The sequence below is a fragment of the Stegodyphus dumicola genome, chromosome 10 (assembly GCF_044657685.1).
Source record: "Stegodyphus dumicola isolate Sdum_Otavi_A_Nest chromosome 10, ASM4465768v1".
NCBI lineage: Eukaryota > Metazoa > Arthropoda > Arachnida > Araneae > Eresidae > Stegodyphus > Stegodyphus dumicola.
In genome coordinates this window covers 127,464,883-127,753,240 of record NC_140777.1, presented here as the reverse complement: position 1 = coordinate 127,753,240, position 288,358 = coordinate 127,464,883, and the positions used below count along the sequence as shown (strand labels likewise).

At 32.3% G+C, this 288,358-nt stretch overlaps 1 protein-coding gene and 1 long non-coding RNA gene across 3 annotated transcripts; one reads left to right on the top strand and one right to left on the bottom strand.

Annotated features, from left to right (window-relative positions):
• Positions 1 to 75,232: 75,232 nt before the first annotated feature.
• LOC118187806 (uncharacterized) lies at positions 75,233 to 117,106 on the top strand. The gene is made up of 3 exons (XR_004758019.2): positions 75,233 to 75,327; positions 94,276 to 94,382; positions 116,409 to 117,106. It is a non-coding gene; the product is annotated as an uncharacterized LOC118187806 (long non-coding RNA).
• A 2,013-nt stretch (positions 117,107 to 119,119) lies between these two features.
• Positions 119,120 to 239,000, bottom strand: LOC118187805 (ATPase family AAA domain-containing protein 2-like). 2 transcript variants are annotated; one of them, XM_035358080.2, is made up of 26 exons: positions 238,836 to 238,992; positions 234,026 to 234,109; positions 203,556 to 203,643; positions 202,800 to 203,164; positions 199,482 to 199,653; positions 196,788 to 196,916; positions 187,548 to 187,668; positions 187,312 to 187,413; positions 185,683 to 185,794; positions 185,451 to 185,592; positions 179,578 to 179,726; positions 179,236 to 179,484; positions 175,560 to 175,772; positions 174,009 to 174,195; positions 170,754 to 170,913; positions 169,990 to 170,164; positions 163,648 to 163,833; positions 159,195 to 159,327; positions 154,504 to 154,694; positions 152,067 to 152,226; positions 151,616 to 151,738; positions 149,333 to 149,596; positions 145,282 to 145,829; positions 135,811 to 135,880; positions 133,587 to 133,777; positions 119,120 to 127,982 (listed from the first exon to the last, which is right to left on the bottom strand). In XM_035358080.2, the coding sequence occupies exons 3-26, from the start codon at positions 203,587 to 203,589 to the stop codon at positions 127,935 to 127,937; spliced, it is 4,224 nt and encodes a 1,407-aa protein (XP_035213971.1). In that variant the 5' UTR covers positions 203,590 to 203,643; positions 234,026 to 234,109; positions 238,836 to 238,992; the 3' UTR covers positions 119,120 to 127,934. The 2 variants fall into 2 exon arrangements, with proteins under 2 accessions (XP_035213971.1, XP_035213970.1); XM_035358079.2 differs by lacking the exon at positions 234,026 to 234,109 and having other exon boundaries at positions 238,836 to 239,000.
• Positions 239,001 to 288,358: the final 49,358 nt, after the last annotated feature.

Sequence of the window (288,358 nt, the reverse complement as noted above, 5' to 3'; positions counted from 1 at the left end):
TCTTGCTTTAAAGCGACCATGAAAGTGAATAATTTTTTGTTACCGGTTTGAAAAGTTATGCCTCTGACAAGTTACACAGGAACAATACCTTTATACGTTCCTTTTTCCTTAATTAAATATGAAACCTCTATGTATTTCTATTTCCGACCGTGAACTAAATAACTGTTTAATTAATATTTATGCATACAAAAGCAAAAATACTTATAATTCTAGCAGATCACAACCTTAGGAATAAAAGAGGGATTATTTGAATATTTCTGTATCCTAAATATAATGGACAGTGTATCACTAAAAGTAAATGATTGCAGGATCCTACCAAAGAAAAAAAAAAGCAAAAAAGAAAGAAAGGAATAAAAAGCAGGATCTTGCTAAAGAAAAAAGAAAAAAAATGAATGAAATAAAGAAAATCTGAAAGGGTTCAAATCTTAACTTCGCACTGGAGGATTTGGTAAGATTTTATATGCTCTCGCTGAGCATCACAGGTTACCAATCTGCTCTAGGACTCATTCTAACATACTTTTTTCTTTTTTAATCTAAAGGGGCTTTGTCCCTCAAGGCCTATTGTTTTCGTTTTACGATTTTGCGTTGGTTCACTATAAATGTCCGTTTCACTTTTAAAACTGTTGCCTCCAAATGTTAGAGTCCTGCATTATATTTGAAGAAATTAAATAATGAAAAATCTGCATAAATGTGTGTATATTTCTCGCATTGTGATAAAACAACTGTACATAGAGCCATCGAATTTTGAAGGACGTAATCCTCCTATGAATATGGACATGTGGAAACCCAAATTTGAAATTTGGAATTTGTTTTATTATGGATTTCATATTTTGTAAAACATTAAGGAATTTTTGTGTAACAAACTCAACGATTTAAAAGCGAGCAAAGGCAACACTCTACGAGGGGGGGGGGGAACCTTTTTATCTCCAGGGCACGGAATTGTGTATCGGAAATTATAAAGATAAGCACATTTTAAAATTATTTTGCGACATTGCTATTGAACTGAATTTTATGGTATAAGTGCAAACAACATATGATATTTAATAAATAAAGGTAACACAAAAAACGCCCCTTTGGACGTAATTTAAAATTATTAAATTTCCCTTTCTACCCCTTACGCCACATAAAATTCCAGAGCAAAATCACAAAGCATTTAAAGACAGTATATCTTTAAATATTCCGATAGAGTGTTAGGAGTGATTATACATTTTTTTTTTTTTTTTTTTTTTTTTTTTTTTTTTTAATTTCGTGTATTATTTTCTTAAAAACTAGCCACTCGCGCGGCGAGCCGACTGAAAGAATTATCATGAAAAAGAAATGTATAATATGATTTTAACGAGTCCAGCTGGTGTCATTTAATAATTTTAATATTTCTAGTTAGATATTTCATAGCCGTCCAAGTGGTTAGTGACTCTGAATACCGTATGAAAGGGCACGGGCTCGAAACCTGGAGAAGGCACGGATGTTGTAAATGTATAGTGTCTTTGCGATATGGTGGTACTCAACAAAAAGACCTTTCGTTTGGAGTAATGGTTAGAGACCCCCGTACCGCCACCAAGAAGGCTTATAGACCCTCGTATCGCCATCTGGGTGATCTCCCTCAAAATTAAGGTGGAACTGGGCAGTGTCACATACATGACACCCAAAGCATTCCCTCTTGCGTACTCTCGTTGTGTAAGTAATTAGATGCATGATTTGAGATTTAAATCATGGCGAGGGCACTAGGTTTTCGCCATTTCTTTTTCTTAAAATCCTAGCATACTGAAAAGACAATTAAATTTCCTCTGGTAATTAAAAAGACCCCGTCAAGTGTTAGGAAGCAGTTGAAGAAATCTAAGGTTTGGGGGGGGGCGTACCTTAATATAGTCTTCATTATCATACTTCCAGATACTTCACTTTGAAAAAAAAATATACATGGAGAGATCGGCGTAGACTTAGGGGAAATTCTGGAAATAATGTGGAGAAAAGTTCTTCGAAATCTTCCTGTATGTGCACAATCCCATTAGTATATATTACATAATTTTATTTTCGGATTACTCTCCTAAACATTATTCACTGTTTTCTATATTCTTAACTTTGCAGACATCATTTGTGTTATTCCTGATCTGTTCTGAGTCTTTGAACTTTAACGAAAAAAATAGTTTTGCAAGAGTATTAGTTTAGATTATGGCATGCAAACGAAAAATAAGTATGATTTCAATTAAAGGTATAGTTACAGTTACGAAATGTTTTCAAACAAAGAAACAGAAAATTCGGATGGAGGAGGCTTAATTAACGTATTTAGTATAATTACTATACTTTTCTTTTCTCGTTTATGCTCAATATGATTTAATATGGAGTAGTGAAAATAAATTTTGGTTTAATTAAAATAAATAATGTTCGAAGACAAACGCCTTACTTGAAGCAGATTTATTTTCCAATTTAAACATTATCTGAACTCATTTTGGTCTCTTTCAGTTCGGATAATCGCACCTGTGGTGAATTTAGTTCCGAATATTTTAAAGATACATGAAGACCGATCTAAATTAAAAATTTTCTTATATGTTAGTATAGACTTTTACCAAGAGTAACTGTGCAGCCAGCTTAATGGGGGAAAAAAATTAACGTAGTGCAGCATTTTGATAATTGGTTTCACTTTAGTAAGTCATTACCTCTGAAGCAAATAAAAATTGCAATTTCCTATCCGTGCATGTAAACAACCATTGCATATCTTACGTGTACATCTTCAGTACATCTGCTGACATCCGCTGCTTATTTGGAATATTAATTACTCTATCCCTATCACGTAGAAAGTACAAGGACCCGGTCTCGGTCCATTTACTCTCATTACTAAATAAAAAAAGACGAAAATTATGTATCCTTTCGCATACCGTCCAGAACTCGATCCAGTTCTGACTGCTGTTGACTTCATTAGGGGACCTCTCTATTCGACCTGTCCAACTGGACAGCCCTCGTGGCACAATTCGTGACTGCCCTAGATGGCCAGTGGCGTGACTGCTGCTCCGCGGGAAAACTTCGGCTGCGTCGCTGCGTGGGAGAGAGCATGGGGAGGAAAACGGCACTCGCGGCGCAGGAAAAGGGTCCCGCACGAAATGACAAATCGAGTCCTCTTTAAACGGTTCTGATTGGTGGAAACGGAAGATTGGGATCTTTCATTGGATAACCGAGAGTTGAGAAATATGATGTTTCGTGATGGGTCATCGAAACAAAGATGTGAGATCTTCTCTAAGAAAATTATGAGGTACTTTAAAGTAATTGGATACAAGAAAGAAAAGCATTTTCAGCAGTTGCTTCAGAAATAAATATTCACTGATAGCGTTTCACATATGCAATGGGTATAATTTATCGATCTAGTTATAACTAACTATAAATAAAATAAAATCTGTACTGTAAACCAGGAGAACGTAGTCTTAAAATCAAAAGATGCTGCAGAAATTACTTCTAGTATTTTCCAATTCTTATAGATCACCAACGAATTACTATTTACACTACGCATGTTCAGACATCAGGTGCAGAAAGTTTACATTAGGAAGCTTATAAGTAATTTCATTTATAGCTAATGTAATCACATAGAAATCTGATAATCCTTATATCATGAATCTTATCAGAAGTCTTTCTGTCCACCGATAAGAAAAATTTTATGTAAGTAGGTATGTATGTTTATAGCATTGCGGAAAGACGATGGCATATAGAGCCGTCAAATTTGGAACATCCATAATTCTCCACTCGAACATGCGCACCTCAAAGCCCGAAATTTGGTTTCGAATTGATTGTTCGAATTTATGAAATGTTTGATTAATAAACTCAGTAATTTAAAGGCGAACAGCTACGACACTGTTCGAAATAAAACATTTTTAAATCCAGAGCGCTACGCTGTTACCATTTGGTAAAATGTAAGATATTATTTATCTTTCAATTTTAATCAACTAATTCGGTTATTTGTTGCGAAATTCTGAATAACTTAATCCTCCACCACAAATGGGCATCTGGAAGCCCTAATTTGGAATTTGTTTGATTATCTATTTCATATTTTGTCAGACATTAATGAATTTAATAACAAAGTAAGCCATTAAATAATTTAATTTGCATTAAAACTCAATTTTCTTAAAATATTGTTTTTCGCTGTGGCATATATATATAGCATTTAAAGTGTGCTAAATTTATCCTGTGGAAGAACTATTAAATATTTTATATATTTTATATATATTTATATTATTATCTGTATAGAATATATTATAGATAACTTTAGCTGAAACATTTGCCTATAAGTAAGTTCTAATTTGTAAGAAAAATTTAGTTGTATCATTGATTGTGTAAAAGTTTCAAATCATTTTTAGTCGATATGTTATACTTTGATGAATGTAGCTTATTTTACATTAATTATGCTTATACCAACTATTGGAAATTGTATAATGTTACAATATCACTCAGAAAATAAGCATTTTGTACATTTCATAACAAGAAAAGTATTTTTAAAAAAACATTTACATTAAAACTTGATTATCTAAAAATTGCGAATATTTTCACTATTGCGCGCATGATATTTTAAAAACGGTTAATGGTACACACTTGAAATTTGATAGACTTCTTTATATGAGTATTTTCATCTAATTAAACCAAAAATATAATTTATATTTTAATAGCGAATAATTTTATGCATGGAAGTATTAAATTGTCTTTACTAAAATACATTTTATAAACGAAGTTCTAAATAAAATGAGAATTGAACATGAAATTCTTAGGATTTTTGGTTCACAGTAGTTTTTATATGCTATACAAGCTATATATTAACTATGAAGTTAAAATATCTAACAGAATGTTTAAAATCGTGTGCGCAAAGTGGAAGTCTTACGTGAACACATAAAAAATTACATAAAAAGAAGATTAAATTATAAAAATATTTATGGCAACACAAACTATCTGCTTACTAATTCACAAAAAAGCTGTGCTATGTAGTCAGCTGTAAAAACTGGAGGTAATTGCTTTTAAAATAAATATATTATCCCAATTGTTACAACAGTACCATATTCAGAGATTTTGAGGGTTTTAAGGTGTACTAAATCCCTTAACAAACTCAACGATTTCAAAGCAAGGAGTGACAACAATGTACCCCCCCCCCCAAAAAAAAAACATTTTTAACTCCAGCGCGTGAGACTATGTATCGAAAATTTTAAAGATATGCTCATTTTAAAATTATCTTGCGATATTGCTGTTGGATTGAATTTTATGGTTTAAGTACGAAGAACATGACATTTAATAATAAAGGTAGCTCACAAAACGTTAAAAACGTCCCTTTGAAAGTAATGCAAAATCTGAAAGATTTCAAATTATTATTATTATTATTATTCTCAGCTCTTTTACTCCTGTTTCGATTATGATTTCAGCTATTAAATCCTTACAAGACTAAATTTATCGAACTTGTCGGTATCATAAAAACGTCGTTGCGACGTTTCGATGATAAAAACGTCGATGCGACTATTTAAAAAATACATTCGAATAATTCTTAGAAATTTCAAATAATGCATTTGCAAAATTCAGCACTGGTTTACAATAAAACTGTAACTTTGAAACTATGCGGAAAATATCTCTTAGCTTGACATGAGAAGCACACTCTTTTAAAACTGAAGAAGAGGTTAATAGTAAATGATGTTAGTTATGTGGTGTGTTTGTTTTTGTAGTATGCTGCATTAATTGCAGCAGATGTGGAGAGAAGCTTCTCGTGATATAAAAACTTATATGCTGAAAAGACATCTTTCACTTTCGAAAATATCAAAAAGTACTTTATAATAACTCAGTGCAATTGTAATATATTTGTGTAAAATTGAAAATTTGGAAGAAAAAACTAAATTCAAGTAACGGGTGTGTGTAATTATTTGGTTTTTAATCTATTTATCAATTGTATCTTTTTTATATTAATACTTTTTATTTTTGGGGAACACTAACAAAATTAAGGAAATTTTATCCATATAAGTGCATTTTCGGTGAATTTTAGGTCATCAAAATCCGAGTCCTCGTAATAACTTATTTTACCATACTACCATTTGTGAAAGCATGTACCATTTAGAATATTCGAACAGGCTTCCAAAAGCTTCTATGCATAAGAGAAGAGAGTCTAATATTAATTATTTGTAAAAAAAAAAAAAAAAAAAAAAAAAAAAAAAAAACTCTTAAAGATGTCTATGTTGTAAGCTCTATTGCACATAGCAGCAAGAACTGATAAAATGCTAAAAGCTATCAACAAGAGTAGTGAAAAAATCCCTATTAGCAACTCCATTAAGAGAAGAGTAGGGATGGTCTATTGTTGCATCACAACAATGTTCTCTAGTAAATGCCAAACTAGACTGTTCAATATTGAAAAACTAATCATGTATAAAGCGAATGAAGAGTGAACATATTCACTCAATTACACTAAATGTAACTTATATATTTTTTATATTATATATTATATATTTTTTTAAAATCTTCATAATAAGCAAAGTACTTTAAGGTCAATGAAGGGAGCTACGGGATTTTCCGAAATAGATTCAAAGGCTCTTTTCATAACAAATTAACTCAACTTCTTCTGGCTCTTATTAATAAGCGAATTAATGGTAGTGGAAATAACATTTAGTTTCGCTAATTTAAAACACTAGAAAACTGGGGCATATGTCAAAATTAAAATATGACCTTATAGAGTCTTGTATTCTTTGGCAACGTAAACTCACTAGCTCTAGAAAGACTGTAGAGAAATTACCCTCAGATGTTTAACAGTAGGCATACAAAGTCAGAAGAAGGTTGTAAATAGCCCTTTTATTCGATGAAAAAAGCTGACAGTCGACCCACTTGAGTTTACATAAGCCAACACTTCTGTCTTAACTTAAAAAAGTAACTTCAAATAAAATGTAATTAGACTAGCCCAACGGATCACAGAATAAGGTAAACGCGCAGGAAGGCTCTGTCTCGTAGAAGACGGCAGAACCAGAGCACTCAACGTCTCAGAATCAAATCGCCATCAATCACAGTAACAACATGGCCTCAAGCAGGCAGAACACGCTTTAAAATCAAATTCCTTCTCTTAAATATGAATTCAATCAAATTCCTTCTCTTAAATAGCCCGTCTTTCTCCCTTAATCTGAATAAACGCGTGCTATTTAATTTATATTCTGTCATGGAAAGCGTGGGTGAAAAAGAGAAAGTGAAAGGAAATTAACTATTACTCAAAATAAATAAATAAATCCTCCAATATATTTGTGAATATAGTATGTTAAGTGTATACAGACAGTTAAGAAGACGTAGCATTCTTTTGCTTTGTAATTATGCTCTTACTTTTCACTCGCCAGCCAACAATATTTGCTTGATTGAGCTACAACTGCTAGAATCCAGCCACATGCTGCAGATAGCTTAATTAATTAATATTCTTAATAAAATAATATTTTTAATAAAATAATATAAAAAATCTTACAAAAATAATAATTATAACAAATAACAGCTAGAATAATAAATTACATTTATTTTCCTCTCGCAATAAATAAAACGAACGAAAACCATATTTTTACGTTTTCCTAAGCATCTTGACCAGCTTTGGGAACGTTGGTTTCAAACTCTTAACACACGTAAAATGAATTATCACTGTACCTGAAATTACCTTTAAGGACTTGAAAACTTTTAAAACAGAACTTGAACATAAATGCATTTCTTGTGCTAATATAGTCACCTAGTTACTTGTGGCGATGTAACTTAAAATTAAGAGTCAAAGTTAAATGAAAGCGTAGGCTAGTAGTCAAAGACTCCACAATTAAATTTAAATCGAAGTTGGCTCAAAACTCTAACTGGAATAACAATGTACAAGTCAGCAGCAATAACGTAAAACCAATGAATTATAAACCTATCGGACCTGGCAAGAATCCCGCAACGTGTCTGCTAGAAGTAAAAACATGCTGTTTCTTACAATCCCAAAACCTCAGCTTATTTATAAATACTCTTATTTATAAATTGCAATTTGGCGAGGAAACGGAAAAGAAAAGTTATACTAAAGGCTGAATAAATAAATAACTGGTTAGTTTCCTATATCAGTAAACATTCTAATTTTAAAATGTCCGTATCAGCACTTTTGAGAAGGTGGCAACACTGCTACCTATGTAGAATTATATGTAACCTTTACATAGTTTTGTAATTTGACCAGGCAGCAACATTCACTTTATGGAACTTAATCTGATGAATAGCTTCCAACTACTCATTCCAACGCTGGTTACCAAATTTTGGAGAAATCTGAAAAAGAAAATCCTGCTTCAAAAGTAGTCTTTTTATGCATCTGTCGCAGACCTTGACTACTGTAACACTCATTAGAAATCATTAAAGTGAAATTAGTCTAGCACCATCTCCAATTGGCGTGAACGTCCTCTATAGAGTCAGTGTCATATGACAGATCTTAAGGAAAATTTCCTATGGCTAAAAAGGCCTAAGGAAGAGAGTAGTGCAGCGAATATTGTAGTGGTAGACTACTTCTTTTTTAAGGAATTTCGACTGAAATTTTTCTCTCTAGACAGCCAATGAGACGTTTTAGTGTTAAATTTTGAGAGGGGGGTCTAAGAGTTTTTTTTTTTTTTTTTTTAATCTTGTTATTTAAGAAGCCAACGAAATTTGCTGTTTTCTCGCTAGATTTTCCACCCATAGACTCCATTGTGAACGTAAAAATCCATTCGCTATTATAAATCCTCAGTGGACTATGAGGCTGGATCGCAGAGTGTGCTACACACGGTTCAATCGAAAGGCTTCAGGACATTTAATTAAAGTACATAGAGTAGAAAGGGACTAATGTGAAGGGGATGCAGACAAGATTTAATTTAGATAAGCTTACAAAATTTGACTGACGTGATTTCCTTTTTTAATAGCCTGTAAGACTAAACTTAGAATTTAATTAAAATTCTTAAACCCTACTAAGACAGTCAGGCGTCTGTGAAATCAACAGCTAAAACAGAAGAAATTTTAAACAACCTTTTTTGTTTAAAACTTTAAGCTAAATAAATATCCGGCTTGTGTTTACGATTTAATTCTCCGAAGATTGTGGATATCAATAACAGAAATGGTGAACTTAAATATTTAAATTAAAGTGATGTTGGAAGCTACGATCCTAATAAGCGCTGGTTCAAATTGCTACAGTGCTACTGACTTCGGCTAGAAAAATGTCTCATGCCGGATAACTAATACGCAGAGCTAGGTGAAAAAAAATACTACGGTGAGAGTCAATGCCAAAACCTCTGTGTATGAATTTTCAAGAGCTCCGTCTTAATACTCATATCTTATGTACATACTGGTGAGAACTAACGAAAACAGAAATGATGTTACAGCTCCAAATCATAGGAAAGTGGGTTAATTAACATAAAATATACCTTACAAACCTAGTTGCATTGTAACCATTTTGACCGACAAACGTTTTACTTCAGAGATACTGAGTAAAGTAAACTCCTTCTAAATTAATTAAGGCTTTTTTATTGAGTGTGAAGCGGAGTTTACTTGTTTAAATGGCTTCTCTAACATTGTTAAAGACTGAACTTAGCATGATTTTATAATAAAATAATAAATGCCCAATAAATCAGACATGGTGAACATCGTGTTCTTTCTCGCGTCCCAATCCTGTTACCTCTGCGTCCATGCGTAAAATGAAACTTCCCTGCGAGAACACTAGATCACCGCCATCTACCACTTCCGGAACGTATTTTTGACCCTACATTTATATGAAATTCTGAGTACTCTAAGTGCAACCTACTTCTCCTACTAATCTGTAACCTTATCATTGAGATAACGTGTATATGAACCCAAAATTACACCTTTTCAGTGCGGATCATATTAATGCGTACATTTCAGAAAAATGTAAATTTCTTCGCAACCATGTTTACCTAACTTGAATATTCAACCAAACTGGCTTAGATTTTTAAATTCTGAGCGGCACGAGGACAGACGGTTATCCGCCTGGCCTGATATTCTGTTAAATAATTTTCTAGACTGTTAAGAGCATCTGAGTAACTAACATATATAGAAATTATAAAAGAAATGCCACTTGAAGGTTGCGTAGCTTTTCTGAAATATGATTGAATGAAGATCACAAGTGCTTTTACAAATTCAAAGATTGAATTTCTTTGATAAATATCAGAGAAACTATTAAGCTATAGCTAATATCAGTAACTCTCAGAATAACTCAACTTACTTTCTGTAAAATACTCTTACATTCTCTCGCACTTAAAGGGTGATTGGAGAGATCGGGACCCAATTATGAACCCTGGTGGTGGCAAATTATCCACCTTCTTTTAGTTCAGGCAGCACTTGTAAAATCTGTTTAGAATCTGGGGTTGGGAAGCATGCGAAATTAGCGATGCCCTCACTAGGATTCGAATTCCGAACCTCCTGATGCTAGGTCCGGACCTCCTTTTGGACCTGCTTCTGGACCTGCTTTCCAATTACACCAAGAAGGCACACGGTAAGGAAGTAGAAAATACGTTACAACAGCACCAAGTAAATTATACGTAGCGATGTTGTAAAGAGTCAAATGTTTCTGGTAGCTTTCCTTTGCGAAATATGAATTACTCAACAATTCCAAACACTACAATTTGTTCTTTATTATAAACAAAAACAAAGACCTACTTTAGTCAATAATTGTGCTGTGTTTGAACGGTGAAATAAGTAACTGCGAATGCATGTGAAATCTATGCAAACAGTAAAGAAGCATCCGTCTTCCTAATTAAATTTTGAAATAACAAGTAAGATAAAAATCAGGAAGGGATATTTTCAGGCCAGAGCGGAGTCAGTCTTCAGAATACGTAACCCAAAATTTCAAAATCTTATTATTTGTTCGAAAGGTCGCGCTGAGAGAGAGAGAGAGAGAGAGGTGGAGCTCGATCCATCAATTCGCAAAATTAAATTGTAAGTTTCGCAAGAACCTGACACGCACCCCGTTTCAGCGCATTTAATTGATCTGGTTATTACACCTCATCAAACCAGAACTTTTTTTTTTTTTTTTTTTTTTTTTTTTTGGTCGGAAGCTATCATACTGTACATCCGCTTTCACGCCACAAAGTTCAAACACGTTGACAGGTTTAACCTCGCCAGAAGTATTTCGTTACAAACCTAGATGGTGTGAGAAGAGCATTATGCGAAATGGTAGTAAAACCAGTTTCTAAAATTTTGATGCATTGTGATAATGTTTTCCTACTCTAGAAATTGGGAAACTTTTGATTTATGTAGATTTGTGGGAATTTTTCTGATGTTCTTTTCGATTCTGATGCAACTACTCTTTTGCTCCTTCCCCCCAAGATAAACATTCTACACATCTCATGTATTTAATATTTTAAGAATAATATTGACTGCAAATTTTTTACCTATTGTTCTGACCAAAAATGCAAATATCTAGTTGTTATTAAATGATTTTCTTATAAATCAATGGATCATGGTGATGCTTTATAATTCCATAAGCATTCCTGCAATTCAACGCACCGTTTTCTTGTTATTCCTTCGACCGTTGATTTTGAGATGTTAAAGAATAAATATATTTTAGTCAATAATTATTGGATATATCAATTGTAAATATATAATTCAGAGTGCTGTTGTAGATTTTTAGATACTACTATAATTCATTATTTCATTATAGAAGTAAGTGAACGTGCAGTTTGTACTTCTCAAGAAATTATAGATTTTTCCCCCCTGAATCGCAGTTTATGGTGAGACTAGAAAAATATTTTACAAAAATAACTGATAGAAGATTTCTGAATACATCCGCTTCTGATATATATATATATATAAACTTGACATCTTCTTTCCAGGCTGACAATCCTTTAAAAGAGAAGTTCATACTGGTTTTAATTTTAGTTACAGTTTATACAAAGATTTGGAGAGTGTGACGGCATAACTATTTGTTTCATAGGTGGTCTGATTTACGTTCGATCAAACTGGAAGTCTGAGTTGACTTGAGTCCGTTTGCAAAAGAGGACCTTTAATATATAAATTAACTACAGCTACTCTCTTCGGTTTGGCAGTATTAACCTTTGAAAAAAATGAAGGACATGGTTCCGATACTTCATGTCATTCAGAGAGCATCAATAAGCGCATGGAATCAGAATAGAAGCCCAAAGATTTTGCTGACAGGCTAGGCTCTTCTTCAAATATTATTTTCGGAAATGTTGGACAAGTTGCATCCTGTTGCATTCCGATGACAGATGAGTGACAATGAATCGCAGCTCAGGAAAAAAATTGGATTCCTCTGCAAAGGTTGTTGAGCTTCATTCTTGTCTACTCCGTATCGTCTACTCCACATTCTGCTCTATTCCCTTTTGCATTCGCTCTGTAATCCATAAGCGATTCAACAGATGGAAGACAAGAGGTCTTCTGGTAAACAGTTGCCTGTCCAGAAAGCCTTCTTCTCGTAACTGAAGAAGCTATACATCTTCTTTGCCACTGAAAAATGATACACAGAAAACTGAGATGCTGAGGTGGTTTTTCTTGTTCTGTGCCGGCAAAACCAGAAAGAGAAAAGATTATAAACAGTAGTCGAAGTGGTACTGCTGTTCTATAAACTGCAAATTCGTATGGAACTGTTTACGCAGTTTATTGGTGGCCCAGCTGCCAACATTCAGTTGTGTTGCTGTAGCATTGCATGACAGCCAATTTCATCCAGCGAACTGTAGACCATCTTAATGAATAAGATGAACTATTTTTCTGAGACATCGAGCCCAATATTTCAGATAAAAGTTTCAAATATTTCCTAGAATTTTTCGAAATCAAACATTTATGCATATGAATATTAGCGAACCTTCCCTCTTCTAAAATTAGACCCATTAAAATTATTAATGATGGCTTCCAATGATTTAAATGCTTTCTTGTGCTTGTATGTATTGTTTTCTTTCTGTGTGTTACCTTACCATTGATAACTGTAATTTCTATACTTTCCCCTTTTTACCAATTTAGGTTAGGCTATTTGAATACGGAAAAGTGTAGGAGAACTATCTATCTAGACCTTCATGGTAGAACTTTCTAAGAGAAACTGTCTTGCATACACATGACACAGGAGGAACAGAAACCAACCATATACAGCCAACTCGTTCGCTTGCGATCTAACACGGGTCGAACTATAAGTACTCAGCGCTCTCAAAGTATCAACCACTCGACCACTGGTGCGGGCTCCACTTTTTGCAGTTCTCATTAACTTTAGGAAGGCAGTGTATGTCAATCATTTCTGGGTACAGATGCAAGATAAGAATTTCAATAATATGAGAAATTCTACATTTATCTTTTGTTAACTGGTATGAAAAGTTCAAATAAAAACGCAGTGTCATACGCGGGAGCCTGCTGATCTTCAAATTAAGTCTCATTTTCTTGCATCATCTACGGCAATTGCTATAGGTATGTAGTAATCTCGGTTAATCGAAGTAAGAAAAAGTGAACAGAAAAGCTGTATGATATAATTTATATAATTCTTGGTTTGCTATCCTTTACTTTTTTTGCTTTGCTATCCTTTAGACTAGTGTTCCTTACACATCCTTTCAGTTTAAGACCAGTGGTCTTAAACTGAAATTGCATGTGGGCCTAAGCACGATATGAAAACAGTTGACTGGCCAGATATTTTTTTAATAAAATTAAAATGGAAAATGAATGCCAATAAAACAAAATACTAATTACAAATAAAATGAAAAAAATTGAACTAAATTTTACCTACTAAATATTACTTTTACGTAAATAGTTTTATAACACTGCGAAATTATAGCAGCTCAAACAAGCCAAATATTGTCTTCCAACGCATCTGCAAGCTTATATGGGACAAATAAAACTAAATGCGGCAAATGGAAATAGTTTTTGCAGAATCTTAATCATATTCATAAATTACAAACTTCTCAAATTCTCGTTTTAGAAGCCCTCTTGATAATTATAAATTTTCTTGCAGGAAATCAAGACTATAAATACAGATTGTAGAGCATTTGACATATCATTATTTCCGTACCATTGCTCATTTTCATAGTCTTGCTAATGGGCGAATGTTTAAGCCTGCTGAATAGTCGGAATTCGACCTGGGTTTGATTCCAGGAGAAAGGGCTCTCTGCATGTTTGAGTTTCATGATTTTTCCGGTGTATAACGTGAATTCAAATCACTTTTTCTTTTATTAGAAAGGCCTTCCTCGAGGCTGTCCATCCGTTAGGCAGATAGCTCTCAGGTGATCTGCCATATTCAAATAACCTAGCCAAATTTCATCTTTATTTTCTTCTATCTTATTATCTTATACTTCCAACGCATTCTGTATAGTAACGAGCTATTCCTTTTCTCCTACTAAAGTACTCTTACTCAAAAGTATTTATGTACCACAGTACAGGCTTATAAATGTGACAGCAGTGGAGACAGTATATTATGCTCTATTGTACATGAACTGTATTTTTTAAGTATTTGCTCGTGTTTTGAGTTATAAAATGTCAGAATGTTACTGTAGCCGATATGTCAAAGAGTTTTGTTTAGAATATATTTTAAGTCACGTGATTTAATAGCAAAAGTAGGTAATGCATTTTAGTGTACTGAATTTTTTGTTATTACTTTATTTTCTGACTATTATTTATTACTTGTACAATTTACCAAATATGTATGATACCTATAAATGCTTATGCTTCACGAATATCGTATGTTTTACTGTAATGCAAATGGAATGTACTATCTACAGATATAGAGGTACTTATGAACGATTTGAATAGAATTACAGAAAGTGTGTCTACACATGCAGATACCTATATATATATAGAGAGAGATTGTGTTTCAATTTATATGTATTAAAATTTTTATTATTATAAAAATTTCTAATTTTTTTAATTAAATTTTCTTTGTTATTAATATTTTTACTATCAGATTATATATTTAATGAAGGTGATCACGTACACAGGAATCTAAGAAGCTTTATATTCGAGATATATATTATATGTCATTAAAAACGCTTTCATTTAACTAAAGCGTCTGCAATACTTTTTATACAATGGTACTAAGAAGTACAGATTACATTCAAATGATTCATTTTGCCACGCTGATGAGCAATGTACTTTATAATATGGAAAGTGAAGGGAAGATCCTAGGCCTCCTTTTTTGAAAGAAATTCCTATTTTACCAGGACATGAAATTTTACCTTTAGCGAAATAAAAACAATAACACCTGCCTCAAATGTTAAAAAAGAAGAAAGAAGTTTAAAGTTTTGAAAACACTTCTCAAAAGCAATAAATCTTACTCGCTCTTTCTAATTCGTCATCACGAATGATCAATTGCCTTTCAACTCATTTGAAAACTGACTACCATTCTTTCTCAGGGAACAACCACCTCTTTGTTTGTTTTCATGGATTGACGCCTTATAGAAATACCGCATGCGGCAAGCGTGAGAAATAAATATGTACCATTAATGAAAAAAATTCTCTCATACACACCTTTTTCTTTCCTTAATAAATTCTCTCGATACGCGGTAGCAATTTGTCCACTGCTTCAGTCCAGTGTTGACCTTACGAGCCTAATTATCATTCAAAACTTTTTCTGTTTATTATTTTTTTAACATATTATTATTACTAACTTACTCAACAACTTTCGGGGTAAGCAGTAGCGAGAGAGCTCCATTCCTGGACAACAATAGTTAACTGCAACTTTTAACTTTTTTCAGCCCATGCAATCCAGTTTAGTATAGGTGGCCTACATCGCATTTCTTATCCTATCGCTTTTGACGATTTGACGGTGGGTGAGGAGGAGAACGGGGCAAGGTGAGTTGAAACATCGACCGTGGGACAATTGGTGGGGAAGAAGATTGCGTGGGTGTGGGCAGTGCTCGTGGTCTCATGATTTGCACTTACGCGAAGGTTTTTAAGATAATCGCCTGGAGGATATAAGAAAAAAAAAAAAAGTGGCTCTCAGAAAGCTGATATATATATATATATACTGTAAGATAAATATATTTCAGCCGTTATTAAGTGGGCAAATAAAATTTAATAATACAGTTATTTTCATAATTAAATAAATAATTATATTTCTGATGATCAAATTTTTCCTCTTAAAATTCTTGCAAAATTGTTTCAAAATCTGCAGTAGCATAACAATTAATTCAGTTAATCGAAGAATAAGTACTTGATTGAGCCTGTTTAATGCAGCGTTTTTTAATCTGTAGGTGGCGACCTCAAAGAGGACCGCAAAGCGAAATGTTAAGGTACGAAAATTTAATTCAGGTATATGAATTCAAAGAAACTTTATTCGCAGTTCCTTCATTATCTTTAATTCAATTCATTGCATTTTCTGCACAGTGTAATTATAATTTCTGTACAGCGTAATTACATATTGTAAAGTACCGCTAAACGCATTACAATAGACAATATGCATATCTATTACTGCATTGCGCTAACGCAATGCAGTTTCAGTATACACTTTATTTCAGAATCAAAATATGCCCCAAATGTACAGTACATAAATGTACGTCTGAGTTACACAGCCGTACCTCAAATATACGTCGTGAGTTACACAGCTGTACCGAGAATAAGTTTAGTGTTACTGCGACTATGTAGTGATAATACTTTTTCAATGGTCTTCTGTTTACTTTATACTTTTCAATGGTCTGATAATACTTTTTCAATGGTCTGATAATACTTTTTCAATGGTCTGAGTTACTTCTGTTTCATAGCGGCAAGTGTATGCAGGAACAATGCAGTACTAAATTTTACTATTTTACTCGAAAAAGATTGCCATTTATTTGAACGATTATTTTGTTCTTGGGTGAATAGAGAAACAAAGCAATGGCGCGGATGGCAACGCTATGAAATCTTCATGCAAAACTGTGAAATCCGAAAGAGACATTTGAGATTCGAAAAATGCATGATGTGTCATTTTTCCAATTTAGCTTTACTTTCAACTACTGTGATAGTAATGAATAGCCTCTTTTTCTAATTTGCAGCAATGGTTTGGTTACGGACAGAATGAAACCACCAGAATTAAAAAAGACATCTTGAAACCAAGCATGCTTCGTACGCCATTAGCTAAGCGAATACGTCGGAAAAACTATTACAATTTTCAAATAAAGAAAAACAATATTTTAAAAACTTAATGACTGTTAGCAAAAAATATTTACTTGCGTCATACGAAGTTTCATATCCATTTGTTAAAAATAAAAAGGCCAAACATCATCGGCGATGTTGTGTTACCAGTGGCTATTTACATTGCAGAAATACTAACGGAAATAAATATGGCGATAAAATGTGGAAACTTCTTTTGTTAAACGACACGGTCGCCAACAGAAGCTTTGAAATTAATTTGGAAGAACATGTAAGAGAGAGAAGGTATATATAGTAAAGTTGACGAATTGTTTTAGAACTGAAGGTTTATAATGGAAGAATTGCATCAGAGTATGCGCAATTGGTGCAAAAGCGATGACGGCTGAGAATATTGGGTTTAAATCATTTGTTAAAGCTGCTGGTAATGATCATGTAATTTTTAAACACTGTTTAGTCCATTGAAAGGCCCTTGCAGAAAAAACATTGACAAGGATATTGAACTTATTACATTCAGAAGCAAGATGGATGTCAAGAGGAGAAGTTTAAGAAGATTATTTTTATTAAATGAAGAATTTACTATAATTTTAACCGAAAAAAAATCTGATTTTGCTGCTTCTTTTCAAAATGGCTAATAAGTGAAATTGCTTTACATCCAGCGGTATCAAATATTCCAGCACGATTTAATTTTCGAAGCAGCAAAAAAGAAGAACATTCGTCTCGTTAAAACGTGATTTTCTTTGACTATTTTTTGTATACTTGAAACAAACTCTAACACTACTACTTTTTATATGTTATATTGTTTACCGAAGAAATAAATTACATGAAAATATATTTATTTTTTATGATTTTATTTTATATTTAATATATGGAATCAAGGAAAAATATCTCTATGATAAAAAGGGGCCACGAATGAAAAAAAGTTTCACTGGAGATTACTGAATTGAATTATTTGGATTACGGCAAAGAAAGGGATTTACCTAAGGGAAGAGATACTTTCGGGGAGAATTTTTTAAAGGAACCTGTATTTACACTAAAACTCCCATGCAGCCTCTCTGTTGCGGTATTTGAATCCAGGTTTATCTACCAGAGTGTTTGAATACGAATCAGATTTCCTTAAAACATCCCTCTCGAACATACTCCTACACTTAGGTAGCTAGCATAATTATTCGATTCGGTTATTTGAATTATGCGAATTCAAATAACCGAATCGAATCGAATACCAGTATTTAACGGTCTTATCGCTTCACCTATAGTGCCAGCACTGGAAGTAAAAATATCATGGAAAGTAAGCGAATATGTAGGTTTTTATGTTAATTAAACCAGTGAGTATGATCTGAACCTTTACTTTAATTTCTTTCCGTAGTCCTCACCAGGATGCAAGTTCATTGTTGTGTATTTAAACAGAGGGTTTAAAAATTTTAGAACTTCCGGCAGTCTCGCATTGCACTTACGTATTATCGCCAACTAAAGCTTTAGTCCCGTTTTAGCCATCTTGCTTGCCGGTATTGAAAAATGCGTTATTAATTACTTGAAAAAGCTTAAGTAGCCTATTTTGTGTGCAGTCTCAGACAGCGTTACCTAAATTTGAATTTAGACTTCATCTTAAATCATCGCAAATAGCGAAGGTTTACTGTAGCAGAAGTAGTGCCTTCTAAAAATTGATTTAAAGAATTGTAGAGACATTAGGTTAACTGGAAAAGCCGGAGAGATGAAAAATGAGCAACCGTTTTCGTCGAGAATCGAACCACGGACCTCTGGATACCAGCCCAGCGTGCAGACCACTACACCACGAAGGCACGCTAGGAAAGCGAGAGAAATACCTTACAGAGTTAAATAAAAAAGGTTATTTTAACCCCCATACGATTTTGAAATTGTTTCAGATTAAAGCGATAACTCGCTTTACAGTAATAGCTTAACTCAAGTTTCTTTGTTTATTTTACATCCTCATGTGAAAACCTGTAAACAAGCAACTTTCTTGTAATTGTTAATTTTAGTGTTATGTAATTTTATCACATTATATAACTGAACTCTGATCATTTATTAGAGTTTGTTTTGACAATAATCTTTAAACAGTACAATTAAATCAGAGCTTTTATCTCATACTGATTTTGTTATTCTACAAATACGTATATATAAATTTAAGCTCTTCAGTATTTACTCAAAAGAAAAACTGCTCTCCTAATACAAGATTGAAATTATACATTGTTTCTAATGTGTAATTAACATATATTTATTACAATTAGATATAAAAACAAATTATTCTACGCATAATTCTTATATTCATTCACATTCCATGACACTTTATTAAAATCTGAAGATTTCCGTAGAATGTTTGCCAGAATCTATGAAGTTTCCCTTCTCTCTTCCCCACACAAAAACAAGTTTTACTTGAAAATTTTTCAGCACAAGACTCTAAACCATAAAGTTTAAATTTATGATAATTTTTTATTTAAGACACGTTAAAATGCATTCTGAAACACGACAAAATGTAATCTTGCATGTATCAATAGAATACAGAAAATTTTAAAACACTATTCAAATTGTTCTGTTTACTCAAAAGCATATTCCATTTTTCTGTAGACTAAATGTATCTCTTGATAACATGTTATATAGAAACGTAAACATTTAGTATAAAAAACTGGCCTGCATTCATTTTACACATGGGGAAAACCAAACATACAGCTAGCGCGTTTGCATAAGTTCAAGCCTGGATCGAATTACCAGTATTAAGCAGCCTCAACCACAACAGTACTGCTAGTATTATGTTCATTTTGCTTTCTTATGAATAGCCATAGAAATAGTAATAAACAGATAATAAAAAAAAATCTGATGTGGACATCCCATAACTTCCTTATACGGTCTATTAAATTAAACACATTTTTTTTTTTTTTCATTTGATTTAAACTTATTTCCACGAATTACTCTACCTTAATTAACGATCTCTCAATGCAAATTGAAAATAATATCAAAACCTGCGAATTTTTAATTAAATATCCCGATACACATGAAGCGGTATACACATAAAGCAAGTTTCATGCTGTTTGGATACTTGCTTCATCATTCTGTACATTGGATGGACAACAACCTTATTTACACTAGAATAATTATTAGGTAGCCCCCAACACTTCTATATCACATAACATAATAATATGAAGTAAACGTTTCTCCCTCCTTAAAAACACAAATGATAAAATAGTCTATCGGGTACCCAATGTGCAGCATGAGGAAGCAAGTAGCCAAATAGCATGAAACTTGTTTCATATGTAAGAAAATTTCAAAACTTTATATCGATATATATTTTTAGGTGTTGAAGATTTAAAATCATAAATGTCAAATAGTCTAAAAATCGGGCGTTCTTGAAAAATTCGCCTAAAATTCAGAAATTAAGTTACAATTTTCTTACAAGTTTGATTAAGAGGTGTCAGAAACCCCTATACCGACAGATTACAGGTTACGGACGAAGGGGACGCCTGGTGTCTTACATAGGTAAACAGGCGTAAGTCAAATGCCCTCCTCTATCTAGCGGCAACCCTGGAGCCCCAAGAGGCTGCGTCAGAAGTTTATTGAGACCTGAAAAAAGTTGTACATGGCCAAACAAGGGTACTCGTGTTTTGTTTTATGGATTTAAAGAGACTTTGACTCATTGTTTTGAAATTCATCATTTTCTATTCGTCTTGTTACATTTTTGCATCTAATTATCCATTGATTGTAAATGAAAAAAAAAAAATATCTGGGAAGTAAATCTTTCCTGTGAATCGAATTAAATACCGGGACAATAACACGTGCAAAAAATGCATAACTGAACTTTGTATATAATTATTTACGGCAAATCAAAGTGCATAATCACACGAGATAATTACAGAGTATAGTAATCACGGTAGTAGCAGAAAATGCAAAAGGAATCAATTGTTCTTCGCTAAATCGCTGGAAACGCAAATGCAAATTAGACGTATATAATGTAAATAAAATCATTTAATTAAATAGCTTAGTTTCTTCTTCTCTAAATTTCTAGGAACCCATACAAAGTATTTGTATATAATATAAATACAATCATTTATTTAAATAGACTAGTTTATTTGTAAACTCCGTAATATAATCAGCATAAACTCAGGATAGTATAACATTGTGAAAGGAACCAAATAAACCTATTATGTTGATATCATTTGGTATTATATTATTGTATATTATTATAAAATTATTAGCCCAGAAGGGCTATTAGTCTCTAAACGGCATTTGACGAGTCACTTTAATTGCCCGAATCACTTTTCAAGTTGTTGCCACCTAATATTATTGCCCTGTATTAAATTTAAAGAAACTAAATAATGAAGAATCTACATGAATGTGTGTATGTTTCTCTCACTGTGGAAAAACAACGGCACCTAGAGTCATAGAATATTGAATAACATAGTCCTTCATCCGAGCATGGGCACCTGAAGGATCGAATTTGGAATTTGGAATCTGTTTTATTGTCTATTTCATATTTTTGTAAAACTTTAACGAATTTTTTATTTAAAAACTCAACAATTTCAAAGAGAGCAGTGGCAACTTTGTAGGAATAAAACATTTTTATCTCCAGCACGATAGACTTTCTATAGGAAATTCTAAAGATATGTTGTTTTCAAATATTTTTAGCCCGATTTGGTGTTAGTCCAAATGATCTCGAAACGTGTATGTGTCGGTAAATTAAAAAAACGAATGTTTGCGGGTAATATAAAATCTGAAAGCTTTCCGAATTTCTTTTCTTTCCCCCCTTTTTTTTACTATACTAAAATTTCTCGGTCAATCACAGAAACTAATCAGCTTCCCCACAAAGCGGGGTTAGGGTTGCCAGAAAATGACAAGGAAAGGTACGGTTGCCAGATTGGGAACGAAATCTCCCATTTGGCGATATGCCATAGATGGAGCTAGAACATTCTAGAAAGAATTCTTACCGGTTTTCCTGAGAATGTTCTCGACGGCAGGTCAAAAGCTGTAAGTACGTTGCCTGTACGCGGTGTAGCAGACTATCGTAAAGAGTATCTTGAGGGTGTTGCGTTCAGTAGTTCAGCTTTGAGTTCAGAGATTAGCTTGAGAGCTATCGATCGAGTCGGGAGCGGTACTTTAGTGCTTTGCCCTGAAACTGTCTTGACCATTATAGCCTGATATCCTGAAGGCTGTGTTGCTGATATAAACGTGTCTTTGGAACTCTCTTGTGTAATACTGACAAATAAATTGTGTTTTTGGTTCTTCAAGTGTTGTCAACAATCACTCCAAATCCACGAACCCGTAAAACCCAATAATATTCTAAGGCTTAACAGTGGGACGGAGATTGATGTACAGGAGCTGTATGATAGTAATGTGAACTATATCCTATCACATTCTTACGTTAGATGAAAGAGGTATTTGCTTGGCATTAAAAATAAAACATAGTATGTGATATTATCGTAAAATCACAGGAAATAGACTGGGTAGAGAAATGGAAAGTGAACTGCATTTGAAATACGAAGAAATTTATCTATGGAAACGACCTCTGCGAAATTTGAGCTAAGTATGAAATTCAGTTTTCCCTGGTTTTATTGGTATAAGATTATTTTCATTTAGAAATTATGACTTGTTTCTCCTCCTAAGCACTTAAATTATTTTGACAGAACCCTATGTCTTTGACAAATATACACTGGATTACTTCTACTACCGAATTGCTTTTACATGAGTATGCAAGTTTTATGACACTTAAGTTATAACATGATTTATCACTAAATGTATGCTGACATTTATATCACAAAAGCCTTCTTTATTCATGCTTACAGGCATATTTGAATTATGTAGTGAGAATAAGGGAAAAGCAGACTGAGACAGCTTTAGACATGCACGTCATTACTTGTCACAGAAAGCTAACAACAGATATGAAAGTAAACTTAGTGTTATCGAAATTTTTATTTCAATGTATCTTTGTCTTGCCCTTAGAACTCACTTATTTCAACACTCTTAAACATTCATCTTCCGAGCACGAATTCGGATTTCTTCACATACATCTTTGCCATATAGCAAACAAATTCTTACATCAGAAGACACATATCGCAGGGCACTTGGCAGAAGAACGTGTGATATGCGCCATATCGAGGATATATCACAATGGTTTCATTGGGCACGATAACGTATATTTGTTGTCTATCAAAAGATGATGGGAACTAGTGGAGTGACTAGAGGGGTGCGGAGGAAGTGATCCACCCCGGGCAGCACTTTTCTAGGGGATGACATTTTTTGCACGAAACATTATTTTAAGGGGTTATTCAGGTAGATCATCGAGATAGTTGAAGGATTAAGTTTTCTAAATTGCCATATGTGATTAAATCGAGAAGAAAAGTTTTTACTCGACATTAAGTATTCAAAGAAATCACTAAAGTATTTCAAAGCTACATATTATTATCACACCATTTTTATTCCGTTGAAACTTTTGAATGCCAATTACTAAATTATGATCACGGTTGACATTCATAAGGAAGAATTCCTCAATAAGAAAGAAGTATTTCAGAGTTTTATTTCCGTTGTTGCTGGAAAAATCGGAACATCAACATCGAAAGTCAGTTCTAAATTGTTGCCATTTATTTTAAAATACAATCTCCAGAAAAAGTTCCAAATATTGTAATACTAATGCGAACTTTCGTGGCAATTGTTGTAAGTATTGTTAGTTCTGAGGAGCATTTTATAAATAAAAATCATTAAAGAAGTATTTAAGAACTACATATGCATATTTTGCATTTAAAAATCCTTTCTGTGCTGTCTACACAACAGCAAGAGCAATCAAATAGACTTTTGTAATGTCACTGATGGTTTTAAATAGAAAACAAGCAAAATAATGGTATAATTTTAAATCTTGGAATTAAAGTCTTTCTCCAAAATTAAACGAAAAGGTTTACTTTTTTACATGTCATTTTGCCCCCCCCTTTTTTTTTTTTTTTTGAAATTATTTGTTTCTATCAAGACGAAAGGCAAATTTAAGGGCCGCTCTGGGCGGCAGACTCAGGGACTGCACCGGGTGGCTGAAGTGCTAGTTATGGATGGGAGTCAGACTGCTTACACAATTTGTACTGTAGAATAAAAGTAGGATTCGCCGAGGTTAATGAAAAATTACCTGTTAAGAAAAATAATTTTCAAGATGCTACGAGCAAAAGTCTTCAAAAAAACTCTTACCTTATATTTTTAAACAAAGGGTATTTTTTTTTTAATTCACGAAACAATTTAACCTATAAAGACATAAAATTCTAAATAAAACTATACGCTGGAATTAAAACGTTTTTAAGTATTTACATTTGTATTCAAAGTGCTTTCATAATGATTTAAGAAATACTTGAGAAATGTTATATTTATATTCGATATACTTGCTTTTCAACTAGTTTTATAAAAAAAAAAATTTGTGCGCATAATTATAGATCTTTGCAACTAACCCTGAAAGCTGTAATCGACGAACAAGTTTTTGTGTTGAACAACAGGTACCACAGGCATCGATTGTCAGAAATTGAAGTTGCACGCAAAGCTATTAAATCATTGTTGCCACTGAACAAGAATTAATCTTTGCATTACGTATGTTACAAGATGTTCTTTGCTTCTTTCTCGCTTTTTATTCATCATTGATCACTGAATTCATTCATTATTTGGCAATTAGCCACTATAGAAAAACAGGTGAGAAAAAATAACACAGTTGAAAATTATTAAGCAGATACTTCCCCATTTGATTACAGTGAACTACTATATTTTATGCGCATTAGTTTCTAAGAGTAATTATCCCTCTTATAACTATGGCAGAACCAAAACATGCTGAAGATAACATTTCTTAAAAACACCATTTTTTGTCGAACAGAAATACAAAACGCATTAAAACACTGAAATTATTTATTAGTACCTTTGCAGAGATATTACTAACATCTAACATGCTATAATTACGTACATTCTCAGAAGCAACAAAATACACCAGTGCTTACAAACAGTGACAAAATGGCTGATATTGGAATTCCAATGCCAAAGAATTCTATGGTTACTAAACAGCACGTTCCTTTTCAGAAACACAAACACATGCAGAAATATTTCGCTTTGGAAAAATTTGCTTTACCCCGTTTCATTTCTAATAAAATAGCTGTATTTCTGCTATGTTAGTAAATACTTTTTTTAAATTGTATTTCCGTGAACTTGCAACTTGATATAGCAACAGACATGTATAGTGGAACCTCGCTTCGAGAATTTAACTCCTTTCTGTAGGCCGTTCGCCAACCGATATATTCGTAAGCTGAAAAAAAAATTTCCATGGGACTTAATAATGCAACATACAGCAGAACTCCAATTATCCGACTCAACTGGGACCGAACCCTGTTCGGATAATCAAAAATTTGGATAATTAGATTTTTTCTGAAGAAACGGTCTACGCACATTTTAATTAATTACTGTATGCTGAAAATGGGAGAAAAGAGGTTTTATTTAATTAAAATGAAAAAATAATACTTTTGCGTATATGTTATATAGTATTGTACGGTACTTACAAGTACTGAAAGTCATTGCCCGCTGAACATCTCGGTCAAAATAAGCTGTTTCACAGACACCATGGTTGCACTTAAATTTCTTAGCCAGCCGTTACTTGCTTTAAAGGAGGAACAGCCAAGCTTCCGAGGTAAGATTTGAGCTTTTTCACAAAGAATCGTACCCGAAATTGGATTTCCCATAGAACGAGGCTGCTCTAAAAAAAAACTTGAAAACGACAACTTCTAAATTTTTGTTTGGTGATGCACTGATTTTTTTAAAGAACTTCCATCTTCGTTTGCAAGCAGTGACACGAAGTTTAAAAGTGTAGGTTTGCTCCTTTTAATGTCTGAAATCGTTGACTAACACTACGTTTCCGTCATAATGTTTTCCTTAAATTCTGAAAGCGATTCGGATAATCAGGGATTCGGATAGTCGGAGTTCGGATAACTGGAGTTGTACTGTAGATTAATTTTTCCCCAGACCACAGAAGATTGCATACTTAACTATAGAGCAATACTTTGTACGTAAATTCATAACCCCGAATTAATGAAAACCAGTAAGTACAGAACAAAAAAAAAAAAAAAAAAAGGTAAACACAATATTAAACAGATAAATTAAATGAAAGTTTGATTTAATTTTTTGTACCTATACGAAGACGAGTGAAAGACTTAAGTGGAAAATAATGAGAAATCCGTTCTTATTTGGATGCGAAATTCTTAAAAGCATCTTTTTTTTTTTTTTTTTTTTTTCGTTGTCTCTAAGCGTTTCTCAAAATTTGTTTAATATGACTTGCTGTTGCCTACGTTTTAAAATTTTCCTTGTTAAGTGAGACATGACATTTTGCATTGAAAGTACTTTAACTATGAAGCTTACTACTAGCTTATATGGGTGATACTGCTGACCTGAACTCGTTCGTAACTCGAGACAACTTTCGTCCTCCGAGACATAGATAATTTCTGAATTCACGAATAGTTCTTAGACCGATTTGCTCGTAAGAGACACTCTCGTGATCTGAGGCTCAACCGTGTAATTTATTTATACAAATATTTTAGCTTTAGCTATGTCTAGAAACTGCGCTGTTCCACCAAAGATGAAGTGATTGGATGCAAAAAATTACAAGCACAAAAACCAGTATTCGACAAGTTGCATTACCTGATAAAAAAATCTTCGCGAAACCTTGTAACCATAAAAGGAAACAGTGAAACAGCTCAAGAATAAGCGACGTAGAGACAGACTGAAACAGAACTGAAAATCATAATATGATAATTGATACAGCTAGTTCTTTGAAAAATCTTCCATAAATAGAAACATCAGAAAGTTGCGGTTGCGTTTGGAGAAAAATTAGACACCCTTAATAACATTCAGGTCTTAAATTCAATCAAGCCTTCTGCGCATTTCAGCGAACTGAATTCGGACGCAGGTAGAATGAGCTGAGGTACTTAGTTATATAATTAAATCGCAATATTGGCTGAAAATTCTTTCATTGATACAGTATTTTTTAGCCCATAGTAAAGCTGATGCTAACTCTATATGCTGAATGAATCTCATGCTTTGCCCGGAAAAGTAAAATACACATGGAAACGCAAACTGAGGAGGAAGAAATGCGCACTGTCTAAATGTGCAATGCCATCAACAAGAAGAATGTTTATGGGCTCTACCCTTAGACGTAAAGCTTTGAATGGGTTAGGTATCTAAATAAAGAAGAAATTTCAATTTGATTGCATACTATTCACAATTTTTTGGCCTTCCAGTAATCTTTCAGTGCCAGATTTTTTTATCATTTGCTTCATGTTTTCCGTTAGTTTTTATGATAATTTATGTTAACTAAATTTATTATTTATATTTTTATTAACTACAGGCTTTCGCCGCCGGCCGCGTAAAACAGTTATAATAAAAAAACAATATATATATATATATAATTTAAAGTAAAGTAGAAAAAACGAACGATAAAAGACCTATGTGGCCAAAAACTTTGCGCATTGTGCTGCAAAATTTAAAAAGTAAAAAGAAAAATCCTAGTTCGAACACTAAAAAGCTGCTGAAATACTGTGGTTTCGTGAAAACTTTAACATAAGCAAAATAAGTTGCAATGAAATGTGTTATAAGAGAAAAATACAACATTTCATTATTTACAAGTAAAAATCAATACTAATAGTAAGCAAAGATAAGATACTCATAAAAAATGTGAAAGCAGACATTGCATATATAATATAACATATGTTACCGTGAAAGACCGAAATTAAAGAATGTCGACTTTCACAGGAGAATGTCAACATTCACCAAATACGTCGGTGAAAGACCGAATATTTCACTACATTCTTGTATATTCGGACCCTCACCGGTGTATGTCGACAATCACAGATATGCTCCGGTGAAAGTTGAAAAGAGAGGTCATAAAGTGCCATAATAGTTTAAGTTGTTGCAATAAATAAGATTTGAATCACATAATTTAGTAAGTTTTTTATTACTGTTATTTTATTTTCTCATTTAGAACGTACTGTATAATTAAGTAAGTTTTTAACTTCTATTATTTTCCTTTCTCATTTTGAATGTATTGTGTGTTTCAGGTTCTCATGTTCTTAAGTTCTTATTTCAAGTCTCAAGTGCGTTTATTTGCGACTGAATTACGGAGAAGAAAATATAATATTGTTATATGTTACACATTCACCATTAGTACATGGTAAATGCCGACATTGACCGGTGTAAGTCAGAAATAAGAGTATTTGGAAAATATTTCGGACATACACCAAGAGACTATGGGAATGTTGACATTCACCGGTGAAAGTCGACATTCTCCAGATTTCGGTGTTTCACCGTAACATATGTATATAAGAGCTTTAATGAGTCCAAATAGTGTAATTTCATAAAAATATTTAATATTTTTACTCATGTTTTAAATGCATTTTTATTTAAATCAATTAGATTAAAAAGTAGACAAAATATTTTCAGAAACTGCTTTCATTGTTTTTCAACCACTCAGTTTGCTACTCAGTAAAAGAGAGATTAAATTTGAAAAATAAATATCTTAAGATTTACTGAATGCCAACACGTGCGTGGAGATAATAAGCACAGTATTTCAGGCAATGACAACACTTTGCTTTAAAATAGCCTATTTTTACTTCCTTGTACAAAGTAAAAAGGAAGTATTGTAATCGCGAAAAGTTTCAGGCAGCATATTTCAGCGCAAATATTCATATTCACCGCTATCGAATGCAATTTAACAATCTTTTTGCGTGGCATCTAAGTAAGGACAGTATAAAGGACACTTCCCCCCCCAAAAAAAAAAAAAATTGTAAAACTAATTTAAAATTAATTCTGAAAAGAATTTTTCGTGGCGTCTGTGCGTACCTACGTATGTATCTCGTATAACTCAAAAACGAGTAGCCTCAGAACGTAAAAATTTTGTATATAGGACTGCTATTACATTAGATGCGCATCTCGTATTTTGGTTGCAATCGGCCGCACCAAAAGTATATAAATATATGTATATATCCACTCTGTTACTCGGCTCAGTGACCTCAGTTTCTTTATTGTTATACGTTCATAAATTGTGAATTTTTTGGTTTATAAATGATTGAATTATGTTGTTCTTATCTTTCGGTTAAGGTTTTTATGCCTTTACTAAATCTGTCTGTAATATTTCTAGAATTATCAACAATTTAAAAGTTGTTTAAATGCCGCTAAGCCTAATAATTTTTTCCATGGCGGCCATTGCTTGTTTACATTTGAAACAGCAGAATAATAGATTTATTGCCAATCTAGAGAAAATTAAGCTTCGCAATAACAAAGATAACGCCTTCTTTTATTATTGCGAATTAAATCATGTTTAATCCATTCTGGAATTTATTCGAGGAAATAAGTGTTTAAGATTTACTTCATAATTTTCAATACAGACATCTTGAGTTTTAATGTATTTTTGCTTTCTCGCGAAAATCGTCTGTGAAAAACTGTTTCTTTTTGTTTTGTTTGCTTAATTTCTTTTGTGCATCGTTTTAGATTTATTACAGTATTTGAATAGAATATGTGACAACGATTAGATAATTCTTCAAATGATATAAATTTTGTGCATTCTGAGTTATAATATGGACGAAGTATATCGCTGTTAAGTGAACCTAGCGCCACAGTGTAGGTTTTGTAAACAAATATAGCGAATTTTAAAGAGTGCATTTATTCTATTGTGGTTTATGCGCTATCGACGAAGTAGATTTAATTCAACCCAATAAGTTTAAATGAAATGTAAGAAAAAATGGGTATAATTTAATATTCAGTACAAGAAAGTCATGTGGTGCACACATCAGATCTTTTGTATCAATATTAAAGAATAAATATCTTACATTTTGTCGAATGGAATTAGTCTGGAGAACTGAGGATAAAAATGTTTTTTTTTCGAACAGTGTTGCCACATCTCGCTTTCAAATCGCTGAATTTGGTAAACAAGAATTCGTTAACTTTGTATAAAATATGAAATAAACTAAAAATAAATTTGAAATTCAAAATTCGGGCTTCGAGGTACTCATTTTCGGGTGGCGGACTACATGTATTCAAAATTCGGTGGATCAAGGTGCTGTTGTTTTCCCACCTATATACAAGAAGCATACGTACTTACATACATATTCTTCATTATTTATTTTTGTAAAAAATAGTACATTTTCGATAACATTTGATGGCAGCAATTGGAAAAGTGATTCGAATATAAAAGTGACAAAAAGTGAGTTCGAGACTAATAGCACCTGAAGAACTAAAAATTGATATCTTGCATTATTCTGGGTACGAATGACAACTAACATGCTTTCTTAGAACGAAAATATTTACATTCATTGGTACGAATCAATTTATTTATATTACTTTAGACAACACCCTTTAGAAGCGGACTGTTCAAGCATCTTTTCCAAGTAGATTCCACTACTTCCCGGCAAACGAGTTCATTTGAGATGCGATATACTTGAACCGGTTTACAATGCCAGAAATTAGCAAATCCACGAGAATTCGTTGTCAGTGATTAAGAGCAATTTTCGATGGAGGGAAAGGTTACGCCCGAAGATCTCGCTGGCAGATCTGTGTATATTTGGGATTATCTGGTTGTAATCAGGGGCATTAGTAGACAAAGAAAATGGTTACTCGCTCCCTTCAGATGTTAACAACGAGTTGCTGTGTTGCTACTTGTGCAACAAGTGTTTTCTACGAACATGAGTTATGGGATTGACTAATTGGTGGGTCTAAAAAGATTTGAGGGTAGGACGGTATTATGGCTAGATAAAGGGAACGAATGATATGTACTTTCCCTTTTTTTTTTTTTTTCGTAAGAATTGGAACAGCAAGATATGTTATGCTATCCTTCCAGCTATAGTCTGCGAGCACAATTGAATTGAAACTTAAAGGTTATATTTCAGTTTTCCATAATTATATTTAAATTATATGCTTCTGTTCTTAAACCTTTTATTAAATTTGGGTTAATTTTAACTGTTTTATGATGAATTTTGTTCCAAATTTTCGTGGAAATGGTCGGTTAATTTTTTAAAAATATTTTATTCCATTAAAATTAATTTTGATGTGATCTTGATTGTTGTACAAAATATGGCATTATGAAATAAAAACATTGTTTAAAAATTAAATCCGTCCACTATCAAATAAAAGAAAGCCAAGCAGACTTCCGGCATAATATAATATAAAAAATAACGTTGTTATGTTATTTACTTTTTATTACTTCAAAGATAGACCTTTTTATTTCAAGATAGACCTTTTTTATTTCAATAGAAATATTAAACTTAAGCCTATATTTTCTTCCCGGTGACTGCTCGTTTTGTATGTTGAATCGACAAGCAAAACAGGTAATCCATAGAATAAAGAAACTCCATATTGAACACTAAATATATTGAATATAAAATTAATAAAAAATTACAAAATTAGTCGTAACACTAAGCACATATTTGTCCGCCGACTAGTCAAGCGAACGCTCCTTTCTCTCTCCTTCGGAAGTCGAAAAATTGAACTAAAATTCCCGCTAGAAATGAAGGTTGGAATGTAGCGTACTTCTCGCACACGATATTTCTACGGTAAGGGTTTTTAAGGCTGTGTTTTTAGCACCTAGATCTTTACGCATTTTATCTCATTGTTAATTAGTATAATACTCAAACATTTTGACAAAAATATATTTTAAATCGCAGAAGAAAAAAAGAAAGCTATGAAGCTCAAACGCAAACTTCCCTTAGGTAATAGTTCCAATCTATCATTGTTTGTCTGCCACATTTAGCTATCATATGGTGTCCATTATTAATACTTGGTAGGATGCCATCATTTTAAAAATAATTTTAAATAATCAACTGTTTGCTATTCTGTAAAAGGCAGGCCAAAATTTTAATGCTTTTTTTCAAATGCAAGAAAAAAGTACAATAATAACAGTTAATTTATATCCTTGTTCATAAAAAACAAATGTGTTGTGTTCGGAATCAAACAGAGTTATATCACACGAAAGCGCAGTTGTTATGATTGCAATATTGTGTCACGCTTATCAATAATTAGATCTAAATCGTGCTTCTTGACGCCGGAAACTGAAAAACGCTATAATTTAAATTTTTTCTTGGACTTACTACCAATCATTCTGTTTGCATTGACTACCTAATGATTCCTTTTGTGAACTGATAATTATGCTGATTAATGGTAAGATTTAATAAAATATCGATTTTTTTATGATTTTATGAACATTTGATCAATATTTGTCGAATATGTAAAATGAGAACTTTATTAACCATTGCTTAATGTTATTACATTTAATTAATTATAATGCTCCTTATTGTTACGGTCCTCGTAATTAAAACAATGCTTAGGTTATCGAAAAGTTACTAATGCATTTCCAAGCCCTCGCCAAACGGTTGGCTAACCACAGTCATTTACAGTGATGTTTTTTACTACTACTATCCTCATTAGTTCGCGGCCATTTTAGTATATTCAATGTGAGTTAAAAGGCCTTTACCTTGGAAGTATATTTTCGTATCTTCTTCACTCCCTGGCAAATCAAAAACTGTCAATATTCTAGGAAAAAAGAGAAAGAAATGCAATAGAAGTACGACGATACACGTTACATACACAACAGTTCACGTGACGAGTAGTAAGCGTGATTAATATTGCCGGTCGTTTGGTTACGGTTTTAGACATACATAGATAATTTATCGAAGTTCTTTTTTCTGTGGTTTTTTTTTTTTTTATTTATTTATTTTATTTTTTATAATTGAGGCTGTAATGATGAAAGAAATATTAAATACTGAATAAGTACTGAGAATCGAAGTTTTTATGAACGATTTTATGACTGTTCCATCAAGCTTTAAGAATTCAGTGAACTGAGAACTTTATGAACTATGTATTCTTAATGTTGTTAAATTTCATTTTAGTCTATTATCACATAGTTATATAATACGTATTTTTTTACAGAATTTATGCATTTAAATAGTCTATTTCAAGTTGACTAATGTAAAAATATTATGCATTTTAATAATAAATTCTGGTTAATAATGGATGTGAACAATACCTGTTAACGATTCGCAAATGCCAGGTCCCTCTGTTCATCGTCATCTAAACTGGACTTTCTAATGAACAAAACTATTTATTCTCTTTTTATACTACTGTGTACTCGCAATTTGCTCTTCGATGTGTTTTCGCGCATTCAAATAAGTTCATTCATTTCGTATTGTCCGTCAATCGTAAATTCTTAATTTATAAATTTGTTTGTTTTCCACCCCTCAGTTCATGCTCAGTCAGTGAAAACAGAGTTAAAAAAATAAAAATGTAAAATATAAACTTCTTTCAAGTTAAGTTTGTTATAAAATTATTTCAGAAGCTTGCCTATAGAATTTCGTGGCTGAAGTAAAAACAGCTTTCTAGGTGAGTGGTCTCAAACTGTCCCACGAAGTCTCAAACTGTAGCAATGTGTCCCACGAAGCAATTTAATGCGTCTCGCGAATAGTTCTAAATACGGTGTTTCGAAGATTTCAAGGTTTTAGTCATTTGAAATACGAATTTACATTACCTTCATTACTTGTTAAACCAAACGTGAATTACGCATCAGACAATCTATAAATGGAGCTAATTAATTTACAGTGCCATATAAATTCTTTCTAAAATTTGAAAATACTCATTACATCGTATTCGTACTTCTGAAGAGATAAATACACTCAGTTACCAGTTTTCGCACTAGGAATAGACGCTTTGTTTGGAATGTATTTATATGCGAAAAACTCTTTGTCAGAGTTGAAAATTAATAAGAAAAAAAACCTGATCGATGGGCCCCCTACAATCCGTTATGAAGATCATTTTTAGTAATTTCTCCCCAAGTCTGTAAACATGATCAAGAATCGAAACGCCATCGAGTGTCAAGCTGTAATAAGAAAAAAAAAAAAAAAAACTTTCATAAATACGAGTACTTGCATACTGTTATAAAACTTTACATAGAAAGATGATTTTAGTGTAATTATATAGGAAATTATTGTATTTTTTCTGTGTAATGTAATGCGAAAAATCTTAAGCTATGCCGGAAGTAAAAATACAGGGTCAAGTCCATTTAACATTGTGTAAATGGGTATCTCGGTAATTTGACACCCCACTTGGCGACCATTCGGCAACCTTTTAGTCCGGCCCCTGGATCACCGTAATAAGTTATTGTAATTGAATAAATGTAATTGATCACTATATTAGCTGCATCTTTAATTCGATCTTCATATTGCTTTCCAGTAATTTAGAGCAGCAAAAATTACTAGAAATATCTCCGCGGCCGATTGAAAACTATATAAGGCAGAAAAGAGTTGTTTAGTTATTGTTGCTACGAGTTGTTAGCTCATCATGAGATCGGAGATATTTCCGGGTTAGCTTTCTCTTTAAATGTGCTCTGCATTCCATTGTGTTTAACGTCCTTAGTAGTTTGAAGTGTAAGTACTGATTGTACTGTGTGATACTCTGGACACCTGTACGAGTATTTCTGCGTAAAATTCTAGAACTTTATTTTGATAAAATAAAATTTACTAACATATCATCGGACCTGTGTGCATTCACTCTATTACGAACCCGTACGAACGCAACAGTACAAAAATGTGTATTTTTATTTGTGTCGAAGAAAAATGCCATAAAGAGGAAGAATCTAGATAGTATTCTCAAGTTTTGTACCACTTGGACAGTTTTCGTGATATGGATATGTTTAATTTTAGTTAAATTAAGTTATTTAATGACTAATGAAACATGTTATAATTATTAAAGTAAATGTCTGTCTGAAAATTTAATATTTAACTGTTATTATATTTGAATTACAAAGTGTAACCGACAAAAATACCTTGCAGGTACCGAACTTTAGATTTCAGATAGAAAATAAATATAAATTTGAAATTTTTACCTTTGTGATATTGTTATTGCTGTTTACATACGTTATGATAAATATTTTGTAAGTGAAGTTTTAAATTTATTTAAAATATTTCTTACCTTTTTTTTTTAAATTCTGCCAGTCAACTGTTTTTATACCGAGGATTTGGTGCACATCCAGTTTGAATTTAAGACCACTGCTCTAAACTATAAAATGCTGTTAAACGTTTTCCACCAGAAAATTATTGAATCAGCAAAAACAATTATTTTAAGTACGGTCAGTCGTTAAAACAACAGCAAAGCGGAAACTAAACCGCAAAGAAACCGCTTTTCGCGCAAGAAATCATAAAGGCACCTTAAATATTCTTCGAAGACAATAAAAACAATCTTTTGTGCAATCAATATGCTTAATATCCACTACCTCAAGAGAGCTTAATCGCTCAAGAAGCATAAAAGAAAGTTTAAATTTACTACGAAAATAATAAGCAAACTTTCTTTGCTATTGTTCTGCTCTTAATATATACAAAGTGTTCATCGTTTAAAGAAGATGTATTCATTTAAAAGTATTTCAGTGATGCAAAGCTAAAGAGAGAGGGAAAAAAAATAGTACGCCGGATTAACTGGGACCGTAGGCCAACCAAATATCCGAAAAATTAGGGTATTTGAATATGGTCTTTTTCTGCAGTAGACATTTCATTCTGTACTTTATCTATTTTTATTTGATTTAAAAAAAACACAAAATAATCATGAATTAAAGAAAAATATAGTAAAATAAAGATTTTAGGATCAAATTAAGTAATAAAATATATATACAATATAATATTTGTCATAAGTCATAAAATTGCTTAAATTAATTCTCAAATCCCCTCGCTTTTAGAAATAAATATGCAGTCTTTCTGGTTTTCTGTAGTAAGTTATTGACTTGACTATAGCCTGCTTCCATTGGATGAGAAAACGAGAAAGTCAAAAAATGAAAATCTGGTAACAGCTTTTATTTTGAGATATTTCTCTGGGATGGCTTTTAAGTTCCAAAACTTAGCTTGCCCATGTATGTTGAATAGACTTAATATATTTTTATGATAAAGCTTTATATCAATAAATTAACTATCAATTTTATTAATGAATTTTTTAATTAAAGAGATCTTGATTGTGCCGATCAATTACGGGTGCATATTTTGCTACCGATCCTCGTTAAAATTTCATCGACTCACAGGGGGTCTATAATGACCCCGTTAGGGAATACCTGCTATAGCGCTTAATTATTATTAAATTTGTTATTAAATTATTAGTTATTAAATTTGTCTTTTCTACGATTAATAACCACGAAATTACTTTTTATTAAATTTCTACAACTATAAAATTAATATTGATACTTACATTAAAAAAATAATTTAATAACTTCTAAATAAGTTTATTTAGATAATCTGTAGGATTTCATTACATGGAGTGAAGCTATCAAATGTTTGAGAATATAAATGAATAATGAAAGAAACTGTAGATATTGTGTTCAAGATGCATCTTATTTCTATAAAGATATTATATTGCGTCTGTTCCCCTATTAAACCTGATGTATTAATTCTATGCCATCCTAATCGGTATAATGGGTATCGGTACAACAGTTTTCCGAATCTCGCACAAGCCATGGATGACTGTATGTAATGTCTGTGCAGCACTGGCGCACTTAAAATGTTCTGAGACGAAAGTTCCCTCTAGTGGCTTGGTGGTCGAGGAAGAGAGGAGCGAAGCTGTCGGACCATTCCCCGGGGGTGTTCTCCATCGAAACTGAGCGGAGCTGCAGCTTTAGTGTGGTGGAATTGTATACCTATACGACCAAGTGGGAAATTCTTGTGCCTCGCCTACTGTGACTGTATTTATTTTATGCACAGTAATATACGAATGTATACACATATTTGTAAGTAGAATTTACATTAAGCTATCAAATCAATGCACAATAACTGGAAATGAGGGAAAACTTTACGCTTTTCTCGACAAGTTGAATCAAATAACCGACTGTAAAGTATTAAAAATTTAAATTTTGCATAAGGCTTCAAAATAATTCAAATTTTTGCTAATGCGCTATTACTTATAACGTTTTTTTTTTTTTTTTTTTTTTTTTTTTTTGATTTCAAATTAACTTAAACAGTGACATTTCAAATTTAACAGTGATTTTGATTCAAAATTAATTTAAACAGTGACATTTTAAAATTAGAGCACGATGTATTATGTGAATTATTTCAATATTAAAAAAAAGAAAAATTTCTTTCTTTCGAAAACATTCAATATAATAATAAAAGCTTCAAAATTTCATTAAAAATATAAGATGGTTCAGAAGTAAGAAATCTGCAGCTTCTGTGAAACAACACGTGATTTTTTTTTCGCTCCAAAGTAAATAGACAAATGCTTCTATTAAAAATAAATCAGCAGTTAAAAACATAATTAATAGAAAAGTTGGACTTATCGTGTAGTGAAAACAATTGAGTCTTCAGTTACCCATATCTCAGCTGAATTTTAAATAAGAAAAATAAGTTCCGCAAAATGCTCTCCGCAAAATTTAGTTTTCGATGGAAAAATTGTATTACATATAATTCAAATTACGAAATTGTTTATAAGAAACATAAATATTGCTTTAATTAAAAAGCAGAAAACGAAACAAATGTTAATGGAATTTTATTTCAGCTTAATAACTACGTTCTGCAGTGATATGAAAAAAAAAACATGGCGATTTTGGCTTGGGATAGTTACTGACGCAAATCTTTAAAAGTTGCGCGGTAAGAACTGAAAAGTTGTTCAGTGTCTTTCTTCCTTTGAGCCAATCTCCATTGCAAAATCAAACAATTCCTGTGCCCTTTTACAAGATAATTTTAACGATTCGTTTAACTTGTAAGTTAAAAGCATTTTCTTTATCTTTTCCGTTATCACGGCATTTTCAGTGTCAGCTGGTGTCGTAAGGTCATCCAATTCTGTATTCGTCATTTCTCGATTAATTCTTTGAGTTCTCCTTTTCCCATATACAAAAATCCTGTTCCACCAATTCCTTTCGCTATCTATGCGATTTTTTGACGTCATTTCCAATCGATGAGCCTTTAAAATTGCTAATAAGTTCTTACCAGAACAGATGACAACAACTGAATGAAAGCTGAACCGTGTATTAATAAAATACGAACACTAGAAAAATTAAATGGAAAAAATTAAGAAAACTCGTATACGCAATAACGCGTTCCACGAATCCATCCTTGGTAAAGACTTACTGTAAAACTGGAGAAAATAAAAGCTTTCACTGAAGTTTCAGTACCTTTCAATTCAGTTTCCAATCTAACTTATTTATTAATTTTCCAGCTTTCCGAAGTTTTCTGCTATATTTAATTAACATTCTTATTTAATATCTTATTGGACAGAGAAATATGTTTCTCTAAAGATATATTTAGTAATAGGTAATAGCGCATTAGCAAGGATAACATTGCGAATCTCAGAAACTATTACATAGAAAAATTCATTGAATTTTATTTTTTATTTTGAGTATATTTAAGCTATTATGAAAAAAGCCTTACGTCAACTTTTAACTTTTAGGCATTCGATAAAATTCAAATATTCTCGAGACGTTTGAAGAATATTTCCTTTAAATATTAAATTCCAAGGCCCTAATGTAATAGTCCAATTTCTAATCGAATAGCAGCGAAGGATCTGATGAAGTTACTTTCACAACAAGCTTGTCATCTTTAAGAAGAAAGTATTCGGTTACAAAGAAAGTAGTGATTACCAAGCTCAAAAAGCTGCAAAGCTAAAAATCCGAAAAAAATTAATTTAACGCTTTAGTCTAACACCTGAAAATATATCCTTTTCTATCACAAAAATTCTTATTTCTACCTGTTAAAGTCTTTTAATGTCACAAAAGAATTTGTGTATGACATGTTCAAATGAATTTTAGAACGAGATATTCTTTTCCATGAAATCGGAAATATTTATTCGTGATTGGCATTCAATTCACGCTTATTAAAATTTGTATTATCGAAGTGTAATATAATGACTATAATGACTTCCTCCAAATATTGTTTAATGTTTCATGATATCATATGGTTTTAAATTTTCGCGTATGGTTGGTTATTTTGAGTACGGCAAAGCACGCACGTGTCATTTGCTCTAGAAGTATGGGATCTCCTGGACAAGGTAAGGACGTTTATGTATGTGAAGTATTCTTCAGAATAGGGTACTTAAGATCTGTCATTTGTAAGTCCTCTGAACAGGATAGTAGAAAGGGTGATTCATGGTTACGGCAAAACACTTAGAAAAAGGAATGCCTCGTATATCTTACATATGGGAAGAAACCGTGAAAAACATCTATACAACCAGCCATTTTGCCGGGTTTTGAACCCAGGTCTTCACTGTCAGTGTACTATCAGGTTTACTGCCAGTGTTTTACCAAGTCTGGGACATGTAGAAAGCTATGGTAACGATACTAAAACCAAGCGTTTCATTGGCCACTTGGCCGCTGGTAGACAGTGGTGATAGAAACAGGGGTGGATAGGAAGTCCTTTGGAGTTCATACCATATCGGTCAAAAATGGAATGGAATCAGTCAAATATTCCTTGTGTAATTCTTTGTGTACATTGCAGTAATAAAATAATCCAGTTCATATAACGGTCATTCAATGGAAATTTAAGATAAAAATCTTGGTCTCTAAAGACAGGAATAAATCCCTCTTAGGCCAGCCCCTTCCATAATGATTCATCTTGGCAACAATCCAAGAATGCGAAGTAGCCAATGCAACCAACCTCATTAGTGGAGTATCCTGTTATGGAAAGATTAGAGGTCGCCTAACATCCGACGATTACGATCAGATTTTTCCACCTCGGTGTCTATGGGTGACTTATTTACGAAAGAAAATAAGTTTTTTTTAGGGTGCTCGCTGATATTTTTCTTTCATTTTTGTTTTCATCTGATGTTTCACGCTATGTGTCGCGTGGCCTTCACGTGAATCACGTTGATACACTCTCACGCGAAGCCCGTGAGGTCGAACGCGGAGCCTGTTCGTTTCCGCCGGATATGAATGACTCAAGACATTTTTCTTATTTCGTGTGTCTCTAGCCAAGAAATATATATATATATATTTTTTTCTTTATTGATATTATTATGATTTTGTTTCGTGTGTGAGTGGACGAGAGAGGTACGAAAAAAATAATAATGTAAAGATGGAAATTTTTTTCCGATTATTTATTTGCTTATTTATAGAATTCTGAGAAAGAGAGAAAGAAAAAGTTCCTCCACAGAGAAGCCTGAATGTCACGATGTTGGATGAACCGTGAAATCAAAGCACGAAGCGCACACGAACGCTCCCTCATACCTCCCCTCCCTCGTGGATCATTCTTGTTCTATTCTTGGGGAAGGAGAGAAATGCGGGAACAACATAACCACATATAGATGTAGATGCGTTTCGCAAAATAATTGATACTGCAGCCGTCAAACACTTTGGAATATTTACCTTAATTCACAGCAAAATTCCAGCGCAAAAATTGGAGTCCAGTTATCCGAACTGTGTGTCTAAAAATGCAGATATCCGTATTTTTTATTCTTCTTTTTAGGTCGAGTAAAATTAAACCCTCCGTTAATTTATTTATCGAAACATGCTTTAAACTGGACAGGAGATATAAGAATTCCGAATTTTATGTTGAAATACAAACCAGAAGGTTATCATATTAATAAATTTTTAAAGTACTGTCATTTAATAAAATCTTTATATTTTCCCTTAATTAATATTTTAAATTAATTAAAATAAGTTTAAATAAAATTTTGGAAATAAAGAAATATCTTGAAATGTTAATTTCAATTATTTTCTTGTAGAAATACTTAGCTTTAGAACTTTACACTCATTTCTACTATACATATTCGATAACATTTATCGAGTATGGCAATTAGCTTATTTCGTAACAATTAAGCAGGTTTCTAGGAATTATTTTACAGATTTAGCACAGTTTACCGTTTCCATATGAGGCGTTACTGATGAATTTGAAGTAGTTGAGGAATTACTTGAAACAATTCCCATGAAAAGAAAAACTGTGACACAGAATGCTTTTTTTTGAAAAAAAAAATTATAATAGATGAATTTATATTAAATTCAAACAAAATGGTTGGATTTGGAAGTGATGGCACAGCTGCTATAGCAGGTTAAAAAATGGAATAATGGTCAAATTAAGAAATACAGTAAAAAACGAAAATTTTCAGAATTCGTCAACGCTATTCATCAAGAAGCAGTGTCAAATATTTGCAGATAGTATATGCAAATATATGTCAAAAATATATTGCAGATAGTATATGCAAATACATATATATGTCAAATATTTGCAGATATGAAAACGGTAATTTAAACAGTAAACGTTATCCGTGGGCGAACTCTGAATCATCGAGAATTTGTTGTTTGAAGAAAGCAAGTACGGAGAATTAAATTTATTACAATGGCATGAGGTGGTTAAAGGGAGAAACTGTTTTAGAATGATATTTTGATTTAACTAATGAAATCGAAACTTTCATGACGCAAAAAAATAAAACCATGGACAAGCTACGTAATAATACATAGAAACAGATTTATCATTTTTTGTTCATTAGTCAACCATTTAAATGATCTTAATAAAGAGCTTCAAGGAGAGGACAAACTTATCACTGACATGCATGTTTCTAGTAAAGCTTTTAAACTCTGTGTCTCCTTTAATTTGAATAACTATTTATTTTATATTTTGAATCTGTAGTGTCACTTCTTCCTTTCCGCTTACAAGACAGAATGTAAATTAGCGTATATTTAAGCGAGGATTTGATATTGTTAAGACAGAGTACGTTCTGCCAATCGAGGCCACGTTATACGAAGTTTGCTGTTCTAGATAAATTTCTGTCTTCGCCCTTGCTTATAATTGTCGATAGCTGAAATTCACACAGGTGAAGTTCGAAGCCAACTTCGCGTTAAACTGCTGTAGGTAGGCTTTAGCTATTATATTATTTAAATTTAGGCACTACATTTGATCAACTGCTTTTTAAGCAGCTTAAAAGCTAGGTGGGGCATAAGCATCAGGAGAGCTTCCTAAAGGGTCTGTGAACCCTTATCAAGTCTCTGCGGGACTTTAGACTGAGTGATAGGTGGCTTAACGTCTACATAGAGTTAAACATTCGATGGTATCAAAGAAAATTAAACTGTCTGAAATCCTGCCCTATTATTCTAAATGGAATGTCTCAAGAATATGCAAGAAAAATAGCCTATTACAACAAGATTTTGACGACAGTTTTAATGAATTGGAGACTAATTTTTAAATTATTCTCATTGCCATTAAAAGCGGATGTGAATAACGTACCAGAATTTCTACAATTTACAGTATGATATAAATCTTATTCAAAGATTTGATGATGCAGATCTGATCCACTTTGGTTCGCACTTTCAAAAGATAAATATCCTCATTCGCAATTTTTTTCAATAAGAATAATTGCTTTGTATGGAAGTGCACTTGGGCATCTACAGTCCGTGAGGAAAATCATTTTCAGTAATTTTTCTCTAAGGCTACAAATATTATCAGACTCGATACGTCATCAGCTGTCAAGCTGTAGTAAAAAACAGAGAAATGTATAATTATTTACATATAATCCTATGTATTTTTTCTGCATGTATCGATAGAAATTTAATACATAAAGGAAAGAGTCGTTATTTATTCTCAAATCTTGTTTCCACTTGGGAAATATTCTGTGAAAATTCGGTAAATTTTCATAATTTGTTTTAAGTTTACGTGAAAAAAAACTATTTAGTGGTTAATTCCACATATTATAATTATTTGAAATAAATGTCAGTCTAAAAATTTAATATTTATCAGCGTGAGTTACGAAAATTCACCAACATAAATTTGTTACAAATAGAAAATACTTGGAATTTGACAAATTTGAGATTTTTCCCTTTACGTTATTAATATTTTTTATTTATATTTCGATAAGCATTTGGTACGTTAAATTTGAAATTAAGTTAAAATTTTGTTAAATATTTGAAATTTAGTTTGAAATATTTAAAAAAAACTTGGCCGTCCAGCTGCTCTCAGGTCCCACATGCAATTTGAGTTTGAAACCACTGTTCTATGTGATTAATAATATTCTGCTGCAAATATGGGAACTCTTAGCTTTCGATTATTTTAATATCTATGGCAACATTACCTTATTTAATCCAAAGGGCCAATTTGCCCTGAAGGACTGTTATTTTCGTTTTGGCATTTTTCGTTTGTTCATCATAAATGTCGGATACACTTTACAAATTGTTGCCACCAAATATTTTCCCCCTGTATTATATTTACAGAAATTAAATAATGAAGAATCTGCATAAATGTATATATGTTTCTCGCGCTGTGATAAAACAATGGTACCTGCTAGAGCCATCCAATTTCGAATAACGTACGTTTCCACTCGAATGTGGGCAAATGGAAGCCCAGATTTGGAATTTGGAATTTATTTTATTATCTATTTCATATTTTGTAAAACATTAACGAATTTTTGATTGGCAAAGTCAACGATTTAAAAGCAAGCAATGGCAGCACTGTACGAAAAAAAAAATATCTCCAGGGTGCGGGGACTGTGTATCGGAAATTCTAAAAATATGCTCATTTTTAAAATTATTTTGCGATATTGTTATTGAACTGAATTTTGTGATTTAAGTGCGAAGAACATGATATTTAATAAATAAAAGTAACACACAAAACGTTAAAGAAATGCTCCTTTGGACGCAATTTAAATTCTGAAACCTTTCAGATTTTTTTATTTAGTAGTTTACCAAGTGTATTTCCATTTTGAATTGTATGATATATGAAATTAAATTTTATTATATAAAAACATTCCAACTGCTTACTTCAGGAATTTTAATAAAAGATCTATCATTTTTATTTTCATATCATGAACTATTATACAATTTGTAAAAGAAGAGACTTACCTGATGTAGTTATAATAACTAAACATTAAAATAAAATTAATTCTAAGAAATTATTTTTTAAACTTCAAACAGGCGATCTTTTTTATTGCAAATTGTTTGCTTGCAGCAATCTTAGTATCCGAAGACTTCTGTGACACAATTTTGTATGTTAGAAAGATGATATTAATAAACAAGTTGAATATATTTTATTTATTAAAAATAATTAATGTCAAAAGATAATTAGGTAACTCATACGACATAGAGAGCCATGTTACAAAATTTCGGATTTGGATGCTTAAAATTTTAGATAGCGTTTTTGAAAACTTAAAATATTCCTTCACCTTTATGAAATGCTGTACAATAATGTGCGATTTTATATATTAGCATAGGAATTTGCAAGAGCTATTAGGTTTTCTTTTTGATGCAGACGACTGTGCATAAATTAAAGGGAAAATGAAAGAAAATTTCTTCAGCTTAAGTTGATAACATAATGTCGTTATACGGAATTTTATTTATTGTACCGCTAATATAAGTGTTTTTATTTTCACATCTAAGGCATAAAAATATTAATGAAAAGTACATAATATTTTCATATAAATCAAATGTTTGTCATAATTTAGAAAATAAAAATATTTAGAGAATGAATCTTCTTTCGCTTAAATTGGCTGTCTTGTTATTTGGCCCTGACTCACTATTCATCACTGAAACGGAAACTACAGCACCTTTATCACAGAATGCGTAGAATACCTAGTTCTCTAATAAAGAATGCTAAAGGGTCAAATTACCTTGTTACCCTTTCATAAATTAGGTAACAAATAGGTAATAAATATTCATTTAGAAGCACATCTCAAAACTTTTAATATTAATATTTTTATCACTTTTTAAAGGAAGAATTTTAAAAAATGCATTTTTGTTTTGTTTCGTTTTTCTGTAGACATTTCAATTAGCAACATTTTTACTGTCAAGATTTCATTCAGTGATAGTTCGTGTCTGTCAAATAATGAGTGTCGTGTATTTCATGCCTTGTCGATAATAAGTAGCTTACGGTATCGCAGTGTTGACATTTTGACTATTGATGTTTCGTGCCACACCCTTTAGGAAAGTATTCGTGTTAATCAATCACTTTATAAGCTAATGAGTGTGCTTCTGGGAGTTGTGTCATATTAGTCCATCTCTTTGCATCCGGCAATGTACGAAACGCCAACATTCTATTAGAATACCTTGGTATTTTATAGAATGGCTGGCAGTTTTAGACAAAGTATGAAATATGAGAATTTTTGTATACTTTCCTCAGTCGTTGTATATAATACCCAGGCATTCTCTGGAACGACAAATGCTATTTAGGCAAAGTATGAAAAAAGATCATAATAGGGCTATTATTTAAAAGACGTACATTCCTCAAAAATACAAATCTTATTTTGAAAAAATAATGAAAGAGTGCCATTAAAAACCTTTAATTCAACATACGTAAAGAAAAATGAAAGTCGTATAAAATAAAATTTATGTTTTTCCTTATTGAAGAAAATAGTGTATGAATTGTATGGACTTACGGAATGAATGTAATAAATGTAAATAATATATGTATCTGTGAATATATTAAATGTACGGATTTTTAAAACGAATCGGAGATTTATGTCATACTTTGCATTTGGATTGACATTTGCAAATGTTCGAAGTATTAATTGTTTCATACTGTCGGTTTTCATCATTCTATAAAATGCCTAGGTATTTTATAGAATGCCTGTTTTTATGCATTGCCGGTAACATCTCTAAACACATATCTATACTTGAGGCACAAACAAACTTTCCACAAATACATAAACATACTTTTTCTGGCGAGGGGAAGAAAATTCTCGTAAATTTACGAATAAATAAATGAACTTCACTTATAATGGCAAATAAATAAATAAATATTGACAAAATCTCATTTATTTTTCTAAACATAAGTTTACCAGTAATATAATTGTCAAGGCGTCTAAAGTTTTAATCTGTTCGATTTCTGTGAAATGAGGTGCTTGTGAAATGTTTTCCTGCCTTTTCCTTTTAGAAACCATGCATAACGTATATACGAGTCAGTTTCCTTTAGAAATACCTCCACGAAGGCATCCTTCCCTTTAGGCAGATAGCCTTCCAGGCTTTGCCATAATCATATATATAGAAACCATAAATCTTTTAGAAAGTTTTCTAAGAAAGGCATCCACATTAATAATACGCATTTCCCACTTGCTTCAAATGATTGACTAAACTTTGAAAGAAAACAAAAATCAGTGTTATGTTAACATTGATTCTATCATAAGAGTGTTTAGATATATTTCCATGGAATAGTAAGACCCCTCTTCATCAGCAGTGAAAGTTAACTCGATCAAGCACTAAAATAAACAGTCAAAGCCATATTTAACTCCATCTGTTGGTTAAAAAGAAAGTAGAAGAAATTTATAAATTAAACTGATTACCTTCTTTTTTCACATCAGAAGTGGGTATTTTTCTATCTCCTTTCTTTTGTATTCGCATCCTTATTTGTATTTTATATGATTTTTTTGGTATCATAAACAAAAAAATAAAGGAATAAATAAACCAAATGATTTAATGATTAGAGAAAGGTAATGGAATCTTAAAACGCACTAGAATCCGTTAGTAAAAACACGTTCTTGAGTCTTCTCAAATTCAGGCTTATCTCTCTAATATACCCTACAAAATAGATTTCATTGTTTTCGTAGCATGCTAACAACTACAATAAAATGTAGTTCACGAGATTAGAAATTTTGATTAGAAATTTAAACAGAAGAAAATTGTAAAATAATTCAAAAGACCCATGAAACAGAAAAGATATTAATTTAATCTCTTCATAAAAAGATTCGTGTTTTTCGATACTGTGGTCTTGAAGAAATATGGGACAGTCTTTAATATACCACGTTTCTCCCATTAGGAATTCAAATCTACTATAAATTACTTAAGAATCGAGCGATAGTTTGTATTAATATAGGGGAAGGAGAAAATGAAATGAAAACCGATGTTACGGACAGGAAAGACAGTGCAATTTTGTTTCTAATAGAAAGGAAAGTGGAAATAAAAATTTATGTTTTAACAATTTTGAATAAGAGTATATTGTCTTTTCTATCGGAAGGAAAAGTATTTTAAAGGCTTGATCAGTTAAAAAAATTAAATGCGTCATAAATATCACAAATTCTTATATAACTGAGTTTCTGAATACAAGCAAAACGTTAAGTTAAACCCCTTGAAATAATATATAACTAAAATGCCTAAATAAGAAGCACACGAGGATATATTTGTGTTAAATGCAAGCAGTAGACCTAGGTTATTACTGTAAGAAATTACGGCAAAAAAATAATACAAGAGGATATAAATGAACTCTATAAACGTTTCTCTATCAGTTGCACGTGATGGCTAAGAAATATGTAATATCCTTTATTACCATAATTTCTCGTATGTCACATATCATACGTTAAGTACAAAAGTAAAATTATCCTATTATTTAAATTACCATTAACAGGGTAATATTGGCGTCTTTTAGGTAGTCTATTTCGAAGCAAAGTATCGTACAACCACCGCAACCTTTCTAAAAAAATTAAAAAATAAATAAAAATAAATAAATAAAAAAATTGATTGATTTCATATCTCAGCTTCGTGAACCGAATAATTTAAAGCAAGCTTGTAAGCGTGTCGGGTACTGTGGCATGTCGGGAAATTTCAGGGCGTTGCCAGTTTTATCTACCGAAAGATCTTGATTAAAGTAAAGCAAAATGATTTTATTATATGAACGGCTTGCCATTAGCGGTGGAACAGTGAGAGCCTTTATGGGGTAAATGCGCTGTTTATACATGAGTTAATTTCCTTCGATAATGAGTAATGTCCTGTCTTTAAGCGGAAAAGAAAATGAAGTACTGCGAATGAATATAAAGGGCTCTAAATATTCTTAAGTAGTGGGAGAAGCTAAGCGTGTGGCTGTTTTCTTAGAAGAATGGAAGCATTTCGACAAGGATATCAAAAAGTAAAGTGGATCTTGTTTTAACCGTGCGTTGCAAAAAATGATTTTCTATGGTAGTTAATGCATAGATTTATTTTCGGCATGTATTTTGCATCGGATAGAAAATAGATGATGATGAAGATGCATAACTTTAACCTATTAAAACTAAATTCCTGATTGAAGTTTTCTTTCCCTTTTTATGAAAGGAAAAGGAAAAGAAAACTTCCATAAAAAAATAAACAAACAAAAAAGAAAAAGGAAACAAACAAACAAAATTTGAAAGGATTTAGATTTTAACGTCGCACCAGAGAATATGTTAAGGTTTCTCCATGCTGTCACTGATCATAGATTAATAATCTGCTCTTGGATTCACTCCTACTAATATATTTCTTAAATCTTTTTAGCTTTTTTATTAAGCAAAGCTTCCTTTGCACTTATACTATATACGATCAATAGAAAAATCACAAAATTTCAATAGAAAAATCACAAAATTTTAAAATTAATTTAATTATTTTATTTCTTTTTATTTATTAGTCAAAAGGGGCTTTGTCCTGAAGAACTATTTTTTTCGTTTTCCGATTTTGGTTTGAATCACTATAAATGTCCGTTTCACTTTTCAAACTGTTGCCATTAAATGTTAAAATCCTGAATTATATTTGAAGAAATGAAATAATGAAAAATCTGCATAAATGTAAGTATATTTCTCGCGTTGTGATAAAACATACAGCCATCGAATTTTGAATGACGTAATCCTACTGCGAATATGGGAATGTGGAAGCCCAAATTTGCAATTTGGAATTTGTTTTATTATCGATTTCATATTTTGTAAAACTTTAACAAATTTTTGGGTAACATACTCAAAGATTTGAAAGCGAGCAATAGCAACAATCTACGGGGGGGGGAAACCTTTTTATCTCCAGCGCGCAGAACTGTGTATCGGAAATTCTAAAGATTGGCACATTTAAAAATTATTTTGCGACATTGCTATTGAACTGAAATTTATGGTTTACGAGCGAAGAACCTGATATTTAAAAAATAAAGGTAACAAAAATTTTAAAAAAACGCCCCTTTGGACGTAATTTAAAATTTGAAACCTTTCAGATTTTTTTAAAATTTTAAATGAATATTTAGTTTCAAAATAAAAACGCAAAAGTTTAATTACTTTCTTCATTAAATGCAATATAACAGTTTTATTTACGTAACTGACATACATATATATATATATATATATATATGTGTAAGATAAAAATGTATGAATCAGAATTATAACTATAAACATTAATTCTTCCTCTCTATTCTAAAATCGTAATAACCTATCTGCATTGCGTAATTCAAATTAATCATGCGATCTTACGTAACCGTTAATACCAGATGCCTCTTGATGACCAATCACCAAATTGTAAACCAAAACTTTTCTCTTCGCGTGCTTCCATCTTGCATAACTACACACTTCAGCTTTTGCTCTCTACTGTGCTAAGATGTAATTTCGCTGGCTTGCTTTCTATTTCAACAATATCAAAAATGCAAATCTTCTGTGGAAAGTGATTCAACAATATCAAAAATGCAAATCTTCTGTGGAAAGGTACGACTAGAGTGCCAAGTGATTGTGGCCACAAATATCAATTGGAAATAAAAATGGAATTAAAACAGCCTCGACCACCAAGCTTTTTAAATACTACGCAATCAAAATTCTTCTTCAATATGGATCTAGGCACGCATCGACACTGCTCCGGCTTTTCCTTGTTTTGCTCTTATTATGACAATTTAAGCCGGCAGGACAGTTTCCTGCAGCCGCAAACCTCAATGGAAAATTTAGTTCTGCTCTTCCAATCATCGTTTTGTGATAAATCCAAGATAATGTGAAAGAATTGAATCATCAAATTTGTTTTTTCAGTGTTTAAAAAATAACAGATCATTCTTCTGCTGTCGTGTTTTGCAAGTGCTTCAAAAAAATAATCACGCGTAGTGGTTACAGATTGAAAATAATCTCTCGATAAATTGAGAAGTTCGAATGCCTAGTAAAAAGGAATATTGAATTTGCTTCGCCGATCTCTACAATATTTAGAAAAAAAAAGTGCTTTAACTCATCAGTGAATTACGGTTTAGGAATTCAGCATTACAGCGGGTTCAAGGTCGATCCGAGTTAGTGTTTGCAAGTATGTGCGACAGAAAATTATTTGCACTTCCGTTTTTTCAACAGCTCAAAAATTATTACATTCGTATGACTCTCAGGAACTAAATCATTTAATATGTTGCGAATTCTATAATTTTGATTTCAACTTTGGTTAAAATTTCTGCAATTTGTTTTGAGAAAATCTGAAATTCTTGTTCATTAATTTTTCTAATTTTTCATAAAATGTGTGTGAGCAAATTAAGTAACGAATTTTAAGCTATTTAAATTATTTATAGGGAAGGATATTAAGATAAGTTTTTATGTTTTTGAAATTTTGTTGAGAATTTTGAATACGGATTTTATAATTATTCTAAAAATAAAGGTGTAAAAAAATAAGTGAAATTATTACAGATATGTAATGTGAAATTATGGTAAATGCATGTTAAAATTTATGGGTTATTGTGTGTTAAGTATAGTATGCTGAGGGTGTACTGGTTCCTTCAACAGAAGCCTGTAATTACCTCTGTACAGTTGTTCCTTTTACCCTCTTCATGCAAGATAATGTTGGAGGCTCTCATTTTATGAATGCATGTAAATTTTTATATTATTATTATTATTATTATATTTTTTTATTATGGAATGTATTAGTGCAGTTCTCAAAGGCCAGTTACCTTAATGCAAGGAACGGAGGCCTTTTCAAGTAACTGCCTAGGCACCCTGGGCCACCAGTGCATAGAACACACTGGTTAGCTCAAGAGGACAGCCCTATTGATGGATATGTTTGTTTAGAAGTATTGCGAGGCTTCCAGTTTGGTAAAATACAGGAATTGTAAATGAAAGATGATAACGGTGAAACCATAATTTCTGAAGCTTACTCCTATTATTATATGGTATTAAAATATAATTTATCAATATGAAAATTAATATCATAAATATTTATGTGCATTACATTTAATTATAAGTAATGATTATGTAAAAGTTTATTTTGTGATATTCTGCGATAACAAGAACCTTCCCTGAAGAATTATGATTATGTGAACTCTCAAACAAAAAGACTTTTGGACCGAAATGCTGAAAAATTCAATAGAACTCTAAAAATTAAAAATTAATTTTTAAAAAATTGATATTTATAAATTATACTTTACAGGACAAAAATTTTATGATTTATTTTTTTTTAACATTTGCTAGTGCTTTAACTCTTTCTCTTTAAAAAGGCTTCTCTGTCGCTACGCCTTTTTCTTTTTGAAGGGGGGAATATATGTAAGATAAAAATGTATGAATCAGAATTATAACTATAAACATTAATTCTTCCTCTCTATTTTAAAATCGTAATAACCTATCTGCATTGCGTCATTCAAATTAATCATGCGATCTTACGTAACCGTTAATACCAGATGCCTCTTGACGACCAATCACCGAATTGTAAACCAAAACTTTTCTCTTCGCCTGCTTTCATCTTGCATAACTACGCACTTCAGCTTTTGCTCTCTACTGTGCTAAGATGTAATTTCGCTGGCTTGCTTTCTATTTCAACAATATCAAAAATGCAAATCTTCTGTGGAAAGGTACGACTAGAGTGCCAAGTGATTGTGGCCACAAATATCAATTGGAAATAAAAATGGAATTAAAACTGCCTCGACCACCAAGCTTTTTAAATACTACGAAATCAAAATTCTTCTTCAATATGGATCTAGGCACGCATCGACACTGCTCCGGCTTTTCCTTGTTTTGCTCTTATTATGACATATATATAACACTGTAGATGCTTGATTAGACCCATACTGAAGAAGAATTTTGGTTGCGTAGTATTTAAAGAACTTGGCAGTTGAGGCAGTTTTAATTCCATTTTTATTTCCAGTTGATATTTGCGGCCACAATCACTTGGCACTCTAGTCGTGCCTTTCCACAGAAGATTTACATTTTTGATATTGTTGGGATAGAAAGCAAGCCAGCAAAATTACATCTTAGCACAGTAGAGAGCAAAAGCTGAAGTGCGTAGTTATGAAAGATGGAAGCACGCGAAGAGAAAAGTTTTGGTTTACAATTCGGTGATTGGTCGTCAAGAGGCATCTGGTATTAACGGTTACGTAAGATCGCATGATTAATTTGAATGACGCAATGCAGATAGGTTATTACGATTTTAAAATAGAGAGGAAGAATTAATGTTTATAGTTATAATTCTGATTCATACATTTTTATCTTACATATATTCCCCCCTTCAAAAAGAAAAAGGCGTAGCGACAGAGAAGCCTTTTTAAAGAGAAAGAGTTAAAGCACTAGCAAATGTTAAAAAAAAAATAAATCATAAAATTTTTGTCCTGTAAAGTATAATTTATAAATATCAATTTTTTTTAAATTAATTTTTAATTTTTAGAGTCCTATTGAATTTTTCAGCATTTCGGTCCAAAAGTCTTTTTGTTTGAGAGTTCACATAATCATAATTCTTCAGGGAAGGTTCTTGTTATCGCAGAATATCACAAAATAAACTTTTACATAATCATTACTTATAATTAAATGTAATGCACATAAATATTTATGATACTAATTTTCATATTGATAAATTATATTTTAATACCATATAATAATAGGAGTAAGCTTCAGAAATTATGGTTTCACCGTTATCATCTTTCATTTACAATTCCTGTATTTTACCTAACTGGAAGACTCGCAATACTTCTAAACAAACATATCCATCAATAGGGCTGTCCTCTTGAGCTAACCAGTGTGTTCTATGCACTGGTGGCCCAGAGTGCCTAGACAGTTACTTGAAAAGGCCTCCGTTCCTTGCATTAAGGTAACTGGCCTTTGAGAACTGCACTAATACATTCCATAATAAAAAAATATAATAATAATAATAATATAAAAAATTTACACACACTCATAAAATGAGAGCCTCCAACATTTTCTTGTATGAAGAGGGTAAAAGGAACAACTGTACAGAGGTAATTACAGACCTCTGTTGAAGGAACCAGTACACCCTCAGCATACTATACTTAACACACAATAACCCATAAATTTTAACATGCATTTACCATAATTTCATATTACTTATCTGTACTAATTTCACTTATTTTTAACATCTTTATTTTTAGAATAATTATAAAATTCGCATTCAAAATTCTCAACAAAATTTCAAAAACATAAAAACTTATCTTAACATCCTTTCCTATGAATAATTTAAATACCTTAAAATTAATTACTTAATTTGCTCACACATAATTATGAAAAATTAGAAAAGTTAATGAACAAGAATTTCAGATTTTCTCAAAACAAATTGCAGAAATTTTAACCAAAGTTGAAATGAAAACTACAGAATCCGCAGCACATTAAATAATTTAGTTGAGCTAGATTCACACGAATGTAATAATTTTTGAGCTGTTGAAAAAGCAGAAGTGCAAATAATTTTCTGTTGCACATACTTGCAAACACTAACTCAGATCGACCTTCAACCCGCTGTAATGCTTAATTACTAAACGGTAATTCACTGATGATTTCCTTTTCACTAAACATTCAAACTTCTCAATTTATCGAGATATTACTTTCAATCTGTAAACACTACGCGTGATTAGTTTTTTGAAGCACTTGCAAAACACCACGGCAGAAGAATGATCTGTTATTTTTTAAACACTGAAAAAACAAATTTGATGATTCACTTCTTTCACATTATCTTGGATTTATCACAAAACGATGATTTGAAGAGCTAAATTAAATTTTCCATTGAGGTTTCAGGCCGCAGGAAACTATCCTACCGGCTTAATTGTCATAATAAGGAGCAAAAGAAAAGACGGAACACTGTAGATGCTTGATTAGACCCATACTGAAGAAGAATTTTGATTGCGTAGTATTTAAAGAACTTGGCAGTTGAGGCAGTTTTAATTCCATTTTTATTTCCAGTTGATATTTGTGGCCACAATCACTTGGCACTCTAGTCGTGCCTTTCCACAGAAGATTTACATTTTTGATATTGTTGGGATAGAAAGCAAGCCAGCGAAATTACATCTTAGGACAGTAGAGAGCAAAAGCTGAAGTGCGTAGTTATGAAAGATGGAAGCACGCGAAGAGAAAAGTTTTGGTTTACAATTCGGTGATTGGTTGTCAAGAGGCATCTGGTATTAACGGTTACGTAAGATCGCATGATTAATTTGAATGACGCAATGCAGATAAGTTATTACGATTTTAGAATAGAGAGGAAGAATTAATGTTTATAGTTATAATTCTGATTCATACATTTTTATCTTACATATATATATATATATATATATTTTAAGAAATAGATTTTAGTCACATTTTCAGAAAACATTCGGTTCTTATTGTGTAACGAAAGGACAACAACTATCATTGTAGTTATTCTTATAAAAATTCCTGATTGAAGTAAAGATATGTTGTGTCAGATTTGCTGCCAAATTCCATTTGAAGAGCGTTTTATTCACCATATATGTTCAACTGCGGTCGATGAAAATTTTCTGAATTGTAATTTTACGTAAAATTGCTAATAGGTAATTATCTGATAAAATATCCAAGATCTTTAGATCCTGGAAGTTTTGCCGCATCATATGAGCAATATTAGTTGAAACCTTATGTCTGTAAATAATGCTAGACGATAATATTTAACTAAAACCTACAGTACCATTTAAATGACATTACTTAAATTCAAGTGAAATTCAAGAAAGGAAAAGGAGATGGATCCAGAATAATCTTCTTCTCAAACTTGGTACATTACATTTTTCGAATTAACAGGAATGTTGACGAAAGGACAACAACTATCATTGTAGTTATTCTTATAAAAATTCCTGATTGAAGTAAAGATATGTTGTGTCAGATTTGCTGCCAAATTCCATTTGAAGAGCGTTTTATTCACCATATACTGACAACGGGAAAATTCTTCAATACTACTAAAAATACGTAAATCAATAATTTTATTCCGCTTAGTTATAAAGCTACTACTGTGAACATATCTGTAAATGCCTAGCTAGCACCTATAAAAAATAAACAAGAAGATTCACACTAAAGTAACTTTTTTATTATTGGTCTTCTTGTTGCTCTAGCCTCTTAACTGTTTCTAAGGAATTATTCACGCGGTGGCCTAGCCGTCATTATTATAATAATGTTAAGGCGGAAAATTTATTAAGTCCTTTTGCACTTGTGGAACGAGGTTTAAGCCATTGTCAATCAAAAACTTATGTATGCGTAAATGTGCAGCTGACTGAGCAAGATCATTAACGAAGCATCTGTTCGTATTTCTTTCGCGATGGTTGATTGGTTCTTATAGTAGGCTGGCATAAATTTGAACAACTGGAACATTTAGACAAAATTCTTACATCAGTTTATGTGACAAAAGAAGGCCTTGTTACCCAACAATGAAGTTCGGATTATGCCATTTGTGCCTCGCAGAGCCTTCGTATTAATGCTGTGTAGTGTTAAACCCTTACTTCTGAAGTAAGAGGAACACGAATCATAAGTGTTCTCGAGGAGAGGCCTTTTTATGCAGCCTAGTTTTGCACAAGAATGGTCGCTGTGTCATTCTGTGTAGCTTCAGCAAATGCCTAATTAGTGGTTTAGATGCTATACACCCATTTCTACAGCCATAAAATAATCTCATGATACTATGGTAAGCGTGGAAGGCCTTGTTTGAGCTCTAATGCACTTATTCCGTCTTTCTAAATTGTTTCGACAACCTGGAGAAAATGTTTCAGGATGTGTTTGTTGCTTTGGATATCTATGAATAATTCTTTCACCTTTTCCGCCACGTTTGATAATTTAAAAGCTTTCTTTTTGACATACAATCAGTAATCAAAATTTCATCTCACTAATTTATCACAATTTTACAAAATTTACGCATTTGTTCTACACAACGGTAATTATTTTAAATTATCAAATTGTTAACATCGATATTTAATTCTTCTCTTCTGCTATGCAGTTAAGTAGCGCATTATATATTTTTATTACGCACGCAGAATTTTTTTAAACCCTGACTTGAATAAAGTATTTAAAATCCGGTATTTTTATCAAATTTCATGAAAAATACCGTTCGGTAAAAATGTGAGTTATCTCTCACTTTTTCCTGATTATCCTTTAATTTTGTATCCAATATATATATATATATATACCTACTTGTCTTGTGTAAATCAAACAGGAATTGCAAAAATGTCAAATTTTACGAGCCCGAGCATTTACTGAAATACAAAACAGCAGGAAATCGTCTTCTACTTCGCTTTCTTAATAAAATAAAAAATTATTTAGAAAAAGTACCCCTATTACCATCTAATAAAACCAAATAGTTACCTTTTAAATAGGTTTTCCTTTGAAAAAAGAAGCATATTAATAAATTAAATTTATATCTTATTATAAATTTATATCTTATTACTGTATTACTATCTTTACGTTTTACTTCTAATGCACGTAAGAGTATGAGGGTGCACAAATAAGAGATTAGAGAAGAATTCTACAGAAACCTTCGTAATACTTGTATGTGGCGTTAGAGTAAAGGTATAAATGGTTAAAATAAAATAGTTTCCTTTAAAGTCAACAACAATGTAACTGAAAATAAATTTGATATTTCAAAAGAGTCACGGAGAATAAATATCCAATTAATAAACATAATATCATAAAAAATTTTAAAAAATGGTTTTAAGAATTTCACATTACATTTAAGTAGTTCATTTTCTACATTGACTGGAGCGTACTGTTGCAGTGAAACGGGGGTAAAAATTGAACATCTCTTAGGCGGCCTAAATTAGTAACTGCTTTCAATTCACTCAAGACTGAATATTCATTGGGCGTGTATGAACCGATTATTCTGTAGTCAAGATCGCTAGTATGGCACTAAAAATTACTTTTATTAAATGCATTAATAGTACGGATGTTTACGAAAATTTTCAGTTACATACACCTTAACCCTTTAACTGTCATGCCCGAGATAATCTTGGGCACAGCACTGGTGTTCGAAAATGTCACGCCCGAGTATTACTCGGGGTAATTTTTTTTTTTTTTTTTTTTTTTTTTGAGTGCATCGTATTGTTATACCCGAATATATATCGGGAGATGTTTATTTCGGCTTCATCTCTTTGTCAAACCCGACTGTATCTCGGTAAAAGTTAATGTGCGCTCAGTTCAATAGATGACAGCACTTTACTGAAGATTTCAAAGGTTAGAGGTTATAAGTTCTTTGGGTCAAAGTGCATGGGATGTTTTTGTTGTAAAATCGCGTCCAGTTCTTTGAAACGTTATATAGATGATTTAGATTCTTCAACCGAAGAGGAAGAATGTGTGTTTGATGAGCAGTATTCATGATGCATCCATGGTCAGCCTCAAAAATAAGAAAAATGGAGATATACTCAAGCCGAAGATTGTTTCTAATTACAGTCTAACTATGGGTGGTGTAGATCGCTGTGATTAGGAAATATCCTTTCATCCAACAATCCGAAAACGTCAGAAAAAATATTATAAAAAGATATTTTTACATTTACTAGACAAGGTACTCTGGAACTGACATTTGCTCTATAAAAATGTAGTTGGGAAACGTATTACATTTTTAGAATTTCGAATCCAAGTTGTAGAAGAGCTTTTACATAAATATGATGATGCAGCTTCTGGACAAAAGAATGTTGGCAGACGACCTACAATAGATAACCCTGCCCGTCTTACCGAACGACATTTTATATCCCATATTCCTTCTACTCCTGTGAAACGTGAGCCTACAAGACAGTGCAAGTTCGAAAAAGGATAAAAATGGGGAAAATATAAGAAAGGAATCACGATTCTGGTGTAGTGATTGTGGAGTTGGTTTGTGCTTGGAAAAGTGTTTCCAGTTGTACCACACAAGACTGAATTACTGAACTACTAATAGGTATTCACTTATATTTATTTATTTTTTAGAAAATAATTAAATTTTTTCTTTTTTAGAAAATAATGCTCCACTAGAAGCGAACTTTACAGCTGCCATGTTGAGTGGCAGCCGCTTCAAGCAAATATGCATTTTCTACAAAACTTTAAAAATTTTACTTATGTATTTCAAAATATAAATTTTTAACTACTTAAGTATATTTTATTTTGTACTAAACATTTGATTTTTGCAATAAAAAATTTGACATTTTGTGTACCCAAATCATCAAAATAACTTGACAGTTAAAGGGTTAAGTATTTGCTCCGATTCCAAGTTATGTTCGATTTAAGATGTAGCGGAAAACGAATCTTAGAATATTCCGGTGAAACTTAATTTCGGTCCCACCAAGCGAAAAACGTACTGATTCTAAGGAAATAAAATGCATGAAGAATTAAATACAGCAAATATTTTATGACAACAGACTTCGATTTGTTAACAACAATAGTAATCCCATTTGACTGATTTGAAAAAAATTAGTGCTACCGAATAATTTGTAATTAAAAAATTCCAGTCCAAGCTCTGGAAACGGCACGGATAACTTTGATTGTTTTTCGAAGATTATTTTTAAGTCTTAACTTTAATTTGTGTCTTTATTGGTTCAGAAACAGGCTGACTGATTCATTTCCTTGTTTTGTTGCACTAATTTTCTGATGACGGTGCTGCGAACGATGTAAATCTCTCGTTTCATTTTTGTTTATGCAGTGTTTTGCCCCCCCCTTTTTTTTTTTCAGTTTGCCACTGTGCTTCTGCGTTTTGCATGAATATGGGATGCATTATTTATTTTTATTTATTTTACAGTATATATGTATGACATAATTATATAATATATTTATTAATATATCATATTCTATTATTCAATAAACAAAAGGTAATCAATAAAAAATGCATTTTGGATATCGCTAGTGTATCATGTAGGATTAAAATTTAAGAACTTTCACGTATTTATATGCTTAGATAAAAAAACACTTACATTCACATATATTCCGTACTGTAACTATTGTTTAAAACAATGAGCCTTTATATTTTAACATAAGATGTATGTTAATTATTATCAGAATTCAAAAGGCTTTTAACTAATGCAGCAGGTAAGAAAGTAACGTATTCGCAACTCTGTTACATTTATTGCCCCTTAAATTGTATAGCGTAAAAAATGGTAAAATTTCTCTCCTTTCAAAACAGCCGATCTGGCGTTTTCTATTCCAGGTACAACTTCTGGTCATTAAAAAAAAATTCTGTGAAAGGGAAATGCAAATGTTACCGCCAAACTGAACCCAACAAAACCGTGGGAATCTTGAGCAATGCTTAACAGCATTGATTTGTAAGACAAGATCAAGATTAAACTGCGCAGATTAAACGTCGAGTCGGTAATTAACGGGAAGGTGAGACATCAGAGAAGTTGGAAGACAGTTGCGCTTAAGGCGCCATCTTCCGGTGATACGGCGAACGTGAGTAGAAGACTAATAAGTGTCACTTGGTGTGTAATTTTCTTCTGCTTTTGATGTGGTTATTTGTCAAGTTTCTTACGTTTTACGAGAGTACAACTTGTTTTAAGTACTCGATAGTTGATTATTATGATAGCAGGACTTACAAAATACCGCCAAGAAATCTAAAACGGAGTATAAAAATAAAGTATTTAAGAGAATTTATTAGAAACAGAAATGCACTTCTTGTTCTTATCACTTTTATGTTCGAATTATTTTTCAAATTGTTGCCACTATATGTTATCGCCATGTATTATATTAAAAAAATAAAACAACGAAGAATTTGCATGTATGTATGTATGTTCCTGGTATTGTGGAAAAACGACCATTACCTAGAGCTACCCAATTTTAACGCAGACCTCCACCCGAACATGGGCACCTCGAAGCCAGCGTTTTGAATTTCGAATTTTTTTTTTTTTTTTTGATATATTTAATATTTTGTGCAAATTTAACGATTTTTTTTTTAAACCAAACTTAGCGATATGAAAGGGAGAAGTAGAAAAAAATAATAATAGTTGAAATAAAAGGTTTTTAAAAGGTTAAAAGGTCACCAGACAGTTGCCATTCGACAAAATTAAGATCAATAAGATAAAAATAAGACCTTTCAATTTTAATCAAGAAAGACGGCTGTTGTCTCAAGTAGAGTGTTATTATTATCTTCACTCTGAAGCCATGGTTGTTGCCATTCAGTAAAACGTAAAATATTTAACTTTAAAGTTTATTTTTTCTGTTGCTAAGTTGCAAATCAAATGAAGCAATAAAGGAAGGTCTTCATAATTTTTTTTCTACTTTTTAATCTGATTGATTTAAATTAAAATGCATTTAAGTCATAAGAGGCATGATTAAAAATACTAAATATTTTCATGAAATTACACTAACTGGATTCATTAAAATCATTATACAATTTTGCCTTTTTTATGAAAACTCTTTCAGATGGCTGACCGTTCGAGCGGCTAGTTAAAAAAAAATAACGTAACAGATATAAAACAAATATATTGCAAGCTCTAAATACACTGTCGGGAAATCTAAACATGCGCTGTTTTTAAATATTTTGTGATTTTACTGTTGAGTTGTGCGGGACGTAAATGTGCTTAAAAATAAAGCTAAAATGATCAAAAAAAAAAAAAAAAAAAGATTGTGTTAGCAGGAGTGAATCCATGAGCAGATTTTATCTTACGACACAGAGAGCATAAAACTCCTTAACAGATTTTCCGGCAGGATGTTAAGATCTGAATCCGTTCAGGTTTTCTTTTTTCTTCTTCTTTTTTCTTCTTTTTTTAAATTTACTTTTATACCTGAAATTAATCACTGTTACATGAAATTACTAATTATGCATGATAATAAATCTTCAGTTTTATTTTAATTAATAAAAGATGATCCTAATGCCATCTGTTATGTAAATGTTGCAAAAGTTTCTACCGAAAACATCGCGAAGGAAATAACACAAGGCTAAAACGTCTACGTATGGAAACATCGTAGGAGAGAAAAGGAAGCAAGGAAAAACATTAGAGTTCTAAAACATCATGGTACAAAACATAGTCGTCGAAAAGAAAGCGGTTCAAAAACTTCGCCGTTTAAATACATCTTGGTAAAAAAATACATCTTGGTTTAAATACATCTTGGTCGAAAATATCGTGGTAAAAAATATTAAACTTAACAAATCATCGCATGGTAATAATATCGCAGAGATGTGTTTTTCAGCCTTTAGAAGTTGTAAACGTATGTTCGTATAATGGTTTTTGAGCGCAAGAACGAATGACCACTTTATTTCATATTTTTGAATTAATTAATAATTTTTTACTGAAAAAGCAAAAAGGAAACTTAAGCATTCAGAAATCGTAAAAAAATATAAAAACCACTGCTACTACCATTGGAAGTTAACAGAATTTTAATCTTATGTAGTTAATTATTAAAGATCATTATTTAATTAATCTCTTTTATAAAGTTGTATTGGTAGATTTTCATGAAAAATATAGTTATGAAATTTGTACATATGAAAATAATTTCAGTGGAATTGTAGAATTTTTTGTGTAATGTAACATGAAATGCCTGAAAGAAAAAATAAGAATTCTCTGCCGAAAAAATAAGAATACAGAGATATGTCTACTTCACATCGAGTAAATGGCTATCTCACTGAATTGGTGAAAATCACCAAAACGGCGATGGTTTTGGCGACTACATTTTGTCACCCAAATTTGAAAAAAAAAATCGCCAAAATTCGTAAAAACTAGGTGACTGTTTGACTATATTTGTATTCGCCAAAACTGGGTGACCAATTGGAGACATTTTGCTCCGGTCCTTGTATAACTGTGATGGGTATTGTAACCGAATAGCTGTAATCGATCCTACATGTAGTAGTTATTGTTTAGTTCAGAGTCAACTACGGAATACTGACATATCTCCGTGTCAGCTTTACTCTTTAGTTGTGCTTTGCATTGCGTTGTGTTTAACCTTCTTACTAGTTTGAAGTGAACTACTGATTGTGAATTGTGACAGAGAAGAACCTCACGAGAATTTTCAATGAAAGTTAAGGAACTGCAAAATGTTTCTTTTGGTAAAATAAAATTTATCCAGCTATCATCGGTTCCAAGTGCATTAAATCCATTACGAACCTCTGAGCAAGCAACAATATATTCTAAAGCTGATTAGAAAAGGGAAGATGAGACACTGGTGGATGTTAATCGCATTAAAATTGTTTAATTATCAAATTGCAAAATTGCTTTCTTTCGCCTTGTTAATCTGGTATTCTCTTCGTAAAAATTTAATCTTGATTACATTTTCACTTGCTGAAACATATTTCTCTGCTAAAATGGTTTCCATTGGTTGAGCGGTTAAAGTCTTTGAACACAAGTAGCTCGATCAGGCGAACGAGTTGGTTGTATGACTTAGTTGTGGTTTTCCTAATGTATAACGTGGATACGAGTCAGTTCCTGAGAATGTGCTTCCCAAATTCATCCTTCTCCTTAGCCAGATAACCCTTATGTGCTTTGACGAAACTCAAACTATCCAAATCCCCTACTGAAATATTACATAGCTACCTCCTCATTTGTTTCATCATAACCAACTAATTAATATCCAAACGACTAACTGCACGCCATAGATAAAAATATTAATGAAATTTTAAGAAGACGTATAAACTGACGCAAAACCAGATTTTAATTTTTACTAAAAGAACTTGAGATAAACAAAAGGAAAGAAAATAATTTGATAATTAATTAAACAATTATAATAAAATAACTGCATGCATTTACTAATATTCCTTTTTCTAATTAGCTTTATAAAAAGAGATAAATTAAATAATGGCATTTGCAGTTAACAACATGAGTTTAAAACTCTATTGACTGTTACGCGTAGCATTGATTTTCTTCTCATTATCAGTGAATCCTTTCCTTTATCGCATTTTTTGCAAAAAATTATTAATTAATTTATAAATATGAAATATGCGCTCACAAATCATTATGAGAATATAACTTTACAACTTTTAAAACATGAAAATACATGTCTGTTGTGTTATTGTCATGCGATGATTTGTAGGTGCGTTATTTTTCACTATAACGGTATTTTAAAAGTACGATATTTTTGAATAGGTTTATTTTCGACGATGATGTTTTACATCAAGATGTTTTAAGAACTGCGATATTTTCTACTTGGTTTCTTTTTTCTCCGGGAGAAAAAAGAAAACATCATACGAGAAAAAAGAAAGCAATGATATTTTCGCTTTGCATTATTTTCTCCCGACGTTTTCGTTCGCGATGTTTATGCCTGTAACAAGAGCGAAATCATGTTTTTTTTTTTTTTTTTTTTTTTAATTTTTGTAACGTTTCACATTTTTAAATTTTTTTAAATATTATTTTTTATATGTTTACTTATCTGATATTTTTAATGGTAAGCTTTCCTTTGAAGTGTTAAACTGTAATCTAAAGTCTTTAGATTGCAGTTTTACAGAATATTTTTTAAAAATTTTTATTATATTTTACATCATTTAATTTTTTTAATATTGTTTATTTAGTTATTTGTTTTGCATTTTGAAGGTGAACTTTGCTTTGTAACATTAACTTGCAATCCCAGTCTTAAGACTGCAATTTTCCAGGATAATTTATTTTCAAACTTTTTATTTTGTTTCACAATTTCTAATTTTTAAAAGATTGTTTTTATGTATTTATTTATTTATTTGACATTTTTAATTGTTTTGCATTGAAGCGTTAGATTGTAATCTAAAGGTAGACTTACGAAAATAATTCCACATTTTTACCAACATACAACAATGATTCATACCTCTATTCAGTTATTTTACACCATACTACTTGTCTTCACATATCTATAATTAGATATTTATATATCTATAACTAGACACATATCTTCATTTATCTATAATTAGATTTTATAGAATTTTTATTCGTACTCGAACAGAATTACTGTACAATTATCTATGGGAAATTATCTGTATTCGTCATCACGATCTCTAATAATAGTGACCATTCCTTTACACTGCCCAATGCACAAATTTCACCAGTTAATCATCATCATATTAAATTCACATTTGCCAAAGCAGCCTTCTGTTATAACGCCCTATTTTTTTATAATGATGGGTCATTATAATGACTACAGAAAACAAGATGAGAACTTTTCTAAAAGAAATCTAATATCGTTAATTTAACCCTCTGGCCAAGTAAAATTCCAACTCACACCATGATGCTGCTACTTCTGAATGCATAATGTTTCATGATGTTCTGAACCTGATTCCGTATACTTTACCGTATACTCCGATCAGTTCTTCCCAAACTCTTACATATTTATCACCTGATTCCAATGCAAATCTGGACTCTGCGAACAGAACATTGCGCCAATCTGAGATAGTCCAGAGATGTTGACGTCACAACTTTAGTCTTGCTCCTCTGGGTGGTTAATTGAACACAAACACTTGGTACTCGGGCATGCAATCCTTTCATGTGAAGTCTTCGGCGCACATTACTGGCAGATATATTCTCATTAAGTGATATTATAGCCATGGATGTAATAGTTGTGGAGGTTACTTGTCGATTCCACTTGGCTACTATAGCAATATACTGATCTTCAGAAGGGAAGGCAACTCATGATAAGCCGTGCACGTCTCCGGAAAGCTGTTTAACTTGTTTAAAATTGTTTCCACATTCCAGAAATTACCGAATGACCCACGTCAAAGAAAACATCGATATCTTTGATGCACAGTTCCTGCTTCAATGCGTCCGATGGCATACCAGCACTACTTATTATCTGCAATTCATCTTCTTCTAACCATGGAAACACAAATATTATTAAAGATTATCTTCCGAAAGTTATAAACACTTCGTATCAGTATTTAAATGAACTTTTTCAAACATTTTAGAATACTGGTGTTCAACGATTGCCTAATTAGCTTCCCAAAACTATTAATTTGCATTATGTGCTTAACTTTTGGCAGCGCGTAAATGCGATAAACTAAAGTCTTCGAAATATTCTGATCGCAAGGGATTATTTATTTCTACGATTTTTAAGACTATTAATCATTATTCCTACATCTGCCTTTCCTATCATGTTTCCTACCAGACTTTCTATGCTTTGTTCACCACTTTTCCTACATTCTTCTTGAATTACTTTCAGAATTTTTTTTTTTACTTTCCTTCGGGGTTTTGGATAAAGATGAAGAATATGAGACCTTTACACTTATTAACCGATAAAATAAACGAAAAAAACCTAATGCGTTAACTGCATACTTTTCCGAAAATCATAAGTTAATATCAAAATAAGATATTTAGTGTTCGAAATAAATATCTATATAATTGAAATAGATGATGAAATAATCATTTATATAAAACTTGCTTTAAATATAGCCAACCCCGGCATGAAAAAACCTTTGGATGTAACGAATTAACCTCTGTCTCGTTCTATTTGATATACACTTAATGTTACCATATACAGCTATCGCGAAACTCCAAGGCCCACCAGCGGTCGAGCGGTAAAGTCGCTAAACAGCGGTAGTTCGTTCCGAGGTTCAAATCCCGCGAACGGGCTGGCTGCATGGGCGTTTTCGTGGTTTTCCCCATGTGTAACGTGTATACGAGCCAGTTCCCCTTAGAAAGTCCTCCTCAAAGGCATCCCTCCCCTTATCCTTAGGCAGACAGCCCTAGTGTGCTTTGCCATAATTAAATAAACCAAACCAAAAGGAGAACCTCCAAACATATGGAATTCAGATACAACGAATTTTACAGATATTTTCGATTGAAACGTTTTTGGTGTTTTTCTTAATTTTTCTAGAACTGCAACAAGCATTAACTGAAAAATAAATAACCTTTAAAATCATCCATGCTGAGGTTAAGAGAATGGCGAAATACACCTTTACATCGCTATGATTTTATCTTCCCTCCCCCTCCCATCTTTTTCTCTATTCTAAACAAAGGCTGCTTAAACGTAACGCTCAAGGTCTTTGAATATCAGGACACACAATAACATCCATGATATGCAAGGAAATGTCATGAAAATAATGCCATGAAAATAATTATTCGTAGTTATAAATGAGTTATAAATGAGAAAGGGATGTACTTGTAACGAATATTCTCCTTCTTTGCCGCGTACTTTCTCGGTGTAATTAGTAGAAGCGTGTCCAGCTTACATCTGAAAGTCCAGAGTTCCAATTCCGGAGCGAGCATAGCAAATTCTGTTCTGTCTTGAGCAAAGCTGATTTATCAGATTTTCATCTGAACAAAAGATTTGAAAAAATGGTTTATTATAGTTAAGCTTTATTATTATGGTCTCATAATTATTAATTTTACAAATATAAAAAAAGAAGAAAATCTGAAAGACTTCAGATGTTTATAATAGAGAAAATCTGAAAGGTTTCAGATTTTAAATTACGTCCGAACAGGTGTTTTTTTTAACATTTTTTGTGTTACCTTTATTTATTAAATATCATGTTTTTCGATCTTAAACCATAAAACTCAGTTCAACAACAATATCGCAAAATAATTTTAAATTCAGCATATCTTTAGAATTTCCGATACGTACTGGAGATAAAAGTTTTTTTTTTTTTTTTTTTTTCTGTACAACGTTGCCATTTCTCGCTTTGAAATCCTTGAGTTTGTTAATCAAAAATTCGTTAAAGTTTTACAAAATATGAAATCGATAATGAAACAAATTCCAAATTTCAAATTTGGACTTTTAGATGTCCAGATTCGCACTAGGATTACGTCATTCAAAATTGGATGGCTCTGTGTACCGTTGTTTTACCACAATGCGAGAAACATACATACATTTACGCAGATTCTTCATTATTTAATTTCTTCAAATATAATACAGGGTGATAATATTTGGTGGCAACAGTCTGAAAAGCGATACAGCCATTTATAGTGTTTCGACGCAAAATCGCAAAACTTTCTCTATTACTATTGTTTTCGTTTTGCAAAATCGCAAAACGAAAACAATAGTCCCTTAGGGACAAAGTCCCTTTGGACTAACAAGTTTTCAAAAGCAAAATTATAGATTATAGTTGCTTAAAAGTTCGATATTAATTCATGCGTAGATTGTACTTGCTGGGTTGATACAATTTTCTTTTAATATTTGGCATAAAATCTATTAACTTCATTCTTAAATTCTGTTGTTCAAAAATATTCAGTAACGTTTCGCATTTTCGTTATACATAATTTATTGACTTGACAAAAGCTTTCTTCTACTAGGTAATAAAGGGAAAAAGTCAATAATGTTAGCCCTGTAACAATTTTTATTTGGGGATATTTCTCTCGAAAGAGATTTACTTAAATCCAACTTTCGAGTACCCATGAGCTTTGAATAAGCCTTGATTAATTTGTATAATATAGCTTTATATGCTTCTCATTTCTGACCTGTTCTTTACCGTCCTCAGTTTTTTTAGCATTATCTCTCCCGCCTTCGAGCGATCTCTTAAGTGGTGCGCCAAAAATGTGGCCAAAGGGATTCGAGACCTTGTGTATATATATGTACAAGTATATACATAGCTTTATATTAAAAAACACATAATTATTACCTTCTTTCGTAATCGATCGGATTTTGATTGTAGCAGTCAAATGCCAGTGCACATTCGGCTATCGACCTCAAATCGATACTTTGATCATCCTTGAACCCCTTTAAAATTCCATCGACATCCAGGCAGGTCTGGTGCTAAGCATTTTGGTGCGCGGTGCAATCTCTGCGGAACTTAAACTTTGCTGGCCCACAAGCGGCCGAGAGGTAAAATCGCTGAACACTGGCAGTTCGGTCCGAGATTCGAATCCAGAGAACGGGCTGGCGGCATGGGCGTTTTCTTCCCTATATGTAACGTGTATACGAGCCAGGTTTCCTTAGAAAGTCCTCCAAAGGCATCCCTTTCCATAGGCAGAGAGCCCTTGAGGCTTTGCCATAATCACATAAACGAAACGTAAATTTTGCTACCCAGCACGTCTCTAAATTCTAAGAATTTTGCCTTTCCTAAATTCTACTGCCCAGAGTCTTTCCTAAATTTTAAAAATTTTGCCATTCCGAAATGCTACCGTCCGGAGCGACCTCACTCGGTTACACCGTCTTGCCATCACAGTGCTGTTGGGAGTCCCTGATTTAAACCTTCGTTATGTTAAGTAATTTATTGTGTTTCAGTAAGGTAAATTGAAGAAAACAGATTTAATAAATTAATCAACCCTTAAATGAATAAGAAATGTTATTAAATACTTTGGCATATGTGACAATGCAATCATTAGGTACAGCGAACCAAAATTTTGTTACATTGAAACAAGTTCTTTAGAGCAGGGTTTGAATTACATTCCTTTTTAAATATGAAATGGTCTATGAAACATCGATAACCCGAACGTATTTGATCTTATTCAGCTTATGTCTGAGAGCATTGTTAATTTTAGCGCATGTTCCTTTTATATTGCGCTGATTCTCATGGAGTTTCAGATTTAGAGATAAACAAATTCACCTTTACTCCTGTTTTCTTGAAGGGCTATCTGAAACCTGTTCAGAGAATATATTAGTGGTCTTTTACCTTTCGTTCTCAGCTTCTTTAGTTGTGTTTATTGTTTCACGAGTCACTTAATCATTTGTTTATAGTCAGATTTCTTAGCACTTTGCGTATTTTATGGATAGCATTACAATAATTTTTACTATTAAAGTTACAGAGCTCATTGGACTGTAACTATTAAAGTATCATCAGACCTTATAAAATTTCGTGACCTTTTATCGGTAAGTGACTGACCGATTAAACTTGGATTCAGTACCCTACGTTTTTAACGTTATGATTGTTGTCTAACTTTGGCTTTAACTAATTCCTTGACACAAATATCTTAATAATTAAAGTAAAACCCTTGCTGAACTCCGAGGTTACATCATTCACATATAACGAGTAGAGCAAAACCACGTTCCGCAAAATTAACTTTCTATGGGGAAAATGTGTTAGATATAATTCAAATTAGGAAAATATGCATAATTTAAATAAACTTAAATATCGTTGTAATTAAAAGGAAAGAATGTAAAAAATACTAATTTAAAAAGATTTTTACAGCTGCTTAAAAAGTACGCGATAAAATTATTTTTTTAAAAACGCTGGTGATTTTTGTTTGGGACAATGACTGATGCAAATCTTTAAAAGTTTTGCGGTAAGGAGCGCAGAGTTTTTCAATAAATCTCATAGCGTCCTCTTCTTTCTTCATTTGGGTCAATCTTCGTTGTAAAATCTGACAGTTCTGAGCCTTTTTTAATTATTCGTCCAACTTTTTGTAAATTAAAAGCGCTTTATTCACTGTCCATTTATGTTATAAGATCATCCACTTCTTCATTTGTCATTTCTCGATTAACTATTTGACTTCTCCTTCTTTCGTATACGGCTCACCAGCGGCCGAGTGGTAAAGTCGCTGAACAAGGGTAGTTCAGTCTGAGGTTCGAATACCCGCGAACGGGCTGGCTGCAGGGCCGCTGTCGGGGCTTTCTCCACGTGTGACAAACCTAATGACTCTATAAAGGAAATCTAATACAGTTTTTTTCTTCAAAGAGCAAACACATTCTCTGTTACTTCAGTGATTTCCTATTGAAATCACTTTTGAATTATCACATGTTACGAATTCGACACTCGAATGTCTTAACAATTAGAAAAATCGAATTTTGATAATTCATTCTCTAATCTACGACAGCCTCTGAGAGGTTAATTTTTATGTATTTAAGTTATATATATACGAAATCACCGAAAGTCTACAATAGGCTTTGCATTGTTTCATCAAGACACATAACAGGACACGGTTTCTTCGCAACGTCTTACTATAAGCAGCGTTTTGCTATTAACAATGCTGATTATTGTTTCTGTGGGGACACTGGATCTCTATATCATTACATATGAGATGTCCCTTGACATCCTAAAATTTGTAAAATCATGAATCCACTTGCTACAATGGAAAAGATATTTGCCATCTAATTAAAGATATGAATATAACGGAAGCATTACTAATTCTTCTTTAAAATTTCATTATATTATTTATAAGCTTACACACAATAATTTTATTTTATGGGCATAAGGTGTCAAGGCACAAGGCTTACCTTGTGATAACTTGTGTGATCTTTTTTCTAATCGTTTGATCGAACTTTAGAGACTCCATGAACTGTCGATTATATGAGCTTTATTTTAAACGCAATATCATTTTATTTTTAGCCCTTCATTCCTCTTTCATGTAAATATGTTTCAGAATTTATACTTTCAAATTATGTAAAGTAATATGAAAAATGTAATTAATTTTTTATTATTATTTAAAATTAAAATAAATATAGTTCATGTTGAATATTAGACAATACCTGTTAACCATCGATAAAGAACATGTGCTCCCATTCATCATCAGCTTAACTGAACTTCATGTACAGAGAGATCCAAAGCCTACACGCACCAAACTTTCAAAAGTTGTGGAAATTTCAAAAGAGACATCAGTTTCAAATTGTTTCGATGCATGTCACCCATCTCTTGCAAGTACTATATCACTTCAAATTTCAATTTAAGTCCCTAATGTTAGCTTTTAGAACTTTTTGCTTGATGCAAGAGATAGAAGAAACTTTTCCATGCAGAACGAATTTTTATGTTTGAGCATAACTTCTCAACGCAAAAATTAATTGCGATGACATCTTTCTGACACACTTTGGTGGTGATAGCAAAATTTTATTTCTGACTTCGTCTATTTTGCACAAACTCATAAAAAGACGGACGGTTGCTTCATTTCTTGTGGTGAATGCTTCTAGTTTCTCTAAATTATGTAAGCAGGATATTGTTGTCTTGTTAGGTACACGAATATTTGCGAAGGTCTCCTTCAGCATATCAGTAATCTTTCCCTAATGATAAGTTGTGAAGTAATCCTCAATCACAAAATCTCGGTTTGCTTAAGAAAAACACATCTCCATCTTGCATCAGACAAACGGTTCAGTTATATTTATGCTAACAGCATAAACTACAACTGAAATTTCAAGTGACTTATACTTGTAACATTATAGAGGTGACATATAACGAAGCAATTAATCATAAATATTCATTTTGAAACTTCTACAATTTTCGAAAATATGATGCGTGCGACATTTTGAAAATTTGATGCCAGCAATTAACTGTATTGGTTTGCTGTGTTCTTCAGGTGATAAATTATCAATAATTCTAAAAAAAAATGTTCTGCTATTTTGTGGGTGGGAGAACCTCGGACAGTCCTCCTTGATGCTTTCCAGCAAAACTGCGACGAAGAAACACAGTTAGTGCGATGGGACGGTACGACCAATGATGAACTTATGGTGTCTTCCTTATACCTGCACCTTACTGCACATCTGAGATTAATCAACCTAAGCATCGATTAATGAACTGTACATTTATTATCTGTATTAATTGCTTTCTCCTATGGCCTGTATAACTTGATTGGCAATGGTGGTCCAGAAGTTGGCTGTGACAGACTGTAGATTCATTCTTTGCTGGACGGCCATATAAAGCAGAAAGTGGATTTTCTGCCCTTCCGACGGGACGTGTGTTTTTCATCAAACCAAGGATGGAGATTGGCAAAATTACATTGTCGCTGTTGAATGGCCATCATGGATCACGGACTAGCTTCAGCAGACTGTAGATTCATTCCTTGCTATATGGTTGAAAGTGATGAAACTGCAGGTGGATTTGTTGACCTTCCAGAAGAAAATGCGTGTTTTCGATCAATATTGCGTTAACATTTTCCCGGGGGCTGAGACATATATCTCCCGCACTTTCACTACTTTAAATGTGTCTTAAGAAATTTCAGTAAACTGAGATTTAAAATTTACTCGTTAATATGGATTAGGAAGAGCAAGATCCTGTTGATTTGTTTTTCTGTTCCTTTCATTTAAAATAAGTGACTAAATGGCCATAATACGTTCGAAATTGACCCCTATATCCCACGGAAAAAGGTTAAAACTGAGCAAAATTATATTATCTCTGTTGGTGCCGCACGCCTTGGACAAAGACATACAAAGTGCTTCGTTTGTCAGTTTTTTGCGTCTAAATAGTTTCTTTCTTTCAGTTGTTATCCCAAAAGGCCTTTTTAGTCTCGAAACACGATTTTGCATTGTTTCACTTTTCATTCCAATCTGTTGCCATTCGAAAAAACGGAAGTTATTATTCTTTCATATTTAATCTGTCCTAGTTTTTGCTGCAATTCATTTAAACATATTTCTTCGAATTTCACTAGCGATATATTTATCATTCAATCAGTTCGACTCTCATTTCGCGGTAAAGCAAAAATACGTAAAAACTCAAAGCATCTGCGTTAAAAATTGTCAAATACAGAAAAAACTGAAACACCAAATCCAGTTAAAAAAAATCTGATGTGTACACCACATGACTTCCTTGTACGGAATATTAAATTATACGCATTTTTCCTTGCATTTTATTTAAACTTATTAGATTGAATTAAACCTACTTCGCCGACAGCGCATAAACCACAATAGAATAAATGCATTCTTTAAAATTCACTTTGTTTACCATAGCGACACTCTGGCGCTAGGTTTACTTAACAGTATTATATTTCATTCATATTATAACTCAGAATGCACAAAATGTATATCATTTAAAGAATTATCTAATCGTTGCCACATGTTCTATTCAAATACTATAATAAAGCTAGAACTATGTATAAAAGAAATTAAGCAAACAAAACAAAAAAGAAACAGTTTTTCACAGACGATTGAGTATTTCTCATTTAATTAATTCAGTTCGCACTTCGCGAGAAGGCAGAAATACATAAAAACTCAAAATATTTATATTAAAAATTACGAAGTAAATCTCAAACGCTTATTTCCTCGAAAAAATTCCAGAAAGAATTAAGCATGATTTAATTGGCAATAATAAATGAATGCGTTATCTTTGTTGTTGCGAAGCTAAGTTTCTCTAGATTGGCAACAAATCCACTAGTCTCCTGTTTCAAATGTAAACATCAATGGCCGCCATTAAAAACAGGCTTAGCGGCAATTAAACAACTTTAAAATTGATGATAATTCTAAAAATATTGCACACAGATTTACTAAAGGCATAAAATCCTTGACCGGAAGATAAAAACAACATAATTCAATCATTTTTAAAGCAAAAAATGTACAATTTATAAACATATAACAGTAAAGAAACTGAGATCACTGAGCCGGGTAATAGAGTGGATATATATATAAATATATACGTTTGGTGCGGCCGATTGCAACCAAAATACGAGGTGCACATCTGCATGTTATAGCAGTCCTATATACAAAATTTCAACGTTCTGAGGCTACTCGTTTTTGAGTTATGCGACATACGTACGTACGCAAGTACGTACATACGTTCCTACAGAGGCCACGAAAAATTCTCTTCAGAATTAATTTTAAAGCAGTTTTATAATTTTTTTGAAGGAAAAGATTATTTTATTCTGTCCTTACGTACAGATATCACGCAAAAACATCGTTAAATTGCATTCGATAGCGGTCAAAATGGATATTTTCGTTGAAATATGCTGCCTGAAACTTTTCGCGATTACAATACTTCCTTTTTACTTCGTACAAGGAAGTAAAAACAATTTTTGCAATTTAAATTAGAGTTTATGCGAGAAAACAAGCAATGCAGCCAGGGGGCAGGAAGGCAAAATGGCACAAAACTGAAAATTCTGTTTTGATCCCCCCTCCCCCCCAAAAAACCACTGAATTTGGTGCACCAACTGATTCAACTCACTATTCTACTGAGAATTTCAAATATAAGCAAATGGCGGCCTAGTTAGGCTTAAGTCGCCACTTAAATTTTTAAATTCTTGATAATTAATTAAAATTAAATTATTTTTATTAATTTTTAAATTCTTGATATGATTAGCTAAAGGCATAAAAGCTTTAACCAGAACATAAGAAAAATATTATTCAATCACTTTTAAGTCAAAAAATGCATAATTTAACAAAATATAAGATTGAAAAAAACTAAGCTCATCGAGCCGGGTAACAGAGTGAGAATATATATTATATACAACCATTTAATCTTCGACTTTTCCTGTATTTTAAAATTTTTATTATATATATACGTCTGGTGCGGCCGATTGCTACGAAATCGGGAGGTGCACAACTATATGTTATAGCAGTCCCATATACTGAATTTCAATGTTCTTCGGCTACTCGTTTTTGAATTATGTGATATACAAACATACGTACGTACGTACAGTACGGACAGTCGTAAAAAAAAACTCTTCTGAATCCATTTTAAATCCCTTTTACAATCCGTTTTGGCAAACACAGTCCTTTTTTCTGTCCGTAAGTACAGATGTCACAGAAAAACACAGTTCAAATATTGGGAACGGTCGAAATGGGTATTTTCGTTGAAATATGATACCCGAAATATTTCGCGATTACAATACTTCCTTTATTTCGAACAAGGAAGTAATAAATGCATTTTTATGAGTATTATTTTTTTTTAAATCTTTAACCTGATTGATTTAAATAAAGAAATGCATTTAATTGATTGTATGCAATTAAAATCATTTGAGGAATTTTATAATTTGTTTCTCACTTTTTAAATACGCAGGAGATATATAACATTTCAATGTAGTTTAAATGCATAGTCATCTAATATTCTATAAAATGTTTCGCTATTCCACCCGGTCCGTCTCTAACGATACCTACTGATATAATCATTTTAATATTTGAAAGGGTCTTATTGGGCGATCATTAAAATACGAACCATTTCAGATTTTTAACAAGCATTATTTTACGTTGCAGCGCTAGCAATATATAAATATTTAAACATATCTATCAGATAACGTAGTTTATGCACTTTCTGAAAAGATTAATTCATTTTTGTAATTTAGATTTCTAAATGTATTATTATATCTAATTTTGTTTAACAATGTTATTAGTTACAATTCTCATTATTGAAAACAATATTTACTGTAATTTAACGGCTAATATTGTAATTTAATTTAATAGTCAACAGTAATTATTTTTGAAGAAATAATTAATCTAAATGGCTTTTGATACCTTAATTCGAATAAATATATACTAAAGTAGATGTGCATATTTGTACGCAAACGTATTAATAACACAAAATAAAAAGAATAATTAGAAAGAAATATGTAAATAATTAGATAAACATTTCAATTACTGAATATGCAGATAATTAAGGAGACAAGAAGATAAGGTCGTTGCAGGTTTATGCAGTTTATGGTCAGCTTACGCCAAGTAAACTGCATGTGGTACATAAAAACTAACTTCAAATGTATACGGCTGTAAAAAACTGCATTTATATATATCTAAAGAAGCTTAGAGAACGTTTTAAGCATGTAAATGATCATCACGTAAACCTGTAGCGTGTTTTGAAGAATTGCTTTAGTTTTCTGTTTGTGGTGTATAGTAACATCTATTTTTAAACTAAGGCTTATAATATTACGCATCAATTTTATTGCGCATTTTAAATGCTTGCTTCATCTGAAGTACAAAGCACGTGAAATTCTTTTTTAGTCTTATCGTTGGCATCGAGTTGTTTCATAGAATGTTACAATACTGATAACAGTCACAAGGTAATAATGACTGAGTGAAAATGGAAGTCAGTTTTATTTCATTAAGTAATGTGTTTAAGAATTTGGCTGAAATTTATTTTTTCTGATAGGCGTAAGTTCTAAGTTTTATATTCGTATGTAGTATCGTAGTAAGTTTTATATTCGTATGTTTTATCAGTGGAAATTAAATACATATTTGAGCGGTTTGGTGCTTTGATTTATATTTTAAGAGACTTGATCTTTTATTTCTTCCATTTAAAAAGCTTATTCTGGTTAATAATCTCATTAATTTAATTGTTTAATTGTGCTCATAATGTTAATTGGAGTAGTCGCTTATTTGGGAAAAATTTTAAAAAGTTTTAGTTAAAACGAAAATGGCTCAGAATTTATTCTCATGTTTGGAATAGCATTGAGTTTAACTGGATATTCAAATGACCATCAATCCAAATACAGGGAACGATAGAATCCCGCAGTTCTGGCACTAACTGGGAATCAAGTACTTCTGAATTTTCGAACAATCCAGACAATTATATCACTACTTAGATTTACCTAACTGCTAGATTTTTCGAATACCCGAGGGATAAGGGATGTCAGTTAGTATAACTTGTTACGATAACATATCTTGAAAACATCTTTGTAAGATAATGCATCGACAACATGATTAACGTTTATATTTCCCAGTTTTCTCAACATATTTCTTGACCAGCTGCCAATTTTCAGATTGAGAATAAAAATATGCTTTAAACAGATTTGGATTGTTCTTTAAATATGTAATTGTGAAAGTCACGTTTTGAATTCATCCACAATTTCAGTTCCGGTTCCGCCTTTTAAAATGTGTTAACGATATTAACTTTACATCTCTTTACCAAAAATAACTCACTTTCTTTTCGGTGATGTACTAGAGAAGAGGGAGCACATAGTAAATAAACAGGAAAAAAAAAAAAAAAAAATCTTTAAACTATAAGGAAACAGGCAATACATTGGACGTGGGCTATTGCACGTGAGCAGCAATCCCTCACTGAGCAATATATCGCCAAATCTGGAAGACTTTTTATAAAGTTAGCTTGTAAATCCCCAAGCTATATACGCACCACATCACCTCTTTCCCTAACCACCTTTAATCTCTTCTTTATTAACCGAATTTATCCTTTCCGCTTTGCACGGAGCCGTTCTGAATTAAAGACATCTTCAGGTGACCATCGTCACTCCCACTTTCCCACACTGTTCTTCGGAACAACAGCCACTCATCAACAAGTCAGATCACGTAGACGCGGAGCCGTATCCTTTCCAAAGACGACCGTCTTCTGACAATTGCGCAGTCACTGCCTGCAGAGATGTTTCACCACACAGCTTGAAACATGATCTTTGGCCGCAGCGTGACCAACTGCCGTTTGTTTAGCATTTGTTTTGATTGTAAAATATATTTCTTTCGCTAAACTGCAAGTAATTTGAATTATGTTGTTACCACCGATATGACCTTAAAATTTCGTTAGACATTTCAACAAATTTCGTGAGATTATATTTGACTTATTTAAAGAGCTTACTTTATGAGAACTTACTTTTATTTTGGAGAAGGTGAAATAGGAATTTTCAAAGAAAATGCTATGATAGAATTAGACTTTTGTAAAGGATCTGTTATTGTGACCCTTATATCTGTGAAAGTGGTATATTTTCAGCAATCGAACTTGTAAGAATGTATTCCTAATGATCTAGAAACTCTTCGAAGAATCTAGAGAAAAAAGTTGTATATAGAATCACATTAGCCTGCATTCGCTTATTTAGACAATTAATGAAATGATAATTATATGAGCTCCGTTTAACCAAGGTTTCACATTATCAAAGGTAAATATTTTTCTTGTATCAAAGCTTTATCATGAGCATTGTATCAGTTGCGCCAAAAATAAAAAATAAATAAAAATGTTTTTTATGCAACTGAACTAAAACCCGCAAAACAATAATTTTGCATACCTAATAATAGGAACTCGGAAATTTGCTAATATTTAAGGCTGAGACAATTACAGAACACAATGATGTCTCGTTTAATCAATTCCCATTTCAACCTGAAAAGCAAAATACTCTCACTTCATCTTCCCCTTCAGAAAACGAATTAGATCAGTGTTTCTCAACCTTTTAGTATTCACGGCCCAATTTTCAATCATAATTTTCATCGCGCACCCCCCCCCTCCCCACCGCATACAATAAAATGTATGCAATAATAATGTATTTTGAGTATTTTGGCGCTAAACCTACACTACAACCTTAATTTAAACTTTACAAATTACCAAGAATACGGAAATTTATTGACATTTTGCAACACCGATCCTCAGCATTGAAAAAACAAGAATCCTATGCCTTTTTATTGCTCTTGCGTCCCGCCATGTTGGGCATTCTCACGGTTTAGCGAGAAGTTTCGATTTGTCTGGAATTTGTCTTAAAAGTTAAGTTAGGAGCGTGAGCAGATGTGAACAAATGCTTTCTCATAGGGAGAAGGAGAAAGTTCTAAGACGCCAATTTCAATTCCAGACAATCTCATTCGAGTCGATCCTTCTATCGCTATTGAATCTATTCTGAATGTGTATGTTATATATATTTTCGTGTAATTGCAATTCACCGTATTAAATATTCACGGCAGCAGACTTATGCAGAATCATGGATAAATTTTTAAGCGGGCGTAAGCGAGCATTAGACGATAGACAAGCAAGTACACAGACGAACGTGGTTCCGAAAATAAAATCAAGAAAATATTCTCAAGAATACTTAAATTTTGGGTTCACTAGTACTGAAGTAAATGAAGACGAAAGGCCCCTGTGTATCATTTGCTCAAAAATGTTTGGGGCAGACAGCATGAAACCTAATAAACTTAAACGACATTTGGAAACGCTTCATAGTGAGTACGTAAACAAACTCAGAGTATTCTTCGAATTAAAATTAAAATCATATGAAAAGCAAAAATCATTATTTAAAAAAAACTTTGTCTGTGAATGAAAAGCTTTAATTGCCTCTTACAAAGTTTCATATAAAATAACTAGATGTAAAAAGCCTCACACCATTGGTGAAGAGCTTATTTTGCCAGCCGCAATTGAGATTGTAGAAATTATGTTTGGAGATAATTTTGCAAAACAATTGCAGTCTATACCTCTTTCAAATGATACTGTTGCCCGTCGAATGGCTGATATAGCTGAAGATGTAGAGTGTCAGCTTTTGTCGAAGTTACATGACAAATTGTTTTCAATACAACTCGATGAGGCAACAGATAGTAATAAAGATGCTCATTGCATTGCCTATGTTAGATGATTTTGTGATGATTTGTCAGTAGTAGAAGAATTACTTTTCTGCAAACCAATAGAACTCAAAGCAACAGCACTCGCATTATTTGCTATCTTAGATTATTTTATGAACGAAGCAAACATAGAATGGAAAAATTGCGTCGGAATATGCACCGATGGTGCTCGTTCTATGTCCGGAAGATTCCAAAGTATTCAAGAACTTGTGAAACAAAAATCGCCACAGTGCGTCTGGACACACTGCATGATCCACAGAGAAGCTTTGGCTTCCAAAGAAATGAGTCCTGGTTTGAATATTGTATTAACTACGGTTGTAACCGTAGTAAATTATATAAAAATGAGACCTCTGAAATCAAGAATCTTTTCCGCACTTTGTAAAGACATGGGTGCAGTACATTCAGCGTTACTATTTTATTGCGAGGCAAGATGGTTATCACGAGGGAAATTTTTACAACGTCTTTATGAGTTATGAGAAGAAATCGCTGTTTTCCTAGTAGAGGAAAACAGACCGGAAGCTGAGAATTTTCGCGATAGTTTATTTGTGATGAAATTGAGCTACATGGTTGACATATTCGAGAAATTAAATAACTTGAATCTTCAACTGCAAGGAGCAAATACACATATATTGGATACGAGTGATAAAGTTAATGCTTTTTGTAGGAAATTGGAATTGTGGAGCAGAAATTTAAAGCAAGAAAATTTAACAATGTTTGCAAATTTGAATGATTGTATTAAAACTTACAAGGCTGAAGAACAACATGTAAAAATTGTTTTTGTAACCATTGAAAATCATTTAGCAACGCTAGCAAAGAATTTTAAAAAGTACTTTCTTGCTGACGACAAACTGATATCAAGTTACAAGTGGGTGAGGGCTCCATTTCAAAATACTCCCGAAGGACTCTCAATTGAAGAGGAAAAAACCTTCATAGACTTCACGGCAAGCGGCGAAACCAAAAGACAATTTAGTAATAGATCACTCTTTGAATTTTGGGCAGGGGTAGATGATGAGTTTTCTGCACTAAAAACAAGGGCATTTCGCATTCTACTACCATTTTCAACATCTTACCTTTGTGAAACTGGATTTTCTGCGGTGGCTTCTTTGAAGACAAAATATAGATCTCAGCTAAATATAGAAAAAGAACTGAGAGTGTCTATTTCTAATATTAAACCCTCCTTCGAAAAACTTTGCTCTGCAAGACAGGCCCAAGGAAGTCACTAATAATTATTAAATTTGTTTTTAATTTAGTAAGTTGTTTTAATTTAATAAGTTAATTATTAAATATGTCGAAATGTATTTATTTTGTTTTGTATGTGTGTGTGTGTTCTTTCCTTTCAGTCACTTAATCAATTTTTTTAAATAACATTTTCTCTTGGATATGCTCGCGCCCCCCCCCCATTAGTGTTCTCGCGATTTTTTTTTTTTTTTTTCTTCTCTCTCGACTCGCGACTGTAATTTTAGCCATTATTTTACTCGATTTCTCGCGACTGTAATTTTAGCCATTATAAAGTGGAATACAGTTTATGAATAGGATTACGCTGTATGGCAATACTGAAGGATATCAGTGTAAGACTTCCTAAATCATAGTAAGTACAAATAATACTTATTATAATTTACACATTATTTATTGAAAAAAAGCATGAAATTTATTTTTAAATTACCTTCTTCGTGAAATGCTTCGACAGAAGTGAATTGAGAAATGCCTTATCGAAATTAAAGTTTTTAAAACTATGGAAGAATAAAATGAAAATATTTAGTGTTTTCTGCATATCGAAATAATAGGTTGGCAGATTGGTAAAATCACTGAATGCTGGTAGTTCGGCCCAGGTTCAAATCCCAGTGAACGGGCTGACTGCATTGACGTTTTCGTGGAACATAGGTGCGAGACGGTTTCCTTTAGGAAAAATTCCACGAAGGCATTCCTTCCCATAGGCAGATAGTCCTCACGGAGTTGCTTTACCATATCATAACTGAAGTTTGCTTGGATATCATTAAAAGTTATTAAAAAATTTGTCCTATAAATACATAAAATACAATACAAAGCCAAACTTATCTAAAAATGCTTATTTACATCTATGAAGTATAAATTTTAATGCAGTTTTTAAAAATCTCTTTTTATTCTAAATTATTCTTCTTTTTATAGTAAGTACATCTTTATTTCTGTATCATATGCAGAAATAAAGATGTATTTATAAAAAGAAGAAAAAGAAGACGCTTTATTTTTAGCATAAAATACTTCCTATAACATCTTTTTTCCTCTAGGAAACCGACTGAAGTTCGATCCTTGAAATCTATAGAAAACCGAAATGAAGATCGATTAAAATCCCTTGCAGATCTAATCGAGATGATTTTCTATTTAATTCATTAACAAAGAACATTGCTGACACAGAATAATCGATTTTTATTAGCTGAAAGTTTACTATAGTTTTCACTTTGTGACGAGGGGGAGGGGATAGGTCTAGTGAAAAAGAGAGCTATTGGTTTAAGATCTTACATTTATATCCACTTAAAGCTGAGGCGCAAGATTTTCTCCAGTGTTTACCTAATGAACGTTGACACACTTCGTTAGGAATAGCCTGAGAGGGTGCAACTGACAGCAAAACGTTTCAAACTTTATCGCTCCCAACATTGAATTTCATGCAAAGCAGACACTGTACGCTCGATAGCACCATGTACATCCCCTATTTCTAACCCAAATCCAAAACACTAAAAGCATGATCTGGTTCAAAAGGCCTGGGAAAGTCCAAATTTGGCATGGGAGTATAGATAGTCACATCTTCGGGATTCTCCAGCTGATATGCTAATATCCCTACGGAATATCTGCACCGCTAGCTGTAGAAAACACAAAATATTATATTTAGCTAATTGCTGCCTTTTATAATAGCCTCATTTCCTAGGGATCCTAGGGATTCAGCAATAATAGCCTCATTTCCTAGGGAATGTAATGTAAATCAGACAGCTAACAGGTGGTAAACTGAAGCCAGTATAGCAATAATCATTTCTCAAATTTGCATTAAATGAGATGATATATCATTTTTGCCTGCGATTTGCAGTACATAGGTCTTGATTTTAATATGCAACTAAGTGGACACATACCTTAGCCTTTGCCTTAGGATATATACTTTTAGATCATACTATTCCATTTGTCTGGATATGTGTTTTAAGAATTTTTTTAAAATTGTTTTTATGATATCCGCAGAGATTCCGTGACATAAATGTTGCTTTTAGGCTAAAATTGCTCGCTTCTCTCTCTTGTGGGTAAATGCATATACATATGCAGTAGGATCCGCTTAATGGGATCCGCTTAATGGGATCACGTTTATCTACGATGTTTTCCATAACATTAACGGAATGATAATATTAAGAGATGAGAAAAATATTTTTCAAAATTCCAGTAGAATGAAGCTAATTTAATATAAATATAATTAGAAACACGTAAATACTTATTTGAACATGATTTTAATTAAGAAAAAAGTCGTTAAAAGTTGATTGTCTGGAAATGTTACGCTGCAGTTGTATAGTGAAGTGTTTGTTTCACAGCGTTTCTGGAAATTATTTAATCGATGCAGTAACCTTAATCTTAATAACTGTACGGCAACCCTCATCTCTAGCATTTGCAGAAAATTTTCAGATATCATCATCATCATCTTCTACAGAAAATTTATCACATAATGTGCTTGGATTTGTTTCAGAAAGCAACTGGATTATAATCTTCTGTCATTATAATCTTCTGTCATTGATGTTACAGTTTGAGTTTTTCCCCATCGGTTATCCGCCCAAGCGTTAAATTCCACATAATTCATGTTATTCAGTTAAGGCGACTCTTAATCCATTACTTGGAGATATGCCTTTGTCAGTTCGTAATTTTTATAATCTATTTCAGCTTTATTTGACGATTTGAACTTCTATTTAAAGACTTTCTATTATATAGTTTCTATTTCAGTTTACAAAATTCACTCAATAATATTTTGATAAGATTAACCGACTTGTTGATCACAGTAAGCGATGTATTTTCCATGCTTTCCATACGGGCGAAACTTTGGCCATTCGATAGAACAATATCCGAATAATAACATTAGCATTTTAAGCGGTGCCTACTATATCATCATGCTGATCATTACAGATAAAAAATGATGTCGCGTCTTACTTGTTTGACTTGCCTAAACCGTCGGTATCACGGTTAACTCAAGTAGCTTCATTACTGATGGAGCTGAGCTTGAATTCCGTTTAGTTTCCGGCATGAAGTAATACTGCCATAAGTTTGTAATATCAACAGATATGTTTTCTCGACTGTTTTATTTCTTTGGAGTTATAATACCAACATTTCTATCTTGGCTACGATGTTAAGGCATTTTGCGCATCTCTCCTGTACAATAGACGTGGCTTCTGTACCACAGGTGTCCAAGATACTTCAAGAATATGTCTAGGAATAAACATTCTCACTTCATTGTCAAATGCATAGCCATTGAATAAAAATAGTCTGGTATGGAAAAAGTCCCGTAATAATTCTAGACAATTCAACCTTAAAAGATAAAATGTGAAAAAAAAATTTGTGCAGTGTATGAGAAATAAGTAAAATTCAATAAAAATTAAAGAAAAAATAAAATTAAATAAATATATATATATAAATAATCCTTTTCCAGTTGGATAGTTATTCCATTACTATATAATATACAACAATCGCTCGTAACCGGTAATATCAAAATAACGGCCCTTTTGAAGGTCTAAATTTAAATTTAGACTTTAGATCTGTGAGGTAAATAAATATGGCGTAAATTGTGAGCTATGCTCATGTTTCTAGGAAACGAGCCGAGTGACGAAGATTCTCTTGGTTTCAAAACACGTCCGATGCACGTGGCCGAAATCTTGGATTTACACTCATGTCCATAAATTAAGGATAATGCAAAATCAGGCAAAGGAAGAGTTAGAAGCAAAACAAATTTGACTTATTTGTAAAGCTTATTTATTAAACAAAAGGTAAAGAGCAAAAAAAAAAAAAAAGATTCTATATGTTTGATATTATTAAAAAATTAGCAATTTTTTCTCCCCGGAGCAAATTACAAAAAACACCTATTTACAAAAAACCAATATTACATGGTTGGTATGATTGTTAATACATTGTATATCTCCCAGACGATGCAATAAAGTCCGTACAACGCCTAGGAATGCTAAGTTCCAAATTATCGATCTGATCTTGAGGGATATTACACCACTCAAAACGCAATGCTCTCCGAAGTTAAGGTAGACATGTAGGAGGAGGTTGACGGGCTGCAACTCGTCGACTAAGCATGTCCCACACGTGCTCTACTGGATTCAAGTCCGGTGAGAATGCTGGCCAGTCCATACGGGTGATATCCTCCGATTGAAGGCATTCGCTTACGATGTTTGCACGGTGAGGACGGGCGTTGTCATCCATAAACACAAATTGTGCGCCCATGGCGCCCCGAAAGAAACGTACATGTTGTTCCAGAATGACGTCCCGATAGATTTGGCTTATCATGGTTCCAATTCGAACATGCAGGTAAGTTCTGGAACCCAGAATAATTCCACCCCAAACGAGCACTCCTGCACCACCGTAACGGTGTCGTTCAGTGATGTTTTCTTGGTGGTAACGGGTACCTGGAGCTCTCCATATGAAGGTCCGGCGAGAATCAGACTGCAAGCTAAACCTGGACTCGTCGGAAAACATCACACAAGCCCACTGTTGCGGTGTCCACAATGCATGCTCTCTACTGCAGGCTAACCGCAGGCAGGCGACAGTGAGTTGCAGTAAGTGGAACGCATCTGACAGGTCTACGAGCACGTAGACCAATCTGCCCTAAGCGTCTGTACACGGTCTGCCTTGAAATTGTCGGACCAGTGGCTGAAGAGAGCTGACGTGACAGGTCTGAGGCTGTGCTCCGCCTGTTTCTTTTGCCAGTAACTGTCAAATACCGGTCCTCATTCGGCGTTGTAACTCTGGGGCGACTTGTGCTGTAACGTCTACTCACATTACCATCATCTTGGAATCGTTGCCAAAGCCTGGAGATGACACTCTGGGCAATTCAAGTTCGTCTGATACTTCCAGTTGGGTAAGCCCACGTTCCAGACGGCCGATAATTCTACCACGTAAAAAATCATCCAAATTCGTCGTTTGTGTCATAACTATTCGGTTATTGCACTGAAATGCTTATAAAGCGCCTGCGAACAATTTTACTTCTTTGCCTGTATTTCTTATATATCACTCTCTACACTCTCGTCATTGTGACGTACCATCGGTGTCATCTGGTTACTTCCTGAAATTTGCATATGATTCTTGAAGATGTGTGTAGTGATTTTGCAGGTGATATATTTATTTTAGAGTTCGATTTCCGCGTAACTCCGAATTATCCTTAATTTATGGACATGAGTGTAGTTAAATATTCAGAGAAGGTTAGTATTAGTGAAGAGAATGCAGGCACATGAACCATTAATGTGAACCGTGAAGATGGACTATGACATGAATCATTCTAAAAGCCTATATTTACTTTATAAATATATGTTTTTTTTTACGGACATGCGATATATGCAATCAAACTAAGAAATCTGTATAGGGAAAACTGTCGTATACGGAATGGGCAAAGTACCGTTGTTACTGGTTAAAAGACATTCTACTGTATAACTAACTATACAGCTGCTTTTATCATAAAAAAGAATAAAACTATCCTGGTAGCAATAATTTATTTCTTATTTTCAAAGCATCTCAGAATGAATCACGACGAAAATTCTCAAAAGACTGTTTTTAAATTTAAATTATATATTTATAAAGTTCATTAATTTCTGTTACAAAATACTGAACAACGGGTTTAATTCTCCTAATGCATTTCGTTATGGTAATCGAGTTTTCGATTAAAAATAAATCACGGGATTTCAAATTTTAACTGTCGCTCAAAAGGGTTTGTTACGGTTTTTTATGCTCTCAATTTTGAGCTCGCAATCTATCAGTCTACTCTTACACTCGCTCCTGCGAAATCTTTTTGTTTTCTTTTGAGCTTCATTATTCAGCATGGTTTTGTTCCCATTGACGCCACATGCAGTCCAACAACAAAAACTAGCATGTTTTTAGAATGCATTATGAATAGCAGCATTATATTTATATAATTTCCGATGTATAGTGTTGTGTTGGTACACGTTTTTATATTTTTTCAGCCTTTCGCAGTTGATAATAGCAATGTTCAGTTTTCTTAGCAAGATGGTTTGCAATTTTTTTTTATTGTTAAACTTTTGTTTGTTTGTTAACAACGCCTTTAGTGATTCGACGAAAAATTCCGTTTTGAGATCAATAGCACTTCTGGGCTGACTCCTCTTTGGGCTAAAAAAAGTTCCTTCGTATATTGATTTCAAAATACATAAAATCATCTAACCAGTTTTAAGAGAACAAAGCAAGCAAAAGATTTTCAAACCTGTATTGCGTACTTTTTCAAATATAAAAAAATAATAGTAATAGTTTGTAGTATAAAGTATAACATATAAATATATATAATTCTGATAACAATATATATCTGATATGAATATATGTTATTCATATATTATAAGGTAATATTATAATTAAATACATTATGAGGTATTTTCTCTCTTCTTTCGGCATTCTTTCGTTGGAAGCACACTCGACGCGCATTCGGAAGGTCTGAAGTTCGAGTCCCAGCGAAAGTTTGCATATTTTACAGGTTCCAGGATCGACATAACTTTATGGCTCTACAAGTGGCGCCCAAACTAAAAGCCGGTGGACGATAATTCCTTGTCACCAGGTTTTGGCGACTAGGTATCTTCATCCCCAGTCATCCTTTAAAAGGGAAGCGCATATGGCATTTCTCCCTTCTTTCCGCATGCCTTCGAAGTATAATTGGAAACACACTCGACGCACATTCGGGAGGTCGGTATTTCGAATCCCAGTGACGGCACTGCATATTTTTCCCGCTCCAGTATCTATATAACCTAATGACTCTACAATATAAATATAAAGTTTTGAAAATGGCATAATGCAAATGATTTTTAATGCGCTAATTCTTATATTATAAAATTTAAAATACTAAAATCGCGCTTTAATTTTTGTAAAAACTTAAAAATATATTTTACTAATGATTTTTAAAATATTATGTATTTGGGAAAAAATAAGATATAAACCATTTAGACGAGTAAAACCGTTTTTACACCATATTTCCACAAATCTGGCATGCATCGAAGAAAATGACATTTATAAATTTAGCAACATGATTTAGACTACTTCCACAGGAAAAGAATAATTCTTATACGTATCAAATATCTTGCTGCATGCTTTAAAATGATACAATGTATAATGGCTACAAGAGAAAAATACAAAATTGCAAGACTAAGATTAACAGAAAAAATAATTTGTCTGCTCAAGATTTAATGCATTATTTTGCAGAGAGTTAATTTTCGTTTGAAGAAGGTCATGTTGAGTCGGATGTATTCTTAACAGTAGGAAACGTTATATGTACCTCATAATTTAAATATCAACACGTTCTAGAGAACGAACTGTTCTTCCTTGTCTGGGAGTGACCCTGAAAAGAGCTGGCCATACAAGTTCGATTATCAAATTTTATTTCCCTTACTTTCTCCATTTCTTTCGTTTTAATGATTTCTCACACGCTAATCGTTTTCGTTTTGAATAATGCAATTTCTGCCGCGGGCAGTTGCATCTAATACCACTTATTACTCAGTCACTTGGTTTAGATATTGGCATTTTTACTTCCTTCCACATTTGGCCGTGAGCATGCATGATTTGCGTCGAAGTAAATGATAGTTTAATTATGGATTGCGTAATAACATACATACATTGGTTAGTGTTGACTATTGAATGATCGGTACTGTAGAACAGTATACTAATATCTAGAACTGCTAGCATTTACGATAATGGAAATATTTTAAATGAGTTTTATATTTCGTCCTCCAGACAACTCGCGAATTGTTTCCGGATTTAATGCTGCTTTCCCTAAAAGACTTTTAAGAATTTAAAATACGTACTATGCAAAGAAACCTGGTAACAAAGATTTTAGGTTGTGATTCAAGCTCAAAAGCTCTTCGTGCGGAAAAGAGCGTTCCACTGCTGTGCCACAGAGGCCAGTTAAAACGTTTTCTTTATTTTTAACTGCAAGCATCGAATTCCACAACAATTGAACTGAAGACATTAAATTCAACAATAGTTTAACTGCAGGCATTCAAAAATTTCCTTAAGCATACAAAAGTTATGACTACATTCATCTGTTTGGAAAAAAAATATCCCAGTTGAATGCAAAGTCCTGATTATTGCAAGTTCCATTTACCCTTCAAGAACCGAGCTTAAAACTATAATTTGAATTCTCGTTCTCGAACAAACATACTTCCCACTCATGTACAGGTACATTAAGCCAGCTTCTTGGCATTTCTTAAAACTTTAAACTCCAGCGAACTCTCCATCAATTTAAATTCAGTCATAGTCTGATTAGATGCTGCTTTTACGAGGTGGCTGTCTATTCAGTTTTTACCTAATCTATCTATGCTTACATTACAGTATCGTGCTTATCTAGCATTTTAATTATGCATTTATTCCTTAATCCTAAGGCACAAGAAGGAATTTTTATTTTTAATTGAGGATCAGGGCTATCAACAGAGTGACTGGTAGGCGATAGCTGTCAAAAGTGCTTAAAAACTCAGGGCTTAAATACGTTAACTAATTTGCATTCTTCTGGTGGCGTAGGAAGCGGAAATTATACCTAGTAAAGGCAAAATAATAATTAACTGGGCTAATTAATGTAAAATACTATGAGGTAAAAAATCAAAAAAAAAATTGTTGTTTTCTTCGCAAAAGTATTTTGAATGAAGGAAGGATATAAATTAAATAACATTTCATTAGTAAAACTTAAGCATAAATGCTACAACCTTACCTTCTGCATGGAGCATAAGTTATACAACTTTTAAAATGAGATGGCATAAATTAACGTTTCTCAATCCGTGTTCCGTCAACGACAAACTGTTGTTGTTGTCTTGTCTATGAATTTCATGGAAAAATGGTTGCCATAGTCTCAACGACTTTGGACTTCTATTTTCACCCCAGTTTTGACGAACAGCACAGGGAAGGTCCAAGGGTATCCCACCCCTCTTTCTTTCCACCAAACCACACGAGAAAACCTTGGGCTCCCCATATATTTAAAGTGCCCCAGTGACGTAAAGACACTATGCATTTACAAACATCCATGCCTTCTCCGAGATTCGAACGCGGGCCTTTCGGTACCACTTTAAGCACCCCTAACCACTACAATCCAAACTAATAGCAATTACATGACGTATTTCCTCACTGGTCATGGGCTCTTCCCTTCATACCTCTGTTGCTTTCGCTTGAGAGAGAATGGTAACGTGAACGTGGGGAGGAGGGTAATCCAGACCATTTTGTGTTCTCTTGCCCACACACAGCACTTAACAGCCTCAAGCAACCAGGAGCCAGACTTTGGCCAAATTGGTTCCAGAATCTAAAAAGTTAACAGAGTTGCCCAGAAGAAACTGAAATCAATAATTGACTACTGTACTAGCAATTACTCTTCTGACGCTGGAAGATAGTAGCCATAAAGTACAAACTTGAGTCGTGTCTAATAAACATTAGGTTCTAAAAATGCCATTTCTAAGCACAGTTCTCTTAGAAATAGACATCATACCTTCAGTATCGCATTAAATCTTTTTGAACTGGCGCATTTATTAACCTGAAGACTGATTACTTGCACTGCAAAGCATAGCAGTATTCACGTTAGAACTATATAAGGTAGTTCAATATGTCAGCAACAGAGTATGTGATATGTATGTTCAATATGTAATTTGTATTTATACTGTGCCAGGTTTTCATATACAGAGTTTGTACTGTATCTGAATGCTGTACTATATCTGTATATGTTTATATCTTTTATTAATGGTACCTAATTTATACTAAGGATCACGCGTAACTCAGTAGTATGCTTCATGTAAACTTTAACTATCATGATAACGTATATGTATAGATATATATATGAATATGAGTGAGAGTATGTATACTTTTATTTTTTCAAAAGATATATGTATGTAAATGTGTATATATCTGTATCTGAGTTGGTATTTATATGTATATGCATATGTTTTGATTGTACTCTTCTTCAAGTGCCTTGTATGCACATGTATATTCCTTTTCTGCATTTTATAAATGTCGTCCGCTCAGCCGGAGCTGCCCAGGACTGCGGCCTGGCAGCTAGTGGTTAACTCCCGCTCAGTTGGTAACCAATTCCAAAAATAAATAAATAAATAAAATCTAAAATTCAGATTAACTTAATTGACAAGTATCATTGAAAATAACATAGTCGAATGAAAATTATCTGTTAAATTACAACCGAACTGAAACTGAAATTCCAAGCATAAGGTAAGGTTGTAGCATTTATGTTTAAGTTTTACTAATGAACTGTTATTTAATTTATATCTTTCCTTCATTCAAAATACTTTTTCGAAGAAAAAAAAATTTTTTTTGAATTGTTACCTCGTAGTATTTTACATTAATTAGCCCAGTTTATTATTATTTTGCCTTTATTGGGCATAATTTTTGTTTCCTGCACCAACAGAAGGATGCAAATTAGTTAATGTATTTAAGCCCTGAGGTTTTAAGCACATTTGACAGCTATCGCCTACCAGTCGCTCTGTTGATCGCCCTGATCCTCATTTGCTCAACTGGCTTTAGCTTCCTTAATAGCAACTGCTGAGTAAAATCTTGAGATCTTACTAAAAGCTTGGTAAGCTCGTGTTAATTTTTATTTAGCATCTTAGTTTGGCTCAAACCTTCGTTCTGAATTTCCCGCTTGCTGCGTGTTATATTTTGTAATCGTCAGACCGATATGTTAATAACACGGTTTATGTTAAATCTTCATTTCAATTTGTGTTTATTGTATTTTAGAAGGTACAACGGAGAGATGTGTCTTATATCTGTCAGTACGATTTCAGAATTTAGCAAGGAACATGGAATCGTATAATAATGTGCGATCATTCATCTGAAATCTATATATCTCCTCAGGACAATTTTAAAATTTCTTCCCAAAAATATGTTATTTGTGATAAAAATTACATTTTTCTAACAATATAATAATAAAAAGTTTCTATAAAATATTTTAACTATGCAATGCATTTTATTTGAAAACTAAACAGTTTATTTATAATGAAAAAATATCTATGTTTTTTGCTATCAAAACCATCTTTTTTTTAATGTTTGTTCCTTTCAACTCCTTTGACAATCACATAAATTTAAAATAAAATTCCTTTATTCCCAAAGTTCGCATCTATAAAACATTTCGAGTAAAACATTAGTATCATGTTTTTCGCCAAAGTAATTTTTGCTTCTTGAAACTTTTATCACTAAATGCAGACAGTTTGAAAAAAAAAAAAAAAAAAAAAAGAAGGAGTGGGAGGGAAGGCTTTTTTTTAGCATTATATCATACTCTTCCACATGGTTACAGCCGAAAACATCGCGGCAAAAACATCGCAGACGAAAATGTCGCGGAGAAAACAACGCAAGGTGAAAACGTCGTGCTACAAAACATCGTGGGAGAAAACATCGCAAAGAGAAAACATCGCAGTTCTAAAACATCGTGGTACAAAACACCGTCGTCGAAAATAAAGCGGTTCAAAAACATCGCAGTTTAAAAACATCGTCGTCGAAAATATCGTGGTAAAAAATAAAGTATCTACAAATCATCGCATGACGATAACATCGCAGACATGCTTTTTTCAGGCATGCTTTAATAAGTGTAAATGGATATTCCCATAATGATTTGTGAGCGCAAGATGGAAAGAAGGATAATTTTTACCTTCATATTTTTTATTGATTAATAAATTTTTGCTGAGAAAATAAAAAGGAAACTTAAGCATAAAAAATTAATGCAACTTATAGCATTTAATAGAATTTTAAACCGACATAGTTAACTAACAAAGGCCATTAATAAATCATTTTTATAAAGTTTTTACTGGTAATATTTCATGAAAAGTATAATCTATAAGTTACATTTAATTTTCTATGCTTAAGTTTCCTTCTTACGTTTTCAGCAAAAATTTATTAGTTAATAAAATATGTGAAAGTAAAATTTATCCTTCTTTACCCCTTGCGCTCACAAATCATTATGGGAATATCCATTTACAATTATTAAAACCTGAAAAAAGCATGTCTGCGATGTTATCGTCATGCGATGATTTGTAGATACTTTATTTTTTACCACGATATTTTCGACGACGATGTTTTTAAACTGCGATGTTTTTGAACCGCTTTATTTTCTACGACGGTGTTTTGTACCACGATGTTTTAGAACTGCGATGTTTTGTCTTTGCGATGTTTTCTCCCACGATGTTTTGTAGCACGACGTTTTCACCTTGCGTTGTTTTCTCCGCGACGTTTTCGTCCACGATGATTTTGCCGCGATGTTATCGGCGGACACCCTTCCACATGCACGCTGAGCGCTGTAACATTGCCAGTGGTAACTAACCTGTAATCCAGACACATTTTTTTAATTTAAATTTTAAAATATTTGATAGCTATTTCTTTTGACACTGAAATAAAGACCTTTAAGCCAATAAATGGCTATATCATGTTCTACCAAAATACACATATTATCTTTCCGAACGCACTTCAGATGTTTTATCAATTCTTATCAACTTAAAAAAAGAAATCTCATCGTCCTTCTTTAATAACCCTTTAAGTACTGCACAAATCCTTTCGCGACACAAATAAATAAATAAATAAAAAAAGAGTCGTTCCCACATCGCATTTTGTTTTATTTGATAATCAGGGGAGGGGGAGGGGAAGAATCTCGCAAGCAAGAAAAACAAAGTGACACTTGAAGCCACCCGAGTAATGGCAATGTTTTCACGTGACAAAGATTCGCGGTCCTCTGGCATTTTATCGAAGCCAATCGATTTGTGTACATATTACGGTGACGTCCGTCATATGCCAATCAGAGTTGAATCGCGGGGGGTCTGGGGCGCCAAGTTGTCGCCGACCTCCACCGATAAATCGCTATCGCTATTTTCAGTGAAACAACGACAGAGAACATAGGGACTTGATAACTAAAGATTACGATAGCGAAAAATTAAAAATGTAACAAGAGCTAGAGGAAGCAAAGTGGTGTGAGTCATTAATATACAGTGCTTGTATCGTTAGAACGTGCGGGGGCGGGGAATTAAGCCTGCGTTATGTTCAGAAGGAATCTAAAAAAAAAAAAAAAAAAAAAAAAAAAAAAACGGATATTTCAAGATTTTTAAGAAAAAATTACATACGTATGTAAACAATGTTAATTATTATTATTAATATTATTTAGTATTCTCGTAATACGTGACATTTCGCCTGCGAACCATGACCAAAACCAAAGAACACGTGAATAAACCAAACCAAAGAACCAAAACCAAAATTGAACCAAAGAATTAAAAACCTTGAAACCAATGAAACTGTTAATATTACTGTATTAAACAACATGAAAAGAAGAGCACAAGTAAATAAATAAATAAATACAAATAAATTTTATATGTACTTATTTTTATTGCTTTACCAGATTATGTATCATATAAGACAACATTGAAAGAAGCATATACTGATATATAGTCTTGGAGGATTCCTGGCATTTGCACTGGTTAAAACTCTTAATAGTTAAGGCCGGAATTAAAGTTACGATCCTAGATCCGATCATGGCATTTGCGCACAAATCTAAAAGCAGACACACTTGCGCATAAGTAACATTCTTTACTACATGGGTAATAGTAGTGTATATAGTTAAGTAGTAGTTTCCAAACAAACATTCTCGATTATCTTTTGATAGCTTGGAACAACGACTTGGATTATTAATCTGTTTTACAAAATTTTAAGCTACTAGACTGCACAAATATAAACTTTAATAAAGTGTTTGTATTGTGTATTTGTTAACGTGTAAAGATCTATCAAATCACTAAAATACAACGCATTTAAAGCTCAATATCTTTGTAACCGGTGAGCGTGAAATTTTTCATACTTATTTCGAAATCGTTAATAATATATTTGTTACTTTTATTTTATATTCCAAATATTAAAATATTTTACATAAAATACATTTTTGGTCATTCACATAGTACTGTGCGCAGCACTGTATAAATAAATCAGTATTTTTTTTTTTTTTTTTTTTTTTCCAAAATAGAAAAATAATATATAAAATCGAAAAATAATATATATAACCTACACTAAAAATAATAGAATTATATTTCCTTAAAGATAATGCTCTTAAATTGTTATATATTTTTTTTATTTTCGTGCCTCCAAAATTGATTACTTTTTAACATAATTAAAAGTAAATTCTAAAAATTTTAGGCGAGAGGCATACTCGCTCATTTTAAACTCATTCAAAGTTTATCGTGTACGCAAGCAAAAAAAATTATAGTTTTGAGAAATCTAGTGCCATAGGGGGAATGGACATTACTTGAGAAAAATCACATCAGTAAATTATAAGGCTAATTAATTGTTCCCGACAGCCTGTGCGGAAATGTCACTTGCTGTTTATAACTGGTTACACTTGCTAGAAAATTTCATGTCCCCGCAGGATGATGTGCACGAAAGCTTCTTGTGCGGAACTACTATGCCATGTGCGCAAGTGCGATCCTGTTTGTCATTTGTTAATTAAAGCAGCCCTGTTTCACGTTTGTCAACAATCATCATTTTACTTCTATAATCATATATAAAACAAGCCTGATAGACATTGTTATTTTTATTCTCACCATTGCTATTTTTATTCCTGATGTTTCTCAGCATGGCCAGAAATTTGCTGTTGGAATTGCATTGTTGTTGAAAATCCATCTCAAAAGCCATTTTTGAAAGATCGCCGCCACAATTCAGGAAGGTGACGTAGCAGTATCGTGAGTCTTACTCCTCTCATATTCTGTACAATTACTTGTTCTGATTTTCACTTTTTCTGATCTCTTTCACTGTATTTGTGTTCTGTAATTATATTTATACTTGAAGGCTGTGCTGTACTTGTGTGCTCCCATGAATACTTGAACTGTCTGACTTTTTGTCCTAAGCCTTGCAAAATTTGACTGGAGGAATTTCTGCTTTACAGATTATGTATTTTTCTACGTACGAATGCCCAAAGATCAAAATAAGCAACGTAAAATTAAGCAAATAACGAACACATACTGGCGGCGAACCTGACTTTGAGAGAAGATTTCTATCTTCACCGGTGGGCAGAAGAGAAATTTTAAGGATATAAATAAAGGAAGTCAATACATACATACAATATATATATATATAGTAGTTGGTAGGAACATTGCAGCAACCTTGCTAAAAAGTTACCAGGAGCTGTAGCTCCACGAAATGTTGTAACATAGTACTACATAAACAATAAGAAATTTGTCTGGTAAAACTGGAAAAACTGTATAAGCACGATAAAACTGCCAAATTTTAGTGCTGGAAGACTAGATAATGCACGAAAAAAATTAATTAATCTGACCGTTGTGTAATGTGAAAAGTTAACTCACATGAAAAATAGATGGACGGAAAAAAAATATATATAAGGAAGTTACAAAAACGTGGATTATAAATGTCAATATATAAAATGCCTATACATAAAAAATTTAAATTAAAAATTGCCAATAAATAATATGCCTATACATAAAAATTAAAATAATATATATATATATATATATATATATATATATATATATATATGAATGAGTTAAGATTTTAACTGTCGCGCTCAAAAGGGTTTGTTAAGGTTTTTTTTTTTTACGCTCTTGCTGAGCTCAGAGTCTACCATTCTGCCTTTGCAGTCACATCTGCTAACCTACGTATTTCTTTTTGTCTTTTTAGTTTTATTATTAGTATCGTTTCCTTCGCACTTACGCCATACACAATTAAACAGCAAAATTACAAAAATTTTAAAAGCAGCATATATTTAAAATTCCTGATGCAGTATTAAGTGCTGCCATACATTTTTCTATTTTTTCAGTAATTTCCTCCGTTCATCATATTGATGTTGAGTTTTTCTCAGTAAGAAGGCCTGCAAAACTTTTGTCTCCTTATTATTAACGTTTTGTGTGCTAAATTTTCAGTTATTAAATATCACGTTCTTCCCACTTACGCCAAATGAAATTCAATTTAACGGCAAAAATCACAAAATGTTTAAAAACAGCATATCTTTAAAATTTTCGATAGACAGTCTCGCGTGTTTGAGATGAAATATTTTATTCCGTACAGTGTTCCCACTGCTCGCTTTTTAATCGTTGAATTTCCTAATAAAAAATTAATTAAAATTTTACAAAATTTGAAACAGATAAAACAAATTCGAAATTCAAAATTCGGTCTTCTAGATGCACATTTTCGGATGAAGGACTACGTTATCCAAAATTTGATGGCTCTAGGTACCGTCGTGATCTCACAGTGCGAGTTACATACATACATGCACGCAGATTCTTCATCGTTTAATTTCTTTAAAAGTAATGCAGGTTGTTAATATTTCGTGGCAACAATTTGTAAAGTATTTCGCTGCTTATAGTGAAGGACACAAAATCCCATTTTGGGACTAATAACCGATTCGGGGTAACACCGTTTTGGGCTAAAAAGTTTTAAGATATTGCTCCCTGGAGATATAAAAACGTGCATTATTGGTTAAAGACAAATGACACGAATTTATATTGTGTGTTTATACCACATACATACTCCAAAACATATCGATTGATCTTTAATATTATGTATATCTACTTATATTAATTCTTTTGCTAGAAAATCAAACTGACCTTAGATCTCACTTTGATCATTTAATTTCTTTGATTTAGTATAATCCCTCAAAACTTTAGTGTCAGACTAGCCATCCCTATAAGTTTTGACACCAATTAGTTACAACAGAAACAAAAATCTGCTATCAACTAACTGGCTTTAATTACAGCAAATCTATGCGGAATGCGGATTTGCAGAACGCGGTTCTGCGCATTCGCGTTTAAATTACCTACATTAATTCAACCAACGCGAAAATTTCAATTACACTCTGTACACTGCAGAACATCGGCAGCATTGCGATAGTCCTCTTCAATGACTGACTGGAAAATTCATTCATTAAGGAAGTCAAACATTGCTTAGAAAAGCGGTTGCCAACCGGTGGTCCGTGAAAACGTTTTGATGGTCCGCAGAAAAATTGAGATATTATTTATATTTTTATGAAAATTCAGTTTAAAAAATGATGAGTAACAAAACCTATTATGGAAGATGGATTATACACTTTTTTTTTAAATTTCAGATACAACTTTTAGTGAAATTCCTTCAATGAATTTAGCGGTTTTTTAGTTACTTTTGCAGCCGTATCTAGCGACACTTGAAAGTGAGAGTTGGCATCCATGGATATGCAATGGATATTTAATAATAGCGCGAACTGGAATTATCTTTCCTTTTGAATTACAAACATATGCTATTGTAGTCGTTAATAATACAGTTTTTCTCAGTGTTAATAGGCAAGTTGATGGATGTTTATGAGAACCATCCGCATTCTTGTTTATAATTGCAACACTGGAAGTTTCCGTTTTTATTTTGTCTAATAGCTGATCGATGGCGCCATTGCTGAGTAAGCGACGATTATTATGTTTACAATAATTAAAAATTTGTGGCATAACACTTTCATTTTGTTGATACTGCTTAGCGTTTGCTGGTTTGTTCTTGCTTTTCGTGAAGTTCCTTTGTTCAGTGATACGGAAATGTGAAACTTTCTGTACAAGAAGGTAAGATTTTTGTACTTTTCAGTAGTATATGTAGTTTTTCAATGTGAACGAAATATCAGTGAGATGTTAATAGTTTTTAATTGTTACTCATAATCAGGGGCGTAGTCTGAATTTTCATAAAGACACCAAATGTTTTGATAATTATATTAACAAATGAAAATTAGAATTACATGTATTGGAAAGTTGAATATTGTTTTTGCGTATTAATATACTGTTTTTAAGGTCTGATTGAAAGGTTTTTTTAATTAATATTAGTGATCTGCCAAATATAAAATTATATATGAAGTGGTCCGTGAATTTCTAAGGGTTGACGACCGCTGCCTTAGAACACTAAAATCTAAGCTTTAATGTTCTCTTAATTCTCGACAATGATCGAAGACATTGTGCTGAAGTCGAAATGCATCCAATATAGAGGTCTACATCTGGATCAATGTATCTAGATGTAGACCTCTATATTGGATCAATCTGGATCAATGTATCCAGATGTTTTATTTATTTTATGAAACGTCGTTTCTTTAATCCAAGAAATTTATCAAGAAATCTTAGAAACGTACAGAGGCGATTATGTCAGGCATGTTTACATTGCTGCATGAAAAAAGCATTAAACGAAAGAACGTTTGGCACACTAGTGGCATTTTGGAAGCAATTCAATATAAGGCTTTGCATAGAAATGTTTCAACTCGCTTGGGAAGAATTCATCAGCAATGAATGCTTGCTAGCAGCAGCTCTGACCAGAAGTTGCCAATAATTTTACAGAATTTCGATCGGTTGGAAAGTAAGACACAGAAATCGTGCAAATTGCAAAAATAACAGACAGCGAAGAATTTTCAGATATGGAAGAAGGAAAAATCAAAGAATTAGTCGAGAACGACAAACGTGAAATGAAAAATAAAGAATTGGTGCATCTTATAACACAAGCAGACAGAGAAAGCATTAATAGAGAAGAAGGTAAAGAAAGAGCATTTAACGTACAGAAAGTGAAATGAATGGTTAAAAAAGACAGAGAAACTGTCTGATTTTGTAATAAAGATTGACCGAATGAAGAAAACAGGGGACATTTTATAAGAGATATTGAAAACTCTGTGCTATTCACAGTGGAACTTTTATAAAGTGTTTCGTCAGTCATTGTCGCAAGCAAAAATCCCAGTTTTCTAAAAAAATAATTGACGTACTTAATAAGCAGCAATAAAAATCGATTCAATTAACATTTGCTTCATTTCCCCTTTTAATTAAATAATATTTAGGTTTGTATATATTATACATACTTTTTTAATCTGAATCGTACCTAAACCGTTTTTTTTTTTTTTTTTTTCGTAAAAAGTTAACGTCGCGAGACGCAATTTTGCCGTACGTGGAAAGTGTTAATGTCGTAACCCATGCGTTTGGCAAGGGTTTATAAGTTATTTCTCCGCCTTCTTAGCATGCCTTCGTGGTGTAGTGGTTAGCATACTCGACGCGTATTTGAGAGGTCTGTGGTTCGAATCCTGGCCAGGGCAATGCTCATTTTTCATCTCTGATGCTTCAAAAATACCTAATATATCTACAGGTTTACTGTATAGACGTTTCATGGCGTTTAGAAATATGGGTTATATTCGCACAAGACATGAGAAAGGTTAAAAACAAATGACAAATAAATAATTTCGCCTTAATGATCGAACATTTTAAAAATGCGAACGAACTTGTTTAGTTATCCTGCTAGAAACAAAATGAGTTTTTATTTTTTCTTGGAAACGTGAATGGCCTACTAGAGCTCATGAGTTGTATTGAGATCTTATACATCATTAAACAAGAAAAACATCTAACTTAATTTGGAAAACTTAATTACTAGCTTACAGAATTGATGCGTATACAAAATGCGATGCATACAATCCGTAATCTGACCAATACCGAAAGAGCATCGTCTTAGAGGTCATCCATACGATACATACGGCGCATTCCTACAAATTTAAAATTATGACAAAGGAGTTATTTTAAGACGCCTTTCATAGGCATTCTGTTGTCTGAATGCTGGAACTATAGTAGGATCAATAAAATTCGTCTGATGATTTACTATCAGGTAGATGCATCACGTGATTCATACTTGAAGGCAAATACAAGATAGGTTTTTCTTTTGCTAGAAAACTTTTTATTTTCGTTATCGTTTAGCTTTGTCAATTGGAAGAGCATTAACGCTTGAAAAACACAACTTAAAATGCACAACTTGTTTATATTCTGCAGCTTTAGTTTTGGGGGAATTAATTTCAAAATAAACTCACCTAAAGCAATTTATTTCAATTGAACGAAATTTTCCGATGTAATAAACCGAAATCGATATGCAAAGATCAGATTATAATTTCTTTTCCCTTTAATAATTTATACATTATATATGCAGGGCGATTTTAATTTGTTTTTACAAATTAAGAGGGGTAAAGATGAGCAATAATTACCATAGAACATAGGGTGGCATTCCACTCTGAGAGGCAGAAAAGAGGAATATTAGAATTCTAACCTGAAATTACAACAGTGTTGGGAGAGCGAATAAACGAGATAAAAAGTTGTACTCACAGAAAAACTCACAGAAAGTGCAAAAAACGAATAAAACCGAAAATTTCGCGTTCGAATGTCAATTCGAGCTCCGGCTTTGATGGCGAACACTTAAAATGCACATCTTTGGCTGGCAAGGTCTCAACCTCGCAAACGATTGCAACAAGTTAATTAGGCTATATATTAACAAGGGCTGAATATTATCAACTAACTCCAACTTCCTTTGTATGCCGAGATTAGCATGAAAAGGTCCCGGCTGTCAGAACTTCGTGTCCCATAGAAGGGCGCTTCAAGTAGAATGAGCACAGTAGAGTAAGTCCAGGAGAACAGGATAGAAGATGGCGAAAAACTGCTGCCTTGATACTTGATATCAAGGTAGCAATTTTTTCTCCCTGATAATTTAGATAATTAACTTGTTGTAATCGTTTGCGAGGTTGAGACCTTGCCAACCAAAGATGTGCATCGGAATGTTTGCGATCAAAGTCTGAGCTCGAATTAACACTCGAACGCCAAGTTTTCAGTTTTATCTAATTTTACACTCTCTATCAGTTTTTCTCTAACCTCATTGTGAAACTTTTGGTCTCGTTCATTCGCTCTTCCGACATTGTTTTAAGTTCGGGTTGGAATTCGAATACCCCTCTTTTCTGCCTCTTAGAATGGAATGCGACCCTATGTTCTATGGTAATTATTGCTCATCTGGATGAGTACTATCAACCCTCTTAATTAGCAAAAACAATTTAGAATCACCCTGTATATTTGGCACAGCTTACAGACGCTCTTTCAAACGCGTTCTAAGTAATATCATGCGTAAGGTACTGTTCTAACTCAATATCATGCAATTTGAAGTTTTCTTATATAACAGCATCACGTAGGTAGGATGTTACAATATTACATAATACAAAATCCATAACAAAAAATTCAAAATTAATTCTTGGTAAAGTTAAGAGTCTTCTAGCACCAGTACGTCACAATTTTTATAGTGACAATCTTTCAAGCCTAAACAACATATGTTGGTTATGTCTGTTGTCACATTATATTGATAATACTGCTTTGTTGTGATCACGGACACTTAGTCGACGAGACACTTAACCAATAGCTGTTAGCCAATAAGGCATTTAGCCTACACCGACACATAGCCAATACCAACATTTAGTGAACAGAACATTTAACCTACAGGACACTTAGCCGATAGCATTTTTAACCGACAACATGTTTAGCCATCAGCACGTTTAGCTGACAGTGCGTACATTTAGACAAAAACATCTGCTAAACATACCTACTAGCTAAATGTCCTGTCAGATAAATGGACATGTGGGTTAAATGTGCTGTCAGCGAAGTGTCTTGCTGAAGTGATTGGCTAGGTACCACGGACCCGCTTTGTTGATCATGTCAATCAAGCCTAGTACAGCAGCTTGCCTTCCGTAAAATGCTATACAACCAGTCATTGTGTAATTTGATAAATGAAGAGAAGATTAATGTTACTAAAGTACCTTGTTAGTGTTCCACCATCACAAAACAAAGGATCCAATAACGGACATCTTTATCGAAGGAAATCTTGTTAATTCACCTCATCGGCGCAAAATACGTATTTAGGAGTTATATTAGATGAAATACTTCAGGGTTACTCGAGATATAAAATTCGCGAAGTTCTATTGGTGGACGCAGATCACACCTCAGTTTGAAAACAAAATCTATTTGTAATAAAACCCATTATAATACGCTGCTCCTCTTTCAGCAAGAAAAAGCTCTTCCTTTTTCAGAGAAAACTTATAGGTTTTAGTCGCAGAGTGAACAAAACAGAACCTTACGAATCATAATCAAAATACAAAAGGCTCTGATGGATGTGAAACGCATTACATGTTAGTATCGAGCATAAGACTCCTCAAGACTCTCTTACTATGCATGTCCAGGAGATTGAAGCGGCTGTCCCCGGGAAATGGGAACTTCTTCTTTCTGAAGTGTAACAAGAATGCAAAGTTTTCTTCTTTACGACAGGGAAAGATCTTTTAAATTGCTTGCCAAATCTCTTACAAATATATAGCATCCTGATTCTGTCTTAAATGATTTGCCAAGTGACTTAAAAAATTTGTTATCATACGATAGCATATTTGTCTAAATTTTTTTTAAAAAATCAAGCCTATTTATCCATAAGTTTTTCACAATGATACAGATATATATCGTAATTCAACTCAGCATGTACAGTCTTCTGTGAGAGAAAAATTGTACAAAGACGAACCGGAATCATATAGCAATGCAGGATCGGGAACGCGATCTTCCTACTACAGCAAATGACGTTATTTGGCATTTGGAATGCTCTTACATTCTTTTCGGATACCTTCATTTATAAACAACCATCAGAAACAGTGGTGGTTAGCATGCGTTGATTAATTTTTAAGATTAATTCAAAAGATTTTAAAGATTTTTTTAGCGTCATGTGGTATGTGGTTTTTCTAAGAAAACGTATTCGTTAACTTTTCTTGCAGATCGTGTTGCTCTGCTACCTCAAGAATTCTTAGATTTCTAATTACAAGTTAATCCTTATAAATGCTCAATGAATCCAACAATTCACTTACTTTCTCCTTTCCTTTTTACAAACACTGAGAGTAAAAATAATTACGCTACGTTAATAAAGTTCTTTTTAAGTATGGTGCTATCAAGTGTTTATTTGAAATAAATAATGTAATAAGCAGACTTTGTTTTATAATATTTCTAACTTATAGGTTTTAGTCGCAGAGTGAACAAAACAGAACCTTACGAATCATAATCAAAATACAAAAGGCTCTGATGGATGTGAAACGCATTACATGTCAGTATCGAGCATAAGACTCCTCAAGACTCTCTTACTATGCGTACCTTTAAAAAGAGATTAAACGTGTTTAGTGATTCGATGCAAAATACCGTGTCGAGACTAATACCCGTTCTTAAACTACAAGAACCCCTAACATAACCTCTCGAGAGGACGTTCGGCTCGCAGTGTATTTTGGGTGCCCTCTTGCCGCACAGACACTATACACTTACAAATACCCATGTCTTCTCTAGGATTCGATCCCGGGATCATGTATACGGCAGTAGCGCCAATGCTTATGCTACACCGCAAAGTTAGCGAGTCTCGTTAATGGAAGAGCATTTAAGTAACGTAATTTATTGCTTAAAATTTTATCGGCCTTTTTTTTTTTTTTTTTTTTTTTTTCGGAGAGCTTTGCACTCTCTTCACTCGTAAATTTATTTTAAAATTTTCTATAATTATGCAAAATATGGAAAAGCGATTACATTAAGGAGATAAGGACAGTGATCGCGCACTGCATCAATCGTCAATTTTCCGAACAATAGTTGTTGTTTCCACTTAATATCGATTTGTATACTAAATAAAGAACTATATATAAAATGCTTAATTGCATTTTGTCAACATAAAAAAGAAACGCATTAAGACTAATTGTTATCTTTTACCTCCAGCCAACTTATATAGTACACTGGTGAAATAAATTAAGAGAATTTGCATATTTTATCAAATTGCATGAAAAGAACTGAACTGAAGAAAAAAACTGCTTCTAGATAGAAATGCAAATCTTGTACGGCAAATACGTAAGCGTACATGTGTGCGTAGGACGAGCCAGCAGAAAAACAGGCTTTATAAGCGCGTGGAAGGTAAGACGAATTACGTTCGCTAGCACAACTCGACGAATTTCTTGGTGTTATCTTGCAGCATTCACATCGGAACAGTAAAAATGAGTAACCACCAACTTTTAGATGATGGAATGAGGTGGCGAATTGTGGGGAGGCTAGAGGCAGGCCAATCGCTAGTCCAGATATGCAGAGATTTTAATTTAACGCCCAGCGTCGTGTGTAACCTATGGAAACAGTTTTAGGATACTGGATCCATCGAGAGAAAGCCTGGGCAAGGTCGTCCAAGAGCCACGACGGGCCAGAGAAGATCGCTATTTGTTCATTTTAGGGAGGCATAATAGAGGGGCTATAGCTTCTCAGCTCTCTCAGGACCTGTATGCAGCCACAGGAACCCGTGTAACAAGGGTGACTGTTTCCAAAAGAATGAGAGAGGGTTTTTTGCCAAAAGACAGGCTGTTTGCGTCCCACTCACGTCTACGGACAGGAGAGTCCGATTAGCATGGTGCAGGCAGCATTGTGACTGGAGTACGAAGCAATGGGCGACCGTTCTGTTCACCGACGAGTCCCGTTTTAGCCTAAACACCGATTCTCGCCGTACTTTCATACGGAGAGAGCCAGGGACCGGCTACCTACTCTCCAATATCCGTAAAATCAACAATTATAGCACTGGTGGTGTAACGGTCTGGGCAGGCATCATGTTGGATGGCCGCACACCTCTCCATGTCTTTGACAGAGGCTCTGTGACTGGTGGGAGGTGTAGGGATGAGGTCTCGGAGCCCTATGTTCGCCTTTCCCAGGGTGCAGTGGGCACCGAGTTTATCTTACAAGACGATAACGCGAGGCCACATAGAGCTATTCTGGTCGACGAATTTTTTGACGGTGAGGATATTCGCCGGATGGATTAGCCAGTCAGGTCTCCAGACCTCAACCTTATCTCATATCTGGGACGCTCTCGGGAGGGCAATTGCAACTCGCAACCCCCCTCCAAGAACTGAAAACAGCGTTGCTGAATGAGTGCCCAATTGCCACAGGCACTGATAAACTGCCTTATTTCCCTTATCACATGAAGCTGCTAGGCCTGTATGGCTGCAAGAGGGGACCATACCCCCCATTAATCCATTTCTTTTGTCTTCTGCAACCGCTGATTCAGACCTTCAGACTCTCATGAGTGTTACACAGGAACATGTGTGTCTATTACAACTGTTGAATGTTTATTTTGTTTGTATTATATCAACCTATGTTCACACCAAAATTCATTAAAATCTGTCCAGTAGTTCTGGAGATCGTAGATCAAATAGGAAAATTCTTTTAATTTATTTCACCAGTGTATATAGGTAAAGAAGGTAATGTTTTCCGACCAAAAATTCAACATTAAGTTTTCAGGGCATAAGCACCAATTAGGGTCTCCGCAGCACCTTTTGACTGTTTTTACAATGATGTCTGTCTGCATGTGTATGACAATTTTTCGTTCACTATAATTCTTATATAAAACTTACAAATAAATATATTTACCGTATTTAAGCTTTCTACATTCATATAAAAATTTGATTAGATTTGGAGTAAAACTGGAGAAAGGGAAGTGGCACTTAACTTGTCGAAGCCAATAACAGTTTTTATGAAGAGCTGTCTTAAATATAATCCAAAGGTTTGCAATTTAAGCATTTAAGATCGATGGAAGCAATATATCAGATTTATGTTAAAGTGGATAAACCAGAATTGATACGTTACTAAGCTCTGAACAGGCTTTCGTAAAAAAAGTTATACTATTATGAGATAATTCGAAACTTTTCAGATTTATTACTTCAAATAGGCATGTAATTGAGAACTAAATATTACATTTATAAGCATTACATGTGTTCTTGGAATTATGCTAAACGGAGCGAGAAAGAGCTTATTACCAAGACAAGCATTCGTTATAAAGCAATTAAATGTATTTGCCTCAATCCTCAATTTTATATTCGTTTCACCTTTGTGTCTTTAGAGTCTTTTTTTTTTTTTTTTTTTTTTTTTTTTTTTTTAAATATGCTGGAAGAGGGAAAAATAAGCAATGCTATCGCCGGGACTCGAAGCTGAACCTCTCGAATACGCGCCGAGTGTGCTACAGTTACATCACGCTGGAATAAGGGAGAAAATATCTTATAGTGTATTGCCATCAAATGTTATTCCTATATATTGTATTAGAAAATATAAACAGTATAGCGAATACGTAAAAGGAACATATGGCAACACTTAACATTCAATCGGAAACTCTAAAGATATGCTGCTTTTAAAAATTGTGTAATTGTTATGCCATTGGTTTGTGAATCGAAAGCACTATGTGACCAACGGACCTACGGTCGATGCCATATTTTTAAATCAAAGCATGAGAAGGATGTGTACATGACCATCTCATTATCATTGTTCATAATGTAGAGTCATTAGGTTATATCGATATCAGGAAACTGAAGAAATCCGCAGTGGCGTCGCCTGGATTCGAACTCCAAACCTTCCGAATACCCATCGAGGATGTTTCCAGTTACACCCCTAAGGCATGCAGAAAGGAGGGAGAAAATACCTTATACTCCCCTTTTTAAAGGGCGCCTGGGGATGAGGAGAACCAGTCGCCAAATGCTGGTGGAGAAGAATTATTATCCACCACCTTTTTAGTTCGGGCGCCACTGTAAAGTCATTTAGAAATTTTCGATGTGTAGAAAGTGATGAAATCGCAGTGTTGTTTCCGTGTTTCGAACACCTGGAGGGAGAAAATATCTTATAATAGTATGGGAGAATGGAATGATAAAAAATGAGTATTGATATGCCTTATGTATGGGAGAACAGGATATATAAAAATGAGTAGAGTTAATATTGAGCTATAAAGTTTATAAACAAATTAGATTTTATTTACAAACGATTAACCGGAAATGATCGTTCACTTAAAGCTCTGTGCTATTCCTCTAATTCCATATGATGATTTGGAATTGCTGGGAGGTCAGGTGCTGGCCACATCAATATTTATGACTATGATTAGACGGTTATTATTTATTAATAATTTTTCCGATTGTTATTTTAAATTCGACTTAAACCACTCTGCTCCCGAAAGAGATTGTCATTTTGCCTTTCATGGTTATCTATTGGCATTATTTTGATTAGGATTCGACGCAGTGTTATGAAAATTCAAGATCAAGAGGTTCCGTGCAATCACGAATATTCGAGACAGAAAATGTGCTATTTTTCAGATCTTGCGGTTTTGAGATACAGTGGTAATAATGATAACTTCATTCGTGAATTCGACAAGTTACGTAATATTTCTTCAATACTTTTCTTTTAAAAATGCATATCTTTCTCTACGTAGCTGAAAAACCATACTTTGAAGTGATCACGCGTTAAATAATTGTTACCAAAAATCGTGCGTAAGAAATGAAAAGTAACCACAAGGACTTTGGTAAAAATGTTTCAATGGAATTGTACGAAACGTTGCTCAGAATCATGGGATTTTAACCCTTTTATAGATAGAATTTATCCAAAACTTTATTAATTTCTACAAAACCATACTGAAAAGAAAGGAAAAAAAAACGTATTTTATTAATTATTTCTTAACTTGCGTATTGAAACAAATCCTATTTACTAAGTGTCACCTTAAATTTTGTTCTTTTTAATACTTCCTCTCTTTAAAAATATCTTATATATGCCATGTAGTCTTATATACAGATTCTTTTTTTCCCCATACAAGACATTTTAAAAAATACAATACTATATTGTATGGGAAGTCATCTTGTATTCGGGTATAATGTTACCTGATTAGCAAAATGTGAAAGTAATTTCTAAAACTTTCTGAGCTTTGGGGGCGGGTGAGAAAGCTAATGGAATTGGACATAATGTTCAGTAATAAGATTTTATTATTATTATTAGCCCAAAAGGGGCTATTATTTTCGAAATGAGATTTTACGTCGGTTCATTATATAAACGGCGTACCTCTTTTCAAACTATTGTCACTAAATATTATCGTCATGTATTATTTTTAAAGAAATTAAATAATGAAGAATCTGTATGCATTGTTGCGTGCATACGGGTTCGTAATGGATTAAATGCATACAGAACCAATGATATATTGATAAAATTTATTTTACTAAAAGGAACTTTCCACAAAATTACTCGCACAGCTTTTCTCAGTGTCACAGAGCACAATCAGCAATTACACTTCAAACTACTAAGAACGTTAAACTCAACGCAACGCAAAATGCATCTAAAAGACTAAGTTCTCACAGATATACTCTGAATTAACAACTACTACTCTAAGCAGATGCTCTCCCCAGTCATGCATAGTTTTGACCTGGCCGCCGAGAAATTTCTGGAAGGGATATGGTAGCCGGATACGGTTGCAGTTACATACTATAGAAATTTATACATTTACTTAATCAGAATACCAATTACAGTTATGCATGGACCAGACCAAAATATCACCAAATGGTCGCCAAGGTGGTGATTTTGGGCAATTTCTGGCAACAAAAATTAGTCGCCAAAACCATCGCCAGCATGACAATACCTCGCCAATTTAGCGAAATAGCCATTTACTCACTGTTAAATAGATTTGTCCCTGTATTCACACTTTTCTGGCAAGTCTTCATTTCTTCAGATGATTATATTATTCATTATCTATTTACTATATATATAAGCGGTCTAAGTGTTTGTCGCCCATAGTTTATTGGTTGCTTGCTTAACTGTAAATTGTTGTATTCCCCGTGCAGTGCAGCGCATGACGAATATTATGAGAAAGCTAAGCCGGAAAAGTTAAAAATACAAGAGCACGTGTATTTAACATTTAATAAATAAATTTAACATCTATATATAAGAGAATTCGGAAATATACAACCGGCAAAAACCGGCAACGATGAAAAAACAAATAAAATGAAATAAATAAATATCTTTATTATATGCGGCTGAAGTGTCTGTTGTTTTATATGCGGTTGACACTGTTTGTCGCCGATAGTTTATTGGTTGCTTGCGTAACTGTACTAGCCAATAGGGTGAAGTTGCCACGGCACAGGGTTGCCGTTTCAATTGAGGCGTAGACAATTTCCCGTAAAACTTGCCTTTGCTATGACCATCATTAAGTCTCAGGGCCAAACGCTTAAGCGTGTTGGTATTTTTTTACCTCAGCCTGCATTTGGACACGGTCAATTTTATGTTGCCTGTTCGTGAAAGAACGGACGTAAAATTAAAAATAATTGATGGCTCTCTGCAAGGCGAGCTTAAAAATGATGGAAAGATCTACACAAGAAATGTTGTGTACAAAGAGAACTTTCACATGTGAATTAACATTTTATTATTTCAATCACTTTTATTTATTGAGCTAGCGGTGGCTCTTAAGAAATGTACTGCCAGTGGTTTCCTTCATTGCACTCTACTTTAAGCAATTAAGCAAGTAGAAGGGGGAAACCCCGTGGGACAGTAAGGAAAGGGGCGTCCTCGCCGCCTGCCCTGGGTAATTCAGTTTGAATTAGCAGACACTTTTGCACAAATTATTTTAATTACAATTTATAATATCTCAATAGCGGTCATTTCGTATGACTGCGCCGGGCTTTCTAGTTAAAAAATAAATAAATAAAATCTGAAAGCTTTCAGATTTTAAATTACGTCCAAAGGAGCGTTTTTTTTAACGTTTTGTGGGTTACCTTTATTTATTAAGAATCATATTCTTCGAATTTAAACCATAAAATTCCACTCAATAGCAGTATCACAAAACATAATTTCTTTTTCTTTTTCTTTTTTTTTTTTTTTTTTTTTTTTTTTCCGTTCAGTGTAGCCATTGCTTGCTTTGAAATCCTTCAGTTAATTAATAAAATATTCGTTAAAGTTTTATACAATATGAAATAGATAATTCCAAATTTGGGCTGCCAGATGCCCATATTCGAGTGGAGATACGTTATGCAAAAATTGATGTCTCTAGATACCATTATTTTTTCAGAATGCGAGAAATATAAATACATTCATGTAGATTTTTCATTATTTAATTTCGTTAAATATAATGCAAGGCGTTAATTTCGTTAAATATAATGCAATATTTGGTGTCAAATATTTGAAAAGTGAAATGCCGTTTTATAGTAGATGACGCAAAATACCAAAGCGTAATTAATAATCTTTCTGGACAAATAGCTCTTTTGGGCTAAAAAATTAACACATAATTTCACTAAAATTTTTTACATGGATATAAAAATCGTATGTATGTATGCATGTTCTTTGCGTTGTGGAAAAACGACGGTACTTGGAACTATCAAACCTTCAGTAGCATAGTCCTTTATCAAACATGTGCACTCGAAAGCTGGAATTCTTAATTTCGAATTCATTTTGTTATTTATTTCATATTTTGTAAAACATTAATGAAGTTTTAATTAACAAACCCAACGATTTGAAAGCAAGCAGTGGCAATACTGTTCAAAATAAAACACTTTTATCTCCAATGTGCGAGGCAGTTGCCATTCGAAAAAATGTAATATATATTATCTTTCAGTTTTAATTAACAAACTCGGCTGTATGAAAAGCAATGTGTTGCCGCGGTCGGAAGTAACATATTTTTATCGCCCATGCACACGCTTGTTGCCATTCAGGTAAAGTCTAAGATACTCTTAGATTTAATCTGGAAGGTTACTGAGTAATAAACTAAGCGATTTGAAAGCAATAATCACAGTTCTTAAGAATTTTTTTTTACTTATTAATGTGATTGAGTAAAATAAGCATGTATTAAAACCATGAGATGCTTAGCTAGGAATATTCAACATTTTTATGAAATAACATTAGCTGGACTCCTTAAAATCATACATTTTTTATTTTTTCATGATAACTATTTTAGTCGGCTGGACGCGCGAACAACTCATTTTTATAGAAATAATGCAGCGAAAAGAAAAATATGGCAACCTCTAACACTCTGCCAGTAATTCAAAAGATGTGTTGTTTTTACTGATTTTGCTGTTGAATTGAATTTTATGTGGCGTGAATGCGTGAAAGTTGATATTAAAAAAATAAATTTAACACATAAAAAGTTACTAATAAAAAGGCAAAAAAGTTCTTTTGTTAGCTGTGTTACTGAGAAAGCTGAATATTGATATGATTAACTGAGAAAAGACTGAAAAAAGTGTAAAAATTTATGCTAGCACTTAACACTGCATAGGGAATTATCTAAACATATGCTGCTGTGAGCTTTTAAAAATTTTCTGATTTTGTTGGAAAACTGTGTGTAGTGTAAGTGCGAAAAAAAACGCGCATGCATAATAAATCTAAAAAGTCCCCCCCCCCGAAAAGAGAAGCTTAGCTGGAGTCAAGCAAGTTTATTTATTTCTTTATTTGATTTTTTTTTAGGTCTTTAGCAAGTTGTTTTTCCCACATTACGTACTTTTTGGGAGAGGGGCGATCCGGAACAAATATAGTCTGCAGATTTAGTAAAAATGTCTTACATTAAATTTTCAATATTCAATCAAATATTCAATTTTTATACTTTCTATATAATAGTTTGAGTATCCTATCTGATTTTCTTTTGGCTATAAATGTAGGTATAGATTTCAAATATAAAAAAGAATTTTTACTGTTAATAACGGATTGTTACGAATTCCCCCCATCCGAATATATTTCCTCCTGGTGTTTCCTAAATGTTTTCAAATCTAGGAGCTCTCTGAAAATGAAAATTGCTTTCTAAAAATTTTCAAGTTGCTCTCAATAGAAAGAAGGAATTTCGAAGAAAATAATAAATAAATATTGTTACGAAATGTCCAGGCGTGGTAAGATGGCTTCCACGCAAAACATTTTTAGGGTTGCCATAAAACAACAAAGGATAGCAGGTCTGCCATATTTGGCGAAAAAAATTGGTAATATGCCATGGATGGATGGATGGAGAACCTTCTGGAATGAATTCTTACCGGTTTTGCCCAAAATGATCTCGAAGACAAGCCAAAATCTATATAAACCCTGCTCGTACGCGGAGAGTCAGTGCTAGATAATTAGTCTCGAGTTAGTCCGTACGGAGTCGATCGAGTTGACAGTCGGGCAGCGAGTGCCGAGTGGGTCGTCGAGTGCATCGAAAGAGTCTCTTAGCGTATCGCGGTTAGTGCATCGTCGAGAGAGTGTGCTGAGCTCCAGGAACGACTGAACCGAAGAGTCGGGAGCTGTACTCTGGTGCTTTGCAGTGAAGCTGTCTCCACCGTTATAGTCTGATAACCTGAAGGCTGTGTCGCTGATTGCTCCAGCGAGTGTATAGTATATCTTCTACGACTGTAAAATGTGACTTTGGAGCTGTCCTGATTAATATTGGCTAAATAAAGTGTGTTTCGATATTTCACCAAGTGTCGTCTTTATTCACTCCAAATCGCACGAACCCTTTAAAAGCAACAATATCAATAACTATCAGCAGTCATTTAAATCAATTAACAATTACTTATAGATTAATTTGTAACTTTTTTTTATATAAATTGTTTTCATGCGATTGCTTGTGGTTTTTAAACTATAGAATTTGTCTTATCCTGATAACACTGGTTATTGCTTTTTCATATACTAGAAAAGGGGTGGTCAGCCTTAGCACATTTTTATGTAAGTCTGAGTAGTGGGCATTTACAAAATATAATAAATAAAACAAATGTATAAACTAGGGTTTTATTATTAATAAGCATTTTTAAAGGTTCAGTCAGTTAGGTTATGTATAAAATAAAAATGAATAATTTGAAACATTTAATTCTAAATAACTATAAAACAGTCAGTACTTAATGTGATTATTGAATACGCAGTTTTTACCAGGTATATTAGAATTAATTGATGAAGATCTAATAAAATTAGGTGTTTTAGGTGCATATCGAGCTACTCTCGAACGATATTTTGATTTTATTATATTCATAATAGAAATCATTTGCTCACAACATATGTTGATCTAAATCTACAATAATATCTGACAGCCAAATCGTGTAAATTTGAAAAAATTGCTTGTTGGTACAAATTTTCAAAATTTAATATAATTTAGATCATTTGCAGTTGAAATAAGTTCCTTTTATTTGCTTTCCAGTGTACTATGCTGTTGCAGGTCAAAAATTTCGATTTGGATTTCAGTTGGGTAACAACTAACGTCTTGCAGAGAAACTCAAAAAGGACTTGCGAAAAGATCAGCATTTGTTTTTATCATCTTGAAAATCACGAAACCTAGCACTGAATAAACCCTGCAAATGGACATTAAATTTTTAAATTTATCGTAGTTCGGAGCATTATTGAGTTTGGTTGCTAGTTCCTGCATTAATGTGAATATTTTTCCTCCGAAACTGAGATAGAGAAACAAAAGTTTGTTCACAAAAGAAGATATATGATCAACTAGGATAGGGATCGCAAGCACTCACTAGGCAGTTAATTGCTTTTTTCCAGGTATTTTTAAACACTTTCCCTCAAATTCCAAAATCTCGCAAGTACGCTTTCTTTTTCCCGTGCGATATAGAGGCCAATTTCGAACGTATTGTGGCCATTTAGTCACTTATTTTAAATAAACAGAAAAACAAATCGATAGGGTTTTGCACTTCCTAATCCATATTAAGGAGTAAATTTTAAATTTCCATAGTTTATTGAAATTTCTTCAATAAACTATGGAGATCTTTTCATTTAATGCAAGATATATATGTCCCAGTCCCCTGGAAAAGATTAAAAATATTCTCACCTGTAGATAAAACTAGTTGGCGCAAATCAAGAAGTTCTTCTACAATATCAAAATTATCATCCGTGAAACGCACGCGTAAAGTCTGTGATATCACAGCTTTCATAAAAAGGTCAGTGAAAAGTATTTGCAATACTGCAGTCCAGACACAATTTGTGTAGCAACATCTTGTCCCATGTCAACTATACGACACATGACAGTATTTCTATACAAAGCTATTTTATCACCCATATTTTTGACGTTTAAATCATCGACATTTTGGGCAAATATTAAAAGATTACTTTTTATAACCCCCTCTCCATCAGAATAGGGTTTTTTCGAGCTGGCTAACAACAGATAAAGTTCATAAGAAAGCTTCATCGTAGTTTTCATTTCTCTTCCCGAACAAGGATTGTTGGCCGGCTAAATATTTTTTTTATTTCAATTCATAAATTTCGTTCGCAAGTATGATCCGACAGGATATTTGTGGTTGAAATCACTATGCAGTTATTTGAAATATCGGTCCAGGTAAATTTTTTTTGGCACCGCTACATAAATTCCATAGAGCAAACAAACAGACTTGGAAGTATTTAAACAAAAATTGTTCTTCCCAGGCAGTTTTAAAATCACGAATTGCAACATTTTCTTCATATTTTCTTTTCGATGCCGATGGTTTACTCCTGGACAGAGTGAAAATAAAATTTTCAAAACAACGACGCTCGGTGTCAAAATATAAAAACAGTTTATAATTTTTTTTATTTGTTTAATTTCTGTTTTATATCATTGGAGTTTATTTTGGTATTTGCATTGAACATGTAGTAACGATTCCATAACTGATCATTGATATACTTGTGCATTTTTCAAATATCTCTTAATTTTTCAATAAGTCTTCGCGTACCACTGTTAAAACTCAGCCGTGTCACGCGGGTTGGCCATTCATGTTCTAGAACTTGTCTTCTTAAGATTGGCTAATGCTTTCTCATAAAGAATTAGTCTCATTACTTTTATTAAAAAACAATTCTTTTATTAGCCTTGTCGTTTTTAAATATTTTTGTCATTTGTGTTTATTAGAAAATTTACTTTGATTTGAAAGTTAGAGCTGTGAATGTCTTGTTAATCTAGGCATATCATTTCTACTGACATGTGAACGCCTAATAACGGAGACAATTTTGAAAGGACTGTCATATGAAGCTTGACCCTGTATATCTCGACGACATTATTATAGTTGAATGAACTTTTAAGGATTACTCTGGAAACATTAGGAAAGAAATTCGGAGAAGTTAGTTTAAAGCTATCTTTTGAAATGAAAATTATTTTTCCGGGAAGTTAACTATCTTGATATCATTTCTGCCGTAGGCGTAGTTATGGATCCTGAGAAAATCCAAGCTGTTTGTGACTGGTGTTGTTCTCATAGCGTTCATTAGTTAAACTTTCCTGCACTTGCTATCGTAAATTTGTTAAAGCCTTTTTCTAAGATTGCAAGCCCTTTACATAGTGTAACAGAAGGAAAAAGAACAAAAGTAAAAGTTTTCACGGACTGATGACTGGAGGGGTGGGGAAATTAAAGCCCTGAAGGATGCTTGGACTTTTGAATTAGCTTATTCCTAATTTGAACACGACTTTATTATTCTCAATACAGATGCTCGCAATAAAGGAATGCTTCTTTCACAAGAAATTGACAGCCAGGGATATGCTATTGCTTGTTTTAGTAAAAGCCTCACAAAGAAAGAAATTACTGCGTCCCCAGAAAACACTAAACTACACGGTAAATGAAAATTTAAGAACTAGTAGCACCCCTGCATTGGATCACATTTATTAAAATTCCACATATGAAATACCATTCTTCTTTTTCGTTCTTTCTGATTCTATACAATAAATGTTGTGAAAACTAGACAAGTTAGTTACAAAAAGGTTAAATCATGTTTTGAAAAATGGTAACTTGATTTAAGAGAAAAAAAAAAAAAAAAAAATCAGTATGGTTTTGTGAAAGGTACAAGACTACACTCTCTATAAAACTGGAACCTTAACTAGAAACAAGAAACAATTAATTGCGTGGCACTGCTGTTGCTTGAGTAGGGTTCTTCTTCTGTAATATGTTCACCTTTGCTCTCTGCTTAAAAAACTGTGAAGATTTAAAAAAACTTACTTGAACTCTTGCACAGTTAATTTAATGATAGAATACTTAAAATACTTAGTAGAAACGAGTGAAGAAACTTTTTAAACTTAAGTCAAAGGATACCTGCAGGGTTCCTCTGTTCTCATTGCAAAAATATAAGCTGGGAAAACTAAAATACAGTCAAAAGTCGTTAATCCGGACTTCGGCGATTCCGGATTATAGATCATCAGTTTAAATCTCGTAAGACGGCATGTAGAAATTCTAAAATTAAAAATATGAAAGCGTAATTTATGAAATAAAGAACAATTATGATCTAAAGGGTATCAAAATTTACAAAAAAAAAAAAAAAAAAAAAAAGCTTAATATTTATTTGTTTACTTTATTAAACATTTCTTTCAATGTAAGTTCCTTCGTTTTATGTGATAATACTTTCTCTTTAATTCTATAAACAGACATAATTTCTTATTCAGTTACAAAGTTCAGCTGTTCAAGTCCCGTTAATTGCTGAGCCGAGAATACCGACTAACTTGTCAATCGAAATTTTTTCGTTTTTACTAACCTCTCTGTCACATTCTTCATGTCTTTATCCATTTTTTGTTTGATGAACATCGAAACATACTTTCGTTTTGTACGATCCTTTGGGGGCTCCAGAATCGGAAATTCTATTTAACATAATCGAAGGTTCAAGTTTACTTTTATAGTATTGCTCTTACAGTCTGCAAAAAATAATAAGCCGGATCCAATTCGAAAATTAAGGAACAACGCAATCATCAACATTAACTGAAATCGATAATTAGATAATTTTAGCTTATACCGTCCGTTATACATATAACGCGCAAGCGAAAACGTATTCTTCGCTTGCGCACACTCATATGCGCAGTCGTAAAAGGTCTTACACGCACGCGTAAACGCCCATGCGCATGTGTCAACGCGGCGCATGCGCAGAAAGTTTTTAGCTTTGAGGTCCGGATTATAGATCATTCCGAATTAACGACTTTTGACTGTAATATAACTAACAAAATAATAATAATATATGCCAAATATGGAAATTATTTTGATGCTGATGATATATTCCTATCAATTTATTATTCCTCATTAGAAAAGATTGAATTTACTTCTAACAAGGTGAAAATTATCATGAATTATTTGTAAGAATTAAGCTTTTGTCCTGTTTTTCCCTCAAATGGCCATTCTGGTTGAAATTTAATAATCATAAAATTAAAGTTCTTGAATATTTAGGAGTAATTCTGAACAAGAAATTGAACTTTATACAACATTTCAGAGTTATACACTGAAGAATGGAAAGAATTTTGCAAAACTATAACGGAACTTTTAGAAGAGATACACTGTCACTCTAAGGATTATTTTCAATACCATCATCCCGATAATCACAAATGGAATTGGAGTATGGGGCTGCAGGGCAGATGAACCAATATGACTTGAGACAGAAATTAGACACATTGCAGAGAAGTGAGATCTCGCCATCACCAAAGCCTTCCGAATTGTCTTAACTAAAATGGTGAAGGTGCCTAAATAATGATATGTAATAACTGAATTGCAGTGTCAAATGTATAAGCCATTGACTTCAAGAAATTCATCAAGAGCACATTGTTTTTATTATTCATGATATAAAATTGTTGATGAATTTTGTAAACAGCCTTATTTAATCCTGCAAACCGTTCCCTGCAAAATCCTGTTCCCATTAAACTATATAGCTATTTTTCAACTTTTAGTTAATTAATTATTTTATAAGTTTTAAATAAGATTATTTTATTAAAAACTTTTTAAAATTTAAATCATACCTGCATAAATGTTTAGTGTTTATCTGTGTACAAGTGATTTATTTCAAACAAATGATAAATGAAATAATCATTTTGTTTTTTCTTCAGCTTCTAAAAATAAATAGAAAAACAGCCAATAGACTAATTTCAATGCTATATGCAACTGTGAAGCAAAATGAACAAAACACATTACTTAAACACTAATAAGAAATCTGTTTATTTTCTTGAGCAAAGAAAAAAAAATAACACATGCACATAGGAAAAATGATAAACCTAACGATAAATGACAAAACAAACACAGAATCAATGGTCCATTGTAATGTAAATGACAAGACTCCAGAATTAGTAAAAATATGTCCTGCTCTTGAAGGAAAACTCAACAACAGCTTTTAGGTCCCACTGCAACAAAGGTTTTAAATTTGTTTGCTAAATTCAAGAGGAGGTAACATCAGCTGCTAGATGCTGCAGCTACATAAAAATTACATACTTCACTATAACTCAAATTCAGCAAGATAAAAATTCATTATACAGACAAACACAAGAGAATAAATATTTGAAATTAATAAATAATATTTAGAAGACTTCTGACTAATGGTAAAAAACTTCTTTTAAATACAATTATGAGATATATTACAAAACACGCATTATTTAGGTTATAAAAGTATGAGCTAAAAAAATATATATGTTCTTATAAGTAATTTAACATTGATGCATATATACATATAATATATGCAATAGAATGTTCATATGAAATATGAACTACACAATATGAATATTAATATGTACTTACATATCATCTTCACACTACACAAATATTCCTTTGAGTAAGGGCATATCCCTGATATTAATGCAGGTTAGCATATGGAAAATACTTCTCCCCCCATCATCATTTTGAAAGGGCTGTCAACTCAAAATGTATATTATCGAAAGTAATTAAGCTAAAGAATCTACAAAATGCAAAGCTAAGTATTGAAGGCTTTGGATAAATAAAGAACAATTTTAATATAAACAGATTACTGAAGTTTCTCATTTATTTTAAACTTATTTACATAATATTCAATACTCTCATATTCCATTATGATATAATCTTATTTGAAATATATATGAAATAATATATTGATTATTTCATATATATTTGAATTAATTGAATATTGATTTGAAAACATCATTGTAAATAACAGTAATCACAGATTAAAATATATTTGACAACATATCAGCATCTTTTAATGATTGACAGAAGTTACTAAATATTTTTATCTTCCTTCTTAGAAGCATGCATCACACCCATACTGTGGAAACAAGAGAATTTGGAAATAAAGAAGCTGAAAACTTCAGACATTTCTTTACTCACAGTCAAATATGAGACTTCTTAATTACCAGATTACTATGCAGAGTGTTATACCACAAGAAAAAGACAAATAAAAAAAAAAAATAACCGAGATTATGTCAGATAATCCTAGATAAAAATTTGAGTTGGATGATGAATTATGTTTCACCAAATTATATATACTAAAAATATTTTTGAAAAATTTGATGTGCACTTCCCCAGTAGAACTGAGACCTTCAAACTATTGATTTGATGTTCACTATTATACTGAATATACTGAAACATGGCAGGAACATCTTAATTCTTTCATAATATTCATGCTGACTTTAGGTATGATCAATGAATCAAATTGATCTTATTGTAATAGTCACAATCCAAATATATTAAAAGAATATAGAATTAAGAAATTTCAACTTAAGGAAAGCTATTGAATTCTTCCAAAATTAGGGAAAAGGAATCCTAATCAGCATATGCATGTACAGTGGCTAGAAATGGCATTACAAATTAGAGTAATAAAACAGCAAATGATTTTGCAACAAATATTGCACAGAAGGGTTTTTGCTATATGCATTCCCACATTATATATTTTGGCTACCAACACACAAAATATGCATCTAGTACACATGATCAGTATACTTGTCAAATACTGGTACAGGTAGAATTTCATTATTGGTCATACAGATATAGTCCTGATGCACTAACTGTGCAATTTAGCACTATTTTTGAGAGGAAATGCCTCGTGGGGTGGTCTGAGGGTCTCCCACTCATCTTGTATCACCACCACCTTTTCAGAGGACTTTTGATTCACCGTGTATTTTAAGTGCCTCCTTCCTGCACAGACACTATTTGTTTACAAAGCATTTTTTTTTTTTTTTTGTGTGTGTGTGTGTGTGTGTGTGTGTGAGTGTGTAGAATGGCCCTTGGTACAGCTATACATGCATATAGAGTAGAAATTCTCTTCATGATAATACCTATTGCAAAACTGTTCAGTTTCATTCCTGAGTAAGTTCATCCCATATGCATACAAGATAAACAAAGACCTCTGTACATATCAAACGACATTAAATGATGCATAAAAAGTAAGACAACATCACAGGGTGCATTTTGGAGTTCAGAAGAAAAAAATACTGTTAAAATGATTTTGATACATTCATTCAGGAGATTAAAGAACTAACGTAGTCCTGGATCTGCAGCAACCTACATCCTATACCTTATAGTAAGTGACAGTAACTATTGACAGTTAACATCAATGAGAGTTGCACTGCATTGTTGTCTGGTATATTAATAGATACCTGAAGTCTTTTGAATATAGTTAATACAATATGAATTTCTTTGTAGGATTCAAGGGTTGCTTATATATGATTTCATATGGCCATACAAAATGAGTTCTATAGGCTTTAAGTCTGACAATCAACAGACACAGAGCACATCAATGAGAATAAATCACGTGTCCCTTCATTTGACTGACCAAATGTGACATTATAAGATTTTGGATTGCATACCTCTTGAATGAAGTGGTATACCAAATCACTGCAATGACATTTTGTATCTCTTGATTATGCTATGAATTGCTGCTGCACTTTTTTCTCATATATCTGTATAAGGGGAATTTTTGTGATGAGGAAAATATGCAGTATTCTTCTTACTCAGCACTAACAGCAGCAGCTTAAAAATAATTTATTTTATGCTATTCAAGTTTAAATATTTAAAGCCCAAAAGTGGTAAAAATAGATAAAAAATTTTAACCTCTCTCCTCCCTTTATTTTTCAAAAATTTTCTGCAATGTGTTTCTAGATATAGTATTTTGTAGAAATTACTTATAACAATATTTAGCTTGTAAAAGATACAAACACCACAAAACAGTGGTGTTAATCTAAGAAAACTAGTTTTCAGGCTACTTATGATATGAATTCTGAAGTAGTACCATTTTATAAAATATATTTAAATTAAATCTACTTTTCTAATATATGTATTCTGATGGAAATCATTTGACCTCATTAATCATATTACCTTCTCCACATGATATATTTCTTAACCTATAGAAATATATTCAATACACTAAACAACTAATAATAACAGTGAAAAAGACACATCTAAAATATACATTATGAGTAGACAACCCTATTAGTAATTTACAGTTACATAGCATTATTTGAAAAAAATGTGATAACAGTAAACACACTTGTTTATAATGGGCAGTAAAACTAACTTTCTGGTTATAACTGGTTTCTGGTAAAAAGAATTAAAAATTCCTTTAAGAATAAAGATGATTAAGAAATATGGCAGTATAATGATTAATTAAAAATAGTTCTGATTGTAAAAGAACTTCACATCTTGAGACATAACCTTGAAAAGTAATGTGAAAAAATACATAAATGTGAAAAATCACGTTATGATAATAATGAGGTTATGGCTTCTGAACATGGTATCTTTGGTAATATGGCAGTTTTAAGCACAGGCAGTGATAAAACCACATCACTGAATCTGGCAGTTTACTTATAGACAGATATACACATATAAACAATGTATACAAATTTTATACATGACTTTCACAGCAATTTTAAAAGAAAAGCTACTTGGCATGCTAATGTATATATGAACTTCTCATGTATACTGATACACAAAATGCTCTGCTTTTTTAATTTTTTAAAAATATTTTCAGATATTCTGAATTACATTCAACTGCTCACATCAATATTTTAATACAACTATTTATTATTTATGTAATATCTGCAATACACAAAGAAAAATACAACTTATCAAAAAATATATTCGCACAAATTCTTGCACAGCTAAAATTCATTAAATATATTTGTGTATTTACAATACATTACATAAAATAATGCAAAATCAAACAGCAGTTCTTTTTTGAAGTGAACGCATTTTATACATAACGTGCAGATTTTACATAAATACCAGCTCATATCCCCATACATAATACAATTTTAAGAACATAAATCAGTAGATTTGGCATTTTTTTTATTTCTTTTTTGATGCATATGCACTAAAAGCTAAATGTAACGAAACTTTATTTTCTGCATCATTCTATGTTTAGATGGAAAATTTTAACATGCAAATTGAAATTAGGTCAGACTTCATCTAAAAAATTATGAAAATGATCTTGCAAAGTAAAGAACAGATAATCTCTTAATAACGACTACAGATACCTTTAGAGGGTTGAGCCTTTAGTACGTGATGCACTACAAATAAATTTTTTTATTATTTTCTTCCTTTCCCATTGAAAGTTAATAAAAATTAAGAAATAACCAGATGAAGCAAAATATTCCATAATTTAATATGAAATCAAATTATGTTTTCATTTCAAATTGAACTCCTTGCTGTACAAATAATTTTTAACACATACACTATAAATAAAAACACTATCAAATGTTTTAAATATTGCTTTAATGATTTTAAGAACTGATTGCATTCACATAATGCACATTAAAAATTCAGTGTAGCACCATTGTACTTTGAGAAAGCTAATTAGATCAGAACAGAACAGAAAACTCAATATGTCATTAATAATAAAAGCAAATGTTAATATTTTTAATATATAAACATGAATCTGCAACAAGAAATTTGAAATAGCTTAAAATCTAAATATTACATTTGCCACATTAAAAAAAATAATGTGCACATTTCATCATCTAATTTTTAAGCATGCTTCTTTTGATACTAAAAGCTTTTGAATGCAGATGACTGATTAACACAATTATAGCAAGATTATATCTTATTCCCCCCAGATAAGTTACTATATAAGTTCACTTGTCAATACAACTTGATTTATTTACTCTAAAACATAACAAAAATAGCAAAACAGATAAAATCTTAGGCACAGAAGTGTGACAAAATCAACTGTGATTGTATAATTATAATATACAAAGATGAATACTAATATAAACTTTAAATTGCAGTAAATATTAATCTGTGAATAATTACTGATGCAATGATATGAGTAAATCTGTTGAATAAACTAATATTATACAGATAATATATAAATAATGAAAGTAATTTCAATATAAAACTGAGAATTCCAAAATAAATTCTTTTTTAAATTAGTACATTGACCATCAGCTAGCCAGCAATCTTGCCTATTGTATGACTTTTGCTAATGGCAAAAATAATACACCAGGCAACACATGCTGATGCAGAACTAACATATTACTTACACAAGTTAACTTGAAAATTTATTTAAAAAATTATGTTTGTTACCTATACAAATAATTACCTAATTAGCCAGGGAATTATCCTAGTGCATATTTACTTGAGTACAATTAGCAAGTTAAGTACAATTAGCAAAGAGCAATAAACTGATAAATTATTTAACATAATATAATAAAATGTAAAAAAGTCAGCAGCTAAATGCAAAACTAATGAATGCACAGTATCATTTACAAGCATGATTAAAAATACATTTAAATACTAATTCTGCACTTTATGACATGCTTTTATTGCGCCCCCCCCAAAAAAAAACTGAAAGTGAAATGATTTCATGTGCATAGCAACTTTTTTAAATAAATGTTACTGGCATGATTGTTATACACCCTCTCAATAAGGACACTAAAAAAATAAATTCATTAAAAAAATTACAACACAGACTTGAATTTTAAATCTCAATATGTAAAAATTTTGCTTACTTTTAAGTGAAGAAAAAAGTTTAAGAAATTTTTACAAAGTTGTTAATTTGGCTAAAAGCAATCTTTCTTAAATATATTATCCATTAATAATGAAGAAATATTAAATAATATTGTTTAAATACATAATGCTCACAGATAATAAATAATACTTAAATATAATATTTTGTACACCATTCATTTGCTAGCCACAAAAAAGACCTCAGTTTGACTATACCCACAGTTAAAATGCCTTCGAATCCTGTATTTATGATTAAATGTTTCACCCAGTATAATTGAGAACAATTTTAACCAAAAGATTCCTACATCAAAAGCAGCATCACGATACACTGTAAATTTTATATTTAAAGAAACAGCATATAAATAGGAGGGAAACTTCAGAAAATTTATAAAACAGAAAACAAAATTACTACCGATGTCGCATCAAGGCTAACTTTTATGAAAACTGAAGAAGGATTCACATTTTGTCATCTGCATATCGTATTACAAAGTCTAAAATATAACAAAATCAAGCTTTATTTTAATTTATTAGATCCATAGCTGCCAACCTTCAAATCTTAAAAACTGATAATTTTGAGAGAAAACCAGGATGTTTTCATGCTTTTCAGCAATGTCATTTTAAACTGACTTAAAATTACTTTATAATGCATGGTTCAGGTTATTAAACTATTTTTAATTCAACATACTAGCATTTAATTTAGACATTCAAAATTTTTTGTTCTATGATTAATTTCATTTTTTAATTTTCTTACACTTTTATAAATAGAAAATTCTCAGTAGTGAAAGACAGCTTTTTACTGAAATACTTTTAAGTATGACAAAAATAAAATAAATAATCAATCTATATAGTATTTGTTGGATACTAAAATATCATACACTGAAGTAAGCATAATTAAATACAAATATTAACCAATTAAACATTGCTTGAATCTTCATATAAAAGCTCAGATCAATAAAATGTAACATAAACGAAAAACAATCCTGAAGAAATGAAATTTAATAAGAAAAATTATTCTAAAATTCATTAGAGGTGAAGGAATGAAATGTGCCTAATTAATTTGATCAATTCAATAAATTTCATTTATTGCTGGGAAACATTTTCTGTAATAAAGGCTAAAAATTAAAAACAGAGATTCAGTGATCTACTAGGAGATCAGAAGAAGTGATGAAATGAGTTGGCAGCTATGAGAACCTCTTCATCAACTCATATTTTCAAGTAAAATCTTATATATTAAAAGATTTTGCAGTTATTATTATCTTCATTATTAATATTACAATAATTTGGGCTTAAAAGCCAATTATTTAAGATTTCATGTGAATTGCATTTTGTATTTTCAAGATAAAACAAAACAAAAAACTTCATATTAAGTATAAACAATTTGGATTATGCAGACTGAATTAAATGAATATTTTCTACTGAAAATGTTTAATAGTGTACAAAAAGTTCACACAATTTTGAGAAGCCATTAAGCTTACATTTGAATAATAATAAGGAATTTGATATAAAAATGTTAACATTCCCATCCTTCCAGTGTAACCTCTATAATTTAGTTTAAGCAGTAAAACCAGTGTAAACCAGTGAAAAAAAATTTCTGTTTCTTAAAAAGAAGTACACAAATTTTTTATGGGTTAAAATGCTTATACTGTAGAAAAGAATATAATGTTTAGCCTTAAAAGAATATTATGCCACTAGAAATACAAAGTTTAAGACAAATTTTACTATTAAAACAAATTATGACACTTTAAAATTAAAACTTTTATAACGTAAATTACAAATAAATAAGTCAAAAATCAGCTGCTATAAAAAGAATATTAAAAGTATAATACACTTCTAAATGCATTTATTAAATATTTACATAAAATGAAAGATATATATTTGCCCAAATAAAAATTTGTTCACAATACAATTGAAATGTATGATAGTTATTTAAGCAATGTACTGTTTGCATTTCATGAAGTATGAAAATGATTAGCAAATCCGCAGTTCAGAACATCTGTAACACCTCTGCTCATTTCTCAGTATCTCCTCCTACCAAATAATAAAGCTCAAGTGTAAAAATATATATATTGCATTTCAAAAAACTGCACAATTATTATTACTGGTAGCTTGAATTGCCATGTTTAATAATCTCATAATTCTGCAACAACTTTTTCCCACGTATCATTTCAAAAATCCATAAACTAAAAGAAAGGATATCAAACGGTCAGTTAAAACATTTTGTGGAGGTCCAATAGCAAAACCTAGACCACTCATATTTTGTTCTTTGAATAGATGAATGAATCAATGGGATCTTCAGCAAAGATGTGCTTTTCATTCAGGAACTGATTCAAATTTACTTTATTGAGTCAATGCTGATTCGTTAAAAATGAACAGTAGCGCTTTTAGAGTTTACTCATTGAGAGCTTAATATTGGAAGTTCAATTTGGCTAAAAACTAGGAAAGTTCGTTTTCCATTTGAGGAAAGAAAAGAATGTTTATTCTTCCATGTTAAAATTAAGTTCGGTTTGCTACCATTTTCAGACTTTTTAAAAATCTTCTTATTCTAGAATTGTATTGTTAGTTATATGTAGAAAGGAGGCATTGGGGAATCTCAAAACTACAGCTGAATGAAATCAGGCCAAGAAGTTTGCAGTTCAATTGAACCAATTCTTCCGATACTCTGCTCCTTCAATTCTTTCCATCCTTTGCTACATTCCTCGCTAATTATATAGCTGCTTTGTTCCAGTCACATGAAAAGAAAAATTCCAGGCAGCTAATAGACAGCAATGGTTAGGATGCATCTAATTAGGGAAAAGCAAGCGAAAGTTTTATCTGCTTAAGAGAAGGGACGCTTTTGTAGAGGATTTTTTTTTACAGGAAACTGGCTCATATCTAAGCATCGGAAAAACTTAAAAATGTCCATACAGTCAGCACATCTGCTGGGATTTGAACCCAGGTCAAACTACCGGCATTCAGTGACTCAGTTGCTGGCAAACCTCTGACAGCAACATTTTGATTACATACGCATGACTCTTTTCAAAAGTATTATTTTACATTCATTATTTTTATATAAATATTTTTGGGCTGCAGAGTGAAACATATGAATTTTTGTTATCTCGTATAGGAAAAACTGCTTTGATGCACGAGTGCTTTGGAATCGAAGCAAGTTTCCCAAACGAATTATGCTTTTAAATCAAGGCACTAATGTATTTAATTTAACTACAACTATCAACTTTGAAAATTATCTAATAAATAACTAACAATATTAATTCCAAAAAGGTATATATAAGAAGGAAAGGGAGAAAAAAGAAAACATGCCACTTCAGGGGGGGGTTGGTACAGTTCAGAATAATTGAAATAATGTGAAAAAAATGGCAGATTAAGATAGAAGGATATTAAAAAAAAAAAAAAAAAGAGAGAGAACTGAATTCTCACTCATATGAATTCTACAATTTATGACTTCTTAAAGAGTTTTTGTCACCCAGTTGCACGAATTTAGAACTCATTTTTATTCTCTTTCACAGACACTTTCCTGCTTGCTTTGAACATTGCTCATAATAATCATGGATGGACTGAATATGGTAAATAATACTGATGCTATTTTCAGTTAATACCAAGGTTTATGTGTAACATAATGCATAAATGACATTCTATTGTAACAGGCTTTACTTATTTAGATTTAATATGACTTACCTAAAATGAGTACCATTTACAACAGACATATTAAAGTTGCAGTGTTTCAAAAGTATTGATTTACATAATTTTTTTACACTTACTTTAAAAGCAAATGCTTTCAAACATTTCAGTCCCACATAAAAGTTATACTTATTTTATAAGATATTTATGTACATATAAATATGAATTATTTAGTATCTATAAGCACTAAAATAAATATTAAATTTGTGAAGTTCCTCATCACATAGTTTCTCACACATTCGATTTTCTTTCTTATTTTACAATCATGTTTCAGCAAATCTGTTTCACTCTTTTTACATATTAATTATAATGAGATCTAGAGGAAAAAGGACAAAAGCAGACTTTTTAATTCCTTTTCTACACTTCTACAAAATTTGGTCCACATAATCTTGAAAACTCAGAAGCAAGAGACAAAAAGATTAAATAAATAAATAAATAAATAAACACAATACTGGCAAAATATACACTAGCAAATCACAGCATTTTGTACCTGGAAATTCAATATTCATCGAACTGTTTCAAATATTTATTTGATAAAAAACAGATATGTTGAAAAAAAAATGAAGTAATAACAGTAAAAAATATGATTTTACTACACATTATTCATGAAAATGCCCTATATTACAGATATTTCGAAAATTTAAAGAACAAATAAAATTTCATTTAGTTTGGTTGTACATTTAACTAAAATGTTATTCAAATGAAACAAGTGATCCGGATAAGATTTGATTCAATTCTGCTTGAGGCATTTATAACTCTTGGCAATACAAAAATGTGATTGTTAAAATTAAGTTTTTCATTATGTAATTCTTATTAACAAAGACTTTACTCTGTTTAAAATGTTTTAATTCAAGGTATATATTTCTTTACAAGTTAAAAATACATGAATAAAAAATAAATATAAATAGAATAAATAAAAATTACCTCAAGAAAATAAATACAAGTTTTTAAATACACTTTAACACAGATGACAAAATAAACTTACAAAGAGATGAAAAGCATAAAATACAAATAAGAAAATTTATACTAACAAAAAGAAAAACATTTTTCTACATAAAAATAGTAATAGGAAACAAAATAATGTTAATCAATGAACAAACACAACCTAATTTTCTCAATGTAAAACAAAAATCAAATTACACTACTTTTTTCCATTCATGAACACAATATTTGAATAAATACAAAAATTTCTGTTTATAATTTTATGCAATGATGTTTGGAAATATTCTTTCATACGAAAAAATGTTTAAAATATTAACCAAATTCAAATATTAGATTATGATAAAAAACACACAAAAACATGGAGTAAAATCCAGGCAGTGTATCTGGCAGTGTCCTGTATATACAAATGTTTGGTGAACCATAAAAGGCCAGGTGGTTTCAAAGACTAGGATGGTTTATAATGCAAAAAACAGTTCAAACTTTCCTCTAGCGCCTAAAAATGAAAGATATTAACATTTAAAAAACAGTTCAACTAACAAAGAAATGATGTAGTACAAATAGAATACTTTAAATAAAAGTGATCAGGCATTTCAAAAGCTGATGCCAACAAAACAATTTCAGTGAATGAAGGATGGGCAATATTTTGCCTAAACAATTTATTTCAAACAATTAACATATTTAGCAGGAAAATTTTTAACTGTTCATGTGTTACAGTGAAACTACTTAAACAAAACACAAGATTCTAAATAATTCTGATCTCCTGTAATACGGTCTGCCTTAAAGAGTATGATTATCAGTATGATCAATGCAAATATTTCGTATTCTCAAGTCCACTTTTAGAAGTATTTGTCATGAGAAGTTCATCATCAAAATACATGTTGTATTTTTTGCAATAGCTCCCAGTTAAGTAGAGTCTAGTTATCACTGTTACAGATTTGAAAGAAAAATTATTATTCTGACAATGGATAAAATCACATAACATTTTGCTCAATTTTAAGTTTTATACCAGAGAAGAGTTAATATTTCAGATATTTTTACTTCCTTGCACGAAGTAAAAAGGAAGTATTGTAATCGCGAAATGTTTCAGGCAGGATAGCATATTTCAACGAAAATATCCATTTTGATTGCTATCAAATGCAATTTAACGATGTTTTCGCATGGCATCTGTATGTAAGGGCAGGACAAAGGGATATCCCTCCTAAAAAAATTGTAAAAATAATTTAAAATAAATTTTAAAGAGAATTTTTTTGTGGCATCTGTGCATACATACATACGTATCTCGCATAACTCAAAAATGGATAGCTTCAGAATGTTGAAATTTTGTATATAGTACTCCTATAACATATAGATGTGAACCTCATATTTTGGTTGCAATCGGCTGCACCAAAAGTACATAAATACATGTATATATATATCCACTCTGTTACTCAGCTCAGTGATCTCAGTTTCTTTAATCTTATATGTTTGTAAGTTGTGCATTTTTTGCTTTAAAAATGATTGAATTATGTTGTTCTTATCTTCCGGTTAAGGTTTTTATGCCTTTAGTAAATCTGTATGCAATACTTTTAGAATTATCAACAATTTAAAAGTTGTTTAAGAGCAGCTAAGCCTAATAATTTTTTTCCATGACGGCCATTGCTTGTTTACATTTGAAACAGCAGAATAGTAGATTTGTTGCCATCTAGAGAAAGTAAGCTTCACAATAACAAAGATAATGCTTTCTTTTATTATTGCGAATTAAATCATGCTTAATCCATTCTGGAATTTATTCGAAAAAAGAAGATTTACTTTATAATTTTCAATACAGACATCTTGAGTTTTAATGTATTTTTGCCTTGTCGTGAAGTGAGAACTGAATTAATTGAATGGGAAATACTGAGTCGTCTGTGAAAACTGTTTCTTTTTTTTTTTTTTTGTTGTTGTTGTCCTTTGCTTAATTTCTTTTATAGGTTGTTTTAGATTTATTATAGTATTTGAATAGAACATGTGGCAACGATTAAATAATTCTTAAGATGATATAAATTTTGTGCATTCTGAGTTAAAAATTTAATGAAATGTAACGCTGTTAAGTGAACCTAGGGCCCAGAGTGTCACTATGGTAAACAAATACAGTGAATTTTAAAGAGTGTATTTATTTTATTGTAGTTTATGCACTATCGACGAAGTAGATTTAATTCAATCCAATAAGTTTAAATGAAATGCAAGAAAAAACGTGTATAATTTAAAATTCTGCATAAGGAAGTCGTGTGGTGTACACATCAGATTTTTTTATCATTATAAATACAATATTTCACTGAATAATGTATTACCAGTTAATTAAAGGGTCTTCAACATATTTTCTTAAGTTTTCCCTCACGAGTCTATAAAAATCCATTCCAACTGGAGTTTATCTGAGCCAACAGAGTTAGTTTCATGTATTGACTGCAGTTCAGATTTTTTTATTTGCTGCACTATGGGAAAAAACTGATTTTGCAGATGGGTCAGCTATGTCAGTTGTCTCCGTTAGCTCAGATAAACTCCAGTGGGAATGGGCCTTAATATTTTCAAAACATGTACTTCAGAAGATTCTGAGTACACAATATAGCTGAAATAAAAATTCAAAAATTATTACATAAATCAGTCTTTTTAAGGACCCCACAAACTCTCTGAGCATGATTATTTGATTAATCTTTCATGATTGTATGGAAAGTAAGATAATAAACTTCATATCAATAATATTCATAAAACTCTGAAATACACTTACAGAATACGGAACTATCCTGTAAAATTCAGAACATCTGGTCACTTTATCATTATTATTTTAAAAGGTAAGGGAAGTTAAGAGAAATTCTGATTTACAATTCAAAGAATATGTTTATATAACTTACAATACATACATATTTACAACATTTTTACAATAAAAAAAATTTTTACTACTTTGTGAGCTTATATTATAATAAAATATGTACATTAAATACCAGAATGAATAGCATTATTAACAATGAGGTTATTACGGATGTTATTCAAACTGTCTTGAATCACTATAACTGTTTAAGAATGGACTTTCTTTTCAATTTCCAAATCATGTATTTGGCATCACAAAACTTAAAATATCCCGTTAAAATGTAGTGTGCCCATTACTCCAGACGTGACAAAATTATTTTCCTACATGATAATGCTCATCTGCATATTGTGCCACCAGTCAAAACTTATTCTTAAACATTCAAATGAGAAGCGTTCTCCCTCCTGCTGTATTAACCACAAGTTGCTCATTCTGATTATTACTTGTTTCAATTGATGATGCACAGCCTGTCTCAGCAATGCTTCGTACCATATGAAGATATTAAAAATTGGGTTCATTTGTGGACAGCCTGGAAAGATGAAGCACTCTTCCAATGCGGTATCCATATGTTGCCACAAAGATGGGAAAAAGTTGTGGCTAACGATGGACAATACTTTGAATAAAACATAACATACTGTTCTTTCACAATAAATGCCTAATTTCTGATAAAAAATGGCAGACTTATTTGTACTCCCAATATATGAACTGGGTTACAAATTTTTGCACTAAAGAATAATAGTTTTGTTTCAGATTACATTTACAAGTAAATAGTTTATTTTCACAGATGAAAATGAATAAAAAAATAACCTGATTAACAAATGTGAATCTACAATCTATTGGTTTCTCTTGAAGACTATATATGGTGGGATCAACTTGTGTATTTCAAAAATGTTACATACAAACATATGTATACCTCAAAAATGCTAATCCTGTACCAGAATCAAAACAACAACAAGTCAAGAAATAAAACAGTAACTATTTATATAACAATATATGAATTTTTATTTATGTGTAGAAGGGGGGACGAAAAGAGAATGAAACTAGATTGTCTTTATTTATTGTCAGGTTTTGTTCTACTTGGAAAAATTTCCCTGAAAACTTAGAAAGTGTTCATAATATTTTAGTTTAAATTACGGAGGTCACTATAAAGTGTTTCAGATATGTGCACATGGGCAGGGAAAAAAAAAATATTAATAATAATGGTTAGACTTAAAAATATGAACTATTTTAGCCTAACAGACAATTTTTTGATGGCCAATTGCAAATAGTTAAGTGCCGAATAAAGTTTAGGTAGAAGGAAAAATGAATTCAATATGAGAACATTATCATACTATGATTTTCTATAATTTTAAAGTGGGATTAAAATTTTAAAAAATGTGTTAAATATCTACAATTAACATTTGAAAATGGTGGTCTATCTCGGGCTATAATGAGAACATTATCATGCTATGATTTTCTATAATTTTAAAGTGGGGTTAAAATTTTAAAAAAATGTGTTAAACATCTACAATTAACATTTGAAAATGGAAGTCCATCTCGGGTTATAGTATTCAGATGGTTAACAGAATTTCACAGAGGTTGCAAATCTCTTCAGGATGAAGAACACACAGGAAGGCTGTTGTCAGCAATAATCCCGGACAATGTGTCTGCCAAAAAGAAAATGTTAATCCATGATAATCACTGCACGAACTGAATGATACAGAAGGACCTTAACACTGGATCTACCACCATACATAAAATTATTTGTGAAGAATTCTATATGCAAAAACTAGTTTGCTGTTGTGTTCCCCATAATTTAATTCAGCACCAAAATGAACAGTCACATTCCAACATGTCAAGAAAGTAAAGTATGGGTCTTTGAAGATAATCCCATATCCATAATGGTGAAAAGACAACATGCCATGGAAAACTTAACATCTGTCGTTTTCTTCAGAAGTACAGAAACAGTCAAAGCCATCAAGCTGGAATGACAGAAGACAGTCACAGTTAACTAGTACACCACTAAGTGTCTTCCAGAAACTCTTCAAGAAGTGAATGTTAAAAGACCATGCTCCACTATGACAATGCATCCTCTTATTCAGCAAGATTTACATAGGACTTTCTCGAACAAAAACACATCGAAGTGATAGAACATCCACCTTATTTACCCAACCTAGCTATGTGTGATTTTTGGCTATTCTGTTATTTAAAAAAGAACTTACATGGATGTCATTTTTATTCCAAAGACATGACTGATGAGACTATAAATGCATATTTTTCATAGATTCCAAGAACTGAATGGTTTAAGGAATTTCATCTTTGGAAACTTTTCCTACAGAAATACATTGATGTGGGAGGAGACTACCCTGAACACTCATAAAATTTTGTAAGTGTAATTGTAAAAACGTATGTGTATCTCAAAAATATGTGTATCTCAAAAATTTCAAAGGACCCTCAAAAAAAATTATTTAAAGATTAATTAAACATGTTACACTTATTTGAAAAAAATAACATTGAAACAATTTAATATTTAACTGTCAATATACTTGAATTCCAAAGTATAAACAACAACATTTTGCAGGTATCAAACTTCAGATAGATTAGATAAAATAGACAGATATCAGAAGTTTGTTTTTTCCCCTTTATGATACTATTATAGTTGTTTATGTTATGTTTTAATAAATGTTCAGTAAGCGAAATAAAAAATTTAATTTAAATATTTTTTATTTTGTTGATAATTTTTTTCCATTTTGTAAAACAAGGGGGGGGGGAACCACATTCAGTTGTTTCCAGATTGTGCATACGGTTTAAGTGGAATTTGATTTTGAGACCACTGCCTTAGGAGAATAACCAACTAAAATTAATATTTATTTATTTTATTTTTTGACATTGAGGGTTAATTTTTTTTGTTTATTAAAAATTTAAATAATGAGAATTAATGTCACACATTAAATGCTTTTATTAGTTTCTGCAATTTTCAAGCCATTTCTGCTTTTATTGTTTCTGCAAATATTATTTAGCTTTCTAATATAAATTTTCAAATCTCAATTTTGATATGATTTAATTTTCAATGGTTTTTCAAGTATTACCTATAAGATATAACCCAAAATTCTTAGTTCTGTCTTTCAATTCAGATATAAATTTATAATATATATACAACATTTATAATATACATATAAAACATATAACATTTACAATGAAGATAATATTTAGAATTAAACATTACATAATTCTTATAAAAAACACAAGAGAAATTAAAAACAAAAATTAATTAAATGAAGATTTCATTTTACTTACTTTCAATAAGCCTTGCTTATTTAGTTCTTTCCTATGTTTATACACACACTGCTGTAAAACTGAATAAAGTTGCAGAAGTTTCTCAACAGTATGATGTTCAGTAACTCTAATTAATTTAGACATAAAATTGTCCAACATAACACTGTCAATTATTATTCTCTTTTCAGGGACTTCATTATGGTCTACAAAACCTAAAAATATCACACACTTTTACACAACTACAAAATAAAAAGAACAAATGTTGCTTAACTGATTAATAATAAAACTATTACAATGTTGACTGATATTTATAATTACAATAAACTATCAAAGTAACTTTACAATCAATTTTCCTTAAATGATTTATGATAGTACATCGTATGAAAATTAGTTTAGATGATTTATTATGGCAATGAACTCAATATACAATTTTTTTTGTCACTTTTAAATAAAAAATTTACAAAAAGTAACTTTTTATGTAGTCCTCTGAAACATATAGTTATACTTAATGAAAGTTTATACCTCACACACACACACCAATAATAATAATAATAATAATAATAATAATAATAATAATAATAATAATAATAAAACAAAAGAACTGGACTCCCATACAATAAAAATTGCCCCAGATACTTAGGTATGAAATCTATACTATTAAATTTTTTATATCTTTCTTAGCTTGCCTTGAGAGGGTGGTTAACAAATAAGTGAGGGTAATTAGAAACTCATTTTCCTCTACTTAACGTAATTCAGTGATAAATTAACACTAGTATACAGGATCCTTTAATCTATAATTTTGTTGCATAAAGTAAGGAAGAAAGAATTTTTACACAAACAATTTAGTTTTTCAAAATGCTAAAAAAAATTAATATTATTAATATTGTTACATAGTTTTATTACTTGAGAATCAAAACTTAATAAATCATTCAAAAATTCTTTTTCAATTTATGCAAATAAAATTACAGGTGGGCTGTGTCACTGTTTTTTTACGAACTGAAATTTTATAAAATTCCACAAAAGAGAATAATCACCTACAAACGCTTTTCATGACAGTCTACACAGCAATACTTGTCTTTTAATCTATTAACATTGAAAACATTTTTCCAAATTGATATTTTATTTTTAATTATGTACAGCACTTAGATCTTCAATTTGTGTATAATTTTTTAACATGTTATCAATCTTTAAAATTCAATATTGCAATAAATTTTTGTCATATGAGAGTCACACTTTGAAAAGTAAGAGAAAAGAAAATAAGCGTTTATTTTTCCTCTTACTTTTCGAAAGAAACTAAGAGATTAACACTGATACATGAGGTATTTCTGTCTGAACTCAAAGCTGTTGGAACCATTCAAATGAAATCTGTGGAGAAAGAAGTGATTGTGCCCCCTTAAATAATTATTTAAGATACTAACTACCATCATTCATCAGCTTTACTGTTTGGCTGTTGGTGAGTTTTGAGATAAAGAGAGTCACTGAATATAAGCAAATTACTCTACTCTCTTTACCATGTAAATGACAATGTCTTAAACACGTTTTGTTACAGTGTTTATTTTCAACAAGCTTTATTTTTTAAACGGAATAACAATTTTGACAAAATGTAACTATAAACTGGAGGCCACACAAAAAGATTCTGTAATTTTTTTATAATATTTATTTCTAAATTACAATGTTTATTTTTGACTTATTTACATTGTACATGTTTTTTCCCCTGGAATAAAATTTAAGAACTGAGTTTAACTTTGAGATTGTGGTAAGCAGAACTTTGCAAATGAATTAATAAAATCATTTGAAACTTTTTTAAGTTAAATGTGTTTAAATGTAGTATATACTACCTTCAAATAAATTCTCATATGTGTAACAAGATCTTAACATGGTCAACGACTCCTAATTACTTATATACTTATATATAATGCTATTATATTTCACACACAAATTATTTAGAAAAATTTTGCATTAGAAGAAAATTAGAGTATGCAATATTATTTACTTTTTCACTATTGATTTATTTTTCTTGGGTACAAAAATAATTCTTTGATCTTTCCTGAAATGAGGACTAATTGCTATTAAATAAACTCATATTTTCTAAACAATACAACTACTCACTACAAATTTCTCAAAAAATATTTAATACATGAACATTTCACAATTTATTACCAGAAAGATAAGTACAGCAAAAGTATTTACTTTTCTGATTAACTGAATTAAGAGAAGAATTAAAGCACATTTGCTAAATACTTACTTTGGTTGGCAGTGATAACTAATAATTGCTTTTCCATCTGTACATCAGACTCTTGATTTATGGCAGTGTTCTATAAAATAAATTCACAATGATTAGCTTTTACAATTCTATTTCTATTAGTCACCAAATGATAAATTTACACCCAAACACACATGCATAAAAAATGTGAAAAAAATAAAATCTGAAGGAAGGTTCAAATTTTAATGTTGCCTAAAAGAACTCTCCCGAGTTTTATATGCTTTTACTAAACTACAGTTGATTAGCCTGTTCTTGTACTTACTCCTCTTGGCTTTTTTTTTCCTATTCCTTTACTAAAACGGGAAATAAAAATTTTTCATTGGTTGATTCACAGATTGCAAAAATTCCGACTATGAGATTCTAAAAATTACTTCATTTTCCTTTTTCGGTAGACTGTGGTTACATCTGTTTATTTTAAAAGTTACATGGACATCACGAGTGATTTGATGAAAAAGGTCAGGATGTTAAAGTTACATGGACATCACAAGTGATTTGATGAAAAAGGTCAGGTTTAAGACTAATAGTTATTTCAGGCTTAAAAAGGGGGGATGAGAGAGAGCTAATCGAATGAAATTAATGTATCTTTTCCTCCCATCCAAGCTGGGATAACAGTTAGCAATTCCAAATGTTACATACCACTAATTGATTTACATTCATTTATGATTCATACCACTTATATCAATTTAACAAATAATATATCTAATCTGCAATGAATTTCCATTTAATATTTTAGAATTATTGCATTTTAATGCTTTCAAGTCAAATGGTAAAAATAAAAGATTTGAAGGACAAAGGATTTATACAATTATTACAACTGCTACCTTAGTAAAAATATTTTGGTCCTGAAGAAGCTGCCATAAATTAAAGCAGTTGTCTAATTCAAACAGACACATGCCAATAGTAAATTTTAAATGACAAAAAAAGCAACCTAAAATTGACAGTTGGATCTGTAGTACGGACCTATGTAGTCACGTGGAGCAGAGCATGCCAAAATCTTACACGTTTTGAATAAAACTTGACTGATATTATGATCTATTAACAATGGCTTTTTCTTTAATTTTAATAACATTAAAATTTTAAAATAAAAAATAATACACACCTTTCAGTTTATTAGACTCACTAATCTCTACACATTACCTATATTTCATAAGAAACAATTAAATTTTGTTTTATTGCTAATGGGACTATTAACCATGAAAAGCCATTGACATTGCCTTTGCTGCCTTAGCTTGGAAAATATTATTCAACTAGAAAACTGGATCATTTTCTATACTGCACACTATTTAACAGCTTTATCCAAAATTAAATCTTCTAACAAATGTTTGGTACCCCCATGGCAAAAAACGATTACATCCCCGTCTGTAATTATAAATTATTTATTAAATAATTTACTTTTATGAAATACAGCAAAGGCTCAAAGAATATTTTTTATTTTATTTGTAAATACATAGATGATATTACTGTAAAAAAGGTAAAATTTACACATTTTGATTTTTTGACCTTAGAATTAATGAAGGCCTTCCCCGAAAAAGCAGTTATTTGACAAAAGAAGGTTATTTAATTTTAAAACAATTAATAACAGGAATTAGACCATCTCAAAAAACAATGTTGCCAACAAAATTATTAGCCAAATCAACAGAAGTAAAAGTAATTGCATCCTAGTTAATAATATTAATTACAATATTAAATTATTAATAACCGCACTTAAAAGAAAATGAAACTCCTAACAAATATATTATCAAACTATTCCATAAAATTGCCATTAAATAGACCCTTTTTTTAATGTTACAAATGAAGGGAATTTAAACATGTAGTCAAGAAGGTCAATACCAGAAGTGTAGCATTTGTATAAACAGTAAATTCCCCTTTCCACAAAGTCATTTAAGGTGAAAACTTGGTTAACACGAACAAAATTTTGCCCCCAATGCACATGATCTTACAAAAAGTTTTATCAGTTAAATGCAAATTTTGGTTAGCACAGATTATGACCAGTTTTTAAATCTATTGCATCATTAGATTTTATCATTTAACACAAACTTTAAAATTTTTTCATATTCTCCCTCCCCCTCTTCTTTGTGTTCAGAAATGTTTTATCCTGTTCAATTGAAAATATGACAGAATACACTGTACTCTTTAAATAATAGCCAGCATGTCATGCTGCAGGGTTGCGACTCAAACAGGAGAATGAATTCAAGGTTTTCCAGGTGTGTTTTAAGAAAATTCCAGTCTATCCATGTAGTGCTTGTTGGCTGTGCTGAGAGGTAAATTAATTATAGTACCATTTGAAAACAGACAAATTTTCCTGTATATATATATATATATATATATATATATATATATATATATATACCCAAACCATTACTATTATAATATAAGTTGTTTTCTCCATTGAAAATTGAAATTAGAATCTGCCCAATCTGGATTAAATAATGACTTTTTTTCAGACATTTTGCAGCTAAACGAATGAAAGAAATCTATTTAATGATATTTTAAAATAAATTCCAGTATTTTATATTTATTTAGCAGCATACATAAGCAAAAAATATTTATTTGCATATATTTGAAAATAAAGGCCATGTAGCCTAGATGACTAATTACTTTTTTTTTTTTTTTTTATTTTACTGGAAAATGACAAATAAGGCATTTATTAAAAAGAAAAAAAAATTAAAAAGATTTTGTGGTAAAATCCTAGTACACGATACAGCACTGACACGATTTTGAAAATTCTCACCAACACCAAAATGACCCATTTATTGCTCATCATAATGCTGCCAAATCCTGTGTGCGCTGTACACTAGTATTTAACCAATTTTGTTTTACACGAGAATGGAAAGTATTTTCTATCATTCAACATGAAGGCACATGAGCGTCTTTTGATTCTCGATGTTACTGGAAGATTGTTTTGCCTTTCTACAAGACAATCCGATTGGAGCTGCGAAAATTGACTCTATGCCAGCTGCCCGAATGACGCTAACGCGATACAAAATTCACTTCCAGCGTTCGCATAAAAATAATTTATTTTTAGGATTGGCATATGAAATTCTGTTACTTTTCCAGATTTTGACTAAAATATTTAAACTCCTTGACTTTTTGGCCAATTCTCTAAATCCCTGATTTTTCCAGGTAGTAAGGCAATACTGACATGAGTAAAAATGCTTGACAATTCCAGTTAAAATTAAAATGAATTATATTCAGAATAAATTTTTACATATATTTATAAGACTGTAGTTTAGTTATACAGTCAAAAGTCTTTAATCCGGACTCGTCGGGACTTCGGCGATTCCGGATTATCGATTTTTCCGGATTATAAATCATCAGTTTAAATCTGGTAAGATGGCATGCAGAAATTATAAAATTAAAAATATTGAACCGTAATTTATAAAATAATGAGCAATTATGATCTAAAGGGTATCAAAATTTACAAAAAAAGAAGCTTAATATTTATTTGTTTACTTTATTAAACATTTCTTTCAACGGGCGCATGCGTAAAGCATACCTTACGCATAGCCAAAATTAGAAAATTGCAACCAGAAAACAATTTGATTTGTATTCGTGATATTTATAATGACGAGGAATTTGATTTAAATCATATCAAAGACGAAGTACAACAAGATTAAATACTACATTTAGTAAGGAATTATAAGCAAAATAAAATAAAAACATCTGCCCTGAAGATAACGATAGTGCTGACAGATCAACTTCCAGTTCATTGTGCATCGCGACACCCCCCCCTCCACGCAGAGCAGCGTGAAATTGATAAACAGATTTCAGAACGGTTAGATAAACAAAGGATATACCTTTATCCATTTTTTGTAGCAATTCGTTTTTTGTTTGATGGACATCGAAACATACTTTCATTTTCTAGATCCTTTGGGAGCTTCAGCATCGGAAATTCTATTTGACATAATCGAAAGTTCAAGCTTACTTTTATAAAATTGCTCTTACAGTATGCAAAAAATAATAAGCCGGATCCAATTTGAAGATTAAGGAACAACCCAATCATCAACATTAACTAAAATAGATAATTAGATAATTTTAGCTTATACTGTCCGTTACACATTAAACGCGCATGCGAAAACGTATTCTGCGCTTGCGCAGACGCATATGCGCAGTCGTAAATGTCTAGCGCGCACGCATAAAACGCCTATGAGCATGCATCAACGGGGCGCATGTGCAGAAAGATTTTAGCTTTGAGGTCCGGATTATGGGTGTCCGAATTAACGACTTTTGACTATATATTAATTTTCAGCATGCACCAACATGTCTATTCTTAAGAATACATGCAAGCATCTGCAATCTGGAAACAAAACTAAAAATCTCAGAGGAAGTAGATTGCGGTGTATAGAAGAAAAGTGCAATTGTAAAAAACCACGGTATTGCCAAATCTGCCTTATCCTCAATACTTCAAGATCATGAAAAAAATTTTAATGCTGTTGCATCTAGTTCCAGGAACAAATCTAAGCGACTTTGTAGTGCCCACTAAGAAGTTGTTGAAACTTTACTCTTAGAATAGTTCAATCACATATGGGTGCTTTCACCGTACCTTTAAGCCGACCTATTATTTGGTCAAAAGCAAATAAAATTGCAAAATACTTAGGCATTCAAGATCTTGGTTGTTCTGCTAGTTGGTGGTCCTGCTTTAAAAAGAGACACTCGATTTCAAGATTAGTGATTTGTGGTGAAGGAATGTTGATGAAGAAGGAACAAACAACCGGTTGCATGAATTTGACTAAATGAAAGCACAGTATCCCTCTGACATCTACAATATGGATGAATGTAGACTTTTTACAAATTTTTTCCAAAGTCATGAACTCAGAATATAAGGTGACAAGTGCCATGTTGGAGCACATAGTAAACAATGTTTAACTGTTGCCCTTGTGTTTAATGCAGATGTCAGTGATAAATGTCATCCTTGGGTAACTGGTAAGTCTAAGAAACTACATTGTCTTAAGAATATAAATAGTGCTTTATCTTGCTCTTACCATAAGAAAACTTGTATCAACAGCTCATTATTTCATAATTGGCTTCTTTGTTTTAATAGTCGAATGATGGCTCAGAATAGGCATCTTCTTATGACACTGGGCAAGTTTGCTGCCCTTAACATGATCTGAAAGAAACCAATGTAAAGGTTTACCCCCCAAATATAACAAGGGTCTTCAGCTTTAGGATCAAGCTATTACTGCAGTTACGAGTCTCATGTGATAGCTGCAATTTGCACTGCTGTAAAGGAGACAGAAATGCCAACTTGATATGTTGTATTGCTTGCTTGATGCAATAAAAGCTATTGCCACACCTTGGAAATTTGTGTCATTACAGCACATGCAAAATTGTCTTAGGAGAGCCTGGATATATAAAGATGCTAATTTTGTTGACAAGTTAAATAGTGACAATGACACCATTTCACCTAATGAATGGAATAATCTAAAAGATGTTGCAAAAACCCTGTATTAGTTTTGAAGAGTTTTTTTGGTGCAGATGTTGCCATGTGCACTCCAATGGAATCTCAGATACAAGCAGTTGTGTTTGAAGTGTAAGAAATGCCATCAGAAGAAAGTGCAGAGGACAATATCATTGTGCTAACTCGCCAGGAAATGTTACATGCCTTGAAAACTGTAGAACATTTTCCTGCAACATCCGAATTGAGCACTAGTTTTACAGAAGCCAGAAGTACAGTTGGCCATTAAATTACAAGGTATTTTCCTTCCCGTCTAAAACAGCGCATTATACATAAAATTTTCAAGTTACAATACAGCAATTAATGTTGTTCTGTAGTGTTTTCAATAACAGCATACAATATATACTGTAGTACTAATGCCACTACACTCGTATGCAAAATTAAGAGGAATTACACATTATGTTGAACTTCTGAAAAACTAATGGACAGATTTTAATGCAATTTGGTATGAATAAATTAACAGAGATAGAAGTATACCATTTAAATGCTATTTTATGTGTACATGACTATTAATAAAACTCACAGTGCACAGACATCCAAAATCCACATTGTGACATCAAACTGAAAATGAGTCTAATATGGGATATGGTACCGTCTCACATTCAGAGAGGTCACACTGCACGATGGCATACCAGACAGGAAGCAGTTGAGCAGTCCCTGAGGCAGTCAATTCCCCGCCTGTGGCAAGGCAGTTTTCAACTCCAGGGTGGTTCTTGGAGGCGGAAGGTGAAATTAAATTATCCTCCCAAAAGGGTTTCAGACATGCTCTATACAGTTATGATTCGGGAGATCTGGGTGATACGATGCCATACCAGACAGGAAGCAGCTGAGCAGTCTCTAAGGCAGTCAATTCCACTCCTGTGGCAAGGCAGTTTTCAACTCCAGGGTGGTTCTTGGAGGAGGAAGGTGAAATTAAATTACCCTCCTAAAAGGGTTTCAGACATGCTCTATACAGTTATGATTCAGGAGATCTGGGTGATATCCTTACTTTCCAGATAATCGTTGACTAGCTGAACCTTTGTGAACGAGTGTTGTCATCCATTAAAAGGAACCCAGGACTAACTGCACCCTTGAAAAGCTGAAAGGATTAAAAAAAAATAAAAGGCGAAAAATCTCCTGAAAAGCCGAAAGATTTCCTGTCTGCACCAGAGAGGTGAAACATGACCATCTACTCAATAACGCATTGTGCGACCTCTGGCCAGCAAAACAACTGCAACTCGCCTTAGCATGGATGCCACAATTTCTTTATAGATGACTGGAGACAGGTTGTACCATATATCTAAGCACTGGTCATGCGAATGTCGAGATATTCCAACATGTTTAAGTTCTCAGCTGCCACTCCATGACATCTCAAATATGCTCTATCAGTTTAAAATCTGACGAGTTAGGTGGCCAGGACATTAATTAGAATTCATCCGTATGCTCCTCGAACCAATCTAACACAATTCGAGCTTGTGATATGGGACACTGTCCTGCTGGAAAATTCCATTTCTAGTTGGGAAGACAGATGCCATGTAAGGGTGAAAGTGATCTGCTGTTGTATTCAGATACACCACAGCTTTCATGGTCTGTTCTACCACAATTAAGGGTCCCAGAGCCACCCATGAGAAAGTCCCTCAAAGCATAATACTGCCACCATCAGCCAGTATATGACCTGCTGTACAGGAAGGGGAGCAAATGTTCATCTGGAAGATGGCATACTTTGACATGACCATTGACTTGATGAATAAGAAATCATGATTCATCTGACCAGGCAATTGTCTTCCACTTATCCATGGTCCAGTCTTGATATTCCCAGGCTCACTGTAGGCCTAGTTGACAATGACACTTGGTCAATAGAGGCACACAATTGGGATGTCTGTTGTGCAGTCCCATATCCAACAGTGCCTGCTGAACCGTGTGTTCCAAAACACTTGCACTTGGACTGTCAGCTGAGCCACTTTTTAGCACCGATTTTACTGTACCAAGCGAGAAAATTTTTGACATCCCTTTTCTTTGATGACATGTGCACTTTTAACACTTTGACATCTACTGCTGCTTTCACAGTCATTTATCCACTTTGCATAAATACTAACAAGGCAGATCGTGAGCAACCTAGAAGACATGCAGTATCAGAGATGCTTGCTCCGAGTCTTCGGGCCATCACAATCTGCCCTCTATCAAATTTGCTTAATTCAGCAGCCTTTCCCATCACTTGTAAAAGTAAGAGTAAAAATGATTCCTTACCTCCTCCAAGCAACAGTTAAATATTATTACTACTTAATCATGAGACCTCCATCACCCAGATGAATTCGTTGAAAAATGTGGGGATGGTCATAATATTTTGGCTCATAGCAGGCATGAAACTCATGCAGGGATGTGCAGCCATATGATGCTTGCCTAAACCATTATACCTCCACCATCATAATGATTCTTTTCCCTGATAAGAGAGGAGTGGTATAATGTTCTGGACTCTCTCCAGATACAGGTATGCCGAGAATCAGTGTCCAGGCTGAATCTTGACTCGTATATAAATAGCACGGTGCTTCACTGAAGTCTGGTTCAAGTTGCATGTTGTCCGCACCATGCAAAATGCACTTTCGTGCACTGCAGCAAGTGAGACACAAACATCAAATCTTCTGGCATACAGCCCTATCTCATAAAAGACTTCAGGCAACTGTAGACTGTGAAACTCAGGTTCCAGTGGCAACATACAGCTCATATGAGAGCTGAGAAGCTGTTGGAGTTCTGTGTCACCATGCTGAAAGTACCAAATAATGATCCGCATTCATTACTGTGGATCTTGATCGATCTTACACAGATCTTCTTGATATGGAACCAGTGTCCTGAAACTGGTTCCACAAACTGCACACATAACTAAGTGTTACACTGAACCCTGTAGTCACCTCTGCTTGTAACTAGCCTGCCTCCAATCTACTGACAATTCACGATAACATTCCATCATTTATACATTTGTCGCTACTCATTTTACCTTATAAGACACACCCAATTTTTGTGAGAAACACACTAAATGTTATGAAGGAGTACGAGCAAACAAATTGCCCAGAACTCCTCCTGCAATTATTCCCTCCACAATCCCAGCTCTGCAGACATGCAGGGGTATGCTTACTTATTCAACTCTGAATATTTGCATGCTAAGTACCTTTGGTTTAATACTTTTTGTAAAAATAGACAGAATTTGCTAATTCTTTTAATTCGGCACAGGAGAGTATATACTGTATTTGAGTCACCAGTTAAAATGATTTTTTTGACAGAAACTCTTTTGATTTTTCGATCCTTTGAGTTTCATGTTAATGAGGGTTTTACTATATGTATATAACAACCCTGCTTCATCTTCCACTATAAATATAGGCCAATTTCCAAGTCTTAATCCTGGCCTATTATGAGAGTTCTTTTGGCTCTTTATTAAATTTATTTTCTCTTCCCTTACATTTGCATTACATTACCATCAACTTGTTACACATAAATTTTAATTAAAAAAAAGTTTAATTATTTAGTCTTCCATTTTAATTGTTTTTTTACTGAATTAGTCCTAAATCTTTAATTTATTTGCAACTCACTTTGTTTTGATCACTACACCCTTATAACACATTTATTGACATTAATTCCATCCACCAAGTCACTTAAGCAAACAATCTTAGATAATGTAGGCTTTTAACATTCAGTTTATGAATAATAAGATGACTATTTTTATAAATTTAGATAAGAAATTTCTTCTTTTATTCATTTGGCCTTTCTACTATGAGCTGAATGCTTTATATATGCTCAGCTATCCAAAGATTTTCATGAAACGACATTCGACATTCATTTACCCAGCTTTCCAGATATTTTGTATTATCACATCAAACACATTTAACATACACAGCTGATAAGCTTGCAATGGAGAATTTTACACCCCAATGAGGAGGCATAAAAAAGGAAATAATAAAAACCTAGTTACATACCTGTGTGAAAGACGAACACATAAAAAAGGAAATAATAAAAACCTAGTTACATACCTGTGTGAAAGACGAACAATGTACAACATTGCTCAGCGGGCTATGGTGAAATACACTTTTTGAGCAATTATTGTCCTTGGAAATATCACAGGAAACATGACACTTAGATGGTGAGGTAGGATGTGAGACAGTTTCACTCAAAGTATTCTCACTAACACAAACATATGAATCTGATAAACCTTCATGAGTCATTAAATCATCTTTATCAATCAAAAGACCTAATTCATTAGTCATTGGTACTGGTTTTGGCGATACAACTGTTGCTGAAGAATCAGTGCCAGACATTTCTTTTCTTTCTTCAACATTTTTAGCAATAATAAACTCCATATTATTACTCATGGAAGGTTCATCACTGGGCTTTCTTTCTTCTTGAGTAGGTTGGAGAGGATCGGATGTTTTAATGAATTTGGAATTGGAGTGAATTTTCAATTTTTTTGACCGAGACTCCCCTCCACAGCTCTTTATTTTTCGACGTATCAATTTACGACGACAACCTCCAAACCATGGTGACTTCTTTCTTCTCCAGATCATATACCTTGAAGCTCGCTCTGAAAGAGAAAATTAAATAAACAAACAACTATAAAAACAAACTTTTTTTTTTTTTTTAACAACAAGAATACAGAAGGATAACAATGAAAGGGAAAGAGAAAAGTATTTTATAAAGGCAAAAATATCCGGCTGTAACAAGTTTTCTGCCAAAAAAGGTTCTTAAAAAGTTGGGGGGGGGGGAAACACATGAAAGCAGTACCTTTAGTGCAGGTAGTAATCACCACCTAAATCTAAGATTTTCTGCCACGTTTTGGCAGATTTTCAAAGCCTTCAGCCCAGAAACTTCAACCTCATTTCAGATGTATTGTGCAGAATGGAAGATAGTACCAGCAAGATGTAGCTGCAGGTGTGAAAAAGGTAGAAGTCTGAAGGAGCAGTTTCATAATTATATGATGGGTGTGGCAAAAGATCCTATTCGAGTCTGTACAGAGTCCAGCTGGTGAATGCGAACACATGTGGTCGTGCATTATCTTGATGGAAAATTACCTCTTTTCACTGAAACTCAGTTCAATGTTTTTTCTTGACAGCAGCATCAACACGGACTAGCATCTCACTGTATACCTTACTGTTGAGGGTTTTACCATTTTCCAGATACTCTTTGTGGATAATACCATGGCAGTCCCATCAGATACAAAACATAATCGTTTTGTTAGTCAAATTGCACTTTGCTATACTGCCAACGGGCTCACCGAGCACACAGCAATTCTCTTTCAGCCTGTGTTGTTGAAGTAAATCCATTTTTCATTACAAGTAACAATCTGGTCCAGAATTTTGTCTTTCCGCTGATATTCGAGTAGATTAGTGCAGGCCCGAACACATCTGTCCTTATTTGGCCAAGTCAGCTCATGCAATACACAGTGACTGAACTTGTACATCAAGTTTATGTGATGCGTAGCACAACTAATGGACATGGCCCTAACGTCTCGAGGGGTTGCATACTGATCTTCTTCCGCAAGTTCCCGCCAACAGACATCATCAACATCAGTAGGCCGGCCAGAGCGCTCTGCTTCTTGAATGTCATAGTCTTTGTTTTTGAACTTTCGGTACCAAATCTTCATAGTCACATGATACAATGTTAGTACCTACAGCTGTACACATTTTTTTGGTGACATTCTGCAGCTGACTTTTTGCAGCAGAACTGAAAGTAAATGATGGTTCTAATCTGGTAGCATGATAGCCCAATTTCAGACACTTTGTTCTTAATGATAATGGTATTTCACACAAATTTCACAACACAGTGTTCTAAAGCAAGTCTCTTTCAAATGCCAAAAATTGTTTGACAAAATACAATTAAACACGTCAATGCCAACTATTTGCACAGACAATATTTGTGGTGGAGGGAAACTCTCATTAGAACCTGATATATTCTATTTTACTGCTTTGTAACTAAAAGAACCAGTCTATGAAAATCAAACATCAGTGTTTTTGCATTTGTAATGTGCATATATTACATGGATACAAAATATGACAAAAATATGGTATCAAAAATGTACGTATAAATGTGAAAAAATATGTAGGATTCATGAAAAATGAATTTTTACCAAAATTATTCCTAACATGCATAGTAAAAAAATATGGGAAATGTATGTAAATTTCTATGTAATATATACGTTTGTGAAAAATAAAAAAAACTCTGCAGATTAACGTACATTTTTACTAAAAATATATGAAAAAATTAGAATATTTATATATCTGCGGTAAATACACGCAAATTTTCACTAAAAACATATGGATATCCTTGAAATATTATACGTAAAAACTACGAATAAAGCATGATCATTTGGATGAATATAACTATTTTTTACCAATAACTTATGGATATCTGTACATATAATGTTTGTGCAGACGATATTTACAGTGGTGGGAAACTTTCCTTAAAACCTGATAAATTTATTAAAAGGTTCTTTTACATATATTAATAAAATCACATAAATTTATAAAAATCACAAATGAAGTATTTATGATACTGAAGTTAGATTCTATCATATAAAAACAATTCATTTACCACATGACAAATATTAGACAATATTAATATATTCAATCCTAGATCATACAAATATAAATGACAATTCTATTCATCTAAATAGGCAGAATTTTAAAAGTGTAATTTGTGTATAGTAATGCGTGTAATATTTAAAAACAACTATTCACAAATTTTGTTATTAAAAACAACTATACACAATAGTTCTTATAAAATACACACTTAAAAAACAATAACAATTATACACAAACAACTACACAGACACTGATACTTTAAGGAAGTTAATTAAAATAAATCTAAAACTACATTTGATTTTTGTTGTACTTTCCAGAACACTTTAAAGCATTTTATAGTAGCTTGGCAAAATGCTTCAATTCCTGGCCCCCCCTCGTCAAGGCTATCTTTCTACAGCCTCCATATCTTCTTTGCAACAAAAACTATATTTTATATGTTAGAATATATTTTTTTTTCAAGTCTTTTCTGACAATGAAATGGGTCCTTTTTACTTTACATTATTTTACTTTTTACTACTTACATAGTAGTAGCAATAACGTAAAGTACAGAAGACATACAATTCTGTAGTCGTACAGTGCGTAAATCTTGCAAATTGACTTGGTTTGAATTAATATAATAACATTTGTTTATAATTTTCAATAATGACATTTTTATAGGGGCATTTTACCTATTTAATTTATACAATACGTTTTGCAACAAGATTAAATTAAATGCTAAAAATTTCAGCTTTGTGATCTAGTAGGAGATACATACTTGTGCTAAATGATAGAATATGACTCCCCCCAAAAATATTCACTTTGTAATGACTAATTTATTTATTTACATTGAGATGTAAAAGATTATTTATATAACATGCTCAAATACTACATTCCAAGATACTTCTGAAGAAACACATATTTAATAGCAGAAACTGCCCACAATATGAATAATTAACCTCCTGAGTGGCATTACTGTCTTTAAATGGTCATGAGATTTTTTGTTATTTGATGTATATTACATATATTTAATTTGGTTTGTTCTCATAGTTTCTTTAATAACCTAAATATTATCTTAATGAATGAAAGTTTATGATAAAAGAGACAAAAATAATGATTTATACAAATTTTTATAACTGTTATTAAAATACAGTCCTTAACCAGATTCAAAAAGCCATGCCACTCAGAGGATTGATAATGTATTAATGTCCCCATAGGTATATGTCAGGAAATTTTTAATATTAGCATAATTATACATATCGTCACTTAAAATTTGAGAATTATAAAGAAGAGAAATTTTAGAGTACAATTGCAATAAAAAGGCAAATGCCTTGTATGCATGTCTTTCTTTTCTTTTTTAAAAATACAATAAAAGTTATTGTCATCTTCTGAAAAGAAAAATAAATGCATGCTTTATTCATTATTATGCAAATGAGATTATGCATCATCAACTGAGAGAATTACTATGATCTACTTTTCAAACAAAATCAGACAAACAAAATTCCAGCTTTGCAAGACACAAAATACTCACTTGGCGATGGAAAAATTTTTGCACCCTGACTATCAGCTGACAGCGATGAAGCTCCCATACCTCTGATGCGTTTACTGAACCTAGTAGGAGAAGGAAGGGACCCACTATTTTCTTTTCTATCACATGGTTTTTCTTTAGGTTCAGCAGGAGCATCATTTCTCTTTTTAAGATTGTGAGCTGTTACTGTTGAAGTAGTAGAAGCAGCAGGTGCATTCTTAGATAAAGCATTATACCTCTTAGGGGCAAATTTAGTTGGGCTTTCACCTTGAAAAAAAAAAAAAAAAAAAAAAAACAACACATGAAAAAATACATATTATTACAAATCACACTGACAAAAAAAGAAAGAAAAAAAAAAGCATATAAAGAGATATTCTGTATATGGAATTTTAATATATTCTTAACAAAAGTTGATAAAGCAATAGAAAAAGCATTAAAATTTATTCTATGTTAAGCCACCACAAGTACAAAACAAATAAGTGGTTACAATCAGTTGCATGCTGTGGATTTTACAGAAGAGAACCAGATATGAAACAAAATTATAATCCTAAGATACTACCACCCATGGCTAGTGTTGTATTGAAGAGTTGAAATTCAGTAATAGCATTTATTTATTGATATTTTCAGAAATACTGATCTTTCAGAAGAGGTTATCATAACAGGATTTAAAATATGGAGACTGATGAATACAATAATGCATCTGACAAAATTTTAAGAGAGGAAACCAAAATGATTGTGCTACAAATAAATACAAAATTTTTTAGTCTCATGACAGTTATGAAACTTAAATAATTAAAATTATTTTAGGGCGAAAAGAAACCAAACAGGTTACTTCTTAGTTTGCATACAGTTAATCATTGTGAAATAGTATTTAATACTTCACTTAGGAATGACTAGATAATGTTTCATGTTTGTACAAATAAGAACAATTTAAAATAAATCTACCTTTTGCAATTAATTTTTATTTCTTTCGAAAATATATTATCCTAAAAAATATTGTAGGCAAGCAATGGAGATCAAATGGGTTCTAATACTGATACCTGATGAAAGAGTGCATTATCATAAAAGGTTTCAAAGTTTGTTTGCACATGTTCTGTAATGATTCCTTGCACAGGGACTAGTGCTTCATATTGCTTATCTCTCACTAATTTAAATATGGAATTACTGCTTTAATACAATTTACACTGAACTCTTTTCCATGTCACAAGAATGCTTTTATGAAGACAAACTGAAACATGGCATGAAAAGTTAAATTAAGCTGGCCTTTAAGAACCATGAGAAAATTAAAGTTTCCTATCACCGGTAGTTAACAGCATGTTGGCAGCTAATCCTTCCTGGCATATAGCCAATGCAATTTGAGCTCCTCCCATTCTCACGGAAACTGACAACATTTGAATGGCTTACAGTTTCAAAAGATGAGAAATGATGTTCCTTTTAATACTTTAAAGATACTGATTGATGGATAAAAATTGTTTTATAAAAATATTGATTGTTGGATAAAAATATACTTGAAAATGTTAATGTCTAAAATCTTAGGGGACTAGCCCAATCCTTCCAGTCTATGGATGGCACTTGCATTTAGATTGCCAAGTGACACAAGGAAAAGTATTCTAGGGCAAAAATAATTCGATGGAACCAAAATAAAATAATTGGTATCCTGAAATGACTTCAATGGGTAATTCCTAAAACTCACAACACTATCTTCTGGGATAATTATTCATATATGTAGGATTCAAATATACACAAATTACATTTTTAAAATTCTGCCTCTTTAGATGAATAGAATTGTCATTTATATTTGTATGACCTAGGATTGAATATATTAATATTGTACAATATTAATACATACAAATGTAATTGACAATTCTATTCATCTATACACAAATTACATTTTTAAAATTCTGCCTATTTAGATGAACAGAATTGTCATTTACATTTGTATGTATTAATATTGTAAAATATTAATATATTCAATCCTAGATCATACAAATATAAATGACAATTCTATTCATCTAAATAGGCAGAATTTTAAAAATGTAATTTGTGTATAATAATGCATATATGTAGGATTCAAATTAAAATGTAACATAGAAAAAATATAATTATAATATAAATATTAACATATAATATAGAAAATAAACACTTAAAAAACTAAAGCATATTTCTATATATTTTAATCAAGTTTCTCTTCCTTCCACATAAACTACTTCTTTTAAAGAAACAATTTTTTTCACTATCTCCCCCCCCAACAAAAGGCACTAGATTTTTCACTATCATAAAAATTACCTCTTTCTTTACGAGCAGCTTGTATATCTTGACAAATTTTTTCAAACTCATCATCCAATTCAGTTAGAACCAGTGCATGAGCCATATCCTTTAAAGCACAAGCTCGATGCCTTATTAATTTATCTAGAAACAAAAATTAAATCTGGTAAGCAATTAAGAAAAAGACATTACCATACATATAAAAAAATATCAAATTTGTATGATAATAACTATAAGATTTTGAAAAACTCATTTTTCTGAACTGATAAAAGCCTACTTATTATAATTACAAATGTACAATCACATTTATATTAACTTAAATAGTACATCATTAAAACTTGATAAATGATCAAGAAATATCAAACTTTCAAACAGCCTCGGAAATAAGAAATAATATTTTTTAGACTTACTGAACATATAAAAGTTCTATTAAAATAAAGAATTGTAAAAGAACATGGATCTGTTAACTTACCAGAGGGATCCCTGTCTGGATTGTATTCAAGAGCATTATGGCAAACAAGATCAATGTCGCTTAAGAACTGAGAAACCGTCTCATAGCGATGAAGATCAATCTTGGACATCATTGTTTCTAAATCCATTGGATTTTTTATGACCTCTTGATAATCAGGGACCTTTCAGAAATAGAAAAAGACAAATTACAGTTTTTTTTTTAAGAGCAAAATAATCATCAAATAATAAATGAAAAATATCATAGCTATTCACAAAAGTAGGACATATCAGTATCATGAAAAAGGAATTCCTGATGAAGCTTTTTAATTATTTTTTAATTCCATTACATCTGAAATCTCAGTTAAAAACACACACCCTATTTTCAAATACATAATAAGCTCTCATGATGATGTGGCACATTCACATGCTCACATCACCTTGGCCACACATGGCATTTCAGCCATATTGGCAAATGTTTCTGCACACAATTTTACATAAATATATGTTTACAATTGAAGGAAAAGTTCACCTATTACCATATCTGTCTATATATTTATTAATTTTAACAAGGATTACAGGAATTCAATGTAATTTCCTTTTTCAGTTAAGATATATAAACCCAAAGAGATTTTTTTTCAATCATATAAAAATAAGATGACGAGTTTAAAATGAGCAAGTACTATGCCTCTCCCCTATAAATTAAAAAAAAAAGTACATTGCAATGTTATGCGGATGACAAAAAATTAATTTTATTTTAAACATTTTTATATTTGGAATATAAAATAAATGTAGCAAATACACTATAAAGGGCATCAAAATAAGTATACAAATTTTCACACTTATAATCAGTTAGTTATAAGGAAATTTAGCTTTAAAGTGTGTTACATTTCTGCGATATTTTGAGATTTTAATGGAAAGGTATTTATCATTCTTTCAGGTATATTGATAACATTTTGCTAAAACCTACATTTTTGTAGTCCAGTAGCTTTGAATTTTATAAAACAAATTCATAATCAAAGTTGATGTTGCAAGTTATCGAAAGACAACCATGATGTGATCTGTGTGGAAATGCCAATCAGTATCTTAACCGGTGACTTATCTTAACGCGGTGCAAAAGCATTGCGTTCATTTGTCTCGAAAACCACGACGCAGTTAGTTATTTTAGAATGCACTTGTGTTACAAGGTATGCGTGAGGTCAGACTACGTACGTTCACACCCACGGAGGAACAAAGACACACTGAAACTCGCAGCGCAGTTTTCGAGACACATGAACACAGCACTTTTGCATCGCACAGCAGTCAAACGGTTAATAAAGGAAAGCTAATAAAACTGCTAGTTATCCATTCAGCAATGAATCTTATCTAATCTTAATAAAGGAAAACTATACAAACTGCTAATTATCCATTCAGCAATGAATGTTTCTTTTATGTGAAAGCATCTCTGCTTTTCAAATTGTGTGAAACTGTCATAAGTGGAAGTTTAGTCTTCTAACGAACTTGATGTCTTCTGTGATGTCAAACTGTACTTCCAAAATTTCTTATGCTATCAAATGAAAATTGATTGACTTTAACTGACACATTCTTGAACATACTCGCACTGAATGTACTGAACACACATGTGCACAGTACACTGAAGTTGATGAGCAACTGTTAGTTTCTTTGCTGAAGTACAAAAATTGAGTTAAGAGACATAAACTGGATTTTCAGAAGAGACATACTTTTAATTATCTTTTGAATGGCTGTGGATACAGCTTTTAGTAGAAAGCCTTCCAATATTAGATATTTTTGACAAAGGAAATAAAGATGTCCATTACCCATTTTTTAAATATGAATGAGTGATTGAGTGACTAAAGCTTTTTAGTTTAAAAACATTTGAAAGCTTTGATAAAAAAGCATTTGCCATAAAAGCATTTGAAAGCTTTGATTTAATAATATTTGTTTCTTAAAAGTTTATACTTCCTAAGAGCAATGACTTAGTAAGGGTTGAAACTTCAGATCTTGATCTACAATAGCTTCAATTCTATCTGCAGTACGTTCATGGACAGGCAAATACGTTTCTTTATGTTACACAATTTTTTTAAACATCTTCTCCCAGAAAAGCCGTTTTGTCATGCATGTGTTTTGCACCATAAGACAGTCTTCAGCTGGTACATGTATGTATGTTATGCAGAATGTCCATTATAAGAAATTTTGCAATGGACCACTGCATATTAAATAATGTGTTTAGGATTAGATGCAATTTAATAATTTAACTGAAATACAGTCTCACCCGTAAAACAGACAAAAATGCGATACATGCTTGGCATTTGGTAAGAAAAGGAACAGAAACGATCTTCAGAAGTACAATTATTCAGATTTAGCTACACAATTTTATTTTTAAAAAAACAAAACATATCAAAAATTGTAAAATAAATCATTATTCTACACATAAATTATTTTATCCATAGAAAGAAACTTACCTCTGCTGGATCGACAGGTCTTGAAAAAACAGAAAACCGTCGATCTCTAGCTAACTTTGTTAAAATATCACGAAGAAACAATCTTAATTCTCGTAAAGTAGCTTCTTCTTTCTGTCTCAGCTTATTCAATTCAGCAGCAGTTAGCTGTCGTGTAACAGGTGGTGGAGCTACAGGAAGTTCTTCTGGAACAGCTAAAAAAAGAAATCTTCATTTACAACCATACATAAACAGAGAAATAAGAATTATGAAAAAATAATGCCTTTCTTCAGGCGATTACTTGAGATCAGCTGAGTAAAAATCAAGTACAGTGAATTCTCACTTGGCGATCACCTATGATCACCTCTGCACAGAACACTAAAATCATTTGCAACTATATAAATGGTCAACTTAGATAGGGTTCACTATAGTTATAAAATATTTTGGCAAATACATTATTAATACAGTAGAACTCCAATTATCCAAATCAATTGGGATCGGACCCCATTCGGATAATTGGATTTTTTCTGAAGAAAGGGTCTACGTATACTTTTATTAATTGCTGTATGTACTGCATGTTGAAAATGAGAAAAAAAAAACTATTTTTAAAGAAAAAGAGGTTTTAATTAATTAAAATGAAAAGGCAACACTTTTACGTACATGTTAGATAGTGTACCATACTTACAATTTAAATACAAATACAATACTACAAATTTAAATACAATACTACAAATTTTTAAAATTCAAGTCATTGCTTGCTGAACATCCCAGTCAAAGAAAGCTGCTTGACAGACACCGTTGCCTGCACTTAAAATTCCTTAGCTAGTCATTACATGCTTTAAAGGATGACCAACCAAACTTCTGAGCTAAGATATTAGCTTTTTCACAAAGAATTGGACCCGAAATTGGGTTTCCCATAGAATGTTCCTTCACCACCCACTTGAAAATGGCATCTATATCTTTGTCCGTTGTTGCCTTCATTGGTTTTCTTGAAGAACTTCCATCTTTGTTTTCAAGCCAAGACATAAAGTTTAAAAGTGCAGGTTTGCTCCTTTTAATGTCTAAAATAGTTGATTGTCTAACACTACGTTTTCGTCTTAATTTTTTCCTTAAATTCTGAAAGTGATTCGGATAGTCGGAGTTCACATAATTGTACTATATTTTAATTATGAAAATGACTTTCTAACTGAAACTTAACATAAAATAATTGCCATAAATACCAAACTATTAAATTATAATTTATTATAGTCAATTATTTAAATTTGCTGTTTAGTTTGAGTTATATAACTCAATTCTTGAAATAAGATTGTAAAAGGTATCACTGTTGCCTTGAACAGCATATGACTCTGATGCTCTTTCTTTTATGAGGTTCACTCTGAAATTTTTTGAGATACACAGAGGTTTTTAAATTTATACTTATATAATTTTATCAGTGCTTAAAGTAGTCTCCTCCAGCATTAATGCATTTACTTCTACAGGCAAATTTTCCAAAGATTAAATGCCTCAAGTCATTCGTTTCTTGGATTCACAGGGAAAAAAAATCTCATCTTCGGAATCAAAACAGCATCTACGTAAGTTCTATCACTTTGATGTTTTTTATTTACTTAAGAAACTCAACTGTCAGTCTAGCTGAATGAGAAGATGCATTGTCATGATAAAGCATGAGTCCTCTAGCATTCACTTGTTAAAGAACTCTATGGGATTGATTACACTATTTGCAACTAAAGTGAAGATTCTATTTCAAGAAGAATGGGGAGATGTGTATGATGGGATGAAGAGGTAGCTGAGGATTTGAAAGTTAAATGGAAAAAGTGGTATTGGGACATTTCTAAATTGGAAACTTTAATGATTTTTTGCATGAAAACTATCAGAATTCCACAAATTTGATATGGCACACACCTTCAGCATATTCTGCTTATCCAATTAAAATCATAATCTAACAACAAAATTTCCAAATTTGGTGTGCACTAAATGATTCTAATCTTGCCAATATTTCAATATAAGCATCTTGACCATCATAACATAACTTTAACCTTAGCTACATACCTAGATGTTATTTCAAAACAGATTTCATGGAATTCCAATTACATATTTTTTCCGCCGCTGGTGAATTAGCATGTGCAGCCATCGCAATCTTCTACAAAACATCAAATGAAAACTTTGAACTGAGCTGTGTAACTTCTAAATCAAGGGTAGCAACAGTAAAGAAGTTAACTTTGCCAAGGTTAGAGTTGGTGGCAATTTTGATTGTAGGAAAAAAATTCAAATTCTGGAAACCTATTTTTTACACAAGGAATAATTACTTTTCACAGACTGATTCAACAGTAGTTCTCTGTTGGATCTTCAGAATGGCAAATAGTGAAAGCCTTTTGTCATGAATGCAGTATTAGTGAAATTCAAGAAATATCCAATACATCAAATTGGAGACATTGCAGCAGTCGAGATAATCTAGTACTTTTATATCAAGAAAATGTAGAACAGCAGATTTGATAACAAAAAATGGCTAAGAGGGCTTAACTGTTTAAAACAAGCTGAAGAACTATGACCTCACAGTAAAATTTAAATTGATCCTTTGACTATGGAGGAAAGAAGAGAAAAGTTTAAAATTCAGCAAGTGTGACATTTGACAGAAATAAGAAAAGTTACCTCTTAGATTTGAACAAATGTAGTTAAATTGCAAAGCTATGCAGAATAATACCCTATATTAAGACATTCATATTTAAGAGAGAAGCGAAAACAAGGAAGACTGAATTCAAGTTGAATTACTTGCAAGTGAAATTTCTAACGTTGAAACCCACTGGATCAGAAAATACAGGAGCAAAATATTCCAAAAGAATTAAAAAATCTAAAAGAAGAAAAATGGATTCTGAAAAAATCAAAAGATTAAAAATTTGAATGCATCTTTAGAAAAAGAAAGAAATTATTGTAGTAGGCAACATATTACAAGAATCAAAAATGAAGATTTATGAAAAACATCCAATTTTATTGCCTGCAAAGCACAGATTCACTGAACTTATTATTGAAGATAATCATGAGAAGGTGTGGTAATGATTATTTCGTTGGTTGTGGTGGCAAAAGTATATGTCACATGTTATGATAAACAGATATATAGTGGCAACTTACCCCAGGACAAGATCCAGGTCTATAGCCCGCCGTGACGAGAGAGTGACAAACACGTGAAACAGATTTAATTCTTGCTTTATTGGATACTAACAATACTGAAGAGATATTCCCTTTTTTTTTAATCCGGTATGTCACATGACGATATGAGGCCTTCTCACTCAGAACAAAAAAAAGGACAGATCAATTCTTCCACATAGCCCTTCGAAGACTTGGTGTATTTCAGCTCAAACACATGCAGGTACTCTTCATCGGGATGCCGGGCGAAAATGCCAAGCCCGGGAAAAAGGGAGATTTGCTTAAATTTTGCAGCTACAATATCAAAGAGAAAGAAACTCGCTTCCTTCATACACACTGGGAGACCAAAGAAAGCTTGCACGATAAACTCCCAAAAGTTTGCATTTTTACCCCACTCTTACTGTCTTTCTCTATGCAGCATCTCCATCTCGCACCTTCACAATCTCCTCCTTCTCCTCCCTCCTCGCGGACAAAAAATACCACCTTTTATAAAGTTCCTACATTAAGTTTTGCCACCAATGAAAAAAGATCCAGCGTCAGAAGGCAACCAATCGCAAAATACCTTCAGCTACAGAGGCAAACAGAAGTGAAGACGCTAGTTGTCTGACACAATACTTTCCTCCGCTTACAACAGTTGTCTGATGCAATACTTTCCTCCGCTTACAACCATTGTCTGATGAAATCTGTTCCTCACCTTACAACACAAGTTGGCGAAAAAATGAAACTGTCACCAAAGGAATCTGATGCAAATATCTAATTATTGCCATAACGTAGTAAATAATTAATTCAACGTGATCTCGTCACAGAAGGTATACTATGCAGCTTTTCTGATACGTTAGTTCAAACTTGAGAAAGATTTTGGGTTATAAGAGGAAGAGAGTACATAAAAGCCTATTCTAAAAGAATGCATAATGTGCAAACGTTATAATGCTTGTCCAGGAATGCAAGTTACAGCACCACTGCCAGCTGAGAGAATTGCAGAATCACCACCTTCTGCAATAATGGGAATAGACTCTGCTGGTCTGCTCTCTGCAGAGAACAGTGACAGTAAATTTCATATACTCTTATTTGCCTGTGCAATGTGTGCATGATGTGAGCAATCCATCTAGAATAGTTCCAAATATGAGAAGAGTTCATGTTCACTTTCAGAAGATTTATATCTAGAAGAGGTTTGTTTACTGTCATCTACACAGACAATGCTAAAACATTTAAATGAGCAGAAGTGAACTTAGCTAGTTATAAATGTTAGTTTTGTTTTACAACAAATAGGCTGCAACAGCAGTCTTTAAATAAAAATCTGTAAAAGCAAAAGCAAAGAGGGGGAAAAGAGAGAGAGAGAATAACTGCTGAGTTCACTGACTACACTGCATAAATTACATCCTGACATGCCACTAGCAGCAACTATGCTTGTTTACCACTGACTGACTTCTGATCCAAATTTGCATGAGAAAAATAAAAACATTATGCCAACAGTTTTAGGATACATTAGTTGAAACAGCAAAAAATACTGCATAACTACATAAAAATGTTCTGTAAGAATAGATTAATCATAAAAAGAACAGCTATATATGACTAACCTTTTTGAACAAGCTTCTGAGGAAATTTATATATTTCTTTAACCAAATTATCAAAAAATGCCTTTCTTTCTTCTTCATTTGGATTGCGCATGCAAAAAACTTGTTCAGCAGAAGCACCGAAAATTTCCTGTATCTAAAGGGGGAAAAAATGAATATTTCATATAAATATTTGTTGCATCTAGAGAGCTGCCAAATGAAATAATATTTTTCATGTGCACAATATAATTTTAAGTTCTGCAAACTGGAAATTTCAAATTATAATTTAAACATCTCAAAGACTTCATCATTAAATGGAAAATATACATAATTCTGAGTTCCAATCATTAGAAACGACATTATTAAATAGGAATGACTTGAAGATCAAATCCTATGAAAGCTTTAGAGTTTGTTTTATATTTTTTCACTGAATGTAAAATGCTTTAAACAGGAAAATATCAAACTATTAAGTGTTTAAATAATATTAATATACATACATAAACATTGATGACTGTAGTCTATATGTTACTGAAAGATTTGTACATAAAACCATGCTGCAGTCTGGCCTTAATCACTCCAGTTTGAAAATTTCAAAACAAAATAAATTTTAGCTGAGAAAAATAAAAAATAAATTCTAAATAATTAGTATCCAAAATTATTTTATAATATATCAGTTCCTCCCCCCTCCCACTGGAGTCTCTTTTTGCATGATTTATTTTTATACAGTGCGTAAAAGTTATATCATATGACATATACTTCAGTTTTTCCTGGAATTTCCCAGTATACTATATGCGAGTACTATGCTGGGGGCCTTTCATTCTTGAGATCTCACATCATTTGTTCAACATTTAGAGCCTCCTATTTGTCTGCACTTTTTCCCAAGCCACAGAAGTTCAACAAGAGAAAATGTGAGAGCTGCAACATCAGAAAATATACATCCACATCAAAAATATACATTCACATCGATGAATGAAAATATGAAAACAGAAAGTTGGATGCGAAACTCATTTTGCTGAAATCACTGATAACATAGTGGAAAATGAAGAGTAAATTGATTTTAATGAGTAAAATTATATCAGTATAATAGAGTGCATCAAATCAAACATGAATGAACTAAATAATGAACCACATATTAACATAAATGGACAACAGGCTTATGAAGAATGGGAGGACAACTCAGACAATGACAACTGCATTGAAGTGCCACATAAGAATTAACAGCTGAACAACAATAAAAAATTAATGGAATGGTTGAAGTCTTGTCAGAGCATATATAGAAGTTGATTCCAATACTAAATGTAGCTTTTCAATTCACAGAATGATAGGCAGCACAATTTGTTGCTTCAAAGAAATGCATGAAAAGCAAAAGCCAAAGAAGGAGAATATACATACATATATGGATGCTATAATATTTATAAGGGAAAATTAATTATGAAAAACTTGTATTTTTAAAAATAATATTTTTTGTATGCACCTAGTTCCTTGATTAATCTGGTTCCAAACAGCCTAAAATATTAACAAAGCCTGGTGAGGAACTGGTGTATTATGCATTAGAAATCAGTTCAATTAGTAATATAAAATCACACAAGTTGCCAAAGGTTAAAGGGAGAAACACAACATAAGTACTTTTTAAATATTTTCTACTGCACTAATAAATAATGTATACTTTTATAATATGGGAGATCTGCCTTATTGATAGATGGCAATCATCTTTTATATATCAGATATCTTGACTTGTATTGGACAGAAATTTATTCACTGAGTAAAAACAATAACAATCCCCTCTTAATTGTTAAATGCACTTTTACAAATTATCAAGGCTTTCATTAGAGATGATAAGCATTAACCAGATACCACCAGGTAAATTTTATAAATAAAAACTAGTTAATTGTGCGACTGTTGATGAAAATTTAATTTTTAATACACTTGTCATAAATCATTCTATGTAATATGTCAACATATCTAAGAACATTCAAATAATAGAGTATAATTAATAATATCAATAATTTGAACCAGAGAATTCAAAATAAAGCATTAAAAGGTTTCACGAATAGGTTCCACAACTAACTGTCTTTTTCAATAATTAAAAATTGATAACACTTCAATTATTTTTCCCATTCCTCTGATACCAGTAAGTGTGGAAACATACCAATAAGTTTACATCATCATAAACAGGCTTTGAAAAACAAATGTTTAGCTTTGTTCTTGACATAGTGTGAATGAAGTTTTTCCTTGTGCTCATGATCCTGAAGTGCTTGAAGTCATTGCGTGATCGAGCACATTTTGCAATTAAGCTGAACATACAAAAATAATTCCCATAATATCTTCTTTTTATCTAAATATCTGGGGTTTTGCATATGTTATTTAAAAGTCATTTCTTATTACATAAACAGAAAATCCTAATACTTAAAAAAATTCAGATTAACTGGAAACAGTAGTAGAAATGATTATATCCCCATATTTGAATTATTTCTGTGCAATAGTGAAGTATAAAACTTAATAACTGAAACATCAGTGCTTATTATATCCTACTGTCATATTTATCTATAAAAATTTTAAGCTGCTTCCAGTGAGTGAAATATTTCTAAATTATAAATGTATGTTGTTAGCATTGCACAAATTACTTTCGTAAAATGATATATAATATTCATCACAATAACACTAACACTCTATAAATTCCAGTCAGTAAGTTATCACACTTTTTGACACAATTTAAAATGAAACGTTCTGTTTCAGTGTATCAAATATGATACGGTGAACCCCCGGAGATTAATTAAGACGTATTATATACATGGATGTAGGAAGTAAGATGGAGTGGCCCTAACCGGTTTCCCCATATCCTGCTCTAAAGCACTGGCGATCCCTACGTGGTGACCAAAACATTGGGTAATTTACCATTAAGTTTAATGGGTTTTGACACAATTGGATGTAAATATTTTGTAATTGCGTCATAAATATACATATAAACACATATATTTAATTTTTTTTTAAAGTACTTCAGAGTCCTAAGTATATGAAAAGAATACATTTTTAAACAACATTTCATTCTGAACAGAATTAAATGCTATACTTTTCACAGAACAGTTTAATTTGAATGAAATATTTTCAAAAGTTTTTGTTAAGTACAATAGAAACAAATTTTAAGGTAATTTGATTTTATCCGGTTAAAGATTACAAAAATTAAGATAAAAGTTTATTGTATTATTAATATTAAAATTATGCATTATTTCTTTTCTATTTATGGAGCGTCTTCCTAAAATACTTTCTCAAATGTGACATATTTTAGCTTCTGATGCATCTTTTAAATAGAAAACTATAAGTCAACTTATAATTAATGCTCTATTTGGTCCATTTCAAATTAGAGCACCTTTTATTTTAATTGCAAAATACTTTAAATAGTACTTAAATTTCTCTGAATATTTCTGAAAGGGAATAAAATAAGGATTTTTTAAAAAATATTATTTAAAACTTGTAACTGAGTTATAAAATGTAAGGGGAATAATTCTTTTAATTATAGTTATCAGATTTTTTTACCCATAATTTCGTGCTTTGCCATAATTAAATACACCACCACACCTTACCCATAATTTCAACAATACGTATTCCAAAACTCTTCTTTCATACTTTCTTAAATACGCATCTTATACAATTTGCTTTACAATACTTTTTAACAGATTGCTTTCCAGTACGAACAATTCTTGCTTGAATAGTTTTATAACTTATTTGTCAACAGGATTTTAATTTATGTTTATAATTCAATGCTAAGTTTATATTTAGATAATATTTATAATCATTATAAATTTAGATACATTTAAAAATTAGATTTCTTAACAGTAACTTTAAGGAAGACAAGGAAGCCTTTGGATGGGAGACAATAGCGATTTCCATTTCTTATTTTATTTCCATTCCTTATTTTCTTTTATTTCTATTTTTTAGAAATAAAAAAACATTAAAGCTCGTTTAAAGTGCGTTTCTGTAATCAGTAAGCAGTAAATTTCCTTGCAGAAGTACTTGTTTATGAATGAATAAATCTTTCATTTCAAATACATTTATAAATAATTTAATAAATATTTACATATTTTGTTAAAGGGCAGATACATGCTTTTTGCAAGTACATGCATAAATACCCATACATATTTCATATTTTTCATTTCAGGCATGTGCAAATCTTTAATTTCTGTGCATTCACTATATTTTTCGAGTAAAGTAATTTACACTAATTTAACATATATCCGAAAGTTTTACATATGAAATATGTATAAATATAATTTGAATAAAAATCGCATGCATAATTTTTAATACCCACTCAAAGGTAAGTTTTTCTTCAAAATTCCTCCACGATGGCATCTCTCCCTTTGGGCAAATAGCCCTTGCATGCCTTACTCTATTTAATAAAAACTTAACCTGACCTATGTGCCTAATTACAAATATTAAATTACTACTGATGATAATAGAGATAAAAAAATGCTATGCAAACCTTCAGAGGTAATTGAGCAAATGAAACATCACTAGTGGCAAATAACATTAATGGTGTTGCAGGATCTAAATCTTGTAATAAGGACAAAAAGGTAGCACGGACAGTATCGGATAAAGTATCCCACCAGTATCCAATATGGGGTAAAAATATCACACTTGGTAAATTCCTCTGTGCTTCATGAAAGATCTAAAATAAAATAAAATAAAAACAAGAAGAATTTAGTTTTTCTTTATCTTTTTGGATAAGAGTACCAATCATTTTTAATCAATAAATAACTCTTTAACCCTCCGATTAGGCAGTTTGTATATATGTAGGTTGGGGCAAAAGTCATGGTAACTATTTTCTTGAACCAGTCCGGTTGTAAAATGTGACATATGCAGACGAAAGGACAAGGTCTTAACTACACCGCAAAGCGATTTTGCATAGCTGTAGCTTATCACGCAATACCCTGTGGATGATGCATTTCTCGATGCCACTTGCCCTCTCTAACCCCAGTAACGTCCACCGCCTGTCTTCCTCCATAAGGTGCTCAATGACAGCACGTGCCAAGTCGGTCCGCACGCTCACCGATAGTCTCGAACATTGCTCATCACTGGTTGAAACACGTCCTTGCTGAAACTTTCCTACCCACCGTGCTACTGTACGATATGGTAGGGCATTATTCCCAAGGGCTTCTACTAATTCACTGGGACATTCCATCGCATTTCTCCGTCGGAGAACGGCTATTCTGATGTAAGCGCGCTGCTCAACACGGGTTACTTCCATCTCCCACAACACTCACCAACTGACTGATTTCAGAGCCATCTGTTGTTCTGCATACACACTACGCCTGCAGAACTTCCACACAACACATATACGTTTTGTGATCCGTTCACATATCTACAAGAAAAAAATAGTTGCCATGACTTTTGCTCCAACCTTCGTATATGTACCCAAGAATATTTTTATTGATAAATACTTAATGTACATGCATCTTGAAATGTGCCCAGACTTTTAAGAATATTTATTAGAACAAAGAAAGTCAAGGTCCGAAACATTAGGTTGTCCAGAAAATAATGCAGGTTTTTAACCTATATCTTTAAAGTATCATAACTCAAAAAAATTTTTATTAATCAAAATATGCACCAGCCGAATCAATGCATTTTTACCAGGAGTTCTGGATGCGATAAAGTTGTTAAAGGCGTTTTTGGCCTCGTCTTGGTTTCTGAAGCATTTCTTCTGCAAAATGTTATCCAGATGTTTGAAAAAGTGGTAATCAGTTGGCGAAAGGTCAGGCGAATATGGGGCAAGTCTTGTATCCCAATTCGTTCAATTTCTGTAGGGTCAAGTGAGTGATGTGCAGACGAACATTGTAAGTGAAGAACTGGCCTCTTTCTGTTTATCAATGCCGGGCACATACGTTGCAATTTTTGGTGCATTTCATTAATTTGCTGACAGTACTTATCTGCTATAATCTTTTCGCCCAGATTTAGGAAGCTGTGGTGGATGAGACCACCAAACAGTCACCATAATTTTCTTTGGGTGCAAATTTGGCTTTGCAAAGTGTTGTGGTGTCTGACTGCGGTCCAATCACTGAATGTCACCGGTTGTTATAGAGAATCCACCTTTCACCGCATGTAACAATTTAATCAAGAAAAGGGTCATTTTTGTTGCGGAGAAGAAGAGCAGACGACACTTCAAAATGACAATTTTTTAATTTTTGCTTCAATTCGTGTGGCACCCACTTATTCAGCTTCTTTGACTTCAATTCCTATATAATTCAAGTGATCAGAAATCATTGTTTTGCTTATGCAAGCTCCTCCGCACGCTCTCAAACAGTTGTGCACAGTTTGTTTTAACCTGAAGTCTTCAAATCGTCGTCATAAACACCTGAAGAGCGTCTACGGCGCTCTTGATCTTCTAAGTCAAATTTATGCAGACGCAGATAATTTATTTTTTCATTATCATTTTCAAAATCTCAACAGAATTCAGCAACTGTGATTTTATACATGTTACTATGTGCAATTAAACTAATTCAAGTATCTTTTTTTTTTTTTTTTTTTTTTTTTTTTTTTTTTTTTTTTTTTTGGTGTGTGTGTGTGTGTGTGAACAGCTTTAAAAAAAAAAAGAAAAGAAAAAAAGAAGACGGATTTTCTGCAAAGCGCTATAAAAACACACATACATTTTCCGAATATATAAAGTTTTACACGTTAGTATGAACACCAAAATAAGATATATACTAAGATCGGCTGTCCAGCCTATAATAATGCTTGAAATAGAAGGGAAAAACAATAGTTTTATAGCTCATTTAGACAAGCAGGCATTTTATCAGTTCACAACATTAAATTACATTATTTTCTGCTGTTCAGATTTAAATACTTATTTAAGAAATACATAAGTAATTTTGCATTTCTATTAAGCTATACTAAGACAAAATTTTAAATATGCATCACAACTGGACATTTCCATTGCAATATTTAATTAATAAAAATAAAATCTGAAAGTTTTCAGATTTTAACACTCCCCAAAAGAGTTTGGTAAGTTTTTTACACTCTCACTGAGCTTACAGTTCACCAGTTTGCTGTTACACTCACTCTTACTAACACTTTTATCTTTTTAGCTTTATTATTAAGCATAATTTACTTTGCACTTATGCCATATACAATTCAACAGCAAAATTACAAAAATTTTGAAAGCAGCACAGCAGTATACATTTAGAATTCATGATGCGGCGTGAAGTGTACATACATTTTTGCTTTTTTTCAGTCTTTCCTCAGTTTCTCATATGAATGTTCAGTTTTCTTACTAACATAACTTATTGCAAGATAGCTCTAAATTTTTTTTTTTTTTTTGTCTTTAATGTGTTGTGTATTTATTTAATAAATATAATGTTCTTGGTACTTACAATACACAAAACTCAGTGCAACAGCAAAATCACAAAATATTTAAAAAAACAGCATATTTTTAGAATTTCCAATGGACAGTCTGACATGCTGAAGATAAAAATGTTTTACTTCGTACAATGCTGCCACTGCTCACTTTAAAAACATTGAGCTTGTTAGTCAAAAAATCGTCAAAGTTTTACAAAATATAAAATATATAATGAAACAAATTCAGAATCTGGGCTTCCAAGTGCCTATGTTCCAGTGAAGTACTATGTTATTCAAAATTTGGTGTCTAAGCACCACTGTTTTCTCACAATGCGAGAAACATGCATACATTCATGCACATTCTTCTATTCTTCATTGTTTATTTTCTTTAAATATAGTACAGGACAATAATATTTGGCGACAACATTTGAAAAGTGATACAATGCATTTAAGTGTTTCAACGCATGAGACTAATATCCCACTCGGGATTACCGTTGCTTTTGGGCTAACAATCAAGTATTAAAACATAAATTCTTCCCAATTTATTTTACACATTAAAAGTTGTAACATTTGTTACTGTTTCAGGTTGAAAACACTAATGACATTTAAAAAAAAGCTTTTTACTTTCATTTTAGACTTTACGGCTCAAAAATATTTTCTTGCTTTAGAAAGAGGTACTTTCAACCTCTGTGGAAACACCCCCTTCCCCCATTTTCAAGCAATTTACAAATGCTGTCCATTGGCTACAGACATTTGGAGTACCTTCATTTTAGATTTAAAGGCTGAAAAATATTTTCTTGTTTTAGAAAAAGCAACTCTGAACATCTGCAATACCAATATGTAGATAATTAACAATTTTTATGAGGAATAACCCAAATTTCTATTTCAGTGAGATTACTAGAAACTTAGTGGAGAACTGCTGAAGAAGATATATCACAATCACAACGACTGCTTGCAGCAAAAAATTTACAGTGCCTCAAAGCACACTTATCACATTATTTCAGCAAGCAGAACAACAATATAAAAAGTAAAACAAGCTCTGTCTCTAAATATCCTCTCCCTGCCACTGCCTTGCTCAAAATCCACATCATTTATTTCTCCGCTTTATCACAAGAAATGAAATATATGTCTTTATACCAATGTAAAGAAGAAGAAAGAACTATTACATTCTAACACCCAGACTAACTTTACCCAAGCATAGACTGTACAGATAAATCTATTTTCTCTTTGGCAAGACTTCAGCATTATAAATTTTGAGCTCATGCCATGAAATAAACAATTTCATATAACCTCTATTAAAGTAACTGTAATGCCTAGCTCATGTTATTCAGTAGAAAGAACAATGATGGGTGGGGTGAAGAAAGAATATCATGTAATGATCAAACAACATAATAATGCCTTCCCTAACTCAGAAAATCCCACAATGTCTACAACTGAAAAGCCTAAATGAAAGCTTAGCCCCACTTTCCAAACACTTTTAATTTCACTCTATTCTGATTACAGTTCTTTCAAGAGTTCTCCCCAAGAATGTACAAACATTAATTTTTATTCTTATTCTTGTCTATTCACAAAATGCATAAACTTATATTGCACTTCTTCGTTACTAGTTAAATACCAAATTTATATGTTTAACTATTCTTTATTTTTGTTTGAATACAACATTAGATAACAAGCATTATATTTTCTTCTCTTTCCATACTGCTTTGCTGAATTTTCCTTCTTTTTCGGTTTTTTGTTTCAGCTGCTTGGGATACTTCCTTTTTATATATGATGGCAGCCAAGAGAAGGGTTGGACATTCCTTAAAAAGCCCTTTTCAATCTGCAGACTTGTCCTAAGGCAGGCTGGGGATTTAAACATCACGTTAATTTTTTAATACATATTATGCCATATCTAATTATTATTGTGCATTTTCATTTATGGCTTTTCCACTGCTGTCATACTAACCCACAATGTTATGGTTAGTAAAGTTTCTCTGAAAATACATACGTGCATATATATGTGCAAAATAAAAAATATATAAAAATTTTAATTTTAATTTGCACTAGTCCCTTCACTTTTATTTTAATTTTCCTATTTCCCCCGTCTATCCTAAAAATAATAACTGCCTACAATAAATCTCTCTAAACTGCAAAATTTCAAAATTAATTCATGTCATGTGGCTTCTTTATTAATGCTCGTGATGCAGGGTACTTATGCAACATTTCAGCAAATAAGATTTCAAATTTGGGAACCAAAACGTATTATTAACCAACAAAGATTAAACATGAACCAAAACCAAATCATTCTAAACCAAACTTTCATCTCAGCGAAATCACATTCTCACCTTCACTTCCATCCAACCTGCTTGCTATTCGGCTTTGCTAATTAATTTTTCTCTATCAAAACTGATTGTAATGAATATGCAGTCATGATACAAATGTGATCAAAAATGGCACATAAATTGCCTTCTATTATGGTATGGAATTTCCGTTAAAAATATGCTTCTCAAGAATACTTAAAATTTAAATTGGCTACTACCATTGTTGTCTTTAATGACAGTAGACCACCTTTAAAAACTACAACACAAATAATTTAAATCCAGTAGGGGGAAAAAAAAAAAATTGACCAAGGTATTTAATTTCAAAATTCGGGATTTTTAACATCATCTGGATTGCCTTGGGGGGTCAGTCAAAAATAAATTAGGATAATTAAGAGTTTGATTTATTCCTATTAATATCACTCACATATATTCTTTTGCAATTTATCAGTACATTCTTTAATTTATAATTTTATTACATGTTTTACTTTAATTTATAATATGCCAAAATTTCCACACAAGGAATTTCTTAAGTTTTCAAATGTTAAAAATATGTTATGAATACTCTCATGAAATTTTATTATGTTCGAATCATATTTTAATAATCATACAAAAATCCATTAAACTACATTTTCATAATTAATTTATGCAAATGTTATGAGTTAACTATGCACCAATATTGAAGCCTGTGTTTTCTAGTACGTAAATTCTGGGAGATTCAGAAGATAAGTCTTTCTTCCTGAAAAAATTATTTTATTCAACACTTTTCATGACAATCTGCACAGCAATGCTAATCACTTAACATATCAACATTGGACACCTTTCATGCTGATATTTTATTTTTAATTATGTATAAAAGCAAAGATATTGTTCTCCAATTTATGTATGGCACCTGAATACTATCTAAAACTTTAAAATTAAATACCTCAATCAATTTTTTTAAACATGGGCTTCACGCACTTGCACTTAATTTTGAACACCCATGTGTAAAATTTTCCTTAATATAACTACATTGAAATTTTTACAAAACTGACTTTTTTAAAATGCCATAAAATGAACATTTGAATTATTTAAAATATTTCTGTGTGTCTGTTACCAATGTTTGTGAAAGTAAAAACTGCATAACTACTGTTGCAGACAAAGTCTACATACACAAATATGCATCACATATACCTGCAGTATTTTTTAAAACCTACCTGAGCACACGCCTCTTCTGGAGCTCTAGACGTAACAGCATACAATGCAGGTATATCAAGCCTGTGTATCGAAATATTTTCAAGTAAATATAGAACAGCAGGTGCAAGACTTCCTTGTCCTTGGCCCTCTTTGCCAGATAGTAAAAAATAAGGGCGGTGTACAACAGGGAACAATCTAAAAACAGAAAGAAACAACAATGAAGAAATAAAAAATCTCCATGAATATTACAAATGTACAAAATGAGATAAGAAAATAAAATGCTGCTTAAAATTCCTGTTATAAAATTTTATTGTGCCATTATCTGATTCTGAAGAAACAATCAATAAGCAACAAAAAATGGTCCTGTATGTCATTGACTTTTTGTTTCTTCTTTATATAAAACACAGTACATGTTGTAAATAAATAAGCCCTATAAATAAATATACTAATGAAGGAAGAATATTTAATATGTCAAATTTTAGTTTAATAGAAATTTACACATTTTGTGGATGAAAGCAGGTATCACAAGAGCAAAATTTGCTGCTAGGGATATGGTTAATTTTTACTTCTCTCTATAAATAGTTCTTTAACAATAATAAGAATGAAAGGTTTATAAACCCTAATGATCAAAATTACAGCAGTATGCAAAATTTTCTTATTTTCTTTGAATGAATGATTGAAAATGATACACTCTGAATATGGAAAAAATCAAAAAGAAATAGAATGGCTTTTACAGCTTTTAAAAAGTGATACCAAAGTGAAATATACATAATTCAAAATTTACCTGGATAACAGTGACTTGCCAGTTCCAGGCTGAGACACATCATGACATAAAGCACTAGAATTACTGATTTTTGGAATTTCATGATGATATAGGCAACTGTCACTATCTTCAGAGTCAATGTTTACAGGAGGAGGTACCAGTTCTGAAGTTCCACTAGAATCTGCATTATATATGAAAAACATTAAAACAAAGCTAATAAAAATCTCAGAAATAATTGTAAAATGAAATCATATTTCTATTAATATATATATATATATATATATATATATATCAGGGGTGACCAAGCTCCTTGATAGTCCGAGCCACTTTTCAAAATTTGAAATTTTACGCAAGCCACAATTAAATCCATATTTAAAAGGTATGCAAAAAAGTATTAAATTTTTTTGTTTTTTTATTGAAAACATATAAATAAAAGTACAAAATATATGTATTGAATTTAAATATTAAAAATTAAACACATTTATTTTACTTCTCTTGATAATTCTTTAAAATTTGGTGAATAATTGGTGACAGCACTTCTCAGTAATTCTTTGAGATGCTGGTTAGTTAATACTGATCGGTGTTTGGATTTCACGACTTTTAAAGTGGAATATAATGATACACAAAAGTACGTTGTTCCGAATATTGAAATAATTCGACAAGCAGCCTTTTTTAGTTCAGGATACTTCAATTCTTGTACAAATTTCCAAAATTCAGTAATCGGCGTCGACTTATATTTTAATTGTACAGCTTGATCTTCTTGCATCTCTATTACTTCTAATTCTCCAGATGCTTTTGGGTCATAATTATATTGGAAATGGAAAATTCACCTTGAATTATGTTAATTTCAAATGGATTCAGGAAAAAATCAAGAGACAATTTAAAATATTTCAAGTCTTGAAATCTATTTTGGAATTCCGTCAATATTCCTTCTAGCTTTTTTATATACTTGTTGAGTTTTTCTTGCTTAATATTGGAACAAATCTTTTTAATTCGAAGAAAATGACAAAATGTTTTATTTTTGATATCCTTTTGAAAAAAGTTGTAATTTAGTTTGAAAACTAAATATACATGGTGAGAGGTCAGATATTACTTTATCTTTCCCCTGCAATTGTAAATTCAGTGTTTGCAAATGTTCCATGACATCAGTCAAAAACATTAAGTCTTGCAACCACTTGTCATTGTCTAATTTATTTCCTTTTCTTTTAGAAATGCAGTTATGATATTAAACAAATCTACAAATCAATTTAATACATTGTAGCTAGATAACCGTCTAACAATGGAAAAGAAATTAATGTCATTTGGAAGTTCTTTGTCCTTTAATTCTTCAAGAAAATTTTTGAATTGTCAATGATTTTTTGCATTGGTGCAAATATAATTTACAATGTATAACACTGTTTTCATAACATCAGGACATTTAAATATTTTGTAACAAGATGTTCTTGGTGAATTATGCAGTGAATCGGTATGAATTGTGAAATTTGAGAATAATCTCTTAAAAGCCCAATAAGACCGATTTTTTTCAACCAGAATTGCCAGAGCTTCGTTAGTTGCAATGCTTACAAGTTTATTAAAAAGCACATAAAAAGTTTTCATTATGGAATCTCATGCATTTTTAATACTGACACTGCGGGTTGACTCTTGAAGTGCTACTAAATCTAATAATTGTTCTTTAACAACGAAGTCAGGTGAAACAAATCAAACATGTGTGGGATGTGATTGGACGCTGTTTGCAGACTCTGCCCCTGCCTCGTTCAGAAGATGAACTGTAGCAAATGGTTGAAAGGGAATGGAGAGCCATCCCTCAGGACACCATCCGCACTCTTATTGACTCTATGCCTAGATATGTTTCTTCGTGCATCACTGTCCGCTGTGGTCCTACATTCTACTGAGCCGATGCCATTCTCACTCTGTATTCTGACTATCATTTTGAAATAAAGATCACTTATTGCTGCTTGCTGTCTCTGTCTTTTTTCCAAATTTCATCACGTTCTGACCACTCCTTCTTGGTGTTGCATTTTCAATGTCGAGTAGTGTATATAAATTATTCTACACATTTTTTTACACAAGAAAGTAATAATGAAATTAATCTGCATGTAAAATTCACTGTAAAGTTGATGGCAAAGAATATATATATATATTGATTACACAATATAAGTAATCTGAGATTCTGACTTGAGTTTACTAACTACTTTTATTTTATATAACTTCAAAAGAACATAAGAAGGGAAATAATAAGATAACAAAAAAGCTTTTTGAAAGGGGGAGAAATACTTGCTTTGGCACAAAAAAAAGGGGGGGAATACTAGACACTATTGTGCTATTAGCATTCTATATCTGATTATCCTGTACTTTAAAACATAGGATAATAATTAAAGCTACATCATCCATTATTTATCCTTCTAAGAATGTAAATCCATAATGAACATTCTAAGCTTTTGGAAAATTATGGGTAAATAATGAAATTTCACAATGAACAGTGCTTTAACACATCTCTGCTATTTGTCAGAAAACCTTTTTTTTTTTAAGGGGAAAAAAAAAAAAAAAAAAGACTTTCATATACACAAGGGGAACAAAGTGCATATTTTTCTATATTTATTTGAAATTTCAATCAACTATACTGCAATTTTTATGCAAAGTTTACTTTCAGTAAATTTAAACATTCCCCTACAAAGTCTGTGTTAACACTCTAAGCAGCATAGGTTTATTCAGTATTGAGATTTGTTGTCACCTGGAATACATTAAATTTTTTTAAAATATTTTATGTTCTCATTTTTTTTAAAGATCTAATTACCCTAATGAAGGAAGGTTATAAACACAAATAGTAAATTAAGTAATTACAGAAGTCTACCTAATATATGCTGTTGAAATACAGATCTTCATGAAGACACTAAAACTGCAATGTCACTTAAAAGGCTAAAAAAATAAAATTAAGTATTTTTGTGCAATAGACAAACACTTAAATAGCATATTAATTACTACATATATTGAATGTGAAAAGAAAGGAAAATACTTGAAACTTGAAAGGGAATTTTCTCTTTTACTTTATTATATAAATATTTTCAGTGAGTAATTCATAGATTTTGCACTTCAGATAACTGAAATTATCTGAGGTAGGCCAAACATTATGGCTGACCTTACTTAGCAATGGTTACATATATTTTTCTTCTCCAGATACTTTCTGACAGCCGATGGAAAACTCTTAGTTACTCATTACTGATGATTTAAAAGAAACATGCCATAGCACTGGAAATAATAAATTTTTTTTACACTTACTCAAGTTATTTTTTATAGCCAAGGAAAAAAATGGGAACATCTTAGAAATTTTTGAAATGACAGTATGAAGCATAGGTTCAAGAAGAGGCTTTAAAATTGATGAAAGAGGCTTTGCAGAAAATACAGCACTCCTCTGAACAGATGGCTTCATTTTCTTCAAAGCATTGAAAAAATCCACAGATTGAACCTGAAACCAAATTCCAGAATGTAATACAAACACAGAAATAACATTTTAACTTCTTTTCATTTATTTAGCACATACTGCATGAAAATTTTTCTTCAAAACATATACATGCACACATATATTAATACTAAAGGACCTGGAATTATATTAACATTTAAACAACATATGAATATTTACGAGAATTTTCTGATACAAATACATTTTGGGTTGAGTGCAGCAAGTCCACTACATCATGTCACAAGTAAAGGGGGTATTTTACATTACAATTATTTTAAAAACACATAATTTAAAATTGACAATTATAATAAAAAGTTTTAGTACTATACTTCCAACAATACAAATTATGATATTAAATTAATAATTATCTGATTAAAATCTGCTTAGTACTATTTTATCAAATTATTTTCTATTAAAACAAAATAAAGTAACTGTTTAAGCACATATGTTAAGTGTCCCAGTAACACCACTGTAAGTTTAAAACAGTCAAAAGTCGTTAATTCGGACACCCATAATCCGGACCTCAAAGCTACAAACTTTCTGCGCATGCGTCTCGTTGAGCCATGCGCATAAAACCTTTACGGCTGCGAATATGCGTGTGTGCATGTGCAAAATAAGTTTACGAATGCGCGTTTAATGTATACAGGACGGTATAAGCTAAGCCAAAACTATCTAATTCAGTTTACTGCGTTGTTCCTTAATCTTTGAATTGGATTCGGCTTGTTATTTTTTGCAGACTGTTAAGAGCAATTTTATAAAAGTAAGCTTGAACTTTCGATTATGTAAAATAGAATTTCTGATATATATTTACTAATATGTAAAGGATCTACAAAGCGAAAGTATGTTTCAAAGTCTATTAAACAAAAAGTGGAATTGCTGCAAAAAAATGGATAACGGCATGTCCTTTGTTTATCTAAACTTTAACGTTTGTTTATCTAAACTTTGTTTATCTTTAACGCGGCGGTGGGGCGCGCAATGAATTGGAAGTTGATCTGTCAGCACTATCCTTATCTTCAGGGCAGATGTTTTTATTTTATCTGGCTTATAATTCCTTACTAAATGCAGTATTTCCTCTCGATGTACTCCGTCTTTGATATGATTTAAATCAAATTCCTCGTCATTATAATTCGCTTTTGATAGCGAAGAAAGTGACAGAGGTTATTGAAAACGAAAAAATTTCGATTGACAAATTAGTCGGTATTCTCGGACACAGCAATTATAGGACTTGAACAGCAGAACTTTTCGCTGAAGTCCCGACGAGTCCGGATTAATGACTTTTGACTGTAATATGACAAGCAGGATTCGACTCACTGCACTTAATAACTTAAAAATTATCAATGCACAAGTGACCATTTGAAATTAAATCTTACCTGAATTGTTTCCACATCTAATTGTAACTTTTGTTTTGATTGATAAATCTGTGGATAGCGACGCCGAAGAGCTACAAGAGCTGCTTCAGAACACAATGCCTTTAAATCAGCTCCACAATAACCAGCAGTACAAGCAGCTAGTTCAGACAGTAAAGAATCAGGCTGAGGTGGTATCCAATCTCTAGTAATTATTCTAAAGATTTGTTCACGAGCCTAGAGTCAAAATTGAACCAAAATTTATAAATAAGGCACAATTAAATCTCAGATGATGGATTACTTTAAAACACTACTTTTTAGATTATTTTTGTAAAAGAAAAAATCTTATCAATAAAAGTTTTACATTTGAGTACTACATCTGAGAATTGTTCTGTTAAGTTTAGAGTACTAAGAATTTATTCCATTAAATTTCTAATGCCTATATGACATTCTATTCTCCTAATCAGATATAGAGTCATTCTTTTAATTTTAAATACTGCATTTTGGTTTAAAAAATTATGGTTTGAAGCAACATTTCTTCCAAATGTTCAGGAATGTTTATGAGATCTAAGGGAGTAAAATTATTTTCACAATATTTTAGAAACATTTTTTTTTACTAATTTTCTGCTCCATATTTTGATATAATCATCTTATGTGAGCTTAGGTTTTCGATAAAGTACATTTAATACTGCATCAGCATCTAATTTTCCTTTTACACTTTTTGTGCATAATAGCATATATTATTCTAGTTTGAATTCTAAATACTTCATTTTCATATTAAACAATATATTCAGTAAAATTACACTTTATATAGAATATTTAAAAAAAGAACACTATTTATTAGAAAATAAATAAGGTGATAAACAATAATAATAAATGAATAAAAAGCAGATTACAAGACTGAGAGATGTTATTTTTTTTGCATGATCTTAATCCCTTTCAGATTTAAAAAACAGAAGCGGGAAAAATTTGAATACCTTTAAAAAATAATTCATCAACCAATTGTCAGCAGGAAAGTTTTATACAATTTTATAATGGGAAAAGAATGAACTGTCAAATAAATATCTATATTTAAAACTGACCAACAAGGCAACACTATAATCTTTTCATATAGTATTACAGAGCCAAGGAACTGAATAAAGACACCTTCCACATAAATGGCAACAAACCTCACAGTAATAGCAGATAGCATGGACCCCATAATCTTCACTACGGTTCCCCGCATCAATTTTCACGTTCTGTATAATATTTTCCAGATATGCTGAATGAATATTTCTTGCAAAACAATTTGAAGTCCATGGAGATGCATGGCATAATAGTTTCCATTGAATCCATTCCATCTATTTAAAGCTTTGCAGGCATTTTCACTGGGAATGTGGTACACAAAATATGAAGCCTTTGCTATGCCATATGATATAGACTTCATATTTTCCAGTGTTTCAATCACATCACTTGTCGTGTATGGATAAGCATTTTCATTTATGCAACATAAAATTAAGAGCTTAATATTCCATAGAAAAAGCATGTATAATCCAAAATACCTCTGCAAAGTACTGATTTGTTGTGGTGGTCTCCAGTCAAAGATACGCAGCATTATTCTAGCATCATCAAGGCTGTCCAAACCATTACTAACCAGATGCAATGCGTAACATGCTTCTTAGTGCACCAAGGATCAGAACTGCTCTTAACAATAACGGATCCCACCAGTAGCCGAATTGTGAAAATGGAATCTAAATTAGGTTTCGTTCCAGGAAAATGGACCAGCTGCATGGTTCATTACCACGGTTTTTCTAATGTGTAACATGAATATAAACCTGTTTCTTTGATAAAGTTCTCAACAAAAGCATATCTCCCTTTAGGTATATAGCCCTTATGTGTAAATTATATTCAAATAACCTAACTGAACCTTAGAAATGAAAAATGAAAAAACATTACAATTAACTAATTGTTAGCTGAAATGATGATGTTCCTGACACCACTACTATCTAATTTGACAATATCAGAATACACCTGGTTGGCTATTGTACACATAAAAACAGTTTAGTCAATGATATACATATAGCCCTAATTTAGTCAAAGGATGGTTTGAGCACATATGTGGGCATCTGTAGTACTCAAAAGATCAACAGAAATTTGTCCAGTATAGCATTTCTCTTCCAATCTGCCAAAGCAGAAAGAAATCAGCTATTGCTTGCTGCTATGTTCCTTCTGTAATCATAATCTGCACATGGAGATGTTGCTCTGGATTTAGAACCTTTCATAGTGAAGTCCTGCTTTAAAAGGCATCCATTGCAGTGGCAACTTTAGTAATACTTTGCCCTATCTCAAGAGGTCCAGCTGCTCTTCCAAGAGCGTACTCAATTATATAATATTGCTGAAGCATTTTCAAATTATATTCACTGTAAAAGAACCGTTTTTTAGGAATTAATGCAGTATAGGTTGCTATACAGGGATCACTAACAGGGCAATAAACATTCCATTTTAGTTGTGTGCCAATAAAGAAACAACTGTGTGGACCCACCACACTTCACTTACTCATCCTGACGTGGAAGGACAGTAGAAAGAACTCTCCTCTAATGATTATATAAATTTCCATTGAAAATCATATGCATTGTAAAGCATCTAACTACTCATGTTCTTTATTAAATATGTGTTAAATTATCAAATAAATGATTTTTTTTTCATTTGCCATTTTGTATGCAATCTCTTTAGGATTATAAAGAGATGACTTATGGAAACACACTGTACTCCCGAGAAGACAAGGTATGAAAACTATTTCTTTCTCTCCCTTTGTTCGTTGTTATATAAATAGTTACAATATTACAATTACCAAGACTTTTATTATACTTGTCTACAGCACTTCATTTCAAATCAACAGCAGCTTGAAACACATTTTGTTTTATAGAGGTGATAAAATTAATTTAAAATGGATCTACATAATAAAAAAGGTGAGAAAAATGAGTGAGGTACTTTTAAACTAAGATTCTGAAAGATTATATCTTTAATATTTATGCTAGTTTTCTAATAGCACAATAAGTTCTCTGCCGTTACTTGGTTAATGATATCCCCCTTCATGAAAAATTTTAATGCTCATTATTTATTAATCTCTTTGACTGCCAAATTCAATGATCGTAAAACGAGATAAAAGTTCAGTTTTAACAAAAGTATTGAACACTATTCTTAAGCAATTTTACATGAATCAAATATATTTTTTATCAAATTAACTATAAAATGCTTAACATTTATTCAGTGCCAAGTACATATAGCAACTGCTTTGGTATCTTCACAGAAACTCTGGAAAAAGCATAATTTTTTAAATATGCCAGATAAAAAGAGTAAATTTAATTCATATGTAATGCTTCTTACTCCATTTTATAAAAATTAAACTTTTGGTATGTTATTATTGTTGTTTCAATCCAAGTTAGCTTTTTTGATTAGGACTGTCAAAAGCTGGATAATTTTGCTTTTACCGTACTCTTAAAACATACAAAATTGCTTAAACCACTTTCCTACAATTTAAAGTATGTAAAGATTTGCTAAACAGTTTATATAAATGAATAAAATAAAAATTATAGAATTATCTTACTTTTTAGTTATTAACCTCAAAATGAAAATACAAAAATGTCACACACAAAAAATCTCTTATTAATACAAATTACACATTTGCATATAAACATACATATTTTTAATATGATGATACCTGAAAAGATGGTAAAGGAAACAATAGTTCTCTATCAAAACGTCCTGGTCTTCGCAGAGCAGGATCAATAGCATCTAATCGATTTGTGGCACCAATAATCACAATTTCACCCCTATTATCCAGACCATCCATTAGAGCAAGCAGAGTAGATACTATTGAACTATGAATTTGATCTTGACGAGTTGACCGAACAGGAGCCAGTCCATCAATTTCATCGAAAAATATAATTGAAGGTCTCATAGAATAAGCCTGAGGATAATAGAATGATATTAATGTTTCAATTATTTTAAAGTTGCATTTTAATATAAATAAAATTAATTCGATTTTAGACTCAGATTCTACCTGGTCAAAAAGAAGTCGTAGTTGCCTTTCAGATTCTCCAACCCATTTACTAAGGCAATCAGCTCCCTTCCTCATAAAAAATGCAACACGTTTATCACCAGTGCTGCATTCATTTGCAAGTGCTCGTGCAACAAGAGTTTTTCCTGTTCCTAAAAAGAAATAATAATCAGTTATTTTAAATAAATTAAATGAAGAAGAAAGAAATACAAAAGCTGAAGAACAAGGGAAATGAAATTTACAAGACTTAAGAATACATATTCATTTTTTAAATAAACTTATCAATCAAGTTGATATATGTAATAGGACGGAACATAATCTTTAATTGTCTATTTAGAAACATATACCAACAGAACAAATTTTTTTTTAATTTATGAAACCACTGAAGGAAAGTCTTAAAACAACCATTACAATAACTAAGGCTACATTTTAATCTAATTTCATTTGTTAAAAATATGATAAACTTTGAATTTACTTAAGTGCAAGACTATTTCTATACAAGGTGTTTTTAAATGCAGAAAATTTTGCAAGTTAAAACCTACATCTGCTATAAATTTTCAGATCTAATTGTGGTAGGAAGCATTGATACTTGTCACTGTGAAAAATTCTGATATCTTACGAATATAGCAAGGAGTATGCATTTTGTTCTGTCAACAAGGAATCAAAATCTACATGTGCCTAGATCAAATCTTGTTACGGTCATCAGCAGCAATCTAAAAAGATGTCATCTTTGCCAACTACAAGCATTTAGTGCAAACCATTCTCTATAACCGTAGCGATAGATAGCTTCAGCAGATGAAGCCACATTAAATAAAATCTGACAAAGATGCCATATTTAACACTGCATCATGCACTGCTTATTTTCAAGCATGAAAAATTTCATAGTAAATCTTTCTGAAAGTGACTAATATTTCTGAGGATATAATTAAGTAATAATACTACACATCAATATTCAAATTGTCTAAAGCAACCACCTATACAGATACCAAAATGTCTTTATTTTTCTCTCTTGAACTTGTTAGGAAAACCTAAATTCATAACATAAATAGTTTTAAGTGTCTATAAATGACACTTAAAACTAAAAAGAAAGTCCACAACCTCTCATTACACTAGGACTGGTCACTTAGAAGTTGTTCAGCCTCCTTCAGTGTTTTTAATAATAAGTGAAAAGAGAAATATAAAAAATTAAGATGGTCCTTCCATGTTGTCTCATAGTTCAACAATTAGCACATCAATTTGGCACAATGATATCCTACATTTGATTTCAGGCAACAGTACAGATTATTTTCATATACCTTCCAATCCTACATTCCTTTTGTTTTCCATACCTTAAATTAGAGTAGAAATACACGCTGCCCTCCAAAAGTTAAGGAACAGCGTGTTTTTTGTGTCTAATTTCAGAATGAAGCAACATAGAAGCAAGAAATTTACAGGACATGTTCACTAAGCAGTTCTTTAATGAATGCAACAAAGAGTGTTTCTAAAGTTCAACACATACATTAATTACAACAAAAAATTACACACTTGGCAGAGAAAGCCAGTCTTGGAGAAACAGTATATCACATTTTTTTGAGGAAAAATTGGGTGGTAACATTACAAAAATGGGTTCTAATAAGGAATGTGTCCACCCCTAGCTGCAATACATTGGTGGCAGCAACATTGTATGCTGTCAATTAAGTTGTTGGTCAATGAAATGGGAAGCAATGAGACACAGAGTCATCCTTATTCAAGCTCATCTAACCACTTTGGAGGAGGACTAAAAGCAGCAACCCATATCACAAGGTAGTCCCAAAGATGCTCTATCGGATTCAGGACGGTTATTCTACGCTACGAGAGTCGACAACAAGTTGTGGGCCACCAGATGTCGCTGCTAGTAAAAAACAGGTCTGCTTGACATCCTATATTCTCCGAGTACGGAAGTTGTCGAAAGCGCGTGAAAAAATGTTGCCGCGTAGTCAATCAGGGTTGTCCAGTTGACGTACTAAGTAGACAATGACTTTGTATGCGTTTTTGCCGCTGATTTTTTCATATTTAAATGAAGAATACGGTCGTAGATCTCTGAATCGGTGGCGAATTTATAGAAAATATGTTGATGCTTTTGCTCTGCCAAAAGATGTTTTCATTGCGTATTTCAGATTCCCAAAATTTATAGTTATTTTAATTTGGGGTGAACTGAGAGAGTATTTGGAGCCACATTCAGAAAACAAGAATGCAATTTCTACTAAAAGAAAGGTTATACTATTCCTGAAATTATAGATATAAATTGTAATTGTACGCTTTAAAAATGTAGAAGATAATAAGTTTATCAAGCGCATAAACCTTCTTCATTTAATACAAATATAGACATCCGAGAAGCTTCTACTCGATTTATGTACAGCAAGAATTACGTTTACTTTAAAATCTAACAGTCGAATACCTTACGAATAATACTGTGAACACAAAAATGTCGTTCATTATTACGCGAAATTCACACTACTGTAAAATAAAATTAAAAAAAATAATAATAATAATTATAAAACTATAAAATAGATTTATAATATTTTTTTCAGTAATTGTACTACTATTAGTGTGATACTTTTAAAAATAAGTTTTAGCCCAGAGGGGCTATTAATTTCGTTTTGCCATTTTGTGGCGTTTCACGATAAATGGCGTTTCACTTTTCAAATCGTTGCCACCAAGTATTATCGCACTCTATTATATTTAAAGAAATTAAATAATGAGGAATCTGCAGAATGCATGAATGTTTCTCGCACTGTGATAAAACAACGGTACCTAGAGCCATGAAATTCTGAATAACGTAATCCTCCATCCTAATAGAGGCATCTGGACGGCCAAATTTTAATTGGGAATTTGTATTACTGTCCATTTCATATATCATAATTTGTAAAGCATTTATGAGTTTTTGATTAAGAAACCCAACGATTTCAAAGCGAGCAATGGCAAAAAACATTTTCATCTCTAGCGCGCGAGACTATGTATCGGAAATTCTAAAGATATGCTTTTTTTTAATTATATGATATTGCTGTTGAATTGAATTTTATGGTTTAAGTGCGAAAAACATGATATTTAATAAATAAAGGTAACACGCAAAACGTTAAAAAAATGGCCCTTTGGGAGTAATATAAAATCTGAAGGCTTTCATTTTTTTTTTTTTTTTTTTTTTTTTGTGTGTGTGTGTGTGTGTGTGTGTGTGTAATTTTAATACGTTTTAAAATTGGTTTTTAAGTGAGGACTTTCTAAGGGAAACTGGCTCGTATACACGTTACACATGGGGAAAGCCACGAAAACGCCGGCCAGCTCGTTCGTGGGATTCGCACCTCGGACCAAATTACCTGCGTTCAGCGACTCTACCGCTCGGCGGCTGGTGGGCTTGTTAGCAGAATTATACTGTATTATTATTGTATTATGCTATAAAGTAACAATGCTATAAGACTGAGGGTTTGTTCATGGAATAGTACTTTTGTAACCTATTATAGTATTAAAAAATCATTGTTTCTTTGCAAACTTAAATTAATAAATAAATAAATAAATAATAAAAATACTGTTCATAGCATTCTTATTTTTATATTAAAAGAGATATTGTTTATATTATTTAATGGGAAAGTTTTCTATTTAAAATGTGTCGAAACGCTGGTTTGAAAAGGAACTTGAACTGCAGGAGACCTACATTGATTATTTTTACTTTAGTACTTCCATTGTGAAAATATTACTATCTTTTAATTATTTTCACAGAACAAAATCTTTTGAGAAGGAAGAATAATTAAACTGAGCAGTTCTTATATATATACAAAATTAAAATAACAGCAATGTAATATTGAAAATAAGATATTAGTAATTGTGTGACAAAAATTGCAAAACGAATTAATCACACATACAGGATAGATTAATTTAATTTTGGTTATATATTTTATATTGAAAAAATATTTTCTTTCATGTTAATTATAGAATAAATTATTTAAAATAAAGCATTTTGATGCGTGTCTGATAACTGAATGCAGCAGCAATCGGCCATACTGTAATAGCGAATGAATTTTATTTCTTTTCCTGAAAGAAATAATTTTCATAGAAAAAGAAAATAAAAAAGGGAAGAAATATTAAGAAAGAAATATTTTCTTTCTAATTTCTTATTTAAAGAAATATTTTTCAAATAGTAACTGTAAAATAAATTGCGGGAAAACAATTTTAATGTAAACATGAAAAAAAAAAAAAAAAAAAGTTTGCTATTAGATTGTAATGCAAATTAATCATATTATAAATTTAAATAATTAAAATGGTTTATTTCTAAAAGGATTTGAAGTAAGCTTAATTCATTTACTCTTATCTATTTACCATTGCTTTCGTGGTATCCCATATCACTCTATTTTTTAGCTCCTAAATCTAATCTCTCTAAATTCTAAATCCTCTCTAATCTAAATCCTCTCTAAATTCCTGCGTTAACTTTCCCATTAAAAAACGAGATTTTCTTTCACATAACACAGCAGCATATTTAGCATGTATTGGTCATAATACTGTTTTGTGCAATTTTTTCGAACTACAAATGCTGCGTGTGAGTTAGTGAAATAATAGGAGAATATTCCTAGAACTTCAGCCAGCGCGCGCTATAAATTTCGTCACTCAGTCTGTACTGCGATTGGTCTAAAGCTCCTTGAAGCCTTGTCCCCTTCCAGTAAAGTTAAATGGACCCACCCGCCCACCAACTGAGGACCACAGAATGGCTTTCTCCGATAAGTTGTGATGGCTGTCTATACCGGTTTTTTTGAGTCAATATTGTTCGCTTAAGTTGTAGACAGATCCAGTGATCATAGAATAAGCGTCCAGGTCTGGGGATTGAGCTTACCATTCCATCTGCTACATACCATGACCCTCAAGATATTCTTCAGCAAGTGCTCTGTGCAGTCCTGCATTGTTGTCCATCAGAAGAAATTCAGAACCAATAGCAGGGGCATGTGTGTGGAAATATTGATAAAGGATCTCATTTCGATATCTCACACTGATCAAAGTTCCTCCATGGAATACATGCAGGTCAGTGTGACCACCAAGAGAAACCCCAGCTCAAACCATTGTTTCACCACCTCTGTAACTGTGTCTTTCCACAATGTGGGATTGACTGTATCTGGTGCTTTGTTTCTTCCATATCCACTCATCTGTGAACAGAGCAGATGCCCACTGTTGACTGTTCCAGGAGTCTGTCCAGGAGACCTCTGTGTCCTTGAGTCAAGGGGACACAAACAACTGATCGCCTTGTATACAGACCTGCATTGTGCAGGCATCTGCACACTGTAGTAGCTAAGATTCTTGTTCCATGAAATAATTCAGAAGCATCAGCATGGAAAAATATACTTCTGTGACTGGCCCTATTAAGAAGCTTCTGAAAGAGTGGCTGTCAACCCTTTTTTGCCCCACGCATCCCTTTCACCACTGCTAGAGGATCACTCTCATCCTTTCGAAAATTCAATAATACATACACATTTATTTAAATTTAGATTATTTTTTAATGTACTTTGTAAATTAATCAACAAAAAGTGTCGAAAATGTTGATAAATATCAAAACTCGGAGGAAAAAAAGCAGTTCCCTATAACCATGAATTAAATCCTAAACAGAAAATAAAAAGCTGATCACATTTCCTTCTGAAATTCTCCCCTTGGACGTATCCACCCCAGTTGAGAACACCTGTTCTAAAAGCTACTGCATCTATGGTAATCAATAAAATGTAAATTGATTGAATAATGATACTGGGTATATTAATGGGTACAATATATACACTGCATTTATTTACTAACTTCGGTAACTTCATGCAAGTTTTCTGATGTATAATGAACGTAAAATACAGACAAGAAATAATATTTTAGTACTGATTTTTAAGTTTAGTACCTACCTGGTTGGCCATAAAACAGAACACCACGGGGAGGAGAAATCTTAAATCGCTGAAAAACTTCTGGGTACATGAGGGGAAATAAAATCATTTCTTTTAGTGACCTTATATGTTTATCAAGTCCACCAATGTGATCAAATGATACCTGTAATATTAATTAAAATGTTATGAATACATTAAAGAAAAACACCATGTGAAATATGCAACAAGATAATTCTATATATAACATAATTACATTCTTATCTATGCTCATAGGATCTATATCAGCTAAACTACTTCCAATCTTCATCCTGTCTCTTAAAACACCTTTAGTGAGGTCATCCTCAATAAAATTAAGAGGCAGGCATCTAAATAAATAAATAAATAAAAACATTAATTCTGTAAAATTAATATACATGTATTATTTTTAAGATAATTGCTGTTAGATTAGTATCCTCCATTTCTCAATTATCATCCCTGAAGTTTTTTTTTCCTTTCAATATATGGCTGCCTACAATTATTGTTTATTCACCATACAGTAATTTTAACACCCTGACTGCTCAATTTTTTTAACATCATCACTTCAAAAATTTCATGTATTCAATTTTATATTTGAAATCTACATACTGAATCTCAAATATTATGCAACCAATGAAATTTAAGGTACAACCAAATCCATCTGTTAAACAAAACATGATTTAAAGTCTAAATATTCCCCAACATACATTACTGATAGATAACTCCTTAACTGCCACGGGTGCATATATATGCCTTGCTCAGCTGATGCGGTAACTGCCCCGGCATATATATATGCCCTTTCAAAATACTATCATTTGCTTTTCAATGCTACCAGTAAAATTATTCATTAATTATTTGGAATGCAACACCACAATGACCCTGACAGAGTAGGAGAATACTATTTCTGAGAAGAGAGGGGGATGTTTTCAAACGGTAAAAGTAATGATTTCATGTCTTTCGTTTTCATTTACAGTTTGTAGCAGGTGCTCTTTTTACAAATATGTTTGATAGTGACTATCATTTGAAAGATGCTTGATGTTGAGTAAAACTTGATATGAAAAACTTGCCTATGGCATCCAACAAATTCAGAAGAAATATATATTCTTTTAAGTATACTGATTTTACAAGGTATAACACTGGAACCTGATATAACACTTTACTGGTCTAAAAATAAATTGATAAAAACTCCATTTTTTGGGGATCTTTTTTATCATACATCTTTTTCATCATACAAACATTACTTTTATTATACAATGTTATTTTTATTATACAAACATTATTTTTATCATACTGACATCTTTTAATTATACAAACACTTTTTTTATTATACTTACATCTTTTTTATTGTACATTTACTCTAAATATTAAATTTTGCATTTTCATTTTTTTTTTATTCTTTATTTTGTCAAAGTAAACAGTTTTTTGATAGCAAAACTTGCACTTATTCCCCCCCCCCCAATACATGGCATTACTAAACGCACCTGTGTAAAAAACAGTGGCACTGGGGAGTGAATATTATATGTTTTCCACGACAGTTAAGGGATTAAAAAACATGATTTAGTTTTAATAAAGGTAACAAATGCGTGCCTACAGATATTGCAGAATGAGCAAATTAGGATAGATTTATGTTGCCCATGGAAATCGTGGGATAAGGGTCACAAGGTACAGCCTAAATGTTCTATATACTATTATATAATATTTTACATACAGGTTCAACAGCTTAGGATTCAGTAATCAACACACATTCTAGCACTTTGAAGATTATAACACAAGTCAAACTTTCTTAATTTACTTTAGAAATAACCAAATCTAACCTGTTGAATTTCATCTGAAGTTCAGGTAATTTCACTTAAAAAATAAAACATACCTGTTCCGAGCACGTGCCATACTAATTGCTTTTCTTTTTTCAAACCTTCTTTCATCATCACTAGAGCTACTCGTAGAACTGCTATGAATAGCATGTTTTTTTCTACAAAATAAATTTTTAAATTCGTGATAAACTTTTTTGAGATATAATATGCATTAAGTTATTAAACTATCATTTTGTGTAACTAATTTTATTTACTTAACAATATATGTTAGAAAACAACTAATAAATATTACCTCCTATATATATGAGTTCGATGAGCAGTACTTTTAAAACTTTCTCGTTCTCTAGGACGCTGATGATGTTGCGTGGATTCAAAAATGGTGGCAGTGTTAGACCTTTTGGGTCGTACTGGTTCTAAAGCAAGATGAAAGCAAAATTGTTTCAGAAAAACAATCTTAAAATAAAAACTGACAAAATATTCTTTGTAGAATGACACAAAAATCTGCTTGTCTGCTTCTTCTTCTTCTTTTTTTTTTTTTTTTCTTTTTTTTTTTTTTAAAGAATGCTAATTATCCAGTATCTTTATTTTTGTGGACGAAAAAAGTAATCCCCTCATCTGGCCAGCATAAATAACTTAAGATCTTGTAGATCTTCCTACCAGGTTTACAAAAGATAACTTAAGATATTCATTAAATGAACAATTTTATGACTACATACTTGCCTACCTACGACACTAAAAAATCAGACTTTTCTCAATGACAAAAATATATTTTTTAATAATGAATTAACTTTAAATAGTTTCTAATTAATATCTGAAAAATCAGTTATTATTTCTTAAATGCAAACAGTACAAAAATACTTACATGTAAAAAAAAATATTTTTATTATTTGCATCGGAACTTTTCCGTTTTGCCAGCGCAAATCTCGCCAAGCAGACTTTATTGGCGACAACGTACAGTATACACATAAAAAATGTTAACAAATATTAGTTCTAAGAATTTTTAATTTTGAAGGCATAAACATTTTAATATCATTAAAAATTCTGTAAAAAGCCAATAAATAAAGATAATAAATTTGTAAAATAACATTAGTTTAAGAATTTACTATGCTTTCATAGTTCAACATCCTAATTCGCCGGTTTGTGTCACGTCACCCCAAGTGATCTCATTTCACATAAACTACGCTACAAAAATCTAATTCTCTCAGTAATTATCTACATTGAGTTCAAGTTAAATCTTAATTTGGAATACAAGAATTACTTCAGTAGCATTAGGGCATAAAATTGAACTATCTGGTAAAAATTCTATGTAATTGTATGCCAGTATTGAAAGAAACAATCAATCTAATAAGAAATGGCTGCAACTTGTTTTGAAAATGAGGTGTAAATGGTTACCAGTGAGGATATTCCGTTTGGCATCAGCTGTACCATTATTGAAGACTTTATCGCCTGTGCCAGCAAAACGGAAAAGTACCTTTGCGTCTTCTAACGAAAAATAATACTTTAATTAATTTTCGTACAAATCCTACAAACAGTGGCAGGTTTTGCTTTCATTAAGAACGAAACTTCAGAATTCTGTTCATGGCATTTGCCATGTAGCCTTGATTTTGCTAATAAGATTTTTTCTAATGTGTCATTACTAATATTAGATCTAAATTTAGTCCGTTTTTGCGGGAGAGGGGGGGGGAAGAATGAAAGTCCTCTCGCACTTTGCTAAGGGAAATTGTCAGGTTGGCCAACCTTATTCTAGACAGTTCACTACACATTTCAATTCCGTCAGCTTTCAGTTTCTCAATTACACTCCACTGGGTGTCAATCCCAGCTGGTTTTATAACTTTATCCATGTTTTCTAATTGTAACTGCTACTGCAATTGATCAGTTGCAACCAGAGCTGTGGACCTGGAGTCGGAGTTAGGCAGATTTTTTTGGTAAAAGGAATCTGGAGTCGCTAAAAACACATCGACTCCAGTTTTTGTGGGACAGTTTGAATTTGAAATAAAATTAAAATGAACTAAAAAAAAATTTAATGGCAAACTGAGTTGTAAGCAGCAACAGCAGCAAAAACTCCCAAATTTGAGGCTAATCTTAGGAAGCGAGCAGGAAAAGGATCAAGCAACAGAATGGGGAAGTACATATTTGATGATATAGAAGTTGTTAGAATTAAGAACTTTTTTAGAAGATGTAGATAACCCTAATGTTTCACTAATAGAAAGACTGTGGAATGATTTTGAATAACTGAAAACTCTTCTTTCTATACAATATAAAGCCACAAAAAAGCTACAACCTGAAGAAATAACAGGAGGTGAAAATGGAAGAATGTGATGTTTGTTTTTTTCTGAAATAGAGGGCTTATTGCACAAGGAGCTAGACAATGAGATCTTGCTGGGTTCAATATATGTAGATCCAAAACACCGAATTTTGTTGGATGACGAACAAATTAAAAAGGAAAAGAAAGTCATCTATGAACTTTAATCAAGAATGAAATTATCCTCAAAACAATTGGAGTATTCAAGCCAGGACAGTCAAATGGCAGACACTGCAACTGAGTCTCTATCACCCTCTTCCAGTGATGAATTAGATTTCGAGAAATATTTGGATAATATTGGAAAGGCTAAGGTAAAGCAAATGAAAATAAGAAACCAAGAGCCTTTAGATATAAAATGAAAAAAATACAAACAAGATAAATATGATTGCTCTTGCAAGACACCTCTTTTAGAACTTATGAAAATCTATCCTGTTGAAAGCCCTAACAGTAACAGCTCTTCTTATGACTCAATTAGTGCGGAAAGATGTTCTCAGCTCTGAAGTTTATCGGATCTACGGTTCTCTAACAAAGAAGACCTCGCCGAAGCTATACTGTTTTTTAGAAATTACTGCCAGTTTTTCCATTTCATAATAAATGCTAATTAGTATAAATAATTTGCTATGCCATCATTTTTTCTGTAGCATCTATTACTTCTTTTATAATAAAAAAATAAGCTGTAACCAAATGTGTATATAAATTACACATATATGAGAAGGTCTGAGTCAGTTGTTTTCCCTACCGACTTCACAGCCCTGGTTGCAACAACATCGTCTTTCAGGACTACATGAAATAAAACTGGAAATGTATTCAATAAATATATCAGAAAAAGATGCAACTGCTAGAGCAGAAACATCTACAAATTTATTAAATAAAATCACTTCATTCTTGATTGGAAATCTATGTCATATGTACCCACATACTCAGCAATAGTAGCTTCTAATGTGGAAATAAAGCTATTTTTGGCACCCTCTGAAGATTATTCCCCTACTTTGCTAGTTGCAGCCCCTATTACCAAATCTTCATCTTTATTCTGATTTTCTATTTCACCATAAATCATATCATATATAGAACTAGAAGACAAAACAAAGACTGGTTTATAAACTTTGATAAAATGTCTTTAAACAGATCATAAATCATTCATTGCAAAACATAAATTATTGGAATTCTGTCTGTAGAACTGTGTTAAGTACAATGAAAAATCGCAAAATGAATTGTAAAAAAAAAAAAAAAAAAAAAAACTTTGTTAGATCAGAAGACAAAACATAAATACTCGTTCTTCACAAAATAAACTTACAGTAATCGGAAAATGTTTCCCTTTTTGAGCAATTAATTTTTTTATTCTGAGAGAAATGTGCATCAGCTTTACACTTAAATTTTGCAGTATTATTTTGAGAACTGGCAATTAAACTGATCTCACATGTGCAGAAATTATTTTTCTCAAACCTATTTTTAAAAGTGGAAGTAGTAACTAAATTCCCATTTACTTAAGGTATTTTATAACTTTCAATACAGCCTTTTATCTTAACTCTACAAGCATTTATTTCTTTAAAAAATACGAGAAGTGGATTCTGTTGGTCGAGGATTCTAGATAAACATTTCTTTTAAGATAGCCATGTTTAAAACTCATTCATACATGTTTAAAAAATTTTCTTATTTCAGTATTATGCAGCTGTTGGAATTGTTTCAAGTTCTCCTTCCTTTTAGAACTCCTTTCAAGATAATAACAAATATCAACAATGTGTTCATCCACACTTATTGCCCCCTTTTCAGCTGCTAAATTTTAGAGGTGACAGGTGCACCTCATAATCTGCAGATCTGAATTTTCCTTTTTTAAGATGCCTGTAACACTACTTTTCAAGCCTACCCTTACTGGTGCATTACCAGAAGAACTGCATTTTCTTTTAAAGTTTTAATAATTAGATGTGCTATAGTAAAGCCCGTCAAATGTCCTTTCAAAGTGGGGACAAAAAGTAAACTACACTCAATTTCTGAAGACACTGGATTAAGAAAAGAAACAAATGGATACAGTTTTGAATCGATATTATTGCTCGCACCTGTAGAGAGGCAGAATGGAACTATTATAATGCAATCAATAACTGAAGATTTATTTTTCATACTCATTTCTTTAACCTTCCAGCGGGCGCGCGTATGTGTGACATACACTAGATTTTAATTTCGCATTTTTTTCGTAGAGCAGAAGGCGCTATGACCGCGTTCTTGGCTATTCTCTCCTCTTCGTTCGCCCTTCTTTCAGTCGTCTGCTGGATTTCGAGGGGTTAATGCGAGTCTGCAGATTTACTATTCGTATTCCAGAAATACGCGCGACCGTTGAAGTAAGTTTTAGCTATATCTAATTTCCTTTTTTATTATAGAAAATATTTATTCTTTTGCTTCTAAATCTTATAATTTTGTATAATTTGTGTGCATAATTACTTTTAATGATAAAATAGAAGCACTGTATGCGTCACAAACGCACGACCATGTATGATATTTTTGTTCTTTTCTTTTCAGTTATGGCGAATAAAAGTAAAATACTCGACATGAATGATTCGAAGGATCTTGAGATTATAAGAAATATGCTTTTATGTGACAGTGATGAGGACATTATTTTAGATGAAAGCATTACAGATGAAGAAGAGCGAATTTCAGAAAAAGGTGATTCAGAATCGGAGATAAGTGCAGAGGGCAATTCTGAAGAGGTAAATAATGATGATAATTCTTCCGAAATGTATATAGTTCATAAAACAGAAAAGTCATCGATTCTTGGACATGGCATAAAAAGAAAACTAAACAAGCGCCTCGTAACATATGTGTTCATGTTTTTGGAGTCATCGGTAAAGCTAAATATCTAACAGATATTTTGGATATATGAAAATGCCTCTTTACTGATAGTTTGATAGAAACCATCGCTGAAGATACGATTAAGTTTATTTGTTCTGTGAAGTCTAATTATTCTCGTATAAGGGACAGCAGAAATAAGCTTTTTTGGGCTTACTTTACTTAGCTGGTATTTATCATGGTAACAGATTTCTGGAATCTTGAGGAACTGTGGAGAATGGAGGAATTTAAAGTAGTAATGAACTTGAAGAGATTTTTGTTTTTACTAAGAGCTTTACGGTTTAATGACATAAACACAAGAGCAGAACGAAGAGAAGTCGACCGCTTGGCTCCAATAAGAAACATTTTTGAAAAGTTTGTCTCTAATTGCCAGAAGTGCTATTCACTCGGAGAGAATGTTACAGATTGTCTTTTTACGTAAGCAACAAACCACAAGATGTTGTAAAAAGGTTGACAGAACCTATTGATAACACTGGAAGAAATGTAACCACATACAACTGGTTTTCAAGTTTTGAGTTAGTACAAGAAATAGATGAAAAAAATTGTCATTTGTAGGTACTTTGAAAAACAATAAACCTCAAATTCCGGATCAGTTCAAGCTGGCGAAAACTCGGGAACCCAATACGAGTCTTTTTGGATTTAGAAAAAATATGACACTTCTCTCCTATGTACCCAAACGTTATACAAACGTCATCTTGATTTCAAATCTTCATGATGACGTAGCAATAGATGAAAATACCCAAGACCAAAAAAAGCCTGAGATTATCACATTTTACAATCGTACCAAAGGAGGTGTGGACTCTTGTAGTTTTCTTCTCTATGATGAATATAGCAGCAATCAACAGCTACACATTTCATTCAACAAATAATAGTGAAAAATTACTCAGAAGATAATATCTGCGAAAGCTAGCAAATGCTCTTGTGAAGGAAAGCGTTGAAAGAAGAATCCCTAACTTTCTTCAAAGTGAGCTGAAATTTAAATTGTTGAAACGAAAAGCAGAATTAGCTGTTGTGTAAGAAATGACTTCAGGGAAAAAAAGATGCAAACCCTGTCAAAATGATAAGCATACTGGAATTACGAGGTTCAGCTGTGAGATTTGTTTAAAATTCATTTGTCTAGAGCACTGTAAACATATTTGTTCAGACTGCACCGATGCAATGAAGTGACTATGAAATTGATTTGTTATGTAATATTTAACGTGTTTTTCACTTACTGATTAAAAATATAAAAGTTCAATTGAAATATTGGCAGTTTAATTTTGTTTTACTTTCAAGTTAGTTTGATAAGTCTTTAGTCCATTTTATATTGTTTTTTTTTTCCTTTATACTTATTTTATTTTCCTTAATTTAAAGTTAATATTATTTAACTCAATTGTACTTATTAACATTTAACTATTTACATGCTAATTTTAATATTTTTGCTCTGGAAAATTTATTTTTTATAATAGCGTATCTAAGAAATACACGCGACCTTTCTTGTTGGTGCAGAAGGCGCGCCCGCTGGAAGGTTAACAATTGCAACTGTTTTGGTCCTTGCACTTGGGTATTTTTTAGTAATTTCACTATCAGGAAATATTTTTCTAAATAAAGCTGCAGCATGATCTACTGCATTGTGTTCCATCTAAAAAGCAGAGACATGCATTCTGCATTATAAATGTTTTGTCTTTTGTTTCCATAGAAAAATTTAAATTTTTGTTTTCTTCAATACAGCTAAAGTTGTCATCATGTTTTTGTATATGCACATGCTTCCAGAACATTGGCCTTTCCACCATATGAAAACCAAAAATTGGAATGACAAATGGTTTGGTTTGGTTTATTGAGATTAAGGCAAAGCACACTAGGGCTATTTGCCTAAGGGGAGGGATGCCTTCATGGAAGACTTTCTAACGGAAACTGGTTCGTATACACGTTACACATGGGAATAACCATGAAAACACCCATGCAGCCAGCGAGCTCGCGGTATTCAAACAACGGACCGAACTACCAGGGTTCAGCAACTTTGCCGCTGGTGAGTTCTGCAATGACAAATGATACACATCACAAATATATTCCTTCAGGAAATAATAGAAGGAAAATCACCTGTGTATGATTTTTGAAAAGTAATGAGTATTTTACCTTTTATGCAGACATAACTAAAACAACAAGATCATAATTTCTTAAACTATTTCTCGAAAATACGTGCACTCACACTGCTCAGCGACAAGATGAATGAAATAACCTTGATCCTGCGTAGTGCTTATTGGCTGATATATGATAGATGACCTGCAGTGGCACTCGATACTCACTGGAAAAACTAGAGCAAGATGTTTTTGAACATGTGCTCTCGCTCATGAAGAAGTGCACCTTAATTTCTCACTGATGAAACTACTTTTTTGGTTTTCTATGCAATCATGAGAAAAACCAGGAGCTTTGAGATGCTCAAAATCACTTTTTTTGGGGGAGGGTGGTGCAAATAATGAAGTATGAAGCCAGGCTACATAAAATTCATGAGAAATTTTAGGAATAAGAGAAAGTTGGATGAAATATGTTAGAGCAGCTAGACATTTCCCTAAAGCATCCCAAATGTGCTCGATAGGATTCCTGGGGATCAAGCTGGCCACTCCATGCGCATATTTGTTTCCTGTTGAAGATAATCATCTACGATGTGAGCCCTGTGTGGTCTTGCGTTGTCGTCTTGTAACAAGAAAGCATCACCTATTGCCCTGGCATACGGGCACACATAAACATCAAGGATGTCATCTCTATAAATCTGAGCATTTACAGTTCCCCTTGGAAAGACATGGAGGTCTGTGCATCCACCCAAAGAGATGCCACCCAAAACACAGACACTGCCCCTTCCGTATGCATCTCTTTCACGGACGTTTGACGGATGATAACGGTTCTAGGCACTCCCCATATCAAATAACGCCTACTATCACTTTCTAGACTAAACCTAGACTCATCCGTAAAGAGAAACGCCCTCCATTGATCAGACGTCCAGCGGACATGTTGTCGTGCACTTACTGAAAACGGTCCATCCTCTGACGTGACATGAGCGGCACGCAAATGGCTGTCGCCTCGCATACAGACCACCTTTGTGAAGCCTTCTACGCACAGTTGATGTTGATATCAACCTTCCGGTGGCTGCAGCAAGGGAGGATCTAAGAAGAGTCGGAGTAGCAGTTCTATTCCTGCGTGCACATAATGTCAAATATCGGTCATCGGCGCTCGTCATAGTAGTTGGCCGTCCCTTGGCTGAACCTCCTAGATGCCAAATCTGTAGTTTAAAATTGCCTCCAAAGTCTATGAACCATAGAAGGACTCACATTTAGCCATCTGGCCACTTCTGTTTGACTCTGTCCTGCCTCTAGTCTCCCAATAGCTCTCCATCGCAGTTCTGCAGGCAAATGATGCCTGGAGGTCATTGTTACGAATTGGCTATCTCAAATTTCTGATGTCACCGTCACAGTGAAATATGTGGGCTTGCTCTCAAACATGGACTTTTATGCTCCTCGCATATGACGTATTTCGAAAGCAGCGCCACTAGTTTGCATATCGCAGTTTTACTCAGCTACTCTTACTTGGAAACATATTCAAATTTTACACAGTTTTGATAATTTTTTAGGGAGTTATTGCCATTTTGTGATTTTTACTTAATTTATGATAACCAGTGTATATGTTATTGCATGAATATAGCAGTAATTTTATGAAAAATTTCTAAAGATACAAGTATTAAAGATATTTACAAAATTAATAAGTAAAACTAGCATTGTAATGATACGTGGTTATTTCTTTTGGAATTAAACTGAAAACATGCAAAATTTTCTTAACAAACTGGTTTTTATATCTGCCACAGTTACATTTTTAAGTGCTGGATAATTGTTGAAAAGAATGAATCCTTTTATCAGCCACAGATATGCTTTCATATAACTAGTAACAAATAGCAGATGGATCTAGCTAGCTATAACATTTTATTACAGTGCAATAACAAGAATTTTGGTCTATCGTACATGCTGCAGAAGAGGATATACATACAATTTTAATATTGAAACTGATGTAAACTTTCACCATCTTTTAGAAATTTAGTATTGTTTTACTTGATAGATAGGCAGTCTTGAACACAAACACAAACTGTTAAACATAATCATAAAGCACTCAATAGGAGGGGGGGGAAAGATCACTTGTTATATCAATCAGCAATGAAAGCAAGACGACTTAGGGAAGGGGAGGGTGAAACAGGTTGATGATACACTGGGTTGAGTAGTATTTAATCTTTATAAATGTACACAAAAAGCATCAGTTATGATAAATGATGAAATATACCACAAAGGATCACAGCAGTAGTTATGAAACTGTTTCATTAAGTTTTATATATTAAATATCAATCATGCTACAAAAAATTGAAAGAAATACCTATAGGAAACTGGAATCTCTCAGTTATTGGCTTTTTTGGCCTTAAAGAATATTTTGGTGCATGATCGACACTATCTTCTTGAGGTTCACCAACAGGTATCCCAGTTTGAAACTGACACTGACGTTCAGCTGTAATAAAATGATTTAAACTTATTTACAATTAATTTCTAATTAAAGAACAGAAAGAAATTACAACATGATTTTGAAATAACTTAATTTTTAAATATCTCCCAAAAATTTAATTGTATGCTTTTAAATAATTCAATGATTAAGCTTTCCTCAGATACAATAATAAACACACTTATGCTCTTTCTCTCTCTCTCACACACACACACACACAAAAAAAAAAAAAAAAAAAAAACCTCACAATCATACATAATGCTCTAAGCCAGCAGTGCCCAACCTTGTGCTTGCCAGCTAGATTAGGTACTATGAACAAAAAATATTTTTTAAATAACCATTCATTTATATTTCTTAATTGTTAAAATATGGTAAGTATTTATAATCATAAGAGATATCTTGCAAGGCGTTATAAAATAATTGATTGCTGACTGATGAACATGATAGCAAACATGGAATCTTATTGCTTCATTCCGATGGTAGATGGCTCAGCAGGGGAAAAGTACTTCAAAGATTTGGAGAACTTCTTTCGCCAATAAAGCAGTTCTTGGAATCTGGAAACGAGAGTTACAAAGAATTGGACGAAAATGATTGCTTATCCGATCTGCATTTTCTCACAGATATAACAGCTAAATTGAACAGACTGAACGAAGATCTCCAGGGAAAAGAAAAAACCCTTTTTCAATTGACTGGGATGCAACTGCTTTTCAGATAAAGTCAAATTTATGGATAAATCAGATGAAAGAAAAAAATTGCACCTATTTTCCAAATTTATCAAGCCATATTAATAACCATAAGGCAACTGAAACAGAGAAATACTCGAAAATCCTAAATGCACTGAAAAATAATTTTGAACTCCACTTCTCTGATTTCCATAAAGTTCAACCAATATTATTATTCATCTCAAACCCATTTGCCAAAATTAGTATTTCAGATGTATAGCATAAGATTGGAAATATGTTTAACAAAAATGTTGATGTTTTGGAAAGTGCATTTTGGCTTCGCGGTAGGCCAAAATGTGCTCGCAAGAGGCTAAAGATTGAGCACCACTGCTCTTAGCAACATATAGTGAATGCACTTTTTTATACAGGTAATTCTTGACCAATGAGGTGTACTGTCCCAAAGAACCTGTCGTAATTATGACATAAATTGGGATTTATTTTATTTTTGATAGCATGGACAAAATTTTATAAATTAGATTTTCATTTAACATAAAACCTGATTTATTGCAGCTGAAAGTAATCCAACAATTCTGTTTGGCTCAATAAAAAATGTTATCTGATTGGCTATTTTCTTTATTCATTTTACGATACCATCAAATTACTGCTTGAATTTCGTTTCCAATTTTGTGAAATGTTGTTCATTAGATTTTGCAAACTTATGGATTGCTTGAATTTCGTTTCCAATTTTGTGAATTGTTGTTCATCTCAAAAATGTTTTGATCCACATTTTCAAGTAGCTAAGAACTTGATTTAATTTAGAATATGAACCTTTTGTAGTAAATGATTTAATGGTTCTTCTGAACCTTTCTCATTATTCTTTTTTTTTTTTCCTACAAGTATTCCATTTTCGAAATCAATCAGATTGCCACCAGTCAGTTCACGTCCTTTGTGAGCCACTAATTTTTCTACATCCTCCATATTCATGTTAAGATTCAGCATACATACTATTTCAATCATTTCACCACACTGTCCCATGATATTTTCAACACTTCCTGCAGAAACAACTTTTCTCAAACTCCTGGAAAACATTGTTCTGAAACTTTTACTGTGAAATTCCAATATTCTGGATACAATGATAAATATCATATTTCTTCCAAAACTGTGTAACCACAGCATGTCTTTCTCTAAATATTTTTGATTCTCCAGAGTATTTTTATTTACCACATCAACCAAGTGATGAAAACTAACACAGGCGAAGGAAATACACTGCACTTTATAGGTGCAGCAATTTATAATTACACTGCGTTGAGCATACAAAAATAATAAATGTATATGCTAGTTGTTAACTTAAATTAGAGGATTTTAAACTTTAATACTGTCTATCCTAAAAAAGAGTCATCATACGTTAAGCACTACCTATACATGAAAGAGAATACACATTTATCAATGATTTTAGAAAAGAATAAAAAAATATAAAAAAGAATAAGCTTGGTTGAAAATGTTTCAAATCTAATAATAATAACAAAGAAACAATTACTAAGCTAATAAATATAGGTATTCATGTATTTTTATGCTCGAAACTTTCACTACAGTCAATTAATTAATTTAAAATTACAGATTCTTATTTGTTCTTTGAAGGTACAAACTCTTCTTTGCTTCAATAAATCAAAACGTTATTCACAAAACTTCAATCATGTACGTCATCAAATGGAATTTTATCACATGCATAAAGATGAAAGCATATATAAAATTTTTAGATGACAACAATCCATGTCTCAACAAATCAATTCAACTTGCATTAATCTTATTAGGATCTTAAAAAAAAAAAAAATGTTTTTGAAAACATTATTCTACTATTTTTTAATTTCCTTATGATACAGAATACAGTGAGAAAACAAAAGCATTTCTGTACCTCCTAAGTCACTTCGGTCATCAATGGTATCTGAATCTGATATTCCATTTTGGTCAGTATCTTCAGTATCTGCCATACTTCCTCCATCTTGAGAAATACGCCGAGTGTAGAAACTATGATGTACAGTTTTTCTCCTTTTCCGCTTTACTCGACTATACATATCTTCATATTCCTATCATTTAGAAGAGCACAGAAAAATAAAACTGGTTAAAAATTATACACTGTTAATAATAATAATAATAATAATAATAAATCACATGTCTCCTTATGTAATGAGAAAAATCCATTTAACTCAGAGATCAACTCATAGATTAGAAGTAGTGTGCAAAAATATATAGGTACACATTAGAAGAAATAACATTCCTTTGAGCTTCTAGACTTCTAGATATACATTAATAAGTATTTCTAAAACAATCATGCCTTTAATTTAAACTGCAGTAACACATATCTGCAATAATGTATAAACAAGTGCATATATTTATAGTTTAAAAGGAAGGTATAATTGTCATTGCTATGAGAAAAACTTCAAATAACTCAGATTTTAGTTGTCTGTATGATACATAAAACTATGCTCATATTTCAAATAGGAATGACTTATTTTCTTTCAGAATTGTTACAATAAAACAGACAGTTACAATTTTGTGTTTTTCTTTAAATGCAGGCTAGTCTATGAATGTTTAAGAGTGGGTCAAGACACACACCTGACAAGGGTTATTGACACAAGTCTATAAATCTATCTGATAGAAGTATATAATCTCCATCACATCTTACACGATTATTAAGTACATACTCTATCTTAGCAAAGGGATAAAAATTCTATAAAATGCAGGGAAAAAAATTATTTAGCTTCACTGTTTAGCATTGTGCTCCCTGAAATGTCGTTCAAATTCTGAACCATTTATAAAATTAAATAAAATCCTTTCTTTACTCAAATACTTTTAAAAAAGCTACCACAATGAAAACCTTTTCCACTCCTCCTCCCCCAAACTAAGATATTTTGACATTAATAATTTTGTACATAAATCAAGCAAAAAAATGCATTCCATTTCAGAAAGCAATTTAAATAAATTACTCGCATAATTTTGAAAAACATTTTTTATATGTTTTGCTATTTTGAACACTGATGTGAGAGACTATGAAAATATATATATGTAATTTGAGTAGTTGAGTAACATGCCTCATTCTGATCTGTGATAAACTGCTACCTATGTATAGATTTAACAGAATAATTAACTAATTAACTACTTTACATATCTGCATTAAATATAACAAACAGCAACTAACAGAAACAAGTATAAGTAATTTTATTAGATGCAGTTTCAGAACAACCACCTATCTACAAGAAATCATACAGAACTTTCAATAGAAACAATATTTAGCTAGGTAAATATTGTTTCTATTGAACACGGGGAAGGAGAACATGAAGACACATACACAGCTACCTCATTCAACCAAGAATGAAACGAATATACAGGGAACTCTCAATTAAGCAATGTCCATTCTAAGATGGCTTTTCAGTTAGTGAAGATAAATTCTCTCCACTGTCCCAAAGAACATGAACATTCTACGTTAAAGATCTTATTTAATGTGAATAAAAGTTTCTTGAAAAAGGAAGGGTTGCCCAAAGGAAAATCAAACCTGAAACATGATTTGTTTCAAGAATTTATTTTTTCAAACTAGTGAATTCTTTTTATTTCCATTTATCTCCAATGAAAGGAAACCGAAAAGTAACCACAGCTGAATATTATCAGTGAAAAGATGAAAATGGATATCAAATGTCAGATTTTTTTATAAAATAGGAAAAAATGTTGAAAACAAACATCAGTCTCTGAAAGAAAAATTCTTATCTTGTATTAGCCTCTTAGCGGTACCTGAAATAAGTGTTGCTTTCTATTTCTCTGGCTTGTGAAATAGCCAGACTGATCATGTAAACTTAAAGAATTTATAGAATGAACAGAATACAAAACTTTATTTATATTACATAGTTGATAAGAATTCCTAATTTTTTACATTTCCTTAAGCAAATTAAATAGCAGTATTAGCTTGTATGAAATTTTAATAACATAGTATGTATGTAAACATCTTGGTCATATACACAATGGACTGAAGAAGTTTATTATCTTGTAATAACTTGGAGAGTCTTTACTGCATGCACAGAAGGATGACACTTGCAGACAGATGCAGCCGTAGATTCAACATAATTTCATTATTGGATAAAGCTAATTCTTAAGACACGTAATCTAATTCACATCATTATAGGCACAATATGAAGGCTACATTTTTGATAGCTTAGCACAGCTACAGACAATGGACAATACAAAGAAGTGACACACATGCATGTTTACAAGAGTGAAGAAAAAGGAAAAGTGACTATGCATTTAGAAGAAGCAGGAGAGAGACAGTCTAAAAATTTTGGTTCTTAACTGAAATCTTTAACCTAGTTGGTTAAAAGGTATCTGCTCTTTAGTGTTATGTAAGATAGTATAATAGGGAATAATTTTGAAACAATGCAGTAAAGATTGATATACTACAAAAATAGTTATTATTTTTAGAGCAGAAAGGGGAAACATTCATGTTAAAATGAAGAATAAAAGGACTATAGCAAAATTAAAGTTAGTAGTTTGTTTTCATATTTTTTATCTTAATTTAAAAACTCAATTTCCATCGAATTTCTTCAGTAGGAGATATTTTTAAGATGAACTATATAAAAACAAAGCAATTGTTAAGAACAATCAAGAGTTATCAGCACAAAATGATTCAATTTATCTGTTCTTTATACTACATGAAGTGGGGGGAAAGCCATACTGTACATGCATATACATTTGTTTTGTAACAAATGTTTCCTGAGAATTAATTTATTATATTTTATTTTATTAATTTATCTACCAGTGTCACAAGCAAATATTATATTTACGTTATTCTCAACAGAGTGAAGTTTTAACTATTCAAACAGTATATATACCCCTGTTAGTGTGAACAAAAATCAACCATTTTCACTGTCTGCATTAATGAAAATCTACTACTCTAGTATCTATGATCTTAACTACTGAAGGAAAAAAAAAACTGGGATATAGCAAATACTCAACATTATACCTAAAGTGATTTAATTTTATGCAGTGAAATATTATACATATATGACCTGCTTGGAAACATTTTACATGTTTTTGTTCTTAATTTTAAATTACTGCATATTTTCATTTACCATACTTTAGCAACATATTGAAGTATACAGCAGAATATAAGAAAACATATGAGCTAAGCAAACTTTAAAACAAAAAGCACACATTTAAGACATAACACAATGAAAAATATACTTACAAGGCTTTCTGGAGATAAACCCAACCGCCTGATTTCTGAGCTGTGGTTCCTAACTGATCTGCGAGGTCTCACAGTCACACACTGTTCTTCTTCTCTAGGATCTCTTTGGTCAGTGGAAAACAAAGACTCTAACTTGGAAAATTCTGGAATACTAGAAGCTAAAAGCCATGTTTGATTCAGGTTATCATACATGAATTTCCTCTGCCTAGTGCTTCTACGCACATTTTGTTTTTCATCCACACTCTCTGTTCCATTTACATACATTTCATTAGAATTGGAATGTGATGACGACTTTTGATCTGCATCTCTACTGTTTTCAAGTTCTCTTTTTATTGAATGAGGCAGATGATTCGTAATTTTTAAACCTATGAAACAAAAACAAAGAATAAATATCTAAAAGATAATATCCAGTCATCAAAATTATTCAGTTACATTGACTACAGCATGTATATGTACAGCCAGTTTTTAGAAATTTATTCCTATTGGAAAAAATGTCGAATTATTTATTAATGTGTCATTAATTTTACAGATATATAACCTAATTATATATGTTTATAGAAAGGGGAAAGTTTGCTTTTATATAAATTGCATTTAATACAAAAGAAAGGTAATTAGACTATCAAAAATCATGAGAGAAGATTACTATCTCGGCTTGTGTTTCATAGATGTTATTAAAGAATTATAATTTCATGAATGTACTGTAAATCTAACATAAAAAAGTGAACACAGAAAAAAAAAGCTGTTATATGCACATACCATTCCTACCATACTTCTGTATATGATCAGCCATTTTTCGACGTTTTGTTGAACAATTTGTAAGGGAACTTTCATCTGTATCTGTGTCCTATAATAAAAAGCAAAATAACATAAATGTACAATATTTAACTTCCTTCCCTTTCTGTTAATGAGTAAAAGAATATTTATCCCTATATTCTAGAAAATGAAAATGGTTCTTAATTTATAATTGTGAAGAATTTTAATTATATACTGAAATTAATAACAGAGATTACAGCAAATCCAGATGAACATAAATAGCTAGCAGATAGGTAAAAAATAATGGAACTGACTTTTATTTTGTAACATAATATGCTCTTTTACTTTACATAATTCTCAGTGACTCAGAGGATTCAATTTAATTTACATTAGGAAGACCCAAACACTATGATAACAGGAGCCATATAATAGAATTCACAAAAAATTAAGTGCCAAGAGTCCATATAAATACCATTTTAAAAGTAGCAAAATAGGTTTTGAATGCAAAGAAACACCTGAAATACATTAATTAGAATTTTGTACCTTTTATGTAATTAATATGGTTATACACAAATACATAATTCTTATTTCTCCTGCTCTATACTCAAGAAGTGTATTCCTAAGATATACAAATATCTGAAACTATTGTATACTATTGTATGAAGCAAATGGACATTCTTTTAGCAGAAAGCAAAAACAGATTTTCTTCTGGTTTTCTCTTTCTGTCCATTTATAATTGTTGACTGATTTAGCACAAGTAAAGTGAAATTTAAAGATGTAATGATTTTTAGGACTCCAATAATGTATAAAACTTTTCACAGATCCAGTAAATTTTCCTTATTTTTATTTCATATTCATTCCTTTCAAAAGAATAAAACATACAGCTTTTGTGCGAAAGGATAATTTACTCGTCCCTAAACAATTAACTCAGATCAAACTCAGCTTTAAATAACCGAACTAATTATCAATTATTTTCTCCCCTTTTTCAGGGTGATACATTGAATTCTCAAATCCCGTGAATTTTGAAAAAGATCTGAAATTTAAAAACTTGAATTTTAATGCATTTTTTATGCCATTTTATCTATATTCTTCTTAACATTCCATTTTAAAAGCTGGTTTTTCATAATATTATAGTCACTAAAATTTCAAGAACAGAAACAAATTTAAATTGAGAATTACAATATATTATAGTGAAAATAGTGTTGGAAAAAATTACAAAAACTACTAAAATTTTCATTTTAATAAACACTTTTATTATTAACCCAAAAGGGCTATCAATCTCAAAGCAAGATTTTGCACTGTTTCACTTTTCATTCTAATCTTTTGCCATGTGGCAAAATGCAAGATACTTATTTTTCAAATTTAATCAATACTTCCTTATTATTGAAGCCCTCGACCTTAGGATTGCACCAAGATTGCAGCTATGATTTTGCCAAGATCATAAAGTATGAATGTAAAAATAAACCATGCAATATTATTTTTTCCTATGAACTTTCTCCACATAATCCTATCGAATTCCACAAAATATGATTTAAGCTAATGCCAAGCCATGCCCAGTTGTTTGTTATTATGCCACTTCGCTAAATCCCACTTCTTTCCATATTTTGGGTGAGAGCACCCACTGCTGGGTCAGTATTGTGTTTATGGTTCACATTAAAATGACTGCAACCTAGCTTCTTCAAGTTGTTCCATTTTATATCCTTTCCAGCAATCTGAAGAGAATGCTGATCCATCTTTCAAATGTTTAAAAATTTTGTCCATAAGTGTACCAGCATCTCTACTCGAGATTTGAATAACAAACACCATTTTCCTGGCATATTCCTCCAAAAATTCCACTATTGTGGGAGTACTCTGTTGCAGAACATCTGCCCATTGAACCTTTACATTAGATGTAGGGAACACACTTCCCACATGTAATTGATCCAATCAATGCAGCACTTTCAGACAAATTAAGCTGTTTGTCATGCCATTTGATGAATAGCAACTGTTCTGCCCAAGAAACAAAGATTTAATAGCAGTCGCAAATGATATTCTGAAACCACTACACAAATTTCCAATATAGAGGTCCTTCTTTTTACAACACAGCTGCCAACTTTGAAAAACTTAAAAACCAGGATATTATTGCAAGAAAAAAAAAACTTGAAAAAATCATGTGGTCTTCACACTATGCAGCAACACTATTTAAAAGAAACTCCAAATTTATTCAAATTCACTTAATAATGCATGGTTCAGGCTACTGAACTCATTAATACTACTGAACTACTTTAATTCAATTCTGATGTAAAATATATCAGCACTTAATTGGATATTTTAAATTTTATGTTCTTTGGCTAATATCATTTTTTAATTTTCGAACATTTTTATATCGAGAAAATCTTAAGCATGAAAAGAAAACTTTTATTCATCAAAGCACTTTTAAATATAATGAAAATAAAATAAATAATAAATGTATACATAGTATTTGTGTGAATAAACTTAGTAATGTATCATGTATTGAAGTAAATAAAATGAAACACAAATCACTGCTTGAATCTTTAAACAAAAATCTACAAATGTCTACAGTATATTAAGACAATTCAGACCAAATGACACTTAATAATACAAACATTAATAAAATGTAATAAGATAAAATATAACTTAATAAGAAAAATTATTCTGAAAATCATTAGAGGTGAGGAATGGAATATGCCTAATTTAATTTTCATTGATTAATTAAATTTCATTCATTGCTGGAAAACATTTTCCTTAGTAAAAGGCCAAAAATTAAAAATCAGGAGATTTGGTGATTTACCAGAACATTGGGAAATGTCATGAATAACTGGGAGAGTTAGCTATGTTATAATTTTTTTACATTGCACCTCCAAATGATTTTGTTGTTAAGTTATAGTTTCACTTTATGACATTTTCACATATTTGTTTGCTACGTAAAAGACCTCTTTCTTGAAAAATAATATATAAATTTCTTGCTACTTCTTTATTTGATAAATTAAAGACTGTTAACTGCATAGTCACAAAAAAGGAAGGAATATTTGATAAAAAAAATAATTTGAATTTGAAATCTTTAACAAAAATGAAACATGATGCCAATATAAGAACACATGGCAAAGAGCAAAAATGTAATATAATACTAATATAGTAAGCCCTTGTTAATGTGAATCTCAAGGGATAAAAATTAAATTTTAGTATTTAAAAACATTCATGTTAACTGGGGATTCAAATTTTAATTTTGGAATAGTTTTTTTTTACATACTAATAACCATTTACGGCATGTAGTTACATTATATTAAATTCCTCTATATTGTGCTGTAACAAACAGCAATGAAAATGCCAGCAGTATGTATTGCAGACCTTGCAATAAGACCTCTTCATAACTGCAACAATGCCTTCATTCTAAAGGCTGAAGATAACTTGTTGAATCTTGGGGGAAGAACACTTACATTGGTTACGTTCAAATTATGTATGTTATGGGCTGTACACCTGCCCAGTGTCATAAGAAGATGCCTATTCTGAGCCATCATTCAATTATTAAAACAAAGAAGGCAATTACGAAATAACAGCAGCCCATCCAAGCTTTCTTATGGTAATAGAGATGCAAGGTAAAGTACTGTTTATGTTCTTTAATCAACGTGTTTCTCGAACTTACAGTTCATCCAAGGATAGTGTTTATCACTACCTTCAGCATTACACATAAGAACAGCAGTTAAACGTTTACTACATGCTCCACCATGGCACTCATCACCTTTTATTCAGAGGGTATGACTGAAAAGATTTTTAGAAAGTCTTGTTTCGTCCATATTATAAACATCACATGAGAGATACTTTTCTCTCGCTTTTCAAATTCATGCAACCAGCTGTTTGCTCCTTCAACTTTTTTAGCTTCACCACAAATCACTAATAATGAAATTGAGTGTTTGTAAGCACAACAACTAACTACTGGAACAATTGGAATCTTGAATGCCTAACCTTTTTCCAATTTTGTTCGCTTTTGACTAAATTATAGGTCCCTTTAAAGGTACACTATAAGCATGCATATGACTGAACCATTTCAGAAGTAAAGTTTTGACACCTTTGTACCTGGCACTGCGAAGTTGCTTAGATTTGTTCCCTGAACCAGATGCAGCAGCATTAAATTTTTTTTTTTTTTATGATCTTAAGTGTTGTAGATAAGGTAGATTTAACAATGCAATACTTTTTGGAAATAGCACTTTTCTTTAATACACCACAGTTTATATCATACTTCAACTTTTAGAAAATAGATATGTTGGTGCATGCTGAAAATTCATATGCAACCAAACTACAATTCAATAAATCTATGCAAATACTTTATTGTAAATTCTGTTCATTTAAACTGGAATCATTCATTTAATATGCTGTGATCCATTGAGGTTTAGGAAGAAGAGAAGATACTAACTCGCTCTGGTGACCAATGAAAGAAGACAGGTAAGTTAACCTGATTAAATCATAATTATTCATGAATACATTCGTCATACTACCTAAATTTTAAAGAATAATAATAATAAAAAAAAAAAAAAAAAAAAAAAAAAAAGCACATCTGAACACAGAATTGCATTTGTTGATTGAAACTTATAATTAACACAACTGAAGCTCATTATTGATGCGGCGATCGGTTGATGTCGAGCAATGTTATTTTTGCTGGCTATGTTTTGAAGAATCTATGAGGCTTTCAAATTAACGGGATGGCATTCCTAATGGCACAAAAACATGAAAAAAATATGAAAAACTTCGAAAGTTCATGTTAAATTAAAAAGTCTAATGATACAATGAACTATAAAATGATTCAGAATTTGTGCTGACCGAAATTCACTTCAACTGATAAAACTTCCTTTAAGATCACATACATCTCTGCCAGGACTGAAATTTGGTTCATGTTAAACCAAGTGTTCACCTTAGGTGAGTTCAGCCAAGGAGAGTTTCTGTATAACAGCAAGGGCATTGCTCATTTGCTCATGTTTCACATCTTCCTGCTTCAAAAAATCCTAATGACTCTACAGTGGTGCCTGAACTAAAAGGTGGTGGATGGCGATTCTTCACCACCAGGATTTTGCAATTGGGTTCCCTAATCCCCAGTTGCCCTTTAAAAGGGGGAGTATATAAAGTATTTTCTCCCTCCTTTCTTCTGCATGCCTTCATGGTGCAAAGGTTGCACACTAGGCACGTATTCGAGAGGATCCAGGTTTGAATCCCGGCGAGGGCATTGTTAATTTTTCAGGCCTCCAGCATCAAAATTTTTTTACGTTTTCTTGGCACTCTATAAACTTTTCTACTACTTCATGTTTCTTATGGAAATATTTTTTTTTTTCACCTCAAAAGAGGGGTATTGTTTACGGCTTCCATGTCTGCATTTTGGGTAAATGAAATCTAGGAGAAGAATGGAAAGAAACTACAAGCAGCTTTACCATCTAAAACAAGATGTCTAAATAGTCTTGTGCACAGCAGATTATCAGAGTGCTGCTATTCAGCAAAACATAAGATCTTTAATTTAACTTTCAAATTTAATTGATCTACTATGATCAAGAATAATGAGGCAATTAAAGAAATTTTTCATTTACTGCATTTACTCAAAAGAGAGCAAAGATATGTATACATATACAAAAAATTAGAAAAGTAGACAAAGTTCAATTTATAAAAATTATGAAAGAACTAACAAATTTAAAATTAGCACCTAGTGCTGCTTAATTTTATAAATGAATTTTAAAAGGTAAGATTAAAATACCTAGTAAAAGCTGTATGAAGATCTGCACTCTATCTATCTCTGTTTCCAAATTGCATTACAAAAGAAAAAAAATTAATAAAAAATTTTAACCATTAACGTTAGAACCGAAATTGCTAAATACATAAAACTGGCAACCTAGGAGTATCAAAAACATAGCTTAATCTCTTTTGTTCAGATCTTCAAACAGAACTTGTCAAGGGAAAAGTGTTTTCAAGCTTCAAACCAAGTTGATTAGCTAGACAAGCTAAAACAAATTTCGTTCAAATTCACTGAGACTTTGAACGGCAAAGTGAACTTAAATTCTTTAAGGTACTTAAACAAATGTACAGTCTCATTGAATTTGTCTCTTTTCCAAACCTGTTTCAGCTGTCCAAGTCACAAAAAAATTGAATGTTAAAATAAGTAATACAGTCAAAAGTCGTTAATTCGGACACCCATAATCCGGAATGATCTATAATCCGGACCTCAAAGCTAAAAACTTTCTGCGCATGCGCCGCGTTGACGCATGCGCATAGGCGTTTACGTGTGCGCCTAAGACCTTTTACGACTGCGCATATGAGCGTGCGCAAGTGCAGAATACGTTTTCGCGTGCGCGCTTTATGTATAACGGACGGTATGAGCTAAAATTATCTAATTATCTATTTCAGTTAATGTTGATGATTGCGTTGTTCCTTAATCTTCGAATTGGATCCGGTTTATTTTTTGCAGACTGTAAGAGCAATTTTATAAAAGTAAACTTGAACTTTCGATTATGTCAAATAGAATTTCCGATGCTGGAGCTCACAAAGGATCTACAAAACGAAAGTATGTTTCGATGTCCATCAAACAAAAAGTGGAATTGCTGCAAAAAATGGATAAAGACATGAAGAAGGTGACACAGAGGTTAGTGAAAACGAAAAGATTTCGATTGACAAGTTAGTCGGTATTCTCGGCACAGCAATTACGGGACTTGAACAGCGGAACTTTGTAAATGAACAAGAAATTATGTCTGTTTATAGAATTAAAGAGAAAGTATTATCACATAAAACGAAGCAACTTAAACAACTTACATTGAAAGAAATGTTTAATAAAGTAAACAAATAAATATTAAGCTTTTTTTTTTTTTTTTTTTTTTTTTTTTTGTAAATTTTGATACCCTTTAGATCATAATTGTTCTTTATTTCATAAATTACGGTTTCATATTTTTAATTTTAGAATTTCTGCATGCCATCTTACGAGCTTTAAACTGATGATCTATAATCCGGAATCGCCGAAGTCCCGACGAGTCCGGATTAACGACTTTTGACTGTACTAACTAGTGAAACCAATATACTATCAAACACCAGTAAAATGACAAAATACAAAAAAAAAAAAAAAAAAAAAAAATCCTAAAAGGAATTTGTCATTCCAGAATAAAATAAATCCCACAGAAAAATTGTAATAATAAAAAATACTAAAAGTAAGCTAAAACTATTTTCAATCATGGAAATTAATTTGACTGTCCTGTGCAAAGACAAAAAAGGTGCCAACTCGAACTCGTGAATTAATACACATTTGCTAAATTTAAAAAAAAAAAAAATTAAACTTGTAAACTAGTAAAAGTAAAAACTGTGAAGAACAAATTTGCCAAAAAATCATATAATACAATGACCAAAATATGAGGGAATCACATCCTGACCAATCACAATACACTGATTAATGTTGTACTGATACTGGCCACAAAAACACTTTTGGCCGCTAGCCCTCTAAGCAGACAAACCAAGTATATATACATTCAAAACTACTAACTTTGATATTTTTAAGTACAGAGATGTTCACTTTGAGATGTGTCCAGACAATCAAACCAGCACAGATACTGGAAGAAAAAGAGTCAAGGTATAAACTGGGAGGGTCATTTTGGAATTACAATGAAGAAAATAACACTTACTCGTGATCTTTTTGGGAAAATTTGGAGTTCAGAGCTAAAACCTTGACCATTTGGGTGTTATGTGGTTGTGTGCATAAGATGGTGAGGGGAGACGGTTTAGAATTTTTCTATCTGACCCAGTGAAGCCTCAAGACATATTTGTTTGGAGTGGGATGTTGCTCATATTCGTTTCCTTTGTTGGCATGGTAGCAAGGAAGGTAGAAAGAATTTTAAATTCTGAAGAACTTTAATTCAAATAACACAGCAAATTGTTCACTTTCTAATTTGATGAAGCTTATCATTTTTTCCAGGCTATAGCTATGTTATAAATTAAAGTTCTAATTTTCAATTATATCAAAATGAGTTTCTAATTCTGGAACTGAGACAAGATCAGCAAAGCAAAATCATGTTTTCAAAATGAGTTTCTAATTCTGGAGCTGCAACAGGATCAGCAAAGCAAAATCATGTTTCAATGTCAATCGTTTCAAAAATGGATAAAGACATATCTGCCTCAAAATTATAGAAAAATACGGAAATGAAAAGTCAACAATATTATATGACCCCGCAACCCCCCCTCAAAAAAAAGAAAAAGATAATTTTTAAAAAAATTTTGTACGTTCCAATACACCATTTGCAACATTGCTAAACAATGTCAAATAAAATCAATGACAAAACAACTCACAATTGTAAAAAATACACAACCCTTGGCATTTAAAAAACAGTAAAGGTTTACCCTATCATTCACTGTTTAAACAAAACATTATGAATGACAAAAACATTAACGAATGAATGATTGGCTTGAAAATCATTTCATACCAGAAGCTTGATAACATTTGAAGCTGCTTAGTTTACCAGATGATTAAAAATTCGTCCTGATTATAGGCAACTGTTCAGCTCATATTTCTCTTACAATTTTAGTAAAAGATAATGTTTTTGTCTTACTTTTGCCTCTAAATTGTACAGCCATCATTCAGCCAATGAATATAAGTGCACAGTTCATATTACCATAAAGATATAATCTAGCACTTTTAAAACTTAAATTTTCTAAACAGTGGCAAGAGCAATCAAGAATTTATAAAATAATTAAACATTAAATCTGCCATGTGAAATGCTGCAAGGTTAGGTGAGGACTTACCAGAAGGCATGTAAAAAATTATTATGAATAAATTAAGGTCTGCTACCACATTTCATGGTGGTGATGATGATGATGGCAACCATGAATATGAAAGTTTTCGGATATCACATCCAAAAGGCAAAATTTTGCAAATGATGGTATTTGCAAAGAAAGAAAGAGATGTAATAATAAATAAAGATGATATACTAGAAGATTTTCATTGAAGACACTGTCTCAGTTATCTATCGACTACCAAAGCTAAAATATGCAGCATGGTTTTAAATCCAAAAAAATATCACTAATAATCGTGATGAAGGTCATAAAGAGGTTGCTGAGAATGAAAAGATGACTGACACTTTAATCAAATTCTAGATGCAGCAACACTAGATGGATTTTCTAACTGAACAAGAAATTATATGTGTCTGTAAAACTAAAGAGAAAATATGAAAATAAAAAATGAAATAACTTAAAAAATTTACATTAAAAGAAATGTTTAATACAACAAAAGAATAAATATTGGGATCTTTTTATAAATGAATATTTTTTAAGGTCATAAATACTCCATTATTACATAAACAACTATTCTATATTTTTAATTTTTTAATTTCTGCTTGTCATTATATTAGATCTAAACTGAAGATTTAAGACTTGGAACCATTGATGCTCTGAAAATTCCATATTTTGCATTTTACTGTACATATAAATATATATATAATTCCTTTCCCAGAACTTTTTTTTTTCTTTGGTATTCTTGAAAACTTTTCTAACAATTTTTATGTTTCATTGGAATAATTTTCTCCCTCTCGCACATAAAAAGTGGATATATTATTATTAAAAAATAAAAAATAATTTTGATTTACTCTCTAAATGGTGCATTTAATGATCCATTTGCTTCACCCAAAATCTAAACAAATGATCAATTCATTGTATATACCACATACACCATATATATAAAACCACAAAATGTAGCATTCTTGCTACATTTGGTTTCACATAAAATTGCTGTACTTATGTTGTAGTTTTACATAAAGTTGCTATACTTACGTTGCGGTTTTATGTAAAGTTACTGTACTTTTTACTTCCTTGCACAAAGTAAAGGAAGTATTATAATCGGCAAAAATATAAGGCATCATTTATATTTCCATTTTCCTTACCTTATGTATATATATATCACTTTTCATTATACTCTATTTTACTTATGTTAAAATTTGTCACCGGAACCACAGTTTCTAAGCTACTTTTTAGCATAAGCGCTAAGAATTTTCTTTTAACCTATAATAAACTTGTATGTATACCCACTTTCTTACATGCTTAGTAAGGTCTGGTTTTTTTTTCCCCTTAAATGTCAGTAAATTGTGGATTTTTTGCTTTAATCTGATTGAATTATGTTGTTCTTATATTAATATGCAATACTTGAAGAAATATCAAAAATTTAAAAGTGGCACTAGGTGTGGCAGCTATATATTTACATCTGAAACTCTTAGAAGTAAAGTGAATTAAGTCAGCTGGTGCACTGACTTCAGTGTCTTTTCCCCCAGCGAGACCGGAAGTTGACTTTAAATTTTTGTGCACCTAAAATTTTGTGACCCCCACCTCATAGGGGCAACCCTATTCCACCTCCCGGCATCAAGATTCTATCTTAAGTGCCGTATTCTGAACATTTTGATTCAAAAATGGTATTCCATGAGTATTTCTTTACCTGAGCCATCACTAATATGGACCTTTGCATTTGTGGAGCACAAGGAAGCCCTGACCACTACATCACAGAATGTCCACTAACCAAAAGGTTCCATATCAGAATACCTTCCACCAACATCAACCCATTCAGACAGTTTATATTGAGAACTCCAACCCTACAACAGAGAATCTACAACATCATTAACCTGCTAATGGCATCAGGACTGGATATTGTGACCATGAACTAAGTAAAATCTCTGTCAATTTTCTTTCTGAAATGCTTCTGTAGTGTTTGTACAAGCAAATGTATGATATTCTCCAGCACCAGCAACAATGCTAACAAGTTCCAGAATTGCAACAATAATAAAATAGGTAATTAATTAAGTATTCAAGCTTATATGACTTTATGTATTCAATGTAAACAATGATACATAGGTACTTTGTATCTAAGAATTATTGTATACATGTATATACAAGTGGCAACAACAGTGCTTATATAATGAATGTATGGAGGATAATGTAATCAACTAATCAAGTGTATCTATTGCAATCAAGTATTCAAGTGTATAAACAGTATTAATGCATGTATGTCCTCAAACAATGCAAATTCTCAAATAATGAATGTAAATAGCAAAATTGTCTTACTGTAATCAAGCTCTCAAGTACATAACCAATGTATACATGTGACTTAATTATGTATCCAATGTACTAATGTTTCTAACTGATGGATCATATTGAATGTAGTATTGCAAGTATTTGATGTAGTTAAGAATTATTAGTATTTAATGTATTATGGCAACGTGTGCCCAAGAGCATCATCAGCAATGCAATCTAAAAGCTAATGCTTATATACTCATGCAGTTAATACATTCATGTGACATTATCCAGGTCCCAGTTTGTTCATGCAACTTCCCACAGAAGCAAATGCATTCCCGAGGCAGGCCTCCTGGGTCTCGGGAGCTGCCGATTTAAGATAGTGGAGGGCGTGGGACATGTACCTGCTTTACCTTTGTTAGACACCAGGTGCCCCCGTCCTTGGTCACCTGCCTGTTGACCAAACTGCTTATTTTGGATTAGAAACTCCAATTTTAATGCACCAAATACAATTGTTTTTGTGCAAAAATTGTTTTTAACTGTACTGTATTTGGTGTTTTAAAATTTGTATATTTCACAATATTTAATGAAGATGTTTTGAGTTTTTACATATTTTTGCCTTGTTACAAAGTGAACTAATTGAATGAGAAACATATTTCTAATTGAAATAAATTTAAATGAAGTATAGGAAAAAGGGTGTATAATTTAGTAAGCCATACAAGGAAGTCACGGGTTTCCACATCAGATTTTTTTTAAAATGGAAAACCACATGTAATGGGAGACTGAAAGGAAATTTTCTGTTATAACATGGCTTTGCGCAATTTCAATGCTTTTTACTGAAGCTGATTTAAGGCACATTTTCCTTATTATTATTGCTTTTTATCATTCTGATTGAATGCTCTTTTAATATACAGTATGTTTCAAAAAGAACAAAGAGCACATTTTTTTTTTTTTTTTAAATACCAGACAAACAAATTTTGGATAACTTTTCTGTTGGACAGTTTTGCAGCTGTTTATTTTATGTACATTTTGCAGATTTAAAATAAATAAGGTGACATAAAATAATTATTCATATATAGCTAGTGACCCTTGTTACCAATGGATTTATTCATTTTTTTAATCACAGCAGGTAGAGCTAATGGCTTGGATGCATGGGATTTTTTTTCTTTCTTAAATAAATCTCCAAATGATAAATATAACCTCATTCATCAGCAATTTTATATAATTTCATTTCCCTTCTTTGGGATATACCGATGAAATTAAATAAATAAATAAACCTTTGATTTTTTGCAATAACATCATTAATTGTTAGGTCTTGTTTTGGATATGTCATATTAAAAGAAATATTCATTAAAATAAATATCTTTAAGAATTTCCCATAATCAGTTCTAACTTGGCTCATTTGTGTCTATCGGTTGGGTCACGATTTACAAAAGGTAAAGCAACAAGAATCAGCGTAATATTAAAAAATTTGCTGGTTAAAAGTTTTAAATTTAAAACCTTCTTCTTTTGTATTTAAAAGTGTTTGCAAGGAGTATGCCCTGAAGCTACACAGAAATTTAAAAAATGCTAGTCTCAGCAGAATGACAATTCAAAGAAGAATTGAAAATTTATCTGATGATGTTACTGAACAATTACAGAATGCTGCCGCCAAATTTAAGTACCTTTCTTTTGCAGCTGATGAGACAACGGATATTACTTCAACAGCTCAGCTTCTTTCGTTTGTCAGAGGAATTTTTGAAAATTTTAAAGTAACTGAAAAACTTGTTGTAATGAGTTCAATGAAAAGGCGAGCAAGTGGAACTGATATTTTATCCTTATTTTAAAATTTGTATTCTGTACATAATTTTGATATTAACGAACTTGTTAGTATCACTACTGATGAAGCTGCAGCCATGAATGGAATTCAGAATGGCATGGTGAGTCTACTGAGAAACCATTTGGATGATAGAGGAAAAGATTTGCTTGGGTATCATTGCATCATACACTATTTTTAAACTGACACAATAAGAATTATTTTCTTCTAACTAAATTTTTGGATTCTTATTATCAGATAAGTTTTCATTTAATGGTTCATATTTCTTGAATTGCTGTTTTGTTCAAAAATCACATTTCTTGGCAACTTAAACATTGTGTTTGACAAAAAGCACAATGAAGAAAATAAGAGCTATTACTTCACTGTTTTACCCTTCCTTCTTTCAAGGATGGTCTTTTCTAAAAAGCACACTAAGCTAGCAGTAAAAGAGGTTGGAATAGCTTGGGATACATAAATATATGTTAATTCAATTTCTTTGAGCACTTAAAGTTTGGGATAGAACTTATGGCAGCAACAAGGAAAGCATTAAGCCCATAATCACTTATTTTTGCAAACAAAATGGAGAAGGGGTGAAGCAGGTTTTTTTTTTTTTTTTTTTTAAGATTTCATCATTAGGTTTTCTAAAAACCTTTTTTGTCACAACTCAGTTATTTTAATATTTTTCCATTGAGACCCTGTAAAATGTTTATGGCTTATTGGTAAATTAAACAAATTATAATGTTAAAATATTTTTCGTTTTTACCGAAAGTAAGAAAAAAAAATATTGGGAAGTATGACGTTTCATAATAACTGAACTTTCAGTTATACAGAAAAAGATGACAATTTTGTTAAATTCAGTTAAATATCTAATCAGCATTTGCATGTATTAAAAAAAATGTTGAAAAGGTTGTTTTACATTTTTAAGTTGTAACAAAAGGCATTAAAAACTTAATTGCCTTCTGTGCCAAAACTGATACTCTTTAATGACAGGATAGCCAAAAATGTACGTATGAATGGTATTTTGTTGAATCTTTTTTTAAGAGCTGTTATAACAAGACAGTTCAATATCTGAATTGAATAATTCTGCCTCTCATTCTATGTTATGTAATTCTATGCTTTGCGCTGGAAGAAAATATTCTTTCATATTTATTTGCAATCCTAGTAGATGTTTCTTGAGAGCAACTGAAATTTCATCAGACACAAGAACTAAAATTGTATTCTTTTGGCACTTCAGTTAGTTTCATAACAGCAATATAATTTCCCATTTCCACATGAAGAGTCTACAAACTGAGCTTTTCCACTGCATCTTTCATCTTTTCTTGCATTTTAAATACAGTTACAAAGCTGCCTTGTAAAAAAAATTTAATTAAAAAAAAGTGCCACAAAGGTAAAATAACTTCATGAAGCAATTAACATCACTAAAACTATCTTTTTGCACTGTTAGTTACAGGGAGATGTTGGTTTAAAAACATTAAAACTTCTCTCCTTTCAAAAAATCCTCTCCCTTTGGATACACACTTCACAATGTAAAAGGAATTCATAATCACTACTCATCTCTTTATTTAATGTACTGAATAACCCACAATTCAAGTGACAATATTCTATAAAATTTACATACTCTTGTACAACAGATTGCAAAAGCTATGTATCTTTTATGTTGCTACACAACCATATACATTCTGGTGGCATGGCCTTTATTTCCGAAAAAGGCCCTATACGGATGCCTGCTGCTGCACGAGCACTATCGGTGCTCAGACGCACATAATATTTTTATCAATGTGATTTCGTCTGATGCAAGTATTAATAAAGCTAAAATTTCTTCTGTTGAGGTTCTTGTATTCAGTGTTTTGCAAAATTAAGATTCTTCATTAGATGCATTTTCAAAATTGTTATCTCACAAAACACCTTAAATCACATTATTGATATGTCTGTATTTTCCCTGGCTTGAAGAGAAAAACAGTTGCACTGTTTTAAACTGAAACAATTTTCCTGCAATTCAATTCTTTGTGTTATTAGAAAGCGACAACATATTTATCTGCTTCTGCTACTTTTTATCACACATAAGAGATGCCAATATTTTCATTACAAGTACTACAATACAAAGTCCGAAATCCGGACTTCAGCGATTTCGGATACTAGATCATCAGTTTAAATCTAGTATGATGACATGTAGAAATTATAAAATTAAAAATATGAAATCATGATTTATGAAATAATGAAGTATTTATGATCTAAAGAGTATAAAAATTTACAAAAAAAAAAAAAAAAAAAGCTTAACATTTATTTGTTTACCTTATTAAACATTTCTTTCAATGTAAGTTGTTTAAGTTGCTTTGTTTTTTGTGCTAATACTTTCTCTTTAATTCTGTAGACAAACATAATCTCTTGTTCAGCTGCATTGTTGAAGTCCTGTAACTGCTGTTTCGAGAATTTCGACTAACTTGTCAATCGAAATTTTCTCATTTTCAGTAACTTCTCTGTCACTTTCTTCACTATCAGTAGCGATATTTTCTGGATCAAGAACCATACTACAGATTTCATCATTTATTAATTGATTGATGGTTGAGAAGCATTGTCATCACAATGAAAAACTTCTCTTATGTCATCTTCATTTATTACCGCTTCTTCACATTTCTTTACAAAATCCATTAATTGGAAAATTTCACCTTTGTTTCGCGATATCCAAAAACCTTTGAAATTAGCAGTTATCATCATAAATTTTAGCTATCCTTCACCATACACATTTGGCTATGCATCATGAGCTTGGCGACTAACAACAAGTTGTTCCGTTAAACTTTATCTTGCTTCTATTGTGCACTGAGACAATTAAGCCTGAATTGTACTACTCGGTGCAGCCATGCGAGCCCTGGCGCTGGCTCTGGGTTTATGTAAATAACAAATCAGTTATTCTTAATTCTAATAGCCTTAAATGTAATCTTTGGGTCTATGAGTAATTTAAATCAGTAATCATCGCCAAGTGTAATGTCAACATAAACGGTTACCATACTCCTTTATGATTCAATTACTAACATAAAAAAATTGTTTAGGCATCGCTACATCAGTCATTACTTAAATTGTCATGTTTTGATAAACATGCGGTGATGAAAGGAAAATATAATAAATAATGATTCGCCAGCTTGGCGTAGGATCAATGATGCATCTAAGTATAAAGTTTCGGTTTGAGATGTATGGCAAGCAGAGCCAAATTACTGATCATACAAATTTATGCTAAAATAATTGTTTCTTCAATAACAAGGTATTTTATTTAGTGTTGAAGTGGGACTCTTCAGCTGCTTTATTATACGTGGAAGGGGAAATCAAATGTGCATGCATAAAGCTTACTAGAGAAAACATTGTTGGTGGTTTTGAGTCCAGATTTTAGATCATTCCGGATAATGGTCGACCGGATTTCAGACTTTGTAAAGTACTAACTTTTTTGCAATAGTATGAAGATATCCCGTTTCAGAAATTAAGTGCGATATTTTATAAGAAGCCATAACTAGATTTTCGGTCAAAGCTTCCTAATAAAAATTCGAAGACATAGTCTATTGATAGCTATTAATTCTTTCTTCTTATTCATATAGAAATCTATTGGCCTGTTATTGTAGCTCAGATGGTTTAATTTGAAGTGTTGCTTCAACTTTGAAAGTATCATAGATTCACTTGAGAAGGCCATATGATAAATAACACACAGTAGTTTTTCATCAGAACTTTTCTTGAAAACAAATTTTATATAATTGTCAGAATATTGTAGAATCCAGAAAGCTTTGTTCGTTTTTTATATGTGTAATGGGCAATGCCTCATGCAAACATCTAGTAGTGTAATTCCTGGAAACTGTGCTTGGCTGAACGTCACTCGACCGTTTATTGTTAGTATCATCAACAAAAAATGTTCCTCTCTGCACATCATTTGATTGTTTATTTATCATAACCAATATATTTTTGTTATTTTATTAATAATTTAGCCATTGATAATTATATGCGACATAATACTTTAATTAATAGGAAATAAGTACAGAAAATTGTATGCATTATCTAATAATGCATAATACGATCGCACATGATTACACATGCGAATAAGCTATGTTGCCACCAACATTTTAATGGAATATGACAGTACACCCTAGCAATGCTTTCCCACACTAGTCTAGATTAGGTGTCCTCACTCTCGTACAAAAACACTGATTGCGTCTGCTGCCATACTCCAGTCGAGCCCAATCAAGTTTGGGTGATGTCCCACATAACATTAAAATAGAAAAAAAAATTAATAAATATAAAAACAGGTGGAAAGTTTGAGTATCAAGTGTCATCTATGAAGAGGTTAAATTATTAAATTTCAACATCATCTATTGACAAACTATAGGACACTTTCGTGTTAATGTAATGTTAGTAATTTCATAAAGTTTATCTGTGACTTAGCGTTTTGCTTTTGTGACACAGTACTAATTCATGACCCAGAACCTGTGAAACACTGCATTAGATGATTACAAGAGATCCAAAGTTACTAAACAAAACCTATAGCAGTTTTTTTTTTTTTTTTTTTTTTTTTTTTTAAAGCCCAAAGGGCGAATTTGCCCAAGTTTTGGCATTTTGCGTCGATTCATATAAATAGCAAATCACTTTTAAAATTGTTGCCACTACATATTACAACCCTGCATTATATTTAAAGAAATTAAATGATGAAGCATCTGCATAAATGTATGTTTCTCGCACTGTAAAAAAACAACAGTACACAGACACACCAAATTTTGAATAACATAATCTTCCATTAGAATATAAGCATCTGGAAGCCCAAATTTGGAATTTGTTTTAATCTCTATTTCATATTTTGTCAAACATTGAAGAATTTTTTTATGAACAAACTCAACAATTTCAAAGCTAGCAATGGCAACACTGTACAGAAATAAAAAAATTATCTCCAGCGTGCGAGACAGTGTACCAGAAATTCTAAAGATATGCATTTTAAAATATTTTGCGATATTGCTGTTGAATTGAATTTTATGGTTTAAGTATGAAGAACATGATATTTAATAAGTAAAGGTAACACCCAAAATGTTAAAAAATGCCCTTTTGGGCATAATATAAAATCTGAAAGCTTTCAGATTTTTTTTTTTTTTTTTTTAAATGTTTTCTATTATGTTAGGTATTTAGCTATTACTGCAACCACCTTAGCACAGTTTGGCAAATTTTATGAAAGAAAAAGATAAATTACTTTTATTGTAAAAAAATTATATATTACATACATACACATTATTATAAACATATTCTACATTTCAACTTTATTCCAAAAGGTGAACACAGTAAACCTAGTTACATAACGGTCTTTGCTTTTATTACGGTGGAAATTTCGGAGTGAACATTTTAAGAAAGAACATGAAGCATTGTTCCTTTAGCAATTTTGAGACAATGTACGCTTGCAGAAATTTCACCTCTCTTTCTTCTATTATAGGAAAATAGTACAAATTTTATAATCGAGTTTAAGACAAAAAATAATCATAATTTTTCTATAAAAGCCATTAGAATTAAAACAAAAGGAATGCATATAAAAATGATGACAATGGAAACCGAATATTTTTCACACATAGGTTGCCTGAATAATTGTTATGCGACTGGTTACCAACATCTAGCGTATTCTAAAGGTTTGGCGATTTCTACTAAGGTGCTTGTGATAAAACATAAGTACCCATTTTAAATATTATCCACTTGTACTCAGGAAATTAAACATATTTGTCTAGCTAAATGACTTACTACTCATCTTTATAATTACTTGTAATTTTATTAATATAATAATATTTATAAACCCATATGTTTCATTTCTGCTTCAGCATTTTGCTTTGACAGATATGGAACAAGGTTAAATCTATAATGAAAACTTGTAACTACCATCACTGATAATCATCGTAACTAAAACAACCCTCTCCACATATTAAAGTCAGTTGGAATAGTTGGTCATCTTAAAAAAGGTTATCTGTACAGTAAAAATAAAATTATGCTGACAACCATTTCAGGTACATTTTCTTTCTAGTAGATTGGACAACAGATCTAATTGTAGAGCAACATATTTGCTGTACTTAAATTAAATTTGACATCAATATCTAGAAAACCAAAATGAATCACAAATAAATCATAAGGCATGCAACCACATTCTGAAAAGTCATAACCATGCAAGGTATTTTTTACTATCACCATATTTTTTATTCATTGTCCTCTTCTATATTTATGGACAATTCTGTTTTGAGGTTTTGAAAGATACTTTTTTTCCTTTTAATTGTTGGAAAAATCAAATATTGAATAATAATTATCTAAAAATTTTCAAACTTCTATTAATTTTTGTAACCTATAAAGAAATCTTCAACTGGCATCAGTACTGCATTGATTTATTGCTGATACTTCCAGCACTACTGAAATAGGCAGTTTACTGCCAAGTAATGGATAATTCCAGTCACTTATATACAACACCATTATATATTCTTGACAGATATAACCACATTCAGTTAGTACACATTTTGACAAAAACTTCATGAAACAATACATACAACAACATTATATATTCTTGACAGATATAACCACATTCAGTTGTTACACATTTTGACAAAAACTTCATGAAACAATACTATCAGAAATCAACGAAAGATATAAAAGCTTTCAGTGATAAAGCCACAAATATTTTAAATTAGTTTCTCTTTTCATATACAATATACATAAGGTGACCAATCTTCCTAAGGTAGGACAGTCCTTTTATAGATTCAGTTCCTTCCTCGAAAACTGTCCTCCTACAGGTCCTTCTTTTTGATTTTTTAAAACTAATCTTTCAATCTCTGTATTCAGAGATGATGCGAACTCTTACGTGTCATGTAATGGAACAGTTCAGAAAGACGCGGTTATAAAACAAATGTGCAAGGCTATAGGAGAACTTTATGTGCCTCGCACCACAACACTCTTCACTTTGTTTACTTTATACAGTACAAAGTCCGTAATCTGAACATCCATTATCCGGAATGATCTATAATCCGGAACTCAAAGCCAAAAACTTTGCGCATGCGCGTAAAGAATGCGCATACATTATGCTTTACACATACGCACGTTGAAAGAAATGTTTAATAAAATAAACAAATAAATATTAAGCTCTACTTTTTTTTTTTTAATTTGATACCCTATATACCTTTGATAATTGCTCTTTATTTCATAAATTACGGTTTCATATTGTTACAAATTTCGTATTTAAAAAGCTAATGTTAGTTCAATTATAAATTAAATGGTTTTATTTCTCGCGCAGTGCAGCGCGTGATGAATATTAAAAGAAAGCTAAGCTGGAAAATTGAAAATACAAGAGCTCGTGCATTAAATAAATAAATATCTCTTTTTGTTTTCGAGAAAGTACTAGAAAATTCTAGCGCATGATTTTTAAAATCTTATAAAAGAAGAAAAACATCTCAGTTCGTGGTAGTTGCTTAGTTTGTTGTTGTTTAGAAAACTGCTGCTGTTGATTATAGCGAATTCGCGGATTAGCGTTCTTTAGCTGTTTTGAATTACGTTCTATTGTACATTTGAGTAGTTAAAAGATAACTACAGTGAGATATTGTAATACTGCATGATAATTTGAGAAAATTTAAGCATTTTTGTTGTGATAATAATAAATTTTTGTTAATTTTTCATCGGACTTGTGCATTCATTTCATAATGAACCCGTACGCACGCAACAATTTTTGGTGTCAGGAGTGGGCTTTGAATGCCAATCACAAGAGCGATGGAAGAGCAGTTAAGACAGCTGATATCAGCCTTTTGCTGCATTTAAGGAAGAAATGAAATTGGGCTAGGAATCCGTTAAGGAAGAGATGAAATCTCTTAAAAATGAGATGAAAGCAGGTCAGGACAAAATGAAAAGAGAAATTACCTGCGTAATAGAAAATAAATTTGAGGCTATGGAAGGCAGAATAGACGCGGTTGAAACTAAAGTTGGACAAATAGAAGAAAGAGTTTCTTCTGTAAAAGAACATATAGAAGAGAGAGTTTCTGCCGTCGAACAACAAACTGATGATAGGGTTTCTGCTGCCGTCGCCAAAGAAGTTGACAGCCTAAAGAAGTGCATAGCGAAGGTAGGAAACAATTCTGAAGGTTTCAAATTTTTATCGATGCCTGCTCGTTCCATTCTGAAACTATCTACATATGATGGGAAGACCTCCTGGCAGGTGTATAGGACACAATTTTCTATCGTTGCGGATGCGAATGGATGGGATTCCCAAGCTAAGGCCTGTCATCTTGCCGCTTCTCTGAGAGCAGATGCAGCGGATATCCTGCAGACGCTTCCCGAAAATCAAAGGCTAGATTTCGAAGCTCTATCCGGCGCTTTGGAGCTGCGCTTCGGCGAGAAATGTTTAAAAGACTACAGCAGGCTCAATTGAAATCTCGTCAACAGAAGCTCACCGAAAAACTTCAGGAGCTCGCCACGGATGTTAAAAGGCTGTCACATCACGCCTTTTCGGAGTGCCCGACAGAAACAAGGGAAATCCTGTTACTGCAATATTTCATCGATGGCATCCGGGACCCTGAAATACAGAAAGCACTGCGAATGGCGGATGTTAAAGATCTGAAAAGCGCTTTAGTGTAAGCCATGAAATGTGAGGCAGCCCAGCAAGCCACCCGTCGAGACCGCCATCCAGTCAGAGCTGCTCAGGTCCAGGAGCCAGGGGATCAAGTCACTGCTCGTCTAGACGATTTAACTAGACAACTGAACACCTTGAGACAGAATATTGGTGACAAGAAACCGACCGTAAAGTGCTGGAACTGCGGTGCTGAAGGACACATACGACGAAACTGCAGAATACCCCAGGGCACGGATGCTAAGACCGCTCCTAATAAACAGCAGGGAAACTAATTAGTGGCCATCTCGCGGGGCGAAGGTTGCCAGATCATGAAAAGCCCCAGTTTAAAGCACTTCAGATTTCTGCAGTGAGAGGCGGTAGTAATGGACTTTTCATAATAGGACATATTAATGGAGTTCCCTGCAATATGACGATAGATACAGGAGCCAACGTTACCATAATCCGAAAAGATTTGGCTCAACAACTGGGAAGCAAACTTATCTGCATGCCACCCTGCATTACCCTACAGACTGTGTCCGGTGAGAAGATAGACATCGATGAAAAAGTAAATGTTAACATCACGTTTGGAAGTGCCGCTTACCATCACACGGCATATGTAGCAGAGATCACTGATTCTTGCATACTCGGATTAGACTTTCTAAGGAAATACAATTTTTCATTGGACTTTAAAAATAACGAATTGCATTCTACATCTGAGGACATAAAGTTGTTTTCTCCTGCTTGTCTTTTGACGTGGGTCGAACTAGTTTGACACAACATAGAATAGATACCGGCGATCATCCCCCGATCAAGCAACATCCAAGACGTCTACCGTTTGCTAAACAGGAAGAGGTGCGAACACTGTTAAAAGATATGGAAGAAGGCGATGTCATCGAGCCTTCAGTAAGTCCATGGGCATCTCCCATCGTCCTAGTCAGAAAAAAAAACAGCTCAACAAGATTTTGCGTTGACTATTGCCGGTTGAATGAGGTTACGAAGAAAGACAGTTACCCTCTTTCTAGAATTGATGACATTCTAGACACTCTTTCTGGAAGCAAGTGGTTCTCAACACTTGATTTAAAGAATGGGTATTGGCAGGTAGAAATACAGCCTGAAGACCGAGAAAAGATGGCATTTACTACGGGACAAGGGCTTTGGCAATTCAAGGTGATGCCATTTGGACTGTGTAATGCGCCAACAACATTCGAACGTTTTATGGAGACTGTTTTGAAAGGCCTATCCTACGAAGCCTGCCTGATATACCTGGACGACATCATTATCGTCGGAAAGAGTTTTGAAGAACATTTAGAAAATCTTAGGAAGGTCCTTCAGAAACTGAAAGAAGCCAATCTGAAGCCGAGTCCCGCTAAATGCAAATTGTTCCGAAAGAAAGTGACTTACCTGGAACATGTCATCTCTGCAGAAGGTGTGCGCACGGATCCTGAAAAGGTATCAGCTGTTAAATCCTGGAAATGTCCCAAAAATGTCCATCAGCTGAGAAGCTTCCTAGGGATTTGCACCTACTATAGGAGATTCGTGACGGACTTTTCTTCCATCGCAAGACCCCTTCACAAGCTGACAGAGAGCAACAAAAAGTTCTTGTGGACAAAAGAATGCGAGGATGCATTTAACAACTTAAAGGAAGCTTTAACATCTGCTCCAATCGTGACATATCCTCAGCTCGACCGACCATTTATTCTCGACACCAACGCGAGCAATGAAAGTGTTGGTGCTGTTTTGTCCCAAGAAATAGACGGCCAAGAACGTGTATTGGCGTACTGGAGCAAGTGCCTGTCTAAACCGGAGAGGAATTATTGTGTCACCAGGAAAGAGTTGCTCGCCATAGTTAAAGCTGTAGAACAGTTCCATCACTATCTATACGGCAGAAAATTCCTGCTCCGCACCGATCATGCATCATTGACCTGGCTTTTAAATGTCAAGAATCCTGACGGTCAAATAGCCAGGTGGATACAGAGACTCCAAGAATATGACATCACTATCCGTCATTGTAAGGAATCATCACACGAAACGCCGACGCCCTGTCTAGAAGACCTTGCCAAGAAAGCTGCCGATATTGTTCCAGGGTGGAAGCGAAATACGAGCTGCTGACTCCGGTCGCAAGACAAATTACAACATCAATATCGGCTGATCGAGAACCGTGGAGTGATGATGAAGTCAGGAAAGACCAGCTGGAAGACCGCGACATTAAACCCATAATTGATTTAATGGAGTCATCAACCAGAAAACCTACCTGGCAGGACATTTCTATCTGTAGTCCTACAACCAAACAGTATTGGGCACTCTGGGATTCACTTCACAGTCGAAAGGGTGTCTTATACCAGAAATTCGAATCGGATGATGGGAAGACGTTGCGATGGCAGCTGATACTTCCAAGATCCTGCATTCCTGATGTCCTTAAAGAACTACATAACAGCCCTACGAGAGGTCACTTTGGAATAATGAAGACCTTACAGAGAGTTCGTGAGCACTTTTACTGGAATAATGCAGAGGATGACGTGCAAAAGTGGTGCCGATCCTGCGATGCCTGTGCAGGTCGGAAAGGACTGAAGAGACGCAGCCGAGGCAAGCTGCAACGTTACAACGTAGGGGCGCCTTTTGAACGTATCGCCTTTGACATCTTGGGAATTCTGCCACGAACTGCTGATGGCAACAAATACATACTCGTTGTCATTGATTACTTCACCAAGTGGCCTGAAGCGTAACTCTGTTCCTGATCAAGAGGCTGTCACAGTAGCTGAGGTAATGATACAGCACTGGATTTCCAGGTTCGGAGTGCCTCTTCAGTTACATTCTGATCAGGGAAGGAATTTTGCCTCGGCAGTAATCAAAGAACTATGCAAACTACTCGGCATTGACAAAACTCAAACGACGCCATTGCATTCCCAGTCGGACAGCATGGTAGAGAGATTCAATCGAACCATCCTTAATAACCTCTCATTAGTGGTTTCCAGAAAACAACAGGACTGGGACAAGAAATTACCACTCTTTTTACTGGCTTACCGCAGTGCTGTCCACGAGACTACCGGCTATTCTCCATCACAGATGCTCTTTGGTCGTGATCTTCGTCTGCCTTGTGATCTACTGTTTGGCCGCCCTCCGGATGCTCCTTCTTCGTCTGAGGAATATATTCAAGATCTCCAGGCCCGGTTTGAAGTGATGCACAACTTTGCACGAGAGCAAGTCAACTTGGCGACGGAGAAGATGAAGACCCGATACGACACAAGAGCTACTGAACATCAATTCCACGAAGGAGACAAAGTGTGGTTGTGGAATCCGACTCGACGGAAAGGACTTTGTCCGAAATTACAGTCACCTTGGGATGGCCCATACACAGTCCTAAACAGGCTAAATGACGTCGTGGTTCGGATTCATAAGTCTTCGAACTCTAAACCTAAAGTCGTTTATTAGGTTAGCTCATTACTATGGCCATAGTATGTAATGTAAATAATTGTAAATAGTGTAAGACCATGGTCCTTTTTGTTTCTAAATGTGTATTTAGTATTTGATTTGTAATTTGCATTTGATTTGTATTTGATAGCATTTGATTTGTTTTATTTATTGTATTTATTGTTCATGTTGTTTATTATTGTAATGTTATGCTTATTAATGCATTTATGCCTCAGTTGTAAGTTTGGCTTCCTGTCCAGGGATTGAACTGCCCGGGACGTGCAGTCCTTGGGAAGGGGGCAGTGTTACGAATTTGGTATTTAAAAAGGTTCAATTATAAATTAAATGGTTTTATTTCTCGCGCAGTGCAGCACGTGACGAATAGTAAAAGAAAGCTAAGCCGGAAAATTGAAAATACAAGAGGGCGTGCATTAAATAAATAAATATCTCTTTTTGATTTCGAGAAAGTACTAGAAAATTCTAGTGCATGATTTTTAAAATCTTATAAAAGGAGGAAAACATCTTAGTTCGTGGTAGTTGCTTAGTTTGTTGTTGTTTAGAAAACTGCTGTTGTTGATTATAGCGAATTCGCGGATTAGCGTTCTTTTAGCTGTTTTGAATTACGTTCTATTGTACATTTGAGTAGTTAAAAGATAACTACTGTGAGATATTGTAATACTGCATGATAATTTGAGAAAATTTAAGCATTTTTGTTGTGATAATAATAAATTTTTGTTCATTTTTCATCGGACTTGTGCATTCATTTCATAACGAACCCGTATGCACGCAACAATATTTATAATTGTATAATATCTGCATGCCATCTTACCAGATTTAAATTGATGATCTATAATACGGAAAAACCCTTAATCCAGAATCGCCGAAGTCCCGAAGAGTCCGGATTATGGACTTTGTACTGTATTATACTTCATGTTTACTTCTAACGGAAATACAAAATTATTTCTTTCTCAGTGAATATTATACTCAGGTAAGTACAATTCATGTTCTATTAATTCATTAATTCAATTTTACAGAACACTGTTTTCAACACATGTGTAAAATAATTTAAATATAGATTTAGTAAACTTTCATCGATTTTGTTATTAATGTTTTAGTTTTAATTATGAATTTTATTTATTAATAATGTACTTGCATCATTTGTGTAGCTTTATATTCTAATTTAAATTTTTTTTTCATTTAAGGGATGGAAAAGTCAAGAAACAGGAAATGCCATTTCAACGATCAGTTGAAAAAGGAATTTTCATTCATGTCAAAGAGAGGCACCTTTATTTTCACTATTTGCAGAGAAGAATTTTGTATTGCAGTTGGAGGCAGAGCAGCTACAACGAAAGACTTGAGCACCAACAAACATAAGCAATCATTAGATGCATCAACTTCCAGTAGTAAAGTAACAATTTTTTCTTAAAACTTCTAATTATTCTGAAGATGAAAAACAGTTAGCTGTAACGGATGGAACATTTGTGTTTCATACCATAAATCACAATCAAAGTTTCTGTAGTATGGATTGCACAATTAAATTATTGAAAAAGTTTCACAATGCTAAATTTTCATGAGCCAGGACAAAATATGAAGCTGTTATTAAATCAGTATTAAAAAATTACTGTGATAAAATACCTGTAGAAGGTATCAAATAACATAAAAAGAAATTACCAGACAATTATGGTAGTAGAGAAACTAGCACATGCATACAATGAACAAATCGAAGATGTCAATTTGCTATAGTAAAAGTACCTTCAATATGGAATATAATCACCTCTAGAAGCAATACAGCACATTCAACAATGTGTGATGCTTTCAATTATGCGGTCTATCAGTTCCATAGGAAGCGAGAGCCATTGCTCTTGCAAAGCAGTTGCAAGTGCGACAAGGGTTTGAGGGGATAGATTGAGAGCAGCTAGATGTCTCCCTAAAGCATCCCAAATTTGCTTGATTGGATTCAAGTCCGGGGATTGAGCTGGCCACTCCATGTGCATAATTGTTTCCTGTTGAAGATAATCATCTACGATGTGAGCCCTGTGTGGTCTTGCGTTATCGTCCTGCAACAGGAAAGCATCACCTATTGCCCCGGCATATGGGCGCACATAAACATCAAGGATGTCATCTCTATAAATCTGAGCATTTACGGTTCCCCTTGGAAAGACATGGAGGTCTGTGCATCCACCCAAAGAGATGCCACCCTAAACACAGACACTGTCCCTTCCATATGCATCTCTTTCACGGATGTTTGGTGGATGATAACGGGTTCTGGGTTCTCTCCATATCAAATAACGCCTACTATCGCTTTCTAGACTAAACCTGGACTCATCCGTAAAGAGAACAGCCCTCCATTGCTCAGGCATCCAGTGGACATGTTGTCGTGCCCACTGCAAACGGTCCCTCCTATTATCCAAACGGTCCTCCATGCAAATGGTTGTTCGCCTCGCCATACAGACCACCTTCATGAAGCCTTCTACGCACAGTTGTTGCTGACATGAACCTTCCGGTGGCTGCAGCAAGGGAGGATCTAAGAAGAGTCGGAGCAACGGTTCTATTCCTGAGTGCACATAATGTCAAATATCGGTCATCGGCGCTCGTCGTAGCAGTTGGCCGTCCTAGGCTGAACCTCCTAGGTTGAAATTCTCTCCAAAGTCTATGAAGCACAGAAGGACTCACATTTAGACATCTAGCTACTTCTGTTTGACTTTGTCCTGCCTCTAGTCTCCCAATGGCTTTCTACCGTAGTTTTGTAGGCAAACGATCCTGGAGATCATCGTTACGAATTGGCTATCTCAAATTTCTGATGTTACTATCACAATGAAATATGTGGGCTTGCTCTCAAACATGGACTTTTATGCTCCTCGCAGATGACGAATTCCAAGTGCAGTGCCACTAATTTGCATATTGGAGTTTTACTCAACTACTATTACTTGGCAACATATTTAAATTTTACATAGTTTGGCTTTGTTTTTTTTTTTTTATTATTTTATACAGTCAAAAAATAGTTAATTCGGACACCCATAATCCGGACTCAAAGCTACAAACTTTCTGCACATGCGTCCCGTTGACGCATGCGCGTAAGACCTTTACGGCTGTGAATATGCGTGTGCGCATGAGCATAATACGTTTATGCATGCGCATTTAATGTATAACAGACGGCATAAGCTAAGCTAAAATTATCTAATTAAGTTAATGTTACAGATTGCATTGTTCCTTAATCTTCGAATTGGATCCAGCTTATTATTTTTTGCAGACTGTTACAGCAATTTTATAAAAGTAAGCTTGAACTTTCGATTATGTCAAACAGAATTTCCAATATATATTTACTAATATGTAAAGGATCTACAAAGCGAAAGTATGTTTCGAAGTCCATTAAACAAAAAGTGGAATTGCCGCAAAAAATGGATAAGGGCATATTTCACGCTGCTCTGCGGCAAGGGGGTTGCGCAATGAATTGGAAGTTAATCTGTCAGCACTATCCTTATCTTCAGGGCATATGTATTCTTGACACAGCAATTATAGGACTTGAACAGCGGAACTTTGCAACTGAACAAGAAATTATGTCTGTTTATAGAATTAAAGAGAAAGTATTATCACATAAAACAACTTACATTGAAAGAAATGTTTAATAAAGTAAACAAATAAATATTAAGCTTTTTTTTTTTTTTTTTTTTTTTTTGTAAATTTTGATACCCTTTAGATCATAATTGTTCTTTATTTCATAAATTACGGTTTCATATTTTTAATTTTATAATTTCTGCATGCCATCTTACCAGATTTAAACTGATGATCTATAATCCGGAAAAATCGATAATCTGGAATCGCCGAAGTCCCAACGAGTCCGACTTTTGACTGTAGTTATCGCTATTTTTGTGATTTTTCCTTAATTAATGATAACCATTGTATAATGTTACCAAGGGCATTCAAGTAACATTTTCAATTTAGAATCGAATGCGGCTGAAACTGCTGAAATTTTCATTCAGAGTAATAAATGAAAACAATTTAAAATATAAAGTTGTTGCACTAAGAGCTGATAATACAAGCACAAATTTTGGTGGGCAAAGATACAAAGGAATGAATAATGTCTATGTAAAATTACAAGATTTACTGCAAAAGAAAATACTATAAACAAGTTGTAATGCACATATTTTGTCAAATGCTATCATGTGCCATGCCAATTGATGTAGAAGCAACAATGACAATTTATTTGGATTTTAGTCGTTTTACTGTTCGTATGTCTACTTAAAACAATTTTGTGAAGATGCAAATGTTGCATACAGAAAACTTTCAGATTATCCCAAAGTTACAGAGCTCGCTCTAACACTAATTATTTGAGCCTCTCCTTTTATATTTTTTAAGTTTAGACAAATGTCCAAAAATTCTGGAATCTTTTTTCAATTATGAATTATCAGAGATATTAATGTATTTTGTACATAATAAGGCATCTATTTTCCACAAAATGATTCAAAAGATTGAATGTGACTGTTTTTCAGCCACAGAAGATAGGCTTATTTTGAACGATTTTGTCCTTCAATATAAGTAATGACTTGAAGAAAATTTATTCCTTTAATAATAAATTGTCATACTTAGAAGAATCAGATCTAGGCATAACGGGAATGTTTACCTTTTTTTTTTAAGGTTTTCTTAAATTTTTTCGTTCTCCTTTTCACTGTAAAAAAATTGGTCACCTTAATATACAAAATATAGAGAAAAATAATATGTAATGATAAAAGAAACAACTAACGTCCAAAACATTGATTTTTGTTCAACATAAGCAATTCTGACTGAACCCTTCCGCACATTCAAGTTGCAGCAAAACTGCAGCCGGCAAATAATAAAGGATTTAGCTAACATCAAAGAAGTGAGACTGTGCCCACAAATACCTAAATCTTTATGAAGAAGCTAAAAACTGGAATAAATATATATACATACAGCCCAGAAACAAAATTTTCACGACAGAAATAATCAAAATCACAATAGGAATGAAATGCTTATAAGCAAGATAAACAAGAGAGGCTTTCCATTAAACTTTGAAATAATTCCATGAAATAAAAACCTGATGTAGAAATCTTGGAAGTTTGCAGTCCTTAGATCCATACAGAAAGAAAAGGGGTGAGCAGAAATGACAAAGAACGAATAGGAAATTTGCAAATCCAATCACCCAATAAGAAAAAGAACTGCAACTCTTTATTACAACATTCCAATCCATTTGTCTCAGGAAGGATCTTTAGTCAAATAGCAGCACCTCACAATTCTAACAGGTTTTTTACTCTTCAGACACGATCATGTGGAATTTCTGCCAATAAACTGATGAAAAAGTGATCATATATTCAGTGATACAAATATATACATAAACATCTGCAGACTACTCCTAAAATGGACTCCCACTTCTAGCAAAAGGACAGATGGATCAATAGTTTTCGGCCAATTTTGAAGACTATAAAAATCCAAATTCTTTGCATACAGTTATTTTGCTCAAATGAATTTCAAATATACTTTTTACTAAGAATTTAAATTTCTGCAATATTTAAATATTTTACATTATGAAAAAAAAAAAATACTAAATACATTAGCATTACTGTGTTCTTTTTATATATTGTTGTTAAAATCAATAAAAAAATTTTAATAACTTATCTTATACCTCTCAAAATGGAGGGGGGAATCTCAAAACAAAATTTAAATAATTACCTCTTTTATAGAAAATATCTAACATCCTTGCCTACAGTTCTGCATCATTTTGAAACAGCCGATTTCTTTCTTCCAAAACAATTACTAAGAAAAAGGGTAAAATTGAATGTTTTTAAAAAAAATAAAATTTTTTGAATAAAGGATATGAAAAATGCTAAATTATAATATTCTTCACTGCTATACCATGAAGTGCCCAGATTCTTATTCAATTGCTTGAAAAGTTCATAAGCATATACACTTAATATTGTTTGTCATTATTTTTGATGATCAAAGCTTAAGACCAGACTCAGGTCGAATCAGATATATATAGAATCATAGAAATTTAAAAATATTACTATAAAACATAACAGTAAAACCTCAGTTTTTGACAATTTTGTTCTTTTATAGATAGTCGCCATACAGAGGTAAGTCCAATACTGCTTATTTTCTCAGAAAAATTGGTCATTTTACCATGACACTGAAAATTTACAGAAGTAATCATTTTATAAAGGTATTCACCTGAACTGGGTTGGTTCACTGTGTATAAAAGCACTTGTTGAATTATCAAATGATTACTGATGGCAACCTGGTATAGCACTGAATTTAAAAATTAAAATTTATCTTCAAATAAAAAAAAAAAAAAAGTGCAACATTTTCCACTGTGCTGTTAGAATTAAAAAAAATAATAATAATAAAAAAAAAAAACTAAACTGTGCAGTATTTTATGCTGTGCTATAAATATATATATATAAAAAAAACCTACTCTATGTAAAACATTTTCTTGTGCTGCAAATATGATAAACAATAGCGTGCAAAGCTTCTTACTGCGTTGTAAATATGCTTTGCGAGAGTTCACTCTTTTTCTCCTTGGAAAAGAGCACTTATGTAGGCAACAATGTTTTTCTTTACAAACTTCACTTCATGGCATGACTACTCAGATCAGTGTTAATATCAAAATTTGCAATAGAATGATAATTATAAATGTACTGGACAATATCTGTACCGGATTTACAAACAGAACTATTCAATATAACACAGAATGTTCAAAACTAGAAATACATACTTACCTCATATTTATATATAATACAATGTCTCTCTCTGTTTGCCCACTTTTGGGCTATTCCTTCTTGATGTTGCATTTTTAATGTAGGGTAGTGTATAATAAATTATGTCATGGCTAAGAGTCTTAAGTATGTTTAAAAGTCACATAGCAGACTTCTAAGCTTTGATTTTTGTTTATTCAAAATGCTGTTATAAAAGCAGATTTGCTTCAACTTTTTAAGTTAATACTATCTCTTACAAAAAAGATCAGAGATACAAAAGGATACACAGATATATAATAGCCAATTGATTATCTATAAGACCTTTTATTTAATTTCAATATTATAAAATTACATTGTTCATTAACAGAAGTTAAATTATTTAAAGTTATTTTACTTGCACTTTTTAACACAAATGAGCAAACTGCTCTTTTATGTGAACAGATCAAAAACCATTCATTGATTGAAATGAATTGTTTTTTAATGACTCACTGCTCACTAACAATAACCTAGGTGAAAACGATCCAGAATGAGGGGTGAATCAAGATCAGTTATCAAGGATGGAGCGAATAACAGAAAGAATCGAACGAGCCATGGGATCAGAAGAATCGACTCAATTAAATGCTAACTCCCTGAACTGATTTCTAGAATTAGTTTTGAGATTATCTTAAACCTCCTTTCCATACAGAGCTAAAAATAAAATTTTAGAAAAAAAACTTTCAAAAAGTTGGGTAATTCTAAAAATTAAACTCATTTTTAACCAAGAGAAGATAATCATTCGGTTAATCTTTGGAATATGGTAACAGGTAGTTTGGCAACATTTTGGTAAGGGGATAAAGGTTACTAGCTAGGACTTTAGCAGTGTACATGGATAAAGTCAAGAGTGTGCCCAATTCCATTTTTGTGCAATTCTGGGATGTTTTTTTAAGTGAAAATAGGTTGACGTGTACATGGATACCGTGTATGTGCAATTCTTAAAAGCACGGCAAGCAGTGGACGATTCGGCACTTTCTCCCAATTTTGCACCTAATCTTCGTCATGATTAAGCATTTTTGTTCCATAAAAGTTCTAGCATAAGCATAATTCGGCTAGCAGATTGTTGGAAAAAAAATGGTCGAGTTAAAAAAAAAAAAAAAAAAAAAACCATTCCTTTACTTTGTGAAAACAAAATGGGTGAAAAAAAAAAAAAACACTAGCAGGTTGCTGCAGCAGGGTTGGTTACCATAATCTGAAGATCATTCTTTTCTCCCTAAAATGGGAACCAAACTTTCCTGGCATGCTTCCAACAAGAGCTCTGCTCTTTTTTTCTCGAATCAGAAATTCACTAACTCAGAAAAGAGAACAGTTCCTGGATGAACAGACGATCTCTATTCCTGCCACACTTCAAACAGGAGCTATCTGTGAACTGGAAAAGAGCTTAAATTCCACTTTTTTTTTTAATCGGAGTAAATTTACTCAGTAAAGTGTATTGGTTCTGAAACAGATTTTCCAACTCCACTTCTTAATAAAATCTTTCAGCAACAGTTATTTTACTGTTATTTGCAGCAACACTTATTTTATGCCATATATGTTATAAATAAAATGTACTTCTGATACCCAAGATATATCAAGTATAAAATTTCAGCATTTCCTTGTTAAAGCGGCCAATTCAGTCAATCCCTCAAATAGTAGATAAAATACCTAATTGACAAACTTAGATTATTTAATATGCAATACATGTGAACCCCACTATAACAAACAAACCTTGGAGTCCTATTCAATTTTCTATAAATTTAATGGTATTTTAATACTGTTACAGTGAACATTCCAAGAATATGAAAATCAGACATAATGAATTGTATGGATATTTTTGATCAAGACTTTTTGTATTTTTCATATTTTTTCCAGAATTTCTGCCAAGTTAAAAAAAAAAATACCAACCGTTAAAATCATTCATGCTAACCATATGAAAAAAAATCAACTCTATATAATTTCTGCTCATGGAAAAAATTTGCATATGACGAAAAAATTGAAAAAGGTGGAGCATAGAAGAAGCATTTCTGAAATGATTCTTCATTCAAAGAAGTTGTAATCAGTCAGTTTCTGGACAAATTCAGATAAAGGCCAATAAAAACATCTAAACATAAACTATTCTTTGCATATCTGTAATGTGAAGTTTTCACATTTCAATTTTTTGTTCCCTTATATTTCAGGTTATGGAAATTTGATTGTATATCTATCAGTGAATAGTTTGCTATGCAGTACTATTACATACTTTATTAATACAAAATTTTAAGATCATCTCTAAATTAAATAAAGTATCGGTAAATTGATAATGGTTTAACAAACATTTTTCTAAACTGAAAAAGTCAAAATGAGAGGTATTTTGTTATTTTGTCTAACATGTAAAAGTGTAATAGTTAAGTCTGAACCTGTCCACAAAATACAAATTACTCATATATGACAGACAAATTTCATAAATTTATTTTACTAAAAGTTTAACTCTTCTGTTATTGAAACTGGATTCAGAAAATGTATGTATATATATATATGTGTGTGTGCATATATATACATACACATACATATGTACATTTATATATACATACATCCATCCATTTATATACACACACATTTCTGAATCCCGTCCCGATAACAGAACAGTACTAAATTTAACTTCACTAACCACAGACTGCTGGGAAGGAAGGAGAGAAAAAGGTTTATGTAAAATAAAAGTATATTATCAGAAAAATATAAACTGCAAAGTGTTATTTATTATTATTAACAATCTCTAATAAATTAAATACTTTTTAATTATCTGCATTGCTATGAAATATTTCTAACTCGCTGGCAAAAAATTTCTGCTTGACTACCTTTACCTAATACAAGAATTAAAATTCATATGTAGTACAAAAGCAGCATTTTATAAGAAAAATAAAAAATCTATATACTTTTATGGTTGTTAGTACAGATATTTATACTTTTACGGCTGTTAGATACTGTTCAGTTTAATATAAAGAATGTAAATACATGCAAACTCAATGTGTGCTTGGTATATGAAGGGATAGCCAAGGTATTGTCTCATACAAACTCATAAATGCATGGAAATTCTACCAAATAATGACAGTGTGGCTGTGGGTAATCAGAATACCAAAAATTCTTGAGACAACACAAAGATATTTTTTTAATGGAAAAATTTTTACTGCTTTATTAATATTTTCCCACAACAAAAAATTATAAAAATGTAATACTGACCCTATAAAACATGCAAGAAAATTTGTAAAGCACAGTACTCTCAATTATTCAAAACAGTGCTAAATTATTAAAACATAGCATTATGAAAACCCAAGTTTAAAATATTATGCAACTTTTAACTTCAATGATAAAGCAACACTATTTTCACAACACAGAAGTTTTTGCATTCACAATGCATTCTGCATAAAAATACTTCATAAAGTTACACCTAGTAATTATTTTTCTCAAATTTAGTGATATTTTGTTTCTTTTATTTGATAAAAATACCAAACGTAACACATATGGAAACTTGCACAGAATTTTCACAATACCAAGGGAACAAAGTACTTTTTTTTCGCAACTAAGAGAACAAAGACTAAGCCTTTACGATAAGTTTTGTCTATTTGTACAGAATTAATTCTTTATATTAATGTAAGGAAAATTCATTTTCAGTTCTTGGGAGTCAATATCGATCAATGATCCCGAAAATGAAACAGACGGTGCAAAAAAAATTGTATCACGGATCATTATTGTTTGAAGTGGCAATTTACATAGAACTGCGCTATCTTGTTCAAACTTACCCTATCATCATCTACTGCATTTCCTCGACTTGATCTTGTTTTCATTTTCAAATATTGCAAGAACAAACGAAATTCTTCACATATTTGATTACAACAGTAACAATAACTTCAATTTTAGCTCCGTTGCAGAATCTAACCTAACAAACATAAACATACCGCCACGGCCTCATGCAACACAAAAACACCACACAACTAGTCTATAGGGTTGCCATATTTTTTACACAACCTTGGGATTAAAAAGGGGCAAGGTATCTAGATTTTGTGCATATTCTCTGTATTTGAGACCACTTTTCATCGAAGAATTGACACTGGGAAAAAATTTTTAGACTAGATTTTGACCTCTTACATCTGCTATAATACTACATTATTTTAATAATGATTTTCGTTCGTGAATCATTTTTATTGACAATCTGCCCTTTTAATATCATATACTACTCAACACAACAGGTTAAATCAAGATTTGTTTGGTTTTTGTATGAAATAATCTGATGGAATTATCGTAAAATTAAATGTGTTAATATTAAGGTTCCCTTAAATTTTAATGTGTTATTATTATGAAATTTAGTTTACTGAAGAGAAAAGAGCGCTGGTGTCAAATAGCAATAAGGGAAGGAAAAGTATATGACATGGTCCGATATTTTAAAGAGGGAAGATAATGCTATAGGAAAATGAAATACATTAGATGAGAGTCTCTCTCTCTCTTTTTTTTTAACAATATGGTTTAAAGATGAGATTGTTAGATTTATTTACTTGTTCTTTTCCTGCATTTGTTCTCATTTGTATATTGTGTAAGTTCTAAAAAAGGAGATCTTTACAATTTAAAGTTTTATTTATAATTTATTATTTATTTATTTAAAAATTTATTTTTACAATTTAAAATTTTAACTTAAAAAGAGCTATTGGAAGGGCGATAATTAGCCTTAATTTGTGAGTATTTGGGCACTTCTTTATAGCGCTTACTATTAGCTATTTAATTTATTATAATTGCGTTATTTTCATATTAAAACAAATTTATTATTAATTAAAAATATTACTCTTTAAAGATAAAGATTATATATCATAGCCTTAAACCTTCATTTCAGATTCAAAAATATAAAATTTGCCAGTCTGAAGTATGATACAATATTAGGCTGAAACTGTGAAATTTTATTTGGACATGGAACTACATTTATAAAATATAAGTAAGTTAAAAAATATATATATATGCGTGTTTAGTGATGACAAATGTATAAAGTTAAAATGATCTAAATTTACCGAATTTTGTAATTTCGGTATTTATGGAAACATGGTAACTTCATTAAATAAATTAGTATAGAGAAAGTAATTTGATTATGTAAATTAATGCGGAGAAATAGGCATTAAATAACTATGTTGTTAGATAAAGTAGTTTTATTTGCACGAAATAATTATTATTTTTTTTTATTATAACCTAATAAAAAAATAAAAATTAAAACTTTATTTAATTCTGAATCGAATAAAATAATTTATTTTAATTTTCAAGATTAAAACTGTAAAATTCATCTTATATTAAAAATAATATTTTTAAGTAGGCGTTTTAAAAAATTTTTAATGAAAAATTTTGCATTAAACTATTATCATTGCGTATGAAATTGTAAACACCGTAATAAATGTTATTTGCTTCACAAATTTTAAATAACTTAACGAATATTAAATACGTACGTATTAAATATGTACTTAGCTAATATTTAATACGTACTTTTTCATACTGTTTTTCCTTATAATTAGTTTTTATTTTTCATAAAATTTTATAAAATAAAATAGTATATAACAGATGTTTCGAAGTAGTGTATCCAATCTCGACTTTCTAATTAGTGCTACATCGCCAGATTTCATTAGAATTCGCGAGATGATGTCAAGAGAATTACTGGTTTTTAACTTGTCACTTGAAGAGACGAACACCTGTTTACAAAAGTAAATTTCTTTTAGATTATATCGTGTCATTTTACGTGACGTGTTATTTAATTTTAAGATAATATCAATAAGTATGTAATAAAAATTCGGAAGATTATTCCAGCTATACTGTGCTTTAAAAAGAAAGGAAAAGAAAACTCATTACTATCATCAAAAAGGTAATCGTTTGGAATGTTACCAAAAACAGCTAAGGTGCAAAATCTTTTATGAGTGAAAACATGTTATATCAAGGAAGAGAGGGAAAGGGAAAGAAGGCGGATATTTTTAGCTCAGAGGGCTATTAATTTCGTTTTGGCATTTTGCGTTGGAAATTTTTAAATGCCCGTTTCACTTTTCAGATTGTTACAACCAAATATTATCGCCCTGTATTATATTTAAAGGTATTAAATAATGAAGAATCTGCATAAATGTATGTATATTTCTCGCATTGTGATAAAACAACGATACCTAGAGTCATCAAATTTTGAATAACGTACGTCTCCACCCGAATATGGGCACTTGGAAGCCCACATTTAGAATTTTTTTAATTATATATTTCATATTTTGTAAAGCATTTATGAGTTTTTTTTTTTTTTTTTTTTTTTTTTTTTTTTATTAAGAAACTTAGCGATTTCAAAGCGAGCAATGGCAACACTGTACTGGAGAGGAAAAAAAAAAAAAACATTTTTATCTATAGCGCGCCAGACTGTGTATTGGAAATTCTAAAGATATGCTCTTTTAAATATTTTGTGATATTGCTGTTGAATTGAATTTTATGGTTTAAGTGCGAAGAATATGGTATTTAATAAATAAAAGTAAAACTCAAAACGCTAAAAAAACGCCCCTTTGTGCGTAATATAAAACCTGAAAGCTTTCAGGCTTTTTTTTTAAGTGAAAAGGAATTCAAACTCATTCCAATTCTTATTTCCGCTGTTATTAGTGTCGTTTAGTTTTTTTAGCTTCTAAGTAGCAATTAATGCCAACTGCTTATGGATTGAGTAAAAGAAAAGAAAGTATAAAAATATTTTTAAATTATGGTAATACGCTTTAGACATAAACTGGAGGCATATTTTTTATTTTCAGAGAAGCCCGATTTTCTGAACTCAACATTATTTAAGTTAAATTGAATAATTAAAGTATAAATTCGCTATTACATATTGCATTTTTATCACCCTTTTAAAAAGCAAAAGTATGCAAAAAAGCAAAAGTATTTTTATGCTCTTTGTTTATCAAATTTTTTCAAAGCTGTCCATTTTAAAATCTTTTATTTTCCGTATAGTAACACTACAAGATCACAAAGTCTATAGTCCAGTCATCATTAGACTGGATTACACTGGGCATTACATTAGATTGGATACATCATTAGACTGGATTAAATCATTAAAGTCTCTATGATGATTACCTACGGCTCCAGATGATTTTCGCCCATTGTAAATGGTAACTGATGACTTAGAGAAGTGATATTCGACATCAATGTTTATTTACATTTTAAGAAATACTAGTCGTTTTCCTAGGGAAGCACTATACGGCAGTTATTCTTAAACTGTGGGCGAATCATAATGGGAAACTCTCATGAAACATGCTTTCAAGCAGAACAATGTTCTGTCTTTTATAGTTGAGGACTTAACTGACAGAAAAGCTACCAAGCAGCAATTGCTTCTTTCCTGCAGAACATGTTAGTGTGAAAAGCATTAAAGTACATGTATAGAAATCAAGTGAAGGTCGAGATACATTTACACATGTTTCACATTAAAAGAAGATTATTGCAAATGCCTATTTGCAAAGAAATAACGATATTCTTCACCACAGGAAATGCCAATAAACACATTTTACTCTTCATGGTAAATATTGTAATTAAAACACTTTTTCGAAAGCTAATTTTTTCAGATTTTTTTAAAAATTATAATAGTTTTTAACTAAAAAATATGATGTGGAGACAATATGCCTACTAAATTACACACATTTTTTCCCGCACGTTATTTAAACTTATGTCCTTGAATTATTCTAACTTAATAAATCGATTCCTCCAGGAAAGTTGAAAATGACATTAAAAACTGAAAATTTGAAAATTAAATATCTGGGTCAAACTTCTTACAATTCTGTTTTTTTATAGCGAGTATAAAACCTTCCGAAATACAAGTATTGGACCTGGGAGACGGCATTAAAAGTTAGATTTCGTTATTTTTCGAAGGTAATTTGTTTTTAAATTTGTATTGTCAAAACCTGAGCATTTTCGTCATTTAAAACACTTCTATTATACATATATATATATAAGGAGGTGAATATATAGTAAAATCTGCGTGGCTAGCGGTAGGAAAAGAAGGGAAAACAAACGTTCGACCGAAAACAGTCAGCAAAAAGAAGTGGTGGCAAAAACGAGAGCAAGACTGCGCAGCATAAAAAAGACTTTTTATAGAGATTACATTTCGGATCACTTTTCAGAATTATAGGAAGTAAGGATTGTATTAGAGCAATTATTACTTTGCTACTTTTAGAATGAAGAAGAGAGTGAAAGAAGAGTTAAAGGACTATTGTTAATTTATTATTAGAAAGTAGATATTTTACACACGCACGCATATATATGTGATATTTTAGCAGTCGGGCACATGTTCCGGACATTGTTGTGGCTGAGTGTTAAGGCAGCATCCAATGACGACACAGAAGGATTTCACTTTTTACTATTCCATATCTTTATTTCAATTTTCACCGCAGATCATTTTTTCTTTAGATGAAATTCTCCAAATTACATAATCAGTAGTGATTTAAACTAAGTACGACTCAATTTAAACTTTCTGCGTCATAACTATTCTAACAAAGGAAAGATGCGTTAAGCAGCAGCGAAAGTGTTGTAGCGCAGGAGGAGAGAAGCAATCAATCTGACGCAAATGGCGCGACTTCGTTATTTATAGAAGCAGTTACGTAATAGGCTCGAATGTTCTGGAAAGTACTGGTCTAGGGGGAAGATCCTGAATTGCAGAAAGTTAATGAAAGGTTGCTGGTTTGCATAGAGCAAAGCCGCCATATTTTTATATATTTTACATATATATATGATGCCGATGAATGTGTGTGTGTATATCTATATATATGCACACCCATCGACAGTCTCTAGAAAATAATTCTTGCAAACCTTGTGCACAAGTGAGCCAGTTGAATGAAAACACAACTAGGCCTTGTATAATTGCCTTCACGTAATGTTCATTTACGATAAAATAAAATCACAGTAGTTTTATTACTATTTGGTTTTTACATTTTGGATATTTCATTTTAAATATAAGATTTTATGTTCTACAGTAGGCGCCATTTAATGTGGTAACGTTTGTCCACGGCTAGCTTGATAATATTAAATAATGATAAATATCGGGTTTGAGCGAAAGTTTCCCGCCACCGTAAATGCCGTCTGCGCAAACATTTCGCGTTGGCGTGTGTCAAACGAATTTTGGCATCTGAAAGAGAGAAACTTGCTTTAGGATACTGTGCTGTGAAATTTATAATCAAATATCGTTATCATTAAGTACATAGTGTCTGAAATTGAACTATCACGCTACCAAATTAGAACCATCATTTACTTCCAGTTCTATTGCAAAATGTCAGCTAAAGAATGTCACTAAATCCTATACACAGCTTTAGGTACACTAATATTGTATCATATGACACTGTGAAGGTTTGGTGCCAAAAGTTCAGAAACAAGGAATATGACATTCAAGAAGCAGAGCGCTCTGGCCGGCCTACTGATGTTGATGAGGCCTGCCTGAGAGAACTTGTTGAAGAAGATCAGTATGCTATTACTCGAGAGCTTGCTAAGAAGTTTGTTGACCCTGCTATCAAGGAAAAAAATCAGGCGGGAAAAGGTAATGTTCCATCAAGATAATGCAAGATCACATGTGTCTGCATTCACCGGCTGGACTCTGTAGGGACTTGAATGGGTTCTTTAGCCACACCCACCATATAGCCCCGACATCGCTTCTTCGGACTTCTGCCCTTTTCCGCATCTGCAGCTACATCTTCCTGGGACTATCTTCCATTCTGCACAGGATGTCCGAAATGAGGTTGACCTCTTTTTGGAATCGCGGCCCCCAAATTTCTGGGCCAAAGGCTTTGAAAAACTACCAAAACGTTGGCAGAAAATTATAGATTTGGGTGGTGATTAGTACTCACACTAAAGTACCGCTTTCATATTTTTCTTTAGCAAGAACGTTTTTTGGCGGAAAACTTTCGTTACAATTAGATACGTCCTTCAAATTAGCAATAGAATTTAAATAACATAAATATAACTAATTTAATATAAATATAATATTTGATTTAATACTTATATTTAATTAAATATATTAATTTAATTTAATGCAAATATAATTTAATGCATAACTTGTTGTCTACGGCTATTTTACTAACATTAATCGAACAATAACATTATACAATGAGAAAAGAATAAATCAAAAATAGCAATGAAATTTTAACTAGTTGAACATAAATATAACTATAAACGGTATTATTCGGTCTTGAGGGCCGTAAAAAATCGCCAAACTATTGTTGATGCCAGTGCTGCCAAAAATAATTGCGGCAACCCTAATGCAAGAAAGGAAGTATAATAGTAAATAACTAAGATTGATGTTTGAATTTAGATGAAAGGTTAATTTCCTATAATACATTTTTATTATGTTAATTTATATAAAAAAGGCTAAACAGGACTGAATGGAAGCATAAGAGTGAATAACTATTTCAGATCATTATTATAATTTATATAAAAATTGCTAATGCCTGCATCGCTATTTTGCTACCGAGTTATCGCTAAAGCATAATTTCATCTCGTTGGTTGTTCAAACATAATTTCCTATAATGACTGATGCTTTTTCTTTGAAAAAATTCTCGGTTAAAGTGCAGAATCGCCCACTTATTTGTTTGCCGCTTTTTACAAGGGTAAAAACAATTGGATTTTTGTCAATATTCTTTTGCTTTTTAAGTGAAAATAGATCGATGTGTGCATAGATAAAGTCAAGGGTGTGCGCAGTGCCATTTTTGTGCAATTATGAGATTTTTTTTTAAGTGAAAACTAGGTCGCTGTGTACATGGATACAGAGTATGTGCAAATTCTTAAAAACGCGTCAAGCAGTGGGTGATTCTGCACTTTACCCAAAATTCTATTGCACACTTTTCGTCATGGGCAATTCCCAAATTGTTAATTCCATAGGATATCAAAAATGGATTTAAAATCAAAAAAGGATTTAAAAATTAAACTAGTATTTCAATAGCGTCTTAAGAAATATATAGCTATATAAACTTACGCAATCTGAAATCAGCGCGTGGGTTATATTTGGCGCGCTGTTAAACGGGCGCGTTTGCTAGATTTGGCGCTTTTGCGGATACATTTTCGCTGCAATTATTTTACGGTCCTCAAAACGGAATAGTACCCTATAAAACATATAAATAGTTACTTTCACAACATTTTAATTAGGAAAATAGAAAAGTGTGTTTGTAAACTATTCATAACATTTCTGGAATTTATTTGACTGTACCACTAAAAAATTAGTGGTACTGTCAAATAATCCGAGGACATTCCTCATTGGTCGAGAACTTGGCAATGTAAAATTTAAAATTAGACAAAAACGCAACTTTAGTTTGGATTAAATGTTTCGAGTTTAAGAACAAAAAAACAAAAAAAAAAAAAAAAAAAAAAAAAATTCTGCAGACATATTTCCTACTCCATCTCTCCTGAAGAAGAGGAACCTATGTCGGATTCCTTCAAAATCAATAGATTTATTGAAAATCTGTGTCAAACTAAGGCTGTTTTGGGCCTAAGTTTAAATAATTCAATGAAATCGAAACCAACATATTTGGCCACTTAATCCCTTACTTGGCGACATTTCTTTGTAACCTGATAATTTTTATAACGTATTTTAAACTTATTTGGCGACTTTTACTTCAGTTATCGTTTTATTGGCTACAATAAGTGATATATTCTCTATGCTTTGTATACAAACGAGCGGACCTTCGGCAATGCGTTATCCGAATGATAACATTAACCGCTATCACATTAAGCAGAGTCTACGGTATAGCCTTATTTTCGAAGGACTAATTCTTAAACTAAATTGATGCAGTTAAAAATGTAACTAGAATCATGAACATTTTTTAAACTGGCATGGAAAGCATATGGTAGATTAAAAAAATTTCAAATAAATAAATAAACTAGTAAATGAAGTCAAAATAGTTAATAAATTAAAATACCCAAAGGCCAACTGATTTGGATACCCGGTTAGAATTGTAATTTGATGCAACAGAAACTGAGAGCAATTTAACTAAACCAAAACAATTAAGAATTCTCAGTGGTGATGGTGGCTAGGCGGGTTGACTTCCAGCTGAACTTAGGTCTGCATATGACGGCAAAAACCCTTCCTAAATTAAACAGTCTTTTTACAGCTGAATAACTCTTAAAATGGTGAAAATTTTGTTTTAACCAAACATTTAAAAAAATAAATAAATAAATAAATAAAAAAGGAAAAAAAAAATAAAAAAAATTAAAAATAAAAATAAAATAAATTAAAAAAAAAAACATCTTAAAGTTTTCAGATTTTATATTACTTCCAAAGGGGCTTTTTTTTTTTTTTTTTTTTTTTTTTTTTTTTTTTTTTTTTACGTTTTGTGTGTTACTTTTATTTCTAAAATATCATGCCCTTCGCTTCACACTTAAACCATCAACTTCAATTCAACAGCAATGTAACAAAATAATTTCAAAGGAGCATATCTTTAAAGTTTCCGATACACAGTCCCGTGCGCTGGAAATATTCCCCCCCCCCGATACACTCTTGCCATTGCTCGCTTTCAAATTGTTCAGTTTTTTTAAATCAAAAACTCTTAAACGCTTTATGAAATATGAAATAGATAATAAAACCAATTCCAAATTCCAAATTTGGGTTTCCAAATGCCCATATTCGAGTGGAGGATTACGTTATTCAAAATTTGATGGTTCTAGGTACCGTTGTTTTATCACAATGCGAGAAACATACATACATACATGCAGATTCGTCATTATTTTATTTCTTTAAATATAATACAGGGCAATATTATTTGGTGGCAACAATTTGAAAATTATATAGTGTTTATAGTGAAACGCCATAAAATGCCAAAACGAAATTAAGCTCTTCCGGGATAATGCCTTTTGATCTAATAACTAAAATGATTTGTGCTTTCATTTTATAAAACAAGTTTTTTATTATTATTAATATTCATTAGGGACTGAGGGGGGCACCTTATTTTTTTATTTTTCTTCTATTTGAAAAATAAATTATTTTTATTTCTCTATATTAAAGAATATTGATATCCGTGCTTGTATGCTTTTGGAAATTTAATTTGCATTTCCGCTGATGAGAAGAGAGGAATTTGGCTTAAATATTTTAACTACTAAGGCTAAATTAATTAAATTTCTAAATAAATTTCTTCTCGAATAATAACAGTAGATTAATTTAACAATTAATGCAGTAGTACATTGTCTTAAAGCACACCATATTAAAAGAAACGTACAACATATGAATAAATAAATAAATCTGAAAGTTCCATATTTTAACGATTGCTCAAAAAGGCTCTTTTAATGTTTAGTATGGTTTAACAGTACAGAAAGTTTACAGTAGATATTATCATACAGAGATGGCCCGAGTAAAATAGCGAATTATTTTATAGGATATTATATCTATATGCATTTAGATTAACATGGAAAAGTTATACCTTCTGTATATTTAAACAGTGAAAAAAATACGTACTGGAATTCTATAATGTAATGTAATTTTATATAATGTTTTAATTACATATAATATGAACTAAATGCATTTTTACTTAAATCAGTCAGATTAAAAAGTAAAACAATAATATTCTTAAGAACTGCAGCGATGGCTTTTAAATAGCTTAGTTTATTAATTACAACTGACAATTTAAATATTAAAGAATAATAGCTCTCACGTTTTTCCGAATGGCAACAAACTCGACTGAAACGTGAAACAGCGCAAAATTGTGTTTCGAATCTAATAGACCTTTTGAGCTAACGGGAAAAACTGAAAAGGCTTAGATTTCTACGGTTTCCCAAAAGGGCTTTCTAAAGCTTTATATTATTTATCAGTAGAAAGTATCAGTACAGATGACCCAAATGGAATATCGAAATATTTTACAGATGAAAATACATTAGATTAACATGGAAACGTTTAATATCTTCTGTATATTTCAAGAACAAAAAAATATATATATAATTCAATTCTATAAAAATATAGAATTTTTTTAATTACATTACATCATGAATTAAAAGCATCTTTATTTAAATCTGTCAGATTAAAGAGAAAAAAATAATAGTCTTAAGAACTGCATCTATGGTATTGAATAGTTTGGTTTGTTAATCAATAAAAGACAGATCCAGTTTGGAACATAAATACCTTGCATTTTGCCAAATGTCAGACTCGAATGAAAAGTGAAACAACGCATTTACAGTGGATGACATTTAAAGTGAATGAACGTGTTTCGAGACTAATAGAACTTTTGTGCTAATAACTACTACAAAAATTTAATTAAAAATCAATCCTACAGAGCCATTGAATATTTTCTGCTATTTCTTCCTAAGTAACGTGAGTACGAGCTAGTTTCTCTTAGAACAGTACTCCTCGAATATAACCTTTCACTTAGCTAGGGTATGTCTTACTTAGCGAATTTTATTCAGTTGGAACTCTCTTGGATGTTCTGCCATGATCAGTTAAGAAGTCTGGCACGTTTTCTATCAGAGCGCTGAACAATGATAAATTTATCAAGACCGCTAAACGATTAGTTTGAATAAGCGAGATTTAGACGCTTATTCGAACTAACTGAGGTGAAATAATATCGGATAGCATATTCTTTTGCAGATACTCACTAGTCAGATTCAATCTGGGGGGAGAGGGGAAACAGGAAGCCGTTCGATTTTGGACACATCATTATCGTTAAACATTTTTTTTTTTTTTTTTTTCGAAAATATTTTGCGTAAAATAAATTAATTATAAAATTTTCTTTTGCATACACTTTTTTTTCTTTTATTTAAATCCCAAAAAAGAATTAGAACAAGAAAAATATTCACGAATAAAAGAATAGCAAAACAGAATAAGAAAGTGTAATTAGAATAAGAAATGGGATTAGTGAATCTTCATTTTAAATTAGATGTATTATAGCTTGCATCTGTAATTACAACTAAAAAAAAGTTAAAATTTTATTTTATAATAATTACTTATAAAAATGAATGTGTCAACAACATTGATTTACTATTGCATATAAAGCTTGCCAGACGCATTTTTGGAGTTAAAAAATAAAAAATGAGAACAATTGTATAACGAGTTCCAATATTAGAAGCAGCGTTACTAAAAACTACAATTCAAAATTAATATCATTGATATTTTTATAACAAAGCGCGCGGCGGTTAAAAATTTGGAAATGGTTATTTTAAGGAAAATGTGCAGTATCCGTGTGAGTCATGAGGAAAGTTTTAATTACTAGATAGCGTGTCTTGACACTTTTTATTTCGAAACCCTGTTCTATCAATGGTAAAATTTTCGATCGCTGATCAGGGCACGGTTAGGATAGTTCGGCTTCTTAGGCACAGCACTCACTTTCAGATTCCTCAGAACTCGTTATATACTAATGGCTGAGTAAAATGCAACACCATGAAGGTATGGAAATTTCCTGTTATGTTTTTACCACCAATCCTCGAATTCCATATCACAGATTATGTTCTTACTGCATTAATATAAATATTAACAAGACATAGTGCACAATAAAAATTAAGCTTTATTTCGGAACTTCGCGCACACTGCCCGACAGCCTGCCTGTTTCGCTCTGCTCGCTACTCGTAAGAAGTTTCTCCTCTAGGGTTGCCACACTTATCGGAGGGCGCAAGGCGCGCTCCTTATCGCCATCACCACAGAGTTTCCCCCCAGTTCCTTTAATGACTATTCAAAGGAACGACATAGGTTATGAAATTATCTTAGAGGATCCGTACTGTCGGGTATTTTTTACATGATTACAAAATTAGAATATAAAATTAGAAAAGATCAAAATGCAATTCAATATATAACAAGGTATTGACACATATAATAAACATGAAATAACAAGAAATATGTTAAGATATGAATTTTAAAAGAAATGTTTTAAATTGTTACGTAAGAAGCAAGTTTCTTAGGGAAGTGAACATGTCTTCCCGATCTGGTGACAGTTTGTGTCTTAGAGAGTTCGTTTGCAGATTTATTCTGCTGAACTGTCTTTAAGTCTTTATTTGTTTTCAGTTCAGGCAAATTAGAGTCCGAAAGCAAATAGGCTGGTTTCACACGGTCTATAGACACAGTAGATTTCAGACCGTTAACATCAATTGTGAAAGTTTTGTCCGTTCTAGAAAGGACTTTATGCGGACCTGTGTATGGTTGGCACAGAGGTGGCTTTACTCGATCGACACGTAAGTATACATGCGTACACGACTTTAAGGTAGCACTTACGTAACATTTTTCTTGGCAATGTGCAGATGTTGCTATTGGATTCAATTGTTGCATTCTATGCCTAAGATTCGTGATAAATTGTGTGTCATACGGAGATATCTTAGATGACGTTATCATATCACTAGGCAGCTTGAGAGTTGTGCCGTACACTAGTTCAGCACAAGATGACTGTAGATCTTCCTTTACGGCTGTCCGAATACCAAGCATAACAACTGGTAGTGTTTCAGTCCAGTTATTGGCCTCGTGAGCCTTGAGAGAAGATTTTAAATGTCGATGAAATCGTTCAACAATGCCGTTTGACATTGGATGATAGGCTGTTGTTGTGATTCTGTTCGTACCCAAAATGCGCGTGAATTCTGCAAAAAGTGCGGATCTCATTTGAGAACCTTGGTCTGTTGTTATGATCGATGGGCAGCCAAAACGAGATATCCAACAGTTGAAGATGGCTCTGCAAATGGTTTCCGTTTTCATATCCGGGATGGGAATGGCTTCAGGCCATCTGGAGAATCTATCTATTAGAGTTAAAAGGTACACGTTGCCTTCTGATGGAGGTAACGGTCCAACGATATCCATATGGATTTCTGAAAAACGTGCATCAGGAAGAGAGAATGTGCCCAGTGGTGCTTTAGTATGCCTAGTAATTTTCGATTTTTGGCAAGATTCACAGGATTTCACCCAATTTTTGATATGACGTTTCATATCGGGCCATACATAACGAGAACAAATAAGCTTCGTAGTAGCTGCAATTCCTGGATGTGACAGATTATGCAGATGATTAAAGATGAGTCTGCGAAAGGAATTCGGAACAAATGGACGAGGAATGTCTGTTGATATGTCACAAAGAATATTACCATCAGAATATTGGCACGGTTTAAATTCCAGTTTCAAAGATGATGTGTTGTTTTTGAGAAGGTCTTGTACCTCCGGATCATGCCGTTGAATTTCCGAAAATTTTTTAAAATCCAAAAATGGAGATTTTGTTATGGAATCAATTTCGATTCTTGAAAGAGCGTCAGCAACGACGTTTTTTGAACCTTGCACATGCCTAATATCAGTAGAGTACTGAGAAATAAAATCTAAATGGCGCAATGGTCGAGGTGAACATTTATGAGGGTTCTGTTTAAAAGCGTATATTAACGGTTTTTGATCCGTATAAATTATAAAATTTCTGCCCTCTAACATGTGTCGGAATTTCTTAATTGCAGAATAAATAGAAAATAATTCCCTATCGTACGCGGACCATTTCTGTTGACTTTTACTGAGTTTCATAGAGAAAAATGCTATAGGTTCCCATGTTTGTTGAGACAACTGCATAAGTGTGCCGCCGATTGCGACGTCTGAGGCATCTACCCAGATGCTTAGCTGGGCTCCGGGAATAGGGTGTCTCAAAAGGGTAGCCTGAGCAATGGCATTTTTGGCAGCAATAAAGGCTTGTTCAGCATTCTCGTTCCAATTTAATTGTGGGGATGAATCCTGAACACGAGAACGAGATTTCTTTTTATTAATATAGCCTTCTAACAATTTTATTAAAGGAGAAAGAATATGTGCTGCTTTAGGTATGAAACATCTATAAAAGTTAAACATGCCTAAAAATCGGCGAAGCTGAGTGAGGTTGAGGAAAATCTAAAATACATTTGACTTTGTCAGGAAGAGGTTCAATTCCGTTTTCACTAAGGTGAAAACCTAAGAAATCAATAGACGTTTGACCAAAGGTGCATTTTGAAACATTTATGCAAAGTCCATATTCCTGAAGTTTGGAAAATAAAGCTTTCAAATGCCTGCAATGTTCCTCAGAATCTTTAGAGGCTATGAGCAAGTCATCGACAAAAGCGTAAACACCTTCTAAATCCCGCGTGACTTCATCTATAAAACGTTGAAAAGTCGCGGATGCATTGCATAAGCCGAATTGCATACGGGTACTTTCGAATAAACCGAATGGTGTGCATATGGCGGTTTTGTGGATGTCGGCTGGGTTAATTGGTATTTGATGGTATGCCTTAATCAGGTCGACATGACTAAAAATTTTAGTACCGTGCAATGCAGCAGTAAAATCGGCTAAGCATGGAATAGGGTATTTGTCTTTTATTGTTTGAGCGTTCAATGCTCGATAATATCCTACAGGTCTCCATTCCAGATTTCCCTTTTTTGGAACCATGTGAAGTGGGGATGCATAATTGCTGCTCGAAGGTCTCAAATGCCCCAATTGCATCATAGTTTGAAATTCTTGTTTTGCTATTTTTAAGCGATCTGGAGCTAACCGACGAGGTTTTGCAACCACAGGTGGACCTTTAGTTATGATATAATGAACGGTGTTATCTTTAACAGGTTGGTTAGGATCTGGTAATCTAGTAACTGAAGGAAATTCTTTTAAAATTTTGTGATATGGTGTATCACTAAATACAGTTTTTACTGAATAAATGCTTGCATTTTTCACGCAACCGACGGTTTTAAAATGCGTTTTTAAATCTTTGAGACATTTGTTTCTGAGATCAGGCACCAATTCAAAGAAATGGAGAAAATCTGCTCCAAGAATGGGTGTACTAACATTTGCTATAAGAAAAGTCCATGTAAACTGTCGTCTTAATTTGAAATCCAAAGAAAGTGTTTTTTTGACCATAAACATGAATAGTAAAAGAATTAGCAGCGAAAAGTGTTTGTTGGGACGAATTCCGTTTTTGAGAATTATTTGCTGGAAGTAAGGACACGTCAGAGCCGGTATCGACCAAGAATGAAAGGTTTGTTCTACGGTCACGAACGAACAGGCGACGTGAAACTTGAGGCAAAGAATAAGTCGCCTCTATTCTTTGCTGGTTTCGTTTCCCTGCCATGAACAAGGTTTTGTACATTTGTCATCTCTACACTTTTTCCCAAAACGTCTATGATACCAGCAAACAGAATAATCTCTCCTTTTGGAATTGCTTCTTTCTCTATTGCGATCTCCGCGGTTTGGCGAGCGACCACGAGAAAGAGAAATGCGATCAATACGTTTGTTTAATTTTTCTATTTGTTTAAATAATTTATCCTCAAGAGACTGATCGACTGTGCGAGAAACGGCACAAGTCCCTGGGGTTGGATTTACTTCTAAAATTCTGTCGGCAATTTCTGCAGCTTTATCTACAGTTAAATTGGACACCGCTGCCAAAATAGACTGAACAGTCGAAGGCAAACGTTGAAGGAATAATTCTAACATTAAGTTATCAGGAACATTTAAAGATTCTGCTCGACGTTTCATATTTCTAAGCAAATCGGAAGGTTTTCGAGAACCTAATTCTTCTCCAGATAATAATTGGCGAATTTCTTGCTGAGAAGATTCTCCTGAACGATTTATTAAGTCAGTTTTAAGCTTTGCATATGGATCAATAGGGTCTGGTTTCATAAGTAAATCCCGTACTAGTGATGCGATATCTGGAGGAAGATGAGAAACTACATAATTATATTTAGTAATGGATTCTGTGATAGGTTTGGGGGTGGCAAGAGCAAAAGTACTTTCACACATAATAAACCATAAAGATGGGTCTGATCGGTTATAAACCGGAATTTGGACGGCATGAACATCAGACATTGTGCAAGGTTTTTAAGCCAAAATAAAAGGAAAAATTTAACTAAAGAAAATGAAATTAAATGATAAGTAGAAAACAGAATTATAAAATGATCTATAATTAGTACTCATCTGTGATCCGGAGGATGAAAACCGATGTAATCCATTACTTCTGGTTTGGAGATCTTGAGTGATGGCTTGTAGTCAAAACCGAAAGTGCTTGAGAAAGTTCATACGATTTAACACAGTCCGGGTTACCATTATGGAAATTTCCTGTTATGTTTTTACCACCAATCCTCGAATTCCATATCACAGATTATGTTCTTACTGCATTAATATAAATATTAACAAGACATAGTGCACAATAAAAATTAAGCTTTATTTCGGAACTTCGCGCACACTGCCCGACAGCCTGCCTGTTTCGCTCTGCTCGCTACTCGTAAGAAGTTTCTCCTCTAGGGTTGCCACACTTATCGGAGGGCGCAAGGCGCGCTCCTTATCGCCATCACTACAAAGGAATTGTCGGACATGAATGAAATTTATTCCACATATTACTGATAGTGGTACATATAAGCGATCAAATTTACAAGACAAAAAACAAAACGAACGTCGGAAATCAGTACTTTGTGTGTTCTCCACGCTGAGCGATGAGAGCCTGTATACGTCGTAGTATTGAATCAGACAGATTTTGGACGTAATTCTGGGGAATGGTATTTTATATGGCTTCGACTTGACGTCAAAGTTCAGTCTTAGTTTGTGCCCCACCAGCTGTACGAAAGAGTCGTCGGCCAATGAAATACCAGAGGTGCATAATGGGCGACGTATCCGGGAAATCAGCAGGTGATGGAAGAAAGGAAACAGGAAACCTGTTGTGCCCTAAAGAAGGCTCGTGCAGTCTGAGAAACATATGTACGTGCATTACCCTGCTGAAATACAGCGTCCGGAATGCGTCGAAGAATGCGGTGGACCTCTGGCTCCACAACCTTCCTTATGTAGCGATTACTGTTGAGGTTGCTCGCAATCTGCACTAAGATGGTATCAACAATTATACCCGATAGCTCCCCACACCATGATGCCAGGCATTTGTGTAGTATGATGTTGGATAACAAATTGTGGGAGCAGACGTTCCCCTCTGTGTAGCATTTGATGCGCACTTTTCCTTCACTGTACTCCAGATTGGAGCTAGATTTATTGGAGAAAACAACTTGTTGCCACAAGACATGCCACGCACTGTGTTGCCGTGCCCACTGAAGTTGGAGGCGTCTGTAACTCAGCGACAGAATCCTGCGTTCCTGCACGCTGCAGTAGACGGCGACGAACCGTGGAGCACAACACCTACAGCCGTGCTCCAACGTGGCACTAACACAAGAGAGGACGATGTATGATCCGTCACAGCCATACGGATGAGGCATCTGTCGTCCCGGGTCGTTGTGCTACTGCATGCTCCACTGCGAGGATTCCGCTTTGTTTGGTTCTCCTCTTTCCATGTCTACCAAACACGCATCACTGTGGCATTACGCTGCGTGCGGGCTGCGACTGCTCGATACGAAAGTACACCCTCTCGCAAACCGACGATGCGGCCTCGTTTAAACTCCGTTAGTTGTTGGTATGGCACCCTCCGCTGTTGACGAGCGAAATACTGGCCACTAATTAAACGTTCACCGCAGACAGAGGATAAACAGATTTTAACGAAAATTTACAGTTTTTTACACACATGGAACAAGCGGTCGCGGGGTCTCATTTCATATATGCGCAATCTCTTTGTTATTCTGATCATTTGCATGTCTTACCTCATTTTTACTGTAAGTTCGGTTCAGTTGGCAAAATTACTTCATGGCGTTGCAATTTTCACAAAAATTAGTGTGGTTTTTTAAATAAAAATAGGCATTTCAAGGTGTTCATGCCCTTCCTCATTTGCCATAGTAATGCGTTCATCATCGTTGCAAAGCACTTACTTTTTCTATCTTATTTGAGATTATTTCAAATCAGGCTTCATTCGTGCACTTCTGACGAAGAGACACAAAGCAAAAATTAAATGGGGGAAAATTAGTGGATTGATCATCTTCCCCACTTGTCGTTATCATGGTTACGAAGAAAGCCAGGAAGGGAAGTGACCTTAATGGGTCCAATCTAAAATAAAGGATTATACAGATGATAAGTGATCCTTCTTACAGCATTCTTTATTTACGATTAGACACCTAAAATTTAAGAATATGGAGGCTTAGATTATCTGGAGCAGAAGACATTTAAAATTAACCCTACTCTTAACGGGATTCGAACTATAGATTTTCTAACTGTCATATGGACATTTAAAAATGTTTACACTGCATCAGCTTTCATTTCGATTCGATTTTTTTGATTCGATGAAGATCACACCTATCGGATAGAAAACACCTCACGTACTTCAATCTCTCTGACGGGTTTAGTAACTCACAGCAATTTTAAAGCTAAATTTCTCTGTGTAGAATGCAGACAAACTGCTGTCAGACAACTAGTTTAAGATGAGCAACTTTGTCGCCTTGAGCAAATGGTCCTTTATTGTTAATTCAATGTTTTACTAATTGGGAAAGATTTTCTCGAGAGAAGATAGTCTTGCATTAAATATGAAAGACGATGCCAGGGTGGCTGAAGAGGATAAAAAAATCAGAATTTGACTTATTTTGAAAGCGTATTCTTAAGGAGGAGCATTAATCGTGAAATAAGACAGGACAGTTGAGATGATTTTGGTGTGATTTTTTTTATTTCGCCAAAGCACTCGAGGGCTATTTGCCTAAGGAGAGAGATGCCTTCGTGGAGGATTTTCTAAGCGAAATTATACACATTACACATAACGGCAAACACGAAAACACCCATGCAGTATTCCTCTATGCTTGCTTTTGTGGTATAAATGACTGTCACCTCCATCTAGCACTTTGAAGATCCATGCTTCGAATCTCGGCAATGGCATAATTGATTTCTGAATAAGTTTCTACGCAGGCATCCTAACTGAAATATGGTGGACGACAACTGGTTACTGTTTGGATTTGGTCGGCTGATCTTTTAAGTAAGGAAGAATAAAAGGAATTATCACATTCCCCGTGTATGCTTTCATTGTGTAAGCGGTTGAAATTAATGCTTTTAATTATCATATATGAAAGAGAAAATCTTCAAAAGAGAAATGGCTGCCTAATTTTAATTAATCTTAACTATTCTTTAAAACGTAGTTATTTCAAACGATCAAAATAATAATGAATCTTTTATTAAGAGGGGGGATCATGATAAGTACTAAAAGTCTTTATTACCACTCTCCATGTCACAGATCATTTTAAAATTGAAGTTAAAATATTATATTCAAAAATTAAAATTTAATTCATTTTTTAACAACAACAAAAAAAGTCGATTTTATAATTCTTTTAAATATTCAACAGCTTCTACAGGATCTTTCATAGAAAATTAAAGCAAGCAAAAGCAATTAGAAGTCTAAAATTATGGCCAGCATTCTATGATATTTTTCAGTAGAAGTCTATTAGTTTAATTTATACCCCTTATATAAAATTCTATTCATGGAATCTTAAGAAATGTAGCTAAGTGTACTTGTGTGCAAAATTAAGTGAATTTGAATGATATGGTGAATTTCTAAAAAACTAATGAACAGATTTTATTGAAATTTGGTACGAATAAACATTTATAACAGAGAAAGAGATCTGCACAGAGAGAGAAAAAAAAGCGACAGATTTATACCTCCCGTTCTACTGAGCCGATAGACGAAATTTAACTTGCGTTTTTCATGTCTCGAAACCCCGAATTAGGATATGTATTAGATTTATATATAATTATTTGTTGTTATATGTAGGTATTGTTTTAATATAGAAATTTTGACACAAAACCGGACTTTTTCTGAAGTGACACGCCAATTTTTTTCCATACTTCAGTTGTACGACTCAAATTATGCCAAACTGCCAAGTTTTGTAAAAGTCACACAAGTAGGTTTTTAAAATATTAGCTCTAAAAATTTTAGCTCCTCAATGTTAATTTAATTTGATATATAATTATTAATCTCTCTTTTTTACTAAACTTATTTGATTCTTTTTTTCACATTTCGAAATTTAGTTTCATTCCAAATAAAAGTCGCTCAATTTTTATGATTTATTTTTAAAATTTGTATTTTAAAATAATTTTTATAAATTTTTCGAAAAAATGTTGAGCTAAAACCCATAAAATTTTTACCATCATTTTAAAGTAGATGTATTTCTAAGCATACCTGCAAAACATTATAGTTTTTTATTCAAAATTTCCTAAGATATATGTGAATTTACATTTTGGTGCGTTTTGAAATTTGGCGTATTTTTAATAAATGATAATAACGAAAATGTGGTTTATGCCCTTGGTTAAAATTACTTGACAGTATGAACGATGACATTTTTTCCGCTCTTTGACAATAAAGTAAAAGGAAATTAAAATAGGTTACTATAAATCTATTGCTATATCTTGGTGTAATTTGAGTCGTAGAATCGGAATATGAAAAAAAAAAAAAAAAAAAAAAAAAAAAAAAGGTATGTTATTTCAGAAAAAGTTCGATTTTGTTTTAAAATACCTATGTTAGAACAATGCTATATACATAAATCTAACTTATATCCTTATAGTCGCGTTTTCGAGACATGGAAAATGTACTTTGAATTTTGTCAATCGGCCCAGTAGAACGGGAGATACAGGACTGTCCCCCCTTTTTCTTCCGCGGTGTACCATTCAAATGTCATTTTATGTATACCTGATTGTCAGTATAACTCAAAGTGCAGGCATGTCGAAAATTCACGTTGTGATATTGAACTGAAAATGAGTCTAATATGTGGTATGATTCCTTCTCGACGCCAGACATGTCACGCAACGTGACGGCATACTGGACATGAAGCAGCTGAGGAGTCTCTGTCGATCCCATTTCTGCAGTAAAGGAGTTTTCAACATTGGGATGCTTCCCGGAGGGGGTTTCTTATTTATATTAGGAGAGAAATCGTGTTATAAGAGGGAAACCTACCATTCATATTCATTTCACAGAACCATTCATATTCAGGGAAAGGTTATGTCTCTCAAAAGATAATTCTTTCTTGACTTGCTTGTTGTATAAGTGAAGGATTTTGCTCTTACATCAGACGAGGATTCATTGCCTATACCAACTGATGCTCTGGGTTCCTCATTAGCAACTGATATTACTGTTGAGTTTGTAGGGTTTATATTTATTTTAACTAACATTTATTTTAAGTTTAAGCTATCTTTTCTGTCAAGCCTTTAGGTTCCCCTAGAATTGCCAATGCCAGAGTATGTAAATTGAGTAGAACGCGCAGTATATTTAAATTTTAGCAGAAGTAAATTGAGTTTAAATAGAAGTGAAACGAGATTGTATGTGTGCTTCTTGAATCGAGAGCGTGAAGGTTTCTAGGTAGAAATTTAAGAACCGCGCGTTTCGGCCTGTGTGCCTATTTCGGCAGTTCGTTGAATCTTTCAACTTCTTAATCAGTAAGTTTGCTGAATCTCAGCTGTATCTTAGAACGCGGTTAAGTTAGTTACGATTTTAGAGCCTCGTAGGTAGTGATCTCGTTATTTATTCATCCTGTCATTTATTTTTAGTTTCACATTTCTGTTTTGTTAAACCGCCGGGTCGGCGTAGTTTGTGAGCGTCATGTGAACGCAGCTATTATTTCTAAAGTGGAATAAAAAGGGATTTAAACCCTTCTTACGAGTTTGTGTAATTTACAGTTCATAGCAGTCACTACCACTGTTGCTGACAAGTTGGGGCCTCGCAACACTATAAGTTCTAAAAGAGAATTCTCGATTACCCATTCCTCTGTATACTGATTTTTCGGTTGAAGAATGAACGTAAAAGTCATTTTTACTCAGCATTTCGATCTCTAGGTTGTGTAATTTGTATCTGAGTTTAGATTTGGGTAACTAAAAATGTTGCTTTTCTCAGTGCACTTAATACCTAGATGAGTGGTCTCGAACTTGCATCATGGGTCCGCATGTGGCCCCGAAGCAATTTTATATGGCTCACGAAGGCATTTTAATTATTCTTTTTATAACTACGCTGTTGCAAAGATTTCAAGATTTTAATTATTTGAAATTCGAGTTTACATTATTTTCATTACTATTAAAAAAAAAACGCGAATAACACGCCACAAAATCTATAATTTGAACTAATTAATTTGCAATGTGACATAAACCTTATTCAGAGATTTGAAGATTTAAATTTAACTTTCATTCGTACTTATCAGAAAATTAAGTACTCTCAGTTACGAATTTTTGGGTTAAGAATAATCGCTTTGACTGGGAATATATTTATACACGAACAGTTTTTTTTCACAATTGAAATTAAATAAGAAAAGAACGCGATTAACTGATGAGTATCTACATTCCGTGATGAGAATAATTTCTAATAATTTTTCTCCAGAGCACATATATTACACAAACAAATTTTGTATTTAAGCTCAAAATTTATTATTTACACACATATGTATTTTAAATTAAGTACCTAAAGAAAATTTAAGAAATAAGAGACTAAATTTTCATTATTTATTCGAGAATTTTATCCCGCTTGGAAAGTCTTCAATTTTTTTTTCTTTTAATGACGGGCACTATTTTTTTGGTGCTATTTATTTTTTTGGCACTATTTACTAATGCCGGGACAATTTTGGGCTTTGTCCACTACTAAGGCCAGAAGCGGTGGTCGTGTTATTATGGAGGTACCGAATAGGCGACCGCCGTTACTTAATACGAAAGGACAGTACACTAGGAGAAAGGAGCATCCACACCGACAAGCTCAAGGCTGTCATACACAATTAAACGCCACAACCCTTAGAGGTCGTCGGTGAAGGACTAACCCTTCCAGTTAACTCAGAGGGACAGTTTTGTTTTACAGAGTCTGGGTTAAGTCAAGAGTCAAGGGTGGATGGCTGAGCATCCAATACAAAGAGAACATGGCAAAGACATCGACAGTCCCCCAATATTGGCCAAGGGGAATCAAACCCCCAAGGAAATCCTTCGATATCTAACCATGTAACGTCCCCACAACCAAGGGGCAGACAGTACCATATAGCCTGAATCTACCACCGCATAGACGATGGTTCTAGTTACTGTGAAGACTTTCCCAGAAGTCGAATGCATCTAGATTTGCCTAGACAGAATGCCGAGATTGCTCTTAGTCGACTCCCGGGGGGAGACCTATAAAGAAACAGAAAATCTACAACCAGGTCATCTCCGGGATTCGAACCCGGGCCCTTCGGTACGGCAGTCAGCGTCACTAACCACTTTGACGTCTGGGCGACTTATTTTAATTAAGTTATTTAATGACTAATAAAATACTTAAAAATTATTTGAAATGAATATCAGTTTGAAATATATTTAGCTCAGAATATGTTTGAATTACAAGGTGTAAACAACAAAAATGTTTTGCAGGTTTCAAACCTTATATTTCTGATAGCAAATAAATTTGCGTTATTACTGTCATTATTTATGTATGTTTTGGTATATATTTAGTAAGCGAAATTTAAAATTTACTTAAAACAGTTTTTATTTTGTTGATAAAAATTTTCATTCTGCTGAAAAAAATAATAATAATTCTGGAACATTAGTAGCTTTTAGATTGTTCATTTGGCCCGCATTCACTTTGAGATGGCCTCTCTCTCTATTTCATAATGCATATATATAGCTATAGTCTCTTATAAGCATTTAAAACAAGCACTTTAAGGTTTTAATGACCCTCGCTCATTTACATTCATAACATATGCCGGCATTACCGCACAACACTAATTTTCTCCATTTCATTTAAAACTGCAGTTCAAGTCAGCCTCCATGAGTACGCTAAACGGAAATGAAGTGGGGAAAAAATAGGGAACTCAAAAATCTTCCGCATTTGCCATTATTACCATGGTTACGAGGTAAGCCGGAAAGGAAACTGGCCATGAAATGCCTTTTCTTAAGTAATGTTATAGCTAGTTTTTTCCATAGAAACCATTCTATTCTCATTGAAAACGCCAACTGCAGTTCGTTATTTTAACGGGCAGTATAATGAGACATATTAATTCACTTCTAGCGTAATTGCGATTTGAATCATAATTAGAGTTTTTCCTGTATTTTAGATTTTGATACTCTACTAACGGCACATAGAGCGAAACTTATAAAAATTCTCCAAGCATGTGTCGAATTCAACAATTTTTTTTTCATTGTGTTTCAAGCTGGAAAAGCTGGTAAATTTGAATGCACAGGAATATTCATCAAAAACGTTTCCTTTGAAATACAGAGTGCTAAAATTAAAAAGTAATTTCCAAAAATCGTCTTTAAGCAAGCAAAACAGGACCGACGTGCAAATTTCATATTCACTGTAAATTTGTACAGTAGTACTAATTAATTTAACATCTACATCTGCACTTATTTCGAAGTTGTTTTTAAATATCTATTTTGCAATTACCTTCGGTCGAAAAATTGAATCAAAGTTGTTGGCAACGTCAGCTACAGAACGACGTTTTGATCTAGCCCCTCGCGTTTGCTTTAAGCAGATATATATCCTGTTTGTTATATTTCAGGTTTAATCTTACACTGTAGTTGTTTAACTTCAAGCATAAATATGAATATTGTCCGACCTGTTTTCCCGTTCGAGGTTTATTCACAGTATACATTGTTATATCCTGTGCATTTTACTTATTTGCTCCATAATTATGTTGATATTCGAAGCGAAACTTTCAGCCTAACTCCAAATTCTGTTGTCTGTCAACTAATACTTGGTAAGCGGAGATACCTTGGCACCGACTACATTTTATTAGGCTTCGAAACTTATTTTCCTGAGCCCCAAAGGATACGAATCCGGTTCAGAATGTATTTCAAGAGACCGAATGGCAGTCAACTTTACCTCTTCAAAGGTAAACTTTCTCGAAATGGAGTAATATACAAATTTATCCATGAACAATGTTTCAATGACGAAAACTTACTTTATTGTGGCAGTTTGACAACAGTCTGTGAAGTGTTCACTTTGGTTTCCGATAGATCAGTTTCTTACCGTTAACTTATGTGAAAAAAATAATCTTTCACAAGACAAAACTGTGAGAGAGATGCAATTAAATAGCAGCATTTGTACTGTCAAAATGTATCTTTCTAAACATGTTCAAATAGAGGTGTAGTTAAAATACAATGAAGTATTTTATGTCACGTTTTCAGCCTGTACCTTGAATGAACTGAAAAGTTACATAATATGTGTAGTTTTATAATGAGCTGAATGTTTATTTTAACTTTGCGTACAACTCGCAAAACATTAAAAAAGTTACTTGAAGGACAAGGGTAGTAATTAATAACTCTCGTGTGCATCTATTTTTAATTCTTAACATAATACCATTTTAGAACATGCAAGTGTTTCATTGAACAAGAATTTAATTTTCGCCTGAATGAACTCATAAGATAAGTAATATTTGTAATTTTATAATGAGATGAACGACTACCTTGACTTTGCTTACAGTTGCAAAATATTTAACAAGTTACTTAAAGGACAAGGATAGTGATTAACCAGTGTACATCTATTTTATATTCTTAGCATACGTTTTTGGAACATGCAAGTATTGAACCAGAATCACAAAATTTTATAATGTATCGAGAATAGTCATACGCATTTTGTTTAATCCTTCTCAAGATAGCTTTGTAATGTTTGCTTTGAAATACCTGATGTTATGGATTTGCTTTGAAATACCTGATGCTATGATGTTAATGGAAATATATGTTGGAATGTATTTTAAAATATACTTATTTGCAATTTCTGTACAATTACTTTCAAATGTTTCTGATAAAACAAAATGGTTTTAAAAATTAAAGTTGACACGAAAGTGATATCAAATCAGCTATGCTTTTGGAGTTTAGTCTTTAGACAAAGGGTCGATTTTTAGTGTGCTTTTTTTCTATATGAAAAATTAAATTGCATGCCTAAAATGCATATAAATCATTCTTTTGAGAAAATATAATTTTAGAGCAATGCTTTCGAAATGGCAGTTTGAACGAAAAATAGCCCCCAAAATGAAAAAAATACTATAATATCGAAATATTATTTCTTGTTAAGATGCATTTCACAAAGCAAAAGCAATTGTATATGGTTCCAAGACTCTCGTAGATTAGATTTGCAAAAAATATGGTATTTTATTTATATTTTGTTGGTGTTTTTTAAAACAGTTGTCCAGCAAAATATGTTCTTTCGTTTAAAACTTTTATGAATTAAATATGTAACCTAATTCATATTCTATTTGCGCATCGATAATATTGCAGTTTTATATGTTGATTTTTATCATTGTTGCGTTTTTAACTGTACCATCATTTCTGCAATAAAAAAGATTTTTACCTTTAATTTTTATTTATTCTTTTTTATATGTTAAATAAATTGTTATAGCTGCAAACTATTAATCTATATTATGTTAAAAATAATAAGGTTCAGCATAAAAACGTGCTTAATATATTTAGGTTTTTAAAATGTTTTGTAAACTTGAAACTCTTGAAATGAAGTGATTATTTATTGTGCTACTTATAAATATGGCAAAAATTTAACCGCACTCGAATTTTAAGGAATTTTCTTTGATTTTACGAATATCGGATTTCTACACGAATGTAAATGAATTCTTGAATTTTAGATTTTTTTTCTGCTTATTTTAATCCTTTAATGCACCAATCAAAATTAAACTGGTATTTTTTTCCGCTTACTTTTTCTTCTTTATTTTAATTCAACCTCTTTTAGTTTTTTCTTAATTTTAACTCAAAACTGTATTGGATGGAATGCGTCCTTGTGGTTTAACTTGTAAATAACTTTATTTTGAGTTGGAGCATAAGGCGTCAAAGGGAAGCCGAGCTTCAAGAAGAAGAACTCAAAACTGTAGTGGATATATTTTGTTGCATCCATATCTGAAAATTTCTTAAACGTTTTTATTCGGGTGCACGGAATTACTCTAGTTCGGTGTACCTGAGTTAAGTCGGTCGAGTACATTAAGAGGTTAATTTCTATTATTACTCTTAGACTGTTTTCGTATTTAAATAATTTTGTGTTACTTCCGCTAAAATTTCCAAAAATACCCGTGAGGGTTATCTGCGTAAAAGGAGAGATTCATTCGGCGAGGACTTGCTGAGATATATTGACACATATACACATTAAACGGAGGGAGGAAAACAACCATGTAGCCAGCCCGGTCACTTGAGAGGGCAAAAAGTAATGTATTGTAAAAAATAAGTCTGCATTTATATATGTAATTTAATATATATAAAAGAAGCATCGAACTAAACTATAATTTTCATGTAAAATAAGTGTTGAATAAGTTTACAGAATTTGACTTCGTTTATGAATATAAATTTGAATTAAAAGTGTAAAGGTTATTTAAATATTGTGTTATTGCTTCTTTCGGTACTATTCGGTTTCGAGAGCCGTAAAAAATCGCCAAACTATTGTTGATGCCAAAGCTGCCAAAAATAATTGCGGTAAGAAAGGAAGTATAATAGTAAATAACTATCTAAGATTGATGTTTTAATTTAGAATGAAAGATTAATTTTATATAATACTTTTTTATTATTATAATTTATATAAAAAAAGGCTAAACATGACTGAATGGAAGCAAAAGAGTAAATAACTATTTCAGATCATTATTATAATTTATTTATAATTTATATAAAAATTGCTAAACATAACTGAATGAATGTCTGCATCCCTATTTCGCTACCGACTTATCGCTAAAGCATAATTTCATCTCGTTGGTTGTTCAAACGTAATTCTCTATGATGAATGATGCCTTTTCTTTGAAAATATTCTCGGTAAAGTCGGTAAAGTGCAGAATCGCCCACTTATTTGTTTGCCGCTTTTTACAAGGCTAAAAACAATTGGATTTTTGTCAATTTTCTTTGACATTTCAAGTGAAAATAGGTCGATGTGTACATGGATAAAGTCAAGGGAATGCACAATGCCATTTTTGTGCAATTCTGGGATGTTTTTTTATAAGTGAAAATAGGTTGATGTGTACATGGATACCGAGTATGTGCAATTCTTAAAAACGCGTCAAACAGTGGGTGATTCTGCACTTTGCCCAAAATTCTGTTGCCGACTTTTCGTCATGGGCAATTCCCAAATTGTTAAATCCATAGGATATTAAAAAAGGATTTAAAATCAAAAAAAGGATTTAAAAATTAAACTAGTATTTCAATGGCGTCTTAAGAAATATAGAACTATATAAACTTACGCAATCTGAAATCAGCGGGTACGCTAGATTTGGCGCTTTTGCGCATATATTTTCGCTGCAATTTTTTACGGTCCTCCAAACGGAATAGTACCCTTCTTTCTAGTAGAAAAACTTCCCTCTGCCCCCACCAGAAAAGTGAATTCATAGCCGTTAACTTTTTATCGTATTTATAGGCTCGTGATAAAAACCGCTCATAATTTCAAGGAATTTCAAATTTACAAAAGACTTTAAAAATCTAAGTAACTATATAATATGCATGGTTTTATGCTGAACCTCATGAAATTTTGTTTTAAAATGCTGGTATAAGTCCTAGGCCGCGGAAATATTGCGAAATTTTACTATATACGTTACACCCGCAGGGCGAATTTTATCTCTTTTTTTTTCTTTTCTATGAAATTATTTCCTTTCTTATAATTAAAGAGAAATAGATGCTGTTGCCTTAAATTCTTAATTTTTTTTAAGCATTTTCTAGAAATTGTTCCATTAAGGTGGTCTACTACAGCAGCATTACAATACATACAATTACACCAGGAGTCGTATATGATCTATTCTTTGGCGACCGAGCGGATAAAATAGCTGACCCCAGTCTGGGTTCAAATCCCGGTGAAAGGGCTGGAGTTATGAAGATTTTTATTGTGTAAAAGGTCAATACAAATCGGTTTCCTGTTGCAAAGAATGAAGTAGAAAACTCATTTAAATAACTTTTTAATGAATGTACTTTGCTTTGGAAAAAAGACACTTGTATATAAGGTTATTGTATAAGAATAACGCAGTTCAGTGGAGGCCAATTTGTAAACCTGTATCTTTCAGGAAAAAACCTCTGGCGTATGTTGTTTTTCAATAGGAAAGATAGACATATTTCTATGCTGAAATTCACTATATAGTCCTAACAGAGCAGTTTCACATATGTTCGAATGATAGAACGAGCGGAATGTAAAATAGTTATATTATAAACTATGAATGTTCTTAATGTTTAGGCCCTACCAGTGGCCGAGTTGTAAAGACCTTGTTTTGGTTCGATCCTAGGCGAATGGGATGGATGCATAATTAGTTTTTCCCATGTATAACGTGATTATATGCAAGTTTTCCTCAGAAAGTCCTACACGAAGGCATCCGTTCTCTCGGGCAGAGAGCCTTTGTGGCTTTGTAGTATTAAATTAACCTAATGTTAATGTTCAGATAATATCATTGTATTCCTTTTCTGATCAAGTAGAATAAACTAGTTAACAGTTTTCATTTAAAAAATATATCCGTTTCCTGAAATTTTTGGATATTTTTTATAAGTTCTACTACCTGAATCAAAACTTGACATTTGCTTTGGTACTACCTTACTATTATAGCCACCGCTTTCAAATAGTACTAAAATTATCGCAGTGTACTGCATAAATTACCAACGTATGTCTCAAACCGTTGTCAAATGGTAGGCGGGTCTAACAACGTATACTGCTCGTCTTGCAAAGAGTTCTAAGTAGAGCGTGTATTATCACTGTGTTTCTGTTGTATTCTCCTCCCCCTTCAAAAAATGGGACAATATTTAATTTAGCGAGGAATGAGAAAGATGGTATTTTTTTCCCAAGAAAAGATGCAAATATTTTACATTCATGAAGATTCCATGTTTTATCTTTCATTCGAATATGCGAAAATGGCTACAAAATGAAAAGGCACAAAATAATAAGGCAGCAGTGCGATAAGTGACTGATGCAATTTTCGGGTATTTGGCCACGATTTGCAGCATACATTTTGGCAATTTATTGATAATCCTGGTAATAATGTGTATTCTCTGGCCGCGGGTATAAAATTCATTAAAACGTTAAAAACATTTTTTCACTTTATATAAAACTGATCGCGTTTGAAGCCCCAGTTTCTGCCAACACGATAAGAATGTTCTTCGCATATATTCAGGATACAAGCTGAACATGTTATTCGCAGATTTTGCGTTTGGAGGGTCAAGTAACGGGAGCCATAATAAAAGAAGTACTTCTATTTATCACTGTCACCCACCAGTTTTAAAGGAAAACTGAATTTACTTATAGTGATCAACTCAGTGGTTCCCAGCCAGGTATGCTTCCACCCCTTGAGGGTGCGAGGTAGCATTTTACGGAATGCGAGGTAATATTTTTTTTATTTCAAATAAATAATTGTTCAAAAATTACTTGAAATGCAATTTTAAAGCAATACTTTGGAACAATATTTGGTGTTCGGCTATGAATATGTTCCTAAAACTTGGTGGAAAGATAAACTGTGCTCATCTTATTGGTGACGATATATTTATGCGCCTCTGGATTGAGTGTCCTTTTGTCAATCAAAATAAAATTCTGATGCTATTAGCAACAAGGTGCCTCGATTTGAAAAATTCTTATCAGATAAACAGAAACAAGAGAATTGAACTCTTTCGAAAATTTATTTTAGAGCTATATTTTATTTTCGTGATTTTTTTTGTAAACTGTTTTAGGCGATTCGAGAACATGTTAAAATTTTTTTAAGGTTGCGGAACATGCATAAGACTGGGAACCTATACCCATAATCTTAAGGAATACGAATCTAAACTCACGTATATCCAGAAACGGAAATCATTGTTAGAAATCACGCTTTTCTAATCGACAGCTAGCAGGCAATTTAATAAATTCTGATTAGTTAGCAACGCAGTAAAGCCCAATGTTTGGGATATTTCAATTCTGAAACAAATTATCCACTTAGCATTCATATGGCATATTTTACTCATCAAGCATAGCGTCACATAAAAACAATTGTTTTATGATGTAGAGGTAGTTCCTTATTCGCTTATTTCACCTAGTATTTGGTAAAATAATTTACAGCCAATATCGGTGTTTCCACAACCTTTTTGATCAATACAGAGATTCAGTTGATGGTTTTCATAATGCATATTTTGAATTAATGCTCATCTAGGTTATTCGTCTTTTTCATGTTTACGACATAGATTACAGGAATACAAAGGATTTAATTTTAAGTGAAAGTAAAATTGCCTGGCACTTAATCAATTATCCAGGCTGAGATTTTGTCGGAGTTCTCAACCCCGCCAAGATTTTTCGACAAAGAAACATCTCCAGTGAAATTTTGATAAAACTTTTATTCGTTTATCTCTTATCCATGGTACTTTTTGTCTATGAATGGAACATTCTCAGACGGCAGTCATTTCTTCTTATCTTTCAATATATTAATTTCGCTAGCTACTTTTCTTTCCCTTTAAAAGTTCGGTATTTAATATAATAAGAAACTATAGCTTACGGAATTTTCTGCGACGGAGTCAGATGATTGGAAAAGTCACTGAAAACAGAAGTTCGAATTAGCTGAGTCACCTTGCATGAACCGGATGAATATATCTAGTTTCCTGAACTATCTAAAAGCTTATGTTAAGAATTCCTGCTTCAACATCATGGCAATAATTATTTTCGCTCAATACTCTTACAAAAATTATTTACTTTCTTTTAGATGCGATACTTTACTTTTGTACGATAAGTTATAATAAGAAATTTGTATTTGGCCTATGATGTGAAATTTTAAGTTGGGCTTTTCCTTTTCGAAAACTTAACATTATATCAAAGAAATACTTATTTCCAAAAACTGCTATGTGACAGCATTTTTACGACCAATTACGGGATAATTGGAATAAATTATGAAAAATACCGACTAGTTTCATAGGGAGAATTTTGCTGTGGGACAATATTACTCTGACTATAGATACTCGGGATTTCAATGATCTGGATAGCTTGTACTTTTGAGCCCAATTTAAATTTTAAGCTTCTTACTGGATTATATATATGTTTTAAATCTCCTTATTAACACATTACCAACTACGAGATAAGTCTAGTTTTCCTTTTTGTCCAAGGCATCTGTTACGAGATAGCCCATAGTCGATATGTATGGTTAAATCAAATTGGCTTCCGAGACCGGAATCTTGAAAATTGTCGTGGTAGTCAATATGTGTAATTAACTAATGTAAAAAATACATTTAGATAACATTTATAGCAAATATATTAATTCGTAGCAGAGGTATAACCTATGAGTATTTGGTTGACAAATAGACTTCATGTTGAAATCTTAAAAACGTGAGTAGTTCATCAAGGATTCTAAACCCGCTGGTTAAACATGCTGATTGGATTGAAGCTTTTTGGAAATATCTCATGGATAACGTAACTAATGAGTATTTCTCTTAAAGCCCATGACGAAAACGTTACCAATAAGCGAACGAGCGGTAAAATTGCTGAACATTAGCCGTTTGACACATATTTGTATCCCTGCGAATGGGCTAGCTGTATGGGAGTTTTTGTAATATATAATGTGTATTATAAACCAGTTTCTCAGAAAAGTCTGCCACAAAAGTTTCTTCCTTACCTTACTCGGAGAACTCTTGAATGCTTAGCCATTATCTAACTAATCTAAATCCAACCCATTTTGAAAGTATTTCTCCTCAAAACGCACAGCTTTAATTTCCTTCACTGTTAACAAATAATTGCATTCCTATAAACTTTGATGGGAAGTGTTTTCATACTGCATGTAAACGATGGCCGACTTATGAAGCAATGAACCTACCTCATCTGAAACTTTGAGGGACTTTCAGAAGATAAAGACTATGTTTATGTAAATAATACTAATATTTTAGTATCTTTTTGGAATGGAGAACCACTTTCGAGACTCAATAAATTCGCTTTTATATGTATGCAGCTATTCATTGGTCTTATTCTGTGAGTATGCTAGCTATAAGAAATCTCACTTCTTTTTTAAAGAGTTTAAACAAACGTGGTCAATCAAATCCCCTCTCTTAACAAGGGATTGTTTTGTGAGTATTTATGTATTATCCCATTGACTGTGAAACTGTCGCGAAACAGCTAATGAATATTCGTGATGTAACAGCACCACTGATAACATCTACGCTTTCGCTTAATATAAGTCCGATTGATTCCGCATTCTCTTTCGATTTTATGAACAGGGATATAAATGTTATCTTGCATTTTGGAAAAAAATGGTTAGATTTTGGGATCTGCCTTCTACAGACAACAACCAGTTGATTAAGCTTGTCTACAACAAGTTAGGTAGAGCTTCTGGCAGAATTCGAGGGTCTAACAAAATAGTAGAAATCGGCAAAAGTCTTTTTACGAAGCGGGGATAATACAAATTGTTTATTAAACGAAGGCGTCAGAGTCCTTAAAATTTCTCAGGAAGGATTGGAAGAACTACGGGAATTCCATCAGCGTTTAAGGTTCGATGGTAGCCAACTTTCACGGTCGAAGGGATAGTACGTGCCCTTTTATCTTATATTTAGTGTAATTCAGTCCATTTAGTTTCTATTGCCAGCGCTTTGGTGTAAGCAAATAAAAGAAATGGTACTATTCGGTTTCGAGGGCCGTAAAAAATCGCCAAATTATTGTTGATGCCAATGCTGCCAAATATAATTACGGCAACCCTAATAATTGCGGCAAGAAAAGAAGTATATAATAGTAAATAACTACTTAAGATTGATGTTTTAATTTAGATGAAAGGTTAATTTCATATAATACTTTTTTTATTATTAAATTTATATGAAAAAGGCTAAGCATGACTGAATGGAAGCATAAGAGTAAATAACTATTTCAGATCATTATTATAATTTATATAAAAATTGCTAAACATAACTGAATAGATGCCTGCATTGCTATTTCGCTACCGACTTATCGCTAAAGCATAATTTCATCTCGTTGGTTGTTCAAACATTATTTTCTATAATGAATGATACCTTTTCTTTGAAAATATTCTCGGTAAAGTGCAGAATCGCTCAGTTATTTGTTTGCCGCTTTTTACAAGGGTTAAAAACAATTGGATTTTTGTCAATTTTCTTTTACTTTTAAAGTGACAATAGGTCGACGTGTACATAGATAAAGTCAAGGGTTTGCGCAGTGCCATTTTTGTGCAATTCTGGGTTTTTTTTTTTTTTTTTTTTTTTTTTTTTTTTTTTTTTTTAAGTGAAAATAAGTCGCTGTGTACATGGATACCGAGTATGCGCAATTCTTAAAAACGCATCAAGCAGTGGGTGATTCTGCACCTTACCCAAAATTCTATTGCCGAGTTTTCGTCATGGGCAATTCCCAAATTGTTAAATCCATAGGATATCAATAAAGGATTTAAAATCAAAAAAGGATTTAAAAATTAAACTAGAATTTCAATGGCGTCTTAAGAAATCTAGAACTATATAAACTTACGCAATCTGAAATCAATGCGTACGCTAAATTTGGCGTGCTGTTAAATGGGCGCGTTTGCTAGATTTGGCGCTTTTGCGCATTCATTTTCGCTGCAATTTTTTTATGGCCCTCAAAACAGAATAGTACCAAAGAAATATATGAGGTTTTTTCTGTTACAGGACGAAACGCGCCAAAGAATTTTCTTTAGAAAATATATATATGCCCACTAGTGACCGAATCGAGACAGCTGAATAATACTGAGATTTCTATCCCTGATGAATTGGTAGGCTACATGATTGATTTTCGGGTTTTTTCCATGTATAACCTTAATACAAGCCAGTTGATTTCAGTCATCAAATCTGAAATTTGTTATGACTCGGCTTACCATTTTTCAGTTTTATGATACTCAAAAGGAAATGAGCAGCTCGGTATAAAATTCTGAATTTGAATTTTTTCCAGTTAGTAACAGTACGTACAAAGCATGAGGATAAAAACGATTTGGATCCCCACACAGTTTTCAAAACGTACAGCTAAAACTTGAAATCTCTTTAAACAATACTTGCTAAACCTTCGGGGGAAAAAAATAAAAATAATAATGCTTTTCCTTCATTGACAAGTGGCAAGTAATGGAATTCCAAACAGTAATAGTTAGCATTTCAACCACTTTTTGGACTAGCTCAGAAATGGATAAAATTAGTTTTGAGTGAAACAATATAATAGTTTATTACAAGACAATATAATAATTTATAATAGGAATAATATATAATATAATTTAAATTAATTAGTGTTAAAATACAAGTTCTTTTTCTTAATATCCACAAAATATATTGAATGTATAAGATGCACACCAACTTGATTTTTAATAATTAAACTTTTATTTGACATGAATTTCAAATACTTCTCATTGCCGAAATTTCTCAAATTTAAAAATTTTTCTGTGTCTGTGGATATTTTATTGGTGAATGAAGATATTATGATATCAATCTTATATTAATCAAGATTGTTCGAGTTACTTAATCGAAATAATACTTGGTTTGTCATTTTTAAACGTCATAAAATTTTATCAATTATACCTTACAAAACACATAATTTCTAAGTCTTTATTAAACAAAGCGAAACAAGACATCTAGCGTAATGGATTACCGAATTTAAAAAAAAAAAAAAAAAGAAATTGATCCAAATGAAATTTGAATTAGAATAAAACATTGGAAAGCTATATTACCGATTAGCAGCAAAAGGAAAAAAGAAGGGAGGGGAAGGAACTTGCATTCCGAGTAACTGAAGCTTCGCACTCATGTGTTTCTGCAAAGCAATTCTAAAGAGCATGGAGGGAAACGAGACAAGAAAAGTTTAATAAAATAAAAAGGGTGAAAAAGAAAAACGGAGGGGTCGATTTTTTTGCCTTACAGAGGACATTGACCTTGAATCTGCGCGCACTATTATTGATTATTCGCCGTGTTTAGGGGGTAAAAAAGGGTTTAGACTCTCATATTTCAGCTCTGAGATCATCAACTAGCTCAATGCTTCAAAACAAGGTTAGTTCTGCGCCAATTCCGAAAACTTCGTTGACAGAGGAGCATTTCCTTGTTTACACTCGACGCATTTTCCGGAAATATGCGACATTGAATTGCTGTTTTGGAAAATTTCGATTACTTATCGTACATTAAAGCCATTTGGTTTATTTTTCACTGGAAGTTTTTAAAAATGTCACCCTATTAATATCGATTATTAATATTGCTAATGGATTGGAGATATTTGATTACTGAAAAACACGCTAGGGTTATACCTGTCTCTGGCAGTTTTTCAACCTATGGAACATCCAGCAATAAAGATGCATTACTTTAGATAGTGCAACTTTTACGCAGAAAATTTAAATGAATCTTCAAAATTAATGTAAAATGGAACCCTTTCTGGTACAGAGAAATGATACAAGACAGTATAGTTTCTATTCTTATTTATATGGTATAAAATTATAAAAAGTTTGAGAATCTATGGTCTGTAGGAAGGGAAGCCTTCTCGAAAGACAGAAACCATTAGCGACCGAGTGGTTAAACCACTGGTAGTTTGTTCCAGATTCGTTCGGCGAATGGATTGGCTGCATTGATTTTCGGAGTTTTTCGAATTTTTTAAGATAAATTCGAACCAGTTTCCAGGCCTTGAGTTGATAAAGCCGCTGAAAGTTAGTAGTTTCCCTTGGTTTCGATTTCCAGCGAACGGGTTTGATTTTGGTTAATTACGCACTGATGTTGGTTAACTACGCACTGCACTTGGGATGCCTTTGTGGAAGACATTTTAAGGGAAACTGGTTCATACCGACATTGCACACGGGAGAAGCCACAAAAACGTCCATGCAGTCAATTCATTCGACGGGATTAGAACTTCCCGAGTATGATCTACCAGCGACTTTACAGTTGCGCCGCAGGTGAGCCTTCCAGCGAAAGGCTAATTGCAAAGCTATTCCCCTGGTTATTTTTCATGTGTGAAGTACATAAGAGCCAGTTTAGTTTGGCAAGTTCCTTTACGAAAGTACTTTTCTCCTTAAACATTTTGCAAACTCCGTTGCACGATTGGCCGTATTTGAATAAACAAACAAATCAATTGAATTTCCCTTCAAAAGTCCTCTGTGAACTTTCGAACCCATGAAAGCAATTATCCATGGGCAGACTGATTTCGTATGTTTGTATTAGCAATTAACCAACTGGCCGTAGAGTTATTTTTTAAAGCAAACTTTCCGCCGCGAAGAAAACTGAAAAGTCTTATGCGGCCAGCTGATTCAGCGAGTGGAAGTAGACCTTAGTGCAAAATTGTAGAATTTTCTCATTGTTTTTAAGGGCTACCAGCGGCCAAGCGGTAAAGTTCTTCCGGTAGTTCGGTCCGGAGTTCGAACAGATATCCCTCGAGTGCTTTGCCAATTAAATAAATCTTATCACCATTAATTTTAAGCACTCCTAGACTGGTTTATTTTTTTGTGGCAAAGCTCACGAGTTCAATATACATGAGGGAACATATGCCTTTTTAGAGCACTTTCTAAGGGAAAACGGCTCTTATCTACATTACATGGGGAAAACCAGGAGAGCGCCCTTGCAGTCAAACCATTTGCCTGGAACCAAACTTAGGTCGAACTATCTGTGTTCAGTGACTTTAACGCTCGGCTACTAGTGGGTTACACTCGGCAGCCTAAACACCCGAGTTCCTATCGTTAAAAAATTGCTGTAATTGCACCTGCTATAAGATACTATCTCTATTTAAAAAATAACATGAATTCCAGTGAATCTAAGCGACAATGAGAATTCCTGTGAATCTAAACTAGAATGTTTCTGGTTAGATGTCGAAAGAAAAATAAATTAATACAGCAAAAAAATTAAACTTAGCTGCACTTTAATTCTACAACTATTGCATGCAGATTAACTAAAGGCATAAAAACCTTAACCGAAAGATAAGAGCAACATAATTCAATCATTTTTAAAGCAAAAATTATACAATTTACCAACATATAAAGAACTAAAAAACTGAGCTCACGAAGCCGAGAAACAGAGTGAGTATATATATATATATATATATATATATACTTTTGGTGCGGCCGATTGCAACCAGAAAGGGAGGTGCACAACTACACGTTATAGCAGTAACGTTTTGAGGCTACTCGTTAGTTTGAGTTATACGAGATACATACATACGTACGTACAGACGTCACAAAAAAGTCTCTTCTGAAACCCTTTTAAATCCTTTCTGCAACAGTTTTTGGAAAAATAGTTCTTTGTTCTACCCTTACGTACAGATGTCACTCAAAAACATCGTTAAATTGCATTCGATAGTGGTAAAAATGGGTATTTTTGTTGAAATTTTATACCCGAAAATTTTTGCGATTACAATACTTCCTTTTACTTCGTACAATGGAGTAAAAAGGAGAAATCACAGTATTGCGTTTAGACGTTTGTAGATGAATAAACTGCAATCTGATCGTTAGGTCTTGTGATTACAGATTATTTTCTTTTCGATTTATACTCGGAACTCATTTATATTCTCGGAGCTGTTCATGAGCTTTTATAATTTATTTATCATCAGAGATCTCCAACAATTTTTTATATATGTAAGGGAATGTACAATAAAAATAAAGTGTTTTTTATCTACTTAAAAATTAAGTTATTAGTAAAATACAAACTTAAAATGTGTGTAATGGATGTATAAAAGTATATAAAATAAAAAATTTTAAAACATTATAATAATGGTTAGATTTTTTTTGCGTAGAATTGCAATAATGTAATTCTAAATAATTAATTCTAATAATATGTAATAAAGAAATATTAATAAGAAAAATATTTTTTTATTTTAATAGTTTTTATTTATTGGTAATTCATTATTAGAAAGAAATAAGTTAGAAACTGTAAAAATAATATATGGTTTATAGAACATTTAAAAAAAATTAAATACAGAAGCTTATGTAAAAAATTTAAGCCTTTATTAATCTCAACAGCTATGCAAACAAATTATTTATTAAATAATTATGTGAGAATAATTGTAATAATTATGGAAACATTATGTTGCAGATTGGGTTTGGATTTTTTATCTAATAAGATGTATCTGGTTCATATTCCTAAGTGTTTAATCATAACATTGATTCAAAGTTTTCATGACAAACGATTTCTGTGGACTGATTTGTTTAATTTCACTGATGAAAACAGTTCTTCGGTAAACACGAATGGAACCTGAGATTTGTGTTTATTTCAAGGAAGTTTCTTTCAGCTTATAGTTAAGGGAATTTAATAATATATATATTTGTTTTCAATTTTGTTTTTAGTTCTTTATTGCACATCATATCTATCAGTGCAAGCTATAGAGTGGATTTGAGTTCTTCGTGTGAAACATCAGAAACTTTCTAAAATTTTAAATTCATTATTTTCAGTTTTCCAATTTGCAACGCTTTCCGTAAAAAGTAATCACAATTTCTGTATGTAGCTGATTGCTTCTAATATTTTTCATTGTTTACCAATTTAGAATGCAATATGAATTATTGAATAGTTTGAAAATGAATAACAGTATTTTCAACTGAAATCTGGCATATCTATCTGAAATCTGAATGACTAGATTGGTCATAAAGTTGATTATCCTGCAATTTGAGATCCTTTGTGTTAAAAAAGAAACATCTGTCTGATAGCGAATCGTATAATTATTTTAGATCTTTAGATACTAAAACATAGAAAATACATCGCTTATTGTGATCAAAATATTATAGAATAAGCGAAAAACTGAAGTTTTTCGCCAAATAAATTTAAAATGTATTATAAAAATTGCTAATTTAGAGAGAAATATTGCGAAGTAAGGAACTAAGTCACCAAACATTTTAAATCCGATTTTCATCAAACATTTAAAATTAGATAAAAAATAATCAATAGCGGTTTGACGTAGATTTGCAATAACTTTGTCAATTTTGAGGTAATCTGATCCAGGTCCCCCCTCTTTCAGGAGTAAAAAATGTCCAAATGAAACAAATTCCCTAAAAACAACGACGCCAAGTTAAAGTTAATTTTTTGCCTAATTCTAAATTTTGCACGGCCCACCAGCGGCCGAGCGGTAAAGTCGCTGCACATTGGTAGTTCGGTCCGAGGTTCGAATCCCGCGAACGGGCTGGCTGCATGGGTGTTTTCGTGGTTTTCCCCATGTGTAACGTGTATACGAGCCAGTTTCCCTTTGAAAGTCCTCCACGAAGGCATCCTTTCCTTAGGCAGATAGCCCTAGTGTTGCGTTGCTATAATTAAATACACAAAATTTTGCATGGGCAAATTTTCTTCTAATGAGGAAAGCCCTTCGAGTATTAAGGTTACTTGGTACAGCATCTCTCAAATAATTTCTAGAAACATATGAACCATTAACAGATGAACTTTTGCATTAAAGACATAATGAACAGTTCATAAACAAACTTTTGCTAATTAAAATTCCCTGGAAGTGTGTCTATATATTTCTAGTTATATTTAATTAGTTAAAGTCCATTGGTATTTTAAAGGATACTTTTCTCTTTGTTTAATGCTATCATTCGATTACTGTTATAGAAGCAGCCGTTGACAATCGTGATCAACGGCATCAATAAGGGATGTCTACTGTATCAGTACAGCTAACAGTAAATAGCACAATATGAGACGAGTTCAAGAAAGACTTTTAATTAGAGTAACGGTTGTTTGAATAAAGGAGAACAAGTTTTATCATGAAAGGAAAAGTTACACGAAAAACAAGCATTCCATCTTGAACCTTTTGTAACTGACTAAGCTTGTTTGAAATTATACTGTGGTTAAACTGTATGAGGAAACCATTATTATATATAAATTCTCTCTTCATAGTCATAGGACATGACAGAGTCCAATGAATAAGAAATATCATTGTAAAATGAAGCTTTAAGGCAATGCATGTTTGTACACATGGTTGAATTAGAATTGAATTTTATCTTAGATCTTGGTAACTGACATCAAAAGCAAAATCAAAGGATTCTGGAATCACTGAAATTTAAAATAACTTTTTTAAAAAACGTTTTTACAAAAAACTTTTTATTTAAAACTCATAAAGTAATTAATGGATTGAAAGTAGAAAGATAATTTATCATATAGTTTAACTGGAACAAGAGATTAAATAATTATCTTAATAAAATAATAAAATTAATAATAAAAGCAGGGGCGCCTTTGATAAATTTATAAAGTTTAATGGCTCATATTTTTTTTAAAATTCGATTACCAGATTTCATTGTTTAGATGACGACACTTTTATTATTCGTAGTATAAAACTGTAGATGAATTTTGCAAGCAGAATTTTTTAATCTTTTTTTTTTTTTTTTTTTTTTTTTTTTTTTGAGTATACCGTACATTTTTTTCGATTTTTAGTTTATTAATTATTTTTACTAGTTTTAGCTAAAACCTTATTTTATAAAAACATTATTTTATATTTTTAAATTTTTCCTTTCGTTTTGTCTCAATGATATGTTATCAATTTAATTATTCAACTGAAAAATAAATTTTCAGCAAAAGCAATCATGCTTTTACTTCTAGCAGTTCTATCACGGCAAATGTTCAAAAATATCCAAAGATTCCAGAAATTAATTTTAAAATCTCATACAGATTTTACTTAAAAGGATTACATGCATCTCATACAAATTTTATTTTGTTTAAAAGATTTTTTTTCCAGTTCTGTCTGATGTAAGCCCACCAGCGGCTGAGCGCTAAAGTTGCTGAACACTGGTAGTTCGGTCCGGAATTCGAATCTCGGCGAACGGGCTGATTGCTCTGGCATTTTCGGTGTTTACACTATGTATAACATGTATACGAGCAAGTTTCCTTTCGAAAATCCTCCACAAAGGCATCCTTCCCCTTAAGCAGATAGCCCTTGAGTCCTTACCCATAATCAATAAGCCAAACCAAAAACTGATAGTGCAACCAGGAAAATTCTTACATTTTTAGTTTTTTCGTCAAGTGAAGATATGTGTAAAAAATTATTTCAATGACAAATTTTGAAAAAGAAAGTCGCTTTGCCGCATTATATTGATATTAGAAAAAAATCCAGAAATTAGTCTGATTCATGTTTTTTTACCTGCTTATAAAGAGTCTATCTATAAAAGAAAGAAAAGAGAAATAGCATTTATAAAGTTACAGAAGGCTTTTGCAGTAAGCTTAATTTCTTTGCAAGAAAAGCAAGGGAGGAAAACAATAAATAAATAAATGAAATCGGTGTAATAGAAATATATCTGGAAGTAAGAAAAACAGTGCGAAGTATAACGACAAAATAACTTCGGAGTTCAAAGCGAATCACAAAAAAGAGCTGCAGCAATTACCTCTGATACTTAAAAAGGTCTGCAGAGTTTTTTTTAACGTAGGAAATAGCCCAATAAATATCTGTTTATCATTTTTATTTTTAAAAAGGACGAAAAGTCTGTTTTATAATACGTGGAAATTTCAAAACATTATAGAAGATGCACTTTTAGATGTTGGTGTTTTAAAACAACCGACGTCAAACAGAGGGAAAAATTGAGCGATTAAAAAAAAAAAAAAAAAAAAAACTCCAACAATGAGAAATTACGTTCAAATTTTCGTGTTAATGGCATTTTAATTCGTGCTAATTGCATAACTTAAAAAGGTTTTTTGCACTGCTTCTGACCTTACAAACAGTAAATTGTGAGAATTTTAGTTCCTTCATTAAAGAGAGATACGTACGAATAGTCTTTTACTCATTAAATTAAAAGGAATTTTATACTGAATTCTGGAACAAGAAAGTGCATTCACCACATTCTATGATCATTCACATTTGAAAAAACTTTTGCCACAGTTACTAACACCAGGAATGAACTACAGGAAATCTTACAATAGAAATGGCAGATGGGTTTTGGAGGATTTTTTTTGGAAGTGGAGGTGTGTGGAGTTGTGAAATCGCACAGCTGGTTTTAATTTCAGATCACAGATTGTCTCGAAACTAGAATGCATATGAATGGACATACGAATTCCAAGTGTTGGTCAAATCTTTGTCACCACTGTAGGCTATGAGGTAGCTAGTTTTTTTTAAAATTTTATTTTAACTTTTTTTATGGGGCCGTCTTGAGTCACCCCCCCATTCTCAATACATACTAAAATGCTACAAAGAATCAGAATGTTATATAGTAGTGGTCTCAAACATGCAGGCTGAATGTTCGATATAAAAGCAGCTGAAGAACCCAAACAATTTTTTTTAAATAAAATGTTAAACACTTTCAAAAAACAACAAAAAAACTTAAATTTCATTAACTGGATATTTATCAAAACATACACAAAGAGTAATAATAATAACACAATGGAAAATATAAAATGTATGCTATGTGAAGACGAGAGGTTGGTACCTGCAAGAAATTTCTCTTGATTATACTTTGTAATTCAAATGGTCTGAGAGCTGAATATTAAATTTTAGGGTACTTTTCTATTATCAGGTCGGATTCAGAAATATATGTATGCATGTATCTGCGTTTATGCATACATATATTTAAACTCATACATACATTTCTGAATCCAGTACCGATAAAGCCCACCCAACGGTAAAGTTTCTGAGCACCGGTGGTTCGGTTCGAAATTTAAATCCCGGGAACAGGCTGGCTTCTTGGGCATTTAGTGGCTTTCCCCATTTGTAAAGCGCATACCAGCCAGTTTCCCTTAAAAAGTATTCCACGAAAACATCCCACTCTTTAGACAGATAGCCCTCGAGTGCTTTGCCGTAGTCAAATGAACCAAATCGAAAACTGTAGTGATAACAGTTTGCTAATTTTAAACTGACATTTATTTCTGGAAATTCCATTATATTGTATTAATCACTAAATAAGTTATTTTAATCGAAAAACCGGAAATTTCAGAATACCGAAGCGCCACCAGCCATCGGCTGGCAAACTGAACTTATTGACTGTACCAAAGTGAAAAATTCTTCTCTTACTCTAGTCACGTATCCTAACATACACACATACAAGGGTAAAAAGAAAACTGTAACCTGTTCGTTGCATTTTCTATCTCCAGTAGTAATTGCGCACATTAGTTTAGTTTATATAATTATGTTTCTAAAACTATAAGCACCGAACCTGCAATAAATACATAATTAACGGTTTATCGGCTGCATAAAATTGCTTCAAGAATCGCATGAGACCCGCGGGACGGAAATTAGATACCGCTGTAGTATAGGCTAGTAAATTAAAAACGTATGCTTATTTTGAAGTAAAATTTTAATTTCAACATTGCTATTATTATTATTATTGACTTAATATTAGCAATCTATAATTTAATCGAAATTTATTTCATCACTCAGTTACTCTTTTGGAGATATATTTTGGAGAAACATAATTAGTTTATATAATTATGTTTCTAAAACTATAAGCACCGAACCTGCAATAAATACATAATTAACAGTTTATCGGCTGCATAAAATTGCTTCAAGAATCGCATGAGACCCGCGGGACGGAAATAACATACCGCTGTAGTATAGGCTAGTAAATTAAAAACGTATGCTTATTTTGAAGTAAAATTTTAATTTCAACATTGCTATTATTATTATTATTGACTTAATATTAGCAATCTATAATTTAATCGAAATTTATTTCATCGCTCAGTTACTCTTTTGGAGATATTATGGTATCTTAATCAATATTCGTTCCAGCTTCTTGACCGCCATAAATGCCCGAAAACGCACAGTAATACGAATAATTTACTTTAGTCTAGACGCGATAGATTATAGCTGTCTGGTAAAGATATTATGCTCACCACATTGCGTACGATGTCACTGCCGTATATGTTAGTCGATGTTTCTGTTCATCTGATTAAGAGGACGATTTTTTTTCTTTTTAAATTTAGAAAATTATGCATAGCGTTTTCTTTCCCTTCTTTCCAAGGGCAATTAGCGGGATACAGCATCCGTGATTGTGTAATGGCAATGCAGCAATAATAAATGCGCTACATATGTGCAATCAACCGTAAATCAGTCGGTGTTTGTTCACCAGACGAAGAAAGATGATTTTTTTTCATCGTAGTTAAAAAAAAATAAAAGACTTAATCTTAAATTTTATTAGGAAGAAAAGATTGTTTGACTAAATAAAAAAGTATGAAAGAAATTGGAAAAAAGGAAAAACAATTGAAAGGATTCAGATTTTAGCATTAATTGATAATTATTAGATAATTAATTAATTATAATTTAATTGATAATTATTAGATAATTAATTAAATATTATTTATTGAAATAATTAAAGATTAAAGTAATTAAATAATTAAAATTAAATAAAATGAAAAGAAAAAAATTAAAATTTAATAAGCGATTTTTAATAAAATTTTAATGTTGAAATAAAATGTTAGGAATTCTAAATTTTTTTCTTTGAAATTGTGCGTCAGAGAATCTTTTATAGTTTTTTGTGCTCTCGTTGAACATCCATGTTACCAATCTCCTTTAGAATTCACTCCTGCTGACACATTTTTGTTTTTGGCTTTTTCAGTTTTATCAATAAGCACCGCTTTCTTCACCCTTACACCACATAAAATTCAAGAGTAAAAACACAAAATATTTAGAAAGAGCATATATACTGGATTCCTGATACAGTGTTAGGAGCTGCCTTGCATATTTTTTAATATCCGCTATGTTATTTCTTTGAAAGCTAGCCCCTCGAGCGAATAGCCGTTTAAAACAGAAAAAGAAATTGTATACTGATCTTAATAGGACACATTACTGCCATTTCATAAAAATATTTAATACTTTAGTTAGATATCTCACGATTTAAATGCATTTTATTTGAATCAATCAGATTAAGAAATAGGAAAAATATTCTTAAGAGCTGCTTTCATATCTTTTTAGTTACTTGGCTTGCTACTCGGAAATAATAAATTTGAAACTTGAATATCTTACGCTTGACTGAATGGCAACACGCCGGTGCGTGCCATAATACGTTTGCTATTTGAGGCAACGGCACCACTTTCAAATAGGTGTATTTTTTGTGAATTAATATTATTGCAAATTTTGTATAATGTAACATGAAAAGTTCGAAGTATACGAAGCTCTGCTGAAAAAATAAGGCTACATGAGCAAGTCTAACATTGAGGGCACACCAGCGGCCGAGCGGTAAAGTCGCTGAACACTGGTAGTTCGGTCTGAGGTTCCAATCCCGCTAACGGGCTGGCTGCATGGGCGTTTTCGTGGTTTTCCCCATGTGTAACGTGTTTACGAGCCAAATTTCCTTAGAAAGTCCTTCACGAAGGCATCCCTCTCCTTAGGCAGATAGCCCTAGTGTGTTTTGCCGTAATTAAATACACCAACACCTAACATTGAGGTATATGACTGGTTCGGTAAATAGGTGAGATATCCCCAAGACGGCGATGCTTTTGGCGACTAATTTTTGTTGCCCAATTTGGCGAAAATTCTCCAAAAGTTGCCAAACTTGGCGATGATTGTGACATTTTGATACTGTTCCTATATAACCAAGGTTCTTTAATATTAAAGGTTAGGCCAGGAACGGGAAAAGCGTGCCATTGGTTGCTGGTAGTGACGTCACCCGGGTGACAAGACATATGGGTCGGCGCGTCTGCTAGATGATTTTGATAATGGGAAAAATGTAAACTAAAGCAAAATGATGCTTTTATATCTGGGAATTATAATAACATACCGGAAATACCGGGTATATACTTTCTGATTAAGCATTTTGTTAAAGCGAATGCTTATTTTATGCACAGAATTCGTACGAATGCTCAAAATAATTGTAAACATTACATCCTTTCCTTAAAGGAAAGCATTAGAAAATGAAAAACGATATTTAGGTTAATTAAGGGACATAAATGTTGTTAAACGAGGTATAATCTAATATATTTGTGCTGTATTGTCTGCATTAAGTAAATCTTTTTGAATAGAATACATGAAGGCATAACTGCTAAAACCATGGTAATAACATAATAAAAAAGTATTTTCCAATTTATTTTCATTGCTCATGCATTTTTTTAATACAAATAAGTTTTGACATTCCATAAGAAATATATTATTGTGATTTTCAGTTAAAATTACATAACTCAAGCAAAAATATATATATAAAGATTTAAATCAACATTCATATTTAATTACCCTAAAATTCTACAAATTTCTTAATATCACATCCTTATACTTTTAAATAGACTTATCACATTCTTTTAAAGTCACTTACTTATACTGATTCACTTCAGATTTCAGCAGAAGTGTATATATTTTCAGTATTATCTAAAACACTTTTATAATCCCTTACACTCCTAAGATTTCTATATAATCAGGGCTTAATTTCTAAAATTAGAAATGCCGGAGCCCTATGGAAGACCGTCAGCAAAGAGGAACAGGAGTAAATAAATAAATAATATGACTATTAAACTCATTAATAATTTTAAAATTAAATAGTTAATTAGTATCAAATTAATTAATAGCTATTTAATTAATGTTTATAGATTGCTGTTTAATCAATAATTAATTAATTATAATTTAATTGATAATTATTAGATAATTAATTAAATATTATTTATTGAAATAATTAAAGATTAAAGTAATTAAATAATTAAAATTAAATAAAATGAAAAGAGAAAAATTAAAATTTAATAAGCGATTTTTAATAAAATTTTAATGTTGAAATAAAATGTTAGGAATTCTAAATTTTTTCCTTTGAAATTGTGGTTCAATTTTATAAAAAGAAGTACCGGAGCTTATAAGGTATTTCTCCCACTTCCCTAGCGTGCCTTCGTGGTGTAGTGGTGCTGCACACTGAGCCGGTATTTCAGAGGTCCGTGGTTCGATTCCCGGCGAAGGCGGTTGCATGTTTTTCATCTTTTCTGCTTTTAATTAACCTAATGACTCTACAAGCTCATCTTATCTAGGGTTCCGGTGCGCTCTGGCTAGAATTGTAATTTATTTTAAAAATTAAGAAGTACCGGCGAAATTTAAGCACTGCATATAACATTTATCCTGGCGTGTTTATTTGCTATAGCAAATAATCTTCGATTTTCACGCCCTGTTCTTCTCACCATACTTAAAAAATGGAATAATTAAAATACGTTTCTTACACATAAATGAACAATAATAAAACTAATAAACTTGCCCTATATTTTAATTTCAATTCAGCCTGTATTCAAATGAAATACTTTTAATTGCTAATGTATTTATATCAGGTTGTTTTTTAAATTTCTTTTGTTATACTCAAAATAGTGCTCATTATTTAATTATTTGTCTTTCTCTTATAATTAAAAACAAATTATATGGAATCAAAACTAAAACATATGCAGCAGTTAAATAACACTGAAGACATTATCTTACTTAATCTTTCGCTATTTGTATTCAAGCACAATACACAGCTTTGTTTTCCTTCAGGGTCAAGCATGTGTAAGTTCACTTAGTTATATCAATTAAATTACATCACACATACCTGTATGCATCAGTTAAATAACACTGAAGGAAATATGTCACTCACTCATTCGATGTTTGCATAGTGTGGTCGAGAAATTGTTCTTTCCTCACGGTGAGGCATGCATCAGTTTACTTAGTTCGCAATGCTTAACCCAGACGCTGCTTCAATACATAGAATTACGTTTGGGATGTAAAGAAAGTAACTAAAATATGTGAATAAAGTTGGGTAAGCGAATTTATTAACTAATCATTCAGGTACTCAGTATTGGTAAACATGACACTGAGTTTAAATATCTCACTACGATGTAAGTCTCATACACAAAATGAAGATTATGATAAAAAATGATTTAAAATGAGAAATTTTTCAATTTAAAGGTAAAATAGCAGTAAAATGAAAAATAAATGTAAAATTACATCACAGTTATGTATGAAAACTACATAAATTCATTAAAAAATAGTTAGTTATTAAAAAATAGTTTATCTGGTTGTAAAAAATGTTTTCCGCAAAAAAACGTATTAACGTGTATAATTCTGACACAACGTTATAGCACAATTTGCCACTTCCGCCTAGGTATAATAGCAAATTAACACAAATCAAATCAAACTGTTGATGCAACGAAAGTAAACAAACGCTAAGAACTAACGCTGTCTCCCACATGACGTCCTGCGTATGTAGCATAATTTCCTCCCTGCACTAAGCATCGCTCTTGGGCCCCCCTACTATATAACAGTATTTAGTACAATATCTGTAATTCATCCGCATTTGTAACTTTAGCCGCATATGCCTTCCAGTAATTTCTAGAAATGCAAGGTACTGGAAATTTTCGCCCGCCGGGGGGAAACCTGTTGGTTCAATAATGATTTTATGAGATTTAGGTAAAAGCTTATTAGCCCAAATGGGGCAATTATTCTCGAGATGAAATTTTGCTTCTGTTCAATAGAAACGTCTTGCCGCTTTCAAATTGTTGCCACCAAATATTATCGCTTTGTACGCATTATTTTTCAAGAAATTCAATAATAAAAATTGCATGTATGTATGTATATTTCCTGCGCTGTGAAAAAATGGATGAATAACGCAGTCCTCTACTTGAACGTGTGCATCTGGAAACTGGAACTTATTTTTATTTCATATTTTAAAGAGTTTCTGATTAACAAACTCAACAATTTGAAAGCGAGCAGTGGCAACTCTTTGTTCGAAACAAAACCTTTTTATATCCAGGGTGGTATTTATCCTTTTTATATCCAGGTTGCCCTTCGAAAAAATACAAGACATTTACGTTTCAATGTTAATTAACAAAGTGGGATGCATGAAAGCAGTCTGCTGCAA

What these genes read in the sequence shown, in the direction of transcription:
- LOC118187805 (XM_035358079.2), bottom strand. Translation starts at nt 238,880, where the DNA reads ATGAAAACAAGATCAAGTCGAGGAAATGCAGTAGATGATGATAGG. An exon ending in CGAACTCATATATATAGGAG is followed by an intron (nt 187,414 to 187,547) that starts GTAATATTTATT and finishes TTTATTTTGTAG; the next exon opens with AAAAAAACATGCTATTCATA. An exon ending in GGCTATAAAAAATAACTTGA is followed by an intron (nt 170,914 to 174,008) that starts GTAAGTGTAAAA and finishes TATATAATGCAG; the next exon opens with ATTCTAGTGGAACTTCAGAA.